A 230,818-nucleotide genomic window follows, 5' to 3' on the forward strand; every position below is an offset into this window, starting at 1 on the left:
GTTTCTGCAAAATGCAGCAGAAAATGCTTAGGTGTGAACCTAGGGTAAGGCCTGCTTTATTCATTTACTAATGTTTATATGCAGGATCTTACTGGCAAAAAGATCCTGAATAAAAACACAAGTTATATTCCATCAAGACCTTGCATATACATGCATAAAATTCTTCTTCATCCTCTTCTAGTTGCCAGTGTTGCAATTTAAGTATGTATCCTCAAAAATACTTGCTTATACGTAAATATTTGCATATGCACGTAAATTACTGTACTCAATTGTACAATTTTCTATTTTTATTTTATAACTATAAACTCATCACTGTACAGTGCATCCAGAAAGTATTCACAGCACTTAACTTTTGCCACATTTTGTTATGTTACAGCTTTATACCAAAATGGATTAAATTAATTTTTTCCTCAACATTCTACTAACAATACCCCATAATGATAACGTGAAAGAAATTCGTTTAGAAATCTTTGCAATTAATTAAAAATAAAAAACGAAAAAAACACATGTACATAAGTATTCACAGCCTTTGCCATGACACTCAAAATTGAGCTCCGGTGAATTCTGTTCCCACTGATCATCCTTGAGATGTTTCCACAACATGATTGGAGTCCATCTGTGGGAAATGCAGTTGATTGGACATGATTAGGAAAGGCATAAACCTGTCTATATAAGGTCCCACAGTTAACAGTGCATGTCAGAGCTCAAACCAAGCCATGAAGTCCAAGGAATTGTCTGTAGACCTCCGAGACAGGATTGTATCAAGGCACCGATCTGAGGAAGGGTTCAGGAAAATTTCTGCAGCATTGAAGGTCTCAATGAGCACAGTAGCCTCATATATGTCAGTGGCGGTTTTTAAATGTAATTACCGGCTTTTTTTTTCTTCACTATAGCTCAGATAATGAGCTGTTACTTTCCCCAAGCTAAGGGCTTGTTCACACTTGACTGTTTTTCCAACTCTTGCCAAATGCCCCTATAGTGTTTGACAAGCATTTTTAACGCTCCGCAAATGCCACATACGCAGTTTAGCGGCAGTTGCTAGGCGTTTGCCAAGCGTTAAAACCGCCCCACAAATGCCTATAATGAAGTTTGAATGGTGTTAACGCTCCGCAAACGCCCCGCAACCGCACTGCAAACGCCGGGCGTTTGCGGAGCGGCACCATAGACTTGAATAGAAGGCTTCAACTCCTCCTGAGTCAACCAGAGACGTCCGTTTTGCCGCAACACTAACTCTCCCGTTTGAACAGCACCATGTGCTGCAATGTGCAGAATTTTCCCAGGCGTTTGGGAAACGGTAAAAACACTTCCCAAACACCTGTCTGCCGCTTGCTAACAAGGCTAGTGTGAACGTAGCCTTATAGAAATAATGTTTCTTTTTAGTTTCTTTCTCCGAGCTAAAAGAAAAAGTTTTTTTTCTCTGAGCTATAGTGAAGAAAAAAAAAACCCCGGCAATTGCACTTAAGAAACTGGCACTGACATATAGGGGTTTATTTATTAAAGTTGGTGCACTCAGAATCTGGTGCAGCTGTGCATGGTAGCCAATCAGCTTCTAACCTCAGCTTTTTCAATTAAGCCGTGGCAAAAAAACCTGGAAGCTGATTGGTTTCTTTGCAGACGTGCACGAGATTCTGAGTGAACCAGCTTTAGTAAATAAACCCCATAGTGACAGCCAGTCACTGTATACACTGCTCCTCTCCTGCCTTTCTCCACCACTCCCCTTCACATCTGCAGTACACACAGTGCCCTGTATCGGCACCTGTATCGGCTAAATTTTTCCTGCTGGCAAAATGCCGATAGCTCTATTTTCGGATGATATGTTTCGGTGGCTGAAATTTCGGTGAATCCCAACTATTGGTCCCCTATCTGATAGCAATAAAATCATAAGTTAAAAAAAAAAATCCACATGAAAGTAGAAAAAAAAAATTGGAGGCTCCCCACCCCCACATACGCAGACATTTCGGTTCGATTTTCAGCCACATGCATTCTGAATTTTCGGTATTGGTTTCAGCACCAGAATTTTCATTTTGGTGTACCACTAAATGTCAACCCATCTGGAGTTTGTCAAAAGGCACCTGAGGGACTCTCAGACCGTGTGAAACAAAACTCTCTAGTCTGATGAAACAAAGATTGAACTCTTTGGCCTGAATGCCAAGCGTCAGGTCTGGAGGAATTCAGGCGCCGCTCACCACCTGGCCAATACCATCCCTACAGTGAAGCATGGTGGTGTCAGCATCATGCTGTGGGGATGTTTTTCAGCGGCAGGAACTGGGATACTAGTCAGGATTGAAGGAAAGATGAATGCAGCAATGTACAGAGACATCCTTGCTAAAAACCTGTTCCAGAGCGCTCTGGACCTTAGACTGGGGCGACAGTTCATCTTTCAACAGGAAAACGACCCTAAGCACACAGCCCACATAACAAAGAAGTGGCTATGGGCCAACTCTGTGAATGTCCTGGAGTGGCCCAGCCAGAGCCCAGACTTGAACCCGATTGAACATCTCTGGAGAGATCTGAAAATGGCTGTGCACCGATGCTTCCTATCCAACCTAATGAGCTTGAGAGGTACTGCAAAGAAGAATGGGAGAAATTGCCCAAAAATAGATGTGCCAAGCTTGTAGCATCATACTCAAAACGACTTGAGGCTGTAATTGGTGCTAAAGGTGCTTCAACAAAGTATTGAGCAAAGGAAGTGAATACTTACGTACGTGGTTTTTTTTTTTATTTTTAATAAATTGCAAAGATTTCAAAACGAACTTCTTTCACATTGTCATTATGGGGTATTGTTTGTAGAATGTTGAGGGAAAAAATTAATTTAATCCATTTTGGAATAAGGTTGTAACATAACAAAATGTGGCAAAAGTTAAGCGTTGTGAATACTTTCTGGATGCACTGTATTACTGATCTTTGTGCAGCTGTGTGCATTGTTCTATGGATAGCAATGCACCTGTGTTCAGATCAGTAAAAAAGTGTCTGTTTTTCAACCATGTAAAAGAGGCCTAAAAGTTATGAAGTCCGTGTAGCACTATCTCAGAAGGGGACACTGATAATTGCTGGTTAATCCCTAATAGTACAGAGGCTATCCATACCGTAAGCACCAGTCCATTCACACCTGCCCCGATAACACAGTCTTGGAGATGTCTTCTTAAGGTTTATTGCTTGAACAAACTTTACCAGGAGAGTGCTTAGGGCATGGGATACTTCAAAACACATAGCAATTAGAAGACAATCTTTAAACACGAATGTTGGACTGCCACAAACCCCACAGCTGGGGACCATGAGGCAAGTCTCTGAACAGTCTAAGGCCTCACAGCTGAAGACCATGAGGCAAGTCTCTTTGGCAACTGGTTACCTTGCGCCTATGCACAATTGCTGGTACCCAGTGCGATCCCCAGAACACTGCACAGTCACAGGGATCAGTTGAGTGTTTTTACTCACAAGTCAAGACAGCTGCCATCTTCCAGCTTCCTCTGGACATGGTCCAGTGAGTGAGACAGTTCTTCTCCGGACCAGACCCCTTGTGGTGAGGTCCTACACTCAGCTTCTAGCAATATCCATCCAGAACCTCAGCCCTGAACTCACTGAGGCCACTAGAAACGCCACATATTCCATGAGGGCAGCAGCCCCTCAGGCTCTGAAACCCTCCTGGGGAGAAGGAACCCAGCTCTCCAGTGCATCAGTCTGTTTATCACCTTTCCAGCCCTCTTCTGGACACTCCTCTTCAGGGATTGGCTGGAGCATGGTACATATTGGGCTGGCCTAAGTTCTGGAAGCTTCTTGCAGAGCCAGAGGGAAGCTATCAAACTCCTAGCCTGTGAAACCCTGAACAGAGCAGGAAAAAGGATCACTGCTCCCTTGATTGCAGAAGGAACCAAAAACTACTTCAATAAAAGTCAATAAGGTTTATTACATCCCCCAGGGGAACTGTGCACATAGTACTTGTCCCTGTTATATTCAGTGCAGTAACTTGTATGATCACACCTTTGTATTCAGAGTTGTGTAATAGGTTACATCTTATTGTGAGTGGAAAACCACGCTTGTTATATGAGGAACCGAAAAATGTAATGAGTGCACTGTTCACACTATGTCCTGATTACAAACTAAATGTCATTCAGTTAAAGTGATATTACATAGTTACATAGTTGGGAAGGTTCAATAAAGACAGCAGTCCATCCAGTTCAACCTGGGTGAGTGTATTTATCCATATGTATTTTGCGTTCATTAAGATGCCCATATAGTTTTTTTTTTAATTTTTGATATTCCCCGCAGACACCACCAACTGTGGAGGGGAGTTACACATCTTTACCACAGTAAAGAACACTTTATGCAGTTTAAGGTTAAACCACTTTTTGTCGTACTTCATTGAGTGGCCATGTGTCCTGAGACTGAATAGTTTCCTTCCTATTCTAGAATCACCATTAAGACAGTTGTATATTGCCATTAAGATATTTGTATATTGGTAGGAGCCATAGGAATTCTGTCTAGGTCTTTCCTGCAGCTGTTTTCCCACAGCCAGGTACACAGGCTCATTCACACGTTTCTTCAATGACCAGTCCACTGTAAGGGTGTTGTTTTTTTATTTTTTTATTAACTTGGATAGGGATGAGGGAATTAGCTGGGATACTCCAAAAATATGAACAAGTACAACTTGAGGACTTACTATTCTTCGGGGCAAGCTATAATAAAGTCTGTGCTCGTAGCAAACAATAGACGTCAGCTTTAAGGTAGTAGTAATAGTAGTAGTTAACTATAAATCTCTTTCTTAGAACCACAAGACTGGAGTCCCATTAAGTGGAATATTAGATGGACAAAGCTCCTCAGGACACCAGCCGGAGCTCCCTCTAACTAGACCCACAGCTGACTCTCTAGCACCAGAGAGGTGGCAAAAGCACAAGATCTCATGGAAGTGTCTGTACTCACACAAGGCCTAAGGACAACTGGTTGCCTCCGTCCAACTTCCAAGTGACACCTTACTTCGGAGATACCAGACCAGATTTTCAGCAGACAACCCTCCCAGTTAGCTCTCTTTAGTTCCAGAGTCTCAGCATCCAGGCCCTCAGGTTGCCCACCTGAGGCCTCATGATAACAGACATAACAGCATTGCCTTGAAAGTGTGCCTCCACCAGGCTGGACTAATCCTAGACTTCGAGTTCAGTGTGCTCACTGAATAAAAAACAAAGAAAAAGAAAAAATAGGCTGCACACCTAATAGGCTAACCTCAAGTCAAGTTTATTGTACTTCACAATGTACAATAAACTTGACTTGAGGTTAGCCTATTAGGTGTCAGCCTATTTTCTTTTTCTTTGTTTTATGTTAGTTGGCTAGGTGGCACCATTCCAGATATTCTGGTGGCACCTCATATATATTTTTAGTGATTGTATGTGGACTCCCCAGCTTTCCTGCTTCCCCTGTCCCCCCTCATTTTTTATGATCACTGAATATACAGTATACGGTCTCCCAGTATGCCATCAGAGCCTCTGTCTCTAGGATAGGCCAGGACTGTATCAATTTCCATGCTGCCACCTGCATAGCTCCACACCTATCATCCAGAAACTTCCCAAGCTCTCTGGATGCAGAGGGAGCTATCAGACTGGCAGCAGCTGAACACACTGAGAAGACCTGACTAGCAGAATGCAGCTTCACTGAATACAGCGAGCAAACTATGCTTTTACGTAAGGTACAATCACAGCCACACTGCCTACAGTGTGACAATTTAGATTACCTATCAAACACAAAATAAATCTATCTAAATAAACCTAGCACCTATCAAGGAGGGTGCTACACTATCATATCCCCTCTTACGTGTCTCTTCTCTCCGGAGAATACGTTTAATGTCTGTAGTCATTCTTTGTAACTGAGGTCCCCCAGCCCCCTTGTTAGCTCTGTTGCCCTTCTCAGGACTTTCTCCAGTTCCAGCATATTCTTCCTGAGGACCGGTGACCAGGATTTTTTTCTTAAAATCTCACCACGGTCAGAATACAAAACAGGAGGATTCCCCAGGTTACATCGAGTGTGTGGGTGGAGAAATCTAGTCACTTTGAACAAAACTCATGTCAGGTTGAACGAAAAAAGCTGACTCGTCTATGGCCAGCCTTTCATTGGTCTAAGCTGGTTTGAGATATATTTTAAGCAGAGGTTGCCTCAACCCTTAGACCTCATGCACACTGGACGTTTTTACAGCGGCTGTTTTTGGCTTTTGACATTTTTTCTACAGCTAGTAAACCCCCCAGCGTGTTATCCTATGTGTCCATGCACACATAGACTGGAATCAATGTTTTTTGGCTGGGAAGTTTTTTGGCTGGAAATAACCCCCAGAACTAGTGGGTTTCTAAAGGAGTTTTGTAGCTGTAAAAATGTTCTAACGCTGAAAAACACGTCAAAATGCAGTTAAACGCTGCAAACCTGCGTTTTTGGACTTTTTTGACTGAAAAAATAATTTTTTGTGGTAAAAAATGCAAACGTGGAAAAACACAGCTAATCGCTGCAAAATGCGTCTAAATGCTAATGCAAAAAACACAAAAAAAAGCTGAAAATCTCACTCTTTTAACATGACTTTACACAGCTACCAGTGTTATTAAAACGTCCAGTGTGCATGAGGACTAATCAGCCATCAGAATCATGTCACAATAAATGTTCAAATGTTTACACTCTTTAAATTGCATATTTGACAGCTTTCCTTTCATGGGGAACTGTCTGTGAGTGAGGCTAGACTGCAATCAATGTGGAATGTGCCATATGACTGTGGTCATGTGGAGACGGGTGATGTAATGCCATATTATGAGAACTCGAGGATAAAGAGAAAATATATTTTTTGGTGTAAATGATGTTTTTTTTTTAAGATTCTAAGGAACCTGGGCAAATAATTATGGCCCCACACTACATCTATGAAGTTAATCTTTACTGTATAGTGAAAGGAGAGTTTAAAGAAAGTCAACTCCACCCAAAACAATATAGAGCACGCAACAGCCAATCCAATTTCAGTGACTGTGTGTTTTAGGGTAGGAAAGTGCATAATGCTCAGAAAGCTTTAACCGCTTCCCCACTGCTCTATAGCAAAAATACAGCTATAGGGCAGCACGCGTGCGCAAAATCACACACACACACACACACACACACACACATATACAGTGGGGATCAAAAGTTTGGTTCCATACCTCTGAAGATGTGCGTGCGCACGTAACGCGTAAGGAGGAGCCTGGACGTCGAGACGCTACGCCGCCGGTGCCACGTGGAGGCCCGGCGGCCACTATTCAAAGTATCAGGGTTAGTTGTCTTGCTGACACATCTGTATGATACCTGCCTGCTTTGAATTGGATATCATTATTGTGAATAAAGCTGCCTTTTATTACCTACTTCACTATGGGTGTCCTTCCCTAAAACTCCCTTGAGGAGCTTTTACTTGCAGAACCTTGGTCTTGGAATTCTACATCTAATCGTGTTAAGGAAGATCGGTTGCTGCATCTGCGGAGGAGGGATTCACCATTCCTGTAACCGGATCAGCTTTACTTCCCTCTGGATTGAAGATCCTTGAGTTTTATATACACACTGCGTTTATGTGTCTTACTTCTGGTGAGTGCGTTTTCCAGCCATTTCCACACGGATCACCTATTTTGAATCCACATCAGACACTGGATACGTTTATATGTCATAGACTTTTAGTGGACTACCTTTTTGTCATTTTGTCATTATTTTCAGCGCTGCACTATTTTTATGTTATTGCTTTTAAGTGTATTGGTTGCTTAGAGTGCCTAGCCGCTTTCAGGATTAGCGCTCACTGCTGTTTCTTTTTATTCATATATATATATATGTGTGTGATTTTGCATTTCTGGGTAGGGGGTGCGCCATTGCAGCCTCACCTGTCAATCACTGGCTTCTGACCTGTGTAAAACACACAGGCCACTTAGTAAAACAGCACACAGTTAACCCTTTGATTGCCTCAGATGTTAACCCCTTCTTTCCCAGTGTCATTAGTACAGTGTCAGTGCTTTTTATTAGCACTGATCAAGGGCGGGCTGACAACTCATGGGGCCCCCGGGCAATAGGGGATCATGGGGCCCCTTTGTTCTTGCCCAAACTCAAAAAAGCCTATGAAAAAAGGTACCAGGGGCATCTCATGGGGCCCCATACTGACCCCGGGCCCTCGGGCAGTGCCCGAGTTTCCAAATGGTCAGTCCGCCCCTGGCACTGATCACTGTATTAGTGTCACTGGGGATGTCAGTGACAGTTAGTCAATTCACCCTCAGTGTCAGAATGTCCGCCGCAGTCCCGCTGTCCCGCTATAAGTCGCTGATTGCCACCATTACTAGTATAAAAAAAAATTCCATTATATATACTACCATTTGTAGATGCTTATAGCATCTTTTACGTAAACCAATTAATTTACACGTATTGGGATTTTATTTAGCAAAGACATGCAGCAAAATACATTTTGGCCTAAATTTATGATGAAATTTGATTTTTTAAATTTTTTTACTGGATAGGTTTAATAGCAAAAAGTCGAAAATATTGTTTTTTTTTTCTCAAACTTGGCAGTATTTTTTTTTTACAGCGCAAAAAATAAAAAACGCAGTCAATCATATAGCACCGAAAGAAAACTCTATTTGTGGGGAAAATATTTGTTGGGTGCAGCTTTGTATGCCTGTGCAATTGTCAGTGGCGTAATACAAAAAATGAACTGGTCAGGAAGGGGGGTAAATCCTCTGGAGGGCAAGTGGTTAAAGTGCTATTAAACCCAAAAGCAAACATTTTTTATATTGCAGCTTACCCATTTTTAGGTGTGACAGCTGCATTTGTTTTCTTTTTTAGGATTTCTTTCTTTTATTTCATCTGGTAATCCAGCCAGCAAGTCTGTTTTTTTTTTTTTTCAAAAGCACAAGCTCTTCAACAGAATATATCATCTCACATGGATGAGACAAACCGTTTAACATACAAAACCTTTATCCCACAAGGAAACCAAATGTTGCTGTAACTGACTATAAAGTGTGAGCTGAAGTTTGGCTTCAATTTGTTACTGTTTTTAAATCTGCTGGTACATTTAACTCTCCCCTCCCCTCAGACTGATGTCTGTTGTCTGTGTTTCATCCATCCAGAAGGTGTGTTACAGGTCAGATCACCAGTTGAAAATAGAGGGGGAAAAGGCAAAGAAAAGAAAATGGATGCAGCTACCACTTCTAATGGTTAGTAAGCTGCAATATATTACATTTTTGGGTTTAATACTGCTTTAAAGACAAACTTCAGACACAAAAAAAGACTACCTTGTAGTGGGGGCCCGCAAAACTCCAAGAATCAAATGTTTATTTTTGCCCCAACATACCCCTTCCTGCAGCCTTCTCTCTAAGGTGCTCCCAGGCACAGTCTCACATCTGCCTCCTCCATCGTACTTAAGTCTGCTACAGTCGCACCCTGCTATAGTCACAGCAGAAGCAAGGGTGACAACGGTGCACTAAATGGAATAGCAGTGTCACCCTATTAAAGTGATGAATCAGTGATTTTGATAAAAGGGTAAACAGGTATGCTATGACATGCTGGGAGGGAAGGGGATGTGCAAAGGATGACCTGAATTTTCTAGCAAGTTGAAAAGCACATTAAAAGTACATACGAAATAATTTAAGAAAGGAAAATGCATGTAAAATACTTGATTTTCCTTGCAGTTTTTTAAATTGGTGACAGGTTCTCTTTAACACTCCCAGCCTAGCCCCTGTCCGACAGCATATGTGATTGGCAGCCCATTCACTCTTATGCTACTTGTCTTGCACCTTTGAGGTTCAAAGTCGCATGACAAGTCGACCCCCATGTTTCCCAATGGATACCATTCATATCAGTGCGATTTCAGGTTGCAGCAACTTCAAACTAGTTCCTACACTACTTTGGTCTGACTTTCATGCGACTTGAGGGCCACAGACTTCAATGTAAACCCTCCAAAGTCGCATGAGAGCCACAACTGAATGTTGTACATGCGACTTGTGTGCGACTTTGTATAGCAGAAACCATTATCCTTGGTCAAAGCCAAAGTCGCACTCATCCAATGTCGCGTCAAACTTGCATCAAGTCGCACTGTAAAGTCACAATGAAATCTGTGAGACTCCTGCACTACATTGTGGCCCTCAAGTCGCATGAAAGTTAGACCAAAGTAGTGCAGGAACTACTTTGAAGTCTCACAGATGTGAATGGTACCACGGATTGCATTTTACTAAAACACATAAATGTTAATAGGCACACATTTTTTCTCCTTTTAGGGTCCATTCACACTTGTGCGACTTCAAAATCCTGCGGTTTTCATTGCAACTTTAAAGTGCAACTTGATGCAAGTTTGATGCGACTTTGGCTTTGACCAAGGATAATTGTTTCTGCTGTACAAAGTCGCACACAAGTCGCATGTACAACATTCAGGTGCAGCTCTCATGCGACTTTGGAGGGTTTACATTGAAGTCTGTGGCCCTCAAGTCGCATGAATGTTAGACCAGACTTCAATGTAAACCCTCCAAAGTTGCATGAGAGCCGCACGTGAATGTTGTACATGCGACTTGTGTGCAGCTTTGTACAGCAGAAACAATTATCCTTGGTCAAAGCCAAAGTTGCACTTATCCAAAGTCGTGTCAAGTTGCAATGAAAATCGCAGGATTTAAAAGTCACACAAGTGTGAATGGACCCTAAAAGGAGAAAAAATGTGGGCCTATTAACATTTATGCCTTCTAGTAAAATGCAATCCGTGGTGTGTTGCAGTAGTATTCATTTAAAGTTGCTGTCGCGTTGCACTGCAGAACAATGGAAATCACATTATTTTCTATGGTGCCAGTTCACATCAATGCATCTCAGCTACAGTACATTTTTTGAAAAGGTACAAGCACTTCTTTGGTACAGTTGCAGCGTTATTATGGCCCCATGGACTTTAATGGAAATGCATAAAAAATGTGTGTAAATGCATGTACATGATTTTTTTTCTAGTATGTTATACAGTTGTGTTTAAAATAATAGCAGTGTGTTGAAAAAAGTGAATAAAGCTCAAAATCCTTCTAATAGCTTTTATTTCCATACACACAAATGCATTGGGAGCACTACACATTCTATTCCAAATCAAAACATGAAGAAAAATAGATCAAATTTGTGTTGTTCCTCTAAAAAATTTGAAGAAAAGTGAATATTAGACTGTTCAAAAAAATAGCAGTGTTTGTATTCTTCTTTACAAACTCAAACATTCACTATATAAACTGAAAAATGTTTGAAGATTTTGCTTTCCTTTGAATCACTTAATGAATATTTAGTTGTATAAGCACTGTTTCTGAGAACTGCTGTACATCTGTGTTGCATGGAGTCAACCAACTTCTGGCACCTGTGAACAGGTATTCCAGCCCAGGATGATTGGACTACATTCCACAGTTCTTCTCTATTTCTTGGTTTTGCCTCAGAAACTGCATTTTTGATGTCACTCCACAAGTTTTCTATTGGATTAAGATCCGGGGATTGGGCTGGCCACTCCATAACGTCAATCTTGTTGGTCTGGAACCAAGATGTTGCACATTTACTGGTGTGTTTGGGGTCGTTGTCTTGTTGGAACACCCATTTCAAGAGCATTTCCTCTTCAGCATAAGGCAGAATGACCTCTTCAAGTATTCTGATGTATTCAAACTGATCCATGATCCCTGGTATGCGATAAATAGGCCCAACACCGTAGTATGAGAAACATCCCCATATCATGATGCTTGTACAACCATGCTTCACTGTCTTCACAGTGTACTGTGGCTTGAATTCAGTGTTTGGGGGTCGTCTGACAAACTGTCTCCGGCCACTAGACCCAAAAAGAACAATCTTACTTTCATCAGTCCACAAAATGTTGCGCCATTTCTCTGTAGGCCAGTCAGTGTGCTCTTTGGCAAATTGTAACCTCTTCAGCACATGTCTTTTTTTCAACAGTGGGACTTTGCGGGGGCTTCTTGCAGATAGCTTGGCTTCACATAGGCGTCTTCTAATTGTAACAGTACTCACAGGTAACTTTACACCTTCTTTGATCTTCCTGGAGCTGATTGTTGGCTGAGTCCTTGCCATTTTGGCTATTCTTCTATCCATTCGAATGGTAGTTTTTTGCTTTCTTCCACGTCTTTCAGGTTTTGGTGGCCATTTTAAAGCATTTGCGATCATTTTAGCTGAGCAGCCTATCATTTTCTGCACTTCTTTATATGTTTTCCCCTGTCCAATTAACTTTTTAATCAAGATATGCTGTTCTTCTGATCAATGTCTGGAACGACCCATTTCCCTCAGAATTTCAGAGAGAAAAGCACTGTAACCAGCATGTACTACATTTGCTGCCTTCCTTCCTTAAATAAGGGCAATAATTGCCACCTGTTTTTCAAAGAATGAATGACCTCACTAATAGAACTCCACACTGCTATTATTTTGAACATGCCCTTTCAATTAGTGATTCAATTACACAGAATCAGCAACATGCATGTCATGACTGTTGGGTCTGTTGGATTTCTATTACTCTACTACACCTGCTAGTAAATTATTTGTCATGTAGAAATATAATTTCTACCAAAAACAGTGATTGATCAGGTTAGTGATGTCTGACTGCTATTATTTTGAACACAACTGTATGTATAAAATTCATTCTCCTTCTCCTACATAAAAAATGTGTCAAAAACGTCATACATAAATACGCTGCAAATGACATCATGCTGTAGCTGCAGCAGTATGAACTCGGGCTTAAAGCGGAGTTCCACTCACTCTGTAAAAAAATAAAAGTCAGCCGCTACAAAAACTGTAGCGGCTGGCTTTTAAAAAACAGCCACTTACCTGTCCCACGATCCCACGTTGCCCCCGCTGCAGCCCGTTTCACCGGCCGTCCTGTATTCCAGGCGCTGGCATTTTCAGTGTGGGCACCCGGTTGTGACAGCTTGCGGCTTTACAGCTGGGTGCCCACTGCGCATGCGCAAGTAGCGCTGCGCTTCCTGAATGGCCCCGTCGTCTTCTGGGACCTGTCACGTGTCCCACAAGACTTTGGGGGGAGGGAGTACACCTTCCATTTCCAATCACCTAGGAGATCGCAGCGGAAGTGGGACTGGGTCCCTGTCAAATTCAGGAACCCGTTCCCCCCCGCTCCCCACAGGTGCCAATATTTAATGGGGACCAATCTTTAAAGTGGAACTTCCCCTTTTGGGTGGAACTCTGCTTTAAAGTAGTGGGCGATCTTACACTGCACTTACCACAATGCACATGTCATGATGCTCTATTATAAAGGTGCATTTTTCTGTGAGATATGGTTCATTGCCAACACATGCAAAATGAATTGGATACCTTAATGTAGCTAGTCTTGATGCATGGTAAAGCCATGTGCGTAAAAGCAATACGTATTGTGAATGGAGCTTAGTTTTGACAGGTAACTGCTCCCACTTCCACCCGGATAGCTGAAGCCGGTCATAGACCAAGCAATTTTCTTTCCTGCAACCAGAGGGTTCCCTCTCGTGGAGCCATTGTGCTCTCTGGGCGGGGAGCAGGGGAAGCCTTCCCCACTGAGAGAACACAGCAATTACTGCTAGCAGCTGTAATAGTCGCTAGCAATGTAAAATCCGACAGGATGGTTTTACCCAAGTTGATCGACCAATCAACTTGAGCACATTCAGCCTACCCATACATGTTTCGAATCTCCGCTGGTCTCTGCTGAACCGGACAAGATTCAGACTGTCTATGGCCAGCTTTAGGCGATCAGAGCAGAAGTTTGGCCCCCTCTTTCCCTGCAGCTTTTTGGAACATGTCACAAGTCAAAGAAAGCTGCAAAACCATTCACAAAGTGCAGCACACCTCCGCATGTGCAGTAGGAAGCCAGCTGTGAAGTCACTGGAACTCCCAGCTAACTTCCCATACCGGTGCCAGGGACCCGGAGATTGGTGAAGAAGCAGTTCTGGTGAGGATGGCGCTGGATCCCTGGACAGCGTCCTTATATTAAAAGTCAGCAGTGACAGTATTTGTAATTCCTGACTTTTAATGTTGTGGGGGAGGGGCCACTGGAGATCTTCTATAACCACTTACCTACCAGGAACTTTTACCCCCTTCCTGCCCAGGCCAATTTTCAGCTTTCTGTTGCACTTTGAATGACAATTGAGTGGTCATGCAACACTGTACCCATGTGAAATTTTTATAAAACATTTGCCACACAAACAGAGCTTTCTTTTGGTGGTATTTAATTGCCACTGGGTTTTTTATTTTTTTCACTTTACACAAAAAAAAAGTAAAAAATGTTTTAAAAAAAGTTTTTCTTTGTTTCTATCATAAAATTTTGCAAACAGGTACATTTTCTCCCTCACTGATGTGCGTTGATGAGGCTGCACTGATGAGACGGCACTGGTGGGAATTGATGAGGAGGCACTGATGATGGGGCACTGATAGGTGGCACTGATTGGTGGCACTGACTGACAACAATGTCTGGCGGCACTGATGGGCATTGATTGGTGGCAATGCTGGGTGGCACTTTTGGACACTGATGTGCACTGATAGGCTGCACTGATGAGACGGCAATGGTGGGAATTGATGAGGAGGCACTGATGGTGCACTGATATGCAGCACTGATGGACACTCATAGGTGGCGCAGATGGGCACTGATTGGTGGCACTGATGGGCACTGACTGGAGGCACTGACTGACAGCATTGACAGCAGCACTGATGGGCACTGATTGGTGGCACTGCTGGGTGCCACTGCTGGGCACTGATGGATGCCACTGCTGGGCACTTTTGGGGCTGCACTGATTATCAGTGCAGATGTCCTCTGTGACAATTGCTGGTTATCAGCAGTACTTTCCTCACACTGTGACAGTGAGAGGAAAGTGCAGCCAATAACTGGCAACTGTATTTACTTTGTGATCAGCTGTGTCATTGGACACAGCTGATCACATGGTAAAAGGGCGCTGTGATTGGCCTTTTACCTTGTCATGTGATCAGTTGTGTCTGTAGGGTGTGTGCAACTGGGGGCGCGTTCTGGGAGAACGTCATATGATGCACTCCCAGAACTGAACAAGCGTGCTGTAGCTGTCATTCGTCTATAGTGCGCTTGTCAAGTGGTTAATAGCAGATCTCAGCATTTTGCAAAGAACAGGAAGGGCTATCATTACGGGACTAACATTTGCCTAACGTTCAGCCTAGCTCATAATATGACAAGGGCACTTTTCCTTCCATTATACCAGGCTGCTGTCTCTGTGAATGTTTAATGACCGGCTCATACATATCCAAGTCTCTTCAAACATATATTAGATAAATACAGTAATATAAAAATATTAGCAGTGGCAGGCAAGAGCTAAAAATAAGATTTCTGAAGGACAAACGTCAGCCAGGGTTGGACTTTGGGTTGTTTTGTCTTCCTAGCAACCGACAAACTTAGTGACTGAAGCTAATTAGGTGGTTTCTGGGTGAGACATACATCAATACATATATATAAAGTCCAACTGAACGCTCTGAATGTATTACTGCAAGGCAGTCAGGCTGCATACAGTAATAGATATGTTTCTCTTTCAGTTTTATTAACTTCTACGTGTTGCAGCAAGGGGTTAGAATACAAAGATACGGAGCTCTGTGGATTAGAGCAGTGTTTAGGGAGGGGCTGCTGTTGGTGTATGAGAGCAAGGGTCCGACTCTACTCTGTGCTTCCAGAATGGGGTATTTTAAAGTCAAGCATAGCAGAGCCATACAAAGCAGCATGCTTACAGTGTAAAGCACACACAGCACATAGTACAACAGCACACGGTTAACCCTTTGATCGCCCCAGATGTTAACCCCTTCCTGCCCAGTGCCGTTAGTACAGTGTCCGTTCTTTTTATTAGCACTGATCACTGTACTGGTGTCACTGGGGATGTCAGTGACACCAAGTCAATTACCCCCAGTGTCAGAATGCCTGCCGCAGTCCCGCTATATGTCGCTGATCACCACCATTACTAGTAAAAAAAGAAAATTTTCCAGTATCTATACCGCCATTTGTAAACGCTATAACTTTCATCTAAACCAGTGGTTCTCAACCTTTCTAATGCCGCGACCCCTTAATACAGTTCCTCATGTTGTGGTGACCCCAAACCATAAAATTATTTTCGTTGCTACTTCATAACTGTAATTTTGCAGTGGGAGGACTAGTGCCACATCATTGGTGTCAGTGGAAGGAGTAGTGCCCCATCACTGATGTCAGTGGGAGGAATAGTGCCCCATCGTTGGTGTCAGTGGGAGGAATAGTGCCCCATCGTTGGTGTCAGTGGGAGGAATAGTGCCCCATCGTTGGTGTCAGTGGGGGGAATAGTGCCCCATCGTTGGTGTCAGTGGGGGGAATAGTGCCCCATCATTGGTGTCAGTGGGGGGAATAGTGCCCCATCATTGGTGTCAGTGGGGGGAATAGTGCCCCATCATTGGTGTCAGTGGGGGGAATAGTGCCCCATCATTGGTGTCAGTGGGGGGAATAGTGCCCCATCATTGGTGTCAGTGGGGGGAATAGTGCCCCATCATTGGTGTCAGTGGGAGGAATAGTGCCCCATCATTGGTGTCAGTGGGAGGAATAGTGCCCCATCATTGATGTCAGTGTGGTGGAGGGGGAAATAGTGCCCCATCTTTGGGGTCAGGGGGGGGAATAGTGCCCCATCGTTGGTGTCGGTGGGGGGAGGAATAGTGCCCCATTCTTGGTGTCAGTGGGAGGAGGAATAGTGCCCCATCGTTGGTGTCTGTGGGGGGGAGGAATAGTGCCCCATCGTTGGTGTCAGTGGGGGGGAGGAATAGTGCCCCATCATTGGTGTCAGTGCGGGGGGGGAGGAAATAGTGCCCCATCATTGGTGTCAGTGGGAGAAATAGTGCCCCATTGTTGGTATTAGTCACACAAATGATGGGGCACTATTCCTCCCACTGACACCAATGATACTTACCTTGCTGACCCCTGCTCCAGCCTGGGCTCGCTCTCTCACTTACCTGTCAGCTGTCTTCCTTCTCTGGCCGCTCTCCTCTTCACTTACTCCGGCAGTTCCTTCGATCTTCTTAGATCTACGCGCGCTGCCGCTCGGCTCCTCCTCTCCAAGCTCCACCTCCTCGCCGGTGATTGGCCGCCTGTGTGCCTCTCCTGAGCTACAGTTCCGGTGGCCAATCAGCGGCGAGGAGGCGGAGTTGTTGAGGGATCCCGGAGGTGTGGCCAGGTGACAGGGCAGCGTGTCATCCCGCCCACACATCGACTGAGTCAGAGGAGCGGTGTCTCGGTTCCTAAGACCATCGGAAATATGTGTTTTCCGATGGTCTTAGGCGACCCCTGGGAAATGGTCGTTCGACCCCCAAAGGGGTCGCGACCCCCAGGTTGAGAACCGCTGATCTAAACCAATTAATTTACATGTATTGGGATTTCTTTTTAGCAAAGATGTAGCAGAATACATTTTGGCCTAAATTTATGATGAAATTAGATTTTTTTTATTTTTTTACTAGATACAGCATGTTTAATAGCAAAAAGTTAAAAATATTAGAGTTTTTTTTTCAAAATTGTTGGTCTTTTTTTGTTTATAGCACCAAAAATAAACGCGTTCAAATACCAAAAAGAAGCTCTATTTGTGGGAAAAAATTTAAATTTCATTTGTGTGCAGAATTACATGACCGCTTAATTGTCAGTTAAAGTAACACAGCGCCATATCACAAAAAGTGGCCTGGTCAGGAAGGGGGGTAAATCCTCTGGACGACAAGTGGTTAACAACCAATAATGTCTTCAGTTGATGTTGATACTGTATGTAGCACAACATCCTTGTTTGACTCTCCCCTGCCTCTTTATCAGCACTTGGCTCACATTAACTGAATGCAGGAGAGAAAGTGAGGGAGAAGAAGAAACACTGAAATACTAGTCAGTATCAGTGTGCAAAGATGTATTTGCTGTGGAAGAACAAATTACCTCCAATGTTGGATGTCCTATGTAGGTGGATGTTGCTGTATTATGTAAAACGTTTATGTTAGTTTTTTACATTTTAGAGTGGAGTGCCTTGAGATTGTGCATAATTTTATAAGGTTCCTATTTTAAGAAACATTGCCCTATAACATAGCACAAGGCTTGAAATGTTCACTCGCCTGTTTGACAATGGCGAGTGGAAATTATGGTGGGGGTGAGTGTGTCCCCCAGGGCCGTCTTGCTGAGCAGGCTCGGAGTTCAGGCCGGTCATTGGCACTGGGAGCTGTCAGACTGCTCAATAACTGAGTGAAAGCAAAGGAAGGAGCGTGTGCTGTGCTCTCTGCCTCCCCCTAGAGTGCAGTACCCGGCTCTGTGAGTGAACAATGAAGTACAACTTTTTATAGGGGGGGGGTGTACATGTGTGCGCAGGGGCGGACTGACCATTTGGAAACTCGGGCACTTCCCGAGGGCCTGGGGTCAGTAGGGGGCCCCATGAGATGCCCCTGGTACCTTTTTCATAGGCTTTTTTGAGTTTGGGCAAGGACACAGGGGCCCCATGATCCCCTATTTCCTGGGGGCCCCATGAGTTGTCAGTCCACCCCTGTTTGTGTGTGTCTGTGTATGCATGTACATGTGTCTGTGTGTATGTACGTGTATGTGTGTGTGTATGTACATGTGTGTGTTTGTGTGTATGTACGTACATGTGTCTGTGTATGTATGTACATGTGTCTGTGTGTATGTACATGTGTCTGTGCGTGTGTATTTCTGTGTATGTACAGTGGGGATCGAAAGTTTGGGCACCCCAGCTAAAAATTTGTATTTATGTGCATAAAGAAGCCAAGGAAAGATGGAAAAATTTCCAAAAGGCATCAAATTACAGATTAGACATTCTTATAATATGTCAACAAAAGTTAGATTTTATTTCCATCATTTACACTTTCAAAATAACAGAAAACAAAAAAATGGCGTCTGCAAAAGTTTGGGCACCCTGCAGAGTTAATATCTTGTACTGCCCCCTTTGGCAAGTATCACAGCTTGTAAACGCTTTTTGTAGCCAGCCAAGAGTCTTTCAATTCTTCTTTGAGGTATCTTTGCCCATTCTTCCTTACAAAAGTCTTCCAGTTCTTTGAGATTTCTGGGCTGTCTGTCACGCACTGCTCTTTTAAGGTCTATCCATAGATTTTCAATTATGTTGAGGTCAGGAGATTGTGAAGGCCATGGCAAAACCTTCAGTTTACGCCTCTTGATGTAATCCCCCGTGGATTTCGAGGTGTGTTTAGGATCATTATCCATTTGTAGAAGCCATCCTCTCTTTAACTTCAGCTTTTTCACAGATGGCATCAAGTTACCATCCAAAATTTGCTGAAATTTTATTGAATCCATTTTTCCTTCTACTCGTGAGATGTTCCCTGTGCCACTGGCTGCAACACAACCCCAAAGCATGATTGATCCAACCCCATGCTTAACAGTTGGACAGAGGTTCTTTTCGTTAAATTCTGTGCCCCTTCTTCTCCAAACGTACCTTTGCTCATTCCGGCCAAAAAGTTCATTTTTAACCTCATCGGTCCACAGAACTTGTTTCCAAAATGCATCAGGCTTGTCTATATGTTCATTTGCAAAGTTCAAACGATGATTTTTGTGGTGAGGACGTAGAAGAGGTTTTCTTCTGATGACTCTTCCATGAAGACCATATTTGTACAAGTATCTCTTTATAGTGGAATGTAGTACCAGAACTCCAGTGTCTGCCAGATCTTTCTGGAGGGATCGTGCAGTCAAACGTGGGTTTTGAATTGTTTTTCTCACAATCCTGCAAGCTGTTCTCTGATATTTTTCTTGGTCTTCCAGATCTTGCTTTAACTTCCACTGTTCCTGATGACTGCCATTTCTTAATTACATTCCGAACAGAGGATATTGACATCTGAAAATGCTTTGCTATCTTCTTATAGCCTTCTCCAGCTTTGTGAGCGTCAACTATTTTCAGTTTCAGTTTTCTAGACAACTGCTTAGAAGAACCCATGGTGCTGATTGTTGGGGCAAGGTCAGAAGAGTCTGGGCATTTAAAACCTTTGAGATTGACATCACCTGGTCTTCCCAGACGATGATTGAGAATAATCCATGACACTGGCAGGTCTCAGCTTGGCAAAGGGGGCAGTGCATGCTATAAATTCTGCAGGGTGCCCAAACTTTTGCAGACGCCATTTTTTGTTTTCTGTTATTTTGAAAGTGTAAATGATGGAAATAAAATCTAACTTTTGTTGACATATTATAAGAATGTCTAATCTGTAATTTGATGCCTTTTGGAGATTTTTCCATCTTTCCTTGGCTTCTTTATGCACATTAATACAAATTTTTAGCTGGGGTGCCCAAACTTTCGATCCCCACTGTACATGTATCTGTATGTATGTACGTGCCTGTGTGTGTATACATGTGTCTATATGTGTGTGTGTGTACATGTGTCTGTGTGTGTGTACATGTGTCTGTGTGTATTTCTGTGTATGTACATGTATCTGTGTGTATGTGTGTCTGTACGTGCCTGTGTGTGTATACATGTGTCTGTATGTGTGTACATGTGTTTCTGCGTGTGTGTATGTACATGTCTGTGTGTGTACAGGTGTTTCTGTTTGTGTGTGTTTGTTGGTGGCGAGTAACTCTTAAGGCGTGGCTAGTAGCTCAGGACTTGAAATTTTAAGCCCTGATAGCAAATTGCCCTTTATTGAGTTCGGATCCACTATACCCACTTTCTGACAGTCACCTAGGTAGGCTAGAGCTCCACAGATTTTTAGTAGCTCAGTATTGTTACTAAAATTGCTATCAATTAATCGTTAGAAGTAGCAGGTCACCGGACAAATGAAACTGATGGCAGCATGTAGTAGTATTACATAGCGATCAATTGCACATGAATGGAGCATTGAGCTACTAAAAACATCCTGCTTAGCTGGCCTATTCTAATGACTGCCAGCAAGTGATTAAATCTCTTAGTAGCAAGAGATTAAAATTACTTTTGTAGCTTAGCCCTAACTGTATCTGATCTCATTACATAATTCATCGTAGAAACTAGGAAGCCATGCTATTTTTGTCCTTTGAGGGAAATTTCCCTTCAATTATTGCGTCAGAGATATAAGTTAAGAAAAAGTTTATACTTAAGGTGGGAATACACAATTAAAAAATCGACCGATCGGTAATCCAACGTCCTAGAGGCGTTCGTTCATTAGTCGAAATCGTGGCCCACATTAACCAATCTAAAAAAATTGTTCGTCAGGCAATACATAGTGTTGATGTCTTCCGAACAAGTGGAAGTGATGCATGGTGCGTGTGACCTTGTAGCCACGCCCTTCCGGCCAGAACGAGCGATATACACAACAAATACCAGCAATGAGTATAATATAGTTTATTACATGACCTATATACAGTGGGGCAAAAAAGTATTTAGTCAGCAACCAATTGTGCAAGTTCTCCCACTTAAAAAGATGAGAGAGGCCTGTAATTGGCATCATAGGTAGACCTCAACTATGAGAGACAAAATGAGAAAAAAAAATCCAGACAATCACATTGGCTGATTTGGAAAGAATGTATTTGCAAATTATGGTGGAAAATAAGTATTTGGTCACCTACAAACAAGCAAGATTTCTGGCTCTCACAGACCTGTACCTTCTTCTTTAAGAGGCTCCTCTGTCCTGCACTCATTACCTGTATCAATGGCACCTGTTTGAACTTGTTATCAGTATAAAAGACACCTGTCCACAACCTCAAACAGTCACACTCTAAACTCCACTATGGTGAAGATCAAAGAGCTGTCGAAGGACACCAGAAACAAAATTGTAGGCCTGCACCAGGCTGGGAAGACTGAATCTGCAATAGGCAAGCAGCTTGGTGTGAACAAATCAACTGTGGGAGCAATAATTAGAAAATGGAAGACATACAAGACCACTGATAATCTCCCTCGATCTGGGGCTCCACGCAAGATCTCACCCCGTGGGGTCAAAATGATCACAAGAACGGTGAGCAAAAATCCCAGGACCACACGGGGGGACCTAGTGAATGACCTGCAGAGAGCTGGGACCAACGTAACAAAGGCTACCATCAGTAACACACTACGCCGCCAGGGACTCAGATCCTGCAGTGCCAGACCTGTCCCCCTGCTTAAGCCAGTACATGTCTGGGCCCGTCTGAAGTTTGCCAGAGAGCATTTGGATGATCCAGAAGAGGATTGGGAGAATGTCATATGGTCAGATGAAATCAAAATAGAACTGTTTGGTAGAACCACAACTCGTCGTGCTTGGAGGAGAGAGAATGCTGAGTTGCATCCAAAGAACACCATACCTACTGTGAAGCATGGGTGTGGCAACAACATGCTCTGGAGCTGTTTCTCCACAAAGGGACCAGGACGACTGATCCATGTACAGGACAGAATGAATGGGGCCATGTATCGTGAGATTTTGAGTGCAAACCTCCTTCCATCAGCAAGGGCATTGAAGATGAAACGTGGCTGGGTCTTCCAACATGACAATGTTCCCAAATATACCGCCCGGGCAATAAAAGAGTGGCTTCGTAAGAAGCATTTCAAGGTCCTGGAGTGGCCTAGCCAGTCTCCAGATCTCAACCCCATAGAAAACGTTTGGAGGGAGTTGAAAGTCCGTGTTGCCCAGCGACAACCCCAAAACATTACTGCTCTAGAGGAGATCTGCATGGAGGAACATACCAGCAACAGTGTGTGCCAACCATGTGAAGACTTACAGGAACCGTTTGACCTCTGTCATTGCCAACAAAGGATATATAACAAAGTATTGAGATGAACTTTTGATATTGACCAAATACTTATTTTCCACCATAATTTGCAAATAAATTCTTTCTAAATCAGCCAATGTGATTGTCTGGATTTTTTTTCTCATTTTGTCTCTCATAGTTGAGGTCTACCTATGATGCCAATTACAGGTCTCTCTCATCTTTTTAAGTAGGAGAACTTGCACAATTGGTGGCTGACTAAATACTTTTTTGCCCCACTGTACATAAATAGTGATGCATAAAATATAATCTGCAGAATTCTGGTTTCATTATCTCATTAGGACAATCTACTTTTAACATTTGGATTTTTCGTTCATGTTTACGAAGATTCCTTGGACATAAACATCCGAGTCATCTTCTGTTTCCACTCATGCGTGATAGCGCTTGATAGATTTTTTTTCGTACGACCGTCATACCACCGCATAGAAAATCGTCCGTTCGTATGCGAAATGACATTTTTCACTGTTGTTCAACCGGATTTTTTTATTCACAATATCAGTATCGGTTAAAACATCATGCTCAGCAACCACGAGAAAATTGTTTGATCTTATCGTGTGTATGGGGCATTAGACAGTTGTCCTTGGATGAGGTGCTCCATCTAAAAAAGTACCTTCACCTGTTTGTTGGTGTCAGCTGTAACATTTTGGATTTCTGTCACTTTCTGTTTTATTGACAATGGTCATTAGGTCAAATAGAGACAACGAATCCCTCCAGACACAGAGTAGTAAAACTTGCAGAGATTTTAACACTTACATTCTCTGTCCAAAACTTAGAAAAAATGTTTTGGATGCACACTTTAAATATAGGTCCACGACAAGGACCTCTAGTCGTCATAAAGATAGTAACATGGAGCTTACTTCATCCATTTTCTTCTACATCCTTCAGGATCCCTGTACCTAAACTGCTGATTTCTATCCACAGATATGGCTACCAGAGATATAACAATGACATAACAGCCTACACTTAGAAATGAAATAATATCCTTGTATGGGGAAGGGTCAACAATCATTAGCAAAGCTGCTCCCCCCATCTCTTCTCAGGGTATCTTTTTTTCAACCAAGGTTCCTGCCATTCCTCTAGCGGTTGCAAAGGGTGCTCTGGGCGAGAGCGATTTTTTAACTCTCAGGAACATAAACTCTGACACCAATGATCTTTTAGCTATAAACAAGGCATTCTTCCTACTTACCATTAGTGTATGAACCATTCTTCCCGCTGACCACCAATATGATGGAGACATTCCTCCACTGACCACCAATATAATGGAGACATTCCTCCACTGACCACCAATATAATGGAGACATTCCTCCACTGACCACCAGTGTAAAGGAGCTTTTCTCCCACTGACCACCAGTGTAAAGGGGCTTTTCTCCCACTGATCACCACTCACCAGTGTAAAGGGGCTTTTCTCCCACTGACCACCAGGGTAAAGGGGCTTTTCTCCCACTGACCACCAGTGTAAAGGGGCTTTTTTCCCACTGACCATCAGGGTAAAGGGGCTTTTCTCCCACTGACCACCAGGGTAAAGGGGCTTTTCTCCCACTGACCACCAGTGTAAAGGGGCTTTTCTCCCACTGACCACCAGTGTAATGGGGCTTTTCTCCCACTGACCACCAGTGTAAAGGGGCTTTTCTCCCCCTGATCACCAGAGTAAAGGGGCTTTTCTCCCACTGACCACTAGGGTAAAGGGGCTTTTCTCCCACTGACCACCAGTGTAAAGGGTCTTTTCTCCCACTGACCACCAGTGTAATGGGGCTTTTCTCCCACTGACCACCAGTGTAAAGGGGCTTTTCTCCCACTGACCACCAGTGTAATGGGGCTTTTCTCCCACTGACCACCAGTGTAAAGGGGCTTTTCTCCCCCTGATCACCAGTGTAAAGGGGCTTTTCTCCCACTGACCACCAGGGTAAAGGGGCTTTTCTCCCGCTGACCACCAGGGTAAATGGGCTTTTCTCCCACTGACCACCAGTGTAAATGGGCTTTTCTCCCACTGACCACCAGTGTAAAGGGGCTTTTCTCCCACTGACCACCAGTGTAAAGGGGCTTTTCTCCCACTGACCACCAGTGTAAAGGGGCTTTTCTCCCACTGACCATTAGTGTAAAAGGACCCTTGTTGTTCAGATACGTACTGGGCTTTTCAACAACATATCCTAAAGGCCTACTGAAAATCATAGAGGGGCATAAGAGAGGGTTTTCTACTTGTGGCTACCTTCTTCCAGGCACCTGCATGATCTGTATATACCAATCGAGGTTCTTGTTTACAGTCAAGGATGCTTTCCATCACCCTATGTTTATTATTCTAAAAACCCTGAAGAAGGGGGAGTGCGGAGTCCTTGAAATGCATTGGATTTTATTGCAGAATAGAATCTTTTATGGACTGCCTTTCTAATCAAAGCATAGATCCACCATGAAATTGCTTGGATGAATTCCAAATAAAACAATAACTCATTGGTCCTGATGAGTGCTTTATTTTGCGATAATTTAAACAATTTCATGGTTGATTTATGCTTTAATTAGGTGGCCAAACAACCTACACAGTATATGCTAACAGTGAAGTCTTTGGTGCAAGATTTAAAAATGAGGTTACTGAAAATATAGCAATGGATTTTTTTAAAATATTAGTAAGTTTAAGCATCTTTGGAACAAACGTGGATCTATACAAAGACAAAAGGCAAACCTCCCCCCCCAAAAAAACATACAAAAAGCAGCAAAAAAAAAAAAAGATGTTAAAAAATGGGGCTAACGCAATGGAACACTTGGTCTTTTTATGCCATCACCTATGTGTGTTTTTGCTTTTCTATGTGACTAACCACATCAACTGTTGTAGATCTTCGTACCTGAGCAGTTACTCATTAAACTTGACTACTACTGCTAGAGAAGAACTGGAAAGGCTAGGAAATTGTAACTATGTTTACCTAAGAAACTGGGGTAATCAAGTGCAATAACACCACTTCTCTGACTGTTCTTGATGCTCTTGATAGAGATGGTAGCTGTTTTAGGGGAGTCTAATTTTAAAACGAATCATGAAGCTGCATATGGGTACTTTAAAGACTAAGTGCAAGAAAAATAAAAACAGAAAAATCAGCACAGAGGACATAACTTACAGTCAGTAGGATGTGTCCCTTGTGCCGACGCCTCTTCTGTTAGGTGCCTCACCCCCTACTGACGTAATCTTTTGGTACAGCAGTGGTTAATAGAACTAAGGAGCGTACAGGTTCTCATCAAGAGAGCCCAACTATGTTCACTCTTTCCACCCAGCATTGAGAATGTGGTAGAGAAGAGTTAAGGTGGGAATACACGATTAGAAAATCGACCGATCGGTCATCCGATGACTAAGAGGCGTTTGTTCGTTGGTAGAAATCGTGGCCCACAGTAACCAATCTAAAAACAATCGTTTGTCAGAAAATACGTAGTGTTGACGTCTTCCGTGGAAGTGATGCAGTGTGCGTGTGACCTTTTAGCCACGCCCTTCCGGCCAGAACGAGCGATATACACAACAATTACCAGCAATGAGTATAATATAGTTTATTACATGACCTATATACATGAATAGTGATACATAAAATATAATATGCAGAATTCTGGTTTCATCATCTCATTAGGACAATCTACTTTTAACATTTGGATTTTTCGTTCGTGTTTACGAAGATTCCTTGGACATAAACATCTGGGTAATCTTCTGTTTCCACTCAAGAGTGATAACGCTTGATAGATTTTTTTTTGTCCAACCATCAAACCACCGCATAGAAAATTGGTCGTTCATATGCAAAACGACAACATTTTTCACTGTTGTTCGACCGGATTTTTTTGTTCACAATATGGTTATCGGTTAAAACATCCTGCTCATCAACGAAGAGAAAATTGTGTGTATGGGGCATTAGGCTGGCCATAAACTATACAATTTTCTGTCCAATTTGTGCCCAATTTCCTTTAGATTTACCTTCAGCTATGCCTAATTGGATACAATTGAAAGTGTTGTTTAGGTTTGACCTCATATTATATGGTTTTTGGTAAATCTACAGCAAAATGCTGAAAAAAATTGTATAATGTATGGCTAGCCTTAGACCCGCTGACAAGTTTTTCTTGCTGTCTGTGTCCCCTCTGAAGATATTCACTCTCCATTTGCCCTGGCTACCATTGTCACCAAGACCAAATGCAAGGGTAAATCCAAAAATTTACAGTTGTCATGAGGGCAAGAGTTAAGGGGAAATCTTCCGAAAGGGATAGAAGTTCAGGTGACAACTGAACATCTATCCCCTTCGGAAAGTGTCTTCGAAAGGTGTCTAAGTTGGCAATTCCCCTAGATTTGGAAAGATTATTTCCTATTGCATCTTCAGGACAGAAAGCGAAGGAAAGTTTCATCAGCAGGACACAGGCAGCAAAAAACGACCTGAGAAGGGTTTCAGTGCTTCCCTACTCTATCCAAAATAACAAAAAAAAGTTTTGGCTATACATAGACTTTAACCCATACACTGTGTGACATAAATCTACATAACAGTATGACAGTGTTTACTGCAATGAACAAAGAGTACATTGTGGACTGGAGATCTCTGAATGCATTGATCTATTATTTATAGCTGTCATAGGCTGCATGCATTACTATTTATAAACTCATGAAAACATTCACATTACATACAGTAGCCACACACTGGGGTTGATATAGGGTCCTTTCACACGGGCGTTATGTTTTTTTCATCAGTTCAGTCACGTTTTCCAAGAAAAAACGAATCAGTTTACATCAGTTTTTCATCAGTTTACATCATTTTTTCATCAGTTTACATCAGTTTTTCATCAGTTTACATCAGTCTTCCATCAGTTCACATCAGTTTTTCATCAGTTTACATCTGTTTTTTTACATCCTTTACCAATGCAAAAACAGACCGTATGTCTGTTTACATCCGTTTTTCTGTCCGTTTACATCCGTTTTCGTTCATTCCAGATTTTTTTATGGAAGAAAAAAAGGGGTCTTTCAAACGGGTGTTCTATATGTCCGATTTTCATCTTTGCGTTTACAGATGAAAAACGGACACCCATGTATTTCTATGGACTAGCGGATATAAACGGATGATCATCTGTTTACATCCATTTATGTTCACATCCGTTGACATATGTTTTGTTTAAACCAAAGAAAACCCTATTGTTTTTCTGTAAAAATCCCTGGAACAGACGAAAAACAGATGTAAACGGTTGAAAAATGGATGTAAAAGGATGTACGGTAAAGGATGTAAAAAAAGATGTAAACTGATGAAAAATGGATGTAAACAGATGAAACACGGATGAAAAACGAATGTAAACAGTTGTAAACTGATGAAAAAATTATGTGAACTGATGAAAGACGTGACTGAACTGATTAGAAAAACGAACCTCCCATGTGAAAAGACCCATAGGGTTTTCTTCCGTTCCGGACATTAATGGATGTAAACAGTTGATAATCCGCTTACATCCACTAGTCCATAGAAATACATGGGTGTCCGTTTTTCATCTGTAAATGGACAGATTAAGAAGGGACATACAGAACGCCCATGTGAAAGATCCCTTAATAAACCCGGAGAGTGAAAAATCTGGGTCAGCTGTGCATGGTAGCCAATCAGCTTCTAACTTCAGCTTGTTCAGTTAAGCTTTAGCAATAAAAGCTGGAAGCTGATTGGTTTCTATGCAGAGTTGCACCAGATTTTGCACTCTCCAGTTTTAGTATATCAACCCCAGTGTGTGCATAGATTGTTTCAGATCCCAAGTTCTCTGGGTCTTCTAGTCAATGTCTCCTGCTGATCACGGTATCGCCTGTGTTTGACTTTTGTTCATATACAAGCTTACTACAAGATCAAGTACTCAATACTGAGCTGCATTGTCAAGAGATTATGGGATTTTTCAGAACAACAGTTGATTTGTAGTTTGCATGTTTTATCGGGTGTGCTTCGGACTGCTGCCCAGAAGTCATTTACTTTCTTGTTTACTTAGAAGTCAAGATAAACATTTAGTAAACACACGCAGCTAAGTGATGTCATCCGTACAGATATGGACGCAGTGCATCTCGGACTATTGCCCAGCTGTCCTCAGATTCGGAGAAAGAGCAATACTTAATGTGCTGTAAACCTTCACACAGAATCAGATTCCATTTGTATATCCCATTTGCATTTACACTGGATGCTGTGTTTACCATAACATGCTGGTTTGCCAAAGCCAAAGGCCTGGGGGTTAGAGGGGCAGCGTCAAGACTCAAAGTGTACAAATTGTGATTTCTTTTTCTTTTTGCTTGTGGGTCATTTCCTAGTCTGTTATCATGTCTTTCTTATCATGGTTCCCTCCTCCAACCATTGCAGGACATTTGTAGCTTAATACAGCAAAGCAACTGTGAGGGTAGGAGGGGGTTAGAAAACATTTTTTAGTTCAGGAAAGACGAAACCAAGTCTCCTCTCTCTTGTTAGGTGGAGTGTATAGTCCTGCATACAAAGCAGACCCCATGCTGTTTGCAATAGCACATTCAGTAAGTAACTTTTACTAAAATGGTCACATGAGAGAAGAGGCGGAGCTTCTACAAAATTCTGCTCTAGAAATTGTGTGTCTAGGGCAGCATGGTATACATTTCACAGAGAAATAAATTATTAAGGGGTAGCGCTGTGTGGATATCCCTGAAAAAATTAGGTGGCCTCTCTTACTCTTCCAGTCCAGGCAACCCTGTCGGTGTGATATGGCGTGCGCATTACTAAGCGCTGCATGTAGGGCGGACCATTAATTCCAATGGGCTGCCCTTTAAAAGGAAAATGAGCAACAGAAGTCTCTGACCCTTTTACAAAATCCCACTGCACTGGAAGGCACGGTGCTGCAACACCTCGCATTTTGGCACAAGCGATAGCAGATGTGTGGTGGTGCCATAAAGAATGAATGGCAGCACTGCAGATCTGCTAAAGGCACATTTCTGTGCATGTTGGGAAAGCAATGGGATTTTGCGCATGTTCTCAACATGCACAGGGTGTTAACATAGCACGAAAACAGAATGTGAGAGAAATTGAGGGGCATGAGTGCATAGGATGTACATTCTAGCAAAGCCATTCTCAGATAGGGATGTTTGGGACCCTAGGGTTCCTGTAAGGTTTGCTAGGGGTTTCTTGTGCAGAGGCAGATCGACTTCTAGCTTGCCGGTGGCTGAATAATTCCTGCACCAGTGTCTCTTGGCAGAGCCAGAGACTTGCCACCAATAATATTTTTATCTATAAATAAACCAAAATACTGTGTGCTACATAGTTACATAGTTTGACTGAAAAAAGAAAAAAGTCCATCCAGTTCAGCCAAAAAAAAAAAAGTTATAATCCTACACCCACAGTTGATCCAGAGAAAGGCAAAAAACCCAGCAAAGCATGATCCAATTTGCTACTGCAGGGGAAAAATTCCTTCCTGATCCCCCGAGAGGCAATCGGATATTCCCTGGATCAACTTTACCTATACATGTTATATCCAGCTATATTCTGTGTATCTAAGAAAGAATTCGCCCTTTTTTAAAGCAATCCACTGAGCTGGCCAGAACCAACTCTTGAGGGAGTCTATTCCACATTTTCACAGCTGTATGTGCTATGTGTCCTCTTCCCAAAACTTCAGTATATGAACAGTACACATACAGTATCTCACAGAAGTGAGTACACCCCTCACATTTTTGTAAATATTTTATCTTTTCATGTGACAACACTGAAGAAATGACACTTTGCTACAATGTGACGTAGTGAGTGTACAGCTTGTATAACAGTGTAAATGTGCTGTCCCCTCAAAATAACTTAACACACAGCCATTAATGTCTAAACCGCTGGCAACAAAAGTGAGCACATCCCTAAGTGACAATGTCCAAATTGGGCCCAATTAGCCATTTTCCCTCTCTGGTATCATGTGACTCGTTAGTGTTACAAGGTCTCAGGTGTGAATGGGGAGCAGGTGTGTTAAATTTGGTGTTATCACTCTCACTCTCTCATACTGGTCTCTGGAAGTTTAACATGGCACCTCATGGCAAAGAACTCTCTGAGGATCTGAAAAAAAGAATTGTAGCTCTACATACAGTAAAGATGACCTAGGCTATAGGAAGATTGGCAAGACCCTGAAACTGAGCTGCAGCATGGTGGCCTAGACCATACAGCGGTTTAACAGGACAGGTTCCATTCAGAGCAGGCCTCGCCATGGTCGACCAAAGAAGTTGAGTGCACGTGCTCAGCGTTATATCCAGAGGTTGTCTTTTGGGAAATAGATGTATGAGTGCTGCCAGTATTGCTACAGAGGTTGAAGGGGTAGGGGGTCAGCCTGTCAGTGCTCAGACCATACACCTCACACTGCATCAAATTGGTCTGCATGGCTGTCATCCCAGAAGGAAGCCTCTTCTAAAGATGATGCACAAGAAAGCCAGCAAACAGTTTGTTGAAGACAAGCAGACTAAGGACATGGATTACTGTCCTGATGAGACCAAGATAAACTTATTTGGTTCAGATGGTGTCAAGCGTGTGTGGTGGTAACCAGGTGAAGAGTACAAAGACAAGTGTGTCTTGCCTACAGTCAAGCATGGTGGTGGGAGTGTCATGGTCTGGGGCTGCATGAGTGCTGCCAGCACTGGGGAATTACAGTTCATTGAGGGAACCATGAATGCCAACATGTACTGTGACATACTGAAGCAGAGCACGATCCCCTCCCTTCGGAGACTGGGCCACAGGGCAGTATTCCAACATGATAACGACGCCAAACACACCTCCAAGATGACCAATGCCTTGCTAAAGAAGCTGAGGGTAAAGGTGATGGACTGGCCAAGCATGTCTCCAGAACTAAGAACCGTATTAGCATCTGTGGGGCATCCAGAGGACACCTGTGAAGCTCTGGTGAACTCCATGCCCATGAGGGTTAAGGCAGCGCTAGAAAATAATGGTGGCCACACAAAATATTGACACTTTGGGCCCAGTTTGGACATTTTCACTTAGGGGTGTACTCACTTTTTTTGCCAGCTGTTTAGACATTAATGGCTGTGTGTTGAGTTATTTTGAGGGAACAGCAAATTTACACTGTTATACAAGCTGTATACTCACTACTTTACATTGTAGCAAAGTGTCATTTCTTCAGTGTTGTCACATGAAAAGATATAATAAAATATTTACACAAATGTGAGGGATGGACTCACTTCTGTGAGATACTGTATGTAGCCATAGGACTTTTTTTTAGAGAAACTTACTGCTTACTGTGTTTACTGCTGGAGTCCATGGGATAGTTACAAGGTTTGTTGGTAATGGATGCTTGACCATGCTTTCTACAGTATACCGTGGCGCTTTGTGATATTTTTTGATGTGTGCCACCCATATTATCAACACTCTTCTCCTCCCCCCTATAGGAGTGAGATGCTAATCAGGAAACTTGAGGGTTTAATCATACGGATCTCATTCACATGTACTCCTGAAGAAGATCAGTTGAAATGCATTGAGTCTGCATGTGAATTATATTGGTCCCCAATATCTGTGTATAACCCCAAAATAGACATTTCTTTTAATGCCAGTGTTCTTTCTTTGTATGTTTTTATTTTTTGTACAAATAAACTTTATGATCTTATATAGGCAGTGTTTCTCTTTATCTATATGTTCCTCTAAAAACATCCTATGGTTACATACCCTATATTGCCAAAAGTATTGGGACACCCCTCCAAATTATTGGATTCAGGTGTTCCAATCACATCTATGGCCACAGGTGTATTAAATCAAGCACCTAGGCATGCAGACTGCTTCTACAAACGTGTGAAAGAATGGGTCGCTCTCAGGAGCTCAGTGAATTCAAGTGTGGTACCAAGTTAGTTTGTCACCTGTGCAATAAGTCCATCTGTGAAATTTTCTTGCTGCTAAATATTCCACGGTCAACTGTTAGTGGTATTATAAGAAAGTGGAAGCAACTGGGAACAGCAGCAACTCAGCCATGAAAAATAACAGAACAGGGTCAGCACTTGCTGAAGTGCACAGTGCGCACAAGTCACCAACTGTCGGCAGAGTCAATACCTAAAGATCTCCAAACTTCGTGTGACCTTCAGATTAGCACAACAACAGTGTGCAGAGAGCTTCCTGGAAGCCTAACATCACAAAGTGCAATGCAAAGCATCAGATGCAGTGGTTTAACGCACACCACCACTGGACTCTAGAGCAGTGGAGATGTGTTCTCTGGAGTGACAAATCACACTTCTCGGTCTGGCAATCCGATGGAACGCCAAGGTTGCCAGGAGAACGGTACTTGCCTGACTGCATTGTGCAAGAGTAAAGTTTGGCAGAGGGGGCATTATGGTGTGGGGTTGTTTAAGCCTATGGACTAAGATTGGGATGCCAGTAAAGTTCATGTGCGTGTAAAGGCAGGTGTCCCAATACTTTTGGCAATATAGTGTATGTGTATTGTTTATCTTTTTATCTACCTGTAAAGATGGCATTCTTCACACTATCTTCCAATAAAATTCTTCCCACTAAACGCGGCATTCTTTCCACTGACCACCAGCATTCTTTCTTTTACTGAATGTAGATTTTGGAGGCGGCACCTTCCTCACTGACCAAAATGTAAGGGGAAGGTTTTCTTCTTCTGACCACCAATATAAGGAGCCACCTTTGTATATTATTATTTAACATTTTAATTTTGAGATTATTAGTGACAATGATTAATTCATATACCAGCAGAGAATGTTGAAATGATTCACCTTGGTTGAATATTATGGGTGAGCAACATTCTTACGGCTGCAGATCATTTAAGCACCATGCTCTAGCAGGACTCCGCTATATGTTGTGGCACCGAAGTCAGCAGTTGGCAGACGCATGTGCCTGCACAAATGTGTAGAACAATAAGTCAGCACGTGTGCCAATGGCTGCTCTGGTATGCAAGTCCATAGGCTGGTATGAGCTTCCTGACAGATGTACATTTATCTCAATGAAAGCAATAGTGATTGGCACGGCAAGGGTTTCTAACCTGCCTAATCACTTTGCATAAAAACCCATTTATCAGCCAATGTCTTACATATTCACCTTATTTGCCTGGTTGTCCTGCTAACCATTGGAACATGAATACACATAAGACTAGTGACTTTTCTATAATTTTCCTTATCTGTGTACTTGTACCAGGCCAGTGATTCAGAAAATTTTCATGGTGTTAGAATAAACCTACATTCACACGGCTGCACACAGGAAGCTAGGGGCAGTCGCTGCCGAAAATCAGTAGATTCTTGCCAGCAGATCTACTCTCTGTACTCACACACTGCATGTGAACTCTTTACAAATTAAAGGCCACTGCTGTTCGCATGTAACCGCTCACTTCGACCGAGCCTGGACATAGACAGCATGGGGTTTATTTACTAAAGCTGGAGAGTCCAAAATCAGACTCCCTTCTGCATAGAAACCAATCAGCTTCCAGGTTTCATTGCCAAAGCTTCATTGAACAAGCTGAGGTTAGAAGCTGATTGGTTTCTATGCAGAAGGGAGTCTGATTTTGGACTCTCCAGCTTTAGTAAATAAACCCCCATGTGTCCAGGATCAGCATTTCTTTGGTCTGTTTCTGGACTGAATGCAGTTAATCGGCAACTTTGTACAGTATGTGGCCATTCTTAAGAGTGTTTCTGCATCATGGGGCAGGCTGTGACCCCTATGGATCTCTGGCCAAGTGCCACCTATTGCCTTCATGTCTTGGTGTTCTGCATCAGTATTTTCTCTGATTTATGGGCCTGGTGTTGATCTCAGCTAACTTATTGCTCTGGCCCCCTATCATTTCTACTATCAATGCCTGTGGATTCAGTCTCCTTGGCTCCTCCAGCCCTAGGAGTCCACAGCTCTCCTGTCCTCTACTATTACCCCCCTGATGGTTACAACAAGTCTTTACTGGATCCAGAAAAAGGATGTACATCACCTAAGGCAAATGGGCCCTTAAGTCAATGCAAGGAACAGTAAAACACAAAAAGCCACAATAGTAGATAATAGTAATAGTAGCCCTCCCTCGAGTGCCCCTACATGTTATGATATTACAATCACCCCAGCAATAGAAAACAATGATGAGTTACAGCATACAGCTATCATTTTGTATGATATAATCACATTCTTGATATATTCCAGATGTGATCTTTTCGGAATGCTGAGGTACCTCTGTTTGGAATTTGTGTTATTCCTTGTATTTGTGTGGATTACATGTTACAGGTCAAGATGTCTTCATTGTAGGCATCTAAAGGATTTTCTCACTGCAAATGGATGGTAAGGTAGAGCAATAACAGAGCATTCCCTATAGTTAATAACCCTTCAACAGCCTTTCGCATGTGTCATCAGTGAATTTCTTCTGTAAATAGTTAAAGATTTACCAGAGATTGGCAGATTTCCCACTAAGAATGAAGGTTGTTTACAGAACTGCCTGGCCATGCTTAAATATCATACTGCTTGGACCCAATACAATCTCTCCCTCTGATGCTTGAAACTTATGGATGTGCTACAAAATCAGTGAAAGATCACTTCACTTTTCTATGTGTAATACCTCTTAGTTACCATTGTGATAAATTGTGAGGAGAATGAAATGCTACACGTGTATGATTCTCCCATTCTCTACAGTGTGTTCATAATATACTGTTCTATATGACTTCATTGTTTTTTTAATGAGCCCCAAAACAGCAAATATCATGCCTGCAGTATTTTTTTTTCCACCATAGCACACCCCAACGTTGTGTTACACATGTACTCTGCATTGCCATTCAAAATGAATGGCAGTACACATACTCCTAATGTACATCACTGGAGTTTGAGCCATTGTACCAGGATGATGCCTGCAGCTGTAGGCATCATCCTAGTTCCGTTTTTTAAAGCCAACGGTTGGCTCTTATGTAATAGCAATCAGAGTGGCTAACAAGCCGCTCCATTAGTATTGCAAGCAGCGGAAGAGGACGTCCCCCCCTCCCATCACTTTCCACGGTTTCAACGGGAGGTTTTGATCAACCAACCAGTGCTGCTGGCTGGTCACAGAGCCGGACAAACACCGGATCGGCTTTGTTTGGCTCTGTAAAATAGTAACCCGGAAATGATGACCTGACATCACTTCCGGTTTACTCGGAATTAAACTGCACCATTTTATTAAAAACAAACGTCACACCGAACTTGGTTTGATTAAATGCTTTTAAGGGCAGAGGAAGGATTTGGGGTCTCATTGACCCCAGATCCCTCCATAACGTGTACCTGTCACATACCAATTGCTGTCTCAAGGGATGTTCACATTTCTTGTGACAGCAATAAAAATGATTTAATAAATTTAAAGCAACAGTGTAAAAAAAAAAAAATAAAAAAAAAAAATAAAGTGCCCTGTCCCCTTGTGCGCACACAAATAGCAATCGTTCCACATAAGTGAGGTGTCGCCATGATCGTCAGATTATGGACAATAATTATAACATCAGATCTCCTCTGTAAATCTAAATTGGTTAGCTCTAAAGTATTTTAAAGTGTTGCCTATGAATAGTAACATTTTCATTGTTTGTTGCTGTTGCACAGGTGGGGCAATTTTAAAGCTTGACATGTTTGGTATCTATTTACTTGGCATAACATCAGCTTTTATATTTTACAAAAACATTGGGTTATATATTGTTTTTTTTGCATTAAAATTCAAAAATGGGTTTTTTCCAGTAATTGCAATTGAAAAACCTGTGCAAATACTGTGCGACATAAAAAAATTGCAAAACCCACCAACTTATTCTCTAGGGCAACTGCTTTAAAAAAATATATGTTTGGGGGTTCCATGTAATTTTCTTGCAAAAAAATACTGATTGTTACATGTAAAAAAAAAATACCAAAAAAGGCCTGGTCTGGAAGTGGTTTCTCTTGCTGATTTTTTCATTTCTATTTTTCTAACCATTAATGTTTTAAAGAATAAAGCTTATTGAGCATTTAACTACATTCCGCCCAGCCACTGTACATATACGGCGGCAGGGCGGCACTCGCAGGCAAAACCACGTTTTAAACGTGTGTTTTGTAAACAAATAGGGGGCGCGCGCGAGGCGTGCCGCCGCCCTATCTGTCCCGCGGATCACCGCCGCAGATGTCAGTTGCCGGGTCACAGCCGCTCCTTAGCGGCTATGTCCCGGCGATCGGCGGCAAACAGTAGTGACAGAGAGCACAGCTGCAGTAGCTGCGCTGTCTGTCACTTCCCTGTCAGCTCGAGGATGAGCTGATCGAGAAAGAACAGTTTCTCTTTCTCGATCAGCCTTGTCCCATCCAGCACACACCCCCGCCCCCTAGTAAAACACTCCCCTCACTCCTATAACCCTTCCCTGCAAAATAAAGTTAACCCCTTCCTCCCCATTGCCATTAGTACAGTGTCAGTGTTTTTTTTTTTGCACTGATCACTGTATTAGTGTTTTTGGGGATGTCAGTGACCCCAAGTCAGTACCCCCCAATGTCAGAATGTCCGCCGCAGTCCCGCCATAAGTCGCTGGTCACTGCCATAAGTCCCTGATCGCCGCCATAATTCGCTGATCGCCAGCATTATTAGTATAAAAAAAAACCTAAAAATCCCAGTATCTTTCCCGCCATTTGTAAACGTTATAACTTTCACGTAAATCAATTAATTTACACGTATTGGGTTTTTTTTTAGCAAAGACATGTCGCAGAATGCATTTTGGCAGAAATTTATGACTAAATTTTATTTTTGCATTTTTTTTTTTTACTGGACATGTTTTATAGCAAAAAGTCCAAAATATTGTTTTTTTTCCTCAAAATTGTCAGCCTTTTTTTTTATAGCACAAAAAAATAAAAACCGCACAGGCGATCAAATACCACCGAAAGAAAGCTCAATTTGTGTGGAAAAAAAGGATGTAAATTTCATTTATGTACCATATTGCATGACCGCGCAATTGTCCGTTAAACTAGCGCAGCGCTGTATAGCAGAAAAATGGCGTAAATTGCAGTATTTATACTATAGTTTGTAGACGCTATAACTTCCACACAAAGCAATCAATATACACTTATTGGGATTTTTTTTTACCAAAAACATGTAGCAGAATACATTTTGGCCTAAATTTATAACCAACTTTGAGTTTACTATATATTTTTTATAGCTGAAAGTAAAAAATATTGTTTTTCTTCAAATTTTTGTCCTTTTTTTGCTTATAGAGTGAAAAATAAAAAGCGCACAGATGATCAAATACCACCGAAAGAAAGCTCTATTTGTGTGAAAAAAAGGACGTAAATTTCGTTTGGGTGCAGCATTGCATGACCACGCAATTATCAGTTGAATTAGTGCAGCGCCGAGTAGCAAAAAGAGGCCTGGTCATTAAGGGGGGTAAATCCTCTGAAGCTCAAGTGGTTAAACATAAAAACACATACAAGGCATGAAAGGATACAAAATAGCCCGGAAGTAACAGCGTGACATCTGTGAAGGCGAGGCCTCAAAATTTTCTAATATGGACATGTATCGCATTTTTTAATCATCAATAACATTATAAAGGCAACTGTATAAATGTAGTTGTGACTAGTGGCCCTTTTTAAGTACACATCACAAAGCACTTGTGCACTCTAATTCCTCAAGTGTCAGAATGACCGGAGAAAAGAGAAGAGAAAAGTGCATAATCGGAAAAAGAAAAAGAAGAAAAAATAGTAGCGAGGGTACCCAATCGGAAGTCAGACCATAATTCTCTTTAATTAGCAGTGTGAACAAAACATAGGAGTCAAAGGAAGGTCTGAAGCTTAGTCGAGTTAGAACTGACCATCATTATCTATGTTTTTTTTTTTTGCTTTTAGCATTGCATTTAAAAAAGAGCATAATTGAAGAAAAATTCTAAATGCTTTTTGCCAGAAATAACATTTTAGTGTAATTTTAATTGGAACAAATGATAGAATACAATTATCTACAGTAACACTACTTTTTTTTTTCAAAGTAGAAAAAGAGTGTATTTTTTAGTTGTGTTACTTTTATTTGTCTATGAATTGCATAAAAAATAAAATCATTTTTTGCAAGAAAACGGGGCTGATTTATTAGAGGTGCACAGACTGTTTACTATGCATGGGAAGTTGCAGTTTGCAAGGGAATTCGCATCAGTAATTAGTGATTGAGCTGTGGTTTATTGAATTCCATCACCCAGTCATGTGCAAGCAAATGCAATTTTTTAATTGCATATGATTAGGTATTCTTTTCAATGTGAAGCGTCACCATATTCACTAAGGATGGTCATACATATATTGTTTTTTTTTTTAAATCAGCCAGCATGCTGAAAACTAAACAGATTCCCTCATCCACACAAATGAGGTGGATGGAGGAATCCTCCATGTTGTGTTGTATTCTGAAAGAGAGGACTCCTCCAAAGGTTTGCAACTAGCCATGCAGAACCACAGAACCATTTTGTTCTTTTTATGGCCTGCTTTACTTCTGGAGTGAATTCCCTTGTAAAGTGTAACTTGTCCTTGCAAAGCGAACAGCCTATTTGCCTTTAATAAATCAACCTCATTGCCACCAAAAGAAAACCTTGTTAGTCTTTAACCACTTGACCTCCAGAAGATTTACCTGCCTTCATGACCAGGCCATTTTTTGCTCTTTGGCACTGGGTTATTTTAACTGACAATTGCACGGTCATGCAACGCTGTACACAAATGAAATTTATATACTTTTTTTTCGTACAAATAGAGCTTTCTTTTGGTGGTATGTGACCAGATCAATTAGTGCAGTTATATATATAATACTCCCGTGAACAAAAAAAAATATATACAGTATGTTGATTGCTGCTAAAACATCACCTAGTGTTTTTCTCCACATCTCTGTAAATATATCAAACATTTAGTACCAGTTCACTCTACATGTATTTCAGTGTGCTTTTTTGTGCATCCAAAATGCACAGAAAGTAGGTTATAGGGTTGTCAATGTCATAGTTCACATCAGTGCTTGCAGTTCCAGTGCTTTCCGGATGCAGAACAAAAAAAAGAACTGGCTGCATTTTTTCTGCACTGAATTGTACTGGAACATGGTATAACGCATAAAAAATGCACTGGAATGCACTGCAATGAACCAAAATGCACTGGAACACACATGCCCCTATTCAACTTGAAGAAAAAGAGAGGGGGAAAAAATCATCAGAAACGCACCAGAATGTGTCAAAAACACATCAAAACTGCACTGGAACGTGCCAAAAACGGGCATGCAGAAACTCATCTGGAACGCATCCGAACTACATTTCCAGAGTGTGAACCGGTCCTTAGAGAAGTTTCCCCGTACTATCTGTCAAATTTAAAACCAGCGCGGCCGTGCGGGGCTCCGCCAACATGGCTGCATCATTCATTCATGAACTTCTGTAAATGAATGAACTGCTAGTCCCAGCAGCCTTAGCGGCTGTGTGCTTGTAGTTTTCAATGTGCTACCACAGCGCTATGGAGCACCGTGGTAGTTCATTGAAGCTTCCTGTCAGAATATCTGATTGCTTGAATATCCCGTACGACTAGCAGATATTCTGAAAGGTCTGCAGAAGACCTGCTTTGGCATCAGCAATGTACTGATCACTGGTGCAATCCTTTCCAGGCTCCTGCAGACAAAAATAATAAATGCACATTTTTTTGCAGGTAAAAAAATGTGCATTTATTATTTTTGTCCAAAAGGTGAACTTATCCTTTTAAGTGGCTGTTCTATAGAAAAGATAGCTCTTCACCTAAATCTGGTGGGACCCGAAGTTGAGGACATTTCTTATCCCTATGAGGAACTGGGGAATGTTTGGATTACGTCCAGGGGCGGACTGACAACTCATGGGGCCCCCGGGCAATAGGGGATCATGGGGCCCTTGTGTCCTTGCCCAAATTCAATAAAGCCTATGAAAAAGGTACCAGGGGCATCTCATGGGACCCCCTACTGACCCCGGTACCTCGGGCAGTGCCCGAGTTTCCAAATGGTCAGTCCGCCCCTGATTACGTCATGGCTAAATACAGTAGTTTGAACCAATTAACAATTTTTCTCTGGAAACGTATACATTTAGACATGTTGCATAGGAAGTAGAGGAATGTGATATTTCACCAGGTTAAAATGTGAAATAAAGGTGTGATTATGGAACAATAACAGAGGAAAAATCAAGCCGTTAACAGATGTCCAATCAGCAACTCAAGAGACTCTGTGCCCATCATTGATGGCATGCATTTCGACCAACTATTGCTGAACGAGACAAAATATGAGCTGTGGGTGGCCATGCAAACACCATGATCTAATCACATGTTTGGGTGCACCATTGTATTCAGGCAGAAATTGGCAGTGGAGATTCCCTAATCAATGCTGTTATGGATGGGGGAACCAATTTCCTCTCGTTCAGCCCATGGTTTTAGAGAACCTAACCTAAAGCTGACCATACACAAGGTGCATGTGTTACATTTTTTAATCATTTGTGGGGTCAAATCGGCATTCGGTTTTTTTTAACCATAGTGATGAGAAAGATTGACGGAGCAGGATGAGATATTTTCTCAAATGAGCGAATTTCTAACAGTGAATGTGGTTTTCGTTTGGTAAAGAACATTTGTTCCAAAATTGAATGTTTAATACAAACAAAATTTTTAAGTACTTTTGAATGACATTTGACATGTCGTAGAATGTACTGAGATTTGTTCAAACAGTTTGACGTGTATGGCCAGCTAAACATTTGGATTGTAAGTGATTGCAGGGATGTATGAGCCCCAAGCTGCGCATATTGAGAACAATTAATATAGTCGCCACACCTGCATGCAGTGAGGAGGAAACCAAGGGCAAGACATCATGGTGTGAAAGAGATCATATCTAAGGAATCAGCTAGAAAAAAGTAAAGCCATGTATGGCCATGGAATGAAATTCCGGTAGTTCAGCAGGGACCTGACAAATTTTGATCCATGTATGGCACCCTGGTTGTACACAAGTCGATCTATTGATTAACTTGTGTACAATCAGCCTGTCGGGTTTGTACCCAAACGATTAGTGCCATCAGCTATAGCCAGCAATACTAATCATTGTGTTCTGCCACCAGGGAAAGCTCCTCACCGGCAGAACATAATAGAGCTGTGGGAGGGAATCGAGCAATTTTCTTTCCTTCCACTCATACCCTACAGCCTGCTTAAGTCAGACTTTGCTGGTGCACATGAGACCACACTTATATTAAAAGTTTCTAAAAATGAATTTTAAATAAACAACCTTTAGAATCCAGAATGGTCCAATTTGATCCTAAAAACAGCGTTATAGGCTACCTTACATTGAATACTCCTCTTACTGACAGAGGTTATTGCTAGCTATCATCCACAATATAGGCCTATATGATTGATTGATTGATTGATTGATTATATGATTTACCCATTATGTGAACAATGGCATATGGCCTTGTGGTGATGGATCTTCCTAAGTCAACGCGTTTCTCAAAAAGTTTCTACAGGACAAACTGAGGACCAAGCGGCTGCATCGACTGACCAGGAGCTACCCCTGGGGTGGACACTGGGACAAGAAGATGGAAACGGGACTGGAGGCACTCTAAGGCACTTCATTATGATAGAAGATATATTATATAGTGTATACTAGAAGTATATATGCCAACAAACATCCTTTTTCAAGATCTCTAGCTTTATATAGAACTTCAAGTCTCTATGTGAGATGGAATCCAGAACCCTGGAGACTTTAAGAAAAACAGGTGTTTAAGCTTCTGAATACAATGGAACCAGATCATCATAGAACAACTATTTATGTGCCTGCCTGGGTCTTAATGTGGTTCTAAAGGCTGAATGTTTTTTATGTTCATACATTCTATGCATGAAGGTAAAAACCCTTTGTGTCCAGCGCCCCCCCCCCCCCCCAATACTTACTTCAAAATGCTAACACTACATTCAAAATGCTAACACTGACATACAAAGCTGTCCATAATACTGCCCCAAACTACATCACCGAGCTAATATCCAAATACCACCCAAAACGCACTCTCCGCTCCTGACAAGACCTCTTTCTCTCTAGTTCCCTGGTCTCCTCCTCCCATACCCGCCTCCAGGACTTCTCGAGGGCATCACCCACCCTCTGGAACTCCCTACCCCAATCCATCAGACTATCACCTACTATCCTCTCCTTTAAATGCACCCTGAAAACCAACCTCTTCAGGGAAGACTACCCCGCTCCCTGCTAACTGCCAATCTCCTCCACTCTTCCTACCACTCCATCCCCCACAGCTTTTCCTCCTGTACCACTATCCCCTCCCTCCTAGATTGTAAGCTCCAAGAAGCAGGGCCCTCGAACCCCTCGTGTATCGCATTGTATTGTTATTGTGCTGTCTCATGTATTGTCTCCCATTGTAATGTACAGCGCTGAGCGAACTATTGGCGCTATATAAATACTGTATAATAATAATAAATAATGATAATACTTGAGCCCCCTCTGGATCCAGAGATGTGCACGAGAGCTGAGGACTCTCCCTCCTCATTGGATACCATTACTGTCAATCACAGCCAGTGAACCAATGAGGGAAGAGTGGGGGCAGAGCTGAGTCTCACTCTGTGTGTGAATCTGGAGGTACCCAGAAACAGGGAGGACTGCTGGCGGGGGACCTGAGAAGAGGAGGATTGGTGCTGCTTTGTGCAAAGCCATTGCACAAAGCAGGTAAGTATGATATGTTTATTATTTTTTACAAATGCCTTTAATATCAATGTAATGGCATTATTTGGTTTAGGCACAGAAAAAAAATAGATAAACCTAATGTGGGTCAGACACTATTGTTGAAACATAATATGCCAACCGTGCTACCAGGTAATCTCCAGGGATGCCTCCTGATGCTAGTCACTGATACACTAGTAAATAAACGAGAATCACATGTATTAGACAATCCAAAAAATTGGTATAATTTTGACAAAATTGCAACAATTGCAATAGAACTGTTCTTGTTCCCCCCACCTAGATGATGCATGCATAGATGTGCACTGTTGTAGTGTTCTGCAGTGAAAACAATCTGCAGGTCTGGTAAAACCTGTGCTGTGGTGCATGGGAAGTCTATTCAAAATAAATGGAGCCGCCATACCTTAATTTATATTGACTCACAAAATACAGCACATTAAAGCGATAGTAAACTTGTAAAAAAAGGTAAAGGCATAATGTGCTAGTATGCATTGCATACTGGTGCATTGTGAAAGACTTACCTTAAAATGAAACCCTCTAGCGGCACGCTGTCACTGCTGCAAAGACTTCCATCTTCACTTGGTCTTCCTTCCGGGTTTACGGGCTGTGGTCTCTTGAGTGGTCGAGCCACGATGACGTCACAGGAGTCATGGCCACGGCACAGAGCTCTGAAGGAACTGCACAGGTATGCTGTTCCTTCAGAGCTCATGCGCCAGTGATGTCATCTATTGCCAACCAAGCCAATATCTCCTAAACAGTGCACATTCAGAAGATATTCATTTAATGTACAGGTAAGCTTTATTATAACTTTCCTGTAGGTAAAAATCAAAGTCCAGGGTTTTCTGCCACTTTAATGAGGGCCGGCTCACACCCAATGCAGTCCTGTGCACCAAAAATGCATGCACAGTGTTTTCCAGTACAGAAAAAAGAAAACACAGTGCACAGAACTGTACTGAAACATAGCAAAATGCATCAAAAACACACCAGAACGGAGTGTGGTGTGAACTGTAAGCAAAAATGCATCCAGAGCGCATCCGGGTGCATTTTTGTGGTGTGAACTGACCCTGAGTGTATGGTAACGCAGAAAATGGGGTCTGAATGAACCCAACCATAGTGTGGGGTTCTGTGTAATCTGTAATGCACAGAGAAACATGTTGGGGTATATGAATGACTTAAACATTGTTCTGCATGTTAGCTTTATCTTAGGTAATCTGATTCTAACAAAGTCAACTGAAGACTTGTCTGTATAGAGCAAACCTCAAACTTCAAAATGATTTACACAAACTGCCAAAATGTTTGTAAGGCATTGCCAGTGGCGCTTTATCTTATCTCTTCCTACTGTGTACACTATATTGGTCCTGCCTCAACACATGTGTCACATAGCCATCATATATTGCATGTTTCTACCTGTTTAAGTGTTATGTACAGGTGAGAAAATGTTCGAATATTGTATGATAAATATGAGATAAGACTGCACCATATTTCTACTGATGTCACGTTTATAATTTGAAATGCCTTATACAATTATATAATATTGTATATTATATATATATAATATTGTATATTATATAATTATAATATTGTATATTATATACGTAATTAATTCCAAAACCCAACCTGTTTAAAAATAAAACAACCTACTGGCCAGATCACTAGGTGAAAATAAAGGGGGAAAAAGCCTAAAAAAGAAAAGAAATGCAGCCACCATATCTAAGATTTGGTAAGCTGCAATATACTAAATGTTTGCCTTTGTGTTTAATATCACTTTAAAGCAAACCTGTGTTTTAATCCCCCTCCCTAGCAGCACAGACTCGCCATTCACACATACAGCCTTAACCCCAGTAGAATCACAAAATATGCCACATAGTTTCCTGGAGGCATCACCCCACTGTTAGTGGTAGGAAAAGAGGTCCAAGAAAGATATGGGACTTTAGATATGTCACCAGGGAAATATGAAATACTTACAGAGTCAAAAACATTAAAACTAACAATGTTTTATTAATTAGACCAAGTCATAAAAAGCCTAAGTGGATCTAAATGTCCATTAAAACATATAATGTTTACAACAAAGTACAGAGATATTATTATAATGGGCTATATCCCCCTTTAATGTTATGTTGATATTGATCAATATGATATCAGTTTGAGGTTGTATGTTATTTTGTATATTTATTTGTATCCTTAGATCAGTGGTCTCCAAACTGTGGCCCGGGGCCCAGATGTGGCCCTTTGCTTGCCTTTATCTGGACCTTGGGACACTATTCCTCCCACTGATACCAATGATGGAACACTATTCCTCCCACTGACACCAATGATGGAGCACTATTCCTCAAACTGACACCAATGATGGAACACTATTCCTCCCACTGACACCAACGATGGGGCACTATTCCTCTCACTGACACCAATGATGGGGCACTATTCCTCCCACTGACACCAATGATGGAACACTATTCCTCTCACTGACACCAATGATGGGGCACTATTCCTCCCACTGATACCAATGATGGGGCACTATTCCTCCCACTGACACCAATGATGGGGCACTATTCCTAAAACTGACACCAATGATGGGACACTATTCCTCTCACTGACACCAATGATGGGACACTATTCCTCCCACTGATACCAATGATGGGGCACTATTCCTCAAACTGACACCAATGATGGAGCACTATTCCTCCCACTGATACCAATGATGGGGCACTATTCCTCTCACAGACACCAATGATGGGGCACTATTCCTCTCACAGACACCAATGATGGGGCACTATTCCTCCCACTGATACCAATGATGGGGCACTATTCCTCCCACTGATACCAATGATGGGGCACTATTCCTCCCCCTGATACCAATGATGGAACACTATTCCTCCCACTGATACCAATGATGGGGCACTATTCCTCCCACTGATACCAATGATGGGGAATTATTCCTCCCACTGATACCAATGATGGGGAATTATTCCTCCCACTGATACCAATGATGGGGCACTATTCCTCCCACTGATACCAATGATGGGGCACTATTCCTCCCACTGATACCAATGATGGGGAATTATTCCTCCCACTGATACCAATGATGGGGCACTATTCCTCCCACTGATACCAATGATGGGGCACAGAGCGTTTGCCTTTACATAGTCCATTGTAATAAAATCTCTGTATTTTATTGTATAAATGTTTTTGTTAGATATTTAGAGCCACCTTGGCTTTTTTTCACCACCTTGGCTTTTTTTATGACTTGGACTAATTAATAAAACAAGCAGAACTTCGACTCCACTGTAAGCTGGCAAAACATGGAGTGAACTTCAACTAGGTTTTGAAGAATCAGCCATAATTCGCTCAGTGGGTGGTCCTGTCGGCCAGCTCCCCTACCCCATCTCTCAACCAGGCACTGGTTGAATATTTTGACAGCTGGCAGGGCCGGCTATCAAAATAAATTAGACACATTGAGAGATTCGTCCATCTGTGCTGTAATGTATGGATGGAGGAATCTGATTTTTTTGCCATTTCATCCACAAATATACACCAATCAGCCATAACTTTATGACCACCCACCTACTATTAAGTAGTTCCCACTTTTGACACCAAAACAGCCCTAGACTGTCGAGGCATGGATGCCACTAGTCCTCTGAAGGTATGCTGTGTAATCTGGCACCACGTTTCGAGGTGGCTTCCATGGCTTGGACTTGTTTTTCCAACACATCACACAGATGCTCGATTGGAGTAATGTAGAACTATAGGCAAAACTTTTTTTTTTCATTTTGGATATATTAATGGAGGATTATAACCTCTGTCAGATTTTTTTTGCCATCGGTATCCCATTGGGGAGATTTACCTTCACTTCCTGTCCCACAGCCAAAACAGGTTGAGAACCACTGCTCTAGATGGAAGAGATCGATGGTCCAGGAAGGATTTTTTCACTGTGCAACATTAGGAAGTGTCTGCCTAGTCTGGAACAGGTATTGTATTTTCAGGTACACCTGCTGGGTATTGAGGGCCTTGTTTTTTTTTTTCAGGACAAATTATTAGGAGTGGGAGAGATTAATAACTCCAGGTATAACATACTCAATAACATATAGAGGAAGAAGGACATTTCCAAGGACAGTGTGAGGCTGAGTTGAAGAGGAGAGAATGGGGGGTAGTGGTATTTCCAGTAACGTGGAACATGATATTTTTAAGGTGGTGTGTTTTTGTGAATCCAAGGACTGAGTCAGGCGGCCATTCCAGGGACACTAGCACTACATATAGAAATGTTATTTCTATTTAAAGCAGAACTAAAGTCTTTTTTTTCAATTGCAAGCAGACAAGCTTTTTATAGCAGAGAAGACATGCAATGGCTCTTCTGCAATTAAATGAACCTGCTTGACTGCTCGAAGTCTTCTGTGACATGAAAACTGAGCTGTGCATGCGCATCTCAGTAAATATTCTGGAACTTTGTCTGTGTGCTGGAATGACTGAACTCCTGAGTTACGTCATCCCATGCCAGCCAATGGATGGCTGAAAACCAGCATCCTGAAGATGCCAGAGCTTGTGAGGGACCACTGGAGCTAAGGTAGCTATCTCAGACTTAAGTTCCTCTTTAAAGCGGAACTAAACCCTCCTATCCTTTACAACCAAGGAATTTACCATCTTAACCTCTGTTTGATCTGTTGTTGTTGTGGTGCTGTACATACACTATATTGCCAAAAGTATTGGGACACCCCTCCAAATCATTGGATTCAGTTGTTCCAATCACCTCCATGGCCACAGATGTATAAAATCAAGCACCTAGGCATGCAGACTGCTTCTACAAACATTTGTGAAAGAACTGGTCGCTCTCAGGAGCTCAGTGAATTCAAGCGTGGTAGCAAGATAGGTTGTCACCTGTGCAATAAGTTCATCCATGAAATTTCCTTGCCACTAAATATTCCACGGTCAACTGTTAGTGGTATTATAACAAAGTGGAAGCAACTGGGAACAACAGCAACTCAGCCACAAAGTGGTAGGTCACGTAAAATAGCAGAGGGGTCAAAGCATGCTGAAGTGCACAGAAGTCGCCAACTGTCTGCAGAGTCAATAGCTAAAACCCTCCAAATTTGATCTGGCCTTCAGATTAGTACGACAACAGTGCATAGAGAGCTTCATGGAATGGGTTTCCATGGCCGAGCAGCTGCATCCAAGCCTTACATCACCAAAGTGCAATGCAAAGCGTCTGATGCAGTGGTGTAAAGCATGCTGCCACTGTACTCTAGAGCATTGGAGATGTGTTCTCTGGAGTTACAAATCAATCTTCTCTGTCTGGCAATCCTATGGACATGTCTGGGTTTGTTGGTTGCCAGGACAACGGTACTTGTCTGACTGCATTGTGCCAAGTGTAAAGTTTGGTGGAGGGGGGATTATGGTGTGGGGTTATTTTTCAGGGGTTGGGCTTTGCCCCTTAGTTCCATTGAAGGGAACTCTTAAGGTGTCAGCATACCAAGACATTTTGGACAATTTCATGCTCCCAACTTTGTCGGAACAGTTTGGGGGTGGCCCTTTCCTGTTCCAACATGACTGCGCACCAGTGCACAAAGCAAGGTCCATAAAGACATGGATGAGTGAGTTTGGGGTGGAGGACCTTGACTGGCCTGCACAGAGTCCTGAGCTCAACCCGATAGAATGCCTTTGGGATGAATTAGAGAGGAGACTGTGAGCCAGGCCTTCTCGTCCGACATCAGTGCCTGACCTCACAAATGTGCTTCTGGAAGAATGCTCAAATATTCCCATAGACACACTCCTAAACCTTGTGGACGGCCTTCCCAGAAGAGTTGAAGCTGTTATAGCTGCAAAGGGTGGGCCAACTCAATATTGAACCCTACGGACTAAGACTGGGATGCCAATAATGTTCATGTGCGTGTAAAGGTAGGTGTCCCAATACTTTTGGCAATATAGTGTATATACATAGTGTGCGTATACATACACAAACATGTTATGAATATATCTTACGCACATTTTATATATATATATATATATATATATATATATATATATATATATATATATATACTTTTAGCAATATAGTGTAAGTCATGATACCAGCAATTTGATGGCTTGACGGTTGAGAGCACAAGCAACTGTGACAGTTATTATTCACAGTATACTTTGAATGTAACTGTTTTGGGAAACAGTAAAATTGATGGATTTAGTTCTGTTTTAAGCTCACTTCTAATATTTGTTGCTTATAGCACACATATATACTCCATAAGATCATGTGGCCTTCCAAGCTGCATCCATCAGACAGTTAAACTGATAGAACAAACATGGCTCGTATTGTCACGCAGAGAGGCCCCAGGACCTTATCTATTGTAGCTCTGCTTGTGGTTTGCAACAATAATTGTAAATAGGACATGAATAATCCTGACATGACATCATTTAACCAGCTGCAAGTCCCTAGAAGTTCCCCTAGATGGGGAACAGCTTCTGCAAAGAAAGAAAGTATTTAACAAAAATATATATGGCAAAACATTTCTATATATCATTGTAAATATATAACTCTTAACTAAAATAGATCACTTTGAAATATTAGAATGTGCTATTGGACATGTATTTGGGTAGTTGAGTTTATTTAATTTAGTGTTCTTTGTGTATTGTGCTTTGTATTAACGTGTAATTAGGGTAGTTTTTATTGATGTCTGTGCCCCCCGTTAAAGTGAAAGAATAACCTAAATTTTGATTGCCACCAGAACAGAAAAAGTGTGTAAATTTTCCAGTGGGTACACTAGCTCTCACGAACCTGGTGACAGTCAGGGATTCCTTCACTTTGGAGGGATTTCTTGGCTAAGGGACAGTGAAAAGAAATCTCCCCAATGGGACACAAAAGCCTCCCTTACTCTATCCAAAATGAAGACAGATTTACAAAAGCCAGTAACCCAGATCAGTCAACCAGAATGCAGTTTTTCATACAGGAGTGGTATAGCCAGTTTTGAAACAAGTTTCTGAGGAACCATTTAAAGGCCATTGAGCCCTTAAAAACAAACTTTCTCTGAGGAATTTCACTCCTCTTTCCCTGTTTGTCTTCTTCGGGGTGTTCATAATTTTGCATGATCTGCTGCACCACTGTCTTTGTTCCTTATGCCATCAGGTGTGTCTTCCTAGTTTAGGCTGCCCTTGAAGACTTGCTCCTGGCCATTCCTGTGGTGGCTGCTCTGAATGGAAAGTGAGGCTTCAGTGCAGAGGAGATGTCATTCTTTCCTAGGTGAGAATGTCAGTCGGGTTGGACCCAAAAAGTAAAAATAAAAAAAATATGGGGGAAGGGGTGCAATGATGCTTAGTGCATCTATAGGGGCAGGTCCACTTTGATTTTATCTTGTCGGAGATGGAAAACAAGCCTGAACCTTGTTCTCCAAAATTGACTGAAGTGGCTCTATGATACTGAGGTGAGGTCTGTTGACTGCGGCGCCCAGGGAAGTTGTGAGACTTCGTCTGCATGCTTGTCCAACCACAATTTGATAACACCAGCTGTGTGAATCAGAGCATTATCATCTCGATAAATGGTGCTGTCTTCAGGAAACAATGTCTACACCATGGGGTGCACATGGTTAGCCAAAATGTGTACATACCATAATTTTGCCGCCGCCCTTCATTACCATTGGCACAAGACAGTCCTGTTGTAAGCTTGGGAAGGTGTTCGCCACATGTAGACATGTCCAGTGGTTGGGAACAGCTGTGACAGTGTGGCGATCTGTCACAATATAAAAAGGATATTTCACCCGGGATTCTCAACAAGGCAGGTTGAGGGGCTCCAGGGTACTTGTTTAATGCAGAGGAAGCTGGTTTTTCACTTTCCTCATTTGTTTGTAAAGTCCATTTTGGGACCTGGAGCCTGGAGATTTCAAAGTGATTTGGGAAGGATGAAATCTCCAATCCTCGGACCAGGTTTTGGGAATGGTCAGGAGACAGATTGGTCAGGTGTGTGTGGCCCTCTTCTAGAGTCAGGACCAGGGTTCTGGGCTCCACCCTCCCAAGTAGTCCATGTGGGTGCAAGGCAGCAGCCACAAGTGTGCATGATGGCATAGAGAAGTCTGACAGAGCAGATAGAGGGCCCAAACCTATGGGCTGGAGAAGCAGGAGTGCTGAGAAAGGGCGCTAACCCAGGTGCAGTGTGTTGCATGTGAATGGTCAAGATTACTGAGGCATGAAGCCTTAGCAGCAGTACTGCTTAAGAGAGCCAGAAGGCTGAATCTTTGTTTTCATTTACATTGATGGTGGATACCCCTGCGTGGGAAACCTGTGTTGTATGGAACTTTCTTTTAAATAAAATTGGGCAAAAACGGCCTTTAAAAAAGAAGGAAGTGAGTGACTGTGTGCTTCAAAAGCTCTACCGTTGGTGCTAGTTCCCACACAGCGTAAAGCTCTTTTCATGAGAGCATAATACTGTCTTCCATTGATCGATAGTTCAAAATTTATGGGTGTTGTACCACTCTCTCTTCTTCTGAGCAATAACATTGATCACTACTGATTTGGAAATGGCAGGTCCCTGTGAATGTTTTGCTTATGGAGCTCCCTCCGCACAGTTTTTGTGGACAGACTGAGATTGAGATTTGCAATCACTTTGGCAGCAATTCTTTTCTTATTCCTGAGTAATGTCCTTTTGTCTCTTTCGGTCAGTTGACCATGTCAACCTCGCTTATGATTATCAGACAACATTTTCCCAGAAACTGTATATACCGTCATAACCTTTGATATTGTACCTCGTGATACAGCAAAAAATTGGGTAACTTCAGTCATAGCAGCACCAGCTAAGTGGGTACCAACAATTTGCTCTTTTTGAAATTCAGTAAGCTCTGACATGCCTCCGTATTACGTGCAGTGCACGAAGTGAGGCTTCCCACCGGTTAGCTAGGTGTAAGAAGCAAAAGATTGTTACATCACTTTCAAACCTGCAAATCATGTAGTGTTTCAATATTTTTGTCCAACACCTGTAACTAACAATAGCCATCCATTGATGTTTTTTTTGTATACACAGCCATAGGAATAGTTTTCAATACAGCCAAAATTGTCTGGTCTGAGCAATGGCCATGTCACATCTATGGGGAATTTTTATCTGTAAACCAAAAATAATATTAAACAAGCCTGCACTCATTTGAAATATAAATTAAAGAAACCTTTCATGCCTATGCGTTTTGCATTTTTTAGTGCTTTTTGCAGAAACTCACTACAGTCCATTTAACATGGTTTCCTATGGAACATGTTCACATCTATACTTTTTTTGAGCTGCTGCGTTTTTGGAAAGGGTCAGGGACTTTTTTAAAAGCAATAGAGTTCAATTGAGAAGCTGCTGAAATGCATGGTAGTGTGTTTTTGCTACTTTTTGCATTTTTATTCTGCCCAGCAACAAAAACATTCTACTTTAACAAAAAAAAAAAAAGAACTGAACAAAATGCAATACGCGGTTAAAAACGCATGTAGAAAAACGCAATACAGACTGCAAAAAAGAACTGGAGAAATGCCATTCAAAATGCATATATGTGAACCAAGCCTTATGTGGTTTAAATATTGTTGGTATTAATGATTCCTTTTTGGCTACAGCATGCTGAAAAAAAACTCAGTTTATCCCGTGGTAAACTTGTGACTGCTGTTAAAAAGGGTACAGACAACACATTGATGAAAGAACAACATCCATCATCGAGCAGATCAACAGAATATTCCTAAGAATGGTGACCTCATCAGTAGATACAACAGAGGATTGTAAGGGGAGGATGATTTTGTATTAAAGATAATACCAGAACAGATGGGAATGTGCTGCTTATTATAGAAAGTTCATGTCTTCTGTTTATGTCATTGAGTTAATCTCTAGTGAGATCTCCACCCGTAAGTCAGGGGAAGGCTGGCAAGGCAGGATGGTATAAATGTTCTGATTGTCGATTTCAAAGAATTGGGTAAGAATGGAAGGTGGTAGTGCCTCAGTCACTGCTGCATTAAAGTGGAAGGCCAGCCAAAAATGTTCTTAAAGAATATGTTACCCTATTTTTCACATTACTGATATGTGACTGTTGTTACTTGGGTGAAATACCTTGTGAAGTGGCTTAACTACATGGGTTGCAATTGAGACCCAGCCCCATGCTCCAGGGGGCCCATGCAGCTCCCCTGCACATCTGAAAAGCAGGAGCTGCTGAAACACTGCACGAGAAAAATGGGTCAGCTGCTGCAGGAGAAAAATGGACAGGATTGGTTCCTCTATATGCCGCCGCCACCCCTCCTATCCAAGTCCTGCTGCCCACAAGTCCCTGTGGAGGTACCACTTGTACACTCAAAAAAAGATTCAGGGAGCATAGGAGAGCAGTCGAGGAGGGCAAGGATAGGACAAGTGTCTCCAGACAATTTCAGGAGTTTCACTCTAAATCGTCCACTCAATTGCAGGTCTGGATAATAGAATCAATCTCATCAAGTCTCCCTGAAGCGGAATGTTTTAAATGTCTGTGTGAAAAGGAAACGTATTGAATCTAGAACCTCGACACACCTTGTCCCGAAAAGGCCTCAATGAGGACCTTGAGATCAATACAGTTTTATAATTTCATGAATCCTACTCTGCGTATCTTCCTCATCCTCTAGAGTTTATCATACTATCTAGTCTTTTGTATGGAGCCCTCTATAGGTTCCATAGGTTTCCCCAGCCACATGGCGGGTTATCAGGACACACACAATTATGTATAGGTGTATGTGTGTGTGTATATACAGTCATGGCCGAAATTGTTGGCACCCTTGATATTTTTCCTGAAAATCAAGTATTTCACACAAAAAAGGTATTGCATTAACACATGTTTTGCTATACACATGTTTATTCCCTTTGTATGTATTGGAACAAATATAAAACAGAGGCAGAAAAGCAAATATGACATAATGTCACACAAAACCCCAAAAATGGGCTGGACAAAAGTATTGGCACCCTTAACTTAATATTTGGTTGCACACCCTTTGGAAAACATAACTGAAATCAGTCGCTTCCTATAACCATCAATAAGCTTCTGACACCTCTCACCCGGAATTTTGGACCACTCTTCCTTTGCAAACAGCTCCAGGTCTCTCTTATTGGAAGGACACCTTTTCCCAACAGCAATTTTAAGATCTCTCCACAGGTGTTCAATGGGATTTAGATCTGGGCTCATTGCTGGCCACTTCAGAACTCTCCAGCGCTTCTTTGCCATCCATTTCTGAGTGCTTTTTGACGTATGTTTGGGGTCATTGTCCTGCTGGAAGACCCAGGATCTTGGACGCAAACCCAGCTTTCTGACACTGGGCCCTACAGTGCGACCCAAAATCCTTTGGTAATCCTCAGATTTCATGATGCCTTGCACACAGTCAAGGCACCCAGTGCCAGAGGCAGCAAAACAACCCCAAAACATCATTGAACCTCCACCATATTTTACCGTAGGTACTGTGTTTTGTTCTTTGTAGGCCTCATTCCGTTTTCGGTAAACAGTAGAATGATGTGCTTTACCGAAAAGCTCTATCTTGGTCTCATCTGTCCACAAGACGTTTTCCCAGAAGGCTTTTGGCTTACTCAAGTACATTTTGGCAAACTGTAGTCTTGCTTTTTTATGTCTCTGTGTCAGCAGTGGGGTCCTCCTGGGTCTCCTGCCATAGCGTTTCATTTCATTTAAATGTCGACGGATAGTTCGCGCTGACACTGATGCTCCCTGAGCCTGCAGGACAGCTTGAATGTCTTTGGAACATGTTTGGGGCTGCTTATCCACCATCCGGACTATTCTGCGTTGCAATCTTTCATCAATTTTCCTCATCCGTCCACGACCAGGGAGATTAGCTACAGTGCCATGGGTTGCAAACTTCTTGATAATGTTGCGCACTGTGGACAAAGGCAAATCTAGTTCTCTGGAGATGGACTTGTAACCTTGAGATTGTTGATATTTTGCCACAATTTTGGTTCTCAGGTCCTCAGACAGTTCTCGTCTCCTCTTTCTGTTGTCCATGCTTAGTGTGGCACAGACAGACACACAATGCAAAGGTTAAGTGAACGTCTCTCCTTTTTATCTGCTTTCAGGTGTGATTTCTATATTGCCCACACCTGTTACTTGCCCCAGGTGAGTTTACAGGAGCATCACATGCTTGTAACATTCTTATTTATCCGCAGTTGTGAAAGGGTGCCAATACTTTTGTCCAGCCCATTTTTGGAGGTTTGTGTGACATTATGTCGAATTTGCTTTCTTTCCTCCCTTTTTTTGTTTTGTCCCAATACACACAAAGGGAATAAACATGTGTATAGCAAAACATGTGTTAATGCAATACGTTTCGTGAGAAATACATGATTTCCTGGAGAAATATCAAGGGTGCCAACAATTTCGGCCATGACTGTATATATATATATATATATATATATATATATATATATATATATAAATATATAGTACTATTTTTTCCATATACCAATATGGTGGCATTCCTAACCTCTACCCTACATAGACTTCTTTTGAGTCATAACTAGAGATGAGCGAATTATTCAAAAATTCGATTCGGCTGATTCGCCGAATTCGCAGAATAAATTCGATTCGAGGCGAATATATTCGCTGCGAATTTAACTTATAAAAAGGGTGTTTCTAGGCTTCAGAGAGCCTTTATATTAGTGCAGAACACTGTACCTTTAATTTAAATGCCCTTGGAGTCTGCTGGGGAAGAGAAATAATACTGTCAGTCAGTATGACATGCAGATGAGTGCCGTCGATCTTAGAATCACCGCACACTTCACTCATTTGGGCAGTCACGGGGCCAAAACCAGAGTGTGGAGCCACAGTGTGGCGGTGGAGGCAGCAGCAATGGGAGGCCATACAGCACCCTATGACAAAATGGAACCCACCAGCAGTGTGAGGAGACCTGAAAGTGGCACATGGCAGAGTGTGGCGATGGAGACAGCAGCAATGGGAGGCCGTACAGGGACCCATGACACACTCTGGACCTGGCAGCAGCATGAGGAGGCGGTACAGGGGCCCATGACAGATTACGGGCCTGGCAGCAGCAGTGGGCGGGCGGTGGATGCAGCAGTATTCGGAAGCCAAACACAGGCCTCGGTTAAAAAGCGGAAGCCGTCAGCAGCGTGAGCAGACGACAGAGGCACATGGCGCAGGGTGGCGGTGGAGGCAGCAGTATTCGGAAGCCATACACAGGCCTAGGTTAAAAAGCGGAAGCCGTCAGCAGCGTGAGCAGACGACAGAGACACATGGCGCAGGGTGGCGGTGGATGCAGCAGTATTCGGAAGCCAAACACAGGCCTCGGTTAAAAAGCGGAAGCCGTCAGCAGCGTGAGCAGACGACAGAGGCACATGGCGCAGGGTGGCGGTGGAGGCAGCAGCAATGGAAGGCCATACAGCACCCTATCACAAAATGGAACCCACCAACAGTGTAAGGAGACCTGAAAGTGGCACATGGCGCAGGGTGGCGGTGGAGGCAGCAGTATTCGGAAGACATACACAGGACTAGGTTAAAAAGCGGAAGCCGTCAGCAGCGTGAGCAGACGACAGAGGCACATGGCGTAGGGTGGCGGTGGATGCAGCAGTATTTGGAAGCCAAACACAGGCCTTGGTTAAAAAGCGGAAGCCGTCAGCAGCGTGAGCAGACGACAGGCACATGGCGCAGGGTGGCGGTGGAGGCAGCAGCAATGGGAGGCCATACAGCACCCTATGACAAAATGGAACCCACCAGCAGTGTGAGGAGACCTGAAAGTGGCACATGGCAGAGTGTGGCGATGGAGACAGCAGCAATGGGAGGCCGTACAGGGACCCATGACACACTCTGGACCTGGCAGCAGCATGAGGAGGCGGTACAGGGGCCCATGACAGATTACGGGCCTGGCAGCAGCATGAGGAGTCGGTACGGGGGCCCATGGCAGATTACGGGCCTGGCAGCAGCATGAGGAGGCGGTACAGGGGCCCATGGCAGAGTGGCGGAGCGTAAGCAGCTAAAATTGAAGGCCATACAGAGGCCTATGTTAAAAAGTCCCCCCAGCAGCAGCGTGGGGAGACGACTATTAGTCGTCTCCCCACGCTGCTGCTGGGGGGACTTTTTAACATAGGCCTCTGTATGGCCTTCAATTTTAGCTGCTTACGCTTCGCCACTCTGCCATGGGCCCCTGTACCGCCTCCTCTTGCTGCTGCCAGGTCCAGAGTGTGTCATGGGTCCCTGTACGGCCTCCCATTGCTGCTGACTTCATCGCCAGACTCTGCCATGTGCCACTTTCAGGTCTCCTTACACTGTTGGTGGGTTCCATTTTGTGATAGGGTGCTGTATGGCCTTCCATTGCTGCTGCCTCCACCGCCACCCTGCGCCATGTGCCTCTGTCGTCTGCTCATGCTGCTGATGGCTTCCGCTTTTTAACCTAGGCCTGTGTTTGGCTTCCGAATACTGCTGCCTCCACCGCCACCCTGCGCCATGTGTCTGTCGTCTGCTCACGCTGCTGACGGCTTCCGCTTTTTAACCTAGGCCTGTGTATGGCTTCCGAATACTGCTGCCTCCACCGCCACCCTGCGCCATGTGCCTCTGTCGTCTGCTCACGCTGCTGACGGCTTCCGCTTTTTAAACTAGTCCTGTGTATGTCTTCCGAATACTGCTGCCTCCACCGCCACCCTGCGCCATGTGCCACTTTCAGGTCTCCTTACACTGTTGGTGGGTTCCATTTTGTGATAGGGTGCTGTATGGCCTTCCATTGCTGCTGCCTCCACCGCCATGTGCCTCTGTCGTCTGCTCATGCTGCTGACGGCTTCCGCTTTTTAACCGAGGCCTGTGTTTGGCTTCCGAATACTGCTGCATCCACCGCCACCCTGCGCCATGTGTCGCTGTCGTCTGCTCACGCTGCTGACGGCTTCCGCATTTTTAACCTAGGCCTGTGTATGGCTTCAGAATAATGCTGCCTACACCGCCACCCTGCGCCATGTGCCTCTGTCGTCTGCTCACGCTGCTGCGTGCAGTTGGCGCGGAGACAGCCAGCTGTCGATTTCTCTGTTCATTACACTCAGAAGTTCCTCCCCTGTGTGACTACGTTCGCCAAGGCATACCAGGTGCAGCACAGCGTGACACCGTTGCGCCCTGCACATGTGATATGCCGGTCGGGTAATGGGACTTGGCACGGGGGTGGCGGCTGAGGACACGGCGGAAGAAGAGGTGGTAGAGGCGGACATCTTTGCTGGACCAAGGACGTGCAAACGTGGAGGCAAAAGCGGCGTGACCTGTCCAAGTTGCTGGTACGTTTACCCAGTGGGCCGTAAATGACATGTACTGTCCCTGACCGTAGTTACAGCTCCACACGTCGGCGCTGCCGTGCACTTTGGCAGAGACCGACATGCTCAAAGACTGGCCCACCATCTCTTCTACATGTGAATGCAGGGCTGGCACTGCCTTTTTGGTGAAGAAATGCCGGCTTGGCACTCTCCACCGCGGCTCGGCACAAGCCATCATTTCTCGGAAAGGTGCTGAGTCCACCACTTGGAAAGGGAGGGACTGCAGCACCAGCAACTTGGACAGGAGGACGTTCAGCTTCTGCACCATCGGGTGCGTGCTCGCAAACTGTTGTCTCTTGGAAACGGATTCCAAGAAAGACTGCTGACGGAATCCGTGAAGAGGAGTAGCAGGAGAAGGAGCATCTGAACGAGCGGAAGATGCCAACGAGCGACAACTCCCCTCAGCAGAGGTGTTGGAGCCTTGACTGGCTGATAGAGGGCGATTGACGTCGGGTGACGGAGCAAGTAACGGAGCGGGTGATGGAGCGGGGGCTGGGGCAGGCAGAACCGCCGTATCTTTATCACGGTTTTCCCAGGCCACCGAATGGCGACGCTGCATATGCTGACGCAACGCTGTAGTCCCAACATGGGCCCCCTGGCCACGCTTGACTTTCTGGCCACATAGTCGACATACGGCTACGTTTACTTCCTCGGGCGGCTTGACGAAAAATTGCCACACCGCCGAGTAGGAAACTTTGCCCCCGCTACTCCTCACTGGCTGACTGCTACTTCCTCCGTGCACACCGGCACCACTACTGGCCGTGGTGGTAGGCTGCAGTGGAGCTGGTGCTCTACTCCGTGGCCGTTTGCCTCCACTGACACTGCTGCGACCCTGCTGCCTCCTGGGCAACCCACCGACTGTTTTGCTCGCTGGCAAGCTGGCACCCTCTTCTCCTGATGATGCGGAAGCAATAGCCTGATGACGACGAGGCTGCCAAGTGCGATCAGCCTTATCATCATCAATTAGGGTCTCCGCGTCACTACTAGCCCCCTCGGCTGCGTGTGGGTCAGGAGACAGACCTGTCTCTAGACCGGCTACCAAGCCACTCTCCTCGCCAGTACTTCTTCGCCTGGCTGCTGAAGAGGCGGATGTCTCCCCCCGTTCCTGACCGCCCTCCGTTAGCTCTTCCTCACTGTACAGTGGGGCTGAGCCCACAGCATGCGATACTTCGCTTGGTGAGGGAACACCAAAGGACAGGGGCAGGTAGAGGACACGTGATTTCAGTGGGCTTGCTCCCGGGCCATGCCAACTAACGGTTGTGTCTGACGTACCCACCGACCGTTGGCTGTAGGTGTCAGAGGTGACCTGGGAAGAGGAAGACGACCGAGTCAACCAATCGATGACGGCAGGGTTGTCGGTGGAGACACGACCGCTGGATGACACCGGGAGCACTGGCCTCTGGCTGCGACTAGTGCTGCCTCGACCCCTTCCTCTGCTGCCACATCTGCTCGCTCCTGAAACATTGCCTCCTCTGCCACTCCTCTGCGTGTTGTCTGACATACTCTTTAATTCAATAAGCACCCAAACATAAAACAGGATTTAACTCTTTGAACGTACAATAGTGGTTGTGAAGCAGAAAGTAACGATTCTGTGTCCCTGAGTAACGATTCTGTGTCCCTGAGTAACGATTCTGTGTCCCTCAGTAACGATTCTGTGTCCCTCAGTAACGATTCTGTGTCCCTCAGTAACGATTCTGTGTCCCTCAGTAACGATTCTGTGTCCCTCAGTAACGATTCTGTGTCCCTGAGTAACGATTCTGTGTCCCTGAGTAACGATTCTGTGTCCCTGTGTCCCTGTGGCCCTAAAGTCTCTGTGGCCCTAACTCTGTCCCTAATACAGACAGGTCTGTCTCTCTTGAATGACCGGAGGCTAATGGAGAATTCTAAGATGGCCGCGATTTATAGCTCCACCATTACACAGTGCTGGCTGGCTGGCTGCTGATTGGCTAATGCGATCACATGTCATGAATGAATGCATTATGGGTCAGCGCGCCTTGTCTGCGCGCCTTCCCAGAGATCCCCGCTCTGTCGCCACACATGTCGCCGCCATTTTTGGGAAAATTCGATTCGTGCATCCGAAGTTTGCTAATTTTCAGATTCGGCGCGAATCGAATTTTTCCTAATCTTCGAAACGAATTCCACTTCGTCATGTTCGATTCGCTCATCTCTAGTCATAACCTATCCTAACTCTGGTCAAGTCCCACCCCCTTGCTGCCCATTAGCAGAGAGCACTGCCAGTCAGAGCCAGGTGTTCTCTGTGTCCAGAAGCTCTCCATAAGAATGCAATCAGGGCCTGGCGGCCATACAGAGAACACCTGGCTCTGACTGGCGGCGCTCTCCGCCAGTGGGGGGCGGGACTGGACCAGTGGGAGTCGAGACTTTTAAAACAATATATATATTAATTTATTTAGATGTTCTATTTATATTCTTAATTTAATTATTGTTGTAGTCATTATCTGATTACAGTTATCTGTAGAATAATATATATATATTTATATATACATACACACACAGTTGTGCTCAAAAGTTTGCATACCCTGGCAGAAGTTGTAAAATTTTGGCATTGATATTGAAAATATGACTCATCGTGCCAAAAAATGCTCTTTTATTGAAGGAAGATGATCATATGAAGCCATTTATTATCAAATAGTTGTTTGGCTCCTTTTTAAATCATAATGATAACAGAAAATACCCAAATGGCCATGATCAAAAGTTTCCATCCCCTGGAATGTTTGGCCTTGGTACAGACACACAAGGTGACACACACGGGTTAAAATGCCAATTAGAGGTTAATGTCCCACATCTGTGGCTTTTTAAATTGCAATTAGTGTCAGTGTATAAATAGTCAATGAGTTTGTTAGCTTTTATGTGGAAGCACTGACTAGGCTAGATACTGAGCCATGGGGATCAGAAAAGAACTGTCAAAAGTCCTGCATAACGAGGAACTTTATAAAGATGGAAAAGGACATAAAAAGATGTCCAAAACCTTGAATATGCCAATCAGTACTGTTAAATCACGTATTAAGAAGTGGAAAGTTTGGGGATCTCTTATTACCAAGCCAAGGTCAGGTAGACCAAGAAAGTTTGCAGCCATAACTGACAGAAGAATTGTACGGGATTCAAAGAAAAACCCACAGGCAACCTCAAAAGAAATACAGGTTGCTCTGGAAAAAGATGGTGTGGTTGTTTTTAAGGAGTACAATACGGTGATACTTGAACAAAAATGAGCTGTTTGGTCGAGGTGCCAGAAAGAAGCTTTTACTGCACCAATGGCATACAGCCCCTTTCGTTTTTAAAAGCCCTAGCCATTCCTAAAAACACCTCTGCATAAAAAAAAAAAAAAAAAAACCAACCCTTTGCATTTTCCATTCTGGGAATTTGTTTTTTTTTTTCAGGACAAGTAGATTGTCATGAGGGACAAGTAGATTGGGACCTTTGGACAATTAGGTTTTTTTTTTAAATTCCACATCCCTGTACTAATAGCACTTGACTGATAGTGGCAGATTAGACTTTAGATTATATTACATCCCTGGCCTGCTGGGCTTTATTGTCCTCTGGATCAGCCTATATAAACCTACTCCAAGATGGCTGCTACATGGCCTGAAGAAGGATATCACGTACCTGGTATTTGAGGCCAATGGAGAGAGGGCTTCCCTTGCAGCTAAGTTCCAGACTCCCCTGGATATGGGACAGAAGGAGTCAGGCCCAAAGTAGCACGGGTCGCCTGTAGGAGTGCTTGTCAGAGGTATACCCAGGAGCACAGCTGATGCACTGGAATGGTGTCTGCAGACAGGTGACGCCCGCGAGAGGTATGCAGGCCTTCAGGGTAGCAGAGGACCACAGAGTAGTCGGTTCAAAGCCAAGGTCAGATGCCAGGTGGAGATTGGAGCAGACGTAGCCAGTGGGATAGCCGGGGTCATACACAGGAGAGCAAGTGAGAATATCTATTAGCCAAGCTGGAGTCATATCAGGAGAGCAGGTGGGAATATCTATTAGCCAAGCCAGGGTCAGATTAGGAGTCAGGCAGAGAAGACAGGTCCAGGAACAAGCCAAATCGGTGACAGCAGATCACAGTAGCAAGGGAACACAGACAAAGGTACTGGGGAGTCAGAGATCAACCAGCAATTTGAGGGAGTGATGGGCTTCCTTATAAAGGCCATCTGGCACCAAACTGGGCTAATGCGTGCGTAACTATGTGCCAGTGTGCATGCGTGTTCTGGCTCGCATCCGTGCGCCAATGTGCATAGATTTTGGCCAGCGTGCATTTCTGCAGCCATGCAAGGTACTGGCAGGAATGCCAGGTCTCCAAGTACTTCTGCTGTGGACAGAGCCCTGACAAAGGAGCACGCATACTCCGAACATGCGCCACGCCCCCTGTATGCCTCGAGTTTCGGGAGTGACATCGCAAGTTGTCAGCGTCAGATACACGCCATACTAGGGAGCCCTGGGAGCTACCAGAGTGACCAGGATGAGAGGTCCTTCCCCACAGCAGCTCAAACCATACCCAGCAGAGGGATATACATGCTTGCTACTCTTTCTCCTTTTGTAAGTGTTTCTCACCCTTGCAAATTATGGACTATGCCATTATCAGTGCCTTAGGTCCAGTGACACTTACATATCTTTTATATGGTGATCTCCCTCTATTTCCAGCTCTACTCTCCTGTTTCCAATGTGTACACAGACAGCCATGCTGAGAAACAGGCAAAACTGGCAGTTGGTGATGACACTGAAGTTAACACTGATGAGTGGATCATAAACAAAGAGAAAGAGTGGAGCTGCTGGTTGGACTTCATTCTTCAATGCCTGTGAGAGCTTACGGATATCTTTTCCATTATCTCTGATGTAGAGGTTCCTGCAGTACAGCACCAAAAAGATATTGAGCAAAATTGTGGCATTGGAAATATTAATCGTGTATTTTCATGTATGAGGGGTATTCAAGTCAAACCGAGACTTTTTAGTTTATATAATAAAAGAACACATTCCAAAGAGTGGAAACTGAAACACAACATACTCCCCTGCTACATTTAGACACTTATCCTAGCAATTAACTAATGCCTGGAAAGCTTCGGCATAGAAAGATTTGTCAGTACGCCTGAACCATCCTAGGACAGCTAGCTTCACTTCATCATCAGTGCTGAACTACTGAACTCTGAGGAACTCTTTTAGGGGTTCAAACAGGTGGAAATCACTCATAGCGAGGTTCGGGCTGTGAGGAGGATGTTGCCATACCTCCCAGCCGAGTTGCTGTAATGGGCACATAGTGCGAAGAGCAGTATGAGCTTTTGCGTTGTCCTAGAGAAACAGGACGCCCTTAGTGATAAAACCAGGCGGTTTTTTCCCGCAGGTACATATGTGCATCACTCAGGACAGTAATATTCACTGTTGATAGCGGCACCACATGCGCTGACTTTTCAAAAATGCAAATGTTTTTGATTGATTGTGGTCATTGTACTGCCATTTTTAAAACATTTACACCATTCAAATGTCTTACTGCGGCTGAATTCCTCATCATAGTACTGTTCTTGAAGTCTTCTGTAGATATCTGCAGGATTTACGCATTCGTTCACAAGCTGTTCCATGCACGCTCTAACACTGTTGTCTTCTTGATTAATGATCTCTGGATTGGCCCGCAACATGTGAGCCACCTATCACTAATAGGACACACTTGCCACTTACTACTGTGTGTAATATCACCACGCTATCAGGCTTCGGATGCAGTGGTGTAAAGCACACAGCCACTGGACTCTAGAGCAGTGGACACACTCTGTGGAGTGATGAATCATGCTTCACTGGACTTGTCTGGGTTTGGCGGTGTGTAAGTGTACGTTTGGTGGAAGGGGGGGGGGGGCTATGGTGTGGGTTTGTTTTTCAGGGGTTGGGCTTTGCCCCTTAGTTCCAGTGAAGGGAACTCTTAAGGAATCAGCATATCAACACATTTTGGACAATTTCATGCTCTCAACTTTGTGTGAACAGTTTGGGGATGGCCCCTTCCTGCTCCAACATGACCGTGCACTAGTACACAAAGCAAGGTCCATAAAGACATGGATGAGTGAGTTTGGGGTGGAGGAACTTGACTGGACTGCACAGAGTCCTGACCTCAACCTGATAGAACACCTTTGGAATTAATTAGAGTGGAGACTGTGAGCCAGGCCTTCTCATTCAACATCAGTGCCTGACCTCACAAATGCACTTCTGGAAGAATGGTCAAACATTCCCATAGACACCCTCCTAAACCTTGTGGACAGCCTTCTCAGAAGAGTTAAAGCTGTTATGGCTGCAAAGGGTCGGCCAAGTCAATATTGAACACTACGGACTATGACTGGGATGCCATTAATGTTCATGTGCGTGTAAAGGTAGGTGTCCCAATACTTTTGGCAATATAGTGTATATACTTAGTGTGCATATACATACACAAACATGTTATGAATATATCTTACACACATTATATATATACATATATATCTTATATACACACATAAAAATGTGATATGTATGTTTGTGTATGTACACTATATATGATATATATTTATATACAGTCTGCATTTATGCACAACAATAAAAGTAATATTAGTAAAATCTGAAGGTATCAATGATCAGAGCACAGCGTGTTCTGATCACATCCCGATGTTACACACTGCCTGATGTTTTCAGAGGACTGGCGGGGTGTCTGGTGTGATGTAGCCGGCTCCACTCCCTACACGTGGGCCAGACAGAGCGTCAAGCTGCAGAGGAGCCAGGCCTCGGATCGGTGCGGTCCCAGGTGAAAGCGCTGTGGTGAGTCTGGCATGGGGTGGAGAGGATGGCAGCAGCAGCACAGCACCGGGCAGACAAAGCCATGATTGGACACAGAACGACAGTTGGTCACAGTGTGGGACTCGGGACGGCACTCATTTCTGCACCCCTCTAAAGGTTGTGCCTGGGGCAAGCACCCCGGCTGAAACCCCCCCACACACACACTACGCCACTGATCACCCCTCTAAATGTTGCACCTGGGGCAAGCACCCTGGCTGAACCCCCCCCAACACACATACTACGCCACTGATTACCCCTCTAAATGTTGCACCTGGAGCAAGTACCCCGGCTGAACTCCCCCCCCCCCCCAACACATACACTACACCACTGATCACCCCTCTAAATGTTGCACCTGGAGCAAGTACCCTGGCTGAACCCCCCCAACACACACACTATGCCACTGATCACCCCTCTAAATGTTGCACCTGGAGCAAGTACCCTGGCTGAACTCCCCCCCAACACACACACTACACCACTGATCACCCCTCTAAATGTTGCACCTGGGGCAAGCACCCCGGCTGAACCCCCCCAACACACATACTACACCACTGATCACCCCTCTAAATGTTGCACCTGAGGCAAGCACCCCGGCTGAACCCCCCCAACACACATACTACGCCACTGATCACCCCTCTAAATTTTGCACCTGGGGCAAGCACCCTGGCTGAACCCCCCCAACACACATACTACGCCACTGATCACCCCTCTAAATGTTGCACCTGGGGCAAGCACCCCAGCTGAACCCCCCAACACAAACACTACGCCACTGATCACCCCTCTAAATGTTGCACCTGGGGCAAGCACCCCAGCTGAACCCCCCCAACACACACACTATGCCACTGATCACCCCTCTAAATGTTGCACCTGGGGCAAGCACCCCGGCTGAAACCCCCCCCCCCAACACACACTACACCACTGATTTGGGGTTCTGTTAGACAGATTTTCTGCTCACTTTCTGACCTCATGGCAACATTCTACTAGACAGGAAGAGAGGGGAACCCTTCAACAGCAAAAAATAAATAAATACTATTCTTTAGTAGAATAGATAAATACTAGACTCTCTGTCATAATTTTATTTCTGTTTGTGTTCTTCTTGCAGATTTTCCTTCTTCTCCTGTCTGGAGAAACTGTTGTCAGCTGATATACCTTGAACTAACTGGAAAATCTTCCTGCTACTGGGTCAGCCATTCAAGGGGTATCCCACCTAAAACTGATATTTTGGTTTTTGGTAGGCACTGGAGAGTTTAACCACCTGATAGTTTTTAACATCTTTTAATAATTTTAAGGGGGATCTCCAAGCAAAAAAAATGTGTAGGATCCCCCTGAAAACCCATATTAGACTCTTTATCCAAGCATGCAGCCTGGCTGGCCAGGAAAGGGCTTTCTTAACCTAACAAAGGCCATGTGCTCTCAACATGGGGGGAAGGGGTGCCTTGCCGGTGGGGGGGGGGGGCTTCCCCATGGTAAATCACCTTGTCTCCATGCTAATGAGGACAAGGGCCTCTTCTCCACAACTCTGGCCAGTGGTTGTAGAGGCCTGCGGGTAGGGGTCTTATTAGAATCTGGATGCTCCATTCCACAATAATTCCCCCCCAGATACCCCCCATGTGACTAAGGGGTACAATGTAAAAGATGCATAAAAAAAGATGTCACAAAAAATAAAGACATCCAAACAATTGACAAGTCCTTTATCAAAAGAAAATAAAAGACCCCCAAAAAAATGCTTATTGTAAATCCATCTCCAGTCATGATGCCCGTCAAACACCAACTTGCACCAAACAAAAAACAACAACGAGCCGACCATGACCTAGCTCGATGCTACATAGATCCAAATGACAGCTCCCCATGTAAGGGAAGTGGTGGGAATCATGGTGACATCATTGCTGAATTATGGCCATGCCCATATTCAGGCAATGTTTTTTCCCAAATATGACCAAGTGGCCATATTTAGGCAATGATGTAACTCCTCTGATCCCCACGCATCTGAATGCCCAGTCACAGAAGTGAATAGGCTGGGTGACATCAGATGTTGGTTAGGACATGGCGGGTGCAAGCACTGCCAATTGCTTAGCAAACATTGCCAGCTGTAAGCTGTCACATTCGTCCACATCGAATGCCTTAAACGAACACCTGAACAGCCAGTGTGAATAGTGAACTCATCCCTTGCACCCTCTTGGTGATTCGGGGCAGCACCTGCTACATTTTTATATTTAGTAGAGTGATGCAGGTGCTTGCATCACACTTTGTTAATTCCACCCATTGTAATTAGCTTCTCCTGACAGCCACAGGTACCTACAATGTATCAACTTTTCTTTACATTTTACCAAGCACTGCTGAATCACTAGTTTATAGTCATTAGTACTGAAAGAGCTCTGTTACATAGATTTTGACTTGGACTGTGGGACAGCAGGCCCTTACAGCTTTATGTGCAGGTCCAATTGGGAAGGACCTCTTAGATCATTCACTGATTAAATGTTTGATTTGTGTTCTTCTCTTTATTGAAAAATCTGAGAAATTCCTAGAATCATGATATCCTGCTTGCAGCATTCAATATGGAGTCCACTCTTTTCACAGAGGAGAGAAACATCTAAAGCTCTCAAAGTGCACTTTTCCTTTAAAGATCACTACCCTGGTATTGGATGATGGGAGTGACTTTAAAAAAGGTCCATTGGATTTGAACTGATTAAAATTTTATAGGCTTTTCCAGTATGGTTTATCCAGATTGATTAGATTTTTTGAAGTGACCCTGGACAAAACGTCTGCCCCCTTACTGTTCATTCTGCAGAACTATGCAATGCTGTAAAATACCTCTACACAGGGACGGACTGACAACTCATGGGGCCCCCGGGCAATAGGGGATCATGGGGCCCCTGTGTCCTTGCCCAAACTCAAAAAAGCCTATGAAAAAGGTACCAGGGGCATCTCATGGGGCCCCTACTGACCCCGGGCCCTCGGGCAGTGCCCGAGTTTCCAAATGGTCATCCCACCCCTACCTCTACGTTAGAAAGTGGGACCAGTGCTATTTGAAATCTCTAACCATTAAACATGTAGCACTAGCCTCTTAAGGGTTGCTTAGCAATTTTTGGGTTCCCTGTCAATCTGGACCTCTTGTTGAAAGTCTAACCTCTGCTGACACCACCGTGCTCTGGTGACCCCAGATAAATCACACCTGTAAAATGGACTCACACAAAGAGTAGTATAAACCACAATATAGTTTATATTGGATTTGAAGGCAACCAAATCAAGAATAGCAAAAAAAAAGGGCTCGTTCACACTTGACTTATTTCTAACTCTTGCCAAACGCCCCTATAGCATTAGACAGGCAATTGCAAAGCGTTTTTAACGCTCCTCAAATGCTCCTCGAATACTCCCCAAACGCCCTATGCGCGTTTGTGAGGCACCACAAACGCCTATAATGAAGTTAAATGGTATTAACGCTCTGCAACTGCCTCGCAAATGCCCCACAAATGCCTGCCAGGCATTTGAGGAGAGTCACCATAGACTTGAATGGGAGGCTTCAACTCCTCCTGACTTGACATGAGGCATCAGTTTTGCCACGACTTGACGCTAACGCTTTAGTGTGAACAGCACTGTGTGCTGCCATGTGCAGAACTTTAAAAACGCTTCCCAAAGGCCTGCCTGACGCCTGCTGACAAAGCTAGTGTGAACGTAGCCTAACATTGGCAGTGGCAGCAAATCTGATCACTCTTTGCAACTGTGAGCAAAAGTAACAACATTTACAATAAAGCAACAGTATCCCTTAGCAGGCCTGCTATCAGAAATAATCCACTGCCTCCAGTCTGAGGGGACTGTAGAATCCCCAGCGAGCAGGAATGACTATCAATAGGAGATAAACTCACTGTGGGTTCTCAGAACTAGATAACAAGGATTAAATGTAAAATAAAGAGAATTTTCAGTTATAGTTGGTAGTGTCCCCTTTACGAACTCTATACTGTCTTCTGCGCCCCTGTTGGGGCCCAGTTGGTGTGAAGTTGCGTCAAGGGGTGGATGATAATTCCTCCGCACATCAAGGATAGTGAGGGAAAAAGAGAAGATTAATCACTTCCCTGATTGATGGTAAAGATTTAGTGCAAGGTTGTCATTAGGAGCTCTAACCATGAATTGAGCTTGAAGTAGTAAATAGCAACAATTGACATAAATGTCTGTGGACAAAGACAACTCCCTCTGGATGTCAAAGGCAAAAGATGAACAATAGTAGGAATGCTGATATATGAAAAAAATTGGACTAAGCGAGCGCTGCAAAACACAAAGCAGCTGGAACACCAAAGGCAACCAAAAACCTCCCATAGATAAAAACATAAAATTGGGCGCAGTGCTAATAATAAATATATGTACAAAGGTGCTTAATACGAACAATGACTTATTCAAATAAAACTATATAAAGTGCTGATGTTATTAAATAAAGTGACAAGAGTGTTAAAACATACGTAAACACATTGAATAAAGTGCCCAATAAGAACCACATAGAGTGGTTAAAGTGAATGTCCAATGTATTGAACGTGAGGATCACAGGGGATCTCAAAAAAGGTAAATTCCTTAATCCGGAGTGGTAGATGGTGTGACTGATATTAGGTAAATTTCGCACTCACCAGATGCACGATTTAATCACGCATTTGAGATATAACTGTCTCATCAGGTCAGCCAGATCCTCCACTCTGGAGATAGGCAGGTTCCTGTTCCCTTCAGGGTCCTCCAATCAGTACCAGCAACGTCAGGTTTCCTCTAGGATAGGCTCTTAGAACGGTTGTATATTTAAGCTGTTCAGATCCTTGCACCTTAATAAAACCATGATATATTTTTTCCTATACCCAGCACCACTCTATGTGGTTCTTATTGGGCACTTTATTCAATGTGTTTACATATGTTTTAACACTCATGTCACTTTATTCCATACCATCAGCACTTTATATGGTTTTATTTGAATAAGTCATTGTTCGTATTAAGCACCTTTGTACATATATTTATTATTAGCGCTGCGCCCAATTTTATGTACAGTTGTGTTCAAAATAATAGCAGTCAGACATCACTAACCTGATCAATCACTGTTTTTGGTAGAAATTATATTTCTACATGGCAAATAATTTACTAGCAGGTGTAGTAGAGTAATAGAAATCCAACAGACCCAACAGTCATGACATGCATGCTGCTGATTCTGTGTAATTGAATCACTAATTGATAGGGGCATGTTCAAAATAATAGCAGTGTGGTGTTATATTAGCGAGGTCATTCATTCTTTGAAAAACAGGTGGCAATTATTGCCCTTATTTAAGGAAGGAAGGCAGCAAATGTTGTACATGCTGGTTACAGTTCATTTCTCTCTAAAATTCTGAGGAAAATGGGTTGTTCCAGACATTGTTCAGAAGAACAGCGTACCTTGATTAAAAAGTTGATTGGAGAGGGAAAAACATGAAGAAGTGCAGAAAATGATAGGCTGCTCAGCTAAAATGATCGCAAATGCTTTAAAATGGCAACCAAAACCTTAAAGACGTGGAAGAAAGTGAAAAACTACCATTCGAATGGATAGAAGAATAGCCAAAATGGCAAGGACTCAGCCAACAATCAGCTCCAGGAAGATCAAAGAAGGTCTAAAGTTACCTGTGAGTACTGTTACAATTAGAAGACGCCTATGTGAAGCCAAGCTATCTGCAAGAAGCCCCCGCAAAGTCCCACTGTTGAAAAAAAGACATGTGCTGAAGAGGTTACAATTTGCCAAAGAGCACATTGACTGGCCTAAAGAGAAATGGCGCAACATTTTGTGGACTGATGAAAGTAAGATTGTTCTTTTTGGGTCTAGTGGCCGGAGACAGTTTGTCAGACGACCCCCAAACACTGAATTCAAGCCACAGTACACTGTGAAGACAGTGAAGCATGGTTGTGCAAGCATCATGATATGGGGATGTTTCTCATACTACGGTGTTGGGCCTATTTATCGCATACCAGGGATCATGGATCAGTTTGAATACATCAGAATACTTGAAGAGGTCATGCTGCTTTATGCTGAAGAGGAAATGCCCTTGAAATGGGTGTTCCAACAAGACAACGACCCCAAACACACCAGTAAACATGCAACATCTTGGTTCCAGACCAACAAGATTGACGTTATGGAGTGGCCAGCCCAATCCCCAGATCTTAATCCAATAGAAAACTTGTGGGGTGACATCAAAAATGCAGTTTCTGAGGCAAAACCAAGAAATAGAGAACTGTGGAATGTAGTCCAGTCATCCTGGGCTGGAATACCTGTTCACAGGTGCCAGAAGTTGGTTGACTCCATGCAACACAGATGTACAGCAGTTCTCAGAAACAGTGCTTATACAACTAAATATTCATTTAGTGATTCAAAGGAAAGCAAAATCTTCAAACATTTTTCAGTTTATATAGTGAATGTTTGAGTTTGTAAAGAAGAATACAAACACTGCTATTTTTTTGAACAGTCTAATATTCACTTTTCTTCAATTTTTTTAGAGGAACAACACAAATTTGATATATTTTTCTTCATGTTTTGATTTGGAATAGAATGTGTAGTGTTCCCAATGCATTTGTGTGTATGGAAATAAAAACTATTGGAAGGATTTTGAGCTTTATTCACTTTTTTCAACACACTGCAATTATTTTGAACACAACTGTATTTAATAGTAGGAATCCTGCTTTGCAGAGAGGGAAATGGACTTGCTGATTTAGTTGGCACTGCTGTATCTTGGTCCGTAAATGTGTATTCTGCGGTCAGCTTAAAGGATAACTGTACTGCAGATATACACCATCGATGATGCTAGTATAACTAGACCACAAACTGGGGCAACTGTACGAAATGTTCACAACTATGTGCAAGCGGATAACTGAGGTGACGAACTATCAGTGTTCCTTCTGTTAGTGGATGCATGGGTCTCTCTCACCCGATCAATGTGGTTCGGCAGATTATTGCAGTCCGTCTTTCACATTGGATAGAGACAGCCCACGGGCCCTCTGGTTCAGACTTGGTGTCCCGGTCTGTCTCCTGCTGTCAGAGTGGCCTGCTTTGCAGCATGGCAAGCTGGACAGTCAGTGAGTTCTTTCTTCTCTCTCTCCAGAGTTCAGCGCTTCAGCCGTCAGCACACCTCCTTCTCCTTCAACCTCCCTCCTCGCTCTCCTGGCCAGCCTCCTGACTTTGATATTTATATGCCGCCACCCATACGCTAACTTTCCTGGGAAATGTAATCCCAGACATTCTGCTTGTCAGCCAAGTCCTGCTATTCAGAAATACATGTTCCAGACGGCTGTTCTATCGATGTGAGGAACCCTGCATAGCAGGTCGCCGTCATCTAATGTCCATTTTATTATATTGCAAGTAATAACATTTCAATGGGTTACAAACAATAGATAGAAAATAAGCAATTTTGCAATAATTTTATATATAAATGGGGTGGCTATGCTCTAACCTCTCTTCCTAAGAACTACACCTTTCTGCAAACAATGATTCTAATAGACTGCAGCGGGTGAATCAGGAATGTGAATAATTATTTACTGAATGATCAGGGGATACTTATGGGCACACCTAGAGCGTACATATTACAATTCATACATGAGGCTTCCTTCCTTTGCATTTTCTTGTGAATGGAGAATTTCAGGAGGCCAGGTAACCAGCACAATAGTGATCTGTAGAGTAGAAAAGCCTGGTATACAAAGCAGTACCTGGATGGAAGGATCTATGCAGGTATGTGGTGTACCATACCTGTGTACATTGTTTAAACTCATTCACAAACTAGTTTCCAATTGATAGCTGAACTCAAGGCAGATATACAAGGCACAAATGAATTTAATTCTGTAATCATTAATACACTAAAAACATTTATTTCTTAATGTGGTGTAAGTGCCTGATTTTGACTTGCTATCAGACCCTTGCAGTCTACTACAGGGGTGGGCAACTGTGGCCCTCCAGCTGTTGTAGAACAACAAGCCCCATGAGGCATTGCAAAACTGACAGTTACAAGCATGGCTCCCAAAGGCAGAGGCATGATGGGACTTGTAGCTCACCAATAGCTGGAGGGCCACAGTTGCCCACCCCTGGTCTACTATAAAATCAGAAATAAAGCCCAACTCCAGGCAGAAAAAAAAATATTTCTAGCAGTGGGGCTGTGCCCACACTGCAATTGGTAAAATAGAAGAATGGCAAAGTTTTTTTGGTCATACTTCTTTTGTAGGTCACAGGAGTGCTCTTATTTGTGCTGTCCTGTGACCCAGAATCAGGTGTCAGCGGGCCAGTGTATGGACAGGCTCCAACAGATTCATGTACCTGTCTCTGACAGGCTCATGTATCAGGTGCAAGTACCAGCAATTTTAGTGTGGTGGTTGGAGAGAATTCTAAAGGATGTCCATAAAGGGTGTCACCCTTTATAAATTTCCCCCTTCTACAGTGGATATAAAAAGTCTACACACCCCTGTTAAAATGTCAGGTTTCTGTGATGTAAAAAAAATGACAAAGATAAATCATTTCAGAACATTTCCACCTTCAATATGATCTAGAAACTGTACAACTCAGTTGAACAACAAACTGAAATCTTTTAGGTGGAGGGAAATAAAAAAACTAAAATAAGTTGCAAAAGTGTGCACACCCCTAAACTAATCCTTTATTGAAGCCCCTTTTGATTTTATTCCAGCACTCAGTGTTTTTGGGTATGAGTTTATCAGCATGGCACATCTTGACTTGGCAATATTTGCCCACTCTTCCTTGCAAAAACACTCCAAATCTGTCAGATTGGGAGGGCATCTCCTGTGCACAGCTCTCTTCAGATCACCCCGCAGATTTTCGATCAAATTCAGGTTTGGGCTTTGGCCAGGCCATTCCAAAACTTTAATATTCTCCAGGTGAAGCCATTCCTTTGTTGATTTGGATGTATGCTTTGGGTCGTTGTCATGTTGAAAGATGAAGTTCCTCTTTCTAGCAGAAGCCTGAAGGTTTTGTGGCAATTTTTGGAACTGTTCATAATTCCCTCTACCTTGACTAAGGCCCCAGTTCCAGCTGAAGAAAAACAGCCCCAAAGCATGATGCTGCCACCACCATGCTTCACTGTGGGTATGGTGTTCTTTTGGTGATGTGCAGTGATGTTTTTGCGCCAAACATATCTTTTGGAAGTATGGCTGAAAAGTTCAACCTTGGTTTCATCAGACCAGAATACATTTTCCCACATGCTTTTGGGAGACTTCAGATGTGTTTTTGCAAAACTTAGCTGGGCTTAGATGGCTTCCGTCTTCCCACTCTACCCCATAGCCCAGACATATGAAGAATATGGGAGATAGTTGTCACATGTACCACACAGCCAGTACTTGCCAGATATTCCTGCAGCTCCTTTAATGTTGCTGTAGGCTTCTTGGCAGCCTCCCAGACCAGTTTTTTTCTCGTCAATTTTGGAGGGACGTTCAGTTCTTGGCAATGTCACCAGTGTTGTTTTTGCGCCAAACATATGCTTTGGAATTATGGCCAAAAAGTTCAACCTTGGTTTCATCAGACCATAACACATTTTCCCACATGCTTTTTGAGAGATTTCAGATGTCACATGTACCACACAGCCAGTACTTGCCAGATATTCCTGCAGCTCCTTTAATGTTGCTGTAGGCCTCTTGGCAGCCTCCCAGACCAGTTTTCTTCTCGTCTTTTCATCAATTTTGGAGGGACGTCCAGTTCTTGGTGATGTCACTGTTGCACCATATTTTCTCCACTTGATGATGACTGTTTTCCCTGTGTTTCATGGTATATCTAATACCTTGGAAATTCTTTTGTACCCTTCTCCTGACTGATACCTTTTAACAATGAGATCCCTCTGATGCTTTGGAAGCTCTCTGTGGACCATGGCTTTTGCTGTAGAATGCGGCTAAGAAAATGTCAGGAAAGACCAACTAGAACAGCTGAACTTTATTTGGTGTTAATCAGGTGAACCTTAAAGGATGACAGGTGTGTACTGACTCCTATTCAACATGATTTTGAATGTGATTGCTTAATTCTCGACACAGCTACATCCCCAGTTATAAGAGGGTGTGCACACTTATGCAACCACATTATTTTAGTTTTCATGTTTACTCCCCCCCCTACAAGATTTCAGTTTGTTTTTCAATTGAGTTGTACAATTTATAGGTCACATTAAGGGTGGAAAAAGTTATGAAATGATTTATCTTTGTCTATTTTTTTTACATCACAGAAACCTGACATTTTAACAGGGGTGTGTAGACTTTTTATATCCACTGTATATACATACTTACATTTTGCCCTACAAAATGTTTACAGCTGTAGCTTTAAGTTCAATTCATTGGTCAATTCAAATCCCATTGAAACAAAGTGTGTTTTACTATTACTTTTCTTTGTAAAGTAGCCACATCTTGGATAGAAAAGTCTGTGCCCCACCACTATGCTGTAGAGAAAGTCCCCTACTCTCTGTGGGAAAGTAGTGATCTCTTTGCAAAGATCTGACATTCCCCCTGCAGAGTCAGTCAGAACTCTCTAAATAGAGGCTAGCATTCCAAAGCTATAGATCTCACTTAGTAGGGGTGTGTGAGACCACTGAAATGAGACCACTGCTTCCCCTCAGAGAGCTGCCTAAAATGGAGGGTTCAATTGGGCTTAAACAAACAGTTATTAAAGTATTATAGTATGTGTGAGTTATAAAACCTGACACTAAGATAATTTATCTTTATTTTTTTTAAAACCGAACAAATCTAAGAAGCTGTAAAACCAAACAGACTCAGGGTGAGATAATGGAATCACAGTTGTTCAGGTGAAAACTTGATGAGTATTAAAGATAGATATTCCAGCGTTGGGAAGCTAAACAGGCCCATACAGAGCAGGAGCTCAGTAACTGACTACATGTCATGGTGCCTTGCTTTGAAAAGGTAGAGTACTGTGATTTTAATCAAGTATTACGAATGTAATCCATTTAAACATTAATTATAGACACCCTTTAGAATACCGTTGGGGCACAGCACCAAAAGTGTTGATGGTTGCACCCACTTCTTGTGCCCATCGCTTCATGTTTCTGTAAGAGTTAACATGGTTTGGAAGAGAAGCAAGTAGTTGCCAAGAGTAATGGAAGTCTAGTAACCAGAGTAAGCAGCTTGCCGTGAAGTGTGGTACCTGTACAAGGAGAGGTATCCTCCAGTAGGGAGGGGGCTGCTTCTGGGGCTCCCTCCCAGTGGTCCGTCTCCCATAGTAGTGGGAGCAAATCAGTGTCACAAAGACCCTAACCAGGTATGGGAGAGCAAAAGGAACGGAAGTGCATGCATGAGGTCTGCAATATGTGCACAGCAGGACCCTATTCTGTCACTGGGAGTGGGGTGACAGTGGTACGCTTGACAGGTGGAGTGGACATAGGCTCAGTATGTCTCTCCTAAATGCAACAGTTACAGTCATTAACATGGGACCTGAGTTTTACTGCAATCCAGTTTATTCACTCAATGTACACTCATCAAAGACTATCTCCTGTCTTTTTTCACTCTACAGTTTTTAATGGTTAGTGGTACCGTGTACTCATTCACATGGGGGGGCGGGATCTGGGGGACCCGTTGCTAAAGGGGGGCTTTCAGATTCTGATAAGCCCCCCACCCGCAGACCCCCACAACCACAGGGTTGAGGGGAAAAGGCCCTTGTCCCCATCAACATGGGGCCCCCCACCGCCCCAAAGTACCCCCCAATGTTGAGGGCATGTGGCCTGGTATGGTTCAGGAGGGGGGGAGCACTCACTCGTCCCCCCCCCCCTTTCCTTACCTGCCGGGCTGCATGCTTGGATAAGGGTCTGGTATGGATTTTGGGGGGGTTCCCCTCAAAATCCATACCAGACCCGAAAGGGCTTGGTATGAATGGAGAGGGGAACCCCCACGCCATTTTTAATTATTTTTTAATTGCTGGCAATTCTCTCTTTACATTCAGCTGTCAGTGGGGAACCCCGCTGACAGCTGAAACAGCCAGACCTTCCCACATGTGCGGTGCATTTTTGGAGCATTTTTGAGGCAGTTACCATTCATTTCAATGGGAAGAGGAGTTTTTAAGGCCTTTTTTAACTTCCTAAACATACCTCAAAGATGCTGCAAGCAGGAGTTTTTACAGTGCACCACAAGCGCAACACCTCAGTGTGAAAACATGCATAGATATACTGTACATTCACATACATAGGGAAGCAGTTTTCTTGAGCTTTTCGGGTGGTTTTTTTAACACAAAAATGCTTCAAAAACTCCTCAGTGTGAAAGCAGCCTTAAGGTTGACTTTTCCCTGTAAACGGTCCCCGCCTTGTCCCAGGGCATTGATGAGCATGTCACAGCAAAGGTATCCCATGTGTAGGGTTCATGCCTAGTGTAGTGCAGAAGAACCCACCCCAGGGTAGGCCTTTACGCGTGGCGCTCAATGAGGAAAAATGGAGGAAGGACCACCTACTTATCATGCTCACAGGTCTAGATAGGACTTAACAAAAGGGCAGGATTGACGAGAGACCAAATCACATAGTAACTGTGTTGTTTAAATCATCACTAGATATCAGCATTCTACAGAAAAATAATAACCAGGTGAAGTTCAATACAGCACAGAAAAAATACATATAAATGGGCCAGAGTAATTAGGATTATGTATACTTGGAGAAATAAAGTGAAACTTTTACAAATTTGTTTTACACCCTTCTATCCAAAACATTAAAAATAAGTAATGACTGCAGTTCCTTTGGGTGAATGCAAGCTTGATAAAACCCCCCACAGGCTTCTTGTCTATCTCAGGGACCTCAGTGACAAATCACTCCATTGGCCTGCTGGAGTTCCAGACTCTGCCCTTGTAGTTAAAAGGTCTGATTGCTGCACATTGCACAATCATTCTGTAGAATAACATTTATGATAATGTTTATACTCTGTGTTGAAAATCCTAATATTGGAGTATCTCAGCTGAATGTTGGTTGTTCTAGACCAGCCTTTCTCAACCAGAGTGCCTTGAGGTTTCTTCAGGGGTGCCTTACCAAAATGTTTACAAATTGCCCAAAATTTGTATACAAGTCAGCGAGTGGAACAAGCCTGCCTTTTAGTTACACAAAGCCACAGGTTTTTATTTTGCACCATTAGGACCTTCTAGCTGCCGGCATCCTGACAACCAATGACATCATCAGTTGATAAGGAGGATGTTGGTTGCCTGCACAGCGTCATAATTTGACCCTCCCCTGCCCTTCCCTATCAGTGCTGGGGTCACATTAGCTCAGTGATGGAGAAAAACTGAGGAAGAAGAGAAACATTGGAATACTAGTCAGTACCAGTGTGCAAAAGTGGATTTGCCTTGGAAGAATAAATCCCCTCCAACGTTGGGTGTCCCACGTGTGTGGATGTTGCTGCATTATATAAAAACTATTAGAATAGTTTTTGACATTTTAGAATGGGGTGCCTAAAGACTGTCTATAATTTTAAAGGGTGCCTGGGGACTGTCAATAATTCCAAAGGGTGCCTTGACTGAAAAAAGGTTGAGAAACACTGTTCTAGACAATCCATACAGGATGATTGTTTCTTACCCCATGATTGGACAGCTTAGGGTCGTCTGCATAGGTCAGAGGTAGCCCATAGACATATTTCTGTTTTCAGATCTGTCATTGAGACAATTGAGCAATGATTGCCTTATGTCTAGGGTTACACTTACTCACAAATGAGTATGTAATGGGATGTTCTATGCCGAAGCAGGCTGCACTGCCAGAAGCTGTGTCACAGTACAAATAACCTGCCTGCAGGTGTTATACTAATGCAGGAAATGAATGGGTTCTTATCCAATGAATCAAGGGTGACGAAGCAGAGACAATCGCTGTCATAAAAATGTTCTCAGAAAGAAAGTTTACAACAGTAGTAAAGAAATGATTCCCGAATGTGTGAAAAGTATCATGAGTCAGAGATACTGCAATCCAACATCTAATGCAACACACAGATTCAAAAAAACACTGTCTACTCCATACATATATGAGTTGGCTATCAGATTTACAGTCAAATTTACATACACCAACTTCCCATTACAGAGGTATGATAAAACAAAAGGTATGACATAATTGTAGTACTGGATGCTGATAAATTTTTAAAGAAGAACTTCGCTCAAAAGGGGAAGTTCCACTTTTCTGCCTCCTCCCCCCTCCTCTTCAACTTTTGGCACTTTAATTTTATGGGGGGGGGAGCCAGGAACCTGGTTTTGACAAGTACCCTCTCCCACTTCTGCCCCGATCGCCTAGGCGATATGAGTGGAGGTTTTGTGCCCCCTCTTTGCCCTAACCTTCTGGAGCACTCCACAGTTCCCAGAAGGTTGCAGGTCCATTCACAAAGCACAGCTTGGCTTACGTATTTGTAGTGAGAAGTCACCTGTGAAGCCACAAGGAGTCATATCCGGCTTTTCACATTAAACATGTTGATACTGGACCCATAGACTGACAAAGAACTGGTGAGGACAGTGCTGGATCTTTGGGCAGGTAAGTGTCCTTCTATTAAAAGCCAGCAGCTACAGTATTTGTAGCTGCTGATTTTTAATTTTTCTCTTTCTAGGGTGAAGATCCTCTTTAAGGCCTGTGTCATTTGGCTGTTCACATCAAAACTGCTTCCCTCCCTTTACAAGTCACCTGACAGTGAACTTTGGTCCAGAAGTGTCTCAGATTGTCCAATGCAAGTAGAATGCACCTGACAGCATGCTACATTTGCCCACTTTCAAAGCCCTTCAACACGAGCCATTTTTTATTAAAGAGATAAATGAAAAAAACGTATTGCACCATTATGTTCTCTTTTTTGTCCCTGAGTGTACTGCATGCTCTCATGGAGGTATGAGAAAGAGTGGAGAAGTTCATCATAAGAGCTTGGGCTGCAAAGTTGTTTGTCTGTGATTACTATTATCCGGAAGTGTCTGAAACATCACCATATCTATTTGGACATCGGGTTCATTGCTCCCAGAGCACAAGCGTTGTTGCTGGTTTATAATCTGACCAGCCATTAGCTCTGGTGAGTTCATTTAATCTCCTTTGGTGGTGGATTTTTCACAATTGGTTCAAGTCACTGAAGATATATATATTTTTTTGGACACTAATATATATATTTTTTGGACACTAATTTATGTTTGGACACTATAATTATTTATTTAAAACACTAAATGTTTGTTTTGGATGATGATATACACCTTTGTATAAGTTTGTTATTAGCGCATACTTTTTAATTAGGATTATTGTTGCCAAAATTTATTTTGGGTGGGATATGCTGCTGACACTTTGGTGTTTTTTGTAAGTGGCGCTTTTTTTCTTCTTTTTTAATTTGGTATTGATTGTAACTTTTCACACGTAGGAAAAATCCAAATGTTAAAAGCAAATTGGCCTAATGAGATAATGAAACCAGAATGATGCATATTATATTTTATGTATCACTATTTATGTATATAGGTCATGTAATAAACTATATTATACTCATTGCTGGTAATTGTGTATATCGCTCGTTCTGGCTGGAAGGGCTTGGCTACAAGGTCACTGCATCACTTCCACTTGTACGGAAGACATCAACACTACGTATTGCCCAAGGAACGATTTTTTTAGATTGGGCAATGTGGGCCACTCACCAAATGCGCATGATTAATGCGCAATATGTTGAATAAGAATCTGTAGAAATATTCAACATATTGCGGATTAATCAAGCACATCTGGTGAGTGCGCATTTCTTACAATCTTTTGCACGGATTAAGCCATGCGGATTTATTGGATGTCACAAGTGCATTGGGACTTTTATGGAGCACTGTATGCTGACCTGATTTCATCAAGCCTTCACTAATTTATGAACACTTTTTTTTTTTTGTTTTAAGACTTCTCATAGTATCACATTTATTTTTGGCTCCCAACCTAGCGCTTCATTCACTTATATTGTATATCACTATTTAATTATGATTAATTGATCTAGTAATATTATTGAGTATGTTACACATTTATTTTTATATTTACATTTATTATTATAGCGCTGCACTGTTTTTTTTAGATTATTTACAAGGCTGTGGGCCAGGATTTCGACCAACGAACGAACGCCTCTCGGTCGTCGGATGACCGATCAGTCGATTTTCTAATCATGTATTCCCTCCTTAATGGTGCACACTTATCACTGAACATCAATGTAATGGGCACTACAATGACCACAGATTCGAGGTGCAGTCTATCCAATGAATACCATTGTAAGGGGCATTCTTGCCACTGAACATCAAGGGGGCACTAATCTTACCCCCAAGATAAGATGCATTCTTTACACTGACCACCAATGTAAAATAGACATAATAGGAGTTCCCTAGAACTTGAAAAAAAATTCAAGGCTTCCTTCAAAGTAAAAAGGTTGACAAAGGCTGATCTAAAAGTTATAAAAGCATAACGCTTCCTGAATGATGTCAGTATAGTATACGTTACATGTCCCCCACCTTGTCTGTATGGAGCTCAGCAAGTATATATAACCCACATGTAGAGTAACTGGCATCATTGTTACCAGCTTGCTATATGATCACATAGAATTTCCTAGGCTGTCATCTGAATATTTTTAAATGATATTTGAACTGTTACAACTTGTTAAACTGAAAACCAGTGTAACCTTCATATAAAGTTGGATTTTCTGCACATTATAGCACTGCCTGCGGCTGATACAGAGCGCGATCTATGTTCTCATGACACATAGCCCATTATTCATGCTCTTTTTCTGTCACCAGAAAAAACAAATGCCCCTGGGAATCAGTAAGATTAGTTTTAGAGGCAGTCATTAAAAACTAAAAAGTGTTAAATACCTAAAGGTACAAAACCACAGAATTAACCACAGAATTGTGATATAATTGTAAACTGCTGCATGTAGGAATGATACTTTTGTTAACAGGTTGGTTTTAGATTGGCACTGCTTCCAAGGCTCCGTTCACATGTGTGTGATGCACAAATTCCCCACAGTGCACAAAACATGCATCCTTTTTGTAGGCACAGTGCAGTTCCTCTGTTAACCACTTGTCTTCCAGAGGATTTACCCACACCCCCCTTCCTGACCGACAATTTTGGGAAAAAAAACAATATTTTTGACTTTTTGCTATAAAACATATCCAATAAAAAAATGTTAAAAATATAATTTCTTCATAAATTTAGGCCAAAATGTATTCTGCTACATCTTTGCTAAAAAAAAAATCCCAATAATTGTATATTATTTGGTTTACGTGAAAGTTAGGGCTCGTTCACACTTGACTGTTTTTCGAACTCTTGCCAAACGCCCCTATAGCGTTTGACAAGCGTTGGTCCGGTGTTTGCCACATGCATGGTTTAGCTGAGGTTGCTAGGCATTTGCCAAGCGTTAAAAAGCCCCACAAACGCCTATAATGAAGTTTGAATGGTGTTACCGCTCCGCAACCGCGTCGCAACCGCACCGGCCAGTGTTTGCGGAGCGGCACCATAGACTTGAATAGGAGGCTTCAACTCCTCCTGACCAGAGGCATCCGTTTTGCCGCGGTGCGACGCAACGTGACGTTCATGCTCCCGTTTGAACAGCACTATGTGCTGCAATGTGCAGAATTTTCCCAGACATTTGGGAAACGGTAAAAACGCTTCCCAAACGCCTGTCTGCCGCTTTCCAACAAGGCTAGTGTGAACATAGCCTTATAGCGTCTACAAATGGTGCTATATATACTGGAATTTATTTTTTTTTTTCATGGTAGTAATGGCGGCGATCAGCGACTTTTAGCGGAACTGTGGCAGGCATTCAGACACTGAGTGGGAACTGACTTACTTTCACTGACATCCCCAGTGACACTAATACAGTGATCAGTGCTAATAAAAACCACTGACATTGTACTAATGACACTGGGCAGGAAGGGGTTAACATCTGGGGCGATCAAAGGGTTAACTGTGTGCTGTGTGTGTTTTACTTAGGAGACATGCTGCTTTGTATCTCTGAGAGATACAAAGCAGCATATCCATGCTGACAGGGGAGAAACCTTTGTTGTTTATACACAGGTCTCTCCCCTCTCAGCTTTGCCAACGATCACCAAGTGCCGGCCAGGAATCGCAGGCTAGGACCTGGTGATTGACAGTTTTCCCTACCTGGAAATGTAAATCACGTATATATACGTGATTTTGCGCAGCCGTGCCACCCTGTAACAGTACTTCCCACACTCCTTTTGTGGGATTTTTGTGCATAGAGCAGCCCATGAAGTGAAATGGGCTGCCCTAAATGCGATTTATCAAAATGTGCAAAATCATATGCACATCGTCACAGCTGCATAGGTGTGAGCAGAGCCTTAGTTAGAAATTATACATTTACAGCCAGTTCACACTATGTGGTGCGGGACACTGCATGTAATTTGCACAGGAATTGCACCGCATTCCTGTTTGAATTACATGCAAATGTCTGTGTGGTGCGATTTGAGCCATACACTGCATGTGTATTGCCAGCTACTGTACATGTGGGTTAGCGTGCAAATCCGAAATGATCAGTAGCGGGGCCACAAATTAACTTTTTTCTCCTGAGGGGACAGTCTTGAGCACCCAGAGCAAAATAAGGTGGCACGTGAAGCATGGTGCCGTGGTAAAATTGCACCAAAAGTGGGAGGGGCTTATTACCTGTGTGTGCATGGTAACATATTATTTATTATAGGTACTTGTATAGTGCCGTCAATTTATGCAGTGCTTTACATATATATATATTATACATTCACATCAGTCCCTAACCCTCATTGGGTGTACAATCTAAGGTCTCTAGCTTACATTCATACATACACATACTAGGGACAATTTAGACCGGAGCCAATTAACCCACCAGCATGTCTTTGGAATGTGGGGGGAAGCTGGGGTTCCCAGGGGAAGCCCATGCGGGCACAGGGAGAGCATGCAAACTCCAGGTAGGTGATGCTCTACTTGGGATTATGAACCAATGACCCTAGTGATGCCAAGCAGAAGCACTAACCATTTAGCCACTGTGCGCCCCACATGACACAGTCCTTGTACCCTCAAAATATGCTTTGGTTATTGCGAGAGTCTAACAGACACATAGAAACCTCTGGAAGGGATTCTGGGCAGAGCTCTACTGGTGACAGCAAGTTTTAATTGAAATAGATGTGGCCAAAGGTCTCTCACCACACTGATGCTTTGCAGACTTACATGATGAGAGTGAATAGTCTCACTAACGCTGTCCCAACTTTCTGAGACAAAGCTGCTGGTGTGGGAAAGGGATCAGTAAAGTGGGTTGAAGACTCCAGGATCCTCTCCTCTTGAGTCTCTTAAAATCAACAGATGGCAGAGAAGGATATGGGGATGCAATATAGAGCCTCTCTGAAGGGTTTGCCTGTCCTGTCCCTATAACCCCCCATGTTTTCTTTCCCCCATGCTGTCCCATTGATGATGCAGCCAGAGTTTTCCCTGTGGCATGCCTGCAATAACTGTGGCATGCTTTCAGTAGTGCATGAGCATAGTTGCCAACTGTCACAGTTTGCCCGGGACAGTCCAGATATTTTGAATCATGTCCTGCCATTGCTCGGTTCCGGCCAATGTCCCGAAAATTGGAGATCAGGGCGGGGGTAGCCTCAGAAAGGGCTTCCTACTTCTGCAAGAACCTAGCAGTTTAAAAAATTCAAAACTTTCCTGGCCCCATTTGCTCAGTGGGAAGGGAGGCCATGGCAGACTGGGGAGTATTTTTCTATTTTTGGGTGTAATCTGCAGCGCCGCTGTTTCTTAAGAATTAACTAATGTCCCGGCCACTTTTGTATCAATCTGCCAGATCACTCAGGCAGATTGATATAGAAGAGACTGGGACACTAGTTTAAATCATGCATTAGTCTGCCATACCCGAAAATTGAAAAGTAGTCCCCAGTCTGCCTGTACTGTTCTCCTATTGAGTGCTCCCAGGACCTGCACTTCTGGCAGCCATAAGAGAGCTGCTGAATGAGTGTGAACGGCAGAGGATCCTGCCTCTGTGTGCGCTGTGCAGCCTTATTGGGAAAGTTTGTGCCTGCATGAAGAAGGAGCAAGCCAGGTACGCTCTTCCCTGGGCGGGCATTGCTTGTCTTCTTCTAGGATCAGGAGTAGTAGAGGGGAGGCTGGCCGATACTTCTCTGAGCTCTCACTACACAGAACCGATCTTTCAGATGCAGCCGACAGTGACAAGAGCAGCTGCAGCTGAAAGATCTTGTCAAGGTCCTACCTTTCTTCAGAGCTTGTGCATCTCCATGAGCTGGCATCCATCTTGGTTTTCTGCAAAGCATGGTGGGAACCTTTATGCTTTCAGGCTTCTGCGGCTCCTCCTCAGAAGGGTGTGGTTGAGCACATTTAAACCTGCTGTCTGCAAGTGTGCTCTGCACTTGTGTCCTGTATGTTGCCCTGTTGCAAGCGCTTGTGTTGTTCCTATTGCTCTCCTGGGAACCGACTCGGCTTGGACAAGACTACTCTCTGCGTTAACCCTTTATCTGACCTCCCGTTGCTGAACCCGGCCCGTGACCTGAGTATTCTTTGCCTACCATCTAGTACTGTCTGCTCCGTTGTTATTGACCCGGCTTGTCTGACTACTCTACTCGTGTTCCCATCTAGCTCCCACCAGCTGTACGCCATTGGCGGCAGTCATTATCACAGCTGGGGTCACTCGGGGGCCGCGACCTGGTCTCAGGCTGCGTCAAGTCCATCCCCACCATCAGGGGCCCTGGTGAAGGGTAGCCTGGGGCTTAGACTCTGCGCCCTGAGGGACTCTGGTCTGTGGGTAGTGGCTGTCGTCAGTCGCAGCGTGACCGTACCATAGGCCTGCCTGCACATTCCAGCGTTCCTGCCCTGACAGATCTCTTCTGTGTTCTTACTACCAAACTCTCTGATGGGGTCACTCTGATAGGGACACCTGATGGGGACACCTGCTTTATGGGATCACTCTGATGGGGTCACGCCTATGCCTGCAGTCTCTGACCTCTCCTGTACTATGCCTGCAGTCTCTGACCATCTCCTGTACTATGTCTGCAGTCTCTGACCATCTCCTGTACTATGTCTGCAGTCTTTGACCATCTCCTGTACTACGCCTGCAGTCTGTGACCATCCCCTTTACTACATTTGCAGTCTCTGACCTTTTCTTGTAGTATGCCTGCAGTCTCTGACCCTCTCCTGTGGTGCTCCTGCAGTCTCTGACCCTCTCCTGTAGTACGCCTGCAGTCTCTGACCCTCTCCTGTAGTATGCCTGCAGTCTCTGACCCTCTCCTGTACTACGCCTGCAGTCTCTGACCATCTCCTATCCTACACTTGCAGTCTCTGACCATCTCCTGTACTACGCCTGCAGTCTCTGACCATCTCCTGTACTTCGCCTGCAGTCTCTGACCATCTCCTGTACTTCGCCTGCAGTCTCTGACCATCTCCTGTACTACTCCTGCAGTCTCGGACTCTCTCCTGTACTAACTGCAGTAACCCCTAGCTACCAATCAGTGAGCGGTAATGATGTGAAGTAACCTCTAACAACCAATCAGTAAGCAGTAATGGTGTGCTGTAACCTCTAGCACCCAATCAATGAGTGTGTACCTGTTCTTTATGTCTACATAAAGTTTTTTCTAGAAAAGTCTATGTGTGTGTTTATTTGTTTTTTGATATGTTGGGGCGGAGTTCAAAATTGCATGAGAGGAGCCCAAGAAAATATCACTCTATTTAACACACCCCCTTTAAGCCATGCCCAATATTTAGTGTTATTTAACCACTTGCCAACCGGGCACTTATACCCCCTTCCTACCCAGGCCAATTTTCAGCTGTCAGTGCTGTCGCACTTTGAATGACAATTGCACGGTCATGCCACACTGTACCCATATGACATTTTTATCATTTTTTCACACAAATAGAGATTTCTTTTGGTGCTATTTATTCGCCGCTGGGTGTTTTATTTTTTGCGCTATAAACAAAAAAAGAGCAAAAAATTGGAAAAGAAAAAAGTTTTTCTTTGTTTCTAGTAAACATTTTTGCAAACAGGTAATTTTTCTCCTTCATTGATGTGCATTGATGAGGCTGCACTGATGGACACTGATAGGCAGCATTGATGGGCACTGATGAGGTGGCACGGATAGGCAGCACTAATGGACACTGATAGGCAGCATTGATAGGTGGCACTGATGAGCTGGCACTGATGCTCCTGCACTGATAGGCGGCACTGATGGGCAGCACTGATGGGCGGCACTGATCGGTGGCACTGATGGGCGGCATTGCAGGGCACAGGTGGGTGGCACTGCAGGGCACAGGTGGGTGGCAGTGATGGGCACAGGTGGGTGGCACTGCTGGGTGGCACTGCAAGGCACAGGTGGGTGGCACTGCAGGGCACAAGTGGGTGGCACTGATGGGTACAGGTGGGTGGCACTGCTGGGCACAGGTGGGTGGCACTGCTGGGCACAGGTGGGTGGCACAGGTGGGCAGCACTGCTGGGCACTGATCATCAGTGCCCTGATGATCAGTGCTGATCCCTTCGCTGATAATTGCTGGTTCTCACCAGTACTTTCCTCACGCTGTGACAGTGCGAGGAAAGTGCAGCCGATAACTGGCAACTGTATTTACCCAGTGATCTGCTGTGTCATTGGACACAACGATCATCGGCGGCACTAGGTGCACGCCGCTGGGGGCACGCAGGGGGGCGTGTTCTGGAATGACGTCCATGGACATCGTTCCAAAACCAGAGAACCGCGCTACAGCATTTTTCGGAGCAGTGCGCGAATCCAGTATAAACAACGCCTAAAAAATAAATGTCTCACCCCTAATTAACATATTGCTCTACTTACACTGGCTTTCTGGACATACAGACAAAAAAAGTGACCCTAAACATTTTTTGGAAATGTTGGTAACTATGCATGAGCTTTGTGGCTGCCACCATAAAGGGGCAGCCAGCCAGGCTACACTAGACTAGCTGTAGCACCTGCATTGCAGACGGATACTTTGAGGGGGATTTGGACCCAGATTTAGGTTTATTACAGTGCCATCCTCTGCTATACTGTAAAATAGGCTGGAAGATTTCATGTTGAGAAGGGTGCTACATAGCATGAAAATGCTGCACAATACATTTGTATAGTGAGAGCTGTGTCTGCTTAGAAGAATATTTTAACATTACATGCTTGTTATGAATATTTTCAGCTGAGTGCATGTTGGGGCATAGCATTACCTGATACTTATTTAAAAATTGCAAGGTGTGAATGATGTGATCCACAGTATACAGCCATTCCAACTATTTGTTTTCAGAGTCACTGAAATTGTCTTTTTTCAAGCAGAACTTTCACCAATCATTGGATTCTAGGCCATTCTCCCCCTCCCCTTCCTCTCTATTAAACATTTTCATGTTTGTCTCTTTCCTTTTCTGATCAGGAGTGACGTACCTTCAGCTGGCCATAGCCTCCTAGGATAGTCACGTCATACATCTGAGGAAGCCCGCAGGTTGGTAAGTGACAAAGGTTTTGCAAAATGTCATGCCTGCATAGATGTCAGCTATGCAGGCTTCTGGGATATTTAAGTCCCAGGAGGCTGCGGGTGGCTAAAGGAATGAGGAATTAGGAAGGTGAAAAAGTAATAATACTATTTACAGGTCAAAAAACATGAAAATTCTTAACAATTGTGTAATGGAGAGGAGGAGATGAATGGCCAATGTACTATGAATAGTGAATGTTACACTTTAAATCCGCTCATAGACAGTTGCTGCTGAAACAGGTTCTCCATTGGAAAGTTTTCCCTGTCCAATGGTGAAGAGCATGGGCCCATTATATGCGTGTGGCTGAGGGGTGGGGAATGCCTGTAGATGAATGGCCCAGTACAGGTGACAACTTTGTGGTGGGCTTGGATCCTAGTCTGAATATACCTGAGCTCATCACTAGTGACAGCCATAAAGTTTTGGATTTCCAGTCACTTTCTATCCCATCAACAATGGTCACAAGGACAAATAAAGAAGGTAATCTCCTCAACTGAAATACAGATAGTAATAAAAACCCAACAGGGCTTCTAACCTTTTGACATTCTATCCAAAATCAAATTGGCTTTAGCTACATTTTTAAAAAAGAGATGCCCCCCCCCCAACATGTTAGGTACAGTTTACTCATTTCCTGAACTTCTGTCTACTTTTTTGATTAGTCACCTGACATTACCACAAATACTTTGTAATTGTATTAGAGTGTGACTATGCAGATTCTTTCAAACAAGTACAAAACACAGGCACACCCACTCACCCACCCATGTTAACTGTGCGTCTTTTGCCAACCTGTCAATAGACTCATGGATGGAAGACATCTGAAAGACAGACATATGTGACAAGAGTTTCTGCCTTGGTAAAAAGTAGTCATATCCTTCTTTGTGGCCAAATTTGCGATTTTTTTCACTGAAATTTCTCGGTTCTTGGAATTAGATGTGTCTCTACCATGGATTAGAGCTCTTAGGCGGGTGCAGATCTAATAAGGATTTCTAATTAAGAGATAACACATGCATTATTTCCCACATTTATTATCCCCTGTGCATTGTTGTCTGCATCCTATTAAATCTCAAGAAGTGTATTGTTCACAAAGTAAGCTAAGTTGAAGTTTATTGCGCTAAACACCTGCTTTGCTTTCTGTATTTAGGTATCTGTGTGGGGGTTGGTTATTAGGTATAACAAGCATTGGCCAAAAATCCTTGTTTTGACTCCTTTTTGTAAAGGGATTGATTAAGCATTTCCTATATAACCTGATGTCTCTAGGAAAGGAACAGTCATGCCACATTTTGCCTAACTTTACATATGTATTTTCAATTAAAAGTGTGCAAGCATGACCATAATGTATATATAATTGGGATTAGTAGAAACCTAAGGCACCCAAGGGGCTGTAGAGTTAGCCTGAGGTCAGAGCTCAGTTAATGGAGTCTGTCTAGCTCTAAACCTGGTGGACAGATGAGCTTGGGTGTCCTCTGAACTCCATTTTAGCCAAACTCTAAACTCACCTATGTGAGTTGGCATTAAAAAAGAGCTGAAGTTAAAAAATAGCAAAAATTCGGAGTTCAGCTAGAGATGAATTTGGAAGACACCCAAATTCATCTCGGCTTGTAGATCTCTGCAATAATTTTTACATCACTGATACGTCAATCAAGAACAGGGCTTACCAAACTGACTGGTTAGATTTAAACCAAATTTTTTTTTTAATCCAAGAAATATTTTGGGAACTTAAATTGCATTCAATTCAACTGGAGGAAACCAAAACCAAACCAAAAAGTCAGATTTTTATTCCTTTACTTTTAGTTTTATGACAAAAACATGAAGCTAATCTATACCTTTTTCAATAAAAATACAATGGTAGAAAGTGGGTCATGGCATAGCTCAGAGCTGCTCTGTTCCAGTAGTTTTTATTCCATGCATACTGTCTAAAAACAAAGTCTATATGGGAAATCATTATTTGGAGTGGTTAGAGTTTGAAAATCAAAGTGCTGTGCATTTTAGAATATACAGTATGTAGCCTGGCTACTGTAGAACTTAGACAGACTCAATAGGAAAAGATAAACCAGGGAGCTGGGGATGTTCTATAAATATGTCAGATTAGCTCTGTCTGCTTGATCAAATCAGTTAATATAAATTTTCTTACATTTTTTTGTCAATGTCTAGAAGATTGGGTTAGGAAATGACAGTCTTCAAACAAAATGTTATTTAATTTCTTTTTGTTTAGGAAGTCTTTTTGTTTTGTTACACTCCTTTATTCATACTGTCTTATTAAATTATATTTATTAGTTTTTTTATGTCCTCTCACAATAAACCTAATGAAATCAGTAAAGTTGATCATAGGAACATATGTCTCACTGTGAGCGATGATGATGAGAGATTTGCTTGTCTTGTCTTTTCAGTTGATCCAATGGATATATGCGATACCTATGTGGTATGCCTCTTTTTTTAATTCGTCTGTTTAGCAAAGAGAACAGTTTGAGGATTTAAAACATCTCTGCATGCAATGAGATTTTAAATGGCCAAAGTGCTTAATATCACTAAATACTTTAGTTACTCCTTGCACATCTAGTCCTCTTTGGAGCACCACAATCAATGCTCATTATCATTAAATAACTCTGCAGTCTAGTCCTCTTTGGAGCACCACAATCAATGCTAAGCTGTATAAAATAATAGACAGCTGCATATCGCTGTGAGTGTTCACATCTCCTGGGTCCTCTCCTCTTGAACCAGTCTGTACACTGCGGCTTCATCAAAACAACTTTATTATTCCAGCTCTGTTGAGGACACTCCACCCAGCTACTCCATCTGATATGTTTCGCCCTCTAGCGGGGATTAGTATTGGCTGTATGATTAAGCCCCATTAATGTGTGAAATGTGTCAGTGAGAAGCTGGCTTTAGGCACCATTAATGCTTTTGACTTAATTAAATAACCCTATACGACTATATGTTGACTTAGTCAAATCTTCATTTCAGATTACAGTGAATAATGTTGTTTTCAATCCCTTTCCTATACAGAGAGGTACAAGACAGGGCTATCCATTGTCCCTAATTTTTATTGCTTTGGCGTTTGATCCGTTAATAGAATGTATTTAGGAAAACCCTATCAATCGAAGAAGTTCAAGTGGGTACACTGTAAAGAAGAGTTTCTTTGTACCCTCATAATGTACTGATCTACTTAATTGACCCAAGACAAACTATTATTGTATTTCAATGGTTTCTATTAATTAATAACAATTAACACAGGAGCAACAAATCACGCCCACACAGGGGCTATCAATTGCACATAAAAGAAGTAGAAAATTAAAGAAATCAGTGCTCTAACACCAACAGGGCAAAAGATCGCCCACGCAGGGGCTATCAATGGCACTTAAATAACAAAACATAAATATAACACTGAGAATAACTCAGACTAAAGGCAGCTATCCACTGCCACACCAAAATCAAACAGAAAGAAAAAAAAAAAAAAAAGGGGGGGGGGGGAAGGAAGGAGAAGTGGAGAAGTACGAAAGAAAAAAGATAACCAAACCAAGAGCAGGGATCCAAGAACGCCAAAGCCGAACAACATCACATCCCCAGACTAGCCGGGGGGAGCGTGGGAAAGGTATATTGCAGCCACGGCTCCCATATTTTCAAGAATGTACATTGGGAGTCGTTGCAGATACTCGACATCTGTTCATTGAGCATCATAGTGGTCATATGGTCCCGCACCCCCTGAAGAGGGACAAACGGGCTCTTCCAGGCCTGAGCAATTGTTCTAGAGGCAGACAAAAACAAATAGGAAGCCAACTTCTGCTGATGAGCCAAGAGGGACAAACTATTATTGAAATCTTTGGTGTCTCTCAAAATACATCTTTGGAGAACTGGATACTATGATAACAACTTTCTGGCACTCAAGCCAGCTAGGTTTTTACTATCTACTTTGCAACTTCCATTTTCTCAGAGTGGGATGGTATCAGGGGCGGACTGACCATTCAAGCATTCGGGCACTGCCCGAGGGCCCCGGGTCAGTAGGGGGCCCCATGAGATGCCCCTGGTACCTTTTTTATAGGCTTTTTTTAGTGTGGCAAGGACACACAGGCCCCATGATCCCCTATTGCCTGGGGGCCCCATGAGTTGTCAGTCCGCCCCTGGATGGTATTACCACATATGCAGAGATATTACTATGCCTCACAATTACTGTGCACATTGGTGTTTATTTCCAGTTAAATAATGCTGACACAACCATGGATGCAGCAGTGATCTCCTAAGAAATCTTATCCAGTCTTATACATTGTAAATCTCACCACAGTTCTGAGGGCACCATTATTACGACTACATCTTTTAAAATTTAGAAATGTCCCAAAAAACAACCTGAGCTACTTCCCCAAACAACCTGTCATGGTCAGAGGTCAAGCTCAGAGACCAGTAGCCATAGCAGTACACCAACTCCCACCAACCAGCAAGATAAGTATACAAGCAGGTGACCCTCAGGGATGACACAAGCTCACCCGAGGTGCAAGGTCTAAGCACTAACAGGTATTCACCAGAGCTCCTGATAGGGGATGTAGGTTTTGCTGTGTGCTAGTACCAGATCACAATCCTCAGGATAACCCCACTAGGAGGTTACCAAGTCAGTGTCCAGTAGCAGATATAGCAGGTAGGGATCAAGCAGATGTGTAGTCAGTAAACAAACCAAAGATTGGAAACAAGTGGTTGCAGGTTGGGGTCAAGCAGAAGCATAGTCGAGGAAGAAGTCAAGGGTCAAGAATGAGTGGTAGTGAGGATACAGATGGCAGTAGGAGTGACAAGAGCAAGATATTGGCTGGAAAGAGCAAAATAATCTGGCAAACAGGAAATGCAAAGGCATGGCTTAAATAAGAAGTTCATGGGAAGAGCAAAGGGTTTAAAAGAAACAAGACATAAGGCAAAGTTGTCTAAGCAATCAAGCAGGGAGCTATTGTGCATCCTAGGTGGCTCAGGATGAAGAGTTACTGCCAAACACAGCAGAGGTTACAGGTTCAGATCTGGGTCCTGACAGAACTCTTTTAGGGCAATGCAAAGCTCACCCATTTTATGATTGTACTTATGGGCTAATGTGGTCTTGAAATACAGTATGTACTGTATATCAATTATATTAACAGGGCTCCTTTAAGTCTTTTTCTGCATTGCAGCGAGATTTGGCGATGTTTAATACTTGCCCCTTTAATTATCGCTTGCTCTGACAAGCTGCTGATGCAAAATTTGGATTGGTAAATGTACTCTTTCAACCTTCTCCATTTGGTAGTGAATCACTTCAACCTACTCATTCAGGGCCATTTCACAGCAGATGCAGTGGGACTGTGCTGGCAGCTGTTTCCAGTGCAGCCCCAATGCATGGACAAGGAAAAAATGTCTTGCTTCCCATGATGACAATTCACACCATAGCACTGTATGCAGCACATTTTTTTTCAATGTAGCAGGTTGTAACATTAACTACTGCATTGCAACGCCACTGCTGTGAATAGTATCCTGTTGAAATGTTACTCATGATATTTTTATAACGTTCTGTATAATAAAAAATTAGTGAGATGCGCCGGGATCATTGCATCGGCACTGTGTCTGACGATGCAAACCTGTGTGAACAGGCCCTAGGTTTTATAGTATACTATGTGTATTATGTAGATTACCTCTATACCCAGATTTTCTCTGGCTTCATGGCGCTGATATACAAACAACACTCACAAAGAAATGTGAACAATAAAATTTTTTATTATATCTTTAGAGTCATATACAGCTTTAGTCATATACAGCATCTGTGACCGCACAGGTTTAGTGTTAATGTCTATTGTTTATTTGTCTTGCTACATTTTTATGATATGATTTTTAATTTGTGTATTATACATATCTGTAGCGCCCTCCATGTAAATGGGATTTGTTTTTTAATTAGAGGCTTGTTAGAAGCCTGGGATGTATCAGCCTGGGAGTGAGTTCACCTTAGGATAGGCTGGGAGGCTCTACAGGTCAGGGCTTCTGGAGCCCTCTCACCCTTCCAGAAACTTCTGGCACTTTCCGGAAGAGGGGTGGAGGAGGAAGGGGGAGCCTGGGGAACCTGGCCAATCCCCAGGCAGGAGGCCGAGCATGGTGACCATGGGCAACCCTTACCAGAGCCTGTGCAGCAAGGGGAGTAGGGTGGAAGATGGACTGAAGGAAGGTGCTGGAGAGTGGAGCCTGGGAGGGGCCCCCAGGGAGGAAAGCCTACCTACAGGCTGCTTGCTGGAGGGAAGGATCTCCGTTGTGCTAGGCCTTCAAGGGAGGACAATCCTGTCAGGAAGGAGCCAGCCCAGTGTAAGGCCTGAAAGCAGCTGCAGCCCACCAAAGTAACAGGACAGGATAGTGTGAGTACTTCTACACCCCCTGGGCCAGATAAAGGGAGGTGCAAGACCCAACTAGTTCTCATCCGGGACTACTTAATTGGCAGATCTTGGAATCTCTTACTCCTCAGTGCAGTTGGGTGAAGGAGGAAGGATTCATCTGAGGTCCGAGGAGGTACATTAAGGGGACTTTTGTGCTCCTTAAAGAGACGGTGCTATTTCTCTGATCACATTTTTGTACAGTAATCAGTTTGCTAAGAAGTTTGTCCTCAAGTTTGCAGTTCCTTGGGCATCCCATATACCCCAAGACCCTATCCAACTTGTTAACTCCTCAATAAAAACAACAAAAAAACAGCTCAAGGACTATTTTACTGACTCTGTGTGTGACAGTGTGGAAAATGCGCTACCTAGCCATGCAAAGCTAAGGGGGGACCCAGTTAAGCTCAGCGGCTCCTGCGGAGGTAGCACTACATACCTATAACCCCAATTCCAAAAAAGTTGGGACACTATGTAAAATCTACATAAAAGCAGAATGCAATGATTTGCATATATCATAAACCCATATTTTGTTCACAATAGAACATAGAAAACATCAAATGTGTCAACTGAAAAAAATTAACCATTTTAAGAAAAAAATAAGGTACCGTATTTTCCGGCGTATAAAACAACTGGGCGTATAAGATGACCCCCCACTTTTCCTGTTAAAATGTAGTGTTTGGACTATACTCGCCGTATAAGACTACCCCTCTTCCAGTGCACACCAGTGGGAAGAATCATGCCCCATCATTGGTATTAGTGGGAGGAATAGTGCCCCATCATTGGTGTCAGTGGGAGGAATAGCACCCCATCATTGGTGTCAGTGGGAGGAATAGTGCCCCATCATTGGTATTAGTGGGAGGAATAGTGCCCCATCATTGGTGTCAGTGGGAGGAATAGCACCCCATCATTGGTGTCAGTGGGAGGAATAGTGCCCCATCATTGGTGTCAGTGGGAGGAATAGCGCCCCATCATTGGTGTCAGTGGGAGGAATTGTGCCCCATCATTGGTATCAGTGGCAGGAATAGTGCCCCATCATTAGTATCAGTGGGGGGAATAGCACCCCATCATTGGTGTCAGTGGGGGGGGGAATAGTGCCCCATCGTTGGTGTCAGTGGGGGGTGGAATAGTGCCCCATCATTGGTGTCAGTGGGGGGGGGGAATAGTGCCCCATCGTGGAAACACGGGCACTGCCCGAGGGCCCGGGGTCAGTAGGGGGCCCCATGAGATGCCCCGGTACCTTTTTCATAGGCTTTTTTAAGTTTGGGCAAGGACACAGGGGCCCCATGATCCCCTATTGTCCGCCCCTGAACATATCCAATCAAAAAATCTACTTTCTTCAAAAATGTAGGCCAAAATGTATTCTGCTAAATGTCTTTAGTAAAAAAAAATTCCAATAAGTGTATAGCAATCGGTCTGTGTGAATGTTATAGCGCCTACAAACTATGGTATACATATACTGGAGTTTACACAGCTACAGACGCTATACTGGTCGTGGCAGTGATCATCAACTTATTGTGGGACTGTGATAGTGTGGCATACAATCTTGCTCTAACAAACACTGGCTGGGAGGAACAGTAACTAACGTTGACGTCACTAGTGACACTAATACAGTGATCAGATGCACCCTGTACTAATGACACAGGCTAGAAAGGGGTTAACATCACGGGGAAAGCAGGGTTAACTGTGTGCCTAACAAATATAATGTGTGCTGCTTTTACTGTTTTACGGTTCTCTGTTCTGTGTATGCCGAGTTCTGTGTGTTTGTAAACACAGAACTCTGTGCTGTGATTGGAAACAGCCGATCAGCAGGTTTTTGGCAAAATCATTGGGCGAAACCTGCTTACAAATGTCTGCTGTGTACAATCACATAATGGGTCAGCAGGGGGGGGTGTGCATGCCCCAAACCTGTAAGAAAGCCAGCACTTGTTGCCCGCTTGCAGTACATTTCCTTTCAGCGGGTTGGCAAGTGGTTAAAATGCAAACTTGCAAAGTGGAAAACTGTTCTGTGGTCAGACAAATTGAAATCAGACATTCTTTTGGCAACCATGGCCCCATCCTCCAAACTAAGGAGGAGAGCGGCCTTGAGGCTCTGATGGTATGGGGGTGCATTAGTGCGTACGGAATGGGCAGCTTGCACATCTGGAAAGGAACCATCAACCTTCCAGACAACATCTTTTTCAGAAGAAGGCCTTGCATTTCATAATGTTTTCTGTTTTCTACTTAAGAGATTCAAAAATCATTGCATTCTATTTTTATGTAGATTTTCACCCAGCATCCCAACTTTTTTTGGAATTGGGGTTGTATTTTTGTACATACTTTTATACAAACCTTTACAACAATACAATAAAATAAAATACAATAGTACAGATGACATTAAAATACAAATACAGATATTTCTAAAGGAGACTGATTCTCCTGGAAAGAAAAACAAGCAGAAAGAAGAAAAAAAGAGGAGAGGAAAAATAAAATGAGGGGGGGGAGGGGGAGATGACAAACACGGATCCACTATTAACCGCTTTTGCACCACCCTAAAGCAGAAATACAGCTACAGGGCGGCACGGGTGCGCAAAGTCACATATATATACAGTATATATGTGATTTTGCAGTTTCAGGTAGGGGGCACGAGCATGGTCTTGGCTGTCAATCACCAGGTCCCGGACGGTGATTCCCTGCCGGCACCCGGCAATCGCCAAGGATTTCCGATGGGGGAGAGACCTGTATGTACACAATACAGATCTCTCCCCTGTCACTGGGGATGTCAGTGACACCAAGTCAGTTCCCCCTAGTGTCAGAATGCCCGCCGCAGTCCTGCTAGAAGTCGCTGATCATCGCTATTACTAGTAGAAAAAAAAATAAGTTCCAGTATATATACCACCATTTGTAAACGCTATAACTTTCACGTAAACCAATTAATTTACACGTATTGGGATTTTGTTTAGCAAAGACATGTCGCAGAATACATTTTGGCCTAAATTTATGACAAAATTTGATTTTTTAAATTTTTTTACTGGACATGTTTAATAGCAAAAAGTAAAAAATATTTTTTTTTTGTCGGTCTTTTCTTGTTTATAGTGCAAAAATAAAATACACACAAGTGATCAAATACCACTGAAATGAAGCTCTATTCGTGGGGAAAAAAAAGGACAGACATTTCATTTGGGTGCAGCGTTGCATGACCGCGCAATTGTCAGTTAAAGTAACGCAGCGCCGTATCGCAACAAATGGTCAGGAAGGGGGGTAAATCCTCTGGAGGGCAAGTGGTTAAAGCAGCAGTAAACCCTGTAATAAAAAATAAATAAACTTTTCCCCTGCACGGCAATGTTATTATGTGAAATTTACCTTAACACAAAGACCTCCAGCAGCTCGCTGTCACCTCTGACAGGGCTTCCATCTTCATCTGGTACTTCTTCCAGGTTCACAGGCTCTGGCGGCTTGAATGGCCATGCCACGATGACGTCACTCACACGCATGCACATGGGAGTTACTTTTTTATGGCAACACAGCTCTGAACAAACGGCATGGGCATGCCCATGCGCCAGTGCTGCTTTACAGGTAAATATTTTCAAAATGGTGCATGGTTAGGAGATATTTGCAGTACCTACAGGTGAGCTTTTTAACCTCCTTGGCAGTATGATTCTTTCTGATTTTTTGTGCTGAAAGCGGTACCATTTTTTTGCATGGAAATATGTAGTTTTTATTGTAGGCTGTAATTTTTAGGAATAACTCACTGAAATCTGTACGAACAAGAGTCTATTAAACATCCCGGGTAGGATAAATTTTAAAACACGAAATCATAAATAATAATTTAAAAAATAATCATAAGAAATAATAATATAATAATAATAAATTTAATTCAATAATATAATCAAACCAAAAACACTGAAATTTGAAATACAGAGGCAAATTCGCACATCGCTGAGCAAAGTCGCAAAATTGTTTTCAGTGTCTGATGACGAATTTCCCCCACGAATCATTATCACTCAATTCTGCAAGTGGTTCTGATTTACTATCGCTGTTCTAAAACCGCTTTTGACGTAAAGGGACGCTTTTTGGATGCCATGGACTTTTCTAAGTTTCTAGGCAGAAAGAACATTCAAAATGCAGGCAGGGCACAGGACAAAGCAGTAGGGACAAAATATATGTGAAATGCATTGAAACAGCAATGACAGCAAAAATGAAATTTTTTAAAAATTTCAAATTTCCCGCCAGTTCCGGCGCCCGTACGTCCCAACGTCACAGGGACCAGAACACAGAAGCCGGATGCCAGCATCGGCTGGAGGAGATGGCCGGGGACGCTGCAGGGGACACATCGTGGGAGCGAAGGACAAGGTAAGTGCTCCAGGGACCCCCAGAGCAACGCCGCATGGTAAGCCCAAGTGTAGCTCGGGGTTACCGCTCTTGGTATAGAAATTTTACCCCGAGCTACACTCGGGAATACCGCTAAGGAGGTTAAAGCTTCATGTACACAAGCAGCTCCTAAACTCGAGTTTAGGAGCTTTTGGCATTTTTTTGCTAAAGCTCCTAACCTCAACTCCATAAAAGCCTGTGTGTTCACACACACATAGACTTTTAGCAGAGTGTAGAAGCTGCCGCGTTTAGGTGAGGTTAAACCTCCCTCTCCTGAACGTGGAAGAATCACATTCAGGTTAGGAACGTTTTGACTGCCAACTGCAAGAAACCGCAAAATCAGGGTACCGCGGTTGCCCTGTTTTGCCGTGATTTGCGTTTTCCCACGGCCGGCGGTCAGGGTAGGCTCATGTACATGGATCCTAACAGGCTTACTTGTAGGTAGAAGTAAAAAAAACAGCCTTTACTACCACTTTAATAGTATCTGAAAGTATGATCTTTTCAGTGTGGTATTTAGGTAGAGGTAACGCGCTGGAATATACTGTATCTACACAACAAAACAGATCCTTTCCAGTGATACCACTGTTACATGCTTTCAGTTCTTATTTCACTCTTGTGCAATATTTCTCTGTATAACCATGAACAAGTGCAATCTGATCTGCTTAATACACCCCAGTATATAAAAACAAAATCTTCATATGAGTTACAATCATTCCAGTTTTTTGAATACCAAGATTACGAGATTAGTATGCCTTGTACAGAGCTAACTGAATTACAGCTAAACTCTGGGAATGAGACATACTTTATCCTTGCAGTGGGGCCCCTGCACTGCAAGGGTTAAAGTATATGTAATCCCTCACCTTGTAAAACAACCCATTCAGTTTAAAATAGAAATGAAAGGTGAAACATTTGTGAACAGATATAAAATAAATTAAAAATATCTTTCCTCTTTTTTGTAGAAGTGATCAAATACCCTTTGTTCTCTGCTGCATAGAGAGCTTAGAGGGCTGGTGGAGGAGAAACAGGAGGACACTGATCTTCCCAGTGAATAGCTGTACATGGGGGAGTGTGTCAGCACAGGCCTGATCATGGGGTGAGCTCCCAGCTCTCATGGCTAGCGTGGTCAGTTTTTAATAGGAAAGTAGAAGGACTGCAAAAAGCAATGCAAAGAGCACTGACACTTTTTCATACACGTACATGGTACAGCAGGCACATGTCAGGATTATGAAATGCTGGATTCACATATTCTTTAAATGCTTGTTTAGTCTAGGGGTGCATGCATAAGGTGTATTACCTACTTTCAGCACTTTCAGCAACCCAGTCTTCTCTGGGTTATGGGTGGTCCCTTGGCATCATCACATGCAATGCCGGACTGTTTCCCTATTGTGCATGAGAAGGTGAGCATGAGACAGTGGGCAGAAGCTGCTTAGAGAAGACATTACTGGGGAGGGGGGGTGTTGCATGGGCTGAAGAAGCCCTGCCAGAGCCAGGATTACGGTATTACACCTTATGCCTGCACCCCTAGACTATATGACCATTTAATATTTGCAGTGGAATGGGGGGGCAGGGGGGTCAGCTTTAAGATACATCTGCTTAGGTTACAAAAGTGACATACCACATCTAATGTAAGCAAAAATAAATTCACAGAAGCAAATAATTTGTTTCAGTCAATCTAATAATAAAAATAAAATGTTTTGTACTTTTAATTCAAGATTTGCTTTCCTTAGTTATTTGCAGTCATTAGTGTGATCCAGAAAGGGTCCTAATTTTAGAATGTTAAAGGGAAGCTGTGGCAGAACTGCTAAACAAAAAAAAAATCTGCAGTACAGAGGGATCATTAGCTATTTCATTATAAGCAGCTTTGATTAAAGTAATATTGAAGTCACATTTTTTGTTATTAAAATAAAAAAAGTTGTTATAATTACTTGCTCTTTGCAGTGGTATTGCACAGAGCGGTCCCTCACCTCCTCTTTGGTGGATCCTACTGGCGCTATCCTTTGCTTCCTCTTCTGAGTGCCCCCATAGCAACCTCTGTGCTATGGGAGCACACCTGAGCCGGGCTGTATGTTTCCATAGACACACGCAGTGTGGCTCAGCCATGCTCCCCCCCCAGCTCGTCACAGGATTTGACTGTCGTAGGCCCCTGCTGCTCTCAGTGTAGTTTGTGAATCCAGGAAGAGAAGAAGGCGAGGCTGCCAGTGCAGACAGCAATGGATTGTAAGAGGTGTCAGGCAGGTGTTTGGGGGCCGGGGCAGAAATTATCATACAGAGAGTATTATACCTTAATACAAAATTTTTTGTGTTTTTGCAAATATTTGTAAGCTGTATTCCTGTTTATGATAACACCACTGAGTACACAAGTACAGGGGCACACAGCCATTCATTTAAAACAAATTGTGGTCTTTGAAACTTTATACCTTGAAAACAAGTTGTGATCAGATGTTCCATAGGACTGTTGTTACAGTAGGAATGTGCATCCACTCAACATACCTGTTTGTACAGTCTTAAGCTAGGTTCACACCTATGCAGTTTGCGTTTGATCCATTTCTGCAGTTTTTTATGCATTTTTAGTTTTTACAATTTTTAGTTTTGGCCAACTTGTTGCGGGGCAGAATGAAAATGCAAAATGCATCAAAAACACATTAAAAATGCACGCAAAATGCAGCACTTGCGATTTATATACGGTTACATTGAAGTCTATTGGACTAAAAGTGCAAACTGCTGCGGGGAAAGAAGTTCCTGATCCTTTTTAAAAAACTGTATAAATGTGATCGTGAGCCAAAGGAAATCATGATAAATGGCATGCACAGTGTTCCTGCAAAATGCATAAAAAATGCACAGGTGTGAACCTGGCCCTATAGCTCATGATATGCTTTTTAAAAATGACAGCCTGCATTATCATCTATACAATCAAAGGCACATTTATCTGGACCTTCAATTTATTGGGACTGATTGAGCATATTGAGGTGTAACGATCAGTGTTAAGCCTTTACCATCTGTTTGTCCTTATGGAGCTCTGCAGCGCACATTTGCTGTAATCACAAAAGTGTAAGAGACTGCTGGACATTCAGGCTATGCCTGATCAACAGGTTAATCTGTCTGCTTATGTCCCAGACTCAGGTCTATCTGATGTCTGTTGGCTCATATCCTGGATTATTTAGGAATATTGCTTGGACTGTGTTTGTTCTTAACTTGTCCCTATCATTGCCCTTTGATTGCTACTAATGTCAGTTATTGTTCTGATCTGGCTATCAGCTTGCTGATTCTGCTATTAGCTTCTGTTTGTTCTGACCAATTTTCTGAAAACTTACACCACCCTAGTATCTGCTGTGTCTGTTAGGGCTTTTTCAGTGGATGGCTGAGGGGTTGTAAAAACCGTGACACATTGGGATTGATTTACTAAAGGCCAATAGGCTGTTTACTTTGCAGGTTTAGGCTTAGTCAGTGTGGTAAAATGTAACCTTGCAAAGAAAACCCGATAATGTGCAAGGAAAGAAAAAAACAGCACCTTTGCTTGTACATGGTTGGATAATGGAAGTCATCAGAGCCTCACCTCATTCATCAACCTCCCTGGCGGTATGATTATTTCAGATTTTTGGTGCTGAAAGCGGTACCATTATTTTGCATGGAAATGTGGCGTTTTATATTGTAGGACTGTAATTTGTAGGAATAACTCACTGAAATCTGTCCAAACAAGAGTCTAGTAAACATCCCGGGTATGATAAAACTTGAAACACAAAATCATAAATTATAATTTAATAAATAATCATAAAAAAATAATAATATAATAATAATAAATTTAATTCAATAATATAATCAAACCAAAAACACTGAAATTTGAAATATAGCGCCAAGTTCGCACATCACTGAGCAAAGTCGCAAAATCGTTTTCAGTGTCTGATGATGAATTTCCCCACGAATCATTATCACTCAATTCTGCAAGTAGTTCTGATTTACTATCGCTGTTCTCTAGCTGGTCTAAAACCACTTTTGACCTAAAGGGACGCTTTTTGGACGCCATGGATGTTTCTCAGTTTCCAGGCAGAAAGAACAGTAAAAATGCAGGCAGGGCACAGGACAAAGCACTCGGGACAAAATGTATGTGAAATGGTTTGATACAGTAATGTTTTACTATGTGATTTTAGTGAATGTCACTTTTTGTCATTTTCAAATTTCCCACCAGTTCCGTATGTCCCGACGCTCGCAGGGGACGGAACCCACATGGCAGATGCCGGCATCCGCCAGATTACATTGCCGGGAACACTGCAGGAGGGACATCGCGGGAGTGCAGGACAAGGTAAGTGCAAGAGGGATCCTGGTGCAGCGCCGCATGGTATTCCCGAGTGCAGCTTGGGGTTACCGCTTGTGGTACTGAAACTTTACACCGAGCTACACTCGGGAATACCGCCAGGGAGGTTAAGCTCTGGAAAAAATTTTCAATTGCAAAGTGCAAATTCCCTTGCAAAGTGCACAGTCTCTTTGCCTTTACTTAATCAAAGTGATACGTAAGGAAATTTCAAAAAACCAAAAATGTCATACTTACCCTGATCCTCCTCTTCTTGGTTCCCCTGCCAGCGCTCCTGGACGCTCCCTCCTGCCTAGTGCCCCGAGAGCAAGCAACCTGCTATGGGGCCTCCCCAGCCGCTGCTCTGCATGTCCATTTACACACATAGCTGTGGCTCAGCCCTGCCCTCTCTTTCCTCATTGGCTCACTGGCTGTGATTGATAGCAATGTGGGCCAATGAGGAGGGAAAGTCCCCGGAGAGCCAAGGCTCTTATGCACATTGCTGGATTGCGATGGGACTCAGGTATTGGGGGGCTGCTGCACGCAGAAGGTTTTTTACCTTCATGCATTGTCTCATAGAATGCATGAAGGCAAAAAAAAATTCTTGAGCCTTTACAACCACTTCAACCCCATACATTTCAAGGCAAAGTAAAGCTGGCCATACATGGATTGAAATTCGTCCTTTTCAGCAGGGAAAGGCTGAATTTCCATCCATGTATGGGTACTATGGTTGTACGGAACCCAATCTATTGAACAACCTCTCTACAACCGCCCTGTTGAATTTTAGCCTCTCAATCTGTGCTGCAGGGCATAGCCTACAGTGCTGATCAGTATATGCTGACAGCGAGGAAGTCAGGAGGAAGATTCCTCCATCCACATTGAGTGTGTGGATGGGGGAATTGAGCCAGTTTTTCTGTTCAGCCATTTACTGAGCAAAAAGAAAAGACTTACCCATCTATGGCCATCTTAATTGTCATATACGTTATGATGATGCTACATGGTGCAGTCCTTAATGGATTTCTCCAGCTATCCAAATCTGGCCATGTTTAACCCAAACCAAACTTCCAGGTTGTTCCCTGGACAGTAGGACAAATATAGACACCTCACTGTTATTATCCTTTCCGCAATTGTTGCTGTTTAAAGCTGACAATACACAGATTGAAATTCAGTTGGTTCAGCAGGGACTGCCCAAGATTCGATCCATGTATGGGCGGGCTGAATTATCCATGATGACTTGGGTATAACCAGCCCATCAGTTTTTTTAAATTCGAGTAATACTGTAGCACTACCCCCTTAGGGATTGCTGATGAATTTGGGTCCCCCTATAGTTCTGCACAGCCAGTCATTTAGCATTTTCCACACAGAAAGATATCGGTCCTTGAGCTTTTGATTTATTTTATTGAGGGGATTAGAACTTTGACAGGGTAAGCGGGTGGGGGGGTATAGGATGCCCTAGGGAACCGATATCTAAGGACAACATCCTGAACTATTCACAAGCTTCTCTTCTTCAACAACACAGTCTCTGTTGGAGTTCTAGCCAGCAGCTCTTAGTTGTACCATCCCAGACCCTAGATGAACTCCTCTTCACCCAGCAATCTGGAGACTTTCTTCCCGAGCAGGGGATCTGGTTTGTTCCTTTAATGAAGGTGCACAGTCACTAGCAGGGGGCTAATCTGGTTTCCCACCAGAGTGCTCCTTCCCCTATCTGCCCAGGGGGTGCAGGTGTACTCACTCAGATCCTCTCCTGTACTGCTTGCGGGATAGCTACTGCTACCAGGCCTATCAGCTGGGCTGCTCCTTCCCTGCCATACAGGTGGTCCTCTCTCAGGAGGTCAATGAGTCCCAAGTATTCCTCCTTTCCAGCTCCAGGCTCACAGGCAGGCCCCATCTCTCTAGGACTCCTGGCAGCCTTCTTCCTCCAGCCTCACATCTTCCTTCAGCTCTCTTGCTCTTCCATCATCACACACTCCTGCCACTGAGCAGACTCCTACACTTTTAAGAGAGCCTAAGCCCCTTGCCAAGCCTGCTGTTGGGGATTGGCTGAGGTCTCTCAAGAGTGCTGCCAGCCACTCCTCAGATCCATCTACTGTCTTCATGGTCCTCCTCCAAAAGCCTCAGAGAAGGGGGAAATTCCAGAGGGGCTGTCCTGTAGAGTCTATCAGTCCTGACCAGAATTTGACCCCTCTGGCTATAACACCTCAGATGCTAACCAGCTCCTGACTAACCAATGGTGTCTAGCTCCCCCCTAGCTGCACTAAGAGGGTACTACAATACTATTATTGAGGCTAGCAGTAATCATTATGTTCTGCAGGCCAGAAAGGCTCCCTGCACCACCCCCCACCCACCAGCTGAACACAGTAGCGCTGTGGGAGACATTTCCCTATCAACACTGACTGTTTTGTTGAGGGAATCAAGCGATTTTCTTTCCTTCTACCCGTGGTTGCTTATATATGGAACATTTTCATCATACCTGACATAGCTGTAGTAAAACTACACATTTTTATCATTTGCAGAAGTCTAGGTTTTCATAGTTTGTCATAAATATACCTGATCTTTATTATATAGTAATGCTAGAAGCTTTAAAGAAAAAAAAAGACTCAGTGGCTATCTCTGAATGTCCAATCCCAGAGAAAAAGAACAGGGAAATTAATAAAAAAATAACATGACAGTGAAGTTGAGTTACTAAAACTGGAGAGTGCAAAATCTAGTGCAGCTGTGCATGGTAGCCAATCAGCTTCTAACTTCAGCTTGTTCGGTTAAAGCAGAACTACACTGTATATGAACATCACAAACCAAAAATGCTATTTAATTCATTTTTAATATTCAAAGCAAACTTCCCCATCCATGTCTCCATGATTTATTTTGCTGAGAAATTAATTTGAAAAACACCTCCTAGCATTTCTGGCTATGACCATCTCAAGTAAGGTAGCATGTAGCATTTACTTCCTGGAATCTGTCTGCCCTTAGCTAAGCCATGCAGGTAGGAGGGTGTGCTTAACTGAGAAAGCCCCTCCTTCTCTCCTGAAGACTCCTGGGATGTATGACATAATTTGCCTAGGCGTGGGAACCAGGAAGTGACTAAAGAAATGTAAACAAACTGTTTAAAACAAGTTAATATACCTGTAAATATTTTTATTATTATACAGGATATATATAGCGCCAACAGTTTGCTCAGCGCTGTACATTATAAAAGGAGACAGTACACGAGACAGTACAGTAACAATACGATTCAATACACGAGGGGTTCGAGGGCCCTGCTCCTTGGAGCTTACAATCTAGGAGGGAGGGGATAGTGGTACAGGAGGAGATAGCTGTGGGGGATGGATAATATGGGGGTGGTAATATACTTTCCTATCTGTTTACTAATGCTAGCAGCATAAGGATTAAACATAGTCAATGCTGACTGAGAGGGTGAAGTTCCACTTTAAGTTTTGACAAAAAAAAACCTGGAAGCTGATTGGTTTCTATGCAGAGCTGCACTAGATTTTGCACCATGCAGTTTTAGTAAATCAACCCCAATTAGTAAAATTAGGCACTTGTAAGAAAGCATTGGGCAAATGAATGACAACTGTAGAATGTTACAATGTGACCTGAGCTGTAATTTTTAGGCGCGCGTGCATATCTAGTTTATAGGACTTATGATGACTTGTGGTTTTAGTGACAACATTTGTGTAACATATTTCCATATGACTTTCTGGCAACTTTCAAGCCAATTGTCCCACCTGCCAATTGGTGCTGCCAATCTAATTCTAACAGACCGAAAGCAGAAAGTAGAACTAAAGGCAATACTTTTTTTTCCCATTTTGGATAAAGAAAGAGAAAGTTATAACCAGGGACGGACTGACAACTCATGGGGCCCCCAGGCAATAGGGGATCATGGGGCCCCTGTGTCCTTGCCCAAACTCAAAAAAGCCTATGAAAAAGGTACCAGGGGCATCTCATGGGGCCCCTACTGACCCCGGGCCCTGGGGCATTGCTAGTAGTAGTTATACAGTTATAACTACTGTTGTTTTTTCCTTAAATGTCCGATTGGGTAATTTCCCTTCACTTCCTGTCTCGTAGTCAAACCAGGAAGTGAGGGGAAACCCCTCCAAAATGAGATATACCCTGGTTGTTACTAGAAATAGTGTCCCCTTTGAAAGATTTCTCCTATTCGTTTTTTCTATTCCTGTTTAGGTGACAACCCAAAATGTGTGATTTTTGTTTCACTTTTGGTGATAGCTGTAAACAGAGTAGAGCGGGAGACTCTTCCTAACCCGGACACACACATCTGAAAAAGCCAGACAGGGGTTCTAATCCTTCTCTAAAACTAAAATAAAACATTTTGCCTTCAGTTATACTTTAATTATTACAGCTTTCCAAGTAGTAATCATACAAAATTAAAAGTTTAAATATGTGTCAGCCCTGACAATGACTGAAGCTGTAATTTGTCATCTAGAGTTAAATATTACTGGTTCTTCTTGTAGGCAGCAACTGTGGATGTATGCTAGAGCAATGAAGCAATGAAGAAACCTGTTCACATGATGTAATTATCCTCCAGGGAATGCAGGTGAAACAACCTGATTGTGCAACACTACGGAAGTGTAACATCTCCTAAACATTCCCGGAAATTAGTATGCACATCAGTTGTTGGCATTTCCATATCTGATGTGCTAGATGGTGTCTACTAAAAATCGTCTTCACAGCTCAGTCTGCTGAGAGCGAACAAAAGATGATCATGTATCATTTATATGGCTTGAGGACATAGGACAGTATATGATCTAATTTTCACTGCATGTTTCTTAGACGTGATGTTCTCCCGGTCTCCCGGGGAAGTTCTGCTTTAAGGACTGCTCCCCCACTCCCCATTAAGAATTGGCACCTTTGGGGGGCGGGGGGGACGGGTACCCGAATCTGACAGGTACCCGGTCCCACTTCTGGTCCGATCGCCTAGGCAATCGGAAATGGAAGGTGTCCTCCCTCCCTTCCTCCCTGTAGTCTTTTGGGACACGTGACAGGTCCCAGAAGACTACAGGACCATTCATGACACACATGCGCAGTGGGTACCCAGCTGTGAAACTGTAAGCTATCACAGCTAGGTGCCCACACTGAAGATGCTGGCCTCCTGGCATACAGGACGGCCGGTGAAATGGGCTGCGGGGGACACACCACGGGACAGGCAAGTGGCTGTTTTTTAAAAGTCAGCAGCTACAGTTTTTTTAGCTGCTGACTTTTATTTTTTGACAGGGTGAGTGGAACTTTAAAGTGGTGTTAAACGCAAAGACAAAAATGTAATATATTGCAGCAATTCTTTACATGTCCGAGTTGTTGATTCCCTACCTTCACTGAATCTGTCATATCTTCTGGTTCACTCAATAGTTGCTCTGAAATAGCCTATTCATTTTCAAATCACACCGATTCTCTTTGGTTCCCTGTTTGTAAGACCGGTGGCTGCTATGCATCCTATTCCCCCAGCCACTGTTCTTGGCACATCCCTTCTGTAGTTCTTTCTCCAGGAAGCAGTGATGTAATTCAGCCCCACTTGCAGTGGTGTGCAGACCGGGACTCAGACACATTCAACATGTACAGGCCTAGTGTTCCCGCCCACATTTACTACAATTCCCTGTGGATGATGGGAATTGTAGTTTCCTTTTACTGCAGAGAGAGGAGAGGATATGATGTAATCCCAGCTGTTACACCTCCTCCTTGGCAGAGCAGATGCTGTTATCTTTTGAACTACAGAGATGAGGTCATGAAAATTCAATTAGACTTTTCTCTTAAATGGTAAGGATTTTCAAAATTGTATTAACTGTTTAGTATTTTGTGTAGTGGGGTGTACTAATGGGTGATTTTTTTTGCCTATCCTGGAGTGCTTCTTTAAGCTTTTTTAAAAAAAAAATTTCATCTGGTGATCTGGGCAGTAACACACTTCCTGTCTTAGGATGTCTCCACTCTGGATGGAGGAAAAACAGAGACACCTTTGAACAGCAGAATTGTCAGTCTGGGGGAGGGGAATGTTAATCTGGCCATAGACGGTTCAAATTTTGGAACCATGTATTGGCAGGCTGAATGTACCCAAGTCGATCGATCAACTTGGATACAACCAGCCTGCTGAATTTTACATGTGATTAGTGCAAGCAGCTATTATAGCCGCATGCAGTAATCACTGTCTTCTTCTGATGGGGTCAGCTTTGCCCGCCCCCCTCCCCCATCTGCCAGGATTCCCCGCTCAACACTCTCTGTGGTTCCATGGTTTCAGGAAAGAAATTTGTTTCCTCTTTGGCCTGCCTTAGATGCGCTAGCAGATTTAGATGAACTTAATTAACAAATTAACACTGAACTCTGCCTAACATTTTTAAGCCATTACAGCAACAAATTTTTTTTTTCCCTTTGGGATAAATGTTTACCCCTGTCAGTGGTAAATGGTTTGTCCCAGCCCTCTAAATGACACTTTTGCTGGACAGCTTGGCAGTTAAATGAAGTTGAAAAATACCAAACTTACTGGCAGGGTCACCAGGTGAAAATAAAAGGAAAAAAAGGAATGCAGATACTGCACAAAATAACTGGTCAGCTGCAATATTGTAAGTTTTTTGTTTTTTGGTTCAGTACAGTTTTAAAAGTGCAGTATGGCCAAAGATTTTTTGACAATACTTTTCTTCTTGACCAGCAGCTGGCTCAGCCTTTCTGTGCACCGCTGAGAGCCTGAGCCAACCACTCCTGCCCCCTCCACAGTTCAGTGCTCCAGTGAGCACTGGTGGGGTAGAGCAGGGAGCGGTGATTCACAGTCACTGCTCTCTGCTCAGTGAAGACCGAGAACCAAGTGGTCATGTGATCACTCAGTTCTCGGTCTTAGAGCCTGCTGCCCGATGCTGCAGTCATGTAGGTAAGCATGTACAGTATGTTTGTTAATTTGATTTCCAACACTTCTCTTTTAATGACATTATCCAACATGTTATCTTCTTGTACAGCTACATTTTGATAAGTGTACATAGTAATAGATCGTAGTAGTTGATGAGTGTAGCTGACAACCTATATATACAATACATGCACAAAGGTGCCTGTCCTTTGATATATCCATACCAGCTCAAATGACAGCTGGGTAGAGTACAACAGGTAAACTTGAGAATGCTACATTGTAGAAATGAAATGGGCAAGACAGGCTGAAATTTGTGTGACCAGTTCTCCTTTGTTCTGCACTGTGAACTGTAAAGCACTCTTCTGGTGTAAAGTGCACAGCAGTGTTTGAGACATTGCATAACGTTTGATGAAAGTTGCTCAAGTACCCGTGCCAGTCAGTTTTTTCATAATCTGATTCCCATTAAACTATTACATCATTTCATTGTGCACAGATTTAAAATCATCACAAGAATGCCATCAGTTAGGCCTCGTTCACACCATACGTGCAGAAAAATGGATGGAAACTGATGCGCAGGTTTCACTTGCAGAGACAACACTTTTTCATGCGCGCCTCAATGAGTTTTGTACACATTGCAGGTTCCTGCATGTGATACCAGTGTTGTGGTGTGAACAGGGCACATAGAGAACAATTGATTTTGTTGTGTCATTGCAGAATGCGTACAGAAAAACTGACATCTCTGTATCAAAGCCCTAAAAACTGTGAATGATCTAAATTGTTCTCTGCTGTTTATAGTGTACCACTAGGCAAAACTTAATTTTTGTTGGCCATACAATATTTGGAATTTGTCCAGTTCAGCAAGGCCACCAACATGGTGTAGGCGGTACCATTGGATTAAAGCTGGCCTTCACTTAAAAGTGAAAGTATTACTCATCTTCCTCCTCTAACAAGTTTGTTTTTTTTTCCCTGGAAATGAGTATCTTTTTATGACAGGACCCACTCCCACTTCTACAGTTCTCACCTGGGTGAGAATTATGTCACCTTGGCCCTTGTTATCTCCTGCCTCAACTATCAGAACTCCTTTCTCATTGGCCTACTTCACAGGCTATCCCCTCTTGAGTTTACCATGAATACTACTGCCAAAATCATCTGCCTTACCAATCTCGTAGTGTCCACCAGCTCACTCTTCTGATCCCTCCGTGGGCTTCAGATTGCTGAACAAATAAAAATCACATAACAACAACATACAAGGCCATCTACAATTCTACCCAAGCTACATCACCAAGCCTATCTCAAAATATCACCAAAACTGTCCTCTCTCCTCCTCCAATGACCTCCTGCTTTTTAGCTATGGGCCTTCTCCCATGCTCATTGCCTGGACTTCTTCAGAACCTCTCCCATCCTCTGGAACTCCCTACTCTAATCTGTCCAGCTATCTCCTATTCTGTCCATCTTTAGACAATTGTACCACTTGTCCCTTTCTATCATTTTGTAAGCTCTCATGAACAGTACCCTCCTAACATTCATATTAAATAGTATAGTAACTGTACTTTCTCTCTTTATATTGTAGAGTACTGCACAAACTGTTGGTGCTATATAAAATTCTGTGTAGTAGTAATAATAATTATCTAAAGTTAGCCACACATCCCGCTCCGATTGTAAAATCTACTTTAAGTTCATCAACTACTATGTGGAGTAAGGGGCCTACTTGACTAAATGGATTTCATAAGTAAAACCTCCACACTGCATTATTGTTGGTAAAGCAAATTTTCAGAATCAAATGTATCATGTGTGGGTAGCTTAGAAGTTCATAAAAAAGGAAAGTGTATCTGCTGTGTTATCTTAAAGATGCATTTTACTCATCCAGATTCTTCATGGTCATGAAAAAATGTCTTAGAGATTAAACAAGTCCACTGGATTTTTGGTTGAGGCCAGTCACAGACATTTAGAGGTTGGTCACCTATGCAGGCTTCATCTGTCAGCCAGTGGATCCATAAACATGCAATCTTCACTTGACCCATCAAGGTGGCATGAGGAAATGTACTACCAGCCACCTCCAGTTCCAGCTTATCAAGGCTCCCTAAATCCTTAAGATCTGTTGGCAATAATTGCTGTTGCCCATAGACCTGACATTGTCTCCCATTCCAGTTCAGAATGGTGAGATCTGGTGATTGTCATCTCATATTTATGGGTACCTTTAATATGACTAGATAAGCCATGACTTGGATGACTGAAAACCTTTACAGGTACACCAATCAGCCTTAACACTTAGCACTGACAGGTAAAGTAATTAACATTGATTATCTTGTTACAGTGTCACCTGTAGGTAGGTGGAATATATTAGGAAGCAAGTAAAATGTTATCCTTAAAGTTGATGTGTTGAAAGCAGAAAAAATGGACAAGAGTAAGGATTTGTGTAACTTTGACAAGGGCCAAATTGTAATGGCTAGACTATTGGGTCAAAACAACTCCGAAAATGCAGCTTTTGTGGGATGTTCCTGGTCTGCAGTGGTCAGGACTGACCAAAAGTGGTCCAAGGAAGGAAAACTGGGGACAGGGTCATGGGCAGCCAAGGCTCATCAATGCACATAGGGAGAGAAGGCTAGCCTGTGTAGTCTGATCCAATAGAAGAGATATTGTATCTCAAATTTCTGAAAAAAGGTAATGCTGGTTCTGGTTGAAAAGTGTTGAAGTGCATTTCAGTTTGTTGTGTATGGGGTTGTTTAGCTGCAGACCTGTCAGGGTACCCATGCTGACCCGTGTCCACAGCCAAAAGCGCTACAATGAACATGTGAGCATCAGAACTGGTCCACGGAGCAATGGAAGAAAGTGGCTTGGTCTGATTCAGGTTTTTCTTTCACATCATGCCAGGTGCATGTTCATTGCTTACCTGGGGAAGAGATGGCACCAGGACGGGAAGAAGACAAGCCAGCTGAAGCAGTGTGATGACTTGGGCAATGTTCTGCTAGGAAACCTTGGATCCTGCCATTCATGTAGATGTTACTTTGGAGCCCATGGTCAGGGCTGTTTTGTTGGAAAAAAAGGAAACTACTCAATGTTAGGTGGGTCATAATGTCATGGTGGCTGGTCATAATGTTATGACTGATCTGTGTATATTCTTGCAGATGGCCTGGATGGTGTACTGTATGCATAATTCTCCAAAGCTGTCACAGCCCCATAAATGGCCAATGCTTACCATAGGCAAACACATGGATCTGTTACACACAATAAACTCAGCTGTGACATTTACTCAAGTGAGATTACCATTCTGTTTCTGTAGTTGTATCCTGAGTGTATACAATGAGCACTAGACACAGTATTGTGTGAAAAGCTAAGCGTACCAGCATGCCCATTGTGTATAGTAATAATGGGCACTTCACACCAGAGCCGAAAATAGTTTCAGCATCTGATCTAAACAGTTACAGGCAGAGAAAAATTGAGCAACACAATGTTGAGCTCATTAAATTTTAAACAAACCTTGCAACCTATTTAGGTATAGATTGTTATAAAGCCAGATTAATTATTCATGTCTAGGGATTGGACCCATTTAACCCCTTTTACATAAACTACACATAGACATGAGATGACAATCAGCCCATTCAGCAGTTTTTATGCGGATTGGCAATGCTCACATATCTATGGGCAGCATTAGACAGCTTCGGGCCAGCAGATCTCAGGCAATTGGGTAGAAGAAGCACAATGGAAAACCTTGTTTGACTGCTGCTGGGTAGCTAAAAGGTTAACATGTGTAAGTGGATGTGTTAAATGTATTCAGTGTACCTCTTCTGTCTGTCTAGACCAGCCATTCCCAACTAGGGTTCCTCCAGAGCAGGGGTCCCCAAGCATTCTACACAAAGGGCCAGTTTACTGTCATTAATACTTTCAGGAGGGAGATTGTCGCAATAGGAATAAAAAATACCCCAGTATCAGTGGATGAAGACAATGTCTCAGGCTTGGTGGTCAGAGGGAGTAAATAAACTACATATCAACTGTGGCCATTAGGAAGGGAATAGTGCTCCATCATTGTTATTGGTGAGAAAAAAAGTGACCAATCAGTAGTGTCAGTAGGAGGAATAGTGGTCAGTTTTTATATTCATGGGAGGAATTATGCCCCATCTTTGGTGTCAGTAGAAGGAATAGTGCCCCACTGCTGGTGTCATTGGAAAAAATGGTGCTTCATCCTTGGTGTCAGTGAGAAGAACCCCAAAAGCCAGATAAAGGTAATTAAAGGGCTGACGTTTGGAAACCATTGCTCCGGAGGTAGCTCAGGGTTCCTTGAGCAAGGAGCAATTTCCTACTCACTGGTTCCCACTGACATCAATGATCTTTTTAGCTATTTGTAAGATTCTTACCATTGACCACACATGTAAAGAACATTTTTTCCCACTGACCACACACTAATGTACAGTGAGCTGCAGACTTTATCAGCTGGGATTCCCGGTGACCAAAATATTATTTCAAAAGGTTAAGAAAAACTGGTGAGATTAATGATAGCTATACATAAGGTCATAATAAAACTGGTATTCTGAATTCTATTACACTTAAAGTGATATTATAAAATTCATCTAGAGTCATTTTTTTAGCTTTGGACAGTAGAGAAGGGTTAGAACTTCTGCCAGGTTTTATCACTGTCTGTGTCTCCTCTGTTTATCCAGTTGAACACTGTTACTAGAACTGAAAGTAAAGAAAAATTTGAGTTGTGCAAAACGAATAGAGGGGATTTTCTCACTTTGGATACATTTCCTGTGAGGGGCAGGAAATAAAGAGTAATCTCCCCAATGGGACACAAGTATAAACCCTGACAGGGGTTGTAAATAGACATGTGTGTTTCATTTCATTATGATTAGTTTTTTGGATGAATATTTCATTTTCGGGGATTCAGATTTATACAAACTTCTAAATGGACATAGTAACGAATGTCAACGGAAAAAATTATAACGAAATTACCGAATGCATTAGTTTCATTCATTTCATTCAGATGACGTCAAATGATGCGATAGTAGTTCAGTCCCATGGGGAAATGAATTAAAATTTCAAATTTGTTCGATAATTCAGATAATCAATATTTTTTACAGAGCTATTGTTTTTTGTTTAAACATGTGCAATAAACAAGCATACTCTCTACAATGCTCATATCCTCAAATCCTCTCTCTGTACATATACCGTGTCCAAGTGCTTTCAGTTATTCACAGTATAATGCGAAATGCCTTCAAACTTATTAAAGTGTCCGTGCTCCAAGAAGTGCTCCACCTCCAAAAATCAGTGCCATAGTGTTCCCTAAAATCCTCCACCATAAACACAGGACACTCACCAGATTTATATGACTACCTATCAGATTCAGATAATGAATGGATCTGAATTGTGTTCCATTCGTTAATTCGGATGCACATGACACCAATAGATATTATTCAATCAGCTCATGCCATTTCTCTAGGTGGGTTGCACTAGTGTCCAAAAATATTAAATCCTTCCGATTCTAATCCATCTGATTCGATAATATATCTTCTTGAAAAGATCCTCCCACTAATCATTTTACTGAGCATAGTCTGGGCTCTAATGGAATTGTAGTACCTATGATATTAATTGTACTTAAAAATAAAAAGTACACTTCCTCTTCTTTCCTGTTTGTTCATTATTTACAGCAGGGGTCTCCAAACTTTCTAAACAAAGGGCCAGTTTATTGTCCTTCAGACTTTGAGGGGGCCGGACTGTGGTCATTGTGAGTAGAAAAGGAAAACAATACCCCATCAATGGTGTCAGTGGAAGGAATAGTGCACCATCAATGGTGTCAGTGGGAGGAATAGAGCCCCAGCATTGGTATTAGTGGAAGGAATAGTGCCCAGTCAATGGTGTCAGTGGGAGGAATAGTGCCCCATCATTGGTATTAGTGGAAGGAATAATGCACCATCAATGGTGTCAATGGGAGGAATAGTGCCTCATCATTGGTATTAGTGGAAGGAATAGAACCCTGTCAATGGTGTTAGTGGGAGGAATAGGGCCCCATCATTGGTATTAATGGAAGGAATAGTGCCCCACCAATGGTGTCAGTGGGAGGAATAGTACCCCATCATTGCTATCAGTGAGAGGAATAGTGCCCCATTGTTGGTGTCCATGAGAGGAATAGTGTCCCATTGTTGGTGTCAATGGGAGGATTAGTGTCCTATAATTGGTATCAGTGGGAGGAATAATGCCCCATCCTTGGTGTCAATGGGAGGATTAGTGTCCTATAATTGGTATCAGTGGGAGGAATATTGCCCCATCATTGGTATCAGTGGGAGGAATAGTGCCCCATCATTGGTGTCAGTGGGATGAATAGTGCCCCATCATTGGTGTCAGTGGGAGGAATAGTGCCCCATCATTGGTATCAGTGGGAGGAATAGTGCCCCATCATTGGTATCAGTGGGAGGAATAGTGCCCCATCATTGGTATCAGTGGGAGGAATAGTGCCCTGTCGAAGGTGTCAGTGGGAGGAATAGTGCCCCATCATTGGTACCAGTGATAGGAATAGTGCCCCATCATTGGTATCAGTGGGAGCAATAGTGCCCCATCATTGGTTTCAGTGGGAGCAATAGTGCCCCATCACTGGTATCAGTGGGAGGAATAGTGCCCCATCATTGGTTTCAGTGGGAGCAATAGTGCCCTATCATTGGTTTCAGTGGGAGCAATAGTGCCCCATCACTGGTATCAGTGGGAGGAATAGTGCCCCATCATTGGTTTCAGTGGGAGCAATAGTGCCCCATCATTGGTTTCAGTGGGAGCAATAGTGCCCCATCACTGGTATCAGTGGGAGGAATAGTGCCCCATCATTGGTTTCAGTGGGAGCAATAGTGCCCCATCATTGGTTTCAGTGGGAGCAATAGTGCCCCATCACTGGTATTAGTGGGAGGAATAGTGCCCCATCACTGGTGTCAGTGGGAGGAATAGTGCCCTGTTGAAAGTGTTAGTGGGAGGAATAGTGCCCCATCATTTGCACCAGTGGTAGGAATAGTGCCCCATTATTGGTTTCAGTGGGAGGAATAGTGCCCCATCATTGGTTTCAGTGGGAGGAATAGTGCCCCATCATTGGTATCAGTGGGAGAAATAGTGCCCTGTCGAAGGTGTTAGTGGGAGGAATAGTGCCCCATCATTGGTATCAGTGTATGGAATGCTTCATCCTTCGTGTCCAAGGGCCAGATAAAGGCAAGGAAAGGGCCAGATGGCCCCTGGGCCACAGTTTGGAGGCCACTGATTTACAGTATATCATGGTTCTGCACCTGTGTGTGTATTCAATACTGAGGGAAATGAAGTCACATTCCGCTCTGTGAACTCTATTATAATAAAAATGTTCCAGTTTCTGCACCAACACCAGACAGAGCTACACCACCATCATAACAGTTACAAAACTTCAAACAGATTCCCCCCCTTGTGTGAAGTTTTGTAGCATTTCTGATCAGAGAGATACAATGTGTATTATTGGCATGGCTTGAATATGTATGCTGAGTGCAGGGGGACCCTGTTTTTTCATGTCATATCTGTCAATTTGTTATAATGGCGGTGATATATTTATGTATTAGTATATTAGTATTAGTGCAGGAATTGGATCTTTTTTACGATAACACAGAGTTCATGGAGCGTGATGTGACTTTTTTTTGTGTACAATAACACGGACCATGACATCATTGGGTATATTATTAAAGCCGTGAATATGACATTCAAAGGTTAGATCACCTAAAAACGTCCTATGCAGATAAGGGGCGCCTGTAGATAATAACCGAGCAGCTCTGACTAAAGTCGAATAATACTCTTTCTATAGGTGTAGGCCATTTACCTATCTTCTGAAGCCTGACTGAAAAACTCAGAGATGGTATTATCCCGTCCTTCCTTGTTGCTAGTACATTGCTAAGACGCTCTCAGACAGGGGCGGACTGACAACTCATGGGGCCCCCAGGCAATAGGGGATCATGGGGCCCCTTTGTCCTCACCCACACTCAAACAACACCCAGAAAAAGCCTATGAAAGGTACTAGGGGCATCTCATGGGCCCCCTAATGACCCTGGGTCCTCAGCCAGTGCCCGAATGGTCAGTCCGCCCTTGCTCTCAGATGATTCAGACCCCCTTGCATGTGCTTTCTCTCTTCTGTCGCAGCTCAGAGCTCACCAATGATGCCACTGAGGAGATAGTGGACCTCACGTGTTGAGGGGGTTTGAGAGCTCACTCCTCTGATGGTGGGGGGTGAGCAGTAACAGCTGGGTGTGTCTTAGCAACAACCTAGCAACAAGGCAGGATGGGATGAAGCCACCTCTAAGATTTTTTCAGCCAGGCTTCAGGAGGTACATCAATGGTCTACACCTAAAGCAATGGCATTATCCATCTTTGGTCAGAGCAGCACAGCTTGTTTTTATCTACAGTAGTCCTATACCTGTGGAGTTTTTCTGGTAAAGGTGAACAATTCCCTTTAATGAAGTTTATTACCAAACACATGTATTGGACAATCAATAACACAGGTGATACTTCATTAAAGATCTATGGAAGCTACAGCTTACCTCGGAGAAGGAGCTTTACTTTCAGCCGTAGCAGTCTATATACAGTATTTTTTTTTTATTATTAATATCTTTTATTAAATTTTATTTCAGTACAAATTAAAACAATACACAATTTATCAAACATAAACAGTTTAACTGTCCTTTTTCAATACCTTCTCCCCTATCTCCATAACTACCCGTCAATCTATTTCTACCGATCCCTTTCTAAACCTTTCTACTAAAAACCTAGTCTAGTCAGTCTACATGATTACCACTCAACAGCTATTCAGTTCAAATCTCTAAATCAACCTACTTGGTCCCCAGTATCCTGAGATATTTTTATGATGATTAAAAACATACCACCTATTCCATTCCTTTCTACATTTTCCCATTTTATCTTCATCGATGTGGTATAACTCCTCCATCAATCCTCCTCATCCAATCTCTCATTGTTGGAGGATGTGGAACCTGCCAAAATTTAGGGATTAATCCTTTTGCAGCACTAATTAAATTTTATATAAAGTATTTATCAGATTTACAGGGAACCTGTGATGATTAAGAAATATGGGAGCTGGCATTGCTTTACTCACCCTCTAAAGTTGCAGAGCCTGTGGCAGCCATCCTCATCCTAGACACCATTCTTATCCTGAGGCTGTCACCCTGATCCTGTGGCTGCCATCCTGATCCTACAGACACCATTCTGATCCCAAGGCTGTCACCCTGACTCTGTGGCTGCCATCCTGATCCTAGACACCATTCTTATCCTGAGGCTGTCACCCTGATCCTGTGGCTGCCATCCTGATCCTACAGACACCATTCTTATCCTGAGGCTGTCACCCTGATCCTGTGGCTGCCATCCTGATCCTACAGACATCATTCTTATCCTGAGGCTGTCACCCTGATCCTGTGGCTGCCATCCTGATCCTACAGACACCATTCTTATCCTGAGGCTGTCACCCTGATCCTGTGGCTGCCATCCTGATCCTACAGACACCATTCTTATCCCGAGGCTGCCATCCTGATCCTGCTTTTCTTACCCTGAGGCTGTCATTCTGATCCTGTGGCTGCCATCCTGATCCTACTTTTCTTACCCAGAGGCTGTCACCCTGATCCTGTGGCTGCCATCCTGATCCTACAGACACCATTCTTATCCCGAGGCTGCCATCCTGATCCTGCTTTTCTTACCCTGAGGCTGTCATTCTGTTCCTGTGGGTGCCATCCTGATCCTAGACACCATTCTTATCCTGAGGCTGTCACCCTGATCCTGTGGCTGCCATCCTGATCCTACAGACACCATTCTTATCCCGAGGCTGCCATCCTGATCCTGCTTTTCTTACCCTGAGGCTGTCACCCTGATCCTGTGGCTGCCATCCTGATCCTACAGACACCATTCTTATCCCGAGGCTGCCATCCTGATCCTGCTTTTCTTACCCCGAGGCTGTCACCCTGATCCTGTGGCTGCCATCCTGATCCTACAGACACCATTCTTATCCCGAGGCTCACATCCTGATCCTGCTTTTCTTACCCTGAGGCTGTCACCCTGATCCTGTGGCTGCCATCCTGATCCTACAGACACCATTCTTATCCCGAGGCTGTCACCCTGATCCTGTGGCTGCCATCCTGATCCTGCTTTTCTTACCCCGAGGCTGTCACCCTGATCCTGTGGCTGCCATCCTGATCCTGCAGACACCATTCTTATCCCGAGGCTGTCACCCTGATCCTGCTTTTCTTACCCGGAGGCTGTCACCCTGACCCTGTGGCTGCCATCCTGATTCTGTTATCCTTATCCTGAGGCTTCAATTTTAATCTTGCGACTACCATTCTTATTGTGAGGCTACCATCCTAATCCTGAAGCTGTCATTCTTATCGTGAGACCACCATTTTGATCCTGTCATCCTGATTGTTAGGCTACCATCTTGATCCTGAGGCTACCTTCCTGAATCTGTCGTCCTGATTTTAAGGCTTCTATCCTGAACCCGCCATCCCAATCCCTTGACTCCCATCCTGATCCTTAGGCTACCATCCTGATGCTACCATCTTGGATCTGTCGTCCTGATTCTAAGGCCTCCATCCTGAGCCTGCCATCCTAATCCGTTGGCCACCATCCTGATCCACTCATCCTGCTCCTCAGACTGCCATCCTCATCCTGCAGTGGACATTCTAATTATAGGTTGCTAACCCCATCCAGCAGCTGCCATCCCACTCCTGTGATCCTGATCCTTAAGCTTGAATCTGTCATCCTGATCCATAGGCTACCATCCCTATTATGAGGTTACTCTGCACATCCCTCTCCTGTCATCCTGATCCCTCCGTTGCTCCCTCCTGATCCCTGACCTGGGACTCTCCTTTCCCCGTCATGTTCCCGGGCAGTGACACAGGGAGGAGGGTGACATTCCTGCAGCCACCTCCAGCACTGACACGTCCCATGTCCCCATCCCTGCCGTCCCAGCTGCCATTTCCGAGCAGGCAGTATGAGGATGACCTCTGTGTGTCAGTAATCCCCGGGCCGTGTGACAGATCGCACAGTTATGTCCCGGACACGTCTCCTCTCCCTCCCCCGGTGATGACGAGTCCGTGCCTGTAGCACTCTCCTCCTGCAGGTGGCGCTCCTAAGCACCCCCTCCTTTATATAAGGCGCTCCCCGAGGCGGGTGACGTGTACGGAGTGGGCGGGGCGGTGCAGGTGCTGAGTTGTGCGGTGCTACGGCAGGTGCGGGGAGATCGGAATCCACCGGGAGGAGTGAGACTACGGTGAGTGCGGGGACCTCGGGGGGGTGCAGTGGTGGGACTTGTAGTTCCGCGCAGCCTGGGATTACATGCTATGACTTGCAGATGGTGCGGATCCTGCTCGGAGCAAAGTCCCCTCCACATCTGATCTGTCATGATCATCCTCATCACTCTCACCCCATACATGGCTGTATAGGAACAGGAGTCCCTGCACGACTTCTATCTGATCGGCCGAGCTGGCCATACACTGGCAGATTGCTTCTCCACTACTATAAAGGTAGTGCCCCCTCCCCCTGGGCTCCATGGGGGTCTCTGTGTCTGGCAGATCTCCATGCCCTCCTCTCTAAGGCTTCTGGCATGCTAGTGACTCTTAACAATATAGACTTTATTTTTATGATTGTTAAATTTATTGGTTTTGTAGTTGTTGATTTTTTTTGTTCACATTTAATTCTTTCTAGTTTATATATTTTATAATTTTTTCATATTACTGTATTTTTAATTTGTATAGAAAATATTTCCTTCCCTATTGAACCCCTTGATGTGATCACTCATTGGGCTCCTATTTTATATAAAGGATGTTTCTTTTTCTCATCATTAGTCCTGGAATCCTAATAGTAATAATAGACTGATATTAAAATGAACTGGTGACCCCCTCCCCCGCCATCCCCCTTCATGGTCCTCCAGGTTACTAATGTCCTCGGTCACCCATGTATCATTGACCCCTATATACCCCATCCCCCCCCCCCCACATACACACGTATCAGTGGGATCAAAGTACACCCAGGCAGATTGGTTTTATGATCCTGTCTGCTTCCATAGCCCCATGTACAGGTGTGCAGCGATGACAGACGTCCTCCTCCAGTTCTAGCCAGCCCAGCCTTTTCTTAGGACAGGTAACCTGATCGTGTACTCGTCTCCTGCACCTGTTATCGCTGTAATCTGCAGTGTAATGGGGATCCGTCAGTCTGTTCTACAGGGTAAGGTGTAATGGCGTCTGTACCACGAGGAAGAGGACGCAATTGATCAGGGCACGCTGTGATCATGGATCCATTTCCTGTCTCTCTCCTGATCAGACTATTTATTGTATTTATTTGATTACAGGTAGTTGTATAGGGCTTTCAATTTAAGTCATGCTTTACATATGTATATTGTATGTTGGCATCAGTCCCTAATCCTCACACCGGGTTATTTTAATATTTATTTCAGGTACTTGTATAGCGCCGTCCATTTAAGCAGTGCTTTACACATATATATTGTACATTCACATCAGTCCCTAACCTCAAGGGGTGTACAATCTAAAGTCCCTAACTCACATTCATACATACACATACTAGGGACAATTTAGACAGGAGCCAATTAACCTACCAGCATCTCTTTGGAGTGTGGGAGGAAACCGGAGTACCTGGAGGAAACACGCAGTCACTGGGAGAACATGCAAACTCCAGGCAGGTGGTGCCGGGGTTGGGATTCAAACCAGCAACCCCAGTACTGCCAGGCGGAAGTGTTAACCATTTAGCCACTGTGCTGCCCACACTGTGTGCGGTTCACACTAATGTGGTGCAGGACATCGCATGTAATTCGCACACAGGAATCGCACCGCATTCCTGTGCAAATTTCATGTGATGTCTGGGCTGTGTGATTTGAGGCATACATTTTGTATGGCTCAAATCGGATCCGCACCAAAAAAGGCACAGGACGTTTTACCCGCACCTGAATCGCACCACATGGATGTTCTCACCCATGCGATGCGACGTCTGGTAAACGCGTTTTGCGTTCTGTTTCGGGATGTCGTTAATTTAACTTTAAGAAAGCATATTTCCTGCATACGAGGTTAGCTGTATGCATAAATGGGTGCTGTAGCGACCATCGGCTGGAACAGAAAAGACTCAACTGAAGAACATCACCAGCACTCCAAAGATCTCCAATTACGGGTCCAAAGCTTTAATTGGCAATCGTGTAGTTACAGCAAGTGCAACGTTTCAGAGTCTCACAGGACCCCTTCATCAGGTATGTGACAAATGCCCAATGAAGGGGTCCTGCGAGACTCCGAACACTTGCTGCAACGATTTGGTTGCTGATTAAAGCTTTGGAGATCCTTGGTGTGCTGGTGATCTTCCCAATGAATTTAACATTGACACCTGCACTAGATTGCATGAACGGCATGCGATTGCAATGTGGTGTGGGAAACTCTCAGGATTCGCAGCATTTCCCGCACAGCATCAGTATGAACCCAGTCTCAAGGAGCTTACAGTCCAAAGTCCCTAACATACATTCCTACATACTAGGACCAATTTAGACAGGAGCCAATTAACCTACCAGTGTGTCTTTGGAGTGTGGAAGGAAACCAGAATACCCGGAGGAAACCCACACGGGGGAACATGCAACCTCCATGCAGGTAGTGCCGTATTTATTTGATTCGTAGACAACAATGCAGTCTATAGGACACCCACGGGGAAGCAGATTTTGTTCGTTGGAAGATACGAGCTTGGTTATTGGTCATGTCTGTTTCCACTATGTAATCTCAGTCAAATGCAAATCAATCAGATGTATGGCCAAAACATCTAGATGCTGCCAATAATTCAAAACGATCAATCACTTTCTGTTTTGGCCAGTTGACTCAGTTGATCGAATTTGAACTAATCCAAGTCTAAACTGATCAGGAGGAAAGTTAGAAATATTCGATCATTGCCAGATTTGATCATTTTGAGCAAATTGCACAATTGGATAATATTGGCGTGTAGGCCTGGTCTCTCCTGTGGTGTTATGGTGCCCGCAAACTTTGCTAAATGATGTTCTTGGAAAAGATCAATTGGAAAAGAAATCCATCTTTAGTAGATAACCCATGTGATCGATATGCCACACGCTGGGAGTTGTATTTCCATCAGAAGTTAGGTTGCAATCGCACTTACTACTATAGATTTGCGTCTGTTTCCACCATGTAATCTCATGATCCGATTACTCGAATAGCATCGTATATATGAACAAAGTATCTCGGTGCCAACGATTGATAATCTTCTGCCCTTGCCAGTCGAATTTGTTGTAAGAGTTTAAATCGATTAGAAGGGATGTTATAGCTATTTGATGGTTGTAGATTCAATCAAATTGTGTATAGATTGGGTAGAAAAAATTGAAGCACCATTAAGGAGCAGAATGTGATGGATTCTGATGGGATTTTATCACTGCCCATTTTCAGTGGTGCAATGGTGGCCATACCTGGTTTGATAAATATTCATTTCTGATCGATCTTCGATAACCATAATCTATAGTCGACAACTTGTTTGTTCGCTGTGTCACATGTGGGAAAGTTGATATAATAAATTACAATCATAAGTTATCAGTCACGTTTGTTTCAGCCACATAATCTGATCCCTCAAAGTACAATCGTATTTATGAGCAGAGTATCTCCGTGATGCCAAACGATTGATCGTTCCCTCTGGTCTAAATTGATCTGAAGGAAAATGATGGCGATGCGATTGTTTGCATTAAATCACATATGGATAATGAAGTCTAAGCATGTGGCCACCATTTGTGTGTTACCAATCCAGATATTTGAAGAACTGGTTCCCATAAATATCTGGTCGATGGATGGTGTCTATAAGGAAGTACTCACACGGGCCATGGTTGAATAGTTTGATTTTTTTTTTTTTTTTTAAATTCTTCTTCCCGGTTGGGTTTGGCTGCAATTTAAAGGAAGTGTCCCTGGGCATGTCGACATAATGGTGCCTGCCGTCCAGAGCCAGGCGGTGCCTGCCGTCCAGAGCCAGGCGGTGCCTGCCGTCCAGAGCCAGGCGGTCCTGTCCATTGATCTATTTAGAGTTTGTGCTCACACTGCACTGGCCCACAAGTGGAACCGTTCCCAGACGCCTTCTCATTCCGGCAGTCCCGGCCATGGTAGGCTTAACCTGTCCAGAGCACTCACGCGAAGGCCCCATTCACACTGCACATAGCAGGAGCGCATATTCCCGCTTGCGTTTCTTGCAAGACCAGATTGGGCTGCCCTACGTGCAAAAAATGCCTAAACCTTTTGGGTATGGAGCCTCCTATATGTTCTCAACACATGTTTTAACCACGCAACAAAACGCGTGTCTGCAAACCTCATTTGGGGTGCCATTAACAATGGCACTGCAAGAGCGATGGGTGTTTGCAGTGCATTCTGTGCACTTTATTATGTTTTCCGGGAACGCCAAGTGTGAATGAGGCCAAACAAATTGGACCAAGGTGGGTGAGCCATGCTTGCATATGTTATAACAGTGTGAGTCCACCCTGAAGTGGCCCATACGTTGGGCAAATGTCAGCCAGTTCCTGATGAATGGGCTGAAATTCACTTCATGGGTGGCCCTGGCATCCTTCATTAAGGCTCCATTTAAACTTGTGTGACTCCAAAGTTGCATGACTTCCAGTGCAAATTTGATCCGACTGTTCATTCTCTGGCACAAAGTCGCATCAAAGTACTGCAAGAACCTTTTTCAAAGTTGTTGCACCTTTAAGTCACGCAGGTCCAAACGGATTCCATTGAAAATAATGGGCTGTGACTTGTCATGCGACTTTGTCAAAAGTCGCATGACAAATCGCTGGATGGAGGATGTACAGGAAAGGGTGGTTCCTCTTAAGGCAATATGCACACTGGGTGTTTGCTCAGCTCTTCTGAACACATTTTCTCCTGGCAGTAGACCAGCAGCATTAAGTGCCTCAGGCCTGGTTCACACCAGTGTTGCAGAAACTCACTACAGTCCATTTAACGTGGTTTCCTATGGGACATGTTCACATCTATGCTTTTTATTTATTTATTTATTTTTTTCCCCCCCAAGCTTCTGCGTTTTTGGGAAGGGTCAGGGACTTTTTTTTTTGTTTGTTTCAATAGACTTCAATGGAGACACTGCAGAAAAGCATGTCGTGCGTTTGACACGTTATTGGTGCATTTTTCTTTTTTTTTTTAGTATTTTGCATTTTTTCTGCCCAACAACTAATTGGCCAAAAAAAGCATAAACGTGCAAAAACGCAAAGTGCACAGCAAAAAAGCACTGCAGAAACGGAAGCAAACAGCATAGGTGTGAACCAAGCCTGAAGCTGCGTTTTGCAAACACGTCATTCCAAGCATTTGTGCGCTCATTCCATTGGTTAGGATATTTATGCTAGCCATTAAAATGCTCAAGTGCTAAATGTGCTTAGCGTTTAGGCATGTTGGACTTTTTTTTTTTTTGGCTAAAATGCTCCTCTCCTGGACATGTGTGGGTTTTTTTTTTCTTGCCAATAAGCCTTGGCTTACACTAGTGCAACTTGGCATGCGATTTCACTGTTCAAATCGCATGACAAGTGGCTCCCTATTGGCAATGGAACCATTCATATCGATGTGATTTCGACTCCATCGGTCGCGCCGCTTTTAATAGTGCCTGTACTATTTTTGATTTCAGGTACGATTTGCATTGACATCTGTGCATGAATTTGCACAGATGTCAGGCAAAGCGCATGTAAAATGGCACGGGGTCCCGACTTTGAAAATGTGCTACTTCAAGTAAAGTAGTGCGATTGCAAAGTCGTGTTTGGTGTGAACCAGGGCGAAATGCCTGTCTGTCTGGACACACTGTGATGGAGTGTTTACTCCTAAAAAAGGTCAATTGCCCTTTGAAGCTGCGTTTTTGATGCCCAGTGTGCACAAGGCCGAAGTCTAATAATTAAAATTGTTCCAGGTCAAAGACTTCATGTACTGAATCCACTAGATTGCCTGCCAGGGATCTAGTATTTTTAGGAGGAGGGAGGGGGTGGAGGCGGCACTTGTAGGAAGGAGTGGACAGCAAGGGGGGGGGAACTCCAGAAGAGGAGGAAAGCGACTGCAATACTGCTGTATGGAGTAGGTAAGTCTTACATCCTTTATTCATGGCCTAAGGTTTTTTTTTTTGTGTGTGAATGTTCTGGATATCTAAATGTTACATTGTATATTTTGTAGTTCTATGTGACCACTTTTTATGGTCCTTGGGGGTTTTGCTCTCTTTGTATATTTGTAGTTCTATGTGATCACTTTTTATGGTCCTTGGGGGTTTTTTGTACATAGAACTACCTATGTGATCACTTTTTATGGTCCTTGGGGGTTTTCTCTTTGTATATTTGTAGTTCTATGTGATCACTTTTTATGGTCCTTGGGGTTTTTTCTCTTTTTTTGTATATTTGTAGTTCTATGTGATCATTTTTTATGGTCCTTGGGGGTTTTTCTTTCTTTTGTATACTTGTAGTTGTATGTGATCACTTTTTTTTTTTTTTTTTTTATAGTGCTTGGGGTTTTTTTCTCTTTACTGATCCGTGTCCATTGGGTAAACTGATACTTGGTGACTTTATTTGTTTAGTGTTTAGATTCTGCTTGGTTTTGTTCCCTTTTTCTAATTCCCTTTACAGAGTGCCCTTTCTCTGGCTGAACATGCCTTCCTGGCGGCTGAATTGCCCTTTGTAATGTGTCCTTTACAATTGCTGGGTTCTCCATTCTGACAGCTGAACTGAAAAGGAGGAAAGAATTTTTTGTATGTTTTGTAGACCTAATCTTCTAGAATTTGATGGCTTGCTGCTATTTATGGTTTTAAATATCGGCATTATTCGCCCATCTTTTGGCACAGATTATTTTTCAGCTTCTCGGCAGTCTGGTGTGTCTGTTGTGATCTCCCCTGGGGCTGTACACCATAGAGTTAATGTGTACATTGTAGAGATGACAAATGCTGTCGGAATGAGGGCAGCAATCATAAGGAGCGGTTTTTGTGGTCACTGGGGTGTGACAGGTTTGTCTGGCTTACAGGTTGCTTTGTGTTCTGCTCATTGGCCCCTATGTAGCTTTTCTCATTAATTGATGGGGACCATTTACCTAATTAGCGTATGTAACAATTTTGCTGTCATGTCAAACTTCACGCTAATAGTGCTGTTTAAGTGGTTAAAGCCTTTTACATCTAATGCCCTGATTTCTTGGAATTGCCGGAGGATGTCACTTTGCTCTGGGAGTTTTGAGGGTGTGTCTAGGCTTGCCATTGATTAATCAAATCTTGACCGATATCTCTGCATATGAAAACAAGTGATACAAGTTTCTAGGGTGTTTCTGCCTGTATTAGACATATACTGCAGTGATGAAGCAGATGACAAGGTCTTGGCTTTCCTATGTACTGGTAGCATGGCGAATGAATCGTGGAAAGGTCCTTATTTCTATGCTGCCCCTTCACAAATTGGCTTTTGGCTGACATTTTGAGATGTGGGATGGCCCTTATGGCAAACTAAAGCTGGGTACACACTGAGAAAATCCATAGAACAATTCCGTACGAAGTGCACCGAGGATGATACTAATTGTACAAAGTCTGGGACAAAGGCTTTTTTGTTTATTTTTGTTTTTTGTTTTTTTTCTTGGTGTGAAAAATCAGATACGAAAGATTGTGCATGATCAGAAACCATAAGCAAGAAAAGCCTTTGTCCCAGACTTTGTACAATTAGTACCATCCTTGGTTTCTACCTGCTGTAAAACATTGAGGAAAACCAGACAATCATTCAACTGATTTTCTTGTGTTCTGGGCTTTAGCATAAAAAAGGAGCCGGGTGGAAAATTGTGTGCCGCATACTATCAGATACAAAAAATTCAAAAGACCTCCTGCGCTTAAATGGAATCCTACCCTCAAAAGCTGCTGACACTAACCTTATACCCAAATAAGTGAATAGTCAATTAAAATAAACTGTAGCGCTAATAACACTAAAAAATATATTAAGTGAATCAGTGATTGCAATACACAAACTAAATACACGTCCCCTGAATATATATACCCAGGATGAATAAATAGTGTCATGCGTGAATTCCCTCATGGGGAATATCCAGTGTATAGGGTGACAAATACAATCCTAATTCAGTATTGTGAAAAAACATACTAGTGCACAAAATTGGTGAACAAATAATCAATTCCAAAGTCCAAAAAAAATATTATAATAATGCGATGCTTTGTGGTGGTCCTCCCACTTCACTCTTCATGCAAAAGTAATGTGCAGTGTGCGTGATTCACACGTGCCTATCTTTAACAGCCAAAATGCCCCCTCACCTCCTTCCTTAGACCCCACAGGGCCAGCACGCTATGAGGGTCAAGCGATCCTGTCAGATTGGATTCCTCTCAGGACTTCTCCTCACATCTCCAGCCTCCACCAGACTAGCAGCCAGCTCCTCCCAGTGTCATAATGAGACACAAGCAGAGACCCTCCATAGTGCAACCGGTTTTATTAGATCAAATTTCAAAGTATTCCACTCACATTGCCCACGAATTTTCTTCCAGCTTTCTACCACATGCTATGGGTGTACTGCATGGGTCTTCACAACAGGGTGATCCGATATGGCCCCCACACCGGAAATGACATCACCACATTAACGGAAGCTCCTCCCCACGTACCGACGTGTTGCGTCACGTTCAACACGTGACTTCATCAGGTGCAGTTGCTATTTGGGTGTTCAGGCAGTCATGGGTGTTGTGGCTGCCTGAATACAATGGTTGGCAGTGGACATGCTCCATGCTGTTTATTCTGTGTGTATGCCTAGCTGGGTATGGTATAGTCCAGGGCTCGGCAAATCCCTGGGTCACACACTGCGTCCCCTTGACGTCGGTGCAGCAGCAGTGGTGTCCCCTTGACGTCGGTGCAGCAGCAGTGGTGTCCCCTTGACGTCGGTGCAGCAGCAGTGGTGTCCCCTTGACGTCGGTGCAGCAGCAGTGGTGTCCCCTTGACGTCGGTGCAGCAGCAGTGGTGTCCCCTTGACGTCGGTGCAGCAGCAGTGGTGTCCCCTTGACGTCGGTGCAGCAGAAAACTCTGTGCCCTTTATGCTTGTGCAAAAACTGTCAATAGCAATCCTATGTGAATACTTCTCTCTACATGACACTCTACTTGAAAGTCTGGAACGTAATGGCACTCAAAACACGATTGTGGATTGATATTATCAACCTCCTACAATAGTGAGGAAATCAGCATGTGCACAGCCAAAATATGTGAAGTCCTTAGTGCACACAATAGAACACTGCAAACTGATCCACACATAAAAATCCAGTGATCCGTGTCACATTCCTCTTAGGCATGCAAAATAGGGGAATGTGTATGAACCCACAAACCCTCGAATGTGATCCTAGAATGGCTAGAGTGGCCTCTCACCTCCAGCCTGCGACCCTACAGGGCCACAGCGCTTAATGTAGACTCACACCCACAAGACTGGGGTAGGCTCCTCTTAATGCTGGATCATAAAGATGTCTCTGCAGCTTCCACCTCTCCTCTGATGTCCTTGCGGGCCAGTAATCCGGATGTGTCCCAGCTCAGATCCCCATAAGATATAAAGACATATCCTCCATCGTGTAAAACTGTTTATTAAAAGTCATAAAAACGAAGAAAAACACACTCACATGGGCCAAAAGACAAATCGCGTTTTCCCCATATGCTGGGTGTAAGCATAGACCTCAGAAGGTGTTCCAAAATGGCGCCACGCCGGAAGTGCGTCACCACGTCAAGCCGTCGACGCGTTGCGTCACGTGACCTCGTGACTTCATCAGGACTTCAGTAGTCCTGATGAAGTCACGAGGTCACGTGACGCAACGCGTCGACGGCTTGACGTGGTGACGCACTTCCGGCGTGGCGCCATTTTGGAACACCTTCTGAGGTCTATGCTTACACCCAGCATATGGGGAAAACGCGATTTGTCTTTTGGCCCATGTGAGTGTGTTTTTCTTCGTTTTTATGACTTTTAATAAACCGTTTTACACGATGGAGGATATGTCTTTATATCTTATGGGGATCTGAGCTGGGACACATCCGGCTTACTGGCCCGCAAGGACATCAGAGGAGAGGTGGAAGCTGCAGAGACATCTTTATGATCCAGCATTAAGAGGAGCCTACCCCAGTCTTGTGGGTGTGAGTCTACATTAAGCGCTGTGGCCCTGTAGGGTCGCAGGCTGGAGGTGAGAGGCCACTCTAGCCATTCTAGGATCACATTCGAGGGTTTGTGGGTTCATACACATTCCCCTATTTTGCATGCCTAAGAGGAATGTGACACGGATCACTGGATTTTTATGTGTGGATCAGTTTGCAGTGTTCTATTGTGTGCACTAAGGACTTCACATATTTTGGCTGTGCACATGCTGATTTCCTCACTATTGTAGGAGGTTGATAATATCGAGACATAAGTTATCCCACCGGGTGACCGTGTGAATATATTGTATATATGTTCTAGCGCTACATCATTTTTACATGTATATGATTATTGTCTGCCTGGTATAAGATTGGATATTAGCCGCTGCAGAATACTTTGTGCATACCAGTTAGTATTTGCGTGTACCTGCATAAGAGCGCAAAAGGATTTCTCTTATTACGATTGTGGATTGCATCTGGGAGAACCACCTCAATAGGAACACATATCTAGCTTGTCATGCGAATCTGAGTTTGTAAATGCATTCACATTTGTGAGAACTGGGATGGCTCCATTCACACCTGAGCAATTTGGAATCTCTGCAATTAAATGCAGGTTTGCATTATTTTCAATGACTCCTAAAACGTGATTCAGTTTTGCCACGATTGTCACACAGCGCATCGCATGAAGCTTGTCACCCAAAAGTTGCCTTTCCTCGGGTGCTAACCACCCTTGCTAAACTTTAGAAAAAAACAACTTTTTTTGCTGGCTCCTAGATTCAGAGCAAATTTGTAAAGCCCTGCTGTACCTGGCTTTAGCATTAAAAAAATGAACCGGGTGGACAATTGTGCCGAATCCTATGAGATGCAGTTGTTTGGGTGTTGTGGCTGCCTGAATACAGTGGTTGGCAGTGGACATACTCCATGCATGCTATTTAATCTACGCATGCATGTCTTGCTTGGTATGGAATAGTCAGTTGACTGCTGGATATTTTTGTCCTGCAGTCTTCATGTCTTGTAATGATTATCAACTTGTGTGACAATGAAATTGGAATGTTAAACAATAATGCCTCCACTTAGAAGAATGTAAAAGGTGTCAACTCGGTCATGAGTCTTTGTTGGGCCATGGTCAGCCTTGACCTTCATGGCATTGATTAATCAGAGCTGTATTTTCATACCTGTGTTTGGAGGATGTATAAATCCAAGAACCAAAATTCAATTCATATCTTACCAATACCTTGGACATGATGGTTGTGTTTTGGTTTATTTATTACAGGTACTTGTTTAGTGTAGCCAATTTATGCAGCGCTTTACATATATTGTACATTCACATCAGTCCCTAACCCTCAAGGGGTGTACAATCTAAGGTCCCTAACCCATGCATACATATTGGGTCCAATTTAGACAGGAGCCAGTTAACCTACCAGCATGTCTTTGGATTGTGGGAGGAATCCCACACAGTCACAGGGTGAACATGCAATCTGTCCAGGTAGTGCTGTGGCTGGGATTTGAACCAATGACCCTAGTGCTGCCAGGTGGAAGTGCTAACCACTTAGCCACTTTTTTTTTTTCTTTCTCCAGGCGAAGTATATTTACTGCAAGTTCAGAATATATCTGTCTTTATCTTGTGCACTTGTCTGAAATTTCAAACAGTTTTCAGTTTTCCCAATTATGTTCTAGCAGAAAGGTGACCTTTATAAATTTTGGGGGGTTTAGATAACTTTTAAAGCTGAATTCCAGGTTTGTGTTTTGTAGCAGTTTCATTGGTCCACAAGTATGCATATCCCTTACCTGTGGGATCCCGGTGGAAGTAAAGTTTCTGCTACAGTGACTATCGCCATTCTCTTCTGGGTCCTTTGCCAGAGGGAGTGGCTGCCCTGCAGCTCAAATGTGGGTTTGCCTGCTCAGTAAACACACCATTCACAGAATGCCTTGCATTTTTCCTAATGAATGCAAGGTGTTCTTTGACTGGATTAGGGAAACCCCCACCCAGAGAACACTTTGCATTAGTTGAGAAAAATGCAAGGCATCCTTGGAATGGCGTCTGGGACCCTGAAGATGGCGATCACTGTGATAGTTGAGGCTGCTACATTGCTTTCCACCTTTCATAGTCCGCACACAGATATGGATAATTGATACTTGGACTAGTGTAGCTTGCAATAAAATTAAAATGCGCTGAAAATTATCGGCCGAAAATAGGGTTATCGACTTTTTGCCAGTAGAAAAAAAGGTACTGATGATTGACTTTAGTACAAGAACGCCCTCCCGTTGACTTCAGTGCAAGAACACCTAAGGCTTTTTTTTTTTTTTTTAATATATATTTTCTGTCCAATTTTTGATAAGCTATCTTGTTTATTTTTTTTAAATTCATGATATAAAGTCAAATATAATACAACTGAATATAAAATATATATTTAAAAAAACTATTTGTTTTCAACCAAGGCAATCCTGAATTTTTGTTTCATCTTGGTGCACCACTAAAATTCCATATCTTGAATTCGGCTTCAGCCTGGGTTCACACTGATGGCGTGCGGAGTTCGATTTGATTTTAAATTGGATTTTTTTGAATTGGTTTTTGAGGAAAATATATTACCATCCAAAGGTTATTCCATCATGAAATAAAGATTAGTTTTTTAATTATGTAGAATAAGGCTGTATATGTTTAATTTGTTTGGTAAATAAATTCCATGAATCCATTCACAATGTCATGCTCTTCCAGAGGTTTTTGTAAGTTTATTGGGCAGTTTCTCTGCCTACAAGATATTATCACAGATGCTTGGTTTACTTTTGCAGTTCTCAAAACTGAATTTGTCTCAGCGGAGATCACATGCCTCTTCTTCACAGCAAAAATGTTATAACATGAACAGAGTTAAGAAAAAGACCTTAATCCTAACTTCTACAAACCTATGAATACAGAATCAACCCCTTCAGTGCTACGTTTCAAGAAGTTCAGTGAATAGAATAGAAACAATATTTTTCTGATTGTTTGGAGTGGAATAGATCTGCACAAGAAGAAAGTGAAACTAAGTGTGAGGAGGAAGGGGCTGACAGTCTAAGTTTCTTAAAATATATATATTTTGTTTAGCCAAATTATTTAACAAACATGGATGTTTAAGCAAATAACATATGCTGGAATGTTATTGTTTCAGTTGAATAAATCTATTTAAATTGTTATTAAGGTAATGATTATTTTTCTCCTTCCTAAGTATAACAGAAGTTGTCCAAATATGAATGATTAACCTATTAAATGGGATAAAAAAACTAATATGAAAAGTTCTTAAAATCTTCATCTACTTGCATATTAAAGTTATAACCGCAAGAATTAGTCTTTATGTAGAAAACTATGATTTAAATCAAGCCTTACTGACTAGTGATTTAAATCGTGATTTAGATCAGTTTGATTTAAATCAAATACACCCTGGTTAACACCCTAGAAATGTTTTGCAAAACGTGGTCTGATGTGCAGAATTGGATTGCATGGTTGTCAATATCCATGCGATCCGATTCTGGTGTTGACAAAAAAGGGTCCTGCACTTTTTTTGATGCGGTGCGATCTGAGCCATACAAAATGTTTGGCTCAAATTGCACCCCACAGGAATGCAGTGCGGTTCCTGTGTGAATCAAATGCGATGTGCCGAATCACATCAGTGTGAACACTGGTTTAGGCAGCCTAGGTGGCAGGCTGAAGTTCATCTTCTAGGGGGGAATTATTGGTGGAGCAGGTTTAAAGTCTCCCCTAAACTTTTAGTTCTGGAGTGAACATGTTGTACTGGAGGAGGAATGTCCTGTCCTCGCTTCCCCTTTAGAGGTACATAGTCCTCACCCTTGTTCACTTATTTTAGTGTGCCGTGACATGCAGGTGTGAGGATATGTCAGTATTGGGCAGGACTCTGACTCGTATTGGAATAGTAAGTGATTGTTTGCCTCACCCTACTTCTGCTGGCAATGCATTATGCAAGACTGTGCTGGGCCTGTTTTTTACTCTGCAAATAACTTGCTGGAACAGCAGTCAGCAGAAGGTTTTCCCTTTGTATCGTGTTGGCTTGTGCTGCCTGAGATTAATATTTACCATTTTCCTTCGCAGGTTGCAGAAGATGGACTCTTCACGGTTTAAAAGAGGCCAGTGGGCCTCCCAGTCTCTCAGAGTGACGGCGAAGGAGCTGTCCCTTGTAAAGCCAAAGAATTCTGCCATCATGGAACGTTTTTCCAGGTAAGACTCCTCTGTGTGGAATATCTGATGCTTAATGGGGTTTAGGTTCATATCACTACAAATGCAGCAGAATGTATTTCTGTAGCACATATTTAAATTTTTTTTTATACTTGTAAATGTGCTTCCATTAAAGTCTATGGTGTTTAAAGTACCATGCTGCACCAAAAGAAGCCTGTGAACCTTTTCTGAAATTGCACTGCACCGTGTTCCATTGATCTGAATGAGCACCATAGTGAACTTCTACTGCTGTGTATAGCAGCCCAACGGCAGACGCAGGATACATCACACTAGTGTGAATGGGGCCTATACCTGGCCATACATTTCCCCCCCCCCCCCCCCTTCATTTAGCCAGTGAGCTGGAGGAATCCCCCACCCCTGCCAGGACATTGTATTCTGACAGCAGCACTTACTGCTGCCAGAATACATTAATCGGCAGCTGCAGCCGCTGATCGAGTAATTTGGAAAATTGGTGGATGTGGCCACACATTGAAATTCTGCTGGCTCCTGCTGAACTGATCAAGCTTTGATCAGTGTATGGCCAGCTCTACTATGCATGGTGAATAGCAGCTTGTACAGAACTGCATAGTAAATATTAGATCTTGCACTTCTTTGTAACTTTTATGTATGTTTGTGTATATGTATCGGTCTCCTGTCAGTGTATTATCTGTTTGCAGGTGTGGTTTTCTAGTCATGTTTGTGACTGCAATGCGTGTTTGATTCCCTGGTCGATAAGCAGAGTTGACTTGTTCCAGTACAGGGAGACATGCAGCATCCTGTCCTGACCACTCCTGGGATGATTAGTCAGAATCCAACTATGGAATCTGTTAACTCTTTTCTGTTTACTGTGGGGGACACACCTGTTTGTAGTGTATGAGAGTTATCTGGTTCTAGGAAAGTGAATGTAATCAATTTGGCTTTTTCCTTACACAGCTGATCAGTAACTGGGCATGAATTGCGCAATGCTTTGTTTTCCTTTTGGGGCTCATTCACATAAGCGGAGAGGTCTGCACAGCATGCAAGAGCAACTTGCGTCTGATGCTGTGTGCAGGCAGACTGTTGAAGAGACGCAGTGGCTGAATGGACTTGCACACACTCAAGTTTGTCAGACATGGGGGGACAGTGTGAAGCCCTGTATGTCGACGGCGTGTTTTGGGGTCTCTTCGCTTTACTACATGCGTTTCAGATTTGGATGTGCATTTGAGTCTGTGAGGCTGCTGAATCTTTAGTGGCACCATCTGGTCTGTGTCTGTAGATGCAGACGTTTGCTTGGGAGCGAGCCTGCTTGAGTGCCCCCATAAAAAAGCAGCTTTCTATGGGGGCATTCGCTAAAAGACCAGGAGCATCGGCGGGGGACCTGAGAATAGGAGGATGGGGGGGGGGGGGTGCTCTGTCATATCAGTGAACAGAGCCGGTGCGTATAACATGTTTTAATTAAAATAAAAAGTGAATTTTTAATATCACTTTACCATAAGCTGCCTCCACATTGCAGCAGACACATAAACTGGATGCTCTTGCATGCTGTACAATGCTGTGCCTATGTGAATGAGCCTTTCAAGTGTATTTCTAGTTCTGCAGTTAAATTTGAAAACCCTACTACTTATTACAGGTATTTAAAATACTGATGATTTACACAGAACTTTACATCAATATTCTACAATCACGTCATTCCCTGCCCTCAAAGAGCTTACAATCTAAGGTCCCTAACTCTCATTAATTCATACACATACTAGGGCCAATTTAGACAGGAGCCAATTAACTTACCAGCATGTCTTTGAAGTGTGGGAGGAAACCCGCACAGGGAGAACATGCAAACTCCATGAAGCCAGTACTGTGGCCAGGATTCAAACCAATGACTCTAGGGCTGTTGGGCAGAAGTGCTAACCATTGGCCACCGTGCTGCCTACCTTTTCCTAGCTTGTAGCCAGGGTTACTTGTGATAAACATAACTCCCCCCAATATAGAAGGGGAAAGCTAAGTGCTTTCACATGGGTGGACTGTGCCAAGCAGATCTGCCTGCTTTGTGGGGAATCTGGCCGCTGATCCTTGCTGAGCAGGCGGATGACAAGTCCATGTCCGCTCTGTTATGGTGCTGTGCTATGGGGCGGTTGGATGTAAAGGGACTGCCTGTCCATTTACACCTGATGGCTGTTTGGTCTGCTAAACAGATGGGCAATGGATCTTCTTCTGTTCATAGCAAATGGGATTGGATGTCGTAGGGTGTAAATGGAAACATGCTGCTCCATAGACAATGGATGGTCAGTCTGCTTAAAACAAACAAAAAAAAAAAAAAAACGGACGGGCGGACCTGATTGGTCCATCAGTGTGAGAGGGGCCTAATACATTCTCTGGATGTTCAGTCCAACCTCCCCCCCATATATTTGCCTGATTTCAATCCAGCACTGGCTGAGGGCCGTGCTGCTCTCTTCTCCCGGGCTGACGTAACAGGTTGCTGCCGTCAGTCATATCCTCTGTGGAGGGTGGTGCCAAGCCATATTGTGCTATCTACCCCCATAGCAAGCTCTTGCTTTAGGGGCACTTGGAAAAAAGCCAAGAGCCAGCCGCCCAGAAGAGGTTTGGAGCTGCTGTGTGCAAGGTAAATATGCCATTTTTTTTTTATTTAAAGACCTTTACAATCCCTTTTTAAGGTTCCCATAGAAGTTGGGGCGTTCAATCCAGCAATTTTTGGCTTGACTATTTAGGTCTGTTGGCAACTGGAGATGCCACTGGCAGAGGCTCATCTGTAGCTATTGGGAAGGTTAGACAACGTACCATGCAACTAATTTCCGCATGAGCAGGTGCTGGAAGTAACATGAGTGCACCTCCAGTTTGCTCCATAAATGGTCACCTAGGGCTGCTTTGTAGGACAGCTCTGACCAGCACAGAGGCTTTAGAGTGGTCGGTGATGCCCACAAGTCTAACCACCTTCTCTGTGGTCCTCCTTTTCAGCTTATAAATGGATGGGTTGGTTGTACAGGTACTTTAAACTTGCCTTGCCATGCTAGATCCCTGGTACCTAAATTGCAGCCTGAGGCCCTCTTGTGCCCTTTTTGGTACTTGCATCCCTGTACAGACCCTGGGAGTGGCAGCATTGATGGATGGTGATATTGAACAGTCTTGCATAACATTTCCCCAGTCTGGTTTCTTGAAGTGGATTTTGAATGCCTATATTTTGTTTGCACTCTGACCTTCCCCTCCTGTGTCCAAAGTCCGACTGTGATCTGTCTTCCACTTGGAGGGTGGCTACATTTATTCTCCATGGTCCCACTGTATGTAGGAACTTGGCCACCTTCTGTTGCTCGCTCCTCAGATGGGCTATGAGATTTGTAGTGTGCATAGAACTGTTTCCAAACATAACTAATGTGCACTGCTGACTCCAGACAAGAGGCGAGGGGGAAGCAGAGAGGTTTGAGAGCTCATTTATGTGATAAATGCAGTATATGCAGTTGTGTGAAGTATTTTTAAAACTGCAGCATTTGACATGGGCTGATGTCCACGGCTGCCAATCAGACTTCATCTTTGCAGAGAAGCAAGGTGATATTTGCTACGGCCCATCGCTCCTCCTTTGTTTTAGCTTCTGTAAATCATAATGTGTTTTTGTGCTGGAAAATATCTTGTGAACAGTCTGTTACTTTTCCACTTGGTGTGTAAAGAGATCTTTGAACGGTTGGCTTATTTTCAAAGGTCAAGCCGTCATGTAATGTGTATAGGCACCCATGGACATGGTTTGAGAACGATTAACCATTTTCAGCAATGATCTCAGCCCTGTGTACCCTGCAGACTCACTGACCGGTACTTTGGTGCTGCTGTGTAGATTGTGTTTGCATGGCGTATATGCCTGCATCCAGGGTCAATCAGTTGCATGTGATCGCTGCATAAGAGATTACATGTGACTGGCTGTGATTTGGCTACGAGCGGCAGCAACCTCCAATTGCTTTTAATGGGACTGTCTCCTGTAGCTAATCATGGGAGCCCCCCGCTGGGACTAATCGGATTGCAGCTGTGAATGCACCCTTATGGCCTGTCTACCTGACATTTGCACTGAACGCTGCAATAATGCCCCCCCATCCCAGCAACCTAGAGCGGCTGCTTGGGGGCGCATTTTCATATTCCATTTAGTCCATTCTACAATGGGCAATACAGAGTGGGGATAAGATCCAATATTTTGTAGCAGGCCCCCAATAGTTGTCTGCAGTGGGAGCACATGCACCAAATAGAGGTTCTAAAGGCAGGGTTTTTTTTAACCTTTTTAAAGTGATATTTAAAGGCAACTTTTTTTAAAAGGAAAAAACAAACATAACATTCATACCTGTTCTGTGCTGTGGTCTAGCACAGAGCACTGAATAGACTTGGGCGGGACTGGGGGCTCTTGTTACATATAGGCTTCTCCGTTGGATAGACAATTGCCTTGTATCCTCTTTACACAGTTTAGTTTTTGATATATCTATATATCATTGTCTTTCCCAATATTATTCGGATGACTAGATCAGCAATGCACTGTGTAGTGAATAGCTTTATTCTAGGTGCAAATGTGAGTGGGAGAGTGGCATCTAGTGGCCGAAGCAGTTCTCTGCATGCCGAACAGGTATATAAGGACTATGGAAAATGGCCCTTCTCATCCCTGAAGAAGCCTAAGATCATTGGGCGAAACATGTAGGAGTGTATGTCACCACATAGCTGACGTAATCATTGAGGCGACTGTCAGCCAGCACACCATGCACTATGGCCTGAGGAGCCACCATTGCTTCTAGCCACTGAGGTCCACACTTCAACATGCTCCCTTGTGATCCTCCTAGGGACAAGACACTCCAGTGATTGCTGCCACATGGAGAAGAGGAGTATTATGTGGATGGACTGATGGCTGCCGTGGATGCTCCTTAGGGGACGAGTGAGCCTACTGTATGAAATGTCTGTTTACTATTCGATTCTCTGGCCACCTGAACACTTTCCTATGGTGAGCACACTCACAGCTGGACCTCAGTGATGGCTCTATTGATATTTACCAGATGAACTGTCAATGAATTTTCATACATAATATATGGTCCTCCATTCATGTAAATATCCACCTTTTGGATCTAGAACTATGGCCGCAGGGCCCACATCTTCGGTTGGCTGAAACCATACTCGTGTTAAGATTTACTGCCTTCTAGTGGTATCTATCCAATTTTCATGGATGTTGGGTCCCTTTGCATGCTACTATTAGGTTATCTGGCATGTGCGGATGAGTATGGTGATTGCATGGTGTGTAGGCTGTACAGCCCTTCGTCTTGACCAGACTGCGTATTTTCTTTTTTTTTCTTTTATCGCAGCTCAAAGCAGCCCCAATCATCCTCTTCTCAGGTCCCCCACTGGCACTTCTGGCTCCTCCTTCCTGACAAATGTCCCCACAGCAAGCAGCTTGCTATGGGGGCACCCAATATGTGTATTTTAGTTGTTTATTCTCCATGGTCCCATGGTGTATGGACATAGCCGCCCTTGCTTGCTTCTGAGGTGTGATGAACAAGAGCCACCTTTCTCAACCTTATCCACAGATAGGAATCCTTGAAAAAACTTTCCAGTCTCATTGAACCCCCTGTTACAAATTACTATATCTACAACTCATGAAACGGTGTAAAGGTCACTGGTAATAATGCGCCTTAGGCCGGCCATAGACTGTTTGACTATCTCAGCTGGTTCAGCAGGAGCAGACTGGGATTCAAACAGTGTATGGGTAGGCTGAATGTACCCAAGTTGGTTGGTCGATCAACTTTAGTACAACCAGCCTGCCAAATTTTGCACACGATTGTTAGTGACTGGTACAGCCGCTTGCAGAACTCAGTCTTTTCCTGGCAGGAATGGCTTCTCACAATGCAGTGGCTTAGAGGGAGGGATTCCCCTGTCAACACGGTCTTGATGGGGGAATCGAGTGAATTTCTTTCTTTCTGACTTGTTGGAAAAAATTCCTCCCCTGGCACCACCCCCTCTTCCCCTCTGTCAGCTGAAAGGATCAGTGATGTTAGTGGAAGTTCTTAAAGGCAGAAATTTCTCAACATTCAAGGAACCCATGGAGGAACCTTAGGGGGTTCCATGGATCCCTGATTGAAAAACTCTGGACTATAGGGTTTGTAGTGTGCATAGAGCAGTGCACATGACTGCAACTACTGTGCACTGTTCATTCCAAAACCGTAATTGGGGGAGAGAGAGAGGTTTAGGAGCTTGTAGGAGACCAGGACACAAACGTGGTCAAACCCATTGCATGAAAAATAGATTGCTGATTTGTTTAGTATGTGCTGTGAAGTCACTTTAAGATCTCTCTGGAGCACATCTTTCATTGGTAGAAGAGTTTACCCCAAACTGTACACTTTAATAACATTTCTCTGTAGATGACAAGGCAGTTATGAAGTCATCTAACCAGAGAGTACACGATGAGATCATACGCACTGCGGTGCCCCAGCTGTAATACATTGCCTACAGCTATGTGATTTAATATAGCAATATTAAACTTTTTTAAATCCATGCAGCGTTTGGAGCCAGCGTATTTATTTTACCCCCTCGTGCTGACTGACGTAAATAAATTACAAGTTGCTTTACTTTGGCTGCTTCAGCACATTGCAGTTAATTATTTAGTTACTTTTTCACTTGGTTTAGGTTAACGTTTTACCTGTTGCTATCCTTGTAAAGATTTCCTCCCAAGGTAACGGTGCATCTAATTCCAAGGAACATGTAAACCTTTCATCTGATTGGGCAGGTTATGTACTGCATCCAGGACCTGATAGATCCAGGACCTACAGAATATTATTATTATTGTACTGGATTTATATAGTGCCAAGTTTGCGCAGCACTTTACAATATAAAGGGGGAAGGTACAATACATTTCAGTACAGAAGGAATAGGAAGGCCCTGCTCATGGAGCTTACAATCTAAAGGAAGGGAAAGTGGTACAAAAGATGATGGCTGCAGGGGATGATCTGGTGGAGGTGGAATAGGCTTCAAAGATGCCTAAAGGCAGACAGGGTAGGAGCTGACCAGACATACTGGGGTAAGGAGTTCCAGAGTAGGAGAGGTTTTGGAGAAGTCCTGAAGGAGAGTGTGGGAGGAGGTGACAAGGGAGCTAGAGAGCAAGATGTCTTGGGGGAGTGGAATGGGCGATTTGGACGATATCTGCGGATGAGGTTGGTCATGTAGCTAGGGGCAGTGTTGTGGTTAGTGTATTGAATTTTATACGTTGGGATAGTAGAAGCCAGTGAAGGGATTGGCAGAGAGGAGCAGCAGTCGCTGATCGGTCAGTAAGGTGTATGAATCTAGTAGCAGCATTCATAATAGACTGAAGGGGGGATAGCCTGTGTAACGGTAGACCAGTGAGGAGGGAGTTGCAGTAATCAAGGCGTGGATAAGTTTTGTGTCATTGGTTAGAAAGGGGCGGATTTTGGATATGTTGCGGAGGTTGATTATCTCATTCTCAGAATACTGGAAAATCCCTGCCACCAGGGAACAAATGCTGCCTTTTCGATAAAATAATATTTACAGAATGCACGTGTAGCATTCACAAGGCATAATTAAAAAAAAAAAAAAATCCTCTATAGAAATGAAGGGGGTTCAAACTTCTGTGGGAACGCTAGTGACAGCCTACCTGACTTTTTTTTTTTGCACACATTTGTTAAAATGCATGTTGTGATAGACGTGCCATTCATTGTTAATGGCACCCAAAACATGGCAAACAGATGAGTGTTTTTCAGTACACAACACTCAAAGCTACATGAGCTACTTTGGCACATTGTTGCGCTAAGGGCAGCCCATTGAAAATAATGGATGGCCCTATGTGCGTGTGATGAAAAACCGCATACACAAACCTGCAGAAGTAAAAAGAATAAATATAAATCAGTGTGTGTATATATGTGTATATATGTATATATATATATATATATATATATATATATATATATATATATATATATATATATATATATATATATATGTGTATATATGTGTATATATGTGTATATATATATATATATATATATATATATATATGTGTGTAGATATGTATATATATATATATATATATGTATACAGTATATATATGTATGTATATATAAAATCCTCAAAAATCCCTTAAAGTCATATCAATATCCTTCCCCTGAAGTACTAATAAATCATATATTCATTGACTTAAACCCAAAACCCACAATTATAGTGAAAAAATCAAGACCCAAAGAGATTACCCAAAAATAAAAAATATCAAATATATATAAAAGAACAAAAATACAATAAAGTCCCAATATGCAAAGTGTCCAAATAATGTGTCCAAACAAAGATCAATTTCTTGATAGGAAGACGCTTCCTACTCCACTGAAGATGCAAATCAATCACAGGTGCTCTTCAAATACCTCAAACAAAATCTCAACATAGTATATTACCTTTTAAATCCCAGAACTAAAGTGCCACATGTGTATCATGCAAAAAAAAAAACACTCCAGTGTCACAGCACTCATGTGAAAAAAAAAAAAAAAATAAAACATTTTTTAAATATCACTGCAAACTATATATAAAGTGCATAATTACCCTAAAACAAACAAATTCCAGCTTGTAATCAACCACATATGTACAGAGTGTCCTTAGAATGGTATCCTCTTGTTCCTCAGGACCTCACAGACAGACCAGGAATCAGTATGTGAATTATAATCATATATAAAATTTATTGTAGCCACTTACATATAAAAACGATAAGATCAGCAAGACAGCATCAAACTCCTCATGCCTAGTATACGATTCCCTTTCCGTGTGTAGAGGGTCTCCCGATCACCAGGTAATTCCCCCTTGCTACTCCTATCCAGCACTATCCCTTTGTAGCTCTGGGGGACACCTGAAGTGCACCGTTACTCTCTAGACCTCCAACACACAGGGATTCCAGAATCCAAAATGGCTGCCGCAGCAGGTTGACAAAGTCCAGAAGAGACGAAACGCTTCCAGGGCACGTGACGTTCCTGGAAGTGCTGCGGCAGCCATTTTGGATTCTGGAATCCCTGTGTGTTGGAGGTCTGGAGAGTAACGGTGCACTTCAGGTGTCCCCCAGAGCTACAAAGTGATAGTGCTGGATAGGAGTAGCAAGGGGGAATTACCTGGGATCGTATACTGGGCATGAGGAGTTTGATGCTGTCTTGCTGATCTTATCGTTTTTATATGTAAGTGGCTACAATAAATTTTATATATGATTATAATTCACATACTGATTCCTGGTCTGTTTGTGAGGTCCTGAGGAACAAGAGGATACCAATCTAAGGACACTCTGTACATATGTGGTTGATTACAAGCTGGAATTTGTTTGTTTTAGGGTAATTATGCACTTTATATATAGTTTGCAGTGATATTTAAAAATTTTTTTTTTTTTTCACATGAGTGCTGTGACACTGGAGTGTTTTTTTTTTTTTTTTTTTGTATGATACACGTGTGGCACTTTAGTTCTGGGATTTAAAAGGTAATATACTATGTTGAGATTTTGTTTTTTGAGGTATTTGAAGAGCACCTGTGATTGATTTGCATCTTCAGTGGAGTAGGAAGCGTCTTCCTATCAAGAAATTGATCTTTGTTTGGACACATTTGAAACCTGCAGAAGTGCGGTATGATTTTTAAAACGTCTGGCTGTAAATGCAGCCTTAATGGGGCGCAGATATTACCCCCAACTGGTATAGGTGGTCTGGCCACTACCTGGATTGCTCCTGTTTTTGCAGGTTTAGCCAACACGATGGATGGCCTAATGCTGATTTGGGCGGTTTACAAGATAAGTTTGCTTCATGATTTTTAACCTTTTGTCTCCCAAGGAATGGTTAGAAAACTGCCTGATATATAAGGGGTTAAAACAAGTCACCACAGCTGTAAGTTTAGTGTTTTCTCTTAAGCCGGTGTTTGGCTTTCATTCAAAAGTAATCTGGGTGGCTGCAGGGCCACCCGGTCACTTACAGTATTGAGAAGGTGTTGCCTTCCCAAATGTGATACCAGTTGCAGTGGGTCTAGGGTGCCTCTGTTCTTCCAGGGAGCCCACATGGTAAAATGCCCGAATAGGTTTTGGAGGTGATCAAGGAACATCCTTCCCTGATCTCCTCAGCACTTAATGAACCCAGAAGCAGCGTTCTCCAGCTACAGTAGCTGCTAATCGATTAGCTTGATTAGCTTCATTTGAGGGCAAGCGAGATAATGGCATTGAATGCACCCCTCATGTCTTCATAAAGAGGATCTGCCACCTGACCATGCCATCACATTGGAGGGAGGCTTATTGGCAATAAAGTTAAATGAGGAAAGTTTAAACTGAATTTGTAATTAATATTTAAAAGCATCCCTTTCTCCTGTGTGTGTGCGTGTGTGTACATGCACAAAAGCAAAAAAGCACGTATGGTGCGTGCATATATGTAAAATGGCAGTTGCAAGACATTTGAGGTATCCCTGTGAACATCAGAATGAGAGCAAAAATTCTAGGGTCCCAATTCATGCTAAAATCTAAACTGATAACCTGTGAAGGCTTTTAAAGCTTCACCAATGGACAATTTTGGGGCATGTAGATTTTTGCCACTTTCAGGGGCACATGCAATTAAGGTTCAACATGTTTGGTATCAATTTACTCAACACAACACCATATTTTAAAGTTTACTAAAAAGCGTAGAAATGCCTAGAATCGTGTATATGGGTTTGATTTGAATCACAATAGAAATCATGATTTAACTCAGTAGTGAAAAGGCTCTATTTAAATCCTTTTTAAAGGGCAATGGACATATCTGTCCTGCAGTGGCTCCACCACTGCCTAGCTGTTGACTCAGACAGCCCCATTCACTTTAATGGGACTGCTGGTGATGCGGCAGTGACACAAGGTGAGGGACGTGGCGGCAGCAGTTGAGTGGATGCCCACTAACAGGCGCTGCCATGATGGATCTAAAATGACAGGTGCTCTTCAAATGTAAGGAATCCAACTCATTCTTGCTGGTATTTAAAATATTCGCAAACCAAATGAAGGTTTCCGTTTTAGAATAAGCTGTCAGGTTAGTAAAACGGATATCAGAAAAGATTTTAGTTTAACAGGTTAATCACGCATAGCCTGAAAACTACTCAAATTTGATTTTTTTCATGATTACTGCGAAATTGTGTGAAGGCATCAATGCAGTGCATGTTATCTCAGCTTGGATTCATTGAATGAGTTTACCAAAATGTAAATATTGCACAATATACAGCCTCATGCTACATAACTAAGCTCCATTTCATGCTGAATAAACTAATGTATCTTAAATAGAAAACTCTGTAGATAGATTTTTTTTTTTTTACTCAAAGCATTTTTATTAAACAAAAATTGCTAAAAATAAAAAAATTAGATTTAAACATCCAATTTTTTTTTTTTTTTTAATCCACCCTGATAAACCATATAAGGTCTATCTGTATAAAGAACAGGGTCCAGGCTAGACGGGTATAAAAACAGGCAGTGACAATTTGCACTTTGCCCATCTTTCTATGCATTGACATGCTGTAGGTTACTACTGTAGTTTAATTTTGAATGTAGTAGATGGGGAATGCGTGTTGGTTGGCAAATCACTCCGTAATGTTAGTGGGAAGCCTGATAGCCCAATCTGTGCAAATGATGCACCCAACTGCCTGTGACTAAAGGGTGGGGTATGGTTGACATAACCATCCAATCCAAAAAGAAATTGCAATACTATGTATGACCACGAAGTGGCACTGTTTGAATTCATATTTGGACAACATAACTTTTTGTATACTGTATGTTTAAAGCATACTTCACCTTTTCCGTCAACGCTTCATGTTCTATATTTGAGGTGTAACCTGAAACATTGGTCGCATTAACCAAAAACCCCTTTACTTACAGACTACCGCATGAGTTTGTCATGAGCCTCTTATCTGGTCTATTAACTCATAATCGAGGCATGGCCATCAGAATATATTGGCAGCTTGGGCAGAATTGGTACCTGTTTTCATGTTGGCGTGGTGTGCGTCCTGGTGTGACTTCAGAGTCATTAATTGCTGGCGAATATCTGCATGGGGTGGGGGGCAGTCATATAGCACATTTTAGTGACCAAGCTGGAGTAATGGGGGTACCACTGTAGGCCATAGTTGGGGTATGGGAAGTGTGTGGTTTTTTTTTTTTCGGGGGGAGAGGGTTGCGGGGTATTTTCTGGCAATGCCCAGCTCAGAAATCCCATTGGCCAATTTTCTGGCTTTAGAATTTATAATACTGGTTTTTCATGTGTCACATTTGCACAGAATGGAAGTCCATACACATCCCAACCACGGCACCACCTGCCTGGAGTTTGCATGATCTCCCTGTGCCTACGTGGGTTTCTTCTGGGTACTCCGGTTTCCTCCCACACTTCAAAGACATGCTGGTAGGTGAATTGGCTCCCCATGAGGGTTAGGGACTAATGTGAATGTACAATATGTGTAAAGCGCTGCGTAAATTGACGGCGCTATAGAAGTACCTGAAATAAATGAATAATTTCACTAGGCGACTTGCTATGCAGATTTTTTTTTTTCTTCAAATTTAAATGTACCTCTTGTGAACTTTATGTGTGGAATTTCCAAGCCTGATCTGTCTTTTGATTGCAAATTATATACCTCTGACTCTTCAGAAAGATAAATGTTAATTTCCAACAAGTTAAATGCATGTTAGTCTTTCTAAAGCCTCGTACACACAATCAGAAAATCTTATGAAAAATACCTCTTTTGAAGTGATCGTACAATAATCTGATTGTTGGTATGCAGATTTCGGGAGGCGATCATGACAGTTCAGCCAAAATTATCCAAAGGGATAAACACAATACCAGTGATCAGTATCGTTTTGTCAAAATACATTACCTCACTTTCCGAAATTATATTCTGTTGTACAAAAATTGGTTAGTTGAGTAACTTTTTTATGGAGACTGACATGCTAATAAACAATCATACATCCAATCTTCTCATGTACGAGGCTTTAGAAAAGAGGTGATGATGTTAGAACAGTTGGCAGGAGTGTGAAGCACTATGCAAGCCCTGATCAATTTGACAGCATGAGATTAGGTATAGACATAACACTGGACATGGCATGGTGTTGTGCACATAACGCATGGCATGCAGTGCTTCTGTTTGAGTGTGGTGTGTGTGCCAGTGCACGCATGCTGCGAAGTGAGTTGGCCACATGGTAATGGTTACTGCTTTGTCCTTGTGGTGTTGCGCTTGCGTTGACTTGAATTAATGCAGATCAACACAACTTAAAAGATCAATTTCAAGTTTTATAAGAGTGCACATATTTTTTCAGTTTTATGGGTGCATTGACAAACTCCGTATACTTCTCTGCCTTTACCTCCCATACAGGCAGACAGTTACTGGAGGGCAGGAAGATCAATGAACTACAAGAGCGCTCACCAGCATGCTCAAAGTTCATTGAGAACTTTAAGATGTCAACTGCAATGGCCAACAGTTGCGGTTCGTTCACAGAACTGGGAATGACGCTGCTGTGTGGACAGAGTTCTACTGCGCTTTTTAAGTTGTGACTCTGAAAAGTTCCCCTACCCGCTGTCGCACGGTAGGTGTTCTTTGGTAACATGTTACACCCTAAATAGGGAAGTAATATTTTGCCGAATGTGAACATATCCTTTAATGCAAATAACTGTGAACAAGCGCTAAGAGTTGAACATTGACCCAACAAAACTGCATTTGTGGTCATTGTAATGGGTGTTGGGACAAGACAAACTTTCTGGGAGAAACTACTTGTTTTATGCTCACATTGACTTGTATAAAGGGGAGATGGTAGATCAGGCTTTGAAATTGGGAGAACAAGCTTTTGGGTTACTTGCACATAATTTAGGACCGATTGGAATGGAGTCTATGCAGCAGAGTAGTGCTTGTGAAGTACATTGCCCAGCTGGTATGGAAGATGGGTAAACAAAACCGGATCGCTGCAGGCCTGCCAACTGCTGGAATCAAATATCTGATCCATTGTCTTTTAATTACCCCATGATGAAGGCTAGATGGGGGTTTCTGGAAGAACTTGCTTGCTGAAGCACACCTTCAGTTTAAAATATAAATGAGGCAAAACATTTTATGTATAGATGGGGGGGAAAAGGGTTTTTTTTTTCCTCTGTTCTCAACTGCTCAAGAGCTGGGGGGAGGAGAAACAGCAGGACACTGATTCCCCCCTCCCCCCCCCCCCCCCCCCGTGAAAGGCTGTGCAAGGTGGTGGGTCAGGACAAATCTGATCATTGGAGGAGAGCAGGCGGAGTTCCCAGCATAACTAGAGAACTGACCACGGTGTGTTCTTAGTGTGGTCAGTTTTAATAGGAAAGCAGACGGACTGGTAGGAACACCAGGGATTTCTATCCCTGAAGAAGCAATACAAAGATAACTTGATACTTTCATACAGGTACATGGTACAACAGGCACATATCAGTAATATGAAATGTTGGGTTCACATTTATTTATTTCGGGTACTTGTACAGCGCCATCAATTTACGCAACGCTTTTACAAATATATTGTACGTTCACATCAGTCCTTCACCCTCAAGGGGCGTACAATCTAAGGTTCCTAACTTACATTCATACATACACATACTAGGGCCCATTTAGACAGGAACCAATTAACTTTCCAGCATGTCTTTGGAGTGTGGGAGGAAACTGGAGTATGTGGAGGAAACCCACGCAGGCACAGGGAGAACATGCAAACTCCAGGCAGGTGGTGCCGTGGTTGGGATTTGAACCAATGACCCTAGTACTGCCAGGCGGAAGTGCTAACCATTTAGCCACTGTGCTGCCCTGGGTTTACATGTTTAACAATGGTTAGTAAAGCGAGACTCGATTGTAACTGTAGTATACCAATAGATGTAACATGTGAGTGGTGTGTACATATAGACCAATAATTGCATTATTGTAGTGGTAAGGGTACAATCAAGTTTGGAGAGCATTCTTTTGTTTTTGGGACTTTGCCAGGTGTTTTGTAGTGGAATGGCTGGCTAAAAATCGAATCCTATCCATTTTAAAACCGTCTGGCGTCCCTCTTTTTAAATAGGAACAGAAATGGCTTGCATTGGAATCTATAAGGACTGTTAGAGTTTGGTGGCATTTGTGGGTTCTGACTGAAGAGCTGATAATTCGTTTATGGTAAATAGTGTTTTCTTAAAACATGAAGCTATCTTCTATTTTGTTTGAGATTTCTTAAAGGGATGTAGCTAAGCCTTGCAGTCTGACTATGTTAATACATTTGAATAGTTTTACCTCTTCTTTGCCAGCTTGCTTATTGACCAAAAATCAGAATGGTGACGTCTTTCTAGTGTTAACTCCTCTTATAGGCTACATAGTTCAGGCCAACAGAGGCTGTTGACTGTTTTCAGTAGTATTGTTTATTGGATATTTTAGTGTAAATGTTATCTTCAGATGAAAAGTAAGTGGGTATCTCACAGGATACAATTAAATACTGGAGCAGCTAAAGCCTTCTGTTGCAATGACTGATAATGAGCGCTTTTGGTGTAAAGCCAGAATCCGATGTGATTGTGATTGGTAGAACCAAACAGAATGGTACCAATAGTAACTGTTGTAGTAAATGTTGTCCAAGATTGTTTTTATTAACTTTTAAGTGAATAAAATCCTTAACCGAAGTTCTGTATCCAATGTGGATCAAAGACCGTTGTATAGCCCAGGGCTCGCATTCGGTGAGTGGAAATAACACGGGGGTGAGATTGTTGGCTACTCCTTGCACATTACTGACCACTCCTGCAACTTTTATCACTCCCTTTTCTTTTACCTATCAACTGTACTGAGGTTCTCCCGCCTCCCCAGTACTTGTGTCCTGTGGCTCATCTAGCTGTCTGTATCCAATGGCCAATCCGGCATCAGATGCTGCTATGGTGATGGGCGCATGCGCACCCCCTCACACAACCTCCTCTCTGCTCCCGGGACCGGAAGACAGACTTACCGGGATCCCAGAGAATGGGGATGGACTGGAGGTACAGGCAGCCAGGGACCGCTCTCTCACATCATAGATTCGCTGGAAGGAGTAGATCACCTCCTGTCCTCCCCAAGAGCAAGACCAGACCCTGCTAGCTGCTGGCTATCATGCACATCCTGCTGGCATGGAAGGTATCATACTGAGCATCACACACAGCAGATGGGTACTGGGACAAGGAGGCACCGGAGGAACTGCAGACGGACAAGCTAGGGGTCTCACACCCCCCTCTTTGACTCCCCTCCCTCTCTCTCACCTCCTCTGACTCCCCTCCCTCTCTCTCACCTCCTCTGACTCCCCTCCCTCTCTCTCACCTCCTCTGACTCCCCTCCCTCTCTCTCACCTCCTCTGACTCCCCTCCCTCTCTCTCACCTCCTCTGACTCCCCTCCCTCTCTCTCACCTCCTCTGACTCCCCTCCCTCTCTCTCACCTCCTCTGACTCCCCTCCCTCTCTCTCACCTCCTCTGACTCCCCTCCCTCTCTCTCACCTCCTCTGACTCCCCTCCCTCTCTCTCACCTCCTCTGACTCCCCTCCCTCTCTCTCACCTCCTCTGACTCCCCTCCCTCTCTCTCACCTCCTCTGACTCCCCTCCCTCTCTCTCACCTCCTCTGACTCCCCTCCCTCTCTCTCACCTCCTCTGACTCCCCTCCCTCTCTCTCACCTCCTCTGACTCCCCTCCCTCTCTCTCACCTCCTCTGACTCCCCTCCCTCTCTCTCACCTCCTCTGACTCCCCTCCCTCTCTCACCCCCCCCTTTCGCTTAAAGCTTATGAAATGACATTTTTCTTTAGAATGAAGTTTATTCTAAAGAAATTTAATTTCATAGTCTACCATAGAGGGTTTTTGGTATTGCAGTTTTATTTTCCTGATTGACTAACTGCATTGATTTTGTGAATGGTCAGCATTAGGTACAAGAATTGTAGTAGGTCTGGCTTTTAGTAACTGGAAAGATACTGCATGTGAGAAGACTTCTTGTGGCTAGATGTGGTCATCCTGATACTTTTGTTGTGTTCTAATGCCATTATTCTATAGAGGTCAAAACTTGAATTTTGCCTTTTAATTTTTTTTCCTTTTCATGTTCCTTTCAGATATCAGAAAGCTGCAGAGGAATCCTGTATAGAAAAGAAAAGAAATGTAAGTAGTCATTTCTCCATCTCTAGAAATGTATGCTTTTCCTCATGCCATCTCCTATGTATGGATGTTAGTAAGCTGTCTTGTATTTAACATAGCCACATGATATCCTCATGACATGTAAAAAATCAGAAACTATCATCCATTCTGTGACTTTACCCCCTCTTCTGACCCTCATGTAAATATGCCCTTATCTGAACTTTGGCTAGTCACACACCTACGTCAAATGTCTGAGCTGGTATAAAAAGAAACTCCCATAATACAATAGGATCTTCTCCATGTACACTATACTGCCATTTAAGCTGGCCATACATGGAAAGAAATGCTTTCCAAAAAACATTCAATAAGCTTGATCGTTCAACTTTTGAAATGTTAGTGTCTTCTTTCTCGAAATGCAAAGTTTTTTTGCCAAAAAACAAACCATCATATTAGAATTTTGTTGCGTAATGATTTTCTAAACAGTAGTGGAATTGATCATAAACCGTTAAAAAAAAAAAAACAAAAACAAAAAAAACTTACAGTGCATGTTAGAATGTTACCCTGGAAGGGTTTACAAAGGTCAAAAATCTTTACATTTCCGCCAGTCGTGTGATCGATCGACAAAAAGGTTTGCCATTAACTCATTAACTGATGTCTAAGTGGGGAAAACATTTTGATACAATGATGGCAGTACCGCATGCGCATTCGACAGGTATTTATCAAAAACAGACATTTTTTTAAATCATTTTCTATCCATGTATGGGCCAGCTTTACCTTTGCAGGGGTGGGTGTGGGCAAAGGAATAGTGCTCCTCTAAAGCTACTCATAGATCAAAATGTGGCTGGTTCAGCAGGGACTGGCTGGGTTTCAATATATCTATGGCTGTTCCCTGTTGAACCTGAGTTTTGGTCAATGCATTGCCACCCTAAAGCCAACCATACAACAGTCAACTTGCTGACAAACCGCATGTCATATATTAGTTATTTTTTTGATAATAGCTATTATAGCTGCTTGCAGAAGAAAACCATTATTATACAGGATTTGAAAATTGGAACATGATGCATTTTTTTCTGCACAGAACTATACTGGAACACCTCAAAATGCATAAAAAATGCACTGGAACGGAGTGTGGTGTGAACTGTAAGCAAAAACACATCCAGAGTGCGTTTTTTGTGGTGTGGACTGGCCTTAAAACAATTTAGGTGACTAAAGTATGACTCTAAAATGTCATTTTAGTCAAGACTGACTAAAACTAAATTTTAACGTCAAAATGTATCCAAATTCTATTTCACAATGGCCAAATCTGTCTGTAGCTCATGTTCAAACCTTAAGCGCTGGTTCACACCATAGAAATGCAGTCTGGATGCATTTCTGTATGCGCATTTTTGACGTATACCAGTTAATTTTTCCCCTCAACTTTAAAAAGGATGTGCATTCTGGCGTTTTTGGTACGTTTAGGTACGTTGTGGTGTTTACTGCATTCCAGTACAGTTCAGTGCAGAAAAGAAGCAGCATGTTTGATTTTTTTTATACTGGAACGCACTGGAATTGCCTGCACTGGTGTGAACTATGCCATTGGAAACCATGTAACCTATCAATGTGTTTGATACGGAAAATAAAAACGCACTGGACTGCCGTGTGGTATGAACTGCCCTTATACCATAAATGTTACATTTTTACTCCAGGAGTGTAAAATGCGTTTACCGATTCTAGAGAAATACTTAAATAATGCATTACAATTTAACTAAACCCATTGGATTTTAGTTGACTAAAGTACGACTAAAATTAAAGCCATTCAGAGGACTAAATACATCTAAGCCCTGGTTCACACTGAATATGGCTTTGAAATCAGATTTCAAAGCCAATGGCCAGTGCAATTTTCATGTGCAGCTTGCAGACATTTGTGCGACTTGAAATCGACAAAAATGGTGCAGGAGGGTTTTTTTCAAAATCTGCAAGTCTGAGTCGCACATATTTGAACTGTTCCATTGGCACAAATGGGATTCAATTTTTGAGCTGTCAAATCGTATTGGTGTGAACAAGGGCTAAAAATTAAAATGGCAATTTAGTCAAGACAATGACTAAAACAAAATCGAAATTTGATGTCAAAATGAACACTGGCGGATTGGAGGTTAGTGGGGTGTTAACTGAGTGAAGTCGGTTTACTCCCGGCCGCCCATAGAGCAGAGCAAGGTCTGTCCATGTCCATTCTGCAGAATCTGGACACAAATGTGTCATCCACTCGCTCTGCACCAATTAGCAAGGGATCTGTGAGCAGATCTCCCTGCTGATTGGTGCAAAGTCCACACCATCTGAAAGGAACTTTACTGTTATAAAAAACCAAAACTTGAAGCTTGGTTTTATACGTGTAATTCTTTGTGCTTTCCCTACCAAACATGAATTTCTTGTTTTGTGAACTTGTTTATCTTTTTTGTTTTTAGAACACATTGCTGAGTAACTTTTTGTTCAGCTTCGCACTGAATAATTAGATCATTAGAGACTGAAGTGTGAACTTCAAATCCTGGGTATTTTCCACCCTGTAGGTTGGGGATTTCCATTGTGTGTGTCCCCAGACATGGTGGTTTCTTTTGGAATGAGACAGGCTGAAACTTGCAATGATAGCTGGAGGGGAGGCTATTGTGTATTCACTCATCAGGAGGGCTGTCTGAGCTATGATAGGATCACTCAGGCTGTCTAGCACTCATGCAGACCAGGCAGGGACATACATCACTTGATGGCCAGTGGGGGGTATGAGTAAGAGGACAGTGATGAGCTGTAATCCTGTAGAGACTGATTGCCTTCCAAGTGAGATTCTTATCTGACAAGATAGGACTTCCAAAACCTAATGAGATTTGCTTGAGGCAAGAATGCCAACCTTCTAGGATTAATTGAAAAGCAAAAAAGTGGTTACTACAAAATGATTTAAAAGCTGGGTGTACATTAATTCATTTTTTTTTAAACTTTCTTTGTTGTAAGAGCCTCTTTAACCCCACTAATGATTAGAAAAATTAACGTGGTTTTTTTTTTTTTTTTTTTTTTTTTTTTTTTTTTTTCAATTGAAGTGGCAAAAGTCAAGGGACAGGATAGAAATTCATGCAAGCAAGAAATAAAATTTCCAGCAGTGGTTTTCATAGTCTGTTCATTCCAAACTATATGAAATCTCGAGCGACCTTCAAATGTACTGACAACTTTCATAAAATACTTCTCGTGTATACCAAGCTTACAGGTCAATTTCCAGGGGTTTTGGATATGGTGGGTAAATACAGCCCTTGTTTTTTATGAGAAGTGTCCATTTGGGGAGCATGCTTGCAGCATTAGTTTTAGGGCTAAATAGTGTAATCTGCTTCAGTGACAGTGATTGACGATGGTCTGGATATAACTTTTTATTTATGTAAACTGCATGTATAAGCCCCCATGTGTATGCCTTTGGAGTTGCCATGGAGAGGCCAATGTCTTTTTAAAATGTTGAGAGATGCCGTTAAACCAAAACTTCAAGAAAAAAAATGGCAAAATAAATCGCCCATTAAAATGTTCTTGAAACCAGCTTTTGTAGTTTTCTTCAGTTTAAAGATTTTCCTTGTAGTACATATGCTGCTAGCTGTCCTCAGTCTGACCAGCCTCATTCAACCCACCTCCTCTAGACCCAGGTCATTCTGGACCCACCACTGCTTGTGACTGAACAGTGACATGAGAAGCAGTTTAGGGTCGATTATTTGTCATTCTGCTTTCTCGTCCTATCAGAGTGCTTGTCTGCACATGATTGGATTGGTTCCTTGCATTACTTCTCACACTTGGAAGAGGTCAGATGCAGGTACTTGCATTGCTAGTACTTGCATTTAATGCTGTATCATGAATATAGAGCCGCTTTAACGTGTCTTATATGTGCATGGAGTCAAGTATTAATATCCCTGTAGTAAAAACTAGCACTAGACTTCCATACTTGTAATTTTTTTTTCCATGTAGAGATCACGTTATTTCATAGGTGGTTATCACTCGTGTGTTAAGGTCCCCACCACCTGATATCTCACAATGTTGGCTTAGATTAGTCATAAGGCTTGTAAATGGCCCACAAGTGGGTATTCTAAGAACAAAATTGGCATGTGCATCTGTTTTGGAATTTGCCAGTAACTGCTCTATGCTTGAAGGAAAACCTTGTGACTGCTGGCCAGCACTAGCTGTGGAATTCTATGGGTTTTCTAAAAGATGGTGTAGGTGTCTACCATACAACCACTTTACCAGCATGATCTTTGTTTGGGTAAAGTATGTGGGTTTTTGGTCCAGTGGATGTGGTGAAACTGCTGTGGTGAAAATGATCCACTTGCATGCATAAAGCAGAATTAAACTTTCTGATCCCGTACAGCAGTAGTCTCCAAACTGTAGCTCGGGGGGGCAGGATGTAGCTCTTTGCTTGTTTATCTGACCCTTGGGGCACTAGCCCTCCCACTGACGCCAGTGATGGGGCACTAGCCCTCCCACTGACGCCAGTGATGGGGCACCATTTTACTCTGGCCACGGCCCAGCCCCCTGAAGTCTGAAGGACAGTAAACTGGCCCCTTGTTTAGAAAGGTTGGAGACGCTTGCTTTACAACAAAGGAAGCTGACATATTGGCCTCTGTTTGATATACACTTGCCATGATGCTGAACTTGTGGTCAGTTTTCATACCCCTCATTTGGGTATATGGTTTTATCGTTTGGTTGCTAGAACAATCACCTGTAACAGTTCTCATTCACAGTATGCCTTGAATGTAACGGTTTTGGGAAACTGTTAAATTGATGGGTTTAGTTCCGCTTTAAATTTAAATAAGTCTTGCTTTTGTATGCATTCAAAGTTAATTGAAGAAAGGAATGTGTAACTTGGGTCAGTCAATGAAAGTGACTTGCTATATGGGAGAATTGATCCTGTAGGGCAGGGGTCTGCAACCTTTAAGACATAAAGAGCCACTTGGACCCGTTTCCGAGAGGGAAAAAAAGACTGGGAGCTGCAAAACCATTGCAACATTTAAAACAAATCCGACACTGCATATATTGCAAAAAGCGCTCTGGTCATGAAGGGGGTTTAAGGGCCCAGTAAGCAAAGGGTTAATCAGGACCACAGTGTATCGTCATAATCACAATCATAGCCTTAGGTCAGTGGTGGGCAACCTTTTTTTTTTTCAACTGAGCCAAATCTCGCCAAAACCACGATTGAAATTTATTTTGAGAGAAACATTTTTAAAACTGAAAATACATCCCCCCTATAGTAATTCATCCCCCATATTGTGTCAATTCACTTACCTTTGCTCCGCGCGTTCCTCTCGCTGTGTTCCCGCGCCGTTCTGGTCTTCAGGGCGGACTGTGAGAGGAGAGGAGTTCGTCACGCTGCCCCGCCTACATCCTGACAGCCAATGTTTGCCAGCGGGCGCCCGGCACACAGAAGAGCTGCATTAAAAGAGCCGCGGCTTGCCGACCCTATTGCCTGTCACCTGGTGGGCAGTGTGCTCCGGAGCCGCAGGAAAGGTGAAAGAGCCGCATGCGGCTCCGGAGCCGCGGGTTGCCGACACCCGCTGTAGGGGATTCCTCATTTGGAAGCTGTTCTGTGTTGTAGGCCACATACAAGTTCATACTGAGCATGCAGTGAGATTATTGCCTTCATTACTCCAGAACACATTTTAGCTCTTATGAGGTTTATCACAGGACAGTTTTAAGCATTGACTCCAGGAGGTCACATGTGAAACACCTTGCACATAAAGGATCTGATAAGGTCCGCCTGTCAGTTTTCCAGGCAGACCTGATCAGATACTCCATTCACCTCTATGGCCAGTAAGTGTAAACTGACCTGTGTATGGTTTTTACTCAACTACCTCCAATCCGGTTTGCTTAAAAAAAAAAAAAAAAAAAAAAACCCGAAAGGGATCCATCCCTCAGACTGGAGGGCAGTCTGGTGTAACCACGGTGGAGTCAATTTACTCCTGGCTACCTATAGAGCAGAGTGGACTGTCTGTCCAATCTGCATAAACTGATCTGTCAGCTCTGCTGTGATCAGCTAACCCACCGATCCAAAGTGTCCCGTGTGAAATGTTTTATGGCCTTCCAAATAGCAGGGATTGATCTGTCTGTGTCACACAGCTCTCTAATGATCTAGGCATGCATTGTTCCTCATTTATGTACATTTTACTGTGTGTTATATTTGGTGCAAAACTTAGACTATTCTATCACTGGGCTTTAGTATAGTGGTGTCTGTAGAAGAAAAACCTTTTTTTGGCAGATGCCTGACTAAACCTTGGTACACACGGGCCGAATGTTGGGCGGCATTGGCTGGTTCAGTAGAAACTGGCCGACATTCGGCCTGTGTGTATGGTGGCCGGCTTCTGTCAAAGGGACATGAACGAAAAAAGTCTGCCGGTCATTTCTCGATCAGCGCTCCCAAGCCAATGGCGCTGACTGGAGTGTTCTGGCAACAAGGCCGCCCCCGTCAGAACACAATAGCACAGCAGGGAAGATTGCGGTACTAACAACGGATGGCTAGTACAGCGACTCTTCCTGAGCTGTCGGTAATTTTCAGCCTGCTGGGTTGAATGAAAAATCTAGTAGTGTTGTCAACTTTCCCTCTTCAACCTGCAATTTATGTTGGATAATCTCTGCTTGTCCGCATCCATGAGTAGGTAATCATAGGAGTTGGCCTGCCCTGTGGTTATGCAGACACCAGTCTCCCGATCTCCAGAGTCTTTTAAATGGCTGCCTTTAGCCAGCTTACTTTGCAGAATCTGTTTTTGCCATGTCACAGTATGTAGCTACTTGCACTGTCCCTTTTTGAGCTCTTGGATATCTCTTGGCTCTGTCAGTGGGTTAACAAAGATGGCGCAGTTTTCTTCAGCATGTGATGAGGTGAGAGACTTAGGATCCCAATATAGCTGCTAATCACTTCTAATTCTATAAAGCCTGGCAGCCTGTCACAGCAGCTGCAGTTGTACTGTGGGTTCTTCCAGACACAGGGACCGCAGCAATGCAGAGACGGCAGGTACAATGTGTCCTATGGCGCTTTTGTTCTTATTCCTCATCTTATATTTTTCCCCCTCCATCTTTCATATTGCATATAATCTTTCTCTGCCATCCATTCCATTAAATGGTAAATCATTTCATGCTTCATTTGCATATTTTTGTAAATTGAAGTGGATTTAATTTTCTAATTTTTTTCTTTCTCTTCTGTGCATTAATTTTTTTAATAAACATTCTGCAGCATCTGCATTTTATTGTCTCCTATCATTTCCTTTTTTTAATCCATATTTTGAATCCATTTTTATTTCAAATCTAATCTTTCTTAAGGACATCCTGTTTCTTTGAGTCTGTCTAATATGCATGATTGTTAATGGAAAGCATCTGGGTTTTTATCTGGGAGCCATTTTTATTTGTGCTAATTTTTAAATTTTTTTTTTTCACTCATTTCAGACAGTCATTCCAAGGCTATTTTAGTTTTTGTACGAACTACTTAGATTTTTGCAATGATATGTTTAATTTTCTCATTGCGGGGACGTGTTCCAGACGAGTCAGCAGGAATGAACAAGAGATGACTTTTTTTTTCTTTGTGCTCCTCTTAGCTTCTTGTTAAATGAGTCATTTTCTCATCATTTTTTACTTGTTCTTCCCATCTGTTTGCCCATATATGGATATCCTCCTTTTTTTTTTTTTTCCCTTAAACTTCCTGCCCAGTCTTTCCTCCGCCTCTTAACCCCTCTGGGCTAAATGCTTTTTACATGTGGCAAAGACCATAATTTCCTTAGGAGCTGCCTGGATGTGGATCTGCCTTTTTTGTTCTGCAGGTTTATTTTTCTTTCCCATAGACAGGCACTTCCTAACTCACATGCATTCATTTTCTATTCCTTTTAGAACATAGAGGCACTTCCTCCCAGCTTTAACCGGGGCTCCCTGAGCGTGTTGAAGAAAAAGTGGGAGACTCCGGTTCCTGCCGCTCGGACAGAAGTAAAGCGCAGTGGCAGTTTTGTGCTGAGGCAAAGGGTCAGCAGTACTAAGGCGGAAACTGCCCCTGCTGAGCAGCCTGAAGGCAGCCCCACCAAGGTCCGCTCTCCTCTGAAGGAACAAAGTCGCTTCCAATACCCTAGTGCCACAGGACCACATTCTCAGCCCACCGGGGTGGAAAGCATGGAGCAAGACCTGGAGACTGCAAAGCTGGACACCCCGGAGCCTTCTCCAAAGATTGAAAAGTTCCATGTTCCATTGAACAGTCTGAAGATGATGTTTGAGAAAGGTGAAGCTGCCAATAATAAGGTAAGAGTTGGGGGTGGGGGCGAAGTCAACATCGTAGTCTAATTTTAGGCTATTGGATAAAATTCTGAAACATTTAACGTGTCGACTTTCATATAATGCTGTTTGTTTGGAAACAATAGCTGGTGGTTGTCATTCAAGCAGATTATAAAGCTGGCTGTGTGCCTTAAGCTCACCATACACATGGACTTGTCTCTTAGAAAATGAGGACCTGCCTAAGCTATACGATCAGTTTGTACCCAATCAGACAGGTCTTCGCACTGCATAGTTGCTAGTACAGACAGTTTTAAATGTCTGGCTAGTTTCCCAATTTGACTTCTCCTACATTGCAGTTGTAAAACATATTTTTTTTTTTTGGTTCTGGCTTGCAATTAGATTGTATGGTATGGGGGCACCTTAAACAGAAAAAGATCTGAGCCATTACTCTGTCCTCCTGCCCTAGCAGTCAGTCTGGCGCAGCAGGCAGTTCAGGGTCAGGTTCAGCGACTAGCCACTGGTGAACTGATAACTCAGCAGTTGGAGACACTACTGGAGTTTTTCATGAGTTAACACAGCTGTGTGCAGCAGTATCTGAAGCTGGGGGGTGGGGATGGAGAGTTCTGTAAGCATTTGCAGGATGATTCCTCACTATTCCTTGTACCCCTCATACTTGCATCTAAAAATTAAAACGTTCTCTTGGTCAGTGAACTACAAGTTGCTCAAAAGGAGCTGAACCATGACCACAGAAGATAGTGTTCCAGCTGTCCTGCCTGGGGCATTGGTAGTCACTGTGCCTTCTCCGTGACATCTCGCTTCCACCTGGCTACAAAATGGACATGTCAGCAGTTTGGGAATGAGTCAACATATGTATGAGCCTCTTGTGAGCAGGATGCAGCCTGTCTCTGAGCTCACTTTCTCTTCCTATTGTATGTTTGGCACCTCCTGTAATGGAACTCCTGAGTGGAAAAGGTCAGGTGAAACTCTATCCTTACACTGTAAATGGAGAAAAAAAGGGGGGGGGGGGGGTGTATGTTCAGACCATATTTGCAGAAAGTTGGAAAGTGTAGTAAACATTTTATTGAGGTATAATGTAACTTTGTTGTACAAACCCCCAAAACGTTGGGTAGCAGACAGTAAAATGGCATTCTGTAGGCCAGTGGGGAGCCTTTATAGCACTAAAATAAAAAAGGTGTCCATTGGCACTGGATGACTTAATTTCCTTCTGGCTGAATTGGGTGAGTTATATCTATGGTTCTGTCACACTACTGTACCTGGCTCATTGGGGAAATGATGGCAAGGGTTGGAAAACCTTGTGTGCTCCCCCCTTAAAGCCAGCACGGATTGCTGCTAGTTACAAAGGATTTCCAAATACATGCTGGTGCAGTAGATGGCATCCCATCAGGACCTGTTGGGTTTTTTTGTGCATCCAAAAACATTGACATATGCTCAGGATTACTTAAAAAGCTACTGGCTACAATTATTTTTTCCAGAGCATTACCAGGATTAAATTGGCTTTAAGGAAAGATTTGTTTTCTTTCCTGACCAGTTTTAGTTCACTTCTACTTCTTCTTCCTTCCATTGCAAGTACTAAATTGGCTGTGCAACACAAGCTTTGCAACCATTGTGTACAGACCGCTACAGGCAGGATAGAAGATCTGGCCTTTTCACTGGGCTTGCAGTCTAGAACTAGGAAATGCAACAGAGCCGAAGCAGAGGTGGGTCTCATAGTGTGTATGTGGGCCTTTAAGTGAGATGATAGGCAAAAATTAAAGTGGTATTGCTTGGTAATCATTACATGTGGTTTTTAGGTTTTTCCCCTCTGTTTTTACCTGATCTGACCAGTAACACACCTCCTGTATTGGCATGCCCCCACTCTGGATGAAGGTGCACAGGGCACCTTTGGACAGCAACAATGTCAGTCTGGGAGGAGTGAGTGTTAAATGTACTAGCAGATTTAGATACACTAACAATTTGAAGCCAAACTCCAGCTTACTCTTTAAAGGCAGTTAGAACAAACCTTTTTTTTTTTTTTTCCCCTTTATGGAATTACATAAAAATAATCATTGTAAGCACCCCTGCTAGGGTTTAACGCTTGTTTCATCCCTGTAATGGATATATTCTAATGGAAATCTTTTTCTGACGAAAGAAGTTAGTGGCAGGATCACCAGGTAAAAATAAAAGGAAGAAAAATCACATCTATGAAGTGATGAGCTGCAATGTTTGCTTTTGGGTTTAATACCACTTTTAGTTGTATGATGCGCTAGCCTAGTTTTTAAGTCTCCCCTGTAGATCCTGCCAATAGATCCACTTTCCACCCTGTAATAGGGTGACGCTGTTCTGTGAACATGGTGGTTTTGAAAGAGAACTAATTTGTTAGCCGAAGATTAAGCTTTAAGTGAAACTACTAAACCTTTTAGGTTCCTTTAAGCATCTGGGAAGGACTGCCATCCTTGTGGAAAGCAGTTTTCAGATGCATTTGGCAGGTGGTGAGGTGATATTACTTCCTCATTGCTTGTTTCAATGCTTGAAATGCCACACTACTACAACAGTGTGCCCTTCACACGTCTATGGGGTGGTTGCAGCGCAGACCCATTTTCTTGACAGGGATAGTTTAATATTTGCTTTGTAGTCAAGCACCAAAGCATGTGTACACCCTTGTCCACTGCCTATGCAGTGGGAGGGATGGCCAAAAATTCTGCTCAACCTCATGGTTATCATAGTACCCCTTCCCCAAACCACAAATGTAAATGAGCCCTTAAATAGCCACTGTTTTTTATTTATTTTTTTTTTCTTGTGTGGTTTTTTTTTTTTTTTGTTTTTGTTTTGGGTTTTTCTTTTGCTTTTGGGTTTTTGGGGGTGGGATGGGAGATTTAAACCATATGAAAAACTGAAAGCATCACTGTTGGTGTTAAAGCAGAACTGAAGTTCTGTGGAAAACAGCAGGCATGCTTTTGATGCAGAAGAGACTTGTTCTGTTTCTTCAATAAAATGCTCCCACCTGTGTGCTTGCTGTGTTATCTGCAACTATCAACTGAGCTGTGCATGCGAAGCCCAGCTTACAGTTCATGTATGACTAGCTCCTATGCATAAGTGTCATCACCTGCTGGCCAATAAAAAGGCCCAAAGACTGGCACTCAGAAGCTGGCGCCAGCTAGGGACCGTTGAACAGGTAAGTATTCACTCTTTAATTCTTTAAATGGCTTGACCCAACCCCTCTAACTGGAAAAGCTGTCCAGCCAAGGTCAGTTAAGTGAAGGGGGGGGGGGGGGCGTTGGAGGAGATGCACTTTAATAGAAATGGTGTCTGTGCTGAAAACCATTTGAGATGTACATAATGTGACCATAGTGTGTATAATGTGACCATAATGTATGTGATGTGATCATATGTTAACACTGAGATTGTGAATTAACCCTGCGAGCACTGCTAATATACACTTACATATTTCTAGCTAATGTTTGCATAAAAAGGATTGGTTCACAGAAGTATATTGCAAAACATGTTCAAGGTGGCCAACTGCTTCAATGATCCTTTTCTGGCCACTCCCTTCTGTGCAGAACAGCAAATTAACAAAAAATGGGTCTGAGCATGTAGACTCACACTATAACTCGAGTTGGTGTCTAAGGTCAAAGGTGGCAAATTAAATATCTTCAGCTCTGCATATGCTAGAAAAACGGTGGTGTTTAGGTCCACAATTGGGTTTGCATTTGCTACAGCTTGAAACTTGATGGGGCAAACATCGATGTTTCCTAAACTGACAAAACAAAGCTGAATAGAGAACCCAAACCAGATAACTTGCACTCGTGTCTCCTCTGGGCTTGGCTGTTTCAAAGCTATTTCTATTTTTTCTTTTAGGAACTCCAATGATTTGCTTGGTACTAATGGATTGGTGCAAGACCAATGTGGTGCCTATATTTTAAAAAGTAACTACAGACCTGTTTAACTTCTACTGTAGTCAGAAAGATGCTTTGCTACAAAACATTATTTTAAGGGATAGTTGGCATGGATTTGCGAAAGACCGAATTTGTCAAGCATATCTGCTTTCTTTTTATGAAGTTAAAAAATGGAGTGCCTGTGGATAAAGTATGCCTTGATAGAAAATGGTCTATAAATGATAAATTCTTTAAAACTTAATCAGAGTAGTGGTGATTCAGATTCTGAATGTTTTTTTTTTTCTTTCAGGAATCCTTATGTCTAGTATATTTTTAAACTGTTTCTGTGTTTGCAGATACAAGCCATGTAGTGGAATAAGTCTCTACATGTCTAACTTTCTCACAGATTTGAATGCAGTGTTTGAGCATTTATGTAGCAAATGAGGATTAACGTTGATAAATGTAAAGTAATGCATGTGGGGGCTAAAAACATGCATCATACATACTAGTGGCGTCACAGGAGCTTAGTGGTTAGCATGTCTGCCTTGCAGTAAATGGGCCATGGGTTTGATTCCCGACAATGGCGCCTCCTGCATGGAGTTTGCATGTTCTCCCTGTGCTTGCATGGGTTTCCTCCGGGTGCTCTGGTTTCCTCCCACACTCCAAAGACATGCTGGTAGGTTAATTGGATCCTGTCTAAATTGGCCCTAGTATGTGTATGAATGAGTTAGGGACCTTAGATTGTACACCCCTTGATGTGAATGTTCTATATATATATATATATATATATGTGTGTGTGTGTGTGTGTGTGTGTGTGTGTGTGTGTGTGTGTGTGTATATGTATGTGTGTATGTATGTGTGTAAATTGACAGCGCTATATAAGTACCTGAAATAGTGGGCATACAACTGAGGGAATCATATCTGGAAGGATCTGGATGTTTTGGTAGATCACTTGTGGAAAGGAATGCCAAGCTGCAATTTCTAAAGCAAGCAAAACAAGACCTCATCTGGAATATGCAGGTCAGTTGCGGACAGCAGTTAACAAAATTATGTTTGGGAACTGGAGCGTGTGCAGAGAATGGCTACCAAACCGACAAGGGGTATGAAGGGAGAAAGGGCAGAACTGAAAATCATCTTCTTTGAAGTGGTGATTAAGGAGGATAGGATCTCAATTTATGAACACATACTTCATCCATGTAGTCCACTTTATGAACCTTTCAGGTAATGGGGTAGATTATAACTGATATTACCTGAAGTTACTTCCAAAAGTTACAATAGCCAGATTGCCTTAGGGGGGGTCAGAAGTTTTTTGAGAAAATTGGACAATGCTTAAGGGCTTTGCCTTCTGAGTCAGCTGTGGGTATAAGGTTCTAGATAAGTGGGTTTTCAATCTATCTTTTTTTTTTTTTTTTTCCTTCTGACTTGTAACACTATCTTAGACATACTCACTGGCCACTTTAGGTACACATATTCAATTGCTTGGTAACACAAATTGCATGGCAGCAACTCACGGCATGTAGACGTGGTGAGGACTACTTGCTGAAGTTCAAACCAAGCATGAGAATGGGAAAGAGGGGATTTAGGTGACTTTGAATGTGGCGTGGTTGTTGGTGCCAAACAGGCTGGTCTGAGTTTTTCAATAACTGCTGATCTGCTGGGATTTAAATGCACAACCATCTAAGGTTTACAGAGAATGGTCTGAAAAAGATATCCAGTGAGTGGCAGTTGTATGGCCAAAAATGCCTTGCTGATGTCAGAGGAGAATGGGAAGACTGGTTGCTGCGACATTCAGATGGCAGTCAGAATTTGGTGTAAACATGAAAGCATGGATCCATTCTGCTGTTTTTATCAATGGTTCAGGCTGGTGGTGGTGTAATGGTGTGAATGATATTTTCTTGGCACTAGCGAGGTGTACCTAATGTGGCCAGCAAGTGTAATGCTAATGTGGGATGGTCAGACAGTTGGAGGAGAGCTGCGGACTCAGGTTTGGTCAGATGCTATGCAGTAGAAATGGGGAGATGTCTGTGACTAAATCCTAATCGGTCAAAAGAACACATCTGCTTTGGAAAAAGTCATGGAAAACAAAGTGCTTTTAAAAGTTGACCTTTTCTAGGAAAACTTGAGTCACTAACCTAGTAACTCAGAACATACTTGAAGGCCTCTGATTTTCCTAATCTGTGTTTTCTGGGTTATGGACTCAAAGTACTGAGAATCCGTATTACAGCCAGCAATGCCAACAAGCAGTTGGCGATGGCAGCACCTAAATGTCACTTATGTGCAGTTAGCATTGTGATGGTAAATGGACGGCATATCTTGGTGTGGGTTTTTTCTGTAATATATCGAAGTAGACCGGCTCATGCTGCTATACTGCGTTTTTTGACTAAACAGCCGTGGAAAGGTTATAGGTGAAGCGGGCATAACCCATTCCCAGCATGCAGTCTACTGATAAGCCAGCTTTTTTTCCTTCTGATAATGAGTCTGGGTGTGTCTGCCTTCCGCCTGACAGGAAATCTAATACAGTGACTTGTTGTGTGCGCAGCCCTTTGTCCAGGGCCCGTCTATTCACTACTTGTGGTTTAGGACTTCCTATGGCTGTGTTCTGTATCCCAGCTCTGGTTTCAGGGCCTAGAGCAGCTATATATATATGAGGTCATAGACTGTAAATCTTCCCCAGTCCCCTCCCCGTGCGTTTCACGGCAGCCATCTGAGCAGTGCTAGAGATGATTAACACATTGTGACCTGGGATACTGGGTCATTGTTCCTCCATTGCTCAATCCACAGCCATGCTGGGTGGAAAGACATGTAAATCTTTGTTTATGCTTTAAGCTGTTCAATGAGCCTGAAGCATGTCTGCTGTTTTCTGGTCAAAGCCTCCATTCACTTAAATATTTTTACATTTCTATAGCACCAGCATATTCTGCAGTTCTCTTCTAGACAGCATGAAACCTTTTACAACAGCCTACCTCAGCAGCATTTTATGTCCTACAGATAGTCATACACATTACAGCAAATTTCAACAAACAAAACGTCTAGGAAGGTTTGTTAGGCCTGGTTCACACCTATGCATTTTACATGCAGTACAGTCCATTTAACATGGTTTCCTAAGGGACGCATTCACTTTAAAGCATTTTTGTTTTTTTTAGCCTCTGTTTTCGGTTCATTAGACTTCAATGATCACGCAGCAGAAACGCTTGCAGACATCAAAGTCCATACTTTCCTATTGGGGGGGAAAAAAAATACGCAAAATGTATAAACAAGCTGGAAAAACACATTTCAAACATCCATAAGGCTAGATTCACACCTCTGCAAGTTGTAAACTAAAGGGGGGAAAAAAAACCTCCATGTCTAGTGTTGTGGTAATATAATCGAGTACATCAGAGCTGTGAGAACAGTGCTAACCACTGACACTGGGTGTGTTTGCCAAGGCTGGGCAAAGCTACAGGTTTTTACCTTCACCCTCCCCAGCAGCATATAGTTACCTTCCTTTCACTCTATAGCTATGTTCAACCTGCAGGAGCAATGGAAAGTCCCGTGTAAAGCTGGCTCTACATGAGTCTAATTCCGAAAGAGAATTTTCAATCAAATTTCACTCTATTTAGTGGGGATGTAGCAACGGCCGATTTTCGAGCAACCGTCGAATTTGCGCGATCTGGCATGTTGGAAATTTTTTTTAAAAAAACTAATGAATTTCTAATTAATGGGAGAGTTGTGTAAGAAATTTAATCGAAAGAAATTAGCATGAGCTGTGACCTGGAAAGCAAATTCTTGGCCAAGAAAATTCTTTTCTGCAGCAACAGGAGGTGAAATTAAAGGCATGGTTGGTCGAATTTCGAAATAAACGGTGGCACAATCAGATTACAAAATGCAGGAAAATTTCGATTTTTCTAAAGAAAATTAGTTCGTAATTCAACCCATGTATGGCCTGCATAAGTCATGAACATACTACACAGGTGACTGTAAAACTGGCTCAGATTTTTATGTACATTAATGAGCCCTTTTCCCCCCCAAAAGTTTACACGTTCTGTTGCATTTCAAGTCTTTTGAAGGATCTGTTGGGAGAATTGTTCATAATGCAGCAAGTGCGAGAGGCATTAAAGTCGAATTGTGAATTTTAACCTCTTCACGCCGGCCGAATGCAAATGTACGCCCTCCTGGCGTCTGGGCCTAGACGCCAAGCGGCCGCACATTTGCGTTCTATTAAAAATGTGCTGAGAGCGTGCGCCCTGTGTGCTCCCAGCACACATGTCGGTACTCATGGAAAGGTCCCAATCTCCTCTTTCGATTAGGACCTTTCCCAATCATGGGATGACGTGTCACATGACCCTAAACCCTGCCCTGCCTCCCGGCTTCTGAAACCCTTAAAGGGCCGGGAGGTGCCAGCACCAAGGGGTTCATTGCACAGGTATAAAAAGGATGCTACCGTGGTGGTACACGCAGTAGCAAGGGACAAGTGTGTCCTATTACTGATAGGCAGCACACATGTCGCAGACCAGTCCAAAGACCATTAATCAAGATGGCAACTGTTAGTGCGTGCATGGAACAGCATGTGGTGAATTCCTTGTTAAGGAAGGCATAAAACCCACATCTACAGAAGGCCTCGGTGGGAAAAATAATTGGGTTCTACTCCTTGGAATTTGTTATTATATAAACTCAGAACTCCTGGTTTGACTTGAACACCCATCATTACCTGGTGAAGCTTTGCCATCATTACCAGCTTTGCGTACGATATAATCTTGTATTGTATATGGCCCTGTAATTGCCAGTCAATTGGTAACTTGTAAAACTTCCTGTGCATGTCACTCCTACTCAAAGTTTGGGAGAAAACTACAGCCTTTAAATAAAACTGTTGCCATTAGGGCGGCTTCACACTGCCCCCACTGTGCTTTTTGCTAAAGCACAGCTAACGCATCTACTTTTGTGCAGGTTAGCAGCAGTTTCCCATAGACTTCTAATGAGGTCACAAAATAGAACTGTGCCAATTAGTAACTAGAGTTGTAGCACTTATAAGTACATCTACACTGACAGTTTTCTTGGTCCACTGCAAAGTCCTACAAATACCTGTTGATCCTTCCATTGCAGTCCACCTAATGCGGCTTCCTGTGATGTGGCAACGATGCTGCACTGCTTGAGTTGCCACTTGTGTTATCTGTACCTGCATGTACTACAGTGGGATGAAAAAATATTTGCAGGGTGTGGTTCTCAACATTGATATTGCTGACTCCACAAGCCTGCAGCTTGTCAACCAGCCTCCGAGCACACCTAGTCCAATACTGTCTAGACAGCACTGCCAGTGTTGGTGAAATTCTCCTGTGAGCTGCAGTGTCTGGGAGGGGTGTGAGAGACGCAAAGGATTTGGGTGTCTGGTAAGGAAAAGGAAGTGTGGTTTTTTTTTTTTTTTTTTTTTTTTTTTTTGTACCTGGATTTGGTATGTCATACAGCAGCTTTTAGTTTTTTGTGATTTTAAGACTCCATACACACTGGGAATTTTAATAACTCTGGTAACGTTAGTAGTGTAAAGTTTAAAAACCTGATGTTGGCATTTAGCTGCGTTTTTTTGTGTGGTTTTTAATCCAAAAAACGCTAGTTTACCGTGTTTTACCACTTTTTCAGTGTTAGAGCGTTTTCACAGCTAAAAAAACTTCTTCAGAAACCCACTAGTTCTGGGGGGGGGGGGGGGGGGGTTTCCCAGCCAAAAAAATGCTGATTAGTCTGTGTGCATGAACATATAGGATAACATACTGGGGAGTTTACTGGCTGTCGGAAAAAACAAACATCAAAAGCCAAAATCCCCAGCTATAAATAAACATCCAGTGTGCATAAGGACTAAAAAGCAGTGGAAGGGCCTTAATGTGACCTGCTTTCAGCTGCTTGTAGTGCTGGAATAGCAGAGCTCAGAATGGGAGACAGAAGTAGCACAAGAAGCCAGTAAATTGCTGTGCTAAGAACATGTGGATAGGAGAGCAGAAGGATAGATGAGTGCATACATTTTTTATTCCCCCTTGTCAGGCAGGGTAGGAAACCTTTTAAGTAGGTTTGTAGTGAGGATGACCTAAACCACAACCGAAGAAGGTGAACAGACAGCAGCCATTGCAGTGTCCCATATAAAGGAGGTAAAAACATCACTGGGCCTCCATGGTTGCCAGGTCTTTGTGTACGAAGGGCAGTTTCTATTAATGTATATACATTTTACACATGGGCAGTACAGCATTATTCATTCTCCCATGAGGTCAGAGGTGGGAGAGGGTGCATTCCACTTGTATTGTATTATGCCAAAAAGGAAATGCAAGTAGGAAATCAACAACTTAGTACAGCGAGGTGTCTGCATAGTCTTGGATAACTAATAATGCCAGGTCAGTTGAAGACAAACGCTAACTAGGTCCAAGACATTTGTCCAAAACTATTCCACCCTAGGACAAATCCAGAACTTGTCAAAGTACATACCAATAGCTGTTGACACGTGGGCAACTGGGAGATCGCTGAGGATAGTCTGTGCAATCCCTGGAGCATAGAATGCACCCCGTAGAGGAATTTCATCTGAATGTATCTGTAGAAGAAATAAGTTTAGAGCTGTCCTCAGTCTTCCCAGTCCTCTTTCCAAAGGCAGAATATCAGCCCTCCACTGCCCCCACAGCTTATTCATTTTGGGGGATTCTTCACTAATGCCAGGCTTAGGCAGGCCGAGATTTGAACGAAGAGCCAAGTAAGGAGAAGAGGGGCTTAGACAGGTGTTATTGTGACAGCAGGTCCTCAATAGGATCAGTCACCAAGCTGGGGGGGGGTCAAGGAAATTGGGATTGCAGTCGAAAATGGAAATGTATCCCTCCTGGTAAAGCAAGCTTGGGAAAGGTCAGAAAAGTATAGCAATGCACCAGCTGGCATAATATTCCAGAACGTATTTATGCCAAAAGGAACCCACAGCTGAGGGTCAAGCAGAGGGGTTTCCCCCACAGAGCTGCAGAGGTATAGAGCACAGAGATGCAGAGACCAATGATCAGAGTTAAGGAAATGCCTCCTGGCAGAGGCCCAGACCTAGAGGGTTGTCTTGGTAGGATGTGAATGCAGTATAAGCCCTAGGACCTCAATACCATATTGATGAGCTCCATAAGTGAACCCAACCGGGTAGCCTCTAAACAAACCACTGCACTTGCTTGAGCTCTCATGAACCACCACCACCGAACAGAGACCAGAATAGCGGACCAGTAGTAAACAAAGTAGTTGGGCAACATTATCTCTCCACATTGTATGAGTAGATGTAAGGTAGACTTTGCCAGGCGTGGGAGAGCTCCCCAGATGAAGGAACTGACACAACCATACACCTCCTGAAAGAAGGAACTCCGTATCCAGATAGGACAATTATGGAAGACTTAGTTAAACTTGGGAAGAAAAATCATTTAAGGATATTGACCTGTAAGTGGAACAGTATCTGCCACGTCATTCTAGTTAATTTTAATTTAACTGCTACAAAGCTTTAATTTCTAATTGGTAGCTTCTACAGCTTATATTTACACAAACTCCTGGCTACCCTTTTGACATGGCAACGGCTGGGTGGCTTGCTGGTTTATAGTCATAAAAACTCCAGCGTCTGTGGTTCTTCAAAATATCATGTTTAAACTTGATCCATCTCCAAAAATCAAATGACTACATATAGTGCATTATCCTCAAAAATATAATAAAGCAAAAATCAACTATCAGTGTATTTTGTGTTCAGAATTTATAAAAAAAACACCCAGTGTACACTGAATGTGGCTAAATTAAATACGCTTACCCTAAAAAAATATTTTGCATAGCTTTACATCTCATTCCCCATATGAATCCACTCATGGCTGATCCTACGGACGCATCATCCTTATAAGGGGTATCTCTGAAGAAAAACGCATTAGTGTATTATCTTTTGGACATGTAATAAGTGTTCCCCTCTTCAACACTTAGTGAAACGAAAAACCACTCTCCACCACCTTCCAAACCATGCACCTTACTGGACTACAAATATCCAATAGCATAAATAGAACTAGATGTGAGATGACTCCTCTTAATCCACACTGATCCAACCTTAAAGAAGAACTTTTTAAAAAGTTGGAAACCACTTAGCAACCAGCACCTCCTGGCTTATTTTGAGGGCACAGAAATCTTGGGCGTCCACACCCATTCAGAAGAGAAATTTCCTCTTTGAAAAACCACTCATGCACTCTTTCCTGTTACCTTTTAGTCCTGTGAGCTCTCTGGCACAAAGATAATCGGTATATTCATCATCTCAATGTAAGCCTAAATATTCTATGTATTGATCTATGTTGAGACCAACATGTCGTATGATTGCTGTTCTCAGTGGCCCTGCTTTAGGGTTAGGGGGAACATTTGAGATGGAGTAGCGATGGAAGGGTCAAAGCCACATGCACAGTATCCGTTTGTATTGGGCTTTCTTAGCCACATATGAGCAATTGCATTGCCAATTTGGGGGGATGGGAGTGTTAATGTATCTAAATCTGCTAGTGCATCTGACAAATTAAAGCAAAACTCTTGCCAATGCCTTTTAGACAGTTACAAAAAGCGTCTTGTCCCTTTTTGTGGTTAAAGGTTTTGTATAACCGCTGACCATTTGAAGTGCCTCTGTGAGTGGTGAAACGTTCCAACCCCCTTACCTGCTACATCTGCAGGAGATTGTTCTGTTTTGAAAAACGGACTTACTGGTAGGATCAGTAGGTGAAAATTAAAGAATAATGCAGCCATCACATTTAGGAATTGGTAAGCTGCCATATGTTTGCTTTTGGGTTTACAAAGTTAACCTTGTTACAATGTTCTTCTAGCAATCCTCTCACTATTCCCATCACTGAATTAAAAACCAAGTGACGTGTTCCAATTCCTTCAGTGAGAATGCTTGAGGTGCTACAAGCTGAGAATTGTGCATGAAAAAAGCAGCCATAACCTGCTACATGCAAAGATCTGTGTGGAAGTAAATGAAGCATTATGGAAATACACAAGCACATATGGAAATTCTTTCTTTTAATGATGCATTCCATAATGTGCCGTGTATTGATGAATGTCTTCATTTTCTCACTGCTGCAATAGATAAATTATGTGCTATAGATTTCTTTCTGCATATGCGCTGTTCGGTTATATGGTGTCCTATCTGTATATTTGTGCAGGAAAATGTTTACAGGTTTAATACTCAGCCCAGATATTTAGACCGGATGGAAAGTTTAATTACATATGTTCTTCTGAATTCCCCAGTCTACACACCCCATGAAACAATTTCTATAGAGTTCCTAATCTGTCAGTTTTATTTTTTTGTAACTTGTTTTATGTATAACTGGAAACATTCCTGTTTCCTGCAGGAATACGGAAACTCCAGTGAACTGTGGGGAGGTAGTGTTGCCTTTTTTGATGATCAAGAAACTATAACATACCATGTAGGCTGGTGCAGATTTTCCTCAATTCAGTAGGTGGCGCTGTGCCGTTGTACAGATGAGTGGATTTTGGGTAATTTGTCCCCCTTATGGACTCTGTTGGGGTTTTAAAGGGAGCATCTGATTGGACGCTGGGACCACTGGTGATCTTTGGTGGCCATTTTGGGTGAGGCAACCTTTTTAAAGTGTTAATGGTTGTGGTATGATTTTTTTTTTTTTTTTTAAACTAATGGCTATGTACTTGCTCTGTGCAATGGAATTTCACAGAGCGCCCCTGGACCTCTTCTGGGGTCCAGCTGGCACTCCTGGCTAGTCCCGTCCACCAAGTGACCTCCATAGAAAGCCTTTCTATGGGGGCACTCATGAGGGCTTGTTCCAAAGTATCGCTGTCTGCGCCTATTGACAGCGGGACATGGTTACACTCCTACACCCACTCAACTTCCCTCATCACTGCCTTCGACAGAGGTGTGAGCCAATGGCTCCCACTGCCCCAGCAAAGTGTGAGTGGCTAGGAAGCGAGGGGAGAAAAGAGCTGCAGACATGCACATTGCTGGATTGAATGAGGGCTTGGGTAAGAATGAGGATTGAGGGCGGGGATATTGATGGCGAAACATATTTTTTGCCTTAATGCAAGGAGTAAATTAAGCTAAAAATGTTTAGGCTTTGTAACAACTTTTAAATAAGGGTTCCCATGTCATTTTTGGTACACATCTTCTGAAAGCATGGTAGGGAGTGGAACTCTTGTGAAGGACAGTAAATGGCTCAGGGTCAGGTTCTTGGTGAGGGATGACTTGGGGAATGCTCCATCATACACCCTCTGGTGAGCAATGTGGAGGCGCTGGCGCACGCTGCAGGACGCTCTTGCATACATCCAGAAGGATCACTGCCCTTGCCAACGGATGCCATCTTCTGGCAACATAGGCTGTGGAAATGTACATGCTCTGAAGGCTTAATTATACAGGATTTAGTGCCTACAGTTTGTGCAGTGCTTTACAATATAAAGGGACGGTTGCAATACAATAAAACACAAAAGGAGCAAGAGGGCCCTGCTCATAAGAGTTTACGGTGAACCACTGTGCAAGAGTTGTAATAAGACATTAGAACTATATACACGATGTGAGAACTTCCTCCCTAATACAAGGTACCCAACTTGGGCAACACCCACCAACAGGGGACTTGCCCAGTTAAGGCCTCATTCTCACAGGGCAGACTCTGTTTTGATCAGCAGGTGACTGTTCCGTGTCCAGTTTATGCAGAGTGGACATGGATACAGCCCACTCTGCTCTATGGGCAGCTGGTGTAAGCGGACTCTTTTGTCAGTTTACACTAGACTGCCCTCTTATATGGTTTTCCTAGACGAGATCATGTGTGTTTTTTTTTTTTTCAGACCAGATTGGATCAGTGGTAGGTGGGTGTAAACAGACAAGAGTCCATTTACACCCACCGGTTCATAGCGGTGAATGGTAAAATATGAAAGTGCAGCGCTAACTTAAACAATGATTACACATAAGATAGATCCCATTTGAATGTGGATCAGCAAAAAAGACGGCGTCAGTTCATCAGATGTGCTAAATACGTATACAGTCTCCAACACTTGAAGAGCCAGGGATAGTAGATATCAGAAATGATAAAGAAAAGCCAAGTAATGCACTGACCAGATAGCGCAAGTTAAAGCGCATGGGACATTTAAGACCTGTCCCTGGTACTCAGCCACTGTATCACTGGAGCAAGGCGGTGTCATCTATAGGGTGACCACTAGATGTCATCTGTCCGGATGGAAGCTGTGTTCAGCCACTGTGTTGATGGATCAGGTGGGTGTTGTCTGTAGGGTGACCACTAGATGTCATCGGTTCCAGGGGAAACTGTATCACGGATCCAGGGACGTCACTGCAGATGTGTTCTTGTTAGGCACAATCCCAGGACCTACTGGATTTACAGGCTCCCCAGAAATAAAGAGCCCGTGGAAAAAGGCCTCAAATAGTGTGATAACGTTTATTTAAAATTGAACAATCAGAAAAGAACTTACTTAGCAAAGGTACAGCTGCTTATAAACGGCCAGACCGGAGGTACATGTACATAAGATAAACATAGCTTGGCACTTCCCTAACGCGTATCGTGTAAGTACACATGATGTGTACTTACACGATACGCGTTAGGGTAGTGCCAAGCTATGTTTATCTTATGTACATGTACCTCCGGTCTGGCCGTTTATAAGCAGCTGTACCTTTGCTAAGTAAGTTCTTTTCTGATTGTTCAATTTTAAATAAACGTTATCACACTATTTGAGGCCTTTTTCCACGGGCTCTTTATTTCTGGGGAGCCTGTAAATCCAGTAGGTCCTGGGATTGTGCCTAACAAGAACACATCTGCAGTGACGTCCCTGGATCCGTGATACAGTTTCCCCTGGAACCGATGACATCTAGTGGTCACCCTACAGACAACACCCACCTGATCCATCAACACAGTGGCTGAACACAGCTTCCATCCGGACAGATGACATCTAGTGGTCACCCTATAGATGACACCGCCTTGCTCCAGTGATACAGTGGCTGAGTACCAGGGACAGGTCTTAAATGTCCCATGCGCTTTAACTTGCGCTATCTGGTCAGTGCATTACTTGGCTTTTCTTTATCATTTCTGATATCTACTATCCCTGGCTCTTCAAGTGTTGGAGACTGTATACGTATTTAGCACATCTGATGAACTGACGCCGTCTTTTTTGCTGATCCACATTCAAATGGGATCTATCTTATGTGTAATCATTGTTTAAGTTAGCGCTGCACTTTCATATTTTACCATTACTCTGGAGGTTCACGAGGTGCCTTTTGTGCCAGCAGCTACCCTATCTACATCCTCATACTGCGCTCGATTTTATATATATATTTATATATAAGTTTATTTTAACCATAGCGGTGAATGGATTGTCCAATAAAATCTGTCAGTTTCTCAGAATGGACACTGTGAAAGAGGCGTAAGGCCTGTGCGGAGGGGTGTCTTCACCTGTACAGGATGCAGAGGTGACCTATGTTGGCTGTCTCTTCATATCAATGGCCCCGAGCTACATCACAAATCTTGTCTCCAAATATCACCCAAACCATCCTCTCCACTCCTCCAAGACCTCCTGCTCTTACTCCCATTTCTCCTCTCATGCTAATCTCCAGGTCTTCTCCAGAACCTCTCCCATCCTCTGGAACGCTCTACCCCAATTTGTTCCACTATCTATCCACTTTTAGGTGTTCCCTGGAAGCCTATCCTACCTTCAGCTAATAACCAAATCTTCTATTTCTCCCATTTCATTCCGCACAGTAATTACTTTTTGTTCCACCAGCTTCTCCGTATTAGATTGTAAGTGCCCAGGAGCAGAGCTCCCCTGACCCGCTTGTATTGAATTGTTTGCTAAGTGCTTTACAATTTAAAAAGACCATAAAGCAAACTGTTGGCACTATATAAATCCTGTATTATAATAAAGTGGATGGTTGCAACCTATATTAAAGCGCATCCCTGTTCACCCATCAGGACTGATGTATAGATGAGAACTGAAAATGCTCAGGGATGCCCTTAGAGGGACATGCAGCCACTTGCCTGCCGATTTTTGAACAGGCTGCCAGCATGTGGCTGTATGGAACGCCTGCACGTGTTAATCGTGCACTTAAGATTAAGATCACTTTTTCAGTAGTTAAAGTCATTCTTCCTGGTAGGGAATCTCCCCTACAAAGTTTACCTCTTCAACAGTCTGTGTGTGTGTGTATATGTGTGTGTGTGTGTGTGTGTGTATGTGTATGTATGTATGTATGTGTATGTATATATATATAATCTGAACTGTAATAAAGCAAGGGGTTTCATTAGGTATTTTTTGGCTATAAACTTTGGCACTTTTGCTATTTGAGTAGACTTCCATTCTCCGTTTCCACATATGTGCTCCCATATAATACATTTTGAGAGATCTAGAGTGGTGACCGTTATAATTAACAATTTTCTTTGTTTATGCTGTATGAATTATTTTTTTTTATATATATTCCCATTCAGTATTTAATGGCGAAACAATTGACAGTAAATCACATCCAAGATGGTTTCCATTCTATGGCATACATGACTATGCCCATGACGGGCAGAGTGCCTGAAGTGCGGTGCATACCCGTGCAGGCAATCCCCTTGATATCTATTGGTCCCGGAGGCTGCACAGATAGTTGTAGCTTCCAATATGACATTGGTGCACGTGCATGGCTCCAAATGCATCCTGGCTGTTATGTACACCCTGTGTGAACGAGACCTTTGACATGACATGGTAGTTGGGTGATCTGTCCATCAAAATAAATTTAACTTTTTTTCATAAACATGCACAATCTCCGACAAATATGCATGTATGATCTCTGAAGTGGTGGGAACTGCTAAAATGTATTCCGTCCAATTTGTGGTCTCTCCCACAAAAGTTGGCTGGTTTGAGGATTTCTGGTGTTATGCTACAGAAACAGTATTTTCTAATCTGATTGTAAAAGTAATTAGCTGGGTTGAGAAATGATCATCTTCTATGCGTGGGTAGCCCTGCATTAATTGATCTAATTGCATTTCCTTCCTCTTCAAAGCATCTACCGCGGGAACCTGGGAAGCTTAATGTTGGAAAACTTGGTTCTGAAAACTCCATTTCAGCTGAGGATTCGGAGCACTCCATCAATGAAAGTAAGTCATTCTGCATAATGACTAGTGTTTGCATGTTTTAATGCATAGATTTTGTAACATCCCTGGTCTGCCTGTCAGACTTCCCTAGTAATCCTGATTGAATTGAGGCTTCCAGATTCCAACTTGTAGCATCTGCCACCTTGTAGCGTGTATTTGATAAGTGAAGCTGTAAGAATGAACTGATCAGCCATAACTTTGACAGGTAAAGTGATTAACATTGATTATCTCGTTACAGTGGTTTTTGAAAGCCTTTGAGATAAATTAGGCTGCAAGTGAACATTTTGTCCCTGACGTGTTGAAAGCAGAAAAATGGGTATCAGTTTTTATGAGGCTTCGTAGCTGACAATCGGCCATGGTGCCAATGCTGACCTCTGTCCACAGCCAAGTGCCTACAATGGGCACATGAAATCAGAACTGGACCAGTGGGCAATGGAAGAAGGTTGCCTGGTCTGATGAATCGCGGTTTCTTTTGCATCATGTAGATGGGCAGTTGCGTGTGCATCTTTTACTTGGGGAACAGATCATCCCAGAATTCACTATGGGAAGAGTACAAGCCGGCGGAGGCATTGTATTGAATTGGGCAATGTTCTGCTGTGAAACCTTGGGTATTGCCATTCATGTGGTTCTTTAACCTCTTGCTGCTGGCATCTCCTGGCCCTTTAAGGGGTTTGACGCCAGGAGGCAGGGTGGTGATTAGGGTCACGTGACTGCTGTGATTGGCTGTCACATGATTGGAAAGCTCGCTACTTGCCATCAGGAGCTTTCTGTGAGGCACCAGTAACTATACAGGGAGCACGCAGAGTGTACGCTCTTAACCCATGTTTCAGTTGGGTTCAAAAATAGGCCTCTTGGCATGAAGGCCCAGCTGAACTAGGGATATAAAATGTTGAGTTTACGTATTCTGGTAAGTACCTGCCATGATAGTTCTTAACTTCTACCTCTTGATTGCATACCTTAGTCATGTGGATGATGCTCCCCTCATTGATTGAGGTGTACTGGAGTTGACTACAGTTGGGGCTGGTTTTTTTTTTTTTTTGTGTGCTTTTGAGACGGCTCTGTTTTTGTAAAGTACGGTTATAAAACTAATAAAAACTGACCACACTGGGTATGAGCACAGCATGGTTAGTTCTCTGGATGTGCTGGGAGCTAATCCAGTGATCGGGCATATGCTTGCATTCTCCCCCCCCCCCCCCCTTGCACAGCTATTCATTTGGAAGCTATGTGATGCTTTCTCCTCTTCTACCTCATGCTGCAGCTGAAAAAAAAAATACAGAAGTGTTTTTGCTTTTCATTTATATTTTAAACTGAAACTGGGTTGTTTTACAAGGTGAGGGTTTACATATGCTAAAATGTGCCACCTACCTAAACATTGTTGGTGATAAAGTACATCCCTTCGTAGAAACTGTATCCCCGTGATGACAGTGGTGCTCTTTTAGCAGGACAATGTGCCCTGCCAAACTGCAAAAATTATTCAAGAATAGATTGTGGACCACGACGAGTCTTAGGTGTTGACTTGGCCTTTATATTCTCCATATTTCAATCTAATCGACCATCTGTGGGATATGCTGAAAGAAGTCATCCCCTTCATGGAGGCCCCACCTCACAATTTACAAGAATTAAAGGATATGCTGCTGAAAGCTTGGTGCCAGATACCGCAGGTGTTTTTTTTTTTTTTTTTTTTTTTTTTTTAAGGTCTAGTGGCATCCATGCCTAGACTTTGGCAAAAAGGGGACCTACTCCATATTAGATGGGTGGTCATAAAGTTTTATGGCTGATCAGTGTAAGTTACAAGACAGAGCGCCATCCATCTCTATCCCTCATCATTCTTGAGTTTGACTTATTGATTTTACTACTTGCGTGTGATTTTGTATAATCGAGGAGTTTGTTAGAGCCAGGGGATGAACGCAGAAGACCATTTTCAACTTGTGTTGTCTATCATAATCCAGGAAAAATTTACACATTGGGAATAGATACTAAAGCTGGGCATTGATGGACTGGAAATCTGCCTGATCAGCAGACTAGCAGAGTTTTGATTTGTGTGGCCATCCCTGTTTGACAGAAGTTGGTTTAGATCTACTTCCTCTGGTGGACATGCTCAAACATTTGTCGCTTAGCAGCTGCAGCCACTGATCATGTATTCTGATATCGGAGAATCCCACTGTCAGAATACAATGTCCTGGCAGAAGGGAGTCCTCAATCCCACGCTTTTTTATTTTTCTGTGTTCAGTCTGCTGGCTGAACAAAAAACTAGCATCAAACATTAACATTGCACCAGTGTAAACCCCAGAATATACATTATTATACAGGATTTATAAAGCGCTAATAGTTCGCTCAGCGCTGTACATTACAAAGGGGGACAGAACATGTGACAGAATAACAATACAATGCAAAACATGAGGGGATCGAGGGCCCTACTCTTTCAAGCTTACAATCTAGGAGGGAGGGGATGGTGGCACAGGAGGAGAAAGCTGTGGGGGATGGGGTGGTAGGAAGAGTGGAGGAGGTTGGCAAGTTTAGCGGGGGGTGGGGTAGGCTTCCCTGAAGAGGTAGGTTTTCAGGGTGCGCCTAAAGGAGAGTAGAGTAGGTGATCTGATGGGTTGGGTCAGGGAGTTTCAGAGGATGGGTGACACCCTGGAGAAGTCCTGGAGGCGGGCATGGGAGGAGACGACCAGGGAACTAGAGAGGTCTTGTGAGGAGCGGAGTGTGCGTGCTGGGTGGTACTTGGATATTAGGTCAATGATGTAGTTCGGGGCAGTATGGTTGGACGGCTTTGTACGTCAGTGTTAGGATTTTGAATTTGATCCGTTGTGCAATCGGAAGCCAGTGGAGGGATTGGCAGAGGGGGGTGGCGGAAATGGAGCGGTTGGAAAGGTGAATGAGTCTGGCAGCCGTATTCAGGATAAACTGAAGCGGGGATAGCCAGCGGCGAGGCAGGCCAGTGAGGAGGGAGTTGCAGTAGTCGAGTCGTGATAGGATGAGGGAGTGGATGAGCTGTTTAGTGGTTTCTGGGGTTAGGAACGTGCGGATTTTGGCGATGTTGCGGAGGTGGAGTCTGCCTGAGCTTGTTAAAGATTGGACTTGGGGCTGGAAGGATAGGTTGGAGTCCAGAATGACACAAAGTACTCTGGCCTGCGGGGCGGGTTTGATGGTGGCGTTGTTGGATGTGATGGAGAAGTCAATGGGGGGTGGTGTCCGGGCTGGGGGGAAGACAAGAAACTCTGTTTTGGAGAGGTTCAGTTTAAGGAAGTGGAGCAACATCCAGTCTGATATGTCGCTCAGTAGGTGTGTGATTCGGGCGGAGACTGAGGTGGTGAGGTGGGGGGTTGAGAGAGAGATTTGTGTCGTCAGCATATAGGTGGTAGTTGAAGCCGTGAGAGTGTATGAGTTGGCCAAGGGAGGAGGTGTAGATGGAGAAGAGAAGGGGCCCGAGGACGGAGCCTTGCGGGACCCCAATAGAGAGGGGGAGTGAGGGGGAGGTGATATCATTATAGGTAATGCTGAAAGAACGTTGTGGCAGGTAGGATGAGATCCAGGAGAGAGCAGAATCTGAGGCCAAGGGAGTGTAGTTTTTTGAGGAGGGCGTGGTCGACTGTGTCTAAGGCCGCAGAGAGGTCAAGTAGGAGCACTGAATAGTGGCCAATAGCTTTGGCGGTTAGCAGGTCTTTGGAGAGTTTGAGTAAGGCAGTTTCAGTGGAGTGTAGGGGACGGAAGCCGGACTGTAGGGGATCGAGGAGGTGGTTGTTGAGGTGAGCGCTTAGGCGGGTGTAGACTTGTCGCTTGAGGAGTTTGGATGTAAATGGGAGCAGGGAGATGGGTCTGAGGTTATTTGGGTCATTGGGGTCCAGGGAGGGCTTTTTAAGTATGGGGGTGATGTGTGCATGTTTGAGAGGGGAGGGGAAAGTGCCGGAGGAGAGGGAGAGATTAAAGATGTGGGTGAGGGAGCGTACGATGGAGGGGGAGGGAGGTCGTAGAAGTTGAGGGGATAGGGTTGAGGGGGCGAGTCGGGCATCAGAGAGGATCTTGGAGACTTCCTCGATGGTAGTAAGGTCAAAGGTGTGGAGCGTTGGGGGGGCTTCAGTATGAGGAATGTGGGGTGGAAGTGGAGGTCAGAGCAGTGGTGGGGCCGTGGGAGAGGGGTGATGAGGGGGTAGCTGAGTGAGGGGCAACGGGGTTGGAGGGAGTTTGAGCAGTGACGAAGTCCCTGCGGGTTATGTCGAGGGAGAGGGGGGATGAGGGGGTAGCTGTGAGAAGGGAGGGGTTGAGAGGGCGTGTGAATTGCGGCGATGTCCTTTGCGAATTGTCAATCTTGTTTTTGAAGTGATTGGCAATCTCAAGGGCGGTGAGTGAGGTGCTGGGTGGAGGTGGGGGTGGCGAGAGTAGAGAGTTGAAGGTGAAGAGTCTGTGAGGATTGGAGGAGAGGGCCTTGATGAGGGTCAGGAAGTAGGCTTGTTTGGCTGCGTGGAGGGAGGAGGTGTAGGTGTGGAAGGCAGATTTGTCGCGAGTGAAGGCTTGTTGGGATTTGGTTTTGCGCCATAGTCGCTCCAGGGCATGACTGTGTCGTTTGAGGGTTTTGGTGTGATCAGTCTGCCAGGGCTGGAGCGGTCGGGGTCTGATGTTGCATGTGGTTAAAGGCGCTAGTGAGTCAAGGGCTGTTGACAGCGTGTTGTTGTAGGCCGTCATAGCCAAGTCGGGGCAGGACAGGGGGAGGATGCTGTCATGGAGTTGATCAGCTGCAGAGTGGAGGGGGGCAGGGTTAAGGTTGCGAAAGGTTACGGCTGGTAGTAGTGTGACATTTGGAGGGGTAGGCGTTGGAGGATGGAGAGAGAGAAGGTAATCAGGTTGTGGTCAGAGAGAGGGAAGGGGGTGTTAGTGAGGTTGGGAGCGCAGCGGTTGGAGAAGACAAGATCAAGGATATTACCGTTGGAGTGGGTGGTGGATTGTATGCACTGTGCAAGTGCAAAGGAGGAGGTTAAATGGAGGAGTTGGGATGTGGCCGGGTTGTCGAGGTTGACAGGGATGTTGAAATCCCCAAGGATGATGGTGGGTAGCTGAGAGGAGAGGAAGAAGGGTAGCAAGGAGGAAAAGTCATCCAGGAAGTGGGATATGGATCCAGGAGGCCGGTATATCACAGCAATCTTCAGGGGGGTTGGGGAGAATAGTCAGACGCAGTGGGCCTCGAAGGAGGGGGAAGGATAGAGGGGGGGGTTTGGGAGGACTTGGAAGGTGCTCTGCGGCGACAGGAACAGACCAACCCCACCACCTTTACGACCGTTGGGCCTGGGTGAGTGGGTCCAGGTGAGACCTCCGTAGGATAGTGCAGCAGGGGAGGTAGTCGGTGGCCTGGATCCAGGTTTCCGTAATCGCTATGAGGTTGAGGAAACGGGAAACAAAGAGGTCGGATGGCGGTTAGCTTGTTGCACACCGATCGGGCGTTCAGGAGTGCACATGAAAACGGGGAGATTTTAGGGAGCAGGGGGACAGATACTAAGTTGCGGGGGGTTGCGACAGGACGTGGAGGTGGGAGGGTGTTGTGTGGGTGGGGGAGGTGGTGGAGGGCCAGGATTCGGGAAGATGTCCCCCGCGGTTAGGAGAAGGAGAAGGGTGAGAAAGGTGGCATGGGAGCGTGATGTGCAGGAGCGTGAGAAACTACTAGAGGTGTTCGGGGAGAGTGGAGTAATAGGAGGAGGTGGTGGGTGCCGTAGAGGGGTGAAGGAAGCAGTAAGGACACAATATACAATTGTTTGGGAGGAGCAGAGGGATATAGTGAATGGATTTTGGGAACGGAGGAGAGGAAAATGAGGAGTGGAAGAGGCAATTTGGGGAGGGCGGATAGGAGTGGTGGGAGGCTTGGTTGTCGATAGTCCAGCGAGCAGAGGCGTATCTCGTCTGTCTTCTGGTGGCTGCCGTTTAGGGGAGCAGGGGGAGGGGATCAGGTGTGGATGGACGGTTTCCAGGGGCGCTTGAGTGAAAGTCTGGGGTGCAGGGGGGTCTCTCGGTGTGGTGGCTTTAAACAAGGGTTCAAGTCTTTAGGTCAAGTTGAGCTGGGGGTTGGTTTGAGTGGAGGTGCTGAAGGCCCAGCGTCTGGAGGTGGAGTGGGCTAGGTGTTGGTTGTCGTACGTTTAGAACTGGCTGTCCATAACCAGGAGTTGGTTCCAATTTTACACCCTTTCCAACCCTTCTTTTAGAGGGCCTGATGTGCTGGCTTATAAGAATGTAAACTGGCATTTGTGCTGCATACTGACATAGAGGACATAAATCCATCTAGTTCAATCTATGTGGTGGGTATTTTTAATTTTTTTTATTTTTCTTTCTGGGGGTGCTATTAGCCTTGCTTTCGGGAGCGGGACCAGCTGAGATTTGATGTATGAGCAGGCTTCTTTTAAAGAAGTCGATCAACTTCATTACAACCAGGCTGCTAGATTTTTTATTTTTTTTTTATTTTTTGCTCTTTTGGATGGGATTTATTCTAGGCAGCTATAGTTGCTAGCAGTAATCATTGTGCTCTGCCTGTCGAAGGCACTCTGCTGGCAGAACCCAATGGCGCTGCTAAGTTTAAAATATTTTACACTCCCTTTAAGCCAGAATATCTGCAGCAGTGTTTGGTAGTTGCCAGGCAAGAACTTTTAGACTTTTTAACTGTTAAGCCTGTGTATGATCTTTGTTTGCATAGGGCCTTTACTTCTAAGAGGCCAGTGAAGCAGCTGCCTAAGGTGGTGCTGATGATGCTGGGGTGTACACATTGGTCTCTAGTGCTGTTACTTAAGGTACCCAGCCATTGTACATGTTACACAGGCTGTGCTTGTGAATATGCACCCTTGGCATCACTGAGCAAAGTGCTCAGTTAGTGTGCCACCCTCTGAGTAGACAGCTCTCCCTTACAAGTAGTGTTACCACCTCCCAAGGTGACCAGCTTAACAAAAACTGCTTTTTTCAATAATCTCCTTCCTGACTTGGTAATATCAGTTGGCAAAGGTCAGTACGGTTATTAGGATCAGTGCCAGGTAATCCCCAGGACTATTGTGTAAGTGGGTTCTAGTTTGTAGATGTACAGCTGCATTGTTAAACTTTTTCCAGCAGTAATCTGTTCCGTTTTTGTATTTTAGGTGGTTCTCCTGACAGCCCCAGTAAACTAACCTCTCAGAAAAGCCTTGAAATTTCCCATGTCCTGGAGACAACTTCTTCTTTAAAGGAAAGGATGGCCAAGTATCAAGCTGCTCTGACCAAGCAGTCCAAGCCTGTCTCACCCACGGTATGTCTTTGTCTGAAATATAGGATTAGGTGCTCCTAAAGAGGTGCTGGTTGGGCAGTGTGTAAATTAAACTAGTATAGGTTAATACTGTAATGTTTAAAGTAAGGAATTGAAATGAACAATTATACATCACTTCCTCTTCACACTTCTGCTTCTGGGTTATGGACTGGCTGGTGTGACTGAGAATCTGTAACTATAAAAAGTTGGGAGGTCCAGCTTGCAGCCCATGTTGGATCCACATCAGCCTTAAGCTGGCCATAGATGGATCGAATCTCGGCCAGTCTCTGCTGAGCCTGTTGAGATTCAGTTCATCAATGGGTAGGCTATAAGAAATAAGTGAGCGCTAAAACAATCACAAGCAGCCAAAGCACCAAAAAGGCAAACCAAAAAACCTCCAGAATAATCAAGAAAAAACAAATGTGTGCGGCGCTGGAATCCCTAAAGACAAAATTCAAATGTATGCATACACATAAATTGAACTAAACCCAAATGTGGAAAAAGTGACACTTTTTGTCGCTTTATATCCACATTTGGGTTTAGTGCAATTTATGTGTATGCATACATTTGAATTTTGTCTTTAGGGATCCAGTTCCGCACTCCTTTGTTTTTTCTTGATCAATGGGTAGGCTGATTGTACTCGAGCAAATCCATCGATTTTTAGACTTGGGTACATCCAGCATGTTAGATTTTTAGTATGCGATTGCCAGCGGCTATATCTGCTCGCAGTAACCACTGTGTTCTCTAGGCTGGGATGGCTCCCTGCACCCCCTCACCCTGTTGCCACAAATCAAATCGCATCTTTGGCCTGCTTTGGCAGTGAATTGCTCTTTGACCACTCTCCTTACTCCTAAATAGGGTTGACCAGAATACTACATGTCTTAGGCCTCAATCACACCAGCACTGTAAAACCTGCATTTGTTAGGACCTTTCTAAATGTAGGTAATAATTAAATTCCTCTACGCAGATTTGTTGTCTTGGTGGTCTCTGATCTCTGGGACATTGAGGCGTTACTGTAAATTTGGTTACACCCTGCATCTTTGTTTATGTGCAGTTGCTGAGTGAAAGTAAATCTATACAAATGTAGACCACCCCAACCTATAACTAGCCTTTGCAGCAAGGCGCACATGGAAGGGCAATGCACATCAAAAAAATGCTCAGCTCGCTTACCTGCCAGCCTGTAACAAAACCGAATTGACCCTGTATCAGTTCACATTAAAAACAAGAGATTTGGTTGCAAATGTGTGCAACTGCAACAAAATTGACCCTGTCCAACAGTTGACTTTAAAAACTAAGAGTTCAGACTGGCAGGTAAGTGAGCTGAGCATTTTTTTTATGTGCATTACCTTTCCATGTGCTCCTTGTTGCAGCAAAGGTTTGTTTATAGGTTGGGGTGGTTGATATTTGTATAGATTTACTTTCACTTCTGTCCCATAGCCAAAACTGGAAGTGAGAGAAAATTCTGCAAATTAAAGGAATCCCTTAGGGGCCCTCAGGGTCACCAGAACTAGGGTTGGCATATTTCTCCTCTCCCCTTTCTGCGGACAACCCAAAATTTGGGATTTTCTGTTACTTTCACTTTTGTATTTCAATCATTTTTTTATTAATTTTAAGAACAGAAGAATAAACACTGGCAAAAATGCCCACGCAGGGGCTAGCAATGGTACATATGTTGAGAACAGTTAGAACGAAGGTCAAGCAAGAACCGACCTGACTAAAACCAGTTACAAACTGGAAAGGGAAGGAGAGAAAAAATAAGGGTGGGTGGACGCCCATTTGCCAACAGGTGTAAAGGAAGCAGAAACTAAAACAGGGATTCGGGAGCGCCCAGACCACCCATCAATAAAAGCCCAAACTAACCGGGGAGATTGTGGGAAGACCATATGTGAGCCATGGTTTCCTGACTGAGAAATTTATGCTGGGGATCATTAGAAATGCTTGACATATGTTCATTGAGCATCAAGGCAGTCATGCGATCCTGCACCCCCTTTAGGAGAACTGACTCCTTACAGGTTTGGGCTATCGTTCTAGTAGCGGACAAAAACAGATAGGAGGCAAACTGCTGCTGGTGAGCAAATAAGCCCGGTATGGAGCAGAGCATACTGGGCCTCCCTGCTGATGGTCAGGTGAAATAGTGTACAGAAGGCCAAATACACGAGACCAAATCGGATTAATTTCGGGCATGACCACCATACATGTAAAACATCTCGATGACCACAGCCCCGATAGCAGCGATCGCTATGGGATGGGTTTGCCCGGGCAATGCGGGCCAGGACCTAGTACCAACGAGATCCTTATACGCTGCCTCTGTGATGGTATTAAATGAGCATTTAGCCACGAAAGACCAGGCCCTACTCCAGTCCTCCAAATCTATATTCGCCGCCAGATCCCACTCCCATTGCACAATGTATGAAAGATGGGTATGGGCAGGATGTCTATTCAAAGAGGCATAAAGGATAGAGATGAGACCCGGGGAATGGGGACAACGTTTGCAGATCTGCTCAAAAGCTGACTTCTAGAATAGATAGGTGGAAGTTTTACTTTCATTTTTTAGTGATAATAATAAACTGGACAAATAAGTTGAATCTCTCAAATGGGGGCATAGATGGCAATAAAAGCCTGACGGGTTCTAATCCAGGTGTACTACAAAAATGAATACCTTTTTTTAAATTATGCTTTAAGAGGATAGACTGCCAAAAACCCACCCCAGAAAAATGCTTTCTTCATACCAGAAATGTCTGCTGCAAAAGAGCTTGCTATTTTATGAACATTGAACATTTATTACGTACATTAATCAGTGGCAGGTGTTGCTTCAAACTGACCTTTCCAGTCATTTGACAGTGGTGAGAGAAACATTTCACATGACATTGTATCTTCTAATGTTGGTTGCCTAGCTGTCTGATTTTATTGACCTGTGACAGGTATGCGGCCAATGGTCTGAACTCCCGATCTGCGTTTCCAGGTCTGTGATGCATTCAATCCAGAGGATGCTGGTCGTGGGATTTTTTTTTAGGAGGCCAGTAGTAGTGTCAGCTGATGTATGTCTCCTTGTACAAATTTCCTTTCAATTACCGGGTGGGATTGGCTAATCCGTGTGTGTTTTTATAAAGATGGGTAGAAAATTGTGCCAGTCGGGGACATTCACGGTTACACAGCTCTGTATAAATTCTTTAGTTGTGAGAGGACTTCTAGAAACCTGACACTACCTGATAAAGGATGGAATGGCTGAAACTATTTGTGGAATGAGAGCAGGACTTATTCACTCATGTGCTGGTGGTTTGTTTAGACTTGACTTTACAGAGTGAACTGTCTGGGGGAACACCAAGATAACCATTTTATCTGTAGCACCCTGTACAGAAGACTCTGGAATATCTGCTCTATTATATTCAATAAATCCAGTTTTAGTATATTGAAAATTTAACCTGTTGCATGCTTGAATGAAGTAGAATGCAAGCGGCAGGTCACATTTTTAAAGAAGTTCATTTTTGTTTTCTGAGGATCAACAGATTGCGGGTGCATACTCGGGTTCCCGCAGACTATCAGCATAGCGGTTTGCTCATACCTCCATAGAATCTATGAACTACAAGCCATCTGCCCCAATGGCTGATGGTACTTGTAGGCTGTTCATTAACAAACTGACTCAGCCATGTGGGCTGAGTCCTGTACAGCCACGCTGTTTTAAAATTGTGACAGTGGGTGTGGGGAGAAGATCACCCCCCCCCCCACCCCCCCTCCTGCTGTCACAGGGAGGGAGAAATCCAGGACACCATATCGCATCAATTTTGATGCTGCACACTTTTGCCAAATGGGGGATTTGTGAGGTGTCCATGTCATATTCATTATAATTGATATAAAACCACATTTATTGTCATAAACTAAACTATCTTTACTCCCTTTTTTAAAGGTTTTCAAAGAAGCCAAATGTTAAAGAATATTTATCTACACATGCCATCTGCCTTCCAGCTCTTGATATTTAATCTAGGCTATAGAGCCAGTAACTCAGAATATACCACAGGTTTTTCAGACTGATGGTGGCTGTAGTTATAACTAACTCGTTTCGCAGGTGACTTCTGCTTCTTCAGGCAGAAATGGGGGAATAATCAATCTACAATTTTATATACACTTGTGTTAGAATCAACATTGTTCCTGCATCATCGATGGTGTACATATCGCAGAATAGATTTAATTGAGCATACATTATGGTCATGTTGAAACCTGCTTATTGATAAACAGTAGGTCATTAGGGTTCAGCCATACTAGCTATTGGGTGAAGGCTGGGGGGGGGGGGGGGTCCTCAAAACCACAGTTGAGCCATGGCTGTGTCCCACCCTTCAACTGTCACCTCTTTTAGCTGCTGACGCCACGGCTGCAATGGTTTACTTTGTCGCTGTGGCAGGCATTCTACAACCTGTTGCCTTCTGCAAGCATATGGTTTTGGTGTGCTAGTGGGGGGATCAAAGGGTAAAACAGGCTTTAAGGAGCCAATACAACACCTCTTCACTGCCTGTCAAATGCTCTGAAGAGCCATCTGTATGCAGATCACTCTTCAGAGACGACTACAAGTGTGAAAGAGTAAAGAAATATTGTACCTTTTTATAAATGTCGCAATTCATAATTTCACAATAAAGTGGTGCTATAAGTGAGATCCGTACATTCAATTGCCAGAAGAAAATTCTGGAGCTTTGGGTAATCTTATTTCTGAATTGTTGTCATAGCTCAACTCAGGCATGCAATACAAATACCTGTATGGGAGTGGCTTTACCTGCCAAAAGATTTGTATTTCGTTGTATCCATTCCTAATATTTCTAATGGCCAGGTGGATGTCACCACTTAAAAGTTGGTGTACGTCTCCTTTTGGGTAGTGAGGAAGGTGTAGAACTTTTATTTATACTATCAATGACCCCCTGTTTTTGGTTTTCCATTGCTTGCTGTCCATGGTTTTACCAATCCTCACAAGGAAAAGGTTTAACATGGTCACAAAGCAGAAAAAACATGGGGCTTTCATCCCTCCCATACTGAAACACTCTCATTGAGATTTTTCCCTAATTTCCTTGTGCTCCTCTTCCTCCTGAGGTCATCAGGTTGTGGAGTACAAGAGCCTGCATACTAACAAGTTGCTGCTATATAATGCCATCCTCTTCTGTGCTCCGCTGAGCGGAGGACACTCATTGATGACTCACTCTGTCTGCATCTATTCTCTGGTTTAATTTCAGGAAATCTGTAAAGGAAATGATTCTGCTAAATCTGTTTAGTTTCAGCAGGATGTAGTCATCAGCTTTAAGCTTTTTTAAATTGTTCTGATTATATGTTGCTTTGTAACCCTTTCTGCTTACACCAGATTTAAGAGCACTATTGGAAATTTGTTATAGAGGCCATAAGAACTGGAGCTCACATTGTAACCTAAACTTCATCCCTTAGATGGGAAATTCCAAAGCTGCATTGTGATGAGACCTTGACTAGTCAGTGCTTTGACTGTATGTTGATCGTAGTGACTTCTGCTCTAGTTCCCTTGTCACTTCCTTCCATACTTCTCTGTAGGACTTTTCACAAGTCTCTCTCATCCTATGGAATTCCCTACCCCAGTCTGTCTACTTTTTTAGATAATCCCTGAAAACCCTTCTCTTCAATGGAGCCTATTCTCCCCCCACAGTTATTACCTTTTTTGTATCACTTGACCCTCCCTTCTTAGATTGTAAGCTCTACCTTCTGATACTTCTTCTGTATTGTAACTGAACAGTCCACCCTCATGGTGTAAAGCATTGCCCAAACAGTTGGTGCTATATAAATGCTTTATTTTCTGCCTTCAGTTTTAGGTCACTCAGCAATGAGTCATTAAAGATTTCCGGACATTGACATGTTATAAATAAGTTGCATTGGTCCAGTATGACATATCTGACCAATGCTGCTGGAAGCTGGAGATCACTGAAGTAGACTCCACCACTAGTACACTGCTGCTGCAGTGATCTCTACTTGCTCCTGGGTTCTGCACAGAGCGGCTGCATTTCCACCTCAGAGATCAGAGCTCTGCATTCATTCAGAAAATGCAAATCAATCTATGAATGGTGCCTGTGCTGAGCAGCCACCCTCATGTGTTTGATACTTCAGGCCAGCCGCTTGACATGGGACCCCAGAAGCAAGTGTAAACGAATTGGCAAAGTCTACGGTGATTTCCAGCTTTCATCCATATCAGCTTGGTATGACATACTTGGTTACATTGGTATAGTTCTAAGCAGACAAACATGTCTTTTTACTTACACCAGCTTTGTCTCCTTCCCTAATCGGGCAGAATCCATAGCTTATACAGTGCTGGTGAAGGTTCCGGGTGGCTTCACAAACCTCGTGAGCTAGTAAACATGTAGAAGTGCTGCTTGTGGGTTCCACCTAGTGAGCACACTTGCTTATTGAATGAGAATGCAACTGTAATGCTAACTTAAACATAAAGACCAAAAGGTATTTTACTGTGTAGCCTCCTGTGTCCTCTTAACAAAAATTACTTGTCCCTCAAAAAGATCGCAGCATTATGAAACTCAATGGACTGTTGGCCAAATCTTGATTAGTGCTGAGTATTGGATCCCAGCTCTGTAGGTGGGGGGATAGAATTTGAACAGTTAAATTACCCAATTCATTTACTCTTCTCTGCTTTTTCAAACTACTGCTAATCAGATATTTAAAGGTATCAAGGGATGTTGCAGTTTGATAGTAGTAGTGGGTGTGAATTCCCAACTAAATGATGGAAAACCAAGTTAATTGCTTATTAATTTTTTTATTTTTTTTCCTCTTGCACTAGAAAGCCTAGGAGAGGAATAAGACTGATATAATCTCCTATTTTTCCATTCAGTTAATAAAGCAGGCTCCGTGTCATTCTACAATGGAAAGGCTAAATAGTATGAAGTGGGGCTTCCAGCAGCATTTGTCCCCATGCTGACAGATGATCCCAAATACCATGATTGCAGATAATTTACACCAGAAAACTCCCAGTCCCTGAGCCACCAGGAATTATTGGAGCATGACATGCTTGTCCTCTTTTTCCCCTGTGGCCTACTTCTGTTTTCCAGCAGGTCTACAAAACCCATCTGAGCAGTAATGTGTCTCCAGAACCCGACACTGTTATAGTTGGTAATTATATGATGAACTATAAACACTCTCTAGATTGGTTATAAATCCAGGCTAATGTTTTCAATGTATTAGCCACAAGCACCTTTACCTTTTTAATCCGTCGTTTTGAAATGTTAAATCCTGCCTACCTGAAGGCATGCTGAGTGTGGGAATGCCAACACGCAAAGATCATCCTCTTCTAGTGAAGGAAAGAGGTGTATATGCAGCTGAGGTTTCTGAATTTTAAAGTTAAACCTTTTGCCTTTACTACTTTATGGCACAGTTTTGCTTTAAACAGTTCTTTAAAGGGATAGTTTACTTTTACCAAAAAGCTGCCTATACAGATAAAGGGTGTCTGTAGATAAACTGTCAGCTTTGACTAAAATTGAATAATGCCCTTGCTATAGGTGTAGGCCCTTTAGATACCACCTGAAGCCTGACTGGAAAACTCCCATTGCTAGGCGAGGCCTAGTTATTACTGCTTGCCTCCACCATCACAGGAGTGAGCTCTCAGACACTGAACTCAGAGCTACTGCATTGGGGGGGGGGGATGGCATGCGGGGGGCTTTGATTCAGAGAAACGCTCACTCCTGAGATGGAGGTGAGCACCAGTGATTAGGCCTCAGTTAGCAACATTCTGGGAGTATTCCATTTGGGCTTCATGAGGTACACCTATAGCAAGGACATTATTCACAGTTTATCCACACATGCTTTATCTGCATAGGCAGGTTTCTGGTAAAGGTGAACACTTAAGTATTTTCGTAAATATAAACTGCTAAATACCTTTTCTCATCACAGTATATAGCAGTCTTGTGACTTCTATCAGTGTCCAACAGAGCACTGGTTAAAGCTTGTAGGAAGAGGTTTTTCTTTTTGCTCTAGGAGGATTCAGAACCCCTTACCTCTGTCTGGACAGTGCTGATTGGCCCTGTGCTGATCGCAAACACTCACCCAAGATAAAAGAAAAACCTTTTAACCATACACACCAAACTGAGCATGTGCCGTCTCCACTCATGTTATATCAGGAGATAAGAGGGGGGCACTGGAAGGAGGATCAGGGAAGACAGGATCAAACAGCATTTTTACACAATGCAGAGGATTAACCCCTTAGGTTCCACAGTGAGTATAACAAGCATGCTTTATTGCATATAAAGACTGATTTTACTGTTGTGGGATTAGTAACACTTTAATAAAAGCACAGATCACACATGTGTTTGCTGGATGTTCACATCTCTAGGGGGGCTTCAATGGCGATCTCTAGCTGAAATGTCATCTCCATTCAGCGGTTGTGGGCAATAAATGGTTTTCCTCCTCTGATTAGATTCTCCAGCATTCATAAAAAAAACTTCTAGAATCCTAATTGACAGATACCTTGCCTATCTTGTCCATTGATACACAGCTGAAAACCAACTACTGTAGGTTGGTGGGTTGAAAATCTTACTGGTTGTCTTCACAAAGCTGTTTAAAGCAGATGCAGGCCACCTTTGTCCACCCAGAAGTGATAGAATTGTTAATTGCCAACTCCCAGGGAAATAGTGACAGTAGTCAATGTTTATTAATATATTGGGGTTAAATTGCTACAATGGTTTCCCCCCCTTTTCTTTTACAGAATGATATGAAAGGGATTTGGAATGATACGGTAAACCCGAAGTCAGAACAGAAGGAGAATGTCCCACCAAGCCCTGTCCTCTCCAATTCCTCTGATACTGAAAAGGTATTAGTATTTTTTTGTGTTTGGTTTTTTTTGTTGCGTTTTTTACTTTGTAATGGACTTTAACCAATACTATCTCTTCACAGAGATCTCAGACTGAGAGCACGCCTATTACCCCTCCAAGGAGAGTGTCCGAGAGCAATGGTACTAACTTTTTTTTTTCTTGTTTTTGCACCACTTGTCGGTGTTTACAAATAAGTGGTTTCTAGTAGGCTTTATCACAGGTTCATGCTTCAGAAAAAAGGGCATTTCCAACAAGGGATTATGAAGGTTCCGGTATGTTGGTCTAATAGGTTCACTTTAAGGCTGTTCCTTTGAGCATTGATATTTTCTGGCCTAAACTAAGGCAGTTCAAAAGTCAGTAGGATAAATCAAATACCATCAGTATATTGTGCTAAGACATTCCCTAACAGGTTTCTTAGTGGTAGCCCATTGCTTTTGTTCTCTTCTCAAATTGAAGTTTAATGAATATTTCCTATGACATAGGTAAACTGGAGGAAGACGTGCAGAGACCCAGCACCTCTCCTGGCTACAGCCCACAAACGAGAGCATTAAATCAGCTGGAGGCGACCCCTGCTAAAGTTACAAAGGTGAGTAAAGGGGTGTGATGGCTGAAAATGGTTTTATGGCATTCAAAAGCTGTATACAAGGAGTTGTAATTCTGTGCAGCCAGACTAGTGATTCCTACTGCTGTCACTAAACAGCCAGACAAGTAGCACATTACTTTGCTCAGTTTGGCTTCTTGGGTCACTCTCAGCTTGTTTTTACAGTGAATGGCATTAACAAGTTTAGTTGGTGAGGAACTGAACCAGGAACCTGTTACACAATGTGGGCTAGTATGGTGGAGCCACAGTAACACGTACTGGATGTATTTTAACTTCATTTGAAGTGGTTTGCCTGAAGTTCCACTATAAGGATAGACTGGCTAAAATGTAGCTTTGTGCTGCAGATGTTTATAGATGGCTGGACTTAATGGGTTTTGTGAATATGTAATTTGGCCAAAATGCAGCTTGGTCCCTCCTCTTCCTCTACACATACTATACTCTACAAAATAATACATTTAAACTGACAGTTGTGTAAGTATGACTTTTGTTTCATGAAATCACATACTTTTTGACTGCTATCTTTCTCTCTTCCAGCTTCTGCCTTCTGATTCCTTCTATTCGTTCCTGTCCTCCTCTCCCCTTGTAGTCTGACCTCTGCAGCCTCCACCCTCAGGACTTCTGCACCTCTTGAGCTGCAGCTAAGGCAGCTTGTACAGCCCTCTCTGTATGTGACTACTCTGTGTGGCATTTTTGCAATCACCCGTACAATCCAATTAGGTCTAGTCTATAATTAAGATGTCATGAGAATGCTTTGTTCACTGCATGCTGCTTTCCCAGGAGGTGCATTAAGATTATGGCATGTTTTGTAGGGATGACATTAGTGGGTCAATGAATACCAGATGTGGAATATGTAAACCTCTTGGGATTAGTGGGGTAATGTACTTCCACAAGGTATGGCATGTTACCACAGCTGGTACCATCTTTCATGAGCATAGACTGGCATTATACCCCACAGTAAATGTAATATTTAGGCCACACACTCTGTATTTATCATAGACCTACATTTAAATTAACCCAGCACTGTGCTTGGTGTTTGCTCGTTTCACAAATGGGTATGTCGTAACAGTTTTTTTTTTTTCTTTTCATTTACTTGTTAAATTAGCAGAACTGTTAAATTCCTCTTTAGCCTTTTATCTCCTTTTTTTCTACTATCCCTTTCCTGCATTACGTTTCCTTTGGTAGCCTTTCCTACTGCATATGTTTGTGTATACATTTTTGCATGCTCATTAAGTTGCATCTGAGTAAAGAGTTTGTCTTAAATGTTTCATTGTGTTTTAAACAGAAATTTCAGATACCGGCGCGAGAGATCTGTTTTGGATGTCAGAAGACTGTTTACCCCATGGAGCGGCTTTTTGCCAACCAACAAGTGTACCATAACGGCTGTTTTCGCTGTCATTACTGTTCCACCAAGCTCAGGTACCAACCACTGTGATGGTCTCCGCTGATGACTTTTTTAAAGCTGTCCATAGACTTGTAAACTAACAGATTCCATTATCCACAGAGAAAGGATGGACAGATCTCCTGTTGGTGGGTATTGTATTTTGACAGCTGGCCCTGTATGCTGTCAAAATGCCTGTACAGTGGCTGCATCTAATTGGATACAACCACTTTTTCAGCTGAAAATTTTCTGCCTGGCTCCTTTTGATTTTTCAATCAAGGGATGTCTGGCCAGAAGCAGCTGATGCAGCCATACACGGAGCGAACTACATTCAGTGTATGGGAAGCTTTACACGCTACAAAATGTTAGATATGCTTGTCAACCAGAGATTCTTTTGAGTAGTTAAATATATCAATATTAAGACTCAATGACCACAATCTGTTTATGAAATTCACACCTTACAAAATGTGCACAACGAAGGGAATAAGTCAGCATTTTTTCCGCCATTACTGATTTTTCTCTGGAGGTCATTTTGATAGACTTCAGTGCTGTCCGTCACTGACCTGAAACAAGCAGAGTGAAGTCATTCTGATAGTTTTACAGAATGCTTTTTTAAGACTCAGTCACAGACTATGGGCAAAGCCAGGCATCTAGCAATTTCATTAGGAGGGGTTGCCACCTGCAGTGGCAACCCCTATACTTCTCCCATGACTGTCACTTTGATTTTTTTTTTTTCTTTTTTTCTTTTGACAGGTTGTCTTTATCTTTAAAAATCTCTGATCAGTGACACTAAACTGGTTAGGCTTGATTTTTGCAGCTATTTATCTGGAAATTTACTATTTTTTGCTCTTCTGTAATGTTAGGATTAGGGCAAAACATGTTGATGCATGATACATTAACTGCCACGCAGAGTATCATTAAAGCTAAGCAAACTGAATATCAAAGCACTTGAGAGCTGGTTGAATGCTGTCAAGTATTTTCACATGAAATGTTTGAGCTATAAGTGTATTTTACCGAATAGAAAGATTACATATAGAACCCACTTAAAGGGTCACTGAACCCAAGAACCAATGTTCAATATATTGCAGTTTAGTGTACCAGTCCTTGTGGTGGCTACATCTTTTACTTCTCAGGCCAGGCTATGAACTTATGAGTACAGAAACTACTTGCCTAAAAAGCATTGCCTGTCACTTCTGTAAGATGAAATGGAAACAATTTTTTTTGTGTAAATTGCTAATCCCATTGTCCCCATGTAAAGGAGATCAAAGGCAGACATGTTTGAGGTCCAGCCTGAGTGACAACCATGGCTGCCATGGAGGAGTGAGTGTAGCCAACCAGGGACAGGAAGTGTAGGCAGGATTACCTGAAGAAGGGTCTGATAAACAGCAATATATTATCTTTGTGTGGGTGGAGGTAGATGACGTTGAGTTCTAAGAAACACGTTTTATTTAATTGATACAAAGTTTTTCTTAAAAATAGTTCACATTTTTTTCCCCTTTGGTGTGAAATACTTGTGACTGTTGTATGGCATAAGCACAATCGTCCAAATATCCCCTGCTATGTGAAGTTTGTTGCAAAAACTTTGCCTCTTGCAAGCAGTGGATATCTGGAGTCTATATATTTTTACAATTCTCTTCACACAAAGGACTGTATTGTAGCAGCAAAGTAACTTAAGCTGCAAATAAGATTACACCAAGTCTAGTAAGGATGTGATAACTTCACTTGTACAGTATGTAAGGATGTGATAACTTCATTCATTCAGTATGTAACAGATGCAGAGACTTTTGTTGTAAGGTTGCTTGCATTTGTAGTTTGCTACAATAATCAAATCCAACTTATCAAGCACAGTTGAGGATTGGATAATGTAATGCCCATATTGGTAAAGGGTGTTTTTTTTATTATATATTGAATTGTGATCATTACATGTTCCTTGTATAGTGGTGGTTTTTTTTTTGTGTTTTTTTAGATGTAAATTATGTAAATTGGTACAGTTTTTGATAATTTCTGAATTTGGAAACAAGAATAGCTAATGAATGAGAACATGCAGCAGTTTTTACACAGTGTGTAAAATGGAGTTTGGAGTGGGAGTGTTGCCAGCCCATTGTTATCTTTTCCCGGTCTGTCTTCTGCAGTATGTCTCCGGTCTTCAATTAAACCTGTAGCATAGACAGTCCAAGAAAAGGCTGCACACTTTTCTGTCTGCTAGTTTGGAACAAAGTCTGAAGGTGTTGATGACGGGCACTCCCTGATCCTGCTGTTTCCCCTCTTCTACCCTTGGAAACACAGCCTTTTGGGGTATCCGCAAACCTGTAACATGAAGTATAGGTTATGATGCTGTCAGGAGGTTTACTCTGGCAAACAAAACCATTAATGCGCCCCCCCCTCCCATAACATTGCCCCAATTTCAAGCCTTGGCTTTTTGCTAGTGTCCTAGGGAAGCGGGGGTTTTTTCTTCATCTCTGCTGTGGAAGAACCCAATCTATCGTTAACATTTTTATTTATATATAACATACACCTACCTCTAATCCATAGAGGTGAATGGAGGGCTGGATCGGGTCTGCCTGATGGACTGGCAGACCTAATCGGACTGATCTTGTGGAAGGGGTCTATGGCTGCTTTCACACTGGTGTGCTGCGGCTTACCTGCGCTGCGGGGGCTGAGCAGTGCACCTTGTGGCTTTTCTGTGGGTTAGTTGAGCTTTGCCATAGACTTCTATTACATCTTGGAGGTGTGGTGCACTTGAAATAACATCAAAACTCCTGCATGCTCTTTCTGAAAGTGCACCAAACCCACAGAATAGAATAGAGGTCGATGGCTCAGTGCAGCTATCCTGCAGGAAAGCCGCAGCTGCAATGTACCTGTAGATCAGCGTAAAAGCAGCCTAAGAACACTTTAAAGTGCTAATATGTGGATTGCAAAACTGTGGTTTGATAAACTGACTTTTTTTTTTCAGCTTCTGTTGGCATAACTAGGCTGTTGGATTCCAGTCCCAGGTGGAGTGATACCAAATGCACTTTGCCTAGGACTGGAGCCGACAATACAGAAGAAGCATCAGCTTATGCTATGCGGCTTCTGCTTTATCTGCAGCTGCTTGCTTTTTCCAGCGCAGGCCCCATCCACTCTGATGCTCCGATATGGTGGGTCAGCAGCCCGTGATCTGGGCTTGCCCAGAGCATGAGGTCAAAGGCCATATTAGAGTGCTTCAGTTGAGCACCTCTTCTATAAAGCAAGGAGCAAACCTTGTTTAAAAATCTGTGCCTGAAATTACAGCGAATGGTCTAATAAACATCCATAAGAAACATGGAATGTGCAATACGAATCCTCCAATTCGCACTGCCACTCTGCATGCTGACTTCCAATTCAGCAGTGCTGCAACTTGCCTTAGAAGTAAGATTCCAAATAGCGTTTTAACTAATTCATATCAATTCTGATCTATATGATCACCTATCGGAGTATAGCATCAAGTCAATTAGACTCCTGGGGAATATATTGATCTGGTCCGTCAAGTAGCAGAGGGGTTGTTAATTTCATTAACACCAAAATCAGCTGAAACCAATTAACAGGTGCACTAGATGGGCAAGAATGAGACGACCCCCCCAAAACAGGAATGGTTTTACAGGTGGAGGTCAATGACATATTTTTCTCTACTCATCTTTTCTGACTGTTTTTCACTAGTTTAGCGTTTTGACTAGGGTCAGTGTCACTACTGGTAACATGAGGTGATACCTGGACACTACAGAGTTTTTACAGGCAGTCCAACTCCAGGATGGCACATCAATGCTTTTTGTATTTTCCCTTATGTCTAAATACTTTATTCCTGTGTTCCTTAATGGGTGATGGGGGGGGGGGGGGGGGGAGGTGATTATTGTAAAATCTTTGAACCCAATAAGATACCCTTTGTCTTGGCTTATAAAACTGAGGCTTGACTGTTGGGGCATGGTTATGGCTGGCTTTCTTGGTCATTAGCTTATTAGTGTCAATTTCCTGAAGGCAGCAGAACAATATTTTCTGTATTTTTAAACTATTTGTGAAAACCAACATAAATAGTCATCTTGCAATATACGTCAAGTAGGCCATGACTTCTAAATTTGTTAATGAAACGGTGGGCTTGGAAAATTGGATGATGGTATTTATGAAAACATGGTAATAGATCATTAGTAATGACTGCCGAAAGAATACGTGATGTTGACTTTTTTTTCTGATAAAATTGTATGTTTGTAAAATGCACTGTTCAGAATTATCATTCCCTCTGCAGCTGTTATGTGTGATGGAGTTTCCTTTCCATCACAAATGATGGTGCACAGCCTGCATATTAGATGGTGGCCAGAGGATGCCGGTAAAGGACAAAGAGCTTAAACCACAAGCACAGCATGCCTGTTGTATTTGGCAGTTGCACTATAGTCACTTGCAATGTTTGTATTTTTAAAATTCACCTGCAGGTATTAGGCTTTTTTTTTTCAGGAAATGGGTAGTGTATCACTTGCTCTCAAACTTGCACTGTCCTAGTTGCTCTGAACAAAGGAGCCATCTAAAAGCTTAGGGGCAAAGCATGCTGGGTAACTTATGTGCAATGTATTTGTTAAACTTGCTCTGGCAGTGCCATGTTGTGTTTAAAGCAGAGCTAAAGAATTTTCTCTGTCTCACAAAGTTCTGTAGGAAGTTTTTTTTTTTTGTATTTTCCTTATCAAATATTCCTTTTATCAGCTGCCACTTAATTTAAAGCCCAACTCTGGGCACCACATTATCAATTGGGGCCCTCACACTGCAAGGGGTAAAAGCTTGAGTCTAGGAGGTTGCTAAAGAGGTTCAAATGAATTATTGGCTCTGCTTTGAATGCAATGATGCCGAGTGACAGCGCTGACTGTTAAGACAGGAGGACAGCCCTGGAGCAGGGATTTGGATAATAAGCCCCTTCTACACCATTGAGCACTTATCCTATGCAGTGCAGGAAGGCTCCACGGCAAGGGTTATCGTTTGTGCCTGGAGTTGGGCTTTCATGTAGCTGTTCTGTAAATGAGAACAAATAGAACCCCATCACTAGAACATCCTAATACTAGATGAAAACTGAGGTCACTGTACTAAATGATAGTGCCATGATCTCCCCTGTTTTGACAAGTGGACAACCCCCCCCCTCTCCCCCCTTCCCACCAGAACACACTGATCGGCGCTGCAGCCATTGGCTGCAAGCACTGATCAGATACTGGTTTTCCAGCATACCCTTTTGATAAAAGCTGGTCTTTACACCAGCTTCTGTCGGACAGGCTGCTGTACACACTGGTCGAACGTCGGCCGATGTCTGTTGAACCATCTGATACTCGGCCCATGTGTACCAGCCTTTTAGAGGGAGGTGAGACCTGAAACATGCATAAATAGTGTTGCGCTAACTCATATAAACATAATGGTCCATAAACAGATTCAAATGTGCTAGTTCAATCAAAATCTGAAATAAATATTAAGTGCTTGAATGGTGAAGAATCACTATGATGCGCTTCGGATAAATAGTCTATTTGAAAAACAGAGCTCTACCTTGAAGTGTTCCTCCGAAAAATATATATGGATGGCCGCTCTCCTCTTACTGTGGACCCATAAATTATTACAGGTCATCCAAGCATGGTAATTCCAAAAAATGCTCTAGATGGTGGCAGAGAGCTGATGACAGGCACCCCTTCAATGACAGTTTAAACGGGACTCTTCTCAACTCCACATATAGAAAGAACAGGACATCCCCCATAGTGTAATATTGTTTTAATTCCACATAAAATTCCAGAGCGTCACTCACATGATAGAAGCAGTAACATAGTGATTTGCCATTCGAAACTCCTGCTCCGTAAAAAGCCAGCAATGTCACTAGGATCCGCCCCCCACGCGTTACGCCACCAACCACGTGGCTTTGTCAGGGAAAAAAAACTCACAATAGGACGTGAGCGGCCATCCATATATATTTTTAGGTGCAGGAACACTTAGTCAAGGTGGAGCACTGTGTTTTTCAAATGGACTTTATCCGGAGCACATCGTAGTGGTTCTTCAGCATTCATGCACTTTATATTTATATTTCATATTTTGATTGAACTATCACGTTTGAATCTGTTTATGGATTATTATGTTTATATGATTTAGAGCAACACTATGTATGTTTTAAGTGTGTGATCACCTTCTAAGTGTTGCAGCGGATCTATTTTTTTAGCTTATTCACTAGTTTGATAGCGCACATTGTTTTTTATTGGTGTGATGAGACCTGATTGCCAGACCATTCAGTTCAACAAATAAAATGCAAGATTGAGCTCATTCACAAGGGTGTCTAAAGCGCCCTGTTTAGATGCATATGATGGTTGTATGCATCTAAACGCAGCAATGTACATTCTGCAGATTTTATGCATGTTATACTAGTACATCTACATGCATGAAGTCAGAAGAATTGTACATGCCTAAACACGTATGCTACACTAGCTTCTGCAAGTTCTGCCAGCTAGAAGCTGCATTCCCTATAGAAAATGTCTGTTTGAATGAAGCATATATTTAAGGCATTTTTTTATGTATTTTCTTCATTTCTCCCCTGGCTGCTACAAAATTATGTAGAGAGGCCAAATAAGTGGTAGAGGGCCTTGGCCTTCAGAGTATTTGAACACTCCATAAGTGGTGGGTGCTATGATGAGCAAGTGCTGTGCTAGAGTTGCCTAGTAAAATGTATATCCAGTTCAAAGGCACAAGGTGAGCAAACTCAATTTATTTTGGTAAGCGTTGGAGGTCATGGAAAAATCCTTGGTCCTGCTGCTATGCCTGCACAGCAGCTATGAAACAGGAAAAGATAGATCTTTTGCACGCATGTATGTACATTTGCAATTTTGAACGTTTTTGCACTTTTAACAGTTGCATGCTTTTGTTCTGCTTTATTGCTGAATACTGCATTGTTTGGCTAAAGGAAAATGCTGAGCTTGTTTTTTTTTTTTTTTTTTTTTTCCCTAAACAGTCTTGGTAATTATGCCTCTTTACATGGAAATGCTTATTGCAAGCCTCACTTCAATCAACTGTTCAAATCCAAAGGAAATTATGATGAAGGCTTTGGGCACAAACCCCATAAAGAGCTATGGGAGAGCAAGAAAGAGGACACAGAAAACCAAGAAAATCTAATCAAAGCTGCAGTTGCCAATGAAGAACCCAGCAGTCCTGTTGTTGAAGATGCTCCTATTGCAAAAGTTGGCTTTCTGGCAGCATCCATGGAGGCCAAAACCACTAATGCTTCAGCTGAACGGGAAAAACTGGTAGAGACCAGGAAGCTGAAAATTGCTTGGCCACCTCCTGCTGAATCCTCTAATTCAGCAACTGCCCTTGAGGAGAATCTTAAAGTGTTCAAACCTAAATGGCCACCAAGTGAGGAAATACTGAAACCTGAAAGTGAGGAAGATTCAGATTTGAAGAAACTAAGAAGAAGTTCTTCTCTGAAAGAACGAAGCCGTCCATTCATACTAAGTGTGGCAAAGCCAGTGGTCACTCAGACCACAAAACAGCCTCAATCTCCTGTACTTAAAAAGCGCAACTCCTTAAATTTAAGGGATGATATTGAAGATGAGACTGAAGAAAGGAAGCCTACAGCTATATCAGCTAGGCACCCACAGGACAAGCTTGAGAGCAGTGAAGACAAGCTGTCAAATCAAACTGAAGGCAAGGAAGAATCCCTGACCAGATCAAATGAGCGGAGCTTCTTAGAAAATGGGGACGTTTCTGAGGCAGAGGTTTCTGGACAGCAACTCTCCCCTGAAGAATCCACCCATTCTAAACATTCAAGCACAGAGGATCTGGTAATGAACAAGGATACATCTCCACCACAGAACCGCAAGTCTCAAGACATTGGCTACTGGGAAGGAGAAGATGTGGAAGAACTAAGTGTAGAAGAACAGATCAAGAGGAATCGTTATTACGATGAGGAAGATGATTAATACTGCATCTTTCATAAGGTTTTAATGCTGTATGCAGCCTTAAATTGTTTGATACCCCAGTTAAAGCGATCCCTTGTATGTAGTGTAAAGTTGCTCCTTTTTAAAACCCTTTTTGATGTTTAAGTCCACTGTATATAATATGAATGTTAAAAATGCATCTTTTGGCAAGAAAAAGCTTCAGCTATAGCAGTGCACCATGAATAAGTTCCTTAACACTCAAGCTTATACAATTGAACTCCCCAAGTTTGTCATAGACCAAAAAAAGCTAGGTCTTGTTATTGGATGCTTGCTGTACAGGTTGTGGGCCATGGGATTGTAGCACTTTCTAACAACTATTAATGTATCACTTTCTGGGAAACCTGCCTTCTTGATGAATATTTACCTGCTGCCATTTTTGCATACACTGTCAAATGATTTGTTAAACTATGCTTTTACTGACCATATATGCCATTCCATCTAGCAGTATCTGAGCACAGAGGTTGTTGTAAGCTCTTAACTGCTTTTCCTCATGTTGCAGCTCTAGCAACACTCATATCGCAACCTTGAAAACTCAAACTGGAAATTGGAATTTTTAAGGTTCAGTACGACTACATTTACATCCTCCCCCTTTTTTCAGTTGATTGCTACTATTTTTTTCTGTTGTGTGACCCAGCCATTGGGAAAAGAATGTATGAAGGAAGTGAAAGTAGGTCAAGTCAATTAGTACTTCTGACAATGGCCATTTTACCTACGTACTGAAAATTGGTACCTCTTTAGTACATAATTGAAACTTTCATAAATTGCATCACACTTACATTCCAGAAGTCTAAGGCCTCTTTTTAGAGTTGGACTAAGCTTACACTTGTGTATTCGCATAGTATATGCAAATGTACAAGCTATGCAATATGTAATTTCATACTGAATACTTATGCACTCCCCAAGGAGTACCTTATCACAATCTCCAGAGCACTGTAATCAAGAACATAGGATCTAATGGGGGTTTCACAGCTTGACTGCACCCTCATACCTTTATTCTGGCCATCTTTGCATCTATCCATGGCTTTCTGCTTCTGCAAGACAAAGCTTAGCAGTGGCTGCCTAAAGTGATCTTTCCTACACAGTGGACTCCCTGATGATGCCTTTTTTTGGTCCTGTGTTCTGACTGCTTTTCTGAGGATTGTGATAAGGCGTTTCGTTCTGGTGAGTGCATATACCATGTTTCATCCACTGTCGTTGCTATGCTTATTGCACTAGTATTGCTCCTGATGTCCTTTTCTGGGGTACTTATGAATAAACCATGCCTTTTAGTTCATACTTTGCATATTTATAAACTCTAAATTACCATAGATGTGTGTGGCTTTTTAAGGATTGTTCTATTTTACATTTTTTTTTTTTTCAGATTTTGATTTTAGGTGGAACAGCAAGAGGGCTGGCACAAATCCCTTTAACTTTTGGCCATGTTTCAATTTGCCATCATAAGTGTTGATTTTGGAATAAAATGTTGACCATAGTAGTTCCACCTGGGGCTGGAGTCGGTGACTTCCCTAATTGTGGGACTTCTGTAATTTTACTGTGTAGTAATTTACTAATTGAGTCCTAAATCTCAAAATTGTGCATGATCCAAAGTTTAAAGTGGACAGACATGCATTCTGTAGCTTGATGCTTCAGGTACAGGGTAATGCCTTTATTTCAAAGCACGGACGTTGAGCTCATGGTAACTGCAATGCTTTTGTTAATTAGTGGATATTTAAAGTGTAGATACAAACATTTGCATCATCCTTATTCCTTTTATGAGAAGCTTGTATGGAACAAAAATTTGCACATCAGGTATCCCTGTGCTGATGCAGATTTTTCTGTGTCTTGACATGGGTTTTAAGTCTGTGGCGGTTTTGTATCAATAAAATGTGCAGCAGTTAAATATTTCAAGTTTTCTATTTGCACATTAAGGTGATAATTGTAGTTTGTAGAAAACTGTACATTGTTTAGAAACCAAAACTGACCAAAGCCCTAGTACTTTTACAGCCTTTGATTTTAGTTGTAGAATTCCAGCCTTTAACCCTCCATGAGGTCATAAAGTGTAATGTGCTTTTACTATGAATTGTTGGAAATTTATTTTAAAGTGTGCTAGTCATCTAATCGCAGCCAATGCAATTTATTTGAGAATTAAACAATTTGCACAGTGCTTCCTCCACGCTTAAATTATCTAGCAATGTTAGTAAGAGAGAAATGTCTTTGACTTGGGGAATAGTGCCATGAAAACAAAACACGGAAGCTACCATTGCAGAGCACTCCCAAGAAGTTTGCTTGAGCTGTCATGCTAACTGTCTTGCTTTGATACTTTGGTCATTGACCTGGAACAAATATACAGTGAAAGGTAAATGTTGTGTTCCATTTTTCTGATCTTTGGACTCAAAGCACTGATGCCAGTGGGTTCAGCATGGCAGCCAGCAAGCTGTCATTTCTGCACACGTACGTGTCTCTTTACGGATTGATGAATAACATTTCCGAAGCCAAAGTTCTTACAACCAAGTTGGCGCTGATGCAGTAGCATAGTAGCTATTCAATTTCAGACTGAACAGATATGAACTCACAAGGATACCACAAAAGAATTTCTGAGGGTTAAGAAAACAACTGTTTGGTACCCGGGGGACTAGACAGGGATTCACATCTTGATTCTAGGGTCTGCACACTCTTTATTCTGGTCATCTTTGCGTTTATTCGTGGCTGCTTTCTGCTTCTGCAGGGCTTCCTTCAAATGTTAATTAGCAGTTGCTGCTTAAGTTATCTTTTTGCAGGATGTCCACAGTGGGCTCACCAAAGCTGCCTTGTTTGGTCCTGTGTTCTGGATGCTGTTTGGAGGATTGTGATGAATTATTGAATTCTGATATACTTGTGATTGCATATTGTACAATTTCACCCACTGTCACTATGCCTAAAAACACTTGGTGTGTGTCTCAGGCACTTCTCCTTTTACTTTGGTAGTACTTACAACAGCAATGCATGTCCCCTTCCAAAAAAACTAAAGTTCAAAAACTCTAAATTAACATAGCTGTACAGTGCATTTGAGGGTTTTAAGGGCAGTTTTTTTAATCTAGATTACATGTTGGGTTCTTTTACATGGTGCAGCATTTGCTATAGAAGACGTGAACTAGCTATGATTAAGTGAAATAGCAGAAGTGGCATGAATCCGTTTCAAATTACCATCATAAGTGGGTTCATCAATTGGAATAGCATATGCTTCCCATAGGGTTTCCCTTGAGGCTGGAGTTGGTGACATCTAGTTGTGAGCTCTTTGGTGTTCCCTGAACAGTGACTACACAAATTTTGAGGTATCTTAACCTTCACAACTATTTATATCAGCTAGGTGTGGACAGCTAGACTTTCTGTAGCTCGATTTCTTTTGGACATGCACAAAAGGTGAGTTAATAGTAAAAACGTGCGACTTCAGTGCTTTGTTCATTAGTGGACAATAAACATTTGCATCATCCTTGTCTGTACTTCACTAGTTTGAGAAGCTAACCTGTGCACATCGGGTGTCTGCATTGATGTACACATTTTTGTTTCTTTCAAGCCTGTGAAATCTGCCGTAGTTAGGCTTTGATTTGCACAAGGTAATGAAAATCCAGGTTCTGTTATGAGTATTAGAAAATAAAACTTGATAATTTTAGAATTCTTCAATGTATGATTAGAAAGTTGGGTGCATTTACTCATCATTTTGTGACATGGCACAACAGATTGAGAATCCCAGAGGTAGTCATGGTGAAAGTGGACCATTGACTTTGCACATGTTTTCTTTAGGAGAAATTTTCACCTGAATGGATTTTTTTTTTTCTTTTTGCAGTATCATTTTAGTTGGAGATGGAAAATGGTGGATGGTGCATGGGTTTTTTTTCCCCCTTCCCTCTTTGCTCAAGCTTCCCTCACGCCACTGTTTTCAGGGTAATTTTGTCCTGTTGGGGTATTGGGCAAAGTTTTGGTTTCTAAACCATTTACAATTTTCTAGAATCGATGCATGGAATTTCAGAAATCTGCTTATTTTGGAACCTTTTGCTCTAGTTGGTATATTCCAGCCTTCAACCATCCAGAAGGTCAAAGTGCAATGTTCTTTTCCTTATACCTTTTTTACTATGAACTGTTGAATTTATTTTGAAGTGTGGTAGTGGCCCAATGGCCGAGGCTATCATTTTAAGAACTGAGGCATAAAGTGCTGCGCCTTCAGCTTAAAGAAGTTACCTAGCTGTCTTGTGTGAACACTCTTGTTACGATAGTGCTGGTCACTTACCTGAAACAAATATACAGTGAAGAACTAATGACTTTACATGCATTTTCCTGATCTTCATACTTATTCTGGGTCAGATTGTGTAAGTACTGCCAGTGGGTTCAGCATGGCAGCTGGGCAATTGGGATGAAATGGCTGGTATCCTGAAAATGTTTTTTTTTTTTTTTTTTTTTTTGTTTCCTCCCAAAATGGGCATATTTCAAATGAGAATTCCTTAAAGCTACTCTGCAAAAACAGTTTACTGCCTCTACACCCTCCTAAGATTCAGGACAATGGAGTTCCCTGGTGATCTTTTTAACTGTTGCTTATTTGGGTGTAAGACCTTTACACACCAAAGTCAGCATAGTTAACACTTTCATGATGGGCATTGGCAGGACAGACCGTTCTACTGGAAGTAAAGATTTGGGTGAATGTCTAGATTTATCATTGCAGTTTCTAGTTTATTCTTAGGTTGCATAATGTTCAGATCACAGAATGGTTGCATCTCATGTTTTTTTTGTGCAGCAAGTTCATTTTAAAATGGAATGGTTGCTTTTGAAAAAAAGCTTTTAAAATTTTAGTGGCTATTTTTGCAACAGCTGGCACAAGTCAGTGTACATTTTAACCCATGTCTACTACAGTCCTATGAGAAATGGTACCTCTGACCATAGCTATATTTATTTAACTTGCATCACAATGTTTATTAAAGTCAGACTAAACTGGCACTTGTGAGATAGCATTGCAGATGCAAGCATACAAGCTATGCAATATGGCGTTTTAGAATAAGTGCTTGCTTGGATACAAGAATGGAATGCCTAATGACAAACCTCCAGAATAACTGGAACACAGGATCAAATGGACTTTAACAGCTTGATTTTAACAGTTGCACGCTCCATGCCTTGTGGACATCTTTGTTTCATTCTATGGCTCCCAGTGGCCACCCCTGATTTTGAAGGCTGCCTTGTGTTCCTGACCACTGTTCATTGGGAGGATTGTGATAAAGCATTTCCTTCTTGTATACTTGTGAGCTCATGTTCTCCAATTTTGTTCTTTGTTACCACACCTATTGCACTAATAGTGTGCCTGATGTCTTGTCTGTTTCCAGTTATGGCTATTCCTACCATCTCTGGACATAGTGGCTACTGATTCACCAAACACCACTGTCTTCTGTTTTCCACCTTTTTGATCTCCCCTGTTTGTGTGTGATTTTTATGTAGTACCTACCACAGCAAAGTATGTATCCATGCAAAGTATGAAATTATATAATGGCTTATTGTCTTTATCATGAACACTAAATTACATGAAACACTACAGTACATTTGAGGGTTTCTTTCTATTTTACATGTTGATTGAAAGTTTTTATACAAGGTGCAGTGTTTTCTTGCTGTATGAGAGATGTGAAGTTGGTACTGTATTTTATAAAGTTGTAATATATTTGCTTCCCAACCAATCTGAAATAAAGAGATTTTTTTTTATTCAGAGTGGAGTCTTCTTTTCCCTCATGTAAGGTTGACTGTCTGTTTCAGTGCATGTGCACCTTTTTCAAATCTGGCTGCATTGCAAACTAGCCACTCTGTATAGCCCCACTTTCAGAAATGCAGTTTTCAGCTAGGAGTTTACCAAACCATTGGACATGCTGGGCTTTTTTTTTTTTTTTTATACCATGCCTATGCACATAATACAGCATTGTCAAGTCTTTGTACTTGGGTAAAGTAAAATGAGGATGCTTTAGAAAATGGTGGAAATTAATATTTTTGTTTTAAGAATTGACCTACAAAATGTAAACCTATATCAACATTGGTGTCCAACCTTTCCTTTTAAACATACTCCTGGTTCACTTGCACACAGTTGAGGGTTTTGTGGGCATATGTTACACTGCATGAATAAACGCATATCAAGACCTAGAACATGCTATGTCATATAGCAGACACCATAACACTACATGCTGCTTCCAAATAGTGGATTCCAGCATTAGAGCTGATTCACACATGTGCAGTGTGGATTGAAGCTCAGACTTTCCAACTAATTGACATAGTTGTGAACCTGACCTGAACATCAAGATCAGGTCAGGATTTTATCCTGTTCATGCATGTGGTTTAGAAGCAGTTCCCATAGTCAATTGCCTGTAATCCGCTCCTGAACTAGACTGCACTGCTCAAAATTCAAACAGGACCTTTTTCAGTTGGCACTGCCAGTGAACCAGACATGTGAACAGGCACCAAAGGAAGCAATGTTATTAAGCATGTCATGCGGATGGGATGTGGTTCAAACCATATCCAATCCTTATGTGAGCTAGCACTTTTCAAATGGGGCATACTGTCTGCTGATCAGCAGAGTGGGCAGATGACAGGTCTGAGTGGATTCTGTGTCCAGTTTGCATAAACTTCACACAATGCTCTGTGGGTGGCTGGGAATAAACTGACTGTTTACACCCAACTGCCCTCTGATCCAACCTGCCTAGTCAAAGTATGACAGATCCCCTTCTAGGGTTTTTTTTTGTTTTTTTCCCTCCTGATCAAATTGGAGGTAGACTGGTGTAAACGGTCCTCAACAAGATCTCCCACGTGAAAGGGATATTTAAATGGGATGCACATGGATCTTGGGCCAAAGGATGTCATTTAGGTGTGCCTAGGGCTGCATATTTAATAGTGCTCTGCACAAAACAGTCTGCTAGACCTGCACAGGGTAGAAAAATATCCAAGTGGTCATGAGGCCCTACTTTAGACTTCTTGTAAGCAACAAAATTCAGTGAGCATTAGAACACGCTGCCAAGCAGGAAGACAAGCCTGCAATATCTAAAACCGAGTGATTACGTTCAGTGCAATTAATCAGAATCTCATTTTATTAAGTGTCCAGACAAGTGAAAAGTTCATGTCTGTAGTATGTCCTCTAAATGTGCTCTCTCCACCAGGAACCAAGATATTGATGTGGAACGACAGAACACCTCCCTTCTTCCTTGTGTGCTCCCAGACTATACTCAAGTGATGCACTTAGCAGATCAAATGACCCCATAAGTTAAAAAGGATAGTAATTTTCAGTGCTGTACGTATTCAACAATACTGCTCCTTTTGCTTCACATCGATTAAGCACTTATACCTATTCCATCTGTTTATCCTTCTCCAGCTCCACCAGTCAGGGATTAGACCAATAAAAAAAAGAGAGCCTACACTATCTTTGGCTTTTGTTCTCGAAGAAAAGTTAAACAATATACAAGTGTGCACTTGCATTCAGCTAGAGGGGGATGGTCTGGGAGTATATGTGGAAGAGGTGTTTTACAGCAGTCTCTTGGTGGAGAGAGTATGGTTGAGAGTAGGGGTCTCCAAACTTTTCAACTAAAGGGCCAGTATACGGTCCTTCAGACTTTAGGAGGCCAGATTAGGGCCAGTGAGGATAGACCATGTCCTGGCCCCAGCATCAATGAGAATAAACATGGCTTCCGGGTTGATGGTCAGTAGGAGGAGTAGTGCCCCGTCATTGGTATTAGTGGGAAGAATGGTACACCATAATTGGTTTCAATGGAACCCCGTTGTTGGTCTCAGTGGAAGGAATAGTGACCCAAGAGCCAGATAAAGGGTAGCGAATGGCCATATCTGGCCCTTGGGCTGGGCGACAGTTTGGAGACCCCTGGTTTAGAAGATAGAACAGCATGGGACTTTTTATTTTTTTTTTATTTTTTGTGTGAGCAAGTAGCTGACTGGTACCCACTTCCAATTCTGCTCTTTCCCTGCTTTGTGGGACCTGTCACTTGTGTGGTGCACACATGCGCTGTGGGCAGCTGGGATTGAAGCCGCAAGCATTCACAGCTAGCTGCCCACAATGTTAATATTGGGATTGGGAACTGGTGAGTAAATTGGCCTGGGTGAGTACAGTGATGGATCCTGGCACAGATGCGTGTGTAGTCAGCAGCTAGTTTTTGTGCCTGCTAACTTAATTTTTCCATAGGTTGAAGTGCTTTAGCCACTGTATTTAGTGCTGCACCATTTTTTTTTTTTTTTACTAATTGCTGGTACTTGTAATCTTTTTAAAGGGTGAACAGTTTGGTGCAAATTGGCTTATAGGGGGGAAGAATTTTTTTATCTTCCATTGACTGCAGGTTTCTAAATTTTATATTTCTTGGGCAGGTAGACATGAGGTCATTCCTATTTGAGATTTATGGATATATGCTGTCCTCCCTGATTGATCCAGAACAAGATTACTATAGAGGAATGAGGAGCATTTAAAAAGTAGAGGTTTCAATACTTTGTGTATTCTTTTGTTGCACTGCCTTAGATTGTTGAGTTGAAACCTTTTCATTTTAGTATTGCATTGATGGGGGAAGGTTTAGACTTGTCCAGATCTTTACTGCTGTGTACACCAGGGGTGTCAACCTGTGGCACACCACAAAATTGTAAATTTAATGGTTGGGGGGTTGTGTTGACACTTAGCAAAATAGCCGTATAAAAATGTTTACAGTGTCTCCTTCCTCTACTTATCTTCCCAAATAAATATATTCCACTCTACAATCATGCTATGTCCTCAGTTTTTGGTAGGACCTGTATATGTGAGTGCCTATTTTCAAGGATGAAAGTCAAAATTAGAACTAGAATATCTGAGAGCCCCTTGTGAAATTGCTACTGTATGCATCCTGATATGGATGCGTTTGTCAAATATTGCACTAGGTTTATGTTGCTGTCTATTACAATAAAAATTAAGTTTTATTTCTCTGGTACAGTATATATAATCATGGCAAAGAATATTGGTGCCACTGCCTTTCTAGAAGATAATGCACCACTTTGCCCATAAAATTATTGCAATTACAAATGTTTAAGCAGTCTCATATCTCAAGTGGAGAAACGAAAAGCGAACAGGTTATATGCAAAACCCCAAAAATAGACTGGACAGAATTATTGGTATCAATTTAATATTTAGCATACCCCTAAAAAAATCAATCACTTCCTGTAACCATCAATGAGTTTTTTTTTTTACACCTCTACTGGAATTTTGGACCACTCTTTCGCTAACTTCTGCAGGTCTCTGAACAGAAGGGTTCATTTCCCAACTGCTGTTTTGAGATCTCTCCACAGGTGTGCTATGCGATTGAGATCTGGACTCATTGCTAGCCAGGTCAGTATTCTCCAGTACTTTGTCTTTAAACCATTTCTGGATGCTTTTTGACATTGTCCTTCTGTATGACCCATGACTTCTGACTTGAGCTATCTGACACTGGGCCCTACATTGCACTCAAGAATTCTTGTCTTCAGATTTCATAATGCTGTGCATATGGTTAATACAGCCAGTGCCTGAAGCAGCAAAACATCAGTGAAGTGCCACTATGTTTGACTGAAGGGAACCACAGGAACATTAAGATCTGTTAAATGGTACAGGTGTGTTTAATTTCAAATTACAGGAGCATCACAAACTTGGAATGCAATCATTTTGTGGGTGAAGTGGTCTGTTATCTGCCAAATGCAGGAGTGCCAATATTTTTAGCCATGACTGTATATCCATGATTATTTAACTTGTGATTTGCCATTTTTCTGCTTTTCGGCTTTTTTTTTTTTTTGTGGTCTATGTGTAGCCCAAGCCCATTCCTCCTCTTCAAAAAGTGGCCCATGAAGGTCTAAATGTTGGATGCCCCTGGTGTACACGCTTTGGAGAGTCAATCACTTTCTGTCCTGGTTATCACACATGCAATGAGAGGGAATCTCCCCCTAAAGGGATGCAGACAGTAATTAAAACCTTGACCTTTAACTCTTTACTGTATCTACAGTGTAGAAAGAAAAAAAAATCAGTTTCCCAACTGAATAGAAAGTATTGATCTCTGCACTAATTCTAGACCCCATAATCAGAAGTGCCCTCGGCCAAGAGGGAAGAACCCTAATCACCTCCACAGCTCTGATCCTTTTAGTGTTAGTCCATGAAAGGCCTCATTCTGGTTTGTGAAAGCCTCCTGTGCTCAGCTCATCACTGTGGATACATCACACGTGCTACAAAAATGTTATATTAAAGAAGAAGCTTTCCTTGTGCGTGAACAAGGGCTGGCCTGGCTCCAACAGCCAGCGGCCTCCACTCCTTTCATTACATCGCCTTCATTAGTCAGATAAACATAAGCAGCTGATAGGTTTGTTTTCTGTCAGGAGTTGAATATTGCCTCTTTATTCAATTTCCTTCATTATTTCATTCAGCAGCAGTGAAGCCTTTTGCCTATTTTAAGACCCTCATTCAGTTATGTTTGTAACCAGTTTAAATCTCCCCGATGACCTGATTAACCTGCCTTTGAAAAAGCTCTAGTTCATGCTGTGTGAAGTGTTATGGCTGGTGATGAATGAACAGCTCATTTCTCCTCCGCCTTATCTTGTATATCAGGGCTGTCCATTTCATTTTCATTGATGGCCACCTTAGCATTATGCTTGCCTCAGTGCTGGGACACGTTCATTTAGAGCCCAAGGTGAACATGCCAAACTGCATTCCCCCCAAATAACCTACCAAATAACCTCTTCTAGCACAAACCCCACCCTCATCTTCCTCCTATAACCATTCTCACCCCCTGCCCTCCCCCAAATTCCCCCTCCCAAGACAAATCCCCCCCACCCTCCTTGCAGTGCCCCTACCTCCCATGATAGCGCAGTGCCTAGGGCAGCCATCCCTCCTGCCCACCCCTTGTCCTGGCCTTGCTTACTCTCAAAGGGCCGCTTGTAAAACTAGATGGCCAGAGCACACCACTCCCCTTACATTAGATGTCAAGAACCCCACCAATCCTTGCCTTGTGCTGTTGCAGGGGATGTAGATGAGAAACAGTGTAGGGTGTGGAGGAGGACTAGAGAAAGTTTGGAGTCTGCTGAATGCTGAGACCAGGGGAGATGAGGGGGTGCTGCGGCTGCACAGAATGGTGCAGGATCTGTAGGAGGAGTTCTGTCCTCTGCTGCTAAGGCAAGATGGGGGTGGATACGAGGGGGGTGCCTCAGCTGCAGGTAAGGTACTAGGACCACATGAAATGGGCTGACGAGCTGGATTCAACCCACAGGCCTCATGTTTGCAATGTGTTGTAGACTTTACACTGTGAAATGTACAGTAGTTATTTCAGTATTTAATCGTTTTTATTCAGAACCAACATATTGCCCAGCAATTTGCAGATTCTGTGTATTTACTTACCGTACATCAGTCTCTCTCCTCCATCATAACTCATAATCAAATGACTATTAAGGTCATAGCACACGAGCGGCAATGGCAGAGTGAATTACCCTAAATGGAATGTACACAGGTTAGGGTAAATCATAAAAATTGCCTAAAACTCCCTTTAGAATACCAGTGTGCCTGCATATGATAAAGGTTAATGAGGGCAAAAGATTCATGTACTTGTGTAAAACATTCTATGGGACATGCACTAACTGTGGAGGCACACAGAGACCGGTGCGTCCATACAGACACTCAACCCTCAATGCAACTGTGCCTCCTGGCCGAAGCTGCAAAGGTCGGACAGCACAGCGGCAGGGAATATTGTACTGTGGGGGTGGAGTAGGTCTGCTCCCCTTGTGATTGACAGCCGGCAGTGGGCTGATCCTTAGCCAATAGACAGCCTTCTTTTGGCTATAGAATCCACTGTGGAGAGGAGAGCTGGTAAGCAGCATTTCTCAGAAGGGACATCTACACTGATCATCACAGCACTGATCCTCAGTGCCCTAATGATCAGTGTAGCCCCATCAGCACACACCAGTGAAGGAGAGAAATCACTTATTTACAAAACTTTATAACCGAAACCAATTTTTCTTTCAAACGTGTTTGGTCTTTTTTCGTTTGTTTAGCAAAATAAAAAAAACCCCAATGGGGATTAAATACCACCTAAAGAAAGCTCTGTTTCTCTAAAAAAAAAAGATAAAAGTTTAGTTTGAAAGCTGAAAACAGGAAGATTGTAAATATTCGATAAGCAACTGGTTAATTACTTCCAGTTTAGTTATCGGTGGACTACCTGAATTTGCCACGTGTTGGTAAAGTTACCGAAACTAATGGCAGGGATTTTTGATCCGTTCTTTATTTAGAGGTTCATATTAGAACTTAACAATAATTCACTTTCTCAGTGCCATCAGAAAAGGGGCAGATAATAGAAGTCGCAAAAGTAGACTGCTCAAGACTAAAAAGTTAAGCTAAACACATCTCCCAATTTTAACATCGTAACAGCAGGAGATCAAAGACCCTTCGCTCTGCAACTTGGATCTGCTTACCTTAAGGCTGAACATGGCAAGTAACTTAACCTTTTTAACTTCTCCCTGTTATCTCTTTGCTGTGCTGTTTTCTCTGTATATATAAATATATATCTTAGTTACATCTTTTTCTGTAAATATTTTATTGCACCTGTTTGACTCTTTTAGTAATAAATCTTTCTTTCTGAAAGTGCAATTAAGCGCTTTAGAAACAGTTTAACAATTTACGAATTCCTGCCTTTTGAAGAGATGCTACTGTGTTTGTTTAATCCTCTGCCCAATCGGCCTGCGGTGACCGTATTGGACAGGCGACTTTTCAACCATTACAGTGTATATTGGAAAGCGTTTCCTTTTTCTCTGTACAAAAGAAGGTGATGGCAGTGTGAAAAGGTTAGTTGCGTAATTAACCCGACCCAGTAACAAGCGCATTCAGACTGCAGGCACCGATTGTAGTCCATTAGCTGGAAAACCGCTGTGTAGGGTGCAGCTGGGTGTGGCCTTGTTACGCACGTCACATCGTGGTTTTAGATCGGCCGGTCCTTTTGTCACCAGTGGTGAGAAGGTCTGGGGTCTGACGCCACGGACGTGACGTATTGTTGGTCGCGGTCCTGCGATTGTTGCATGTTGAGGGTGGCGATCGTGCGTCCATGACAGAGGCCACTGACCTTTTTCCCTGCTCCTCTTTTCTGACTGGTTTTCACTAGTTTTGCATTTGCTTAGGGTCAGTGTCACTACTGTTAGCAGGAGGCGATATGTGGATTCTACAGAGGTTGCACAGGCAGTCCAACTCCTCCAGGACGGCACATCAATATGTGCCATTGCCGGAAGGTTTGCTGTGTCTCCCAGCACAGTCTCAAGAGCATGGATGAGATTCTAGGAGACAGGCAGTTACTCTAGGAGCGCTGGATAGGGCCGTAGAAGGTTCTTAACCCATCAGAAGGACCGGTATCTGCTCCTTTCTGCAAGAAGGAACAGGATGAGCACGGTCAGAGCCCTACAAACTCCAGCAGGCCACTGGTGTGAATGTTTCTGACAAAACAATCAGAACCAGACTTCATTAGGGCCTGATGTCCTCTAGTGGGCCCTGTGCTCACTGCCCGGCGCCATAGCGCTCAATTGGCATTTGCCATTGAACACCACAATTGGCAGGTGGGCCACTGGCGCCTTGTGCGTTTCACAGATGAGAGCAGATTTACCCTGAGCACATGTAACAGAGGTGAAAGGGTCTGGAGAAGCCATGGAGAATGTTATGCTGCCTCTAAAATGGTTCAGCATGACCCTTTTGGTGGTGGCAGTGATGGTCTGCGGAGGCATATCCATGGAGCAACCTACAGACCTCTACAGGCTAGAGCATGGCACCCTGACTGCCACTAGGTATTGGGATGAAATCCTTGGCGCCATTGTCAGACCCTACACTGGTTTAGTGGGTCCTGGATTCCTCCTGGTACATGACAATGCCCAGCCTCATGTAGCGAGAGTATGCAGGCAGTTCCTGGACGATGAAGGAATTGATACCCTTGAATGTCCCTCACACTTGCCTGACCTAAATCCAATAGAACACCGCTGGGATATCATGTTTCGGTCCATCTGACGCCACCAGGTTGCACCTCAGACTGTCCAGGAGCTCAGTGATGCCCTGGTCCAGATCTGGGAGGAAATACCCCAGGACACCATCTGTCATCTCATTACGAGCATTCCCCGACGTCAGGCATGTATACAGGCACATGGGGGCCATACAAACTACTAAGTACTATTTTTTGAGTTGCTGAAATGCAATTTCAGCAAAATGGACTAGCCTGCTGCATCACTTTGATTTTCGGGTTTCTTTGAATTCAGTACTCTGTAGGTTGATTATTTTCGTTTCCATCAAACGATGGGGCATCCTTACGTTCCTAACACATTACCCAGTCCATATCAGTATAGGTATCCAGCATGATATTTTTCCCCATTGAGATCTGATGCGTTTTCAAAGTGTTCCTTTAATTTTTTTGAGCAGTGTATATAGAATGTCACTTGTTACAATTTGTGTGATGAGAGGTATCACAGCTTGAAACCCTTAGAGTGGAAAGACTGTAAAGGTGAAAAATCAGACCAATATATACCCAAAATTTTAGTTTAGATTATGGGTCAAAAATGGGAAGGGAAGGGGGAACAAGTGCAGGCCATTTTATAGGGCCATAGTTCCAGAAAACTTTGTACTATCACATTCTGAGGAATTCATTAACCTCCTTAGTGGTTTTCCCGAGTGCAGCTCGGGGTAAAATTTCAATACCAAGAGCGGTAACCCCGAGCTACACTCGGGCTTACCATGCGGTGTTGCTCAGGGGGTCCCTGCAGCACTTACCTTGTCCTTCGCTCCCGCGATGTGTCCCCTGCAGCGTCCCCAGCCATCTCCTCCGGCCGATGCCGGCATCTGGCTTTCGTGTTTTGGTCCCTGTGACGTCGGGACGTATGGGCACCGGAACCGGCAGGAAATTTGTAAAAAATTTCATTTTTGCTGTCATTGCTGTTTCAATGCATTTCACATATATTTTGTCTCTACTGCTTTGTCCTGTGCCCTGCCTGCATTTTGAATGTTTTTTCTGCCTGGAAACTTAGAGTCCATGGCGTCCAAAAAGCATCCCTTTACGTTAAAAGCGGTTTTAGAACAGCGATAGTAAATTGGAACCACTTGCAGAATTGAGTGATAATGAGTCGTGGGAAAATTCGTCATCAGACAACCCTTTTTTTCGACTTTGCTCAGCGATGTGTGAATTTGCCTCTATTTCAAATTTCAGTGTTTTTGGTTTGATTATATTATTGAATTAAATTTATATTATTTTTTATGATTGATTAAATTATAATTTATGATTTCATGTTTCAAGTTTTATCATATCTGGAATGTTTACTAGACTCTTGTTTGTACAGATTTCAGTGAGTTATTCCTAAAAATTACAGCCTACAATAAAAAAACTACATATTTCCATGCAAAAAAATGGTACTACTTTCAGCACAAAAAAATCGGAAGAGAGAGGGGGAGAGAGGTAATGGGTTTGATAGATCTATTCTGTTTATCTATGTACAACATACAAAACAAGAGGAAATATTGCTGTGGTAGGTATGAGGGGATGAGCAGAATCATTTTGGTGAAATGAATGAAAGTTCACAAAGCAGGATTAGATCAAATTTGCTTAAACTTTAAAAAAAAAACCAAAAAAAACACAGACCACCACATAGATTATGAAATAGAACCTTATTTAAAGTAGAACTATAGGCAAAACTATTTTTCATTTTGGATAACCCTGCCAGATTTTTTTCGCCATTTAGACCCCATTGGGGAGGTTTCCCTTTTACTTACCATACGTCCCATAGCCAAAACAGGAAGTGAGAGGAAATCCTTCCAAATTCCCTGGGGACCCCCTGGTTTACCGAAACTAGTGTCCTACCTGGAAGGTTTTCCCTCTATTACTTTTCTTGGGACAACCCAATGGTGGAACTACCAGGGTTGCAAAGGCCACACTTGCAACCGGGCTCTAGTGTTTCCTCACTGTGGGGGGGGGACACGACCACTCTGAGATATCATTGTGGCCACGCCCATCTGTCCAGGAAATCAGCAAGGCAGTTTGACCAAGAAGGGGGAAAACAATAGACTGCTATGGACTAAGCTGCTTTGTGGAGGCACTGACTTATTGGCGGATGTTGGCAGAAAAGCGGCTTGGATCCAAGAGGGTGAGAATGACACAGAGGAAGGAGTGGCGAATACAACTTGAGTCTGTATATGCATATGCTGCAACTGGTTAATCCTGCTCTGTTGTGCCACTATATGGTTGCAGATTTATTTACAGTGGAATGTTAAATCCCAGAGGTGCTTTCTTCTCATTAACTGCATCCTTACCTACTTAATGGTGCCTATATGAGACTCTGGTTCTTCACTAACCTACTTCCTGCTTTGAGATCTCTATGCTGCATGCGCTTTACTAACCAGCTTATAAAATAGTTTATTACTAACCCATTTGTGATTGACCGATTTATTACCACGATTGCAATTGTGCTGCTTATTGAATGTGCAAAAGCTGTCTGCTTACAGGTACATTAGGGCTAGGTTCTCACTGTGCAGGATAGTTTCGGGTGCAGGAATCGCAGCTGTTCCCACACTCACAACCACCTGCAGCCAAAGCATGCTGCTCTGTAGACACGTGGGGCTGCCATTCATTCTTAATGGAACTCCAATGTATTTCAACCCACAGTGTGTTTTTTTAGGTGCGGGAACCTCTGGGAAATTGCATGGTGCATAACCACCATGGAATTTTAATGTGGCCACGCTTTTAAGATGGTGTAAGCATCGTATTTGGGGGGAAATGCAGGCACAGAAAATTATTGGACTACCCTACCTACCTGAAGGTGGGTTGCAAACCTGCAGGAGAACCCTGGAACCAGAGGAAAGGGCCCCAGGACTGATTGAAACCATGGTTTCTTGCACCAGGGCCCTGAAGGTTTTAGTTACGCCTCTGTGGCAACCCAAAATTGGGATTTTTCTTTTACTTTCACTTTTAATGGTAAACTGGTAAACAAATAGAGAGGATAAATCTCATTAACCGCTTCCGTCTGCCCTATAGCAGAAATACTGCTACAGGGCCGCATAGGTGGGTAAAATCATGTGTATATACATGATTTTGCTTACATGAGCCCTACCTGTGCCACCATTCATGGCCTCGGCTGTCAATCACCAGGTCCCAGCCCGTGATTACCCACCGGCACTCGGTGATCGCCAAGTATTACCGATGGGGGAGACAGCTGTATGTAAACAATACAGTTCTCTCCCCTGTCGTCTCCTGCGCACTGCTTTGTATGGCTCGGCCTATCAGAACCATACAAAGCAGTGTGCTTACAGTTGAAAGCACACTCACCGCTTACTGTGAAACACACCATTAACCCTTTGATTGCCCCACATGCTAACCCCTTCAGGCCGAGTGTCATTAGTACAGTGTCAGTGCTTTTTATTAGCACTGATCACTGTATTGGTGTCACTGGGGATGTCAGCGTTACATAGTTCCCCCCAGTGTCAGAATGCCCGCCGCAGTCCCGCTATAAGTCGCTGATCGCCGCCATTAGTAGTAGTAAAAATAAAAGTTCCTACAATTGGTCTGTCTTGCTCTGTTTGAAGTAGAATGTGAAAACTTAAGGGCTATTTTTTTTTTGGCACAAGGACAGGTCCACGATACTTTCCAGAAGTTTCTATTACCAGCAGGAGCCAGTTCGTACTCTTTCAGATAGGCAGCAATGGCCTCTTTAACTTGGGGTGCAGAGTCTGACAGGAGCCACCACCTGAATGTTCAGATCATGTTTGCAGCACAGTCACACAATATAAAATTACCATTTGGCAACTTCAAAATAAAAGTAAGAAGAAAAGAAATAGGTATTCAGGAGGTAACAGTGTGGGTGTGCCTGAACCTTCTTCCTATTGCATCATGTGTGGTGGCAAGCCAGAGCCTGCACCTGTTTGGGATTGATCCGGATTGTTTGCCTGAGTGGTATACCTTTGTTCTTTGGCCCTGTTACTACCTGCTTACCCCCATGACACAGCTACTCCCCCATCACACAAATGTCCCCAACAATCCTAAGAAAACTCCCAGTTTTGCAAAGTTCATGGATACCCATATGTGCCCATATTATGTATCAAACCGTTTACTAAATTGTACTTTTCCATCTGCTGTAGTGAAGGAGCCATCCAAGTGCTTGACCAGCTTTGCCATAACTACGCCATCTAACTCAGGAAATCTTTTCTATGTACAGTGGGATGAATGGTTGATCATACAAAATATTTAGAATATTTTATCTTATAAAAATGGACACAAAGAAGAATTACTACAGCCATTTAGATATCGTTTACCGCAAGACAGGAAATATACATAGGCTGTGTGTGTGTGTGTATATAGCTGTGAAATGTCACATCTTTTGTTTCATGTGGACACTAGTATGAATAGGATCCTAATTTTTGGACACTGAGAAAATCTTTGTAGCCAATTACACACCTAGTCCAGATATGACATCTGTGATAGAAATCCCTTCACGTTTTAGAGTGCGTGCGCCACCATATGAGAAATGTCAGCAGACGCAACAAATGTCTCTGCGACAAATTCATGTATATGTCAAAGCCTCACATTGTGCACTGGTCCCAAAGACAGCTGAGCATCCCTGGTTGGTAGTAAATGCCACCAGCATCCTAGCAACTAATAGTGTGGTTTGTCTGAACCTGATTGGTTGCTAGGACACTAGCAGACATTAGAACTGTCCACTGAATTTGGCACAGGACATTCCTATACAACATTGCGATGATTCAGTATGGCACTTCCAACACGTTTCTGGTGTTAATGTTGCCAACGAATGCCCTGTGCCAAATTCAGAGACCGTTTTATTGTTATTACTGGCACATGCAACAAGTCTCAGGTAAGTCATGATAAGGACATTTTTGCATTATGTTGCAATGGCTGCAATCATTTCATAATGAAGTGCCACCATTACACTGACAAGGAAATGGACAGTAAATACGACCAATGTGCTATTGGAGTAATTTGTGGCTGGAGTGTCCACCACCCCACCTTGTTGGTGGTAGGTTATAGGCAGCCCCGGGGTCACTGGTGTCCTAATAACCATTGATCAGGTACACAACATCATTGGCTGTTATGATGCTAGCGGCCCGACAACCAATCGTGCTTGGCCGCACAACATCCTTCCTTCTACATTGTAGGTTGCAGGCAGCCCTGAGGTCACCTAGCAACTAATGAAGCTCAGCTAGACAGCATCTCTGAGAGCTGTGCACAGAGCAGGACTTACAACAAATTCATGGACATGTTTACATTTGTCATTTAGTGGCGCAGACACTCTATTGTGGCATATCAGGGACAGTGTTTTGTATTTTGCTATGCATATTTCTACTCTATTGACCAGGGTAATGGTGGTCGTTCTGCACCTCTTTAGGCAGGAAATATTATGGCAGTTGATGGATGTGAAGGAACATTTCAAGTGGTTTTAAGCCCTCTTGTGGAATAAAGTATCTTTTGTAAATCCAGCATGTTTCTATTTACAGTATATTTAAACCATGGCTCATCTGCCTGTATTTATCATCACACATCTCCCCCTTCCCTCACTGCTTTAGTTAGTCAGCAAGGTAGTTGCTCACATTTCTCTCTTGCACTTGAGAACCTAGGACAGAAATAAGGCTGCTATGAGACATACCGCGATTTTCCAACAAGTTTGTATACACTGCTCAAAAAAAATGAAGGGAACACTTTGAAAACACATCAGATTTAAATGGGGAAAAATATCATGCTGGATACCTATACTGTTATGAACCAGGTAATGTGTTAGGGATGTAAGGATGCCCCATTATTTGAGGGAAATAAAAATGATTAACCTACAGAAGACTGAATTCGAAGACACCCCGAAAATCAAAGTGAAAAAAATGTCATTGCAGCAACTCAAAATGGTACTCAGTAGTTTTTATGACTGCCACATGCTTGCTTGACAATGTCAGGGAATGTTCCTGATGAGACGACATCCCAGAGGTGTTCTATTGGATTTAGGTCAGGTGAGCGTGGGGGCCATTCAATCGTATCAGTTTCTTCATCCTCCAGGAACTGCCTGTATATTCTCACCACATGAGGCCGGTCATTGTCATGTACCAGGGGGAACCCAGGACCCACTGCACCAGCGTAGGCTCTGACAATGGGTCCAAGGATTTCATCCCAATACCTAATGACAGTCAGTGTGCCATTGTCCAGCCTGTAGAGGTCTGTGCGTCTCTCCATGGATATGCCTCTCCAGCCCATCACTGACCCACCACCAAAACGGTCATGCTGAACAATGTTACAGGCAGCATAATGTTCTCCATGGCTTCTCCAGACCCTTTCACATGTGATCAGAGTGAACCTACTCTCATCCGTGAAAAGTACAGGGCTCCAGTGGCAGACCTGCCAATTCTGGTGTTCAATGGCAAATGCCAATTGAACTCTATGGTGCCGGGCAGCGAGCACAGGGCCTACTAGAGGACATCGTCATGAAGTTTGTTTCTGATTGGTCAGAGACATTCACACCAGTGGCCTGCTAGAGGTAATTTTGTAGGGCTCTGGCAGTACTCATCCTGTTCTTCCTTGCACATTGGCATAGATACCGGTACTGCTGATGGGTTAAGAACCTTCTACGGCACTGTCCAGCTCTCCTAGAGTAACTGCCTGTCTCCTGGAATCTCCTGCATGCTCTTGAGACTGCGCTGGGAGACACAGCAAACCTTCTGGCAATGGCACATATTGATGTGCCGTCCTGGAGGAGTTGGACTTCCTGTGCACACGCTGTAGGGTGCAGATATCGCCTCATGCTACCAGTAGTGACATTGACCGTAGCCAAAGGCATAACTAGTGGAAAACAGTCAGAAAAGATGAGTAGGGAAAAAAAAGGTCAGTGGCCTCCACCTGTAAAACCATTCCTGTTTTGAGAGTTGTATCATTGTTGCCCATCTAGTGCACATGTTGTTAATTTCACTAACACCAAAGCAGCTGAAACTGATTAACAACCCCCTCTGGTATTTAACTGGCTAGATCAATATCCCAGGAGTTTAATGGACTTGATGCTATACTCTGATTAAAAAAGTCCCTTTAATTTTGTATGTATCGGGGTCAATATCCCTCTACAAAGGAAAGGCTAAATTTGCCCCTCTTGGTATGAAGTGGGGTTTACTAAAGCATAAAAGAACTATAAACATCCTCTACTCTGGTTAGAAATCTGTGCAAATATTTCAGTGTATTTCTGATTACCAGAAGTATCTTTACCTGGAATGCATGGTTTGAAATATTCATATACACTGCATACCAGAAAGCAGGCGGAAAGTGGTAGTGCCAACACTGAAATCATCCACTTCTAAGAAGGTTCATTGAGGAACATAGAAGTAAATTTAAGTTGAGTTTTATTATTATCCTTAAAGAAATTAACACATAAGAATTAAATTACAGAAGAAGAGCAGAGCCCCCATACTTGAAAACACTTAAGCTGATAGTTTACTTTCCTTTCAAATTTGTTCCTATTCTCCACTATAAGAAAATGTACGCACTGCACTGGAAACCGTAAAGGTCAATATAGGAACACTCACTGTGGTTCCCAAAAAAATATCAATGGCCCTGGGGGTTAGAGGTGGGCATGCTTTGAGAAAAATGTTTTTTGCAAGGCAAAGAAATTAGTTCTCTTAAAGGATAAGTTCACCTTTGGGAACATGTAACATGTTCCCAGTGCTGCAGCCACCACTTGCCTCCCCCCTCCCACTAACAGAAGAACAGGGAGATGTCCCCCCCGTACTATCAAATTTTAAAAACAGCGTGGCCATGCAGGGCTCTGCCCACACGGTCACATCATTCATTCACGGACTTCTATGAATGAATGAACTGCAAGTTCCGACAACCTTAGCGGCTATCAGCTTGTAGTTTTCAATGACTGGGAGGGAATATTGGCATTGATGAACACAACACAGAACTGGGAATTCTTCAAAAAGACTGTATGTGAACACACTGCAAAATATATTCCCATGGGCAACAAGTTTAAAAGGCTAAAAATCAAACCCATGTGGCTTACGGCCAAAGTTAAAAAGGCTATAGATAATAAGCAAAGAGCTTTTATTAAATATAAAAATAAAGGAACGCTATCATCGTTTAAACATCACAAAGAATATAACAGAATATACAAAAAGGAAATAAAGGCCGCAAAAATTGAGCACGAATGACAGATTGAAGAATTTTTGGGGTTTGTCGTGCTATCTTTTGCAAATATATTAATAGTAAAAAGGTCCGGTCCAAGCATGTAGGCCCTTTACAAAATAATCTAGAGTGGGTGACTGGGGACAAAGAAGAGAAATTTATGTAATGCCTTCTTCAGCTCTGTGTATACAAAGGGGCATGGGGAGCTCTTGTCCGTAATGGGCATGGTATTGACACAGCTCCAGATGATCCACATTTGATATGATCCAGAAATATTTAGACAGAATAAAGGTGAATAAAGCATCTGGACTGAATGGCATACACCCACGGGTCCTTAAAGAATTGAGCTCTGTCATTTCAAAGCCATTGTTTCTAATTTTTAGGGACTCTTTAATGACTGGCATAGTACCACTGGATTGGCATAAGGCCAATGTGGTGCCAATATTTACCAAGTAATTACAGACCTGATAGTTTATTAAGCTCTCCAGTATATTCCCAACTATAGAAGTTAAAGGGCCACATAGATGAGTTCTTGCTGGATAAAAAATATAAGCAACAGACAGCATGGATTCATGAAAGACAGAAGTTGTCAAACAAATCTGATTTCTTTTTATGAGGAGGTGAGCAAAACCTTGGACAGAGGGGTGGCGGTGGACGTGGTATACTTGGATTTTGCAAAAGCGTTTGACACAGTTTCCCACACACGGCTAATGTGTAAGGTAAAGTCTACAGGCTTGGAAAAATCCGTATGTAAATGGGTAGAAAACTGGCTAAAAGAACGCATTTAGACAGTAGTGGTTAATTATTCATACTCTGATCGGTCTGGGGTTGTCAGTGGTGTACTCCAAGGTTCAGTGTTGGGACCCTTACATTTAATATATTTATAAATATAGGGTCTTGAATTACAAATTCCATTTCAGTCTTTACAGATGACACCAAGCTGTGCAGTGGAATAACGTCCTTACAGGATGTCTCCAACTTACAAGCCGACCTCAATGCTCTGTTTAATTGGGCAACTATGTGGCAAATGAGGTTTAATGTTGATAAATGTAAGGTTATGCACTTGGGGGCTAAGAATATGCATGCATCATACATACTGGGGGGATCAATGGTGGAGGAGGATCTGGGGGTTCTGGTAGATCAAAAGCTTAATAATGGCATGCAATGCCAAGCTGCGGTTTCTAAAGCGAGCAAAATCCTCTCTTGTATTAACCATGTCCCGCCCGCCATATAGTAATATGACGGACGCAAGGTGGTTCTCTCGTTCTGGGAGGACGTCATATGACGTCCTCCCATGCTCGGCTCCCGGAATGCGGCAATCGGCGGTGCGCTGTCTCCCTCGGACACAGCGGATCACTGATCCATGGAAAGAGCCGAAGATGTCGGTTCGGTCATGTGATTAGCTGTGTCCAATCACAGCTGATCACATGTAAAACGGAAATGCCGGTTATCAGCATTTCTCTCCCCACAAGCTGTCATGCTGACAGCTTGTGAGGCGAGCCGGTAATCGGCATTCCTCGGAGGAGACATGTACACAGATCATCAGGGCACTCAGTGTGCCCTGATGATCTGTGTAGCCCCAGCAGTGCCACCTGTCAGTGTCCATCAGTGCCAGCTCTCAGTGCTCATCCATGCCACATTTTAGTGCCCATCAGTGCCACATATCAGTGCCCATCTGAGCTGCCTTTCAGTGTCACCCATCAGTGCCAGTCAGTGCCACCCATCAGTGCCAGTGCCACCTATCAGTGCTGCCAATCAGTGTGCATCAGTGCCACATATCAGTGCCTGTCAGTGCCGCCTAACAGTGCCAGTCAGTGCCACTTATCAGTGCCATATATGAGTGCTGCCTTTCAGTGCCCATCGGTGATGCCTGTCAATGCCACCTACCAGTGCCCATCAGTGCCACCTATCAGTGTCCATCAGTGCAGCCTCATTAGCGCACATCAGTGAAGGAGAAAAATCACTTATTTACAAAATGTTATAACAAAAACTAAGAAAAAACGTTTTTTTTCAAAATTTAGTGGTATTCAATGACCTCTGGGTTTATTTTTTCTTAAACCAAAAACCACCAAAATAAAGCTCTGTCACATAAAAATGATAAAAATTTCCTATGGGTACAGTCAGGGGCGGACTGACCATTTGGAAACTCGGGCACAGACTTATCAGACTGAATACATTTGACTTGAAAACATTTACCAAAATGTTCTTGCATAACATTATATTTACTGCAAAAAAAAAAAAAAAAATGTATAGCCTGAAGCTGGGTGCAAGCTATGCCCTCAACAGTCAACTCCTGTATTCAGGAAATAAATTCCATCCTACCCTAGAATAAGCCCATCTAAAAATAATAAAATCTAGGATCATTGGCTACAAACTCCAGCCACTTGTGGGTGACCCTAGCTCAGAGCAAAGTCTTTAAAGGCTTACCTGTAGGTAAAACAAAGTGGTAGCAAACTCATTTTTGTTATTTTTACCTACAGGTACATTTACAACAAAGCTTACCTGTAGGAAAAAGAAACGTTCCCTAAACTGTGCACATTTAGGATTCAAATGAGCAGCAGCCGGTGATGTCACTGGTGCATGTACTTTGAATGAACGGCCTACCTGTTCTGCTCCTTCAGTGCTCTGTGCTGTGCCCAGGGCTCCAGCATGCATGCACGAGGGTGACATCTTCATGGCTTGGTCAGTCAGAAGGCTGGAACCCACAAACCCAGAAGGCAGATTGGGTGAAGGCGGAAGCCCTGTCAGCGGTGATAGTGTGCAGCTAGAGGGCATTGTTATATGGATCTCCCTCTGAAAGATACATTATGTCAGACTGGACATTTGTATATGTTGTTGTATGCTGGTCCCTAGACATCCATTGTAATGTCACACAATCTGTTCTGCTTTTTATGCTTTGGACCATGTATTTTGCAATGACCCATACCTAAGCTGCAATAAAGAATACGTTTTTTCAACTTTAGAAAAGATGGCTAAAAAGACCATTGGTGTCAGTGGGAAACAAAAATTGTTTCTTGCTCAAGAAACCGCTAGTAACCTGGTTGAGAAATGCTGAGGGACCTCAAATGCCTTTCTTGTTTGAAGCTGTCGTCTGTAGCAACACATTACATACATTTTAACATTTTGTGATCTCCAGTTAACTAATCCTTTATTGCTTTTTGAAGTCGGCATATTCAGAGCCTGTGTAAATGGCATCAGTTTGATATAAGTTTGAGATGCTTTTGATTTTGTTCAGAAGTCAAGGATTGGTGCTGTTTAAGTGGGTTTTGCATTCCCGCAGATGGGTATGGATCTGTCAAACCCTCTTTTTTGATTAAGGGTCTATGGTGATAGGCTATTTTTCAATCAAGTATGTGAAGCAGATTCCTTGCTTATTCTTACTTCTGACTGGCAGTTATACATGCAGATATACAGAATGTAAATGATGTCGTGTTTAAAAAGGCCTGGATATGTGATGACAGCTCTCAGAACGCAGGGAAAGAAAATTACCATTTGCTAATAAGTCCAATACCAACATTGTTACAAATCCTAAAATAACCATACTCACACGGTTACCTGATCTGTGGACCCAATATGTACAAGGGTGACCCTGCTGTCCAAGAAAAGAAGGAATTAAACACATCCTGATCACTAGTGTTCTTAACTGAGGTGCTAGCACTTTCTGCACACTCA

The 230,818-nt window shown here is 43.0% G+C and overlaps 1 protein-coding gene across 3 annotated transcripts; it reads left to right on the forward strand.

The window, feature by feature from the left end:
- Positions 1–88,560: 88,560 nt before the first annotated feature.
- On the forward strand, positions 88,561–210,729 carry LIMA1 (LIM domain and actin binding 1). 3 transcript variants are annotated; one of them, XM_089654391.1, is made up of 11 exons: positions 88,561–88,637; positions 135,681–135,806; positions 152,838–152,883; positions 160,723–161,121; positions 178,951–179,044; positions 186,148–186,293; positions 194,995–195,099; positions 195,183–195,240; positions 195,583–195,686; positions 196,984–197,117; positions 204,047–210,729. In XM_089654391.1, exons 2-11 carry the CDS (start codon positions 135,691–135,693, stop codon positions 205,011–205,013), a joined length of 2,169 nt encoding a protein of 722 aa, XP_089510517.1. In that variant the 5' UTR covers positions 88,561–88,637; positions 135,681–135,690; the 3' UTR covers positions 205,014–210,729. The 3 variants fall into 3 exon arrangements, with proteins under 3 accessions (XP_089510517.1, XP_089510516.1, XP_089510518.1); XM_089654390.1 differs by lacking the exon at positions 88,561–88,637 and adding an exon at positions 121,656–121,735; XM_089654392.1 differs by lacking the exons at positions 88,561–88,637; positions 160,723–161,121 and adding an exon at positions 121,656–121,735.
- The last annotated feature ends 20,089 nt before the right edge of the window (positions 210,730–230,818 follow it).

The sequence above is a fragment of the Staurois parvus genome, unplaced genomic scaffold, assembly GCF_062004578.1.
Source record: "Staurois parvus isolate SC_StPar_1 unplaced genomic scaffold, SC_StPar_1.0 ptg000761l, whole genome shotgun sequence".
Lineage (NCBI taxonomy): Eukaryota > Metazoa > Chordata > Amphibia > Anura > Ranidae > Staurois > Staurois parvus.

Coding starts and splice junctions, on each gene's coding strand:
- LIMA1 (XM_089654391.1), top strand. CDS start 135,691: ATGGACTCTTCACGGTTTAAAAGAGGCCAGTGGGCCTCCCAGTCTCTC. Junction 195,100..195,182: donor ATTCCTCTGATACTGAAAAG/GTATTAGTATTT, acceptor ATCTCTTCACAG/AGATCTCAGACTGAGAGCAC. Junction 195,241..195,582: donor GAGAGTGTCCGAGAGCAATG/GTACTAACTTTT, acceptor CCTATGACATAG/GTAAACTGGAGGAAGACGTG.